The sequence below is a fragment of the Rhinolophus sinicus genome, chromosome 17, assembly GCF_057876585.1.
Source record: "Rhinolophus sinicus isolate RSI-liver-muscle chromosome 17, RSI-T2T, whole genome shotgun sequence".
Lineage (NCBI taxonomy): Eukaryota > Metazoa > Chordata > Mammalia > Chiroptera > Rhinolophidae > Rhinolophus > Rhinolophus sinicus.
The window spans coordinates 64,614,458-64,902,815 of record NC_142517.1 but is presented as its reverse complement, the minus strand read 5'-3'; the positions used below and the strand labels follow the sequence as shown (position 1 = coordinate 64,902,815).

Here is a 288,358-nt window from a genome sequence, read left to right as displayed (position 1 = left end):
CCAAAGCTGCATAAATGTAATACCCATTGTATTAGTTTTCTATTGCTTCATAACAAATTACCACAAACTTAAATCCATTTATTATCTCACAGTTCTGTAGTTCGGTTGGGTGGGCTCAACTGGGCTATCTGCTGAGATTCTCACCGGCTAAAATCAAGGTTTCAGCTGGACTGGGGTTTTATCTGAAAACTGGAGAAGAATCCACTTCTGAGCTGATGCAGGTTGTTGGTAGAATTCAGGTCCTTGAGGTTGTAAGACAAAAGTCTACATTTATTTGTTGGCTGTCAGCCAGAAATCTGTTCTCAGCTTCTATAGACACCACCTCCACCCCTCCACCCCCCCATCCCCACACAGGAACCTCCATCTTCAAGCCAGCAAGGGTACAACAAAGCTTTCTTACACTTGGAATCCTTTTGATTTCTTCTACTAGTTGGTGAAAGCTCTCCGCTTCTAAATGACTCAAAATTAACTGATTAGTAAACTTAGTTATATACGCAAAATCCCTTTGGAGTATAATGTAACATAATCATGGGTGTCATATCTCAACATAGCTACAGTCCTGGAGAACAAGGCAGGAAAACCTTTAGGGGGCATCTTGGAATCCTTGCCATACCCACATGATCCTCTGCACCACACATATGCTCTATCATTCGGTCCTGCCAAATCTTTATCAAGAAGATATTAGTATTTACTCCAGAATAATGAGAAAAGCAGGACTCATAGCCAGAGTGATCCTTGGGGAAGAGACAGTAAGGAGGCTAAGTCTCCATTCCACATGATAGTCTTACGCATATTATAGCACTTTCCAATTGCCTCTCCATCATCATCCCTCACTGGGTCAGGCCCCAGCCACACGAAACGTGACAAGATGTACCATGCACTCACCTGTAGTCTTCTGTAGATCAACACAGTTCCCTCTGCCTAGAACTCTGCTGTTTCTGCTTGGATAACTCTTACTTCTTCAGTCTCATTTAAACCTCCCTTCTTTTGAGAACCCCTCACCACCTCAAGATTGAAATAGAGGTCTCTCCTATACAAACGCATCTTGTACTTAAACAAGATTCCAAGTGTGAGAAGGCTTCAATGTATGCTTGCTGGCTTGAAGTGATACAGTATCACTTATCGACCTGTATTATAACTCGTATCTACTCATCTTCCCCACCCATTGATGTGGGGATAGTCTGCTTTGCTGCTGCTTTTGACATCTTTGGCGTGGCTTTCAGTGGCTTCTTTGTAGTTTAAAATTTTTTAACAAGTTAATTCCCCTTGGTTAAAAAATAAATAAAAAGGCAGCCCTCAAAGTAAATGTGCTAAAGGAGTACAAAGTGGGCACAAAGAACCTTGCTTATCAGTACAACACTTCAAAAATCCTCATTAATGTCATGACCTTCATAGTAGGCACACTTCCACAGCTAATTGTATGTACCTCTTCCTTCTCTCCTACCCTTTTAATATAATTTTAACTAAAAACCTATCTCTAAGAGAAAAGATATTTGGACTACCAAGGATTCATAGATTATTCCTTTTTGCACTTCACGGCCTGAGTTTACTGATAAATTATACTAAAAATGGAAACGAACAAGAGAAATGATGAGAACTTATTTGTAAATGTGTGTCATCTTAATTATGGCAAAATACTGGAGAAAAATAGTCAAATGGGAAAATGTATTTAACTTGTAACTAAAAGGGTTGATTCCTTTTTAAAGTAATCATATTTCATAAAGGTTACTATATGTTTGAGGGGTAAAAACTAAAAAGAAGGAAAAGAATATCTGAGAGACTCGAAAGAAAAGAATTGACATCTAGAAGTAGAAAAATTGAAATAACAAATTTTTCACAATTAAGTACTGAGATTTTCAGACATAGCAGTAAGAAAACTATTCTGGCACCATCTGTACACACTTTTACAAAAGTAAAAAGATATAAAAGAATTAGAAAACCATTAGAAAGCGGACATCAATGTTTGAATACGGAGACCTAGAGAAGAAATAAGGCCCAGATATAAGTTGTTTAGAGACAATTAGATAGAGAAAGAAAATCAAATTTCTAAAAATGTCTCTTCTCTTCTCTGGCCCCTTCAAAACTGCTGTCAGCAAGATTCTCTAAAATTCCTCAAATATCCAATATAGTAGCCCAATCATATTAGTTAAGGCCAGTTTTAGAAGGTAGCCTAAGTTTCACATGAGATAACTTGGACCAACCCAGCACAGAAACAAGTAAAAATTTAACAATTTCCTGGCTAATTTGATCCGTAAAAGCAGCTACCAATGAACCTTAAAGTTTAAAATGAATTATTGATGTACCTTTTCCTAAATTTTCACCAAAATACCAACGAAGACTAGGAAAGAGACAAAATCACAGAACACCAGAAAACATGCTGTTGAATACCCAAAGCCAGAATCTGAGACATTTTGTCACTACACTCAAGACTGATAAAGACTGAGAAAAATCTATATGTCTTGCCTCCTGAGCTGCATGAGGAGAAAGGCACTAAGTATCCCCTTTTCTCAGTTTGAGTTCCTTGGTTGCAACAAAATCTTGTTAATTTAATCTAAACAAAATTTGTCAGAAGTAATTTTGAGATTCACAGAATCAATGAGAGATTGGAAAACCAGCCTTGAAAATGTGCAGGGTTCAAGATAGCACCAAATGATAAATAAGATACCTGGTGATAAGCAGGAATCACCACGAGCCTTGTGAAAGGAAAAGTGGGGGTCCCAGATATTTTCATTCACTCTCTCCTCCTTCTGCTCCAGGAAGGGAACACCTCATTACCTAATTTGGAAGATGTGCCTGTATATGGGCTAAGGATGAATGGAACCCCTGACTACAATCCCATCAGATGGTGTCACTCTAAAAATTAGAATAAAACCCAAAACTCCTTCCTACAGCCTATGGGGTATAAATGACCCAGTCCTGGCCACTTCTCCATCCTCATCTCTCCTCTCTTCCTCCCTCACTGTGTGCTCCATCCAACCTCACATGCTTTTTGGAATCCCGGCCTCAGAACTCTTGCACTTACTGGTTCCTCAGCCCAGAAAGCTCTTTCCCCCCAGGACATATCTTAGTTCATCCCATGCCTATCTCCCTTTTATCATTTCAGTCTCTGCTCCAGTGACACCTTCTAGAAAGACTTGCTCTAACCACCCATCTCCTCATTTCCCAGTTTCAAATATTCTCAGTCACATTTTCCTATTTCATTTTTTATGGCAATCATCAGTATCTAAAATTATTTATGTTTATTTATTTATTTGCTGAGTTTATTATTGTCTCTCTGGCCCCCTTTCATGCTTCTGCACGGAGGGCAGAGATCATATCTGCTCTCCCCAACTATATCTCCTGCACAGTGTTCTGACATAGTATGAAATCAGCAAAAATGTAAATGCATGCAGGACCCAATACTGCAGCACGTACTACATTTCTCAGAATTAATGATGGATCTGTTTCTCATGATAAACTGTGAGATTTTCCACGGTAAGAACTGAGGCTTCCTCATCGCTACGCCCTAGTGCCCAGCACAACCCCTGGCTTAGGGTAAGGTCCTCAACAAATGTTTCTGGATGTGAATTCTATTTTGCTTTGGGCTCTTTCTTTGTGAACTGCTAGGCAGGCAGGCTATACCTAGAGAAAGCTATTTTCTAAAAAGATTCCAAATCAGATTTTATAAGATGATAACACCTAGAATAAAAAGTCCTTCCCATGAAAGCTCTGAAAACAGTGCAAACATTCTCAAACATTCATAGCCTTGAAATTTCTTTTGCCCAAGTGTCTTTCTCCAGCAGCATGAATAAATGTGGCTGGGAAGTTCATCCCAACTGTCAACACACTAACCAGGGGTTCAGAGCAAGTGACTCATCCTGATGAAAGGAAGACAGTGAGAGGCACCAACAAAAAATATCCTCCAAGGGAACTGAACAAATATCTATGCTGGTAGTAAATAAATAGTTCAGCTGGGGAATTATAATTGTGTGTATAATGCAGCTCAGATATAGGGCATAATTACACTCTAGAATCCATACAGTAATAAAAAGCTCCAGTCAGGGAAAAGAATGCTTGTTTGCCATGGTTTGACAGGCAAGCAACAAACAAGAACCACTTTTTCACCTTTTATTCAATAAAATCAGCATATTAAATATTCAGACTGAGTGTCTCCATTAAGCAATTCACTTATACTTCTCCTCCTTCCTCCCTCCCCACCTCTTCTTGTTTTGTTTTCATCAAGTCAGGGATGAAAAAAAGAAAACCAAATCCATGATGTGATTTTTAATGAGGCCACCGCTCAGAGGTTCTGCTGCATTCAGGAGCCACCTCTCCAGTCAACAGGGGTTCAGCGATCAGGGGAGGGGAGGGGGCAGTTTGAGAAGGACCCCAGATTGTGGGCAGGCAACCATTTTCAATCAAGGATAATGAGTTGGCAGGGGAGGGTATGCGTAGAAGGGAAGAGAAGGAATCAGCTCCCTCTATACCTACCACCCAATAGAAAAGGTACTTGGCCAGAAAATACTTACCTGGATGCTAGGAGGTGTGAACTGTGTCTAATGAAACAGCTGACAACACAACACGGAGTAAAAGAGGCAGGGCAAAGGAGAGAAAGGTTAAAAGGCTGGGGGCATAGACTCGAATGATTAAAAGAAACCAGCATACCTGGTGAACACAATTGACTAATCTCTGAAAGACACTGAGAAGGGATTCGAATATTTTCTTGGTCAATGGAATTGCTGTCTGCCCCTTTCTTTTCCTCCCATTTGGAAAAAGGTTGGAACCTCTCTGTAGTAATATGCCTCAGAAGGAAGAGGTTACAAGTAGACGGGAGGAAGAAAGGAATCTGGAAATGTCGCTTTCTCCAGACTGAAGAAAAAAACATTGTCCTGCTTCCTTCTCAGCCCTGGCAGCAGCGACAAGCTTTAACCCCGACTCTTGTGTGTGATGTTGACGGGCAGAGGTGAAGGATATCTAGCAGGCAGTAGCTGGAAGGCCAATCTGCTCTCGCATAGGAGGGAGTGAGGTCGCTGGTAATGAGCAACGGCGAGGCGGAATGCAAACTGCAGAAATTTATGAAGTTGTTTCTGCTCACTGAACAGATTCCAGATAAGTTGAGTGTTAATAAGGCAGATGAGCTTTCAGCTGTGCCAGCTGTTGGGAAGATGTTGGCATGCTCTTAACCTGGTATTTATTGGATGCTACTCATTGTTGTGACAGCACACATGCGTATGTAAGTATGTTTATTCACAACATGCATAATCACCCTGTCACAACACAGATGCAAAGCAGCGGTCTGTCTCCAGAGCAGAGGGGCATATCTAAAACCCAGGGCCCTTAAGGAAAACTTTCTGAAAGCGAGTTTGCACTAGAACAAAGTAACTGATCCCCGCTGGCTGTCCTGGCACAGACTATGGTTTCTGTGAGGAGGAAGAGGCATGAAGAGAGAACTTGGCTTCTCCTCTTTGGCAGAGCAGAGCCTCATAAGGAATTCATCTGGAACAAGCAGAGTAATTTGGTTGTAGTGTCCTGTAAATTTGGGAGGGTAAAACTGAATGGTCATTACCTGTGATTGCAGGGTTTTGAGGAGCTGTAGTGGTCTCTGAGCACCCTGGGCAAATGTATCTTGTAGAATTAGGGTAACGGGGAAAGCAAGAAGCTCTGTGACAAACTGAGCTCCTTTGAATTCACTTGAATATGTATGTAAGCTACCGAAGATTCTGCCATACGAAACGAAATGGCTCTTCACACACACTTAAAGAATAACAGGAAAACTAGGCAAGGAAGAGACTGAGAAAGCCACAAGAATTTTGAATTAGAAAAGGATTTTTATTCAAGATCACTTATGATTAGGGAGGGAGGCATGGACACCAACATTTGGCACTAAGGCCGACTCCCCTGCGTAAACCAACTGGCCACCCCTCTTTACAGAGAAGGAAACTGAGCCTTGGAGAGGTTAAGAGGTACCCAGAGTCCCACGCTGAGACCCAGCCACAGCTCTGGCTGACTGCCAAGCCCGTGCTCCTCCACGTGTTGGCCCCAAACTGTCTCAGGTCAAGAAGGGGTTTATTGAAGAGTCAGGCTGGAATCCTGGATCTAAAGTGAGCTGAGTTTGAGAAGCCGGAAATAAATTCAGACGGAACAAGAGTACTTGAGAGAGCTGCACCGAAGACGAATTCATGATATAAATTCCATGAGGGGGTGACTATAAACTGAGGTCAAAACAGGGACTCTACAAGCGCCTCCTGATAGCCAGTCTCAGTGTTTTATAGCCACATGTCCACCTAGCTGTGGTCACATCTTTTATGACAACAAAGTGTACCTGAGTACAGCCCCCACCTCAGCGCCAGCTAAGAGGCCGTCCATTCTCTAGTGTCCTTCCTGAGCAGCGCCCCTTGCACTCAATTTCCTTTTTGTATTTTCCATTCCCTCCTTTCCATCCAACACTTCATTGTTCTAACATTTTTAGGTTTGCAAAGTTAACACAAGGGTTATTTGATATGTTATTCCTCCTTATATTTGAGATGGATGGGAACTGCTAAAAATGCAAAACCTGATCCCAAAGGAATGAATCACCGTAAGTGAAATCAAATATGGTGGGGGTGCAGCTTTGTGCTGTGGAAGGACCATTGGACCTAAGTTCTAGGTTTGGCTCTGTGGCTATTGTTATACTGGGTGGCCTTGGACAAGTCATATAACTTCTTTGGGCATCCATAAAATAAAGAGATTGAACTAGAACTGTGTGGTTTTAACCACATGCACTGCTCTCCCAGGGGGCAGACAGAAATGTGAATAGTCAGCATTGTGGGTTGTCACAATGATTGGGGGGTTACCTACCCTGCCTCAAATGCTGGCGCCCCCCTGTCGAGGAACACTGGTCTGGATCCTCTGTTCTGACATTCTGTTGATCAACTGAGGGGAGTACTGTTGAATAGTAATGCCTTTCTCAGCTTCTTCTCAAAAAGTATCATGTGGCATCCAAAGACAAGTCTTCTTATTGTCTGATATGGTCTAAAATCAGGATAGCATATTTTAAATCAGATGCTGGTCCAATGTATATATACCCAGGACCCCATCAGCTCAGAAATCCAGAAGCAATCTTTTTGCAGATCACGACTGCTGCTTACAGGGGATTAGCGTTTTTCTCTATAATTACCTCTCTGGTCTCCTTGCTATGCATCCTTTTGTGTTTATAAACTGCTTCCCTCAAAAGTTTGGAATCATTATAAATGCCTAAAATGTCTTTTGGGTTTTTCAGGAGAAAACAAGGCAGATGCTCAAATGTCGGTGCCCTGTACATTTTTGGTCTTTCTGAGCTCACAGTTCCTGTCACACCAAGTGCACCCTGCAGAAAAGAGAGAGTGTGTGCTACAAAACAGGCTAAACAGACACATACAGTCAACTTCACGCACATTTATTCAGCAAAATTCCTCCTAACTTCTTCACTTACTGCCACCAGTGACTCCAAATTAATGATCTAGCCAAAATCTTACACTCTCTCAGAATCATAAGTATGTTAATCTCTTTTTCAAAACCTTCTTGTGATGCTTTGTATTTACATAAATTTTCAGCTTTTTTCATCCTTCATTCAATCCCTTTAATTTCTCAGTCCTCTTGATTTTGGCATTCTTACTCTTGTATATTTCTGCCCAGCTGGTTCCCACTTCTTTTTTCCTCTCTAGGTTTCTCCCTTTAACTATTAGGTACCCTAAAGAGACAATAATTATTTCTGCAAAACTCTTATCATCTACCCATTTGCAGGAGTCCCTAGGGAGTAAGCACTTACCTCAGGAGTATCTTGATTTATCTAGACCTATCTGGAAGGCTGGGGAGATACACCTTCCAGACAGGAGTCTACGGGAAAGATTTTTCTAAAGGAAGAGAGGATGAGGGTCACAATTAGGGTGGAGTGGCAATCTCCCCGCACTGTCTTCTGGCCCTGCTTTTGCTCCAAATTATCTTGCCAGGGGGGGGGGAAAGTAAAATATCAGTGGTTGTAAAATCTCTGTCTGAAACAAGTGTACCAGGCATCATCACCAATTCCCAAAACACAAGAGAAATGCAGCAGACCAAACAACAACCTGGACCAGCTTCCAACTGGCCCAGAAGAGAAAATAATAGAAGACATGATCCAACAGTGCAGCAGCGTGTTTGGGAGTATATGGGACTCTCTGGGCAACTTCGTAAACGATACCAGAGGAAGAGGGTCAGTGGAGGGTGACTGGACTGGGTCCTTTAGTTAATATCCCAAACGGGCTGCCCTAGAGGGGAAACACTTAGGATCTTCGGAACATACTAGACCTTCAAGTGTTAGAGGCCACTTAGGGTCTGTTCCAGAAAAAAAGTGAGTTTTCGGGAGGACGACATCTAAACCCTAACCCACAGTCAATCTCTCTCCCTCTAACTGGATTCAGAAAGAATTCTTCAAATTCCATTAAACACTCATTAAAGTGTTCTGAAAATCTATAAGAAAATTCTCCCTCTAACTATAATTCCACATGTTGAACCCCAAGTTCACTTCGTTGTTCAAAAACAAGTCTTTATACTCTGCCTAATGCTCTAACTTCCTCTTTTCCCTAAAGGGTCTTTCATCTACCATTTATCTCTTATGCTTTCACATCCTTCAGTACGAAAGATAAAATGGCGCCACTGGTATATAGTACATTAACGACCTAAAGGAAGGAATCCCAGGACCCAAAAGACACAATGCCACCTGGGGTAAAAGTGGGAATGGAGTGGGGCTGAAGTGCCACTATGAAAATCAAGTGTGAATTTAGAATTGATGCGCCATTTTGGTTTAGCCAATTTAGGCTTATTTGTTTAGCTGAGGAATTTTAGAAAAATTAGACTGACTTACCATTACTTCAAACAATGTTTTAATTGAGCAACCATAATTATGAACTCTAAACATGACACATTTGAGTCATTTTTAAAATGACTATTGATTAAAATGATTACTCATTCAGGGTCCTTGCCTACAGAGAAATTACTATAACTACATTCACAGGGGCCCACAAACAGCTTGTACAAGCTCAGGGATCAGGCAACGAACTCCATCCCAGAATAAACCTAATTGTTAAAAAAAAAAAAAAAAAAAAAGTTTCCCTGACCTTAAGTTCAAATATGCTTCCTCAAATTTTCTGCCCCTAGCCTTAGCTCCCCAAAACAATACTAATACATACAGTAGTCCCCCCTTATCCACAGGGGATATGCTCCAAGACCTCCAGTGGATGCCTGAAACCGCAGATAGTACCAAACCCCATACATATTGTGTTTTTCCTTTGCATGCATACATTTTCATTTAAAGGAAGCGCTTTACAGCATCTCTTTGGCATATCTGAATTGGCAGCATACTGATGTGCTTTGCGGCCATTATTAAGTAAAACAAGGGTGACTTGAACACAAGCACTGTGATACCATGACAATCAATCGATAACCAAGATGGCTATTAAGTGACTAGGGGACAGAGAATGTGTACAGCATGCATATGCTGGACAAAGGGATGATTCACATCCCAGGTGAGACAGCATGAGATTTCATCACAGTATTCAGAACAGCACACAATTTAAAACTATGAATTGTTTATTCTGGAATTTTCTGTTTACTATTCTTGGACCAAGATTGACCACAGGTAACTGAAACCACGGAAAGTAAAACCGCAGACAAAAGGGGACCACTGTATATACCCTCTGCCCACCCAAACTTGTTGATTTTTTTTCTAAACAGCTGTCACATCCCTCCTAAGGTACCACTTCAGGTGAAACATCCCTTATTGCTGCAATCATTTCTCTTATTTCATGAATTCCAGACTCTTAATCACCCCAAAACCATTCTCTGGACAGATGTCTGGGAAAAACACTGTACTTCAAGATTGGGGATATTATATCTCAGCCAATGCAATCAAGCTTCATCATTTGTGATGCCATTCTTTATTAACCAGTACATGTACTATATAAAGTTATCATAAAAACTTAGACATGAAAAAGTAATTCCCAGAATAGGAAACACAAACAACCAAGAATCATACAAAAAGATGTTCAACCTCATTACTAAGCAGGAAAACTCAAATTAAAACAAAAATGAAATATTATTTCACACTAATCAGATTGACAAATTTAAAAATCTCATGATACAAGTGTTGGCAAGGATGGAGAAATGGGAGCTCACACCGTTAGTGGAAGTACAAGTGAATTAAACTACTTTGGAGAGAAGTTGGGAACTATTTAGTAATGTACAAGATATATACATACTGTACAACCCCAAATTTCTACTTCTATGAAGCTTATTGTAGAAACTTGCACACGAGCTCACAGGAAGTTTTATCCGTGATGTAATCAGAACATTATTTATAATAGCAATAAATTTGTTCCATTAGAACATGAAGACATTTTTAAAACATGATGTTGAATGAAAAAGTTGTAGGATTTGTACATTATTTATAATATTATATTATTATTTATATACTTTTAAAATACACCAAACAATGTTAAGCATTGCTTGCAGACAGATATATATAAATGTGGTTGGAAAAATGAGTCTTCAAATGTCTATGAAACATTTTATATCCTAAAAAATACTAAAGTAAATATGGCAAAATATTTACATCATTTAATTTAAATGTTATGTAGTTGTCTAACATATTCTTTCTACTCTCAGTACATTTGAAATATTTCATATTTTCAAATAATACATAATTTGGAAAACAGAAAAATGTATAGTCAATAAATAAATTTATAATAAGATTACCCAAAGACAATACTGTTCAGATTTTGTTTTATTATTTTCCAAATTTTTGTACATTTTATTTTGAAACAATTTTAGGCTTTCAGAAGAGCTGCAAAAATAGTATAAAGTATTCATGTATATCCTAATGTTAATAATTTACATAATCTGAATGCAATTATCAAATCAGGAAATTAATACTGGTACAATACCATCAGTTAAATTATAGACCTTATTTGAATTCCACCAGTTTATTCTCAATTGCCCTTTTTCTATTCCAGGATGCAACACTGTATTTACTTATGGTATTTCTTTAGTCTCCTTCCATCTATGACAGTTTTTCATGGCCTTAGCCCTTTTGATCAGAATGTCTCTCAGTTTGGATTTGTCTAGTGTTTTCTGATGATTAGATTGAGGTTATGCATTTTTTATAATAATACTACAGAAGTGATGCTGCGTCCTCAGTACATCATTTCAGGAGGTGCATGATAGGTCTTATTACTGGTGATGTTTATCTTGAACACTTAGGTCAGGTGGTGTCTGTTGGATTCCTTCACTGTAAAATCACCATTTTCTCTTCTATAATTGATGTATTGGGTGAGATAATTTGACCTCGCTAATATACTGTTTCCTCTCAAACTTTCACCCAATGATAGTAGCATCCATTGGTAGATTTTTCCTGCAACAATTACTACTGTTGTTACTATCTAAAAGTCATCTTTTCCCTTCATTTCTTCTATTTTTGTGAATCGCATTTCTTAGAAGTGGAAGGAGGAGCCATCACTTCTCCTACATTTATTTACATTTTCAATTATAGATTTGGATGAGTATGACTCAATGATTTTCATTTATTCTATGGATTATATAATCTGTTAAAAACCAAAGTCTGTTGCGACCTGCACAACACAAGCGTGGGGGAAAGCGAGGGAGGCGGCAAGGGCTGAATTCTATTATAGAAATAAAGAGACCAGAGACACTGAATGCAGAGAAACCACAGAGGACCAAGGGACTCACAGCCTCAAGAGACTGGAGCCCTGAATCGGGTCGTCGTGGGTATTTATTGCTTTTTTACAATAGGCATCACATGATTCTGGGCAGGGTCTGTAAAACTCTTACACCACTAATACAATTAGCATATTCCCAATATCCAATCATATTGTCCCAAAGCAACCTGTGCATGCTGTCCCCATGTGAACAAGGTGCGGTGTATACAATCCCTGGGGGAGCAGGTCTCTCATGGCAATCATCCCATGAGCCAAGCAGGGAGCGAGATGGTTTCGCTCAATTAATCATTCCTTAGCACAATAGGGTGCTGGTCACTTGAAGCAGGAGTCAGCAGCTCCCAGGAAACATTGGAGGAGGGGCATCCCTCCTAGTTTCAAAGGCTAACTCATGGGGGTCCCTGGGGTCCCGTCTGGCTTAAGTCATCCCTTCCTTGAGGAAACTTACTTGTCTTTGACTGCGGACCCAGCATACTGGGACCAAGAGAGGAGACCTATAAAACTCAACCCCTAAGAGGGACAACCCGCAACCCTCTTTCCCTAAGGAAAGGATGGTAGGGACAAACGGTTAGGCTGCTGTGTGACAACAAAAGTCAAATTGACTAAATTTGAAGATCTAATGGGCTTTATTTAAAAATTGATGAACCAGGCAGCATCCCATTGAGCAACCAGAAGGATGCTATAGGGGCTGAATAAGATAGAAGGTTTTTATAGGAAGAAGGGTGGGGCAAGGGAGCTATTAATAAGAGAAAGGATTATTTTGGGGCTGGGACATCTTTTGAGGGGGAAGACAACAGCAAAGGTTTTTATCATGCAGATTGCCTCTTCCTTCTATGTGGGACAGAAAAAGCCCATGTGACAGATTACCTCATTGGTGTCGGCCAGAAAATTCCAGACTAGTTGATTAAGATTGTGTTTCTTCTAGTACTCACATGCTTTCAATTTTTGCATTGAGATCTCTAAACCATTTGAAGTTTATTCTTATGTACAGTGTGAGAAACGGGCCTAATTTTATCTTTCTCAAAGTGGCTACAAATAGTTTCAGCATCATTTACTTAAAAGACCATCTTTGCCCCAATGATTTGAGATGACATCTTTATATTCTAAATTTCCATATGTATGTGAGTCTATTCCTATGCTATCTAGTCATACATTAGTACTACATCTTCCGATTTTGTTAATGCAATTTTTAAACATGGTTGAGATCTCAAGGTATAAACAATTTTGTATACTTCTCTTTCACTTCACATTATAGCAGAAATATTCTGGTACATCACTTGAAATGCTTACTTAAAATTATTTTAAGAGGTTTCATAATGTTCTATGTTCCAGGTTATGAATATAATTTAATTTACTGTAACATCCCTCATTTTGGACATGTGGAGTACTTCAAATTTTTGCCATTATACATTGCACTGTAATGAGGAGATAACATTTACTTCTTTATTAAATGTTTTATTTGTGATAATTGTAGATTCACAGGCAGCTGTAAGAAATAATGCAGAGGTATCCCACACATCTGGAATCGGTTTCCCCCATTGTAACATCTTGCAGAACTAGTACAATATCAACCAGGACATTGACATTGATGCAGTCAGGACACCAAACATTTCCGTCCCTGCAAGGACCCCTTATGTTGTCCCTTTATAGCTATACCCAGTTCCTGCTCCACACACACACACTCCTTAACCCCTGGCAATCACTATTCTGTTCTCCATTTCTATAGTTTTGTCACTTCAAGAACAAACGAATCACACATATGTAACATTTTGAGATTGACTTTCAGTACACAGCATAATTTCCTCAAGATTCATCAGTGTCACACATATCAACAGTTTGTGCTTTTACAACTGAGTAGTGTCCCATGGCATGGATGTACCACAGTTTATTTAACCATTAATCACTGAGGTACATCTGGACTGTTCCCAGTTTGAAGCTATTAAAAATAAAGCTGCTATGAACATTCATGTACAGATTTTTATGTGAACACAAATTTTCATTTATCTTAGGCAAATGCTTAAGAGTTCAATTGTCACCTTCATATTTTTTTAAGAAACTGTTTTTCCAGAGTGTGCCATTTTATATCCCCACCAACAATGGATACAAGCGATTTAATTTCTTCACATCCTCACCAGCATCTGTTGTACTTTTTGTTTCTTTGTTTTTCAATTGTAGCCATTCTGATGCACATGTAGTTTTAATTGTGATTTTAATTTGAATTTTCCTAATGACTAATGATGTTTGACATCTTTTCATGTGTTTATTTACCAGCTGTTTATCCTCTTCAGTGGAATACCTATTCATGTTTTTTACATGTTTTCTACTTGGATCATTTGGGTTTTTTTTAAATGTTGACATTTTAGAGTTCTTCATATATTCTAGATAATAGTTCTTGCTAAATATATGATTTGTGAATATTTTCTTCAAATCTGTACCTTGTTTTTTCATCCTCTGAAGAGTTAGTCCTCTATTCCCATTTTTCTGAGAGGTTATTTTTGTCAATTTTTTTCTGCAACAAGTGACACAATCATATGATTTTCTTTATTAGCTTTTGATATACTGAATTACATTGACTGTTTTTAATCTAAAATAAGGCTTGCATTCTGAGAATAAATCCCTTGTGATAATTATTTTTAAGTACTGGTGAATCGTTTTGCTAATATTTAGCTTAAAATTTTTGCATCTGTAATTTATAAGGGATATTGGCCTATAGTTGTTGGTTTGGGTTTTGTTTTGTTTTGTTTTTTGGTACTGTCTTTTTCTGGTTTTGGTGTCAGGATAATATTAGCTTTATAAAATGAATTGAGAAATGTTTCCTCCTATTCTTTCTGGAAGAGAAGGTATACATGGTATAAAGTTGGTGTTATTTCATAACTGGTGTTGATTTCTCCAGTGAAACCATCTGGACCTGGAAATTTCTTTTTTGAGGGTTTTTAAAAACAATTTCAATTTCCTTAATAGTTATAGGGCCATTAAAATTATCTTTTTCATTTTGGGGTGAGTTGTGGTAGTTTGTGCTTTTCAAAGATTTGGCTTATTTTATCTAAGTTGTCAAATTTTATGTTCAGAGTTGATTACAGTATTCTCTTTTTATCCTTTTGATGACTGTGTGGTCTGCACTGATAGTCCTTGTTTCATTCCTGATAATAGCAATATGAGTCTTTTTTTAATTTTACTAAAGTTTTGTCAATATTATTGATTTAAAAAAGAAAACCCTAGCTTTTTGTTTCATTGAGATTCTCTACTGCTTTCCTGTTTTCAATTTTATTGATTTCTACTTTTATATTCATGTCCTTCTTTCCTTCCTTCCTTCCTTCCTTCCTCAATTTCCTTCCTATGTTTATTTTCCTAATTTGGGTTTATTTCATTATTTTTCTAGATTCTTGAGGTGGGAGCTTAGATTGTTGCTTTGAGATGTTGCTTTGAGATGTTCATTTAGTGGTATAAATTTATCTCTCAACACTGCTTTAGCTGTGTCCCATAAAATTTGACATTGTGTATTTTAATTTTCATGCAGTTCAATGTATTTTAATGACCACAAGACTTGTTCTTCTCTACCTGGGTTATTTAGATGTATTTTGTTTAGTTTCAAAGTGTGTAGAGATTTTCCAGTTACTTTTCTGTTATTACTTGCTACTTTGATTCCACTGTGGCCATAGAACATATTCTGTGATTTTAATTATTTAAAATATATTGAATATTTTATGGCCCAGGATATGGTCAATCTTGAAATGTTCCATCAGCATTTGTAAAGAATGTGTATTCTACTGTTGTAGGATAGAGTGTTCTATAAATGCCAAGTAGATCCTATTGGTTAATGGTGTTGAGTTCTACATCTGCTAGTTTTCTGTCTAGTTGTTCCATTAATTGTTGAAAAAAGGGTGTAGAAGTCTCCAACTATAATTGCAGATTTGTCTATTTAGCTTTTCAGTTCTGTTTGTGCTACATCTATTTTGAAGCTCTGTTGTTTGGTGCATACACATTTAGGATTGCTATGTATTCTTGGTGGATGGACTCTTTCCTCATTATATAAAATCGCTCTTTGTGTCTGGTAACTTTCTGTGTTATAAAAATCTACTTTATCTGATATCAATATAGCCACTCCTGCTTTTTTGGTTTAAAGTTTATATGACATATATATTTCCATCTTTTCACTCACAACCTGACTGTATTATTATATTTGAAGTGAGATTTGTACAGACAGCATATAGTTGGGTCAGGTTTTTTAATCTACTCAGCCAAACTGTGTCTTTTAATTGGTGTATTTAGACCACTTACATTTAATAAAATTATTGATATGGGAGAGCTTAAGTTTTCCATTTGTTATTGTGGTCTGTTTATTCTGTTTTTTCATTTCTCTTTTTTCTTTTTCCTGCCTTCCAGTGGGTTAGTTGGACATTTTTTTAGAGTTCTATTTTGATTTATATGTAGTGTTCATGACTGCCTCTCTTTGAACAGCTGTATTAATGATGTCTATAGATATTACATTACATATACATAAAGTATCACAATCTACTGGTGCCGACATGCTACCAACTTAAGTGAAGTTTAGAAACTTTGCCTCTCTTGACCTATCTTTACGTATCTTTCCTGTGTATAATATAATTGATACAAATATTTTCTCTACATACATTTAGAACCACATCAGACAATGTTATAATTTTGGCTTCAACTGTCAAACATAACTTAGAAAACTCAAGAAGAGAAAGAAAATCTATTGTATTTACCCGTTTTTTCTCTTTCCATTGTTCTTGTTCATTTCTAATACTCCAAAATGCCTTCTTTTAGCATTTCCTTTCTGTGTAGAGACAGAACTTCCCTTAGCCATACTTGTAAGGTAGGTCCTCTGGTGATAATGTCTCAGTTTTCCTTTATTTGACAATGTCTTGATTTCCCCTTCATTTCTAAGGGATATATTCACTAGATATAGAATTCTGGATTGACAAATCTTTTCTTTCAACACTAGAAAAATATTGTGCTACTTCCTTCTGGTCTTCATGTTTTCTGATAAGAAATATGCTGTCTTTCAAATTGTTTTCTCCCACACAGGTAAGTTATCATTTGTCTCTCACTGCTTTCAAGATTTTTCCTTTGTTTTGATTTTCAGAAATTTGATTATGATGTGTCATGGTGTGTACTTCTTGGGGCATATCCTATTTGGGAGTTTCACTCAGCTTCTTGAATCTGTAAATTTTGTCTTTTACCAAATTTGGAGAATTTCAGCCACCCTCTTTCTCTTCTCTTTCTAGGACTCCAGTTACATAAATGTTATACCTTTGTTATAGACTTGCAGGTCCTTGAGGCTCTGTTCATTTTTTTTAAGGCTCTTTTCACTCTGTTGTTTATACTGAGTAATTTCTATTTTTCTGTCATCAAGTTTACTGATACTTTCCTGTATGTTCTCCATCCTTCTATTCAGCCCATCCACTGAGATTTTTATTTCAGTTATTGTATTTTTCAGTTCTAATTTTCCATTTATTTCCTTTTACTATATCTTCTATTTTTTGCTGAGACCTTCTGTTTTTTGCATTTGTTTCAAGTATGTTCATAATTGCTTCTTGAAGCATTTTTAAGATAGCTGATTTAAAATCTTTGTCAGATGATTCTGACATCTCTGTCATCTTCAAAGTGATGTCTGTTGTCTTTTCGTTCAAGTTTAGATGTTCCTAGTTCTTGATATAAGTTATTCTTCTATTGAAACTTGGACATTTTAGATGTTATAAGACTCTGGATCATATTTAAAACCTGTTTTAGTCAGCTTTCTCTGGCACTTCTCTAGCAAGGGAAGGGGTGGGTCCCAACTTCTTATTTCCAAGTGGAGTTAGAAGTCCAGATCCCCCACTCAGTCTTTATTAACACTCAGGTAGATGGGTTCCTCATTACCTCTTGGCAGGGTTGGGAATTCTGCCTCCCCACTAGGCCTCTGCTTATATGACCCTTGCTGGGAGGGGTAGGAGTGCTGTTACTGCTCTTCCTGCTATACTTAGTGGGAGGAATAGGAAAAAGTACACCTACCCTATTTTCCCAAAAGCCTAACAGTTGCTTTTAAAATTTACTGTTTCAACAACAAAACCCATAATACATAATTATTGAATGAAGGGGTAAGACTGTTTTAAATGCTCTTGGTTCCTATTTCCAAATTACTTTTCAGAAGTTTTTAACAATTGAATTTATATGCATGATGGAATGCTTTCTGTCATACCATATTATCGTTAGTATTCTACATTACTGTTTTTTAAATATTTCCTAATTTTATAGACAAAATGTAGGATTCCATAATTGTTCTAAGGTATAGTTTTTGGTAACTAATAATGGTGAACATTTTTTTCCAAATTTTTAATAGCACTTCCAGTTCCTCTCTCATGAGTTGTTTGTTCATATACATTTTTCACCCTTTCGTTTTTTGAGTTCTAATATTTCTCTTATCTTTTTATAAGTTCTTTATATATTTAAATATTAACTTTTTTCTATAATATTTATTGAAGTTTGTAGTGAGCCTTTTAATTTTCTATATTATATTTTTGGTGTACAAATATTTTAAAATTTTTTAACTAATTAAGTTTATTGATATTTTATTTTGTGATTTTCAACAATTGAGAGGTTAAAATAACTGTTTTCCAGTCCAGAAATTCAATAAATATTTTGCCTATTTCTTTCAAGTTTCTTTTTTTATTATTACATACACAATTTAGTAGTCCATCTCATATTTATTTTAGTGCAAGTTATATGAGGTCAGATACAAATCATGGCTCCTATATTTTTACATATGGCTCATTAATTTTCCTACAACTACAACCATGTACTATTTCTTTTCTTTTCTTTTTTATTTTTAGAAATTCTTATGTGATCCCAGCTAAGTGCTATCATACGGCATTGAATTCTGGGCTAACATGAAATATCCTCAAATCCTTGGGCTGATAGAAAGGTCAGCATCATTTGACTAATGACCATTGCTATTGTCTGAATGTTTGTGTTTTCCCAAAATCCATATGTTGAAATCCTAACCCCCAAGGTAATGCTATAAAGAAGTGGGGCCTTTGGGAGGTAATTAGGTCATGAAAGCAGAACTCTCATGATTCCGATTAGTACCCTTATAAAAGAGACCCCAGAGAGATAGCTTGTTCTTCTGCCATGTGAGGTTACAGCGAGAAGACAGCCATCAATGAGGAAGTGGGCCCTTACCAGACACCAAATTCACTGGTACCTTATCCTGGACTTCCTGGCCTCTAGAACAGTGAGAAATAAATATTTGGTGTTCATAAGGCACCCAGTCTCATATTATTTTTTCATAGCAGCCTCAATAGACTAAGACAACCATAGAACAGGGAAGCATTTCTGCATACTTTGAGGAGTTGAAATAACAATACTAACAAGGCCAAAGTGAATCCTCCAGGGTCCAATCAACGTCAATAGTGACAATACACTGAAGGAAGCCTTCCTGAGGACTCTGAGGAAACCCTTACAACCCACCAGGGAGAATTTCTGATATTCTCAGGGAATTTCCTGTATCTGGTGGGACTCAATGTAGGGACTCAATGTCTCTACACAGAAAACAGGATTAAAACATCAAATCTTGGATTAAATATAGAAAGGGCAGCCTTAAGTTTATAGCCCACCACTATGAAAAACATAAGATACCATGTTAGTTTGCTGCCAAGAACATTTATATAGTAAAATTTAAGCTATTTGAAACCTACCCTATCAGATCTCCAGTATGAGAACAGAAAATGAAATTTATCCGCTTCATGCTAGTCCACCAGGGACAGAAATCAAGATACATTTTAGAAAATATAAGCCATGCTTTAGAAAACAGGAGATATGCTCTGGAAATAAAAATCAACTCCAAGTTCATAACCCTGTGATTTCTTTATGGACTCCAAGTCCTCGCCTCAAGCATGTGTGGTTTGAACTATTTTTTTTTTGTTATTGTTTTTAAGAAACGGAAACAAAGAACCATTCAAAATAAAGAACAATTAAAAATATGTATCCTTCAGGAAAGGACTTTTTTTATACAAGTAGATGTGATAAAATAAGAAATTAATATGTTGGTACAGTAGTCCTCCTTTATCCACAGTTTCACTTGCTGTGATGTCAGTCACCCATTGTCAACTATGGTTCAAAAATATTAAATGGAAAATTCTAGAAATAAACAATTCCTAAGTTTTAAGTGGCCCACTGTTCTGAATAGCATGATGAAACCTCACACCGTCCTGCTCTGTCTTGCCGGGTGGAGGACGTGACTCTGCCTTTGTCCAGAATCTCCCTGCTATATACACTACCCACCCATTAGTCACTTAGTAGCCATCTCAGTTATCAGATTGACTATCAAGGCATCTCAGTACTGTGTTCAAGTAAGCCTTATATTACTTAACAATGGCCGCAAAGTACAAAAGTAGTGATGCTGGCAATTAGGATATGCCAAAGAGTGGCCATAAAGTGTTTCCTTTAAGTGAAAAGGTGAATACCATACAATAAGATATTTTGAGAGAGAGACAACATTCACATAACTTTTATCACACTATATTGTTATAATTGTTCTATTTTATTACTTATTATTGCTGTTAATCTATCATTGTGCCTAATTTATAAATTAAACTTTATCATAGGTATATATTTATATATAAAGGTATATATAAAGGTATATATTTACATATAAAAAACATAGCATTTAGAGGGTTCAGTACTAGCCACAGTGTCAGGTATCTACTAGGGGTCTCGGAACGTTTCCCCCACAGATAAAAGGGGACTACTATATTCACTACTTTTCCCTTTAGCTTTTTCTCCCAGCACACTCTCTGTATAAAAGGCCCAAACTGCTTAGGGTGGTTATAACAAAACACGCGATGGGGAGAATAATTATAATGACCAAGGCAGTTGTGTGCACAAAGGAGAAGACAAGGTGCTGAATAAATAAAGGGGCATCACTGGGATAGGGAGATGGAGAGTTTGGAGTATTCAAGAGTAAGACACTCCAAGGTTAGGGGATTGGAAAATAGAATAGAACAAAACATTTCAGTAGAAGTTGCCAAGGATTCTTAACGTTTAAGAAAGATACTGAATAAATATCAAAATGTACCTCCAAGTCTTGATTTTTAAAATTCTGACTACTGTGGGACCAGAGCTGCACTACTGGTATCACAACTTTATAAATATCGCATGTTCACTAAACCATGTCTCCATAGATTGTTTGATTATTTGTTTTTTTTGGGAGGTGGGGGGACAGCAGGGTTGGGGAGATGGGGAGATGGTATTTCTCTTAGAACACAGAGTATTAGGAAGATCTACATGCTATCCCTATTAACCCATTAACTTCTTGAGATCAGGGATGCTGTCTTATTTTTTCCAGCTTTATTGAGATATAATTGGCATGTAACATTGTATAAGTTTAAGATGTACAAAGTGAGGTTTGATACACAGATATCAGGAATCTGTCCTAATGATAGGACAGATTTCCAGTCCCTCACACATAGCCTCATCTCTGGCACACAGTGGGTGTTTCATAAATGTGTGGTGAATGAATGGGCATGAATTTTATGTGCTAATTCCACGCTAAATTTATCTGAATGGTTATTGAAAGTCAGATCAGTTCCTTCTTTCTGGGTGATAAAATCAACTCTACAAGATCATTTTTCTGAGAGAAACCGACAGCAGGGGGTTGCAAGGACTGCAATTCAACCACTGCAGTTCAGACTAGAAAGAATTCATGATCATTCCTAATCCCCAGAGAAGAAAAGAAACCGAATCTCCAGATAGGAGCCAATTTAGAGATCTGAGAATAAACAGGTGAAGACTTTCAAATAACAGGTTTTTAATAATCCTAAGAAAACAGACTTCAGAATTGCCTAAGAAAGTTTGGAATGTCCGAAGAGTGGAGAGATGAAAGCATGGCCCACAGGAATAGAACCGAATACAGCCAAAAAAAGCCTTAAACACAGAGACAGGGTTAACTTACGCAGTTTATGTTCACGTAAATGCCATTAATTTTATATGTATGCAGAATGGAAGTTTGTGTGTATTGCCTCATGAGAAGTCTTTAGTTCACTGTAGATACAATAATAATGGATAAAGCACTGTATTTTGCTAAGAGGAGTTACAGCATAATTTACACATAATTCAATAAATAAAAAAATCTTCAAGAAAATTGGTGCTAGGATAATTAAAGCTCGTCGTCCATATAAAAGGCCTTTATCCTTTACATCTTCTCTTTATAGGATGGGGCTTGTTTTGCTGAACCTTTATAGGCAAGCTAAGGAAGGAAGGGAACAGAGAAAGAAAAGAGGAGAGGGAAAAGGAGAGGAAAGGAGAAGGGAGGGGAGCAGAGGGAAACGAAGTGGGGTAAGGAGCAGAAAAAGGATGAAGACACATATTTCTGGCAATACTGCCAGTTAAATACTCTGAATAACTACTTTTGATAGAAGCAATGAAACACAGGATTTAAAAATATAGAGAAATGTTTTTTGGTTTGTTTTTTTTTTTTTTTTTTTTTGAGAAATGTATTTTTAAACACACTGCTGAAGGGACACAAAAAGAATCCATAGAGCCCAAAAATTTAAGTGAAGGCAAGAATCCTGAAAAATAAGGAAAAACCAGAACTAGATTTTTCCTGGAAGCCTTCTCTTGGACCCGAAAGACTCTAAGCTTCTGCATGATCAGCTGTAGGGAACATAGACTTAACCCCACGCCCCCACGAGGTCTTGAGCAGAGAGAGGATGAACTCGAAACTGACCCTGCCACACAGAAGAGAATGGCAAGGATTACCACCACTGTCCGTTCTGGCACTGGAGAGAGGTGAAGGAACATTACCTGCTCATTTGTAACAACAAGCCAGTCCTTATGGGGTTTTGGTCTATATTCATGTTATTGGAAAAACCTTACTCAGTGAATTTGATTTAAAGTGACCCCAGGTTGGTAGAAACCCCAGGTCCCTGGGTGAATGAATTACAATCCTCTCTGAAGGAATGCTATTTCAACCCAAGCCTAAATGAATTCTTGCAGAAAAAGTTCCAACACAAATAAAAAGCTCACAGTTATACACACACACCCACACACACACAGAACAAAAAGTCTCCTTGACTGAAGACCAGCAGACACAAGCACGAGTCTGTCCACAGCATGCCAACAAGCACTTCAGGTATAATTCAGGCACAGAACATGAAATACTTACATTTATTAAGTGCTTAGAAATAGAAGCTTGAAAACATAAGCAGGAATGCAACCAATAAGATGTGAAAATTCCACTAAGTAAGGACAAATTAAACAGCAGATTAGAAACCACCAAGGACAGACAGGTAAAGAAGGGTTTCCTAAACAAGACAATAAAAATGAAAAACCATAAAGAATACAGTAATAAAATTCTGCCCTCATATATGCACTTCCTATATGCCAAGCACCAGTGTCAGCACTTTACATGTATTATCTCATTTAATCTCCCCAGTGACCCATTGAAGTAAACATTACTAACCCCATTTCACAGATGAGAAAACTGAAGCACTAGGATTTTAAGTAACTTGCTCAAATTCATACAGCTAGCAAGTGTATGAATTTCTGTACAACAGTGGTAAATACATGTTATTATAAACTTGTCCAAATCCACGGAATGTACACCACCAAGAATGATAGCTAATGTAAATTATAGACTCTGGGTGATAATGATGTGAAAGTGTAGGTTCATTGGTTGTCACAAATGTACCACTCGGGTGGGGAATGTTGATGGAGGGAGGGAGGCTGTTTCTACGTTTTGGGGGCGGGGCAGGGTATGTATGGAAACTCTGTACTTTCCACTCAATTTTGCTGTGAACCTAAAACTGTTCAAAAAATGAAGAAACATAAAATTTTTTTGATCAGACATCATAAATAAAACCAAAGGACAAATACAAAGTGGGAAAGATATTTCCAACATATTAGCACCCAGATTCTACATTAAACTTCTCAAGCCAAAGCTGGCATTAAACCATTTATGCATGGCTGATTATTTTCCAAATAACCTAACCACATGGATATCACCACAGATTAATTTCTACAATTTCCCTCATTCAAGTTTAATTCTCTTCAGAACCAAGGTTTATCTGGCATAGGTTGTTGTACATTCTGGCCATGATCAATACCTTTGTTTTTGAAAACCCCTGTCCTCAAACTTTCTTTAGAATTGACACAGTGAATAAATTTCTCAGAATCCTGTACAGTTCTCTGGAGACATAAGTGGCACATACTCATGTTTTAAGGATTGGGCTCTAGCTCCTCCACTCACCTGCTCCGTGAATGTGGGCAAGTTACCTAAACACTCTGTGGCTCAGCTTTCTCGTATATAAAAGGAGACAATCAACAAGCACCTCATAGGAGCACTGTGAGAATAGAGTCAGAGGATGCAGGTAAAATCGGATATCCTGGGAGATCCTCCAAAGGTGATATACATAGAATCACCATGTGACCGAGTGATTCCATTCCTAGGTATACACCCAAGAGAACAAAAACATATGTCTACACAAAAATTGTACACAAATATTCATAGCAGTATGATATATGATCACTCAAAAGTGAAAAAACCCAAATGTCCACCAACTGATGAACGGATAAACAAAATGGGCTTTATCCATACAATGTAATGTTATTCCACAGTAAAAATGGAGTAAAGGAAGTACTGATTCATGCTACAACATGTATGAATTATGCTACGTGAAAAAAAGCCAGTCACAAAAGCCTACATGTTCTATGATTCCATTTAACCAAAATGTTCGGAGCAATACAGACAGAAAATAGATTAGTGGTTGCCAGGAGCTTGGGGGAGGGGAGAATGGAAAGTAACTGCTAAAGGGCACAGGATCTATTTTGAAGTGATGAAATGTTCTGAAATTAGATATGGAAATGGTTACACAATTCTGTGAATTGACTAAAACCCACTGAATTGCAAAACTTAAAAGTTTGAATTTTATGTTATGTAAATTGTGTCTCAATAAAGTGGTTATTTTAAAAAGAACCAACCCATAGTACTTGATACATGGTAAGTGCTCGGAAGCTATTGTTATTTTGATTCTGTTTAGCAATCTATATGTCTTCTAGCATCCTTAAGTTATTTTGACCAATTAAGATATTTTTCCAATGGAAAAGAAACTGATGGTTCAAAAAAAAAGGGCATGTACAAGGACAGCACATGAGTTAAGTGCTCAAGAGGAAGGTCTAAGAAGACTCTTGTTGGTATGTGAGAATATGAGGGCCCCGGGATATGGTAAGCTCCAGAGCTATTTGAGAATTCTAAGGACTGCCTTGTGGGTATGAACACTTGCCAGCCTCCAAAGTAACCATAACAGCAATAAACTAAACTAGCTAGGATTTGTTTCCCAGCTATGTGCCAATCACACTTCATGCATTGTCTCATTTATTCCCACTACTCTCTGAGTTTGATTCTATTCTTATCCCCATTTTTCAGATGACAAAAAAGTCATCTCCAAAACCAGTGCTCTTTAGCATTGTCATGCTGCCTCCCACACAATTCCTGGAACCAAGAAAGTCTTCCAATATTTACTTAATAATTATCATAATAATAGATAACATATAAGCTTACTATACTCCGGGCAGTATTAGAAGTGTTTTACATATATCCATCCATTTTTAGTTATCACAACAACACTGAGATGTAGCTACCATTTTTAGATAACACAAATGAGACACAGAGACATTAGGTGACATGTCCAAGGCCACACAGCAGGTATGTGGCAGAGCTTTGATTTGTATCCATATAATCTGGCAGCTGGAGTCTGCCCTCTTAATCATCCTGATGTATTGCTTCTCTAGCTGATACATACAGTACTGGGTTCACACCCAAAACAGGTCTAAATTCTCAACATACATTGTTTTAAATTTTCAGAACAACACTATGAAGTAGGTATGATGAAAAATGTACTTTAAGTAGAAGAAAATAAATATAGAATATTAACTACTCTGTCCAAGTTTATTCAATGAACAAGTTTCAAAGCCAAGGCAATTTGATTTGTGCCAAGGTGATTTGGCCCAGGAGTTCAAGCTCTTAACCACAACTCCAAACTCCCTCGGTAGTGAATGAAAATTCCTGGAACTAGGGACAATATTTATCATTATGCAATTAGAGATAAAGCTAAGACTGAAATACTCAGAAAAGTTTAAAATACAACAAAATAATACAAATATGCAAAAAATGAAACAACCTTTAACCTGCAGGGCTATGGGATACTGGACAATATTAGAGGATCCTGGAATGGTGCAGGGAGAAGCATGTTTAATTTTCCTGACATCATGCTTTGATTATATATTGAGGTATTCCCAGAGAACCTCTGTAGAATACATCCATTCTGTATTCAACAAACTGATTAGTCAAGTTCATGTTAATGAGCCCAGGTCTCCCCCACTACCCAGTAGCCTTCCATCCCATGTGCACCCAAGGTCAATCGATGCAAGTTCTGCCGGTCACCAGGGGCAGGTTCCAGGCCTGCCCAGCCTTGCACTCCCTCTCTCCCACATACTTATACTACCTTGAAAACAGCCTACGAAACCCCCTCTCTGCCACTCAGAGAACACCTGCTCACAGCAGGTGGGATGCATAAGGCCCACTTCCTTGCCTTGACACTCACAGGCAGCCATTAGTTCCTTTCTTATAGACTTGGGGAAACAATCCACTTAAAGCCATTTACTCTGTCATCCAATAAGCCTGCCTGCTCAAGACATGTCCAGGCTTCTTCCTCACCTCTCCTCACTACTGCCAATACTTGGGCTATTTCTTTGTATCTCTACTCCCAGTGCTGAATGTGACTAGGAGAAATACAATAAAATACAGTGTACTGGGATCCTTTTACAAGTTTGGTTGGGGAGAAGACTGACACTATTGATTAAAATGAAGTCTTTGTATTATCTATGAATATCACCCAGGGCTCTAAAGAACAGCCATTTTGCAACTTGCTAGTTTGCATCCATCTGAAATAAATTACAGATGGTACATTTATCCTCACGAGCTATCAGTTATATTCACATGCATGTATGTCCTAAAAATAAATATATAGTCTCAGAACAGCACACATCCCAGCAAGTGACACAGATTCACACACCAACATCAGCAACTTTGTAAGGAAGACTATCCTTCTCATCAATTTTTCTTTTTTTTTCTTTTTTTTTTTTTTTTTTGGTGCCAGCAGAGATTCTCCCAGCAGCAGTCAGCAGCAATACTATCAAAATGTATTTTTGAGCCCATTGTACTATTTTGACAAACTCAATGATTAATTAACAGCAATCTGGCAAACGTATCTCTACTTACAGCTAAGAGTGAGCAAAACACACAGATCGCCATAACCATTCTATAGTCACCATTACTGAGGAAGAATACTGCCTAATTAATTATAATTGATCACAAAGATTAGATTCCAATGCTACGAGCAGGGCAGAAGAAGCCCAAACCAAGGAAATAAAGCAGAAAACAATTCTCTGAATCCATAATGAACTAACAAGCTTTGGAGATAAACAGATTTGTTTTAATTGTAGTTTTTAAAAAATAATTTAAGAACATTTGGAGGCCTTTAGAGAGAGAATACAGGGTGAGGGGCAGAGACAAAATCAGAGAAGCACTGATTCAAGGGAACACTGAATTTCTCATCTCTGACTCTGTATAGAAAATCTGGAAGGTGTTCACCAAGGTAGGGGTTAGGCAGGGGATGTGTGGATGCCACACTGCAGAGGGGGCCTCGATGGATACTTCCTGTTGATTATATTCTCCCCGACACAAAGACCTGGCATTTTAAGCTGGAAGACCCTCTTGCAGCTTTCTCCTCTCAGCTCTCATAGTGAACATCTATTTTTTCTTCCCAGCATCCACTTCCCCTCAGACTATAGAGGACCGGCCCCTAACCTCAACTCCCTACTGCCCACCTCCACTGCAATTCCTGAGAGAACTTGAGCCCCAAATTAGGCCCACCATAGGCCTTCTGAAAGATTTTTTAAAATAGAGTTTGGAGAGAATCCCATCTCATACTCAACCCCCTTTCTTCTTTGGTTGCGAGGATTCGAAGAAGTAAACGTCATGACTGATGCGGACAGGAGACGGGGAGTATAGTCCCCCGCCCGTGGGAAGATCCGCGGCACTGCCCTGGTACCTGAGCATTCATTCCGTTTGTCTTTCCAGTGACCTGTTTTTGTTTTAGCTAGTTTAAGTTGGGTGCTAAGAGAGTCCCAACACTCTGCTACCTAAGTTAACTAAGTCCAGAAACTCCTCAAATAAAGGGCTGCCCGCTCTAGAAATAGTCTGATACAGAACTGGAGCAATTCTGGACCAGATGGAAGCTTTTCACAAATTCCTGGCTTGGCCGCTGGAATTTCATCTCCCATACGGGCTACACTGAAGCTGTAGTTCTTATAATCAGGGTTGGGTGGTAGAGAGAACATGAGTTTTGTAATGAAAACAAATTACAGGTTGTGATTCCTTGATCATGACCACAGTTTCCACATTCATGAAATTGGAACGATAATTCCCCACTGGAGCTTGTGAGGATTAAATGAGATAATGCTTGTAAAGTAAATAACAGTGTTTGGACTATACATGGACTCCCAATCTACATGTGGCATCACAATCTGCCATCACTGTTGCTTTCCTCCTCTCTCTGGACAACTGAGCACCATAATAACAGAAACCCTCTTTTTCTTCGTACAAGACAACATGGCAAATGAGTTATTAGGAGCTAAAATCCTATCTTACCTATAAAATATTAAAATATGGTTTTAGTTTAGAGCTTGTTGGATGTGATAGATGCACAAGAAATGTTCATGCATTTATTAATATAGTTGGTTGCATTAATAGTGATCTCACTAATTTAAAATAACATAGGAGAAGGCCCAGCCCAATTATGGGATACTTTTTTAAAGTGTACTTTAATTCATTTCAAACATATTCAGTAGTTGAAATAATTCTGAAAAGAATTGCCTGGGAGAATTTATGATATGATACAGTGACAAAAATGATATATAATTGGTATATCAAGAGCTGATACACAAAATATCAGGTTCATTCTTGTCATCTGTGGTGGAACAGAAAGGGCCCTGACCTTACGTCAGAAAAGCTGACTTCTCTGCATCTTTACCTATAAAATGGGAATTACAATGCCCAAGACATGGGATTACTGGGAGGCTTCGGATTCAAACAAGTGAGAATAAAACAGTAAAGCCTGTGAGACAGCTTTACGTACATCCAGCTCTTGACCGTATCCCAATGTCCAGCACAGGTCCCGACACTGAGCAAGCTCCCAGTAAATACATAAATAGATGAATGAATGTGAAAGTTCATAATACAGAGCTTAGCACACAAATTACCAGGCCGTGGAATTTCAGGAGGTAACTCTGTGACCTCCAGCCTTTGTCTGACCTTTCATACATTCATACAATACCTTTGGGGTCTTGCTCTAGCTCACATTGGCTACCTTTATTGGTGTTCACCCACTGGAATGGGTTTCCATGAGCCTTGTTTGTACCCCATGAGCCTGTCATTTTGGCCACAATTTTTTGAACCAAAGATGGGCATTGGACCCAAGAAGATTCAATCAGATTTTCCCAACTCAGAATTTAGAATTAGGACTAAGAAAATCTAGCTCTTTCCAGGTCAGTTGCTAGAAAAGAAACATGTAAACTGAGGAGCTGTGAGGAATCATATTCTACAATGTGGATCAGAGAAGCAGGTCTCAGAGGAAAGAACAAAGAGACCTTCAGAAAGAGACAAATATTCCGTTTCTAGTTCAAGGCCCTAGTTAAAGTCTAAGTGCTTCCCTGCCCATAAGATGTTCTCTATACCCTTACGATCAATTTTCCTTTTGTGCTACCTTGGAGTATAAGCAAAATAACTTGAATGGAACAGGGAAAAGATAAGCAATAAGTTAAAAAGAATTCTCACTGCAAAATGACTAAACCAATGAGAAGGTGTAAACATTCTTTGTTCATGCTACACTGATTTTCTTGGCCTATGGTGCTGGATTGAAGGTAAGCTTGGGTTAGTGATAGAAGAGTTAGATATGTGCTTATTGTATGTATATAAATAGCTCAGAACTTTTCCAGCACTAATTGATGACAGTATAACACACATCGCTTGAATTTATTTTTTATTTCATGTTACTACTTCTCACAACTATTTTCATCCCTGTTGTAAGAAGAGGTCACCGAGCCTCAGAGATGAAAAAGTGAGTTATCCAAAATTTCATAGTCAGCAAGCAGAAACACAACACAATCTCTCCCTTCCTCCATAAGTGCTATGCTCTTCTCCTAGCAAGTTCAAGGATGGGACAGAAACCACCTGGATATTTTGTACTTGAGGGTAATAGATCTCAATCATTTTAGTATAAGGAAACGGTTTTGAAGTCAAAAGATTTTAAAGACCTGCACTTCAGAATAGGCATAACTTTTATATTTTCTAACTGAAAAACGTAAATCAATGAGAAAAATTACAAAAATATCAATAATTCCTTAAAATATTTTTTTGTTATTAATCAATACAGCAAATAAAACATTTTCTGTGTTTATGTATGTTGGCAGGTGGGAGGGTGGTGAGAGAGAGAGAGAGAGAATATAATTGAACAACTACCCTATTTTTAATGTATTCCAAATATAGTGGTTGGTGCACTTAAGGATTCAGAATCCCTAGCATTAAACCAAGACCTCCCAGGGGACCTTGGCCCTCAAGAAAGAAACCACTCCAATGAGGAAAATTGTTTCTAATTTTAGACATTACTGAAGAGGTTAATTTTAGACTCTTCAGAAATGGTTTCATTTGAACACTCTCCATGCTCAAAGCCTATTCTCCTCCTTCCCCCTACTTATATGTGATGGACTGCATGTTTGTGTCTCCCCAAATTCATGTGCTGAAGCCTCAACCTCCGATGTGACTGTATTTGTAGATAGGACTTTCAGGAGGTCATTAAGGTTAAATGAGATCCTAAGAGTGGGGCTCTTATCCAGCAGAATTAGCGTCCGTATAAGAAGAGACACCAGAGCGCGCACTCCCTCTCCCTCTCCCTCTCCTCTCTCCTCTCTCCTCTTTCTCTCCTCTCTCCTCTTTCCCATCCTCCCTCATTCCTCCTCCACCCCTTACCCTCATGTGAGGACACAGCAAGAAGGCAGCCATCTACAAGCCAGAAGAGAGCGCTCGTTATTAGAAACCAAGTTGGCTGGCACCTTGATCATGGACTGCCCAGCGTCCAGAACTGTAAGAAATAAATTTCTGTTGCTTAAAAAAAAAAAAAAGTTTTCATTTGGTAAAACTGTTTGGGAAGAACTTTGCCTTACCCATCTCATCCTAAGTAGAGAACTTGGATTCAGGGTTTTCTGTGTGTTGGGTGGGACGGAGGGATGAGGCAAACTTTGGGTTTAGTACAAAGGGTTTGGTCAGAAAAACAGAAGCCAATCAAGATATAAATGGGAAGAGATTTCATAAGTGAATTATTTTCATTAGGGCTGATAGAGTTAAGGCCAAGGAGGCCACTGGAGTATTTTGAAAAAGTAGACGTGCATGAATCAGAGAGAATCTGTCGCCAGCGACCACAGCTCCCTGCAGCACACAGCAGGTGGTTCCCAGGAGGACGCACAGAGCACTGGCTTCACTTCATGTCCAAAATGGCTGTGTTTATGCAGCTGCCCACAGAATAATGGCTTCTCCTCTTTCTCTTCTGAATTCCATGGGCGTGTTTCTCATTGGCAGAACATAACCTACAATAATGCTGGCAACTGATGCTGGGAAATGCAGTTCTTAGTCTTTCTTGTGACTATATAAGAGGAAAGTTGATACTGATTTGATAACAAATAATCCAACACAATCTACCCCTTTTCTCAACTCAAATTCATAAAATCCTTTGACCCATATTTATTTTCTAACCAATATTAGCAACAACTCCATGTGTCCACGTAAATTGCTGTATCTACCTCTAATACAAATATAGATGCACTCATCCTCTCCTGGAAAAATAGAGCCCCTTCAGAAACTATATCCATCTCTGGGTAGTGTTAATTCCTCTTGCAGTTTAATCACAATCCTTCTTTGACAGACAGTAAATTAAAGATTAAATTATAAGGTTAATCTCCACTAACAGTTTATATCAAACTGTATGGAAAAGAGAAAAGATACAAGGAAGAAACTGGTATATGATATACATGTATATCTCAAAGCAAACAAGAAAACATACATAGCTAACATAGTCCTCATTTTTACAAGCAGTCACAAGACCATAGTTAAACCCCATTCTTCTACCACCCATTCCACATAATTTATAATCAGTTAGCATCTAAGGCAATCACACCTATTTATCTGCCGGGATCACCCAAATCTCATTCCTGAGGCTGCCCATATTAGGTTGTTGTAGACTTCCAATAACTTCTATCAGTGAATATGGAATGTACATCAGTGAATCCCCTAGGCTCCAAACACAGTCCACTTCACCTCTCTTATGTAACAGCAACCCAACTTCTCCTTCGTAATCACAATCAATCACAAGTGAGAGAGTAAGTCCTTCTTTGTCTCTTGGTTCAGTGGTACAAGGAGCCCCTAAATGATGAGATTGTTGTCTCAACTTCCAGTAAGAACTAATGTTGTATCCCCTGAGGAAAGAATTCTTCATTTGGGAACTAAGACTTCTAAGTCTAAAGTTGTGGAGTTGGGAAGCAAAAGTCTAGACCTATATATTCTGGCAATGAGATAAATGGTATAATACGTGGATTACTAGTTTTGAGTATTTACTGCATCTTGTTTCTGAGTAAATGAGGGACACAATAAGATAAGTGAATCCCATGAGTAGCACTCTTTCCCTCACATTCTTTTTATTTATTATTTTGGCTACAAAATAAAATTCCTTGGTCAGAATAAAAATATTGTGTGATACCAAGACAGTGAATAATGCATTCAATAAGTTCACAGATGGTGGTGCTGGCAGAAGCACTGCTGAGGGGAAGACAGACCCATATCCATATTATGCATCTCTTCCAGGGAGAAAAAATTGCTGCCCCCTCAATGATGGAAGGAGTCCAATGTAATCAACTTGCCACCAGGTGGCTGGCTGGTCCTCCCAGGGAATGTTGCCATATTGGGAGCTCAGCTTTGGTCTCTGTGGTTGACATGTTGACATGTTGGGTACTCAGCAAAAGCAGCCAGATCAGCCTTGGTGAGGAAAAATCCATGTTGTTGCACTCATGAATAATATCCATACCCGTTAACATGGCCACTTTGTGGATGAGCAAATTGTGGAGTAGCTGGGAAAATAAGCTGACAGACATCACAGAACAGGCCATCTTGTCCCTGTGATTACTGAGACGCCCTTTGGGGAGCAGTGACATGGGTAACAATTACCCTTAACCTTACGCCCATTCAAAAAGGTTCATCCACATACCTCTTCCTCAGCACTCCCTGCCCCAACCCTCTAATCTTGATCTTACCAAGTCCCTGAACATCAAGCCAAAGTTTCTGCCACTGTCCAGTATAGATCTTTGCCTCTGGCTATCAGTGTTCCTCCCACAGGTAGGTTTTCCATTCCCTGCTGTCCTCTAGGGCCACCTCTGCAAAGCAGCAGCAATCCATTACTGTCTGGTACTATAACATCATGAAGAATCATCTATAAAGCAGAGACCCCAGTTTTTTCCTGCTCTAGTCAAATGATCATAAGCAGCTGCCATGAGCCCATAGATGTGGGATAAGAGGGAGGCAGAAATATGGAAGAAATAGATTCCACAGGAGTTCAAACCACTTGTTCAAGTAACTTACTCCTGCCACTGGGACTTACTTAAATCTAATCTCATATGCACCATTGCCACTTAAGTCTGGAATGCTACTGCACATGCCCAACCTAATGGCTTGGTGAATGAGATAACCTTCAGTAGATGATGTGGAGTTCAGGTTGCAAGGTCACGTGTTACCAATAGTCAGAGATTCAGTCTCTACTAGGTCTGGGAGCAAGCATAGTGTTGTCTTCAACAGGATATGACTTTACTTTATAAACCTAGAGGTCTGCACTGTGATCTCTAATCAGAATTTTCCTCGGATTCCAGAAAACATTTCTGTCACAGACCTTTCACTGGATCTGATTTCACAAGACTCAAGGTGCGGGGTGCCTTGCAGTACAGCCTGTACTTACCGCACAGCCTTCTCTTGCTGTGCTTCACTCAAAACGGGCAGTCTTATGGATTATTTGGTAAATGAGTCAAAGCATCAATCGAAATGTGGTCTTCAGAGAAGCTGACTAATGTTGCATTCCTTTGTTAGTGATTGGGGATCCAAAATATAGCCACTTGTCTTAACGCATTAGAGGGGACAGCTCAACATCCCAGACCATTGAACTCCTATAAACTGCTCTAAAGTGACAAGCCCTGACTTTTCACAGCAGATATTTCCAACCCCTTGTACACAGGTGCTGATATGAGGACATCTACTATATTTGCTACTCACCAGGGACACTTGGTAGGATGTCACCAATGTGGAAGACCAGCATGATGGCCTATGAGATATTCAAGGTTCCTGCAGACTCAATAGGACAGAGAGTCTGATAACTGGCACAGACGTGAGGTACATGAAAGAAGGCATACTACCATCCCTGTCAGGTGAAAGAAACAGCCTCTGGTGGGTTTTGCTAATCACCATAGACGAAAACAGCTGATAGATCGATGACTGAATGTGAGGTACTAGAGACATGGCACATATGAGTACCCAAAAGGACAGCAGGGCCAAAGCCATAGACAGAATGGTGTAACATGCAGATATCTGTTCTTAGAAAAAAAATCTGACACTGGAGTTACTATTTGATTAGGTTTAAAAGAATACATTGCCTGTCTTCAAGATCCAGTTGTGTTATGTATAAAATAAACATGTATTTTAAATGGTGATGACATAAGAATTACACTTTTGCATCTTTCAATGGTTTTAATGGTAGCACTAATTTTGTGATTTTCCAAGAGAATATAGGTTTTAGTCTACTGTTTGTGTGGCAGAGAGAGTTCCATGGGCCCTGTTTGGCTCTTCTTATAATAATTGCCCTAAGTCTATATAAGTTAGGTAGCCAAAGCAGAGATTTTCCAGTGACCAACTATGTCTTTTTCAACTATGCATTCAGGAACTAGAGAAATTAACCACAAGGTGGGGTTGTAGATGCACTGTACTCACTATGAAATTGACTGAAGTCAAAAATCCATGTATCATCTGACTTTATAAATCCTTACTCTGATTGGTGGACCACAGTAGTTAGTACATTGGATTCCCATAGGTAGCATTAATTCAGAACAAAAGCCTAGGAATCACCAAAAAAAAAAAAAAAAAATGCTTGTTTCTTTGCTTGTTTCACTTTCCAAGGGCACAGCAGTCTTAGAAAATAGTTGCATGAGCCTTTGGGGAAGACTAGGAGGACAGCTTACAACATATACGCTTGTGGCAGCAGTGTCGGGTTCTTCCTCAAAGGGAGACTTCCTCCATTCATTCAAACATCTTTATGTCTGTGACTAGTTCCAATGCGGAAATTGTGTGACAGGAATTTAACCACCATTTTGGTGACACAAGTCAGGGCTCTCTGTTCACTATACATATGGTTTTTCAGTTATTCAGCTCAACTAAGAGTCTAGTAGACTTCCCATCTATTTCAGTTCTAAGGATACCAAGATCAACTACCGATTCCTCCAAATTTCTACGTGTGGAATCATTACGATGACTGCTCTAGCCCTGCTGCTCGTTACCATAACCACACATCCCTTGTCTCCGGTGGTTAACCATAACTAGTCATTTTTCCAGGATCCCAAATTCCCATTTACTTAAGGGAGTTCACTTCAATCATGGCATTTCCCAGCACCATTCTCAACAATTAAAGAGTTTTTCAAAGATACGGGTGTTCCCCTCACCAGGCCTCAGTGAGGAGAATGTTATCTAGGCCCTCCTAAGGCAGATGAGTAAGGAAGTCATGTATGATAAACCTAACCCAACATTTCTGTCTTGCTAAACCTTTAGCTTCATTCCTCTGCATTTTACCCAGGAAAGTCTAGCGTCTCAACTTGTACCACAAGCCACAACTGAGTCCACATTTATGACTATAAAGTGAGCAACTGTTGAAGTCACTTTCAGTTGTTTGAGGTAAAACTTCAAATACATTTTGAAAAGTCAGCGCAATCCAATGTTACATTATTTCTTCCTTAGTATAAACTTTATGAATCTATTGGTAAAATCTTCTTTTGGTGAATATGTTATCTCCTCCAAGTTCAGATTGTGTCCCCTTATCCCTGGAGGTTGCTGAGATATGAGTACAATATTAGTCTGGGTCTGTAGGAATGCGAGATAGTGGGGGTGAGTAAGCCTTAAGGATAATCAGCTTCTCCTAACTGCCTTAGGTCATTTTATTTCAAATTCTTTAAGAATGAGGAGCCAAACCATCTGATAGATGGAAGGAGGGAGTGCTTCTGACAATGCAGTTGAGGATGACTTGAGGTTCAAGGTCCAAATATTCAACAGAATTCATGCAAATGTCCCATTCTAATTTTAGGAATCCCATGCCTTCATTAAGCTCCCCTATGCACCGAGAACTATCCATTCCACAGTCCTACAACTAATTATTTCCTGCACAACATTCTACTACAATAGCCACTTTGCTTCCCAAAGCATTAATAGACCATTATAAGCAAATATAAATGAAAATTTAATTTTTTACCACCACATGCCATGAACTACCAGAATTCCAATTTTCCCTGGTCATTTCTCATTTTAGGCATAACTAAATCAGATAATCAATCCCACATTCCACATTTGAGGTACATTTCAGGATCTTTATGCTTTATCAAACAGATTTTGGTCAGTGTGTTAGTTAACCTTATGTGTTAAATTAGGGGTGTTTGGGGACAAGATTAAAATTTAAATTGGTTAACTTTGAGTAAGTAGATTGCCCTCCATAATGTGGGTGGGCTCATCCAATCAGTTGAAGGCCTAGATAAAACAAAAAGACCAGCCTCCCCAAACAAAAGTCAATTCTCCAGCAGACTGCCTTCAGAATTTGTCTGCACCATCACCCCTTCTGGGTATTCAGGCTGCCGCCTTCGGACTAGAACTGTACCACTGGTTCCATTGGTCTACAGCCTACTGGCCCATATTGCAGATTTTAGATTTACCAGCCTCCATAATTGCATTACCTAATTCCTTATAACAAAACTCTCTGTCTCTCTCTCTCTCTGTCTCTCTGTCTCTCTCTCTCCATATATACATATAACTCTCTCTCTCTCTCTCTCTCTCTCTCTCTCTCTCTCTCTCTCCATATATACATATAACTCTCTCTCTCTCCATATATATGTGTATATATATATATACACACACATATATATGGAGAGAGAGAGAGAGAGAGTTTTGTTATAAAGAATTAGGTAATGCAATTATATATAATATATATAGATAGATTATATATCTATATCTATATCTATATCTATATCTATATGGGGAGAGAGAGAGAGAGAGAGAGAGAGAGAGAGAGAGAGAGAGAGACCCTATTCATTCTGTTTCTGTGGAGAACCCTGATTAATACAGTCAGAAAATCAGAAGCTACTCAAGCAGGAAGAGATTTAATTTAGAGGATTAGAGGTTTCCATAAGTACTGTAAGGATTGCAGGGTAAAAAGCTCAAGGAGGCTGGTGCTGGCTTTCAGGAAATCTAGAAATGCAAGAATCACCGGGAAGTCATTGCTAATGATCTCAGCTGCCTGCAGCAGCAAAGAAAGTAATTCTCAGGAGAATGCCACCAAACCACTGACATAGCCCCATCTGCCATGTGCTAAGGCCCACAGCTGCCTCAGTAACTCATGGCTTCTCTTTCCTTTTGGCTTCCAGATCTTATAAAAGTATGTCCCATTAGCCAAACCTAGTACAGAACCTGCTGAGAAGGGAATCTGGGAAATGTAGTTCCAAAGAATGAGAATCATGGGCTCACGGTGGGGAGGTGGGTGGGTCGTTGTTGAGTGTTCAGAAGGGAGCAGGGCTGCTGCTGAGTTGATGATAGAAACAGAGAGCCTGTGGTGTGCTTAGTGAAGACTTTCAGGATCCCTGCCACAAAGCACAGCCCAGAACAGTTCCTAGACATGTTACAGGAGCATAGAAAGTGAAAGCTCCTCATTTGCAGACAAGCAACTAATGCCCAGAGAGAAGATGAAACTCTCAAAGTCCTGGTTAATTACTGGCACAGTGAAGATGTGAACCCATAAACCACTTAAAATTCTTTCCACCACTCAGGGGTTGCATTTTGAGTTACTTTCTGGTCTCGCCAAGAGCATAAGCTGTTCTTTCCCAAACACCATGCTCCTGGGATCACGCCATCCCAGCAAGCTGTACCACTGCTCTAGGTAACACACCCTCCCACCCTGTGCATATTAACAAACTGCACTGTGAAGATTAAAGCACCCAAAGCCCTTTACTCTTAGTGGGAGGGGATCTTGGTTTGTGAAAGATGCAGCTGCCCAAACAGGTCTCCTTTTCCGGTTTCCTTTCCTTATTTCTTCTTTCTTCCAGCCTCTGTTTTAGGACCCAGTCCCCTTGTTCACCAGAGAAGAAATTCTCTCTTCTAAGGAAGTAAAACCTTCCATTTATCTATACAAACAAATCGTGACTGAATAGCTGCCCTGGCCTCTGCACACAAAATCTCCCTGAACTAGGCTTTCCTTCGTCTAAGTCTACAACCACTCCAGTAAGCACCAAAAGCCTTCCTCTGAGTCTCAAATCCCTTTTTTGTTCCCCTCACAAATCTGTTCCCACAGCTTCAGGATCCTGGTTTATTATCTCTGCCCAGATAAACATTAGCATAACATATTATCATATCTAAAAACCCAATCATGCTTCCATGTCTCTGGTTTCAGATTAGAATAACTTAATCCTTTTGGAGAGAGAAAATTTGGCAACATTTCTGTCCTTTGGTGACAGGAGTAGTATTGATTTTGCCAGGCCTACAGGGAGAATAAAAGGGCTATGTTAAATCCTACGTTGCCAGGCACCTGTACCCTCTAGCCCTTGGGAGGATTCAAAGGAGCCTGAAGAACAGCAGACAGATGGGAAGCATCGTAATGGTGAGGGCCGGGTGCTGCAAGGCAAGTCCTCTGGAGAAACAGAGCCAGAGCTTGGGGGCCAATTGAAGTCTTCTACTTTGTCCCCATATTTAAAAGCTAATTCTGCCTTCTCCCTGGACACATGGATGCTCTTGTCTCAGTGGCACGTGTGCGGAGACAGAGAGAGACGGATGCTCCAGTCTCAATTCAGTAACCAGCTTCACAGTAGGAGGTCACGGAAGAGAGCACACTGCAGTGCCAGGCTGCATGACTCGGACCCCCGCTGCTGCTAAAGGCAGCTCCGGAATCTGACCAGCCAGATTAGCTGCTCCTTCTTAGGGCCCCTGGGGCAGCACCAGGAAGAACTCTCACATGCAGAGCAAAGGGCAGGGGTTAGGATGAACTGGCTGTCCTGAGTGTGCTCTGTGCTAGACATGGCTTCCTTCTTCCTGCTACATATGCCACCATGTCTTCTCTCACGCCAGAGAGCTGCTGGATTGAGGTGACTCGGCTGAACTCAGGCTGAGTGCCTGCCAATGCTTGTTCCTGACTCCTCTCCAGAACTTGTCCATTTCCCAATAGAACAAACACCAAAATAGATAACATTTCACAAGTCTCTAACTGACAGGATGAAAAAAAAAGTCCCTGTTCAGCTTAAAATGGTTTTGCAGTAAGAGGCTCCAGAGAATTCTTGAAGAGATTGGCACTGGCCACGCGTAGGCCGGAATGTATGCTTTCCAATTATCTGACATCCTCTTCCAACACATCCAGGGCACTCTCTGCATCTCATTTGCATCAAATTCATTTTAGCACATTTTTGATTACTATTTTATTATTCCCTTTTCAATCCCAAACTTTCAATGACAGAGGTTTATTATCTTAAGTAATTCCTAGGCTTATAAGCAACCTTTACTCCCTACTACCTCCTCCACCCCTATCTCCACAAACTACCCTCCCTCCTCCACCTCTGCACATACATAAGTAGTCCTCATTACCGCTCCTATTGCTGGAGTGAAGTATTTCACATATAATCATCAAAACTTGGACAGAAGCTGTCAGTCATAGAACAGCGATCCTCAGACTTGCTTAGAAATGATTCTTCTTTTCACCCTCACCATTCCTGATGTCAAGAGAATCAACTCTTTAATATAAACCTCAATAAAATATAGTCCATGGTTTCCTGTATTGGTGACCACTACCACAGTGAAACACGTCCTGAGACTCTGATGATTGGGTCAAAGTTAAAAATCAGGAGGAAAAAAAAAGAGCACTAGAGAGAACGAGATAGGCAGCAGAGCAGAGGAAGAACATAGAGCAAGACCAACAAAAACAATCGGAAGGGCACGTGATCCCTTATCAGCATCCCCCAAGGTTTAGTATTCCAGAGTCAGCATGATTACTTTCTTTCCAAGGACTCACACACAGATAGAAAGTGGCAGGTAGTATGTTCCTGGAGCTCACAGAAGTCCCTATAGGAAAAGTGACCAAGTGACCTACATGCAGTAAGTCTGACCCACATCATTTGAATGGTCAGAGCCATTCAAATTCAAGTTTCTGAAACCTCACTAGTTATCCATGGTCCTGGGTTGTTCCTGTCTCCAACCTACATCTAGAATTTGGAAGTTTAAAAAAAAAAAAACCTAACTTTCCTGTACTCATTGACCCACAGGGAATTGTCTACCACGTAGGGAAAACTCCCCACTGAGAGAGAATTACCAAGTTCACACATAGAGGTTAACAACCACAGGGAAAAGCTAATGGTTCCTGCTGCATCTTTCATGCCCAGACTCTAGAACTGAGACTAAAGGAGTAAGCAATCTTAGGCTGTGCCAGACAGGTGAAAAATGAGCTGTGAACTCTCCCCTGCTGGAGGAGGCAAAGCCTCTGGTTTAAAGCATAACAGCACAATTTCTGCAATATCAGAAGGAGGCTTGCCCCACTGATCCCTCAGGAAAAAACTGTCCATGTGTAACGTCTCCACCTCATTAGAGCCTCAGCTCATCTATTAAATATTGAGCATATCAGATAGTTCTCTTTGGTGCAGAGGAGCAGAGTCCTTGTTCTTGGAGGGGGATGTTGTGTATCCTCCTGAGAAAGTCCAGTTGGCTGTGCTAATTGCTAACAGATTTCTCACACACTGTTATTTCTTCATCTGCCCAGGAAGTACATGCTGCACCACAGGAGATGAGGGACAGAAGTTTGTTGCTAGGAGTCTAAATGATAGTGGCAATTAATTATTCACACCAGTATAAAGGAGGAAACTTAATGAGCAGCCCAGCAAAGGAACCTACTCTAGGAAGTTGAATTAGATGAGGAAGAAACATAGAAATCCCTGGTCATCGATTGATCTTTAAGTAGGACCATATTCTATGGCAGAACCAGAAAGGACGTCGTCTGAGACTCTCACTTACAGATAATGGAACTGAGAACTGGAGAAAGGAAGTAACTTGCCCAAGACAAAAAGAAAGTGAGTAGCCCTGAACTCTCACTGTGTGCTGTGTTCTAAGCATTTTATATCTATGTGCTCATTTAATTCTAACAATTCTGTAAAGTAGATACCTTACAGGAAAGCTTGGCTGATTACCAGGCATACTAATGTTGCCAGTAACATCCTGCCCATCTAGAAACTCACTTAGGAGAACCTTCCCCTACTTAAATTTCTACAGCCTATTATCTTTTCCCTAGACACAGCTACCTGAACCAGCAGATGCCAGACTCAAGAGGAACCAACTCAGTAAGCCCACACACATACAGGTTTTAAATATGTCTGTGGAATACTGAAACCATGAGACAGGAGACAGAAAGAATCCAATTATATGAGAGACAAAGCGGGTAGCCCCATAATATGGTATAACATTCTAGATTCAGTGTTCTGTTTCCTATTCTGTGTGTGTGTGTGTGTGTGTGTGTGTGTGTGTGTGTGTGTGTGTGGTCCTTTTGATTAATTGATTGATTGATTGATTGATTGAGGAAACATTGGTTAATAACATTATATAAATTTTAGGTGAACATTATAATTCGATGTCTGTATAGTCCATTGTGTGCTCACTACCAAAAGTCTAGTTTCCTTCCATTACCATGTATTTGAGCCCCTTTACTCCATTTGCCCACCTCTACTCCCCTTCTGCTAACCACCATTCTGTTGTCTTTATCAGTTTTGTTTTATTTTGTTTTGTTAGTTTGCTTACTTTTTTGTTTGCTTTTATATTCCACATATGAATGAAATTATATTGTTTTTCTCATTTTTCATCTGACTTATTTCACTTAGCATAAGACCCTCAAGATCCATCTATGTTGTTGTAAATGGTAATGTTTCCTCTTTTTTATGGCTGAGTAGTATTCCATTGTGTGTATATACCATATCTTCTCTATCCATTCATTGTTTCCATGTCTTAGCTATTGTAAATACTGCTGCAATGAACATAGGGGTACATAAATATTTTTTAACTAGTGTTTCCATATTATTCAGATAAATACCCAGAAGAAGAATTGCTGGATCATATGGTAGTTCTATTCTGAATTTTTTTAAGGAAACTCCATACTGTTTTCCATAGCGGCTATACCAATCTATAATCCCACCAACAGTGTACGAGGGTACCCTTTTCTCCACATCACCTCCAACACAATTCTTATCTTTTTGCTAATAGTCATTCTAACAGGTGTGAGGTAATATATCATTGTAGTCTTGATTTGCATTTCCCTGTAGTTAGTGATGTTGAGCATCTTTTCATGTGCCTGTTGATCATCTGCATGTCTTCCTTAGAAAAAAGTCTATTCAGATTTTCTGCCCATTTTTTAATATTTCCTATTCTTGAATGCCTGCCGTGGTCACACTCAAAATAAGTTTCCCTTTTCTTAGGCTAACTTAAGTAAGTTTCTGCTTCTTGCAATCCAAATTTCCCTGTCAAAACTACCATGAATATGCATGTGTGTGCATGAGTATGTGTGTGTGCGTGTGTGTAGGTATGTTCACATCTACATACTGAATTAAAGCATGTCAGGTAAAAGAGGTTCTACTGAGAAGATAAGGAGAAAAGACCTGGCCTAATAAAACTGATGACTTAGAAGGAAAAACACTGCTCCCATTTGGAGTCACAGGGTATCTTCTTATCCTGATAAATGATCATAAATAATGTCAATTAATACTAAACTAACATCTGAGTTCTTCCTATGTGCTAGCTTCTAACCATTTCATACACATGTACTCATTTAATCCTAACGACATAGTAGCATAAGTATTATTGTTACCCCCCATTTATAAATGAAGAAACGAAGTAAGAGGTTAAGTAACTAGTTCAATGTCATCCAGTGAGTAAGTGGCAAAGCCAGCATTTGAACCCAGAAAGTATAGGCTTCTCAGCCTGTGCTCTAAGTGATGGGTTGGCAATATCGTTCCTAGGTTCCCAGTAGACATCAGCAAACAGGTCAGCTTCCTAGGTACTAGGCAACTGGAGGGTTAAGGATAAAAATTTTGCAAAATTAATTATTGCTTCAATCTGTCAGCCTGTATGATTTCAACCACCACCTCAGCCGTCAAGCGACTCTAATCGCATTTTGATTTTTAACTCAATGTTAAGACCCATAGATCAGCAATGTTCCCTTTCTTAACATTCCATTTGGCTACATCAGCTGTGAGTGACAGGCCATAGTCAGTCTTCATGGAGCCAGTGAGTATTGGTGGTTTGGGAGTTAGTAGATACTAGCAATATTTTATATCTCCAGTATGACCAAGTATTTAGTCCTATGGAAAACAAGATTGAAAATAAAATTTGCAATTTAAAAAAACCCATATGTTCTTTTAATTGTAAAGAATTAGATTGTTTTGTTTGTTTTCCCAGCCAGCGACCATAGCCATCCATTTTACTTTTTCTTAACTATTGAGCAGAAAAGATGTAACTCTTTCCCTTCTCACTGGCATAAAGAGCTGATCTGGATGAGAGCGAAGGGATGGTTGAAGAGAGTGATGACATGCAATACAAAATGAAAAGAAGCATCACTGTACATTATTGAGAAAAGCATCATAAGGGTCATAGGCATAGCTGGATAGTTATACACAATATAAACTGCCTAAAGAGAATAGATAATGCTTCAGTGGAATCAGCCCAATTTTTGTCTTATGTTTGAAGACAGAGAAGAAAATATATCCAATTTATCTGAGTTCAGGGTCTAAAGTAGCTGGCTCATGGGCTGGTTTCCTATGAAACCTGTTCAAAGGAAAAACCTGATTTCCTATTTACCAGGAATTGCCAACCAGATAATTCAGTTTCAGCCCCTGAATATCTAGCAATACTTTATAATCCAGAGACTATAAAGGAGAGATGGGGCTGGGAAAGCAGGGTACAAGAAGGAACAAAAGCTTCTTTTTATAAAGTGACACAGGACACATTTTCAACTTCAACAAGAAATAAAAGAGAATAAAGAATTTAGAAGCCTAAGGCCTAGAAGTCTCTTTCTAGTCCCTTCCTGTTCACCCATCCCAACGTGCTATGAGAAACCAGAACAATTAATAAAGATTGTCTAGACCCCAAATGTTTGCTCAGAGTCTACACTCATCAGCAAAGTATTCTGGGCAGGGGAAGAGAAAGGACAGAGCATGCGTAGAGATTCTGGAAAGAAGAACAAGTCAAAGTTTAGGAAAGATTAGCTATGTGACATAAACACAGCATTATCCTTTATATAGCAAGACTTTAGTGACTCCCAGGGACCTCATCTAAAAACATTTATTTAGCATGTCATATTCCTCTATCTTTATTCTAATCCATGTGACACAGACACCTTATACTTTTATAGTACTTTATGATTTTACTAAGTGCTTTCCCATTCGTTAGGTCTCTTGTTTCTCCAAGCAATCCTACTAGTAGGCACCATTATAAATGGGTACACTGAGTCTCACAAACACTTCTGCCCAAGATGTGATAGGGATCTATCTGGCTAAAATACCTGTCCATATATTAACCCCCTTCTTTCTCTCTGCTGCTTTAGCTCCCAGAATCCATCGATCCTTTTTTAAATAACCAAACACAGTATTTCATCTGGGCAACTAGTCAGTTCCTCTTTTTCTCTCAACCCACATGTTCTAAGTAGAATTGACTCCATGCCAAGTATTTTGACTCAGAGAGGGCCTGCTGAGTGTCACATGCTCCTGGGATAGATGAATAACCCAATATGGTCGAATGAGATGCAATTATATTTGGTTGGGTCTGCTGAAAGAAAGAGGTGATCTCTTTTCCACTGGACTTGAACCTCACAAGATGGAAGTCTGGTGCTTCTAGCAGTTATCCTATGGAACCTGATATTAGACTCAACTATGAAGGAGTGAAGCACTGAGGGATGAGGGAAAACCAGCTTCCAACGGCACTTTATGAACGCCTGGATCAAACAACATATCTCTTTTTGTGTCTTAAGCTAGTTAGGTTTTCCCTCACTTGTCCTAACTGATACATTACCCAGTGCCTTGGGTATGTCCAGCCCACCAAATATCTCTCAAGACAAAGAGGATGATCTCTCATACAGAAGACTAGTACATAAAAGGTCACAAAGCCAGAACTTAAATAGTCTAGCACCAGATACTGAGCTTTTTTCCCTGACATCTTGGTGCTTACCGCCATGCTGCTGTGCACGCTATTTCCCTGACCCGCTTAATCTCACTTTCATCCCTGAGTAAATATACCGATGCCCTACTGACAAACCCAGGTTCACATTTTTCCCTTCTCTGAACTTCTACAGCTAATCCTGGTACTTAATTACGTGTACATAGACGTTTTGTTATTGTTCTTGTTTATAATTTTGGGTCCCTTACCTTTCTAAACAGGCTCTAAGATATCCGCGTATGAAAATGGTCTTTCTTATACTCTGTGTCCCTCACAGTGCTCTAACAATATATACGTAGCACACATTTTAAATACTCAATGTTTTTTACTAAACTGGGAAGAGGAAGTGAAAGTGGGTAGGAGGTGACACAGCAGCCAGATGGCAAAATGATTAAAGAATGAAGATATGATAAAGTTAATCCCTGGGGTATCTTTAAGATTGGTTTTGTGACTCAATGTCAACTTTAGGAATTTTTTTCAAGAAAAGCAGCATATATTTTAAAGGTAGCAATGTCTCCCATACTGAGAACTGAGAAACCTATAGAATATAACAGAGTCCTAACCCCACAGTAGGCCTTCAACAAATTTTTACAAAATCTAATCAAGAGTTGGGCCTCATCCAAGCTATTACTCCATGAAATAGTCCAAGAAGTACTTTCTTAATGATAAAAAATAATCCGAAACATTTTTTCATGTCTTATTTTTCCCTATTTTATTTATGTGTTAAATAATAAAAATAGTAACTATTTTGTCAAATATCTACTATGTGCAAGACATTGCCAGACACAGATATGTTGTATATATTATATCCAATCCTTTAAAAAGAAAAAAAGCTGTAAAGTACATAGTAGTATTATTGACTTTTTAAAAATAAAGTGGGTACCTCAAAGAAGTTAAGCAGGAGTTCTGTTTGGAAAACCAGAAATCCAAATAAATCTTCCTACCAAAAATCATATAGAAGTATGGACTAAAATAATATAAACATCTGTTAAAGAGCTGAGCATATGACAAATCGAGAGAGGAAATGCCAAGGATCAAAAACTAAGAGATTGGAATCCACAGCAGTAAGTGTGTGAGCTGCAGCTGCAGCAGTCTGGGAGGTGGGGAGGATTGTGTTGTTTGTAACCCAAGTCCCTTGGATTTTATGCTCAGACAGGGCCAGGAGATAAAGTCAGGCAGAGAGTTGAAATTAAGTCACTTCACATAAAACCTCAATGGGAACCTCAATAGGCTGTATTTCACTGAAAGAGTGAACTAAAAAAACTCTACCTACTAGCACAGAGAAATAACAGGAAAGCTTTGCCTGTCATAGCCTGGGCACTAGTAGAAATAAATTAAAGTTTACCCTAAGAATCTGTAGCCAGGAATATGTGTCTCTGTGAGTGTGTTGAGTATGAATTTACCACTTTCAGACTCTAGGAACCATAAAAATAGTTTCTGGCCTGTTAATACTCCCTGAGCACCTGGAAGAAAAAAATGAACAAAACTTTCAAAACAAAATGGCTTGCCCTCACCCAGGCCACCCAAGATTCAAATAGAAAAAGCACTGTTGAATTAGCTTACAATTCAAAATTATAAAACAAATAAAGGCAATCTCCTCAGTAAACAAGAGTTAGCATATAAAACAAATAGCAAGAGTAGACTCTTATGATCTTCAAATGATGGGATTATCAGGGAAACTGCAAAATAAATATTTTAAATGGTTTATTTATTCCATGTTTCCCCAAAAATAAGACCTAGCCAGACCATCAGCTCTAATGTGTCTTTTGGAGCAAAAATTAATAAAAGACCAGGTATTACATTATATTATATTATATCATATTATACCCAGTATTGTATTGCATTGCATTGCATTGCATTATATTATATTATACTGGCTCTTATATTATATTAAAATAAGACTGGGTCTTATATTAATTTTTGCTCCAAAAGACACATTAGAGCTGATGGCCCGGCTAGGTCTTATTTTCAGGGAAACACGATAGACGGAATGGAAAATTATTTTTAAAAAGAATAAGACATTAGAAGTGAATAACAGAAAAGTCTGGAAAAAAATTAGAACATCTATAAATAAAAACTTAGTGATCTAAATGAAAGAAAATAAAAGATATAGTTTTTAATTTTGAAGCTTGATGGTGAGTTCCCAAGCATTCATTACAGTATTCTCTATATCTTTTGTGTGCCTAAACAAAATAGTTAATTGAAAAAGTTAAAAATTAAACAAACTCAGGAGACAGGCTAACAGATTAGATATAAATAAAGAAAGAATCATAAACATGAAAATATTTGTGAGGGAATTACCCAGAATTAACTTTAGAGAACTAAAGAGATAAGTCATATAAAATAATGTTGAAGAGTGTGGGTGACAGAATGAGAAGTCTCAACATATATCTAACGGGAGCTCCCGAAAGAGAAAATAGAGAGAAATGGTCAATGTATTTGCTGAAAAGATAACAGCAGAGGGTTTCCTAGTATTGAAGAAAGACATAATTCAGGAGACAGAATTATTTATGAGCAAAATAAGTGAAAAGAAATCCACACCCCGTTACCCATTGTGAAGCTCCCCGACATCAAAGAGAAGACCTTAAAAGCATCCAGAGAGAAAATCCAGGTCATCTACAAAGGAACAACAACTAAGCTAACAGTAGATTTCTCAACAGCAACAATAGAAACAAGAAGACAAAGGAATAATATCTTTGAAGTATTGAAAGAAAATAATGTCAACCTTTAATTCTTTAGCAATCTAGACCACCATTCGTGATTCAAAGTGAAATGAAGACCATTTCAGGCACACTAGGCCAGAGAGCTTTCAACTAACAGATCCTTGCTCAAATAACTGATAATGTACCTTAGGAAGAAGGATTCTCAACCCAAAAGAAAGGGCTTAAGTAAGTACATGAAAGAATGACGACCAAATAAAATTGCTAAAAATGCAGTTAACCAAGATAAGCATTAATTGTAAAAGCAATAATAACTATAATAATAATATGAACTGGTAAGTATAAAACCAGACAAATCTTAACTATTGAACATAAAATGTAAAAAGAAAGAGGACAAAAGATTCTAAGATTCTGTGTTTTTCAGGAGTAGAATAGAGACATTGTTAAGCCAAATGTTCATGTTAAAATGTTAAGTGTGACTTTTAAAGAAAGAAAACAGACGGCATGAACTTCAGATAGAAGAGGGAAAATGAATAAAAATAACAATAAATATAAGGTAGTTTTATAAAAAGGAAAAAAACAGAATAAAGAGAATCAAGAAAACGTACAAAATAAGGTGGCAAAAATAAAATCAATTACGTTATTAATCACAATAAATGTATGTTATATGTGCTAGTTAAAAGACAGGTGACAGGTTACAATTCAAAATATGTAATGATATGCTGTTTATATGAACAGATAATTCATAGAAAGCCAAAACAAAGACATATTAACATATAAATAGATGCTCAACCCTATTAGTACTTAGGGAAATGAAAGTTAAAACAATAACAGTGTTGCATTTCACAGCTAATGACAGACAAAACCTACAAAGTGTGATGCTTACCAACTGTTGTGGAACAATGGCAACTTTCTTAAATTGTTGGTAGAAGTATAAATTGGAACGATATTTGGCAAAATATAATAAAGTTAAAAATATGCATACTTTCAACTTTTCAACACTAGTCCTAGGTAAATGTCCTAGAGAAACTGTTAAAAAGAGTATATATGGATTTATATTCAGAAATACTTATTATGCCCAAATTTGTAATGTAAAAAAGCAAACTATAAGCAGCAAATGTGCATCACCAGAAGCATGACCTTAAATTCCAAATTAAGGTAAAAAGAATACTATGTAACCAGTAACATGAATGAATGAATGAATGAATGAATGACAACTATATGCATAAAGATCAATTTCAGAAACAATGTTGAGCAACAAAGGCGTTACAGCAAGATATTACAGTATGATATTTATATAAAGCTTAAAAACTATGTATTTTTATAGATTCATGGAAATGAAGTATAATAATTTGCAAAAAAAAATGATAAACACAAAATTCAGGAAAGGAGGGAGGAAATGGGATCAGGGAGGAGTACATATTGTACTAAAACCGAACATATTATTTTTAATATACGAAGTAAAAATATAAAATGTTAAAATTAGACAAAGTAGGTGGCATGTCCATGGATTTCACTGTTAAAAGGCAGGTCAGATTCTGATTAGTAGGTTTGGGGCAAAGGGTAAGAATATGCATTTTGTTTAAGGTCCCAGATGATGTTGATCAATTGGTTTATAGCCTACATTTTGAAAAGCAAGATAGGAGATTATATTATTCCCCAAAATGTGTTGCTCATCTCTGGAATGGATAATACTTTCCCCACTCCATTGATGTCTGGCTTAGTCATATATGTCGCTTTGGCCATGAAATGGGCAGAAGTGATGAAGTGAGCACCCCTTGATTCATCCCCAACCTCCTTTCTGCCCAATTTCACTCATTCTTCACCCTTCCCAATCCCAGAAGTCAGAAGTAGATTCCATGGCTCTGGCAAGAGTCAGAATAATGGACAAAGGCAGACAAGACCATCCTTGGAGTGCCACCTTCTCATAGCTTGCATCTGAAAATCTGCCTTTGCTTCACTGAGGAAAAAATCTAATCATACCTTCAGCTTATCACTCAACAAATTAATAAGTATTTGCCAAGTGCTTTCTCAGAGGCTACAACTGTGTTCACAGTTAAATGATCTGGGAACAGGAAGAAATTAGCCAGCAATACTGATAATACTAGATGGGAAAACATTGCACATGATTAAAACTCAGAAATGGAAAACAAAACCCTAAGGCTTTAAATATATAAAGAAAAAATTGAACTTGAAAAAAATGCAAACTACTATATATAAACTAAGATACACTCATCTTAGGAAAAATTATTCCAAAGCACAAATATTCATGGGGAATGAAAAACAGATAAGCTGAAAGGGACTAGGGAGTGATAGGTAAGGATGAATGCTGGTGATAAATATGAATAAGATATGAAATCTCAATGTGCTATTCCAACAAAAAGGCCCATTGCTTTTTTTCTTTATATATAAGAAAAGGGCCTACATCCCAGAAAAAAACAAATGATCATTATTCTTTGAAAAAAAAACTGATTAAACTGAATTTAGAATGCTGTACACTGCATTTGTAGCAGCTTGGAAACTATTAATAAGTTAAAAAAAATTAAAGTTGTCCTGAATATGACAATCTGAATGGCTAATGGGTAGGCGACTCAGAATTAACTAACATTTATTCAGCGCCCACTGTGGGCCCAGCTCAGTCTTGGGTCAAAAGGTATAAAGAATTTCCAATCTAGTTAGGTTTCAATCCTGACTGGAATCAAAGGAAAGAGCATACATTAACTGTACTATTTTTACTTCCCAACAGGAGTGGAAAGTTTCCCAAGAAGCACAAATCTCATACATGTTTTTCTAATTTACTTTTAATCTCAGGAGTTGGCTAACTCCAGCAGGCATGCCACATCTGTAATAGTGGCCTTTATCTCTACTGCCTTTGTCAAGAGGGCTCAGAAATATAAACTGAGTGATTAGAAAGAGAGCCCCTTTACTGTTAGAATCAACAGTATGGTGTATTTGGAAGGCTGCCTAACAGCTCTTCCCCCAGTCTCTCTGCTGTTGTTAGAATTTGCTCTTTCAAATCAAAATGCTCCTCCACCAAGGCCCTGCCTCTTCTCCCCGAATGCTACAGGGAAAGGTAAAAAGTTTCATTATGCCTCTAACCAATAGCACAATGCCATTTATAGTGGAAATTTTCCTCTCAGCCTCTACCCAAAGTGCAACATGGGACATTAGCCATTACTATTCTCAATCTAAGACAATGAAGGGAGGTACCCGTCAGAGCCTAACGAAGTCTCCATACGAATAAGTGGATAGTGGTACATCTGGGAATGAAAATAGGAAAAAAAAAAAAAAGAAAGAAAGAAAAGAATTTGCACAGATACAAGACGGAGAAGTGCTTCTGTGTGAGAATGAGTAGGAAAGAGACTCTAGCAGTCAGCATGGATCACAATTTGACTAAGAAATGGCTACATGGCACTAGAGCTTAAACAACTATAGAGGACTAGGTCAGTTCAAAGTGTAATAATAAAGAGATAATACAGCTAATACTTATTATACACCAGACACTGTACTAAATGCATTGTAGACATTAATTCACTTAATCTTTCAACCACAACCTAATTATCATCCTTCCCATTTTAGAGATGAGGAAATGCAACAGAGAGAGATAAACAAGGTAGTGGAAAGTCACTAGGCTGGTGCTTTTGCAGAAGGGAGATTTAAACCTAGGCATTCTAACCGAGGAGGCATGCATGGACAATTACATCAGGCTGCCTGCTGCACTTGGGAACACAAAGTGGGAGCAAAAAGAAGGGCCACAAAGATGAATGAAAGAAGTTTTGAAAATAAGAGCTACAAGATTAATTTTTAGAAAATCTGTTTATTTATGCTGGAAAGAAACATTGAAGGAGTCCTTGGAGGAGAAAGAGTTAAGGAAGAAGAAATGAGGTGCATTTTTATTCATTTGAAACCTTTGCATCCAGTAATCTGTTTTGAAACAGGCACATGGATTTTGACACAATTGCCTGGGCAGTTTAAATGAGTTGTCCCCATTGAAGGATTAAAACAATTCAAGATAGGCTTGTGCTTGCTTGCATATGTTTAATGATTGTGAAAAAAATAATAAATAAATCCATTGTCCTACACTGTTTTATGTTTTATAGGCAAAAGCATGTTTGTTTGTTTGTTTGTTTGTTTGGCAGTGGGGAAGGAACGTTATGCTGCAAAAATGAGTAATGCCAAGAAAAAAAGTGATTTTATCCTGAATAGAAGCACTTCCTGCTTTCACATGATTATCTTTCCTTTTTTTGAATGTTTATCCCCTCCCTAGCCTGGATCAGGACCTCGATAGGCATCTAAGAAGAACTATGTATCAGGCGCTATGTAAGGTGCTAGAGACACAGGATTCTTACCTAAATAGGCCACAATATCACAGTACAGAAAAAAAAAAAAATGTAGAAATAAGAGAAACATAAGTTAGAAACAATACATTCCAAAAAGTGGGGAAGGTACAATTGGCAGTACGAAGGACAGAAAATTTAAATAAATTTGATTAAAGAGTTCTGAAGAGGTTTAAAGGGAAAACTGAGATTGGATTAGACCCTAGGGAGGATGCTGACAAGAAAAAGGCATTCCAGGAAAGAAGGTCTCATGAACGAAGGCACAGGAGTGGACAAAGATAATGCATGTATGTGAGAAACATTAAGGGCCATAATTTGGCCAGAACGTAAGATGCTTACATGGTAGAAGTGGCCGATACTGCTGAAAAAGTTGAATCCATATTGTAGAAGATCTTAAAGTTTTAACTTGCGACTAAAATAGCTATTAACGTTCCCATGCAGAGTGAAAAGGTCAGAGACAGTACACTGTAGAAAAATCACTATGCTTGTAGTGGCATGGAGAGTGGACTGAGTAACAGATCTCAAGTAGGGGCGAGAAATTGTCACACCTAAACTATGAACGACACTTTCAGCCATAGACAACCAGCATGTAGCATGCCTGCCTTTACTGATGGAAGGGATGAGGCAAGAGAACATAAATAAAACCATGTGTCCCATAATTGCAGGAAAAAACCAGGTCCATATAAAGTAGCATATGAAGACGGCTGCCACACTGCCAGCTGATGGGCTAGTCTCTGCCACCTGCCCTTAAAATTAAAAGCTTCCTCCTCACCCTGCAATTATATTCCTGAGCACAGTTAATCTCTTCAGATTATACTTCTGACCCTCTCTGCTCAGTTACGCTATCTCTGATTTCTGTACAGTTGTCCCTCACTTAGTTTCTATCTCTGCCCACTGGTACCTTGGTTGCACACTGGTAATTTGGTTGACCAGATCCCTAGACCTTTCATTCCATCATGCAGTCAGATGGTGCTTTCAGATCTATCTGGGCTCTGCAGCCAAGAGCCATTCCAGTCCTATCCTTATCCAAGCCAGGATCTGAAACCTCTTAGGTCTGAAGCCCCAGGACCTCATTTATCAGGAAAGATTAATAGACACTGTTACCTCAATGGTGAAGCACTTTCCAAGTGTTTCCACCTCCCAGGCTTTATGGAAAGAATTTAAATCATCCCAATGATAGTAGCCACAGTCATGAGCTCATAAAATTCTAAAACAGAAGGGATCTTTGGAAGTCATCTAGCCCTATCTTCCTCATTTTATCCAGAAATCAAAAAATAAAAAAAATAGGTTAAATGGCATATTCATGGTCACACAAAGTGGCAACCAAAGCTAACATCCCCTTACTCGATCCAATAATGTTTTTAGCAATTTGAATATATAAAGTGTTATCAATCTAAATTACAGACACAATCAAGACCACAGCGACTGTACAATCTTTATCCATATCCTATAGCACTTTATTATATAATGCTGAGTTGCTCATTAATTGTTTCATTCAATCATCTTGGCTTCACAAATGGATTGAAGTTCTTGGAGGACAGTCACTAGATTGCCTTCTTTCATCCCCAGCTGCCTGTCATGGTGCTAGACACAAGGCAGACCCCCAACAATTACCTAATGTGTTGGTTGACTGCAAAGAAGAGGTGAATTTTTGCACCCTTTGTATTTAAATATATGATGTAGTATATCCTCAGTGTTCTACTAGGAGGGCACAATTATAAGCAGTTTTTTATACTCTTTTTTTAATGTTGGTAATTTAGATATATTAACATTATACTCTTAATGAAGTAAATGAGAACTAATATCCTCATCTACCACCAGCAATTAAGGAAACCTGGGGTGATTCCTATATCTGCAGATGAGAAAACCAGCTGTTGGATCGTTTCTCGGCAACAATACCTAATCCTTTATTAAGACACATTTCCTTTGCTGAATTAAGCAAGGTGTCACCCCTTTCTTAAAGGTGTCTTTTTACCCATTCTCATTCTTTACCTGTAACAGAACTGCAAGTGAAGAGAGATTTCCTTATCTAGAATCTGGTACCTTGAACAAAGTGGAAGTTGTTTCCCCTTGAATACTCACAGAATAGTGGCCTCAATTAGATTTCTCCAAAGTTGCAGAGAACTAATGGAAGAATTGTTCTGTTTTGTAAGACCCATCGTATGAATTAAGACACTGATAAGTGGTGGTTTGAACTTTTTCTTCTTCTAAATCAATGTATGCTTGAAAAATTCTGTAGCTGAATATAGTAATTTTTACAGACATTTTGGAGTAAATGGATTATTAATAGATATTAGCACTAATCATTGTATTTACTACTATCACAACTGTTGCCATTTTCTATAAATTGCTCTGGACACCTTCATGGTTAAATATAAAAAAACAAATAAATGAACAAAAACATCCTAGCACCTCCAGCACTTGAAAGTAGAATTTGCTGGGCCATAAAACCAGTGAATTATTTGTCATGCAGCTTAATTTTGTCATAAAATGCTAATCAGCCTTTCTGTCACTTTGCTCTTGCCCCATATCTTTTTACGAGAACATTAACATGGTTATTACAGAGCAGAGACTCGTATGGCTACAAACATACTTACTATTTATGTATATTTTTGTCCAAAAAAAAAAAAATGTTGCCACCAAGAGCCCCAGACTCCTAGTTAACCATAATCCTAGTTTCTGGCATGGAGGATTTGAGTCTGCTGTGCCATCTGGATGGGGCATCAGGTAGCCGGGGCCGGGATCAGCTTTCTTCTGCTTAGACCATGTTGCAGGGGTCAAGCTGTGAGCCCTAATTCCTACCTTAGCATAGAGTAACTGGTGCTTCCTTTGTCGAATTGGTCAAATACAGGCTCTATTTTAGGTGGATCCATTGTAATAGTCCCTACAATGACATAAGACCCTAGAAGAAAATTTCCCAAAGTCATTCCAAGTTGGAATCTCTTCCCAGAAATGGAAGCAGTAAGGACACCAGAAAGCCTCCTCTTACATGGGTGCAATCAACACTCCAGAGCAACTCACTAATGAATGAGGAAGGACTGGGTAATTCTTGCCAACACCGGGCCCCTAGTAGGGCTGTCAAGCATCGTATATCTCAGTAACTTGTCCTGTGGCCCAGGAAGAAGCTATTGTCCTGCAAAGACAGGACATGTTTTATACCATGGAATATGGGCTTTGAACTCCAATAGTTCTGAATTTGAATCTTGGCTCCATCACTTACTCTGTCTATAGCTCTTGTCAAATCATTTGTCTTTTCTGAGCCTTCTGTTGTTTGAAAAGCTGTTATAAAAATTAAAACAATGTCTGAAAACCACTTGGTATAAAACAGTGGCAACCACTATTACTAATAAGGCTACAATGGTATCCTTACTGCTACTATTGACTTTCAGTCAGAACCGAATTTGGCGTTCAATTGCATTAACAGTATTCTATACACAGTTCTTTCTGTCCTTCATCTAGATTTCTAAGCTGTCTTTGTTTGTCTACAGTTTAACTCTCCTATTTTGTGTTTTAATTTAGACTGCCTCAGGTCCTCTTTGGAAGTAGAGTAGACATTATAATTAAAAGTTTTCATTGTCTTGTCCAAAAAAGTAAAGCAAAGAGGGTTTCTAATGTTCCTGACATCTCAATCCCTGCTTTTTGAGTCTGACTAGGGAGTGTCAGGGAAATCAGCCTTTTGAAGCACTGTTCCCTTCTCCCCAGTTAGTTATGAGCCCAGAAATCTATATATAAACTCCACCTCGCATAACACCCAGACATCTGAATAAGTCATTCTCATGTCTATTTATTAAACCTGGTATCTCTGAACTTGGGCAGATGAAAATGGGCAGAATGAAGCAAGATTCATCAGTCATTCTTATGTTTAGTGACTTGCAGGCCAACTGTTCAGATAATTGAAAGTATTTTCACTTTCCATGTGTATATCTTTGGGACTGTGCAGGCTCACCCTAAAATATAATGATGATAATGATGATAACCTAATATAGACATGTCAGGAATTATCAGAATTGCCAAGCTGACCAGAACAAGAGTCCACAACAGACAAGCCTGCCTCTTTTGACATACTTCTCTTTTGCTGCCACCTGGTCCTCATGGGAGCAGTTTAAGGGCATCCTAATGGGGAAAGCCTGAAAAGAAGCTGGAGAAACTCTGAGCTCCCCCTTGCAGGTGAGGACTCTGAGAGTTCCCTGTCTCTCCTGTTCGTGGCTATGAGATGTCCAGACAATCAGAAGTCGACCGTCATCAAGAAGAAAATTCCTGTCAAGAGTCACTTAAATTGTATCACTCAGCAGGAAAAATCAATACCAACAATCTCACAGACATTACTGATGTGGAAGAGTCTTCCCATCCCCTCCCACTCCCACTAAGTCACCATGTTACCACACTTAGGTAGGTATTAAAAAAAAAAAAAATAGAAAATGCAGTCCCACCCCTGAGCAAGCAACACCCCACCCCAAAACCTGCTGGCTCATCACTCACTCCCTGACATTCTCTCTAGTCAGAAGGAGCAACAAAGAAATATTTCAGCATATAAGTCTGAATGAATTGTATAATTTCTTTTTCCGTAAGTGAATTCTATCCTCTATTCACTAGCTCACTCTCCAAATGCAAATTGAGTTCCTTTCCTTTCCTCTGCTTTCCTTCCGTGAACACTTATTAAGGGCTCACAAAGGTGATGCCTTGCAGATTGGAGCTGATATTCTTTCCTGGTTCTGACCCATGTTCAGTAGAGAGCGATTAGTATCAGTAATAATAATAGGATGCAGATGCGGGCTGCTTAGCACGGACAGTCTGATAAGTGTCAGGTTAAGCAGACCTGATCTGGGAGGAGGAGTTGTGTGTTGCTGCAGATTCTGTTCTTATAGAAAAACAATAACAACAAAAACAAAACAAACAAACAAAAAAAAACCCTACTTCCTTTGTCGGTCAAGTCGGTCAATGTCTGCAGAGTTTGCCTCCTCCAAGAATTCTCAAAGTTTTCACAGGGATGGAATAGAAGGTCGGGTTCTGTTTTTTAAAAAACTTTTTGGTAGCAGATCTACTGTCTGTGGACTAACTCTGAGAAAGCCCCAAATACATAATATATTTAATATATTCCTTTACATCTGGCAGAAACACAATCTGCAATGGATGGTCAGTCTTATGTTTAGTGACTTGCAGGCAAACTATTCAGATAATTGAAAGCATTTTCACTTTCCATGTGTGAATCTTTGGGACTGTGCAGGCTCACCCTAAAGTATAATGATGATAATGATGATAACCTAATATAGACATGTCAGGAATGATCAGAAGTGCCAAGCTGACCAGAGCAAGAGTCCACCACAGACAAGCCTGTCTTTTTTGACATACATAAATTGTATCACAGTAGCTCTGAACTCAGATGAAAATGGGCAGAATGAAGCAGGAGTCAATGAAAGAAAATTATAATACATTTTTCTGGTTTATAAATGAAGCACTTAGAGTTTGGCTCCATTCCTACTAAACTCATTGTCAATCTGTACAACAAACCAAATAAAAAATATTTCATATAAATGTTGAAGGAAAAATACTTATTGATGAAATTTTTAGAACCAATTTTAGCAAAGTCTCCAAAGAAATGTGATGTTACTGTGTCCTCTGGCTGATTACCTGACACTACCCTAGAGTGGAGGAGAGTAGAGTCTGGGCAACCAAGTAACTGATAACTGCAAAAGTTATAGTAAACAGTACACTGAGTATCAAAAGGTAATGAATCCCAAAGCATTATCTCCATTAGAGACTTCAGAAATTATCAAATCCAATCCCCCTCATTTTGCAGAAGGGAAACTGGAGTTCCAATTGTTTGAGACTCTGACCTGACAATACCCAAGGTATAGCAGAAATGTAAGTAGGATTTAGGCAGCAGGATCCCCACTCTAGGGTTTTCTCACTATGCCACACCCACATCAAGTATCAGGGAAATAAAGAACGCAGAGAGGAGAGTATAGATGGCTCCTGATGCTCCAGAGACTGCGACCCACAATCCAATACCTGTGATGCAGGGACAGCCAGTGTCATCTTTCACAAGGGGAAATCGGGCCGATTAGTACATGCCTATCCAGAAAGAGGCTGCCAGGAACAAGTCAAAACAAGGAACCGAATTAAAGGACATCTTAATAAACAGATCCTAAAAACTGAGGCTGCAGCGTCACTCTTTGCAAGACTTTGTTTGCATTTAAAGGAATGATGGCAAATGGTATTTTCTTGATTGCATATCTTTATTAGGCTAGTTGAGTGTTTATTTTAATGTGTTTATTTATAATACAGTTCTTGAATTTATTAGTTCCACCATTTTTCTATTTTTGACTTCATTAATTTCTGAATGTATTTATATTTCTTCTTTATATTTTACTTAGGAGTTTTTTGTAATTTTGTTCTTCTTCTACTGTCATAGATGTCTAATGTATATCCTTTTGTTCTTTCTTCTTTATTAATAAATTTAAGACCACACCTTTTTGTGGTGAGCTTAGCTTTAGCTATATCCCTCATATTCTGATATGTAATGTTTTCACGTTTAATTTTCCAGTTATTCTCCAATTCCAGTTTTGAATTCACTTTTAACCTAAAAATGTTAGTTAAAGAAAGAGGTTTTAGTGTCCAGGTGGTAGAAATCTTTGTTTTCTAGTTTCGCAATTAATCTATAATGTTACTGATTAATGTTGTCTATGGTTCTGAAAATTTTTGGAATCCTTCTTTAGGGCCTAACATAGATCTACTTTTATAAATGTCCCACAGCACTTAAGTAGGTATTTTCTCTGTTTTCGACATATGGTACACTATAAACTAATGCAGCTATATCAGCTAGGTTTACCTTATTTATTATGTTTTCTAGACATAATTAAACATTAATTATGTCTTCTACATCTTTACTTACTCATTTGTCTACTTAATTTGTCAATGGACTGAGGAAAAGTGATTAAATTCTACTTAATACTAATGTGTTTTGTTTGATAGCTTTTGATCTATTTATTTTGATTCTATGTTATTTGATTGAATGACTATTAAATCTTCATTAAGATGAGTGCCTTCGTAATTTTAACATGTCCTACAACACCAACCAGAGGTGTTCAAGGTTGCTTCCATATAAATCAGAGGACAATAGTTGGAAAAATGAGTGACATTAACTAGAGAACTAACTTAGTGCTGCTTGTTTTATGTAACTGCCTGGCCAAAGTGACCTTCCCGTCCACTAAAACCTCAAAGCATTTGGATTGCACGTCTCTTGTGGCTCTTAAAACTCCCTGCCTTATGATAGTTTAAGAGCAAGTTTAAGAACTTACCATAAGGCTGGAAATTTCTTTATCTTTATAGTTCTCATAGTACTTAGCACATTTCATTGCTTTGACTCTAGCAGATGTTTAATAAATAGTTGATAAACTGAATTGATTCATCAAAATAATAGTTTCTGTAGCCTCTAAAATACGCTCCCTGACTAGAGGGTTCTCCAGAGAAATAAAACCAATAGGATATGGATATTGATACAGATACGGATATAGATATAGATACTAGTATACAGTTTACTACTCCAATGGAACAGATTTATTATAAGAAATTGACTCACACAATCATGGAAGCTGAGAAGGTAGCAGGCTGGAGACCCAAGAGAGCTGATGGTATAGTTCCAGCCTGAGTCTGAGTACTGAACAAGCAGTAGAAGACCAATGTCCTAGCTGAAAGCCAGTGAGACAGAAACAGCAAATTCTTCCTTAATCATCCTTTTGTTCTAGTCAGACCTTTGAAGGATTGGATGAGGCCTACCTACACTGGTAAGAGCCATCTGCTTTAGTCCACCACTCAAATGTTAATCTCACCTAAAAACACTCTCACAGACACACCCAGAATAATGTTTAACCAAGTATCTTGGCACCCTGTGGCCCAAATTGGCACATAAAATTAGCCATCACACTCCCTAATGATACAGATGAAGATCTAAGTTGATAGTGTGTCTATATGACACTAGATGTTGTGTCTACTTCCCTAACATCCCTCTTTTTTTAATACTTCACTTGCAAACAGAGGACAGAAAGGCAACTCAACCACATGAGTTGCCATTAGAATTCACTTTTGATTTGCAATGACAAAGGTTTGAAGAATTTATTTATTTATGTGGTATGTATACCACTACAGTAAAGTAAGGACCCTGGTTCTTTCTAGGAATATCAGCAACCTGAGCTTTTAAAAATAATGGATTGAAATCTATGTAATTTTACTAACAATTGTCACCCCAATAAATTTAATAAAATAAAATTAAAAAAATAATAATGGATTGACTGTTTCTTCTAGTGTTAAGTTCATAACAGCACCTTTTGTAGATCTGGTCCTAATATCTCTTTAGGTCTTTTCTCAGTTTAGGGAACTTTAGACCCTTCAAAGTATTTGAAAATATGTTTATAAAACTCGAACCAGTAAATTGAGTAAATGTCAGCCAAGGAGCACACAGGAATTGTACTATGAGGTCAGAGAACATGTGGAATGCTGTTCCCCAGAAGAAGTGATGAAGGCAGCACTGTCCCTGCTCTCAAAGAGCTCCTTATTTTGTGGGTACCATCTCACAAATGACTAACTGGAAAACATGACTGAGTGAAACAAGGGCTAGCATGAGGCACAAGGGATATCGACAGAGGCCCCACAGAGGGACAACTCATTCTGCATGGGCGGAACAAAGAAGAATTTAAGATGGATGTTGTATTGGAACACTGGAAGGGAAGAATAAGGGAAAAGGCATTCTGGGCTGAAGAATGAATGAGCAAAGGCCTCAAATGTGAAAGTGCAAGACACAAAGAGTGATTTGGTGAGAAACAAAATTGAAAAGGCCACTTGGGATGAGAGCAAGAAGGGTGGAGCAGTCCCTGAAAAGTCTGGAATTTCTTCTGTAGGGAGCAAGGAACTCACGAAAGGTTTTGAGTCAGGGAATGATATGAAATTGGTTATTCAGAGTCTCTTTATGTGTTAGGAAGGAAACTCTAGGCACCTAAAATTGTTTGGAATGGATAGGAAAGGCAAGGGAAACAAGAGAAAAAGAGATCAAGAACACCAATTAGAATGTGTACTTGTTTTCTATTGCTGTGGAACAAATTCCACCATCTAACAACTTACATTGACATACATTTATTATTTAAGTTTCTGTAAGTCAGAAATTTAGGCTCAAATGGGTCCTCTACATCGGTTCTCACTAGTTTGTAATCAAGGTGTCATTGGAGATAGTATTATCTGAGGTATAACTGGAGAAGAATCTGCTTCTAAGCTTACTCAGGTTGTTGGCAGAATTCAATTCCTTCAGAATGTAGAATTGAGGGATTCAGTTTCTTGATGCCTGTTACCTGTAAGCCATTCTCAGCTGCTGAGGTTGCCCAGAGTTCTTTGACACATGTGTTTACCCAATATGGCCACTGTCTCCTCAAAACCAGCAGACGAGAGTCTTCTATGTAATGTAATTGCATACATCCCATGTGTTCATATCTCTCCATACAGCAAATAACACCTTTGCTGTATTTGGTTGATTAGAAGCAAGTCATACATTCTGTACACAAAGTGGATACTAAGAAGCAGGGATCATGAGGAAGACCCTAAGAGTCTCTCTGCCATATTATGCTACTGCAAAATTGTGGCCAAGAGATGAGAAGGCTTGAAATTGGGCAGAGGCAATGGAAATTAATGACTGATAGGAAATATGATACAGAGTTCATTGGCAGAATTTGGGACACAGGTCTAACACATAGAAGTTGCCAAATATGGACATGCTGAGATGTGGGTCAGCGGTTTGTTGAACTTAAGAGTTCCTGAGAAGCTTGTTAAAGACAAAGATTCTCAGTAATCCTAAATTTTTATTATGTAAAGACTAAGGAATCTGTATTTAAATAAGCATTCCCAATTTCCCCTGCACTAGGAAATGCCAATGTGCTAGGAAGATGGGAAAAGAGAGAAGTTAGTTCATTTGAATTCAGCTCAGCAAATATTCATTGAGCAGATGATGAGATATTGAGGCATCAAAGATTAAAAAACAAATCTGTCCTGAATGAGTCCAAAATCTATTGGAAGAAACAGACACATGGGCAATACACTAAAAGGAACCGCAGGGCAAGATAGCAAGTAGTCCAAGGAGGGTCAATGAGCTCAGTTTTAGAAGAGAGAAAGTACTGGAAAGTCCACCCACAGAAAGTGTTTCCTAAAAGTAAGAATCACTAGTATTTATTGAGCCCTTAAGATCTATTAGTTTAAAAGAACTATCTCACTTAATGCTTATCATAACCCCCATTAGGTAGGTGCTATTATTTTTCTATTTTACAGATAAGTAAACAGAGACTAAGGGAAACTAATTTGTGTAAGTCACTCAGCTAGTAAATGTGAGAACAAGATAAATCTGAGCTCTTAACCATTATATTATATATTCTAAGGAGAATCTCGAAGGATCAGTGGAAACTTCCAAGGCAAGTACGATAACAGGGAGGGGTGGAAGGTAACACAGATACTGCAAATGAGATATAAGGACATTACTCTGTAAAACAATTTTTTATCAGCAGTTTGAGTCTATTCAAAATTTATTTAAGTTATTCCAGCAGGGGGGAATGTTCGATTTTACATAAGAAAACAATTTTGTCAGCTATTGTTAGAAACTTAAGGAATGCTAACGGATTCCTGGAGAGAAAGAAAGGAAACATCTTTGATATGGATGCTCAGTCTAAATCAAGTAAAGTTTTGCTTTAACTATGAGGACACTGTGATGGTTTGTCTCTCTTTAGGGGAAGAAAGGCCAAGTAGACAAAAGATTGGCCTTTAAAATGAATGACTCTTTAGCATAGGGAATACAGTCAATGGTATTGGAACAGCTATACAGGATGTCAGAGGGGTAGTAGATTTAGTCGGGTTATCACTTTATGAGGGGTGTAAATGTCTAATCATTATGTTCTTCTGTATACCTGAAACTAATAAATAAACAATAAATAAATAAAATGAAGGACTCAAGAGAACATCTTATTGCCTTGCTTTGAAAAAGAAAAACAGCTAGAAAACCTCTGGCAGGAAACGCTTATTTTGTTAACTCCAAAAGTACCCTTAATTCCTAACTACAGGGAGGACAGCACAGAAAGGCCACTCATTCTGGTAGTGAGGACAGTGTCGCCACAATCCAAGGTCATGTTCTGACTAACACTGAAGCTAGAGAGAATATGCTGATCTGTGTCTAAGGTCTACAGCTTCTTCAAAACTTGCTTTAAATTATATTTTCATGAAGTAGAGAAACAGGCAATTCATATCTGTCCACATCTAGACAGTTTTTAATATAGCATCATATTTTGGTCTCTAGAAGAATGTCAAATGAATTATAAACTTTAATCATTCTTAACCAGCTGGGCTGGGAATTCTTGGTGTCCAGGTCAGTATTCCAAGATCTTTGCATGACATGGTAGCAGCTGCTGAAATGCCAGGTATGGCTTCAGACAAAAAATAGTTTTTAGAACAGTATTTCTCAATAAATCTGTGGTTATAGGACAGTCTTTTTGGTGGTGATGGTGGTGGTGATGTAGGTGGTTTTAACGTCCAGCCCACTGCGGACCAGTATGTAATCCTACTACACAGGATCAATATGTATCTCATACTAAATTTGACTTAACACAGGCATAACACAATACCAGGACTGGTCCTATTCAATGAGATGAAGTCATTGATCAACTGCTTGGATAATCATGTCAAATTGCTATAACATGTCTAAATGCTGTCAAGTTTTGCACTTTTCTCATCAGAGACTGGAAACAGTTCACGTACAAGCCCTCGTCTACAGATGTCACTTTGGGAAGTGCTGTACAGAAGATGTGCCTTGACCACCTGAATCACATTCAGTGGCCATGACTATGCCATGATGTGAGACTAAAGAAGACGAAACCCATGAGTGGAGCCTCTTTGGGAGAGGAAATGATGGCTGCATCAATACTTTCTGCTATCATAGCTGAGCAGAATGCCTGCTCTGTGGGAGGATGGCCCCTCTCCCAGGCCTCCCTTAAGCAAACGCCAGCTCCAGCCTGCAACAAACACACTCCAACTGTCTGCAAACATTGGGCCCCATGACCAAATCCATGAGGAAATCAAACATACGTGAAATGAATTTAGGCTCACTGTCTTTTTTCCCAAGCTGGCCTGGCCTGCCCCCAAAATAGAATCAGAAACCACTCAGCTGTGATGATAGGTTTGAAACACCTCAGGGGAACCCCCACCCGGCCCACAAAAGCTTTCTGAGGTTTTTAGCAAACCTTGAAATTCACTTAATCTTTAAGACAATTTTTCCTACATTTTATCATTTCTGAAATTGGTATGCATATTATAACCAATGTGTACACTTAGTATGGCAGTGTTCCATTTCTTTGCCCCCAGCTGTGTTTAAATTGATATTTTATAGTTGATGGCATTATAGAAATGGAGAAAATTATATATAATTCCACTGTAAATTAAACGCATATGATATTTTATTTCTCTTAGGCAGCCTTGTTTTAGGGAAGTATATATCCAGAAAAATGAAGGCACTGGTCAGTCCATTTGACAGATTTCAATAATATGAAAACTTGTATTTATTGATTTCCCGCCATGTACCAGGTATGTAAGAGCTTTACCTGTATTAACTCATGTAAACTTTATAATGACCCTCTGTGGCTAGCGCTCATTTTGTAGGTAAGGAAAATAAGGCACACACAGGGTAAGAAAATTTTCCCAAGATCACACTGCTAGGGAGTGTTGGTGCCAGCCAAGGTTCAAACTGATGTTGATTGCTGACTACCTGATAAAGCAAAGTTGAAGTTCATTACTTACTGCAGTAAGGAAGAACACACCCTTGACTGCGTCTTATTTCAAGGGGGGATATTTCTGAGGTTTGGGGATCTGGTTTAAGACAGATATTTCAGTGCAAGGGCCTGGTTCGGATTAGGCCAAGTTCCTGACACAGTAGTTGGGAGCGGTTGACGCCGCAAGGAAAGGGTTCTGAGAGAGTCTTAAAAAAGTAAGCAGTGGCTTGATGAATCTGGCAAAGTGATTTATTGTCCTGAAAGGGGGTTATTTACTCTGATGAGGGATAGTTAAATCATCTTTTATTCAGATAAATGCATTTTCAGTAAGTTCCTTAACCAAATAATAATTATTTGTGACATTATATTCCTGGGCAAGAGTGTCCTGGAATAAGGTCATAGCAACGCAGACAGCGATGTACAGAGGGCTTGTGTTCTCACTAGGTGGGTGCTATCTGGTATGGACTGAATTGTATCCTCCCCCCAAAATCTATACGTTGAAGCCTTAACCCCCAATGTGACCATATTTGGAGATAGGGCCTTGAGGAGGTAATTAAGGTTAAATGAAGTCATATGGGTGGGGTCCTGATCAGATAGGATTGGCCTTATAAGAGGAAAAGAAAAATCTTTTCTCTCCCTCGCCCTCCCTTACTCTTCTTTCCTCCCTTACTCTGTCTCCTTCACCCGCCCCCTGTGCCTCTCCCCAGGCTTCTCCTTATGCCTCTCTCCTTACACACTGAGGAAAAGCCATGTGAGCCCACAGAGAAAAGGCGGCTATCTGCAAGCCAGAAAGAGAGAGCTAACCCAACCATGCTGGCATGCTGATCTCTGACTTCCAGCCTCCAGAACTATGAGAAAATAAATTTCTGTTGTTTTAGCCATCCAGTCTATGGTAGTTTTTATGGTCGACCAAGCTAACAAATATACCATCCATACTCATAATAGAGGCAGGCTCAGCTTCCCTTAGTGAGTGGCTGCAAGAATTCAATGAAATTGTGTATATCAATGTGCTTTGTAAGCTGTGGAGTACTGTATGAATGTTAGCTGATAGCATTGTTAATAGTAGCAGTCCCTGCAGTTCCCAACTTCTTGAAGGCTCAATACTTGGGCCAGAACTTAATGACATGGTTGAGTAAAGCAACTGAGCCTAGCAGTTCTCTGATGCAATACTCACCTGGAGTTAATAAGAAAGAAGCTTGGCAAAGGGATCGAAGAACAAACTTGGCACCAGGAAAATCCACATTCTCTGTATTCCTGAGAAAGTGAACACCCAGCTGTGAATTTATTGACTCTCCCTTAAGACGTTCTAATGGAATAAATTTTGTCTTCTTGGTGCCTGCTAATTAGACAATTATTTAACTCTGTTTCTTTTTTTAATGACTCTCTGCTGTTGTTTGAAGACTTCTGTCTATTATTTGTAATAAAAACCTCTGTCACATTTTTGCCTCATTATCCTTAACAAATAGTGCATTCCCCAGCCCCAATCCTTGTTCCCTTAGTTCTCCCTCCCCTAGCACCTCCCCAGTCTAGAGTTCCCAGAGTTTCAAAGACCAGCTGTTATCATTTTGTTGACTGAAAGATTTTTAGAAACTTCTATCACAGGCACAAGGCTCCATGGGGGGCTGTTGAATTAAATATCAGCTCTTCAAACAGGAATTAGCTTTGAGAACAAAAGCAGCAGGAAGACAAGGGACAAATACAGGCAAGGGCTGCAGTCCTCCCACTCAGTGAGTGGGAAACTGGCCCTCCTCCTCCTCGGTGGGAACCTGAGACTGGAATTCCTACGCCAGTGGCCATGGTGAGTCACATCGCTTCCTGGGACTGAAGATCAAGCCCAGCCCAGGGTCACTCAGAAGGGTCACTCATTTCATCAGAAGATTAATATGTTCAAAGGAAATGATTCTTTTCACTATCTCCTACAGTTACTCAGCCTCATTTGAGCATCGCAAAGGTTTTCTATTTGAACTGCTATTTCTTCAGAGGGGAGAAGTGAGAAAACAAGAAAGTAAAGAATTAACATTTGCAGAGACTTACTACATGCTAGTAGCTGCCGGCCATGGAGATACTATTTGCCTATCCTCATGCGATAGTAACGTGTAGAGCACAGTAATAGGTCCTTGCTACTCAAAGCATGGCCAGGGTTGGCTTCATGAGTGTGAGACCTTTGCAGTCACATAGGACCCTTCGCTCAGGATGACTACTCTTGGTTTAATGCTCTGCTGTCTTGAATTCTTAATAATTTTATCTTTCACCTTGTGTTTTGTAAATGAAATCCAATGGGTCATGGAACATGCACACAAGCAGAGATACAGGCGACATAAATATTTACTGATCATTGATGCCCCATTGCATATGGCATCTGTGATGCCCATAAGCAAAGAATTCCAGGAGACCCATGATGTGTGGGAGTTCAACAGCACTCAAAGCAAGTACAAGGTAAGCATGCTAAATCCATGACTGAGCAAGGGAGAGTGATGGCAGCCCCTCAAAACCACACTTTCCTTTCCCACCAGAATTTACTTTGAACGCAGAAAGAAGGAAATGGCAATCTAAGTAACACAAACTATCAGGGAATCCCTTCATAATTTTTTTTTACTCATGTCACATCCCTGTTAGCCAGCCCTGTATGCTGAAAATGATGACATAGAAGGAAAAGGAAAAACAGAAGATAGCGCAACCCATAGTTTCTCCCAGTCCCTCCTTACTCATCAGTAACTGGAAGGCAGAAAATGTTGTAGACTGTGAGTGTATCAAGAAGTGAAATAACAGTTGAGTTGGTTTTGTGCGGTTGTACCACTATTGTAGTGGTACAAAAAACAAATACATATGGATGCACGAGCAATGAAATGCGAATTTTGTAATTTCAGTGAATGCACAAATAAGTTAAATACTCTCATATTTGCATTTTTAAAGTGACATTGCACAATTTAAAGATAATAAATTTCATGCTGACAACTTAAAAGTTTAGTTTTTCTTTACTTAGTACCACATTAAATAACAAAACACACCATGACAAGCTTAAAGTGAGACCACGGAAGAAAGGAAAAAGCATTATACTTTAGTACCTTTAACAACATTTTCTTCCTGCTTTTTGAACAAAGGGCCCCACTTTTTTTTTTATTAGTTTCAGGTGTACAAAATAATGTAATAGACATTTATACCCCTCACAAAGTGATAACCCCCTCCCCCAATCTACTACTCCTCTGATATCGTATATAGCTGTTACAATTCCATCGAATCTATTCCCGATACTGTACTCCATATCCCAAGACTATATATTAAATTATAGTTGACATTCAACATTATTCAGCTTCAGCCTCAGGTGTACAGCACAGTGGTCAGGCATCTATAGTCCATGAAGCGGTCTCCCTAATAAGACAAGTGGAAAGGGCCCCACGTTTTCATTTTGCACTGAGCCCTGCACTGCCCAGCCTGCCTGCAGCATCAGTACGACCTGGGAGCTGGTTAGAAAGGCAGAATCCCAGGCCCCTTCTCAAATCTGTATTTGAACACAAATCCCAGGTGATTCACGTACAATGTATACATTAAAGTCTCAAAAGCCCAGAATGACAGAATCTGCTCAGTGATTCACAGGTCCAGTGGAGGAGCTAGGATCCAAACTCTGACCACCTGACTCCAGAGTGAAGTGAGGAACCTCCTACACTCCACTGGGGGGCTGTAAAGTCACTGTGTGTTCGCCCAACTTAAAGATGCAGAGACAGCTTCGAGAGGGTAATGGACTTGCCCAAGGTAGTAAATTGCCTGCGAGTGATTAAATAGGAATTAGAAGCAAATCTGTCTCATTCCAAATCTAAACTCTTTTCAAATAAGAGTATCAGAAATAATGGGGGAAGTTTTTGAATGCTGATTCCTGGGCCCCGCCCCAGACACACCAAAGCAAAATGTCTTGGTTGGGGCTTGAAACTCTGTGTGTTTAAAAACAGTGGTTCTTAAATTTGGCTGCACAGAAGCACTACCTGGGGAGCTTTTTAAAAATCCTGATGACCAGGCCACATCTACGATCAATTAAATCGGAATCTCTGGGGGTGGGCCTCAGTCATCAAAATTTAAAACCAGTTGAGAGCTATTATTTTAAAATACTTCCAGGTAACCCTGATGCTCAGCCAGTTTGGGAACCCCGCTTCACAACTGCATGTGCTCCTGTTCACAGGGCTTCCCGCTGGGCTCCTCGGCATACAGGTTAGGAAAAGGCGACTAATGAGCAAACAAACAAAAATATGGGATTTCAAGAGACTAATTTCATTTCTAGAGCCAACCTAATCAACCAGCTCTGTATGTGAAAAAATGCAATTAGCACTCAGGATCACTGGTGCATGTTTTGTTAATAAAACTCTAAAAACTTATCAAAGACTCATTAGCAGCCAAAAGCAAGAACTCTGTGCTAAATATTTACATCTGTTTCTAAGTCAACATTTCTTTATGTTCAGGAATGTCACTCCCTAGTCATTATTCGAGAGCCTTTGTCAAATGCCCATGTTAAGAGAGAGAGGCACTCTCTGTAACAGTCAGGGAAGTTGGGGGGCCAGGGACCCTCCAGTGTGGGTGAAGGAGGGGATAGGAAGAAAGTGGGTAGCCACTGGTCTCTTAGGAGCTGTTGGAAGAGAATCTCAGGAGCTAGGGTTAAATGGTCTCCCGAGATCAAGAATTCAAACCCTCTTTCAAAACCTGACTCTAATTATTACATTGTTTTGTACACCTGAAACTAATAAAAATAAATTTTAATTAAATAACATTTTAAAAATTTAAAATAAAAAGCAATTGTGGGTTTTGGACACTATGTCCACAGAACTGAAAAGAAAAAAAAAAGAAAAAGAAAAAGAAAAAAAACTTGGCACCCTGCCTACAGTACCTGGCCTTGACACAGTTTCTCAAAGTTTATCTGGGGCCCACCACCTGCACATGAATCACCTGGTGCTCACTTCAACTGCAGCAATTTCTAATTCCAGCCCAGCATCAGATAATAATTCCAGCTACCAGATGAGCGTGGCGCCACCTGAGAATGGTGCTGTTTAAAAACAAAGGAATTCATATGTATATGAAAGTTTCCAAACAGCTGTTATCCATCAAAATCTATCCCAGTGTTGGTGGCAAATCCACTAAGCTAGTGCTACCTTGGGGATGTTTTGGTGGTTAGCTAGCTGCTTTCTCCCCCTTGAACACATAGTTCCATACCACTATCTTCCCTACATATCCCAGAGTTAACTGCACGTTCTACACATATCCTAGTATATAGAAAATTAGCCATGAAAAGAGCCTTACACACCATATGATCAAATATGCCCAATATAGGGGTCACTGCCACATAAGCCTTACCTATCCTAAATAGATCCAATTGGCCTACTTTGTAAGCTTTCACTGGCACACAAAAGGTTCTTGGAATTGAACCAAAACCTGTTCCCCAAACTGCAGAACAAATGGTCCCCTATGTGTCCTCAAGGGCTACCCAGACCCAGTCTCTCTTCCACAGGACAGTCTTTAATACCCACAACTATACACCACATCCATTTCAAACCTTTTATTCTTCAAGCTCAATAATCCCGGGTCCTTTCAATTTTTCTTTTAATTAAATTCTCTTAAAATTATATTTGTATGTGCTTTTACATAATATATATTTTTAGTTCATGTGAATGGAATTCTGTAATGTCTCATTCTGTTCCTTATTTTTTTCATCAATCCTGAGGCTTTTAAGAGCTATGTGTGTTGCATATGTACCTTAGTTTTTTCTCTGATGCAATAGTTGCTCCACATTCCCTCCCCACCTCTCCTCCACCCCCAAGTCTTCCTGATATCTATGCACTCCTCTTTTTAAAAATGTATTCCTCTTTATCCATGTATCTTTAAACCGAGGTACCAGAATTGAACCTCTCTCCCCCGTTATAAACACACAGGAAACTGGAGATATATTTTAGGTAATATATGATCCTAGATTCTTATAATAATTACCCATCAGTAGGGTCTTTAGTTATAATGATAATACCTCACTTAAATAATTTACATTGATGTCCATTTCCCTCCTTCTGAGGCTGAAGAAATCTATAATATGGGAAATACTGTCTCTTCAATAGACTAACGCTGCATCCTATTTCCATATGTTCCCTTTCCTTACAGAAATGCTTATTGTGTTGTTAAAGGTAATCTTATTAAAATAGACTCAGAATATTCAAAATAAACATTAGAGATCATCTAGCATGAAGTTGCCTGAGGTAGTAAACTAAACATTTTATGAAGGAGGAAACTGAGGTCCAGAGGGGTTCAGCAACTAGCCCAAGGCCACAAGCCAATTACAGCCTCAGAGCTGTCAGAAGCCCCAGGTGTCCTGACTCCCAGGCCAGCTTTCTCTAGCATCCATGTGGGCCTTGCTTGCTGCAGCACAGGAGGGCTGTGAATTGGCTCCTACAGCTGTCTTGCCCTCCCCCACCCTTGTATTCTCTGAAAGCAGAGCACACAAACCCAGTCTGTATTAGAGTTTCAGAGCTACAAAGCCTGCATTATTTAACACTGGCTTTAGCTATCTGGGATGGAGAATAAATAGCACTATAATAAAATCCATAAAATACACCAAATTGGATTTTTTTTCAGGGATGGCTCCAAGCACAAGTTGATAATCAAAAGGTTTTCAGAAAGACTGGAAATAGTGTTTGCTGTGTTGAAATTTCCCTGAATCTTAAGAACACCCTGTTCCCCATCATCCACTAGCTAAACCCTTTAGGCAGAGAGATGTGTGTTCCTCTAAGTCATGAAGGACGAGGACATTTTCAAAAGGCCTCATAAAGAAGGCTTTCTCCTGATGGTTAGAGCCATTCCCACCTTAGGACATTAAGGTCTTTGGCCCTGTGGGTCTCCTAACACTTCCTGGGCAGCTGCATTTAAAGTGGTAGAAGTGATGAATGCACTTGCCAGCAAGGTGCAGACGCTGTCAGTGACAGCAAGTGGCAATGACCACTGCTATCCTTTTATAGGTATTTGGGTTTGCAGGGCTACTAATAAGGAATCCTCCCAATTCCTCACAAGGACGTGACCGCAACTCAAATATGTCACCAGGGGATGCCTCTCTTTAGGCTTTGGAGTCCGAGGAGCCCTGTTCTCCATCAGTGCAGTCAAGTGAGGGGTAGCAATTAGCACATGCCCTCCCCATCATAATTTTCCTATGAAAATAGTACTTTAAAAAGAAAACTTCCAGTTCAAAAAGGTTTCATGAGCATACCCAGTTACCTTTCTTCAAGCCCACGTTCCCTGTGAAATAACTAAAATGACATTGTTTAAAGGATAAAATCATAACAGAGATAGCACATGAGAAAAAGAACCATCAGGGCATCAGAAAGTCTGAGGAAATCCTAAAAGACAGACAGTGGGATGGAAGGGATATCACCACCCAAAACACCAAAAGTAAGAGACGTTGCTCCCTAGAGAAGCTGGACACAAGTCAAGCAACTTGGTGTCAACAAAAGACAAAGTTCAGGAATGGGCTCTGAGGCAATGAGACGAATTAACTGAAGAATTCTTCTTTTTACATCCACTGAGCGAGCAAAGCGTTGATTCCTCTTCCAGGTACACAGAATACAAATGGCTGAACCTTTGCCTGCTGGGATGAAGCTTTACAAGTACTCCCTAACAAAAATGGGCAATTATCTGGATAAGGGTCGAAGTGTGGGTGTTTGGGCAGAGAAAGAGAACAAAGTTTCATTTATTTTTGTACTGCATATCAGACCTTAAAAGAAAGAAGGAGGAGGACAAAGAATAAGGAGGATGCGAGGAAGAAGAGGAGGAGGAGGAAAGAGCCCTCTTTCAGCATGCCCTCTCCTGGAGCAATGCCAATTGCTGTGGCAGCCGCAGGCTGAGTGCCTGCTTCCCCTCAAGGTGCCCGTCACATGCCTTACTCATCCACACACTCCCCTCCCATGAGAGAAAGTCCTGTTGACAGACACCAGCACAACCGTAGAGAAAACCACATCAGAAATATACACTAATTAATCTACCTTCATGTGCCTTAACCAATAACCAGGACTCACTAGACATCTGACTGAAACCTACAGAGAAAGAAGCTCTACCCTGGTGACTAAACCAAATAACCAACTCAGTAAGGAACAGGTATTACAGTGAGAACCTATGAACTTTAAAAAAATCTAATTAGTCTGTGCTATCAGAAAGGGTTTCATTTCTATAAAACAAGACAGGTGTGGATCAAAAAGATGAAGCAAAGGGACCAAGAAATGGAAAACATAGAGGGAAAAGTTAAGTGATATGGAGGATAGAGTCAAGAAATCTATCATCTATTTAATACAAGCTCCAGAAGTAGAAAACAGAAAACAGTGGCTGTGAGTAAATAAAATATAATGAAATAAAATTTCCCAAAGCTTGAGATACACAGCATATTCAGACTAAAAGTTTCTACTAAGTGCCAAGTAGGATTAGCAATAAAGTTTGACGAAATTTCAGAATTCCAAGGATAAAGAAAAAAAAATCCTAAAAGTTTGCAGAGAGAAAATAATATCTTATAAAAGAAAGATCAGAAAGCATTTTTGGTGTTTTATTTATCAGCCGCTATATATCACTTACTATATATGTCAGGCCCTTTTCTAGGCACTTTAAAAGGAATAACTCATTTAGTGATTTAAAGTACGACAGTCCTTCTCATCAACAAGCTTGAGCACTAGAACACAATCAAATGTCTTCAAAGTTGTAAGAAAAATTATTTTTAAGCTCATAATCTCATATATATTCAAACCATCAATCATATGTGTGAGCAAAATAAAGGCATTTTTTAATATTTAGGATTCAGAAAATTCACATGCCCCATGTGGGGGGAAAAGAGCACTAGAAGCTATACCAATGAAATTAAAAAGAAATACAAAAAGACAACATAAGCTATAAGAAGCTGCACTGGCTGAACATGACCTAGAAGTAAAGAAAAGACTTGAAAAGAAATTAAACAATGATCCAGTGGACCTTTATGCTTGGAATACTCTCATTTGAGCATGGGTGGTTTAGTAACATAGGATGACATTACCTCCTCTATGACCAGGCATTAAGCTTGGTGTGACAATACGTAATAATAACAATCCATGCATATCATAACACTGCAAATGCTATGTGGGGGTTAATTTCTCTAATAAACCTATGGTCAACGTAAAAAAAATGTCATTACAGAAAATATAAATGCAAATGAAAAAATACTAATGTAACAGAAATTGAGGAGAGAAAAAGGGGAAGAAAGCCTGGGAGAAAATAGAAGTGAAATAAATACTCCATCCTTCCTGTCAGGGAATCAACAAATACAATCTAGCATTAATAAATCAAGAAAATATTGGTGATAATTTGAAATTATAATAAGGAGCAGCATCAGAACTTAAAATCAGAAACTTTAAAAAGTAATTACTGGGAATATACGTGAGTTCTCTGCACTTTTTTGCTCAATTTTTCTGTAAACCTAAAACTTCTCTAAACGTCTATTAATTAAGAAAAAAGTAGTTATCTATGTGGAGTAGGTGGATGACCTTTCTGTGTGGTTTGAACATTTTCATTATGATTACTTTAATAACATGTTTAACCTTAGAATAAGTATTAAATAATATATTGAAACAGGAGGAAGAATTCTTGACAAGTATATTTGATCCTTATTATGGTTATTTATATATTTATCTTACTCCCATAAACTCTTTAAAAGCTTATCTGTGTATTTTCTACGGTGATTAACACAGAACTTTTAGCCTTATGCTTAATTTAAAAGGTTATTTATAAAAATTTTAAAGACATAGAAGTAAAAAGGCACAATTTGATGTTTCTTACTAATTTTCAACTTTAATCAATCACTTCATGTGTGTAATACTATCTAGTTACAGCAGATATTGGCTAGGAATCAAGGCTGTCTGGCCCTCCTTTGCCCATGGCTCCCTGGCTTTGGCTGCTTTCCTAAACTTGTGGCCCTTCACTGGGCCCTGCCTGGCAATCTGTATCTTCTGCACACCTGATTTTCCACTGCGTGGTCCAAAGTGTGATGGCTTTGTGTTGTCTGGTCTTTGCATGACTTTCCTTGCTGTAGACAGACCAGCATCCTACACTCCTCACCTCAGAAAGTTCAGTGTACTTCGGCCTTTCTTGGTTCTGGAGTGCTCTCTGCAACTGCCTTTCACTGATACTGGGCCCACTTCCGAATCTGAGATTTAAAAAACAAAAGCAAAACTGGAAATAAAAAAGCAGAGAGTTGGAAGCTAGGAGAGTGTTTTTCAAGAGTGGTTTGGTCAAGGATATCTACCTCAGGTGGGGTGATGCCACCTCCTTCAGTCAAGCCAAAGGAAAGATGCTTAAACAGAACCCCTCTGAGAATTTAACAGGCTCTCTCTGCAGTCTGGTGGGCATACTAATGGTGAATTCATGTCTGTGAAATCCAAAAAGTAAGAGAAGTTATAGATGACCCCTCATAACACGAGATAAGAGAGATTCTCATACTGAGGCAATATGCACTCCCAGTATTTGTGAGGGCAATACAGAAGGGAGTGTTTCCGGTAAGCCAGGTGTGGGCTACCCCTGAGCCAGCATAGAATTCTCACAGATCCTGAACATGAAAGCCCCCTACAAGGGCAAGGGACCTCTGCCAACAAAGGCTGGACAGGTGGCTAGCTATAGGACAGGGAACTGAGCAGTGCCATAAACTACATCTGGAATACAAATGCATTCAGATGTGTCAAGGAAACCTCAGGTAAAAGAACCCTTATGATGGTGGGGCAGGAAAGGGAATTGGGGCTTTTCCAAAAACTCTTTCCAAAAATCCTATCAGAAAGGCTAATGAGAGAGTCAGCTGAAAACACTTGACAAGCCCAAAAGACACTGATGCCAGCTCTTAGCAATATTTATCAAATGAGAAAATGTCTCCCAACCTGTGGTAGGCAGACTTCTAAGCTGGTGTCCATGATTCCTGCCCCCGGTAGCCATGCCTTTGTGTGACCCGCCTCCCCTTGAGTGTGGGCAAAACCTGTGACTTGCTTCTAACCAACAGAATATGGCAAAGATGAAGGGATTTGCTAATGTGATTGAAGTCCCTAATCAGCTGACTTTAAGTCATCAAAAGGAAGAGTATCCTGGGTTGGCCTGAGTTAATCAGGGAGCCCTTCAAAAGAGCATCTAGAGGTCAGAGATGGTCTGTCCTGCTGGCCTTAAAGAAGCAAGCCACAATGAGTTCTACAGGAGAAAGGAAATGCATTCAGACCACAACCCCATGAACTTGGAAGAGGATCCCAAGTCTCAGATGAGATCACAGCCCAGCAGGCAGCTAGAGTGCAGCGTGTGAGTCTGAGCAAAGGGCCCAGCTGTGACTGCACTCCTGACCCACAGGAACTGTGAGCTCATGAATGTGTGTCACTTTAAGCCACTAAACTTGTAGCAATTTGTTTGACAGTAATAGAAAACTAATAAATCACCCTACACACAGTACAATTCCATGGGAGTCAAAACCGAGGTTAACAAGATGACGGAGGATAGGTTAAATTACTAGATGGGGAAAAAAGAAGGAAAAAAGCTGACCACAGACTCTGTCACTTTGGCAAGGGGTCAGCATGCAGGAGGATCTAACTGGGGGAGGAGAGAAAGCATAACTTTACATAAGGATTAAAGACTTTCTTATTACCTGAAATTGTATTTGTGGTATGTGTGTGTATGTGTGTCATGCGGGAGACCCTGCTCGCTGCGCCATGTGTTGTGCGGGACAGCCTGTGGGGTCTCTGGTCCCGCTCCCCATACAAGAACGCAGGATATGGTGAGGCCAAAAAGGAACACCCACGGAGCCATAGGTAGGGGAGTCATACCACTATATTCTCTCTGGCGGCGGCACTATACTCTCACTGGAGGCTGGATCCACACTGTCCGCAAACCGCCATCCACGCTTGCCAGCCCAGCTGCCATCTTCTTGCTAGCCCCCCATTCTTTCTCTCTCCTCTCTCTCCTCTCTCCTCTGCTAGCGTAGCCACAGCAGTTATATTGTGGCCAATGGCTCACTGGTTACAGCTGACGGCCAACTAGCCACAGCTGATGGCCATGCAATCACAGTTGATGGCCATTTACTACCTGAGCCAGCACCTGTCTATGTGAGGCCGAGAGCCTGTAAACTACTTTCTGGGGCTCTGCCCCCACACTTCACCCCTATAGGCTCTCGCCTCACAATCTACCGACAAGCTTCTTCCGCGAGGGGCCCTGTGCGAGGAGCCTGGGGGTGAATGCAATATCCTGGACACAGCCAGGCTCTCTGGGCACAGTCAGGGTTTCTCAGGGCACCACCAGTACTTCTAGGCACAGCCAGACTTCCTGGACTTCTTAGGGTACCACCTGTCTTCCCGGACACAGCCAGGGTTTCTCAGGGCACCACCAGTGCTTCTGGGCACGGCCAGACTTCCTGGACTTCTTAGGGTACCACCTGTCTTCCGGGACACAGCCAGGGTTTCTCAGGGCACTGCCACTCTCTGTGGGCACAGCCACACTTCCTGGACACAGCCAGGGCTCTCAGGGCACTGCCACTCTCTTTGGGCACAGCCACACTTCCTGGACACAGCCAGGGCTCTCAGGGCACTTCCACTCTCTGTGGGCACAGCCACACTTCCTGGACTCAGCCAGGGCTTTCAGGGCACTGCCACTCTCTGTGGGCACAGCCACACTTCCTGGACACAGCCAGGGCTCTCAGGGCACTGCCACTCTCTGTGGGCACAGCCACACTTCCTGGACTCAGCCAGGGCTCTCAGGGCACTGCCACTCTCTCTGTGCCTCTCAGGGTACCCTGCTGGAACAACAGCGACTCACAATCATGGTGCTTACATATTCTCAATGGCGGCCAGTCAAGAGACAAAAGCAAATATCCCCCAGTTCCACTAACAACAGTTCCCAAACAAACAGTCAAGCGGTCCATTAAATTAGGGATGGAAGGCAATTCCCCATAGTCCATAGTCATTCGCCAGGGCTGTCCTGGGGGTGAGGGACGACCTTGACCTCACCCTCATCTCCCACGGAGGACTCAGCAAGCGTTACCTCCTGGGACTACAAGTCCTGCATCGGGGCTGCCTGAGCAGGAACTTCCCGGCCCACAGGGCTGCAACGACCTTCGCTTTCTCCGGCCTGTGCTGGTTGGGGAACCGTCCACATCTTTCCATCTCTCCGCGGGGCTCCATCTCTCCAGCAGCTGCATGGCTTTTCCTGTGCTGGTGGGAGAACCGTCCACGTCCTCCCACCCCTCCACAGGGTCCAGCTCTCCGGCAGCTGCTCCTCCTGGTCTTCCTGAGACTGAGTGTCCATACACACAAACTGCTCCACCGTCCTTTGGAGAGCTTTGGCTGGCACCAGACCCTGCTCGCTGCGCCATTTGTCATGCGGGAGACCCTGCTCGCTGCGCCATGTGTCATGCGGGACGGCCTGCGGGGTCTCTGCTCCCGCTCCCCATACAAGAACGCAGGATATGGTGAGGCCAAAAAGGAACACCCACGGAGCCATAGTTAGGGGAGTCATACCACTATATTCTCTCTGGCGGCGGCACTATACTCTCACTGGAGGCTGGATCCACACTGTCCGCAAACCGCCATCCACGCTTGCCAGCCCAGCCGCCATCTTCTTGCTAGCCCCATTCTTCTCTCTCTCTGCTAGCGTAGCCACAGCAGTTATATTGTGGCCAATGGCTCACTGGTTACAGCTGACGGCCAACTAGCCACAGCTGATGGCCATGCAATCACAGTTGGCCATTTACTACCTGAGCCAGCACCTGTCTATGTGAGGCCGAGAGCCTGGAAACTACTTTCTGAGGCTCTGCCCCCACAATGTGTGTGTGTGTGTGTGTGTGTGTGTGTGTGTGTGTGTGTGTGTGTGTGTGTGTATAAAATGCCCTGCTCCTCCGGATATCAAGAAAGAAGAGAAGGTAGCAACTACCATGTTTCCCCAAAAATAAGACCTAGCTGGACAATCAGCTGTAATGCGTCTTTTGGAGCAAACATTAATATAAGACCCCGTATTGTATTTATTATATCATATCATATCATATCATATCATATCATATCATATTATATTAGACCCGGCCTTATAATAAAATAATACCGGGTCTTATATAAATGTTTGCTCCAAAAGATGCATTAGAGCTGATGGTCCCGCTAGGTTTTATTTTCGGGGAAACACAGTAGCCCCACAGTGTAGGAATGAATGGACAATGCAAGAAGCAAAGTTGCCTTCAGAGTATACCTCATGAACCTCACTTGTTCAACTTAACAGTCACTTCATAAACTGTGTCACTTCATAAACATTACACTGAGATCTCCACATACCATACTGGAACTGTCTATGCCTGATACCACGTCTTTCATTCTAGCAGACTGTCCAGTGCCCCACACAGCCAGCAACCATTTAGAAGAAACTCCAAGCCTTCCAATTTCCTCAAAAGAGTTCCTCATCCTCATTTTGTTCCATCTTCAGCCTTGTCCCTGCGTTTTCTCAGCTCCCGACTTCCTGACCTCATTTCCTTTGTCTAGCCTAATGTCTTTGTTTAGACTGGATAGATCTGTTCCTTCTGGTTGGCTTTAGTCCCCTTTCTGCAATAAGGTCTCTCTCTAGGTCCATCTACTTATGTCTACGCTAGGTAACTTCCACGTGTGACCAAGCGCTGGCCCTTATGACCCAACCCCAGCACTGATACACTTGTTTGGTACCCCTACCAAGATCACCACAACTTCCCATGATGGGATTTTCAACAAAAGTTGGGTGATCTCAGCAGTCTGCTTGGGGGGAAAGAAAGTACTGTGGCCAATAAAAGTCACTGCCTCAAGGATACAATCTGGTGCACACATGTAAATCTTAGAAGCAGAAACAGTAAGAACTGAAGAGAATTTTCATTTGGGTAGGTCCATTTTTTCTTTTGAGTCAAAGGTGAAGCTACAACTAAATGGCCCAGCCCAAGAAAGGAGAGTCATGTATACTGAGGATTTCAAGGGACCTTGAAGGTAACTCCAGGGCAGACCTAGAGTATGAGCAATGGTCCATAACAAAGCACCCAACTGCAAGTGCAGACCCAAATCCTACCACTATAGCTACAGAATCAGAGGAACTATGGGGCAATCTCATCACCAAACCTCAACTTTAACTTAGAAGACAGGGATCTTATCCTTCTGTTAACCACTGTATCCCAAACCCAGAACAACGCCCAGCACTTGGTTCATGTGCCATTTAGGCCCACCAAATGGATGAATGACTGAAGGAATTAATTCCACCAGCCCCATATTAGTTCCAAGATGACTGTGCGAGCATAGGGCTTTGCCTAGCAAGCAGACACAGACTTATCCCCATGCTCTTCTCTCCTTTTGCCTCTTTCGCGTTGCCATTTTGTTCTACCCGAGTCCGTTTTGTCTACCTCTGCGTCAATGTCCCCAACTCTCTCTGCCCTCATCTCTCTTGCTGACCCTTGTGAGACTTCTTTACTCCTACTCTCAATTTTTCTTCTCTCCCCTTTCTCATTCCCTGTCATCCCTTTTCTTCATCTTTCCTTTCTCCCTTTGTACCTCTTCCTTCCACCCTTTCACCACACAGGCCCATCCATTTTCATATGTCCCTCTCCCTACTACTTACCTGGCCATAATATTAGTTTGAAGTATATTTTATTTATGTCTATTGATTAAAGTTCTATGTTCCATGTTCTTAATTAACTTATCATTCATTCTGCTCCCATATATTGTTGTTGCATATTTCCAACAACAGATATATTGCTGATAAAGCTATTTGTAAATCAATGTTCTATAAACTGAATCATATTTCAAATGTACCAGAAGAACTTGCTAGATAAAGAAACCTATAATGAAAAATTACACAGTTCCCAATAATGCATACTTTTGTAAATCTAAAGTTTCAGAAAATGTCCATGTGAAATAAAACAAACTCATTTTAATGTCACCACAGTCCTTCTGCCCCAATTTTTGTTGATCTCCTCGAGATAGATATTAGATCTCAAAAGAGTCTGTAAAAGGGACTAAATAATTCTCCTGGGAGGCTCTTCTTTATGAAAATGGAAGTGTTAGAAGATGAAAGATGAACGAGAACATGCTCAAAGTCTACACATTTATAAAAGGCAACAAATATGATAAATGTTCATTCATTATACATATGCCTGTGCAGTTACTATTATATTCCAGCACTCTGGTAGGTACTGAGGATAAAAACTTGATTAAGGCGTAGTGCTTGCCCTCAAGGACTCACAGTCTAATAGGGGGCAGAAACCCATAAATAATTTCAAAACAATGTATATTTTAAATAACAGTAGCATGTATTTTTTAAGAAGGCTCAGCGGTGGCACCAAGTGGGGAAAGCTTCCCAAGATCAGAAACTGGGTGTGTTCTGATTGCTGTTTTATCACCAGTGCCTAGCATGGAGCCCCCTTACACTAGACACACAATGGATATTTGCTATTAAATTGTTGAGTGAGCTACTCTGCTGTGGTGGGAATTGGAAGGAGCAAATCGATAAAGGCTTTAATGAGAAGATACGTTAATCAGGCCTTCAAGGAGAATAGATGTTCTGTAGTTAAATAAGCACGGAGTCAGCTTCACATGTGGAAGCCACAAGTATAAGGGACAGAGGTGAGGAAAAACAATGCACATTCATGAACTAATTTCAAGCGAGCACATGCCATTCACAAAAGCCCTCTCTCATTATCTGGAAGAACAAGAAGTTAGGCCCTTTTATGTGTAGCTCACCATCTTGTTTTTCCTCTTTACGGCTTTGTCTGTTCATACCATGCAGTTGCTACTTCCTGTCTCATTTATGCCTCTGCCCTAATTGGTCCCTCAAGGGGCTCTCTGTCCAATCTTTCCAACTGCCAACTCTCACCTTTCTATACTCCTAAGTTACTGTTCTATCAGAATTGTTTGAGGTAGTTTCCCTACCATCTGTGTGGTAGGGCAAAAATGTGCTACCGATTCTAATGCATCCTTGGTTGCCCCCTAGGACTTGTTAGATATAGTATACCTACTACACAGGTTTCTGTAGGCAGCACAAACTTATATCCAGAATTTTCCAGAACCATTTTTATTTCAAACACTCTCTTCTATTGTTCCTTAACCCTTCAAAGTCCCTGAAGTTTGAATATATCATATCCATACTTCCCAGTCTAATCTCACAGCACAAAGCAGCACAAAACTCTTGTTAGACCACGTGTCACATGCAATTTTTGTTTCAGAAAATCTGAAGATCAGATTCCTGGGTCTTGTCTCCCATGACAATTTGTTAGTCCTAACATTTGCTGCAATAATTTGCCTACTCCAAGGCTGCTCTAGGAACAGGAGCAGCGTGTCTGCGAGGGTTGTGCAGCATAGTGGCTAAAAACTGCAGGTAGGCAGCACTGCCCTTAGGAGGGGCAGGAGAGGTGATAGAGGTGCCACAGCAGGACACACAGTATATGAGCTTTGCAGCCAGACAGGCCTCAATTCAAATTTCACCTCTACCACATATTAGTAATTGCCTTCCACTGCACCTGATCTCAGCCCATGGTACTCTTCCTCCTCCAGCTGAGAGTGAAGTGGAGACAAGTCCTCTCCTAGCAGCTGGTTTGTCACCCAACGGGACCTAGTGCAGTAATGAAATAGCTGCCTTTGGCCTTCCTCACGCCAATGCTTCCTTCTATCAATAGTCATACATGCTCCGATAACCACCTTCATTTGGAGGCACGACCCATACTCTAACCCTCATTTCCTCTGATTAGGCTCCCATTGACTCTCCCTGCTTTGGGGTCTCCAAGCAATAATAACTCAAAGTGTACCTCAGACCCACACAGCCCCTGCAGCATGGCCAGGGTTCCTTACCTGGGGGTCATGAGCTGGGGAGTAGCTCTTTGCAAACCTTAGATTTGCATCCTGGCTTCCCAATTCTCATGTCTCTCACCCCTCAGGAATGCTGCATAACATTTCGGAAGTTTGTCCCACACAGAGGTGCCCAGCCTAGCGGAGGAAGGCACTCCTCAACAACCACGTAACTGCAAGGGACTGTCTTTTCCTATATCACAGACTGGCCTTTCTTCTGACCACATAAATGCCCTCCAGGCAGCTACCTACACACTGTCCAGCTCAGCAACCCCACCTGCTCAGCCCTCCTTCTCCTTCCCTTGCTCATCCACCCGCCGTTAGCCCCACTGTCTTCTTGCACATCTTTTTCTTCCATTTATTCTTCTCTCTACTCTCCTTTCATCCCTTGCACATTCCTTGGTCATTTCATGGAAATATAAAGAGCGCACACTTCATCCAAGTTATACCAGATCCTCTAAAGTCTGACTCCTAGGGACTCCAACGCAGCCGTCTGAAGCTAAAGCACAGGAAGGACTGCACAACAACGCGTGGGCAGTCGTTTTCTAAGAGCTAAAATACGCACCCAATTTACATGACTATTTGCATTTGTGTATAAATTATACATCAATATGTATCATCCAAAGACAGCGAGTTACTAAAATAATTTTGCTACTTTCAAACTTGTTACTGCTCAGTTTTTCCTCTCTCCCACTTGCAACAACACCCACACACATTTCATTCCTCAGGAGAAAGAGAGTGATGAAAAAGAGAGGAAGAAAGGAAAAAATAGGATAGAGAGAAGTAGAGGAGAAAATGGAACAAAGGAGGGAATAAAGATGAGAAAAGGAAAATGCCAATGAAATAGTAAATACTTTTGAGTAATTAAATAAAGGCTACCATGGTAATGCGCTTATGACAATGATTAACACAATCCAATCCATACCAAAAGAAAGCAAAATAAATAGGAAATCAAGCACATGCAACCTCCCTATAATCTCCTACTTATTTCAGATAAAAATTATTAGCATATAATTTCTACAGAAAGTTTCTTTAGCAGGTCACTGTGGTGTGCATATGTAGATTCAGCCTTTTAACAGTAAGCAAATGTCATAAAATACTTCAGCTACAACTATTTTGTGCCCACATTAAACTGGCTTTCGATGTGGCACTATAAGGATCAAGCAAGACAAAGTGTGTGTAGTAAACAACGCTTGTCTATACTTGTCCCATAAACTCACTTCGTTGAGAACTTCTCGCCCCCATCCCACCCCATCCCAATTCAGGTCTCCAGGCAGCCGTGTATTCACTACAGGACTCCTACGTTCCAGACCAATTTCATTCTTTTCCCTAGGAATCTGGATTGTGGGTTCAGAGATGCTGGATAGTTTTGAGCTCCTCATTTGAACTCAGGAGGTGAGTTTGCCCTTCAGGGATAGCCAACTTCACCTGGACAGAAGGAAGCACAAATAACAAATGCAACAAGAGAGAAAGCGGGAGGTTGAAAATGTGTCATGTCTAGGTTCTGATGGGTTCCTAGCTCCAGGCTGCAGTCCCATTGGGAACTCTAAGACACTTATGTGTCCTTATAATAAATTTCCCCTTTCTGCGCCAGTCAGTTTGGGTAGTTTTCTGTTATTTGCACCAAAAGAACCTTGACTAAGACTATTTAATCCAATTAATCCAGAGGCATATCCAATTTAATATTTCTAATAATTTTTAATATATTTGAAGTGTTTTGTGGCTGATAAGATTTTTTTTTCATTTTCTATTAAGTAAAGTTGAACTCTTTAGGATATAGCCACTTTGTCTAAGGAACTTTCCTCAACAGTGTCGTATTTTCAGCCATTAAAATATCAGATACTATAGGGACACGTTATCACTTTGCGTTGCACAATAGATTACTACTTTGTGATTCACACATCTTGGAGAATAAAATACACTGAAGTTCAATAAAGTGCTCACCCGTGGGTCTCACTTCTTCATTTCTGCCATCAAAATACCAATACCTCATTAAATGTGAACAAACATTGGAAATATGCTAATTCAGTTAATAAATGCATGGAAAGAGCAAAGGCACAAATAATGAAAAAAAGAGCAAGAAGGAGGCAATAATAACAAAAAGGAATAAATCTGAGAAATTCTACAAGGTAGGCTGCAGGCTTGGCAAGTAATTTATTACAGTAGAAAAGAAAGTGGAGCATGGCAGAGGACCAACGGAACCTAGAAAGGAATCTGGGCCTGCTCCCTGGGCCATATTTGAGTGGAGAACTCGTAGTTTAGTATCAGGACCCCACTGAGTATTCTTTCTAATGGGCTGTATAACCACAGGCCAAAGCCAATGTACAATAAAATGCACATCCTTCAATTCACATTGTACAATCAGTAAGGCTCAACTATAGTTTTCTGTTTCAACAAAAAATATATTACAAGTTCTCACTAGTAACTTATATGATAATTCACACACGGTTTCTCCCTATAATAGCACAGACTGCGAACTACACACATGAATAAGAGACACAAACTCCGCCTTTTGCAGATGCAGGTTTTAGTTCAATCCTAGGTTCATGCTCTGCTTTCTCCACTCACTGATGCTGCCTTGTTTCCCCGAAAATAAGACCGAGTCTTATATTAAGGTTTGCTCCAAAAGACACATTAGGGCTTATGTTCAGGGGATGTCATCCTGAAAAATCATGCTAGGGCTTATTTTCTGGTGAGGTCTTATTTTCAGGGAAACACAGTGATATAACTCAAGTTGGACTGGAAAACATAAAAACATAATTATCATTTTAATATTCAGTAACTACTCTATGCCAGAGACTATATTAGGTCTTTTCTGTATATGTTATATGTAATTCTCTTTATAATGCTACAAGATAGGTATTATTACTCTACTTATTCTACAGATAGGCAAATTGAGTTTCAAAGAAATTAAGTAATTTACCCAAGTCATACAGTAAGTAAATAAGGGAGCCAGAATTGAACCCAAGTCTCTCTTAATCCACAGTCTATATATTTCTATTTCATCTTGATTCAACATAAACTACACTGAACTGTCTCTGTAAGATGAAAAGAAATGTATTCACTCATTCAGTTGCTTACTCAATAATTTTTATTTATTTTTTATTGAGTATTTACTACCATGTTGTACAATTCAGGGGGCACCACTCACAAGGTATCCCACATTAATCTCTTCCTCTCAGCACAACAATGTGACTGGTGCCCTGGAACTTCACAACTTGCAAACTCTGCCTACCCTTGGACAAGACATTCTGAATGATACAAAAGTAAGGAAGACAGTCTTCCATAAGGAAGGAGCTTATGGTCGATTGTGGAGATAAAGAAAATCCTCATTAACAAAAGAAAATATGATGATGCCTCAAACAAGGTAAAAATACAATGGACATTCCAAAGCAAGCGTCCAATTTCCCAAAGGTCTGCTTGAGGAGATTAATAAAGGAGCCCTTTAAATACCACGTGCAATTTGCTGACTGCACAAGTGGCCTGACATGGCCCACTGCTGCCAAACACATTCAAAGACACTACAAGGAAGAGAGGCGAATGGGAAAAGCTTTTTACATTTTTTAATCTTCTGTGTTGATTTATCTTCTTCTGTGCTATGAGAGGAAGGCCTTCTCCTACCTCCTCCCAGTTTCAGCTCCTCCCCCATTTCAACACACTCACGCACACACACACACACACACACACTCTCTACAATTTAAAATTATAATTCATCTGTGTTCCTCTTCATTTGGGTTTCAGTGATTCAGTTTTACAGAATGCAAATACATGTTCTCTTGCTGCCTGCCCCAGTTCAATAATCACTTGTCAGTACTCTGAGTATACATGAAATTAAATGACATTTGAAAAGACCTGTAATTCTAAGAATAAACAGTAGAGAATATTTAAAAGTAATAAATCCACATTTCGACACCAAGTAAACTTTACTTCGTGTTATTTCTTTGGCTCATGGATATCTGATAATGTACTTATCCTAGAAAGTTAAGTACTGGTATAGTGAGTCGGGGATCCAATTTTGATATATTTTTTTTTCACATGTCTAACATGATCTGTTGCTACAGTTCCATAAAAATATGAAATTGATACTAATCAAATATATATATATATATATATATATATATATATATATATATATGAGTACCTACACACTTGCACAATGCAACTCCCCCACCCAGAGGTAAACTGCATCTGTTCAGTTCATTTCCCTCCTTCCACTGGTATCTAAGTTTTTACTGTTACAGAGGAAGGAAGATATTAATTTTTTGCTCTAGTAGTCAGAAGATTAGAAGCATTAAAACAGATGCACCAAAGTCATGTTTTTTTGAGTTGTTTTTTTTTATCTAAAGACCAAAAGGAAGCAAATCTAATTGATAGATACATGAAACAGGGCTGCATTCTCAAACAGATTATTTTCTTGCTGCTGACTTTCCGCCCTTGCTCCATGCAACACCTCGTCTTTGCAAATACAGGGTTTGCTTTATAACGAATCTCAGGAAATCCTCCCTGTCACTCAGCCATCCAGGGAGCAGTCCTCTGTGGCATGGCACATCCCTTCACAGGTGGCTACGCCTGCCGAGAAGACATCAGAGATTCCCCAGTGGGAAGCAAAACCACGAAACAGAAGGCTAAAGTCAAATAAAGATTTAAGTGAGAGAGGTTGTTTTAGTTAGGAGAGAATGGAGGTTGGGAAGATAGCACAAAGAAGACAGAGACCAGACCTAGAAAAACACAGCTGTACTCTTGAGGACAAAGTGAGATGCACAGAGCAGTGCCTTGGAGCAAACAAAACCTGCCTGATCCTTAGAAACCTGAGCGTCATAAAATATGGATTCCTGGGCCCACCCCAAATTGCTGAATCGAAACCTTTGGGTATTGAGGCGAGGAATCTGTATATTTTTAAAGTGCACCGGATCATGGAGCTTATTCACATTTGGAACCATGGCCCTGTAAGACACACAAATTTATACTGTCTTCTCCTAGTAGAAGCCAGTCCAACATTGCTGGTGCAGATCCTGGGGTAGGGATAAGTCACTGGGACCCATGAGACCCTGTTTAAAGGGGGAACTGAGGGGCAGAGGAATAGCAGTTCTCAGTGAGCAAACCCTAAGAGAAGATGGCTATAATTTAGGAATTAAGTGTCGAGGACAGGAACGGAAAGGAAAATACCGGTATGAAAGATAGTATACAGGAATATGTAACGGAATGTGTTGGCTAGTTGATTATGAAGTATGTTCAGACATAGTGATTCTGAGGTTTGGATTTATATCCCAGAGGCAGCATTTTCTCTCCATCTCCATAACCACCACTCTTGTCCTTACCTACACTGTTGTAATAGCCTCCAAACCAGTGTCCCAATGTCCATTTTTGCCCCAATGGATTCCCCACCAATCCATTCTCTTCCCCACAGATCGTGATCATCTAAAAACACAAATCTGATCATGGTGTTCCCTGACTTAGTATGCTGCAATCGTCCTTAAGATAAAGATCAAAGTCCTTAACATCACAGCAAGGCCCTTTATGATCTGACTCAACCTCATCTCTTGACACTTTCCCTTCCAGGTCTCTTTTCTACCTACATCGTTTTCTGTTTTCTTTGAATTGCCCAGTTTCCTTCCACCGCCACCTCCTATCCCAAGACTTTCAGGAGTTCTCTTGTTCATGCGTGGAGAGAGATGACCCTTCTGCAGCCCTGACTCATCATTCAGAGCTCAGGTCAAACATCAATTCTGCACAGAAGACTTCCCTCACCTCCCAGTCGAAGTTGGGTCCTTTGTTACACATTCTCATGCTCTTCTTTTCCTTTGTTGCTCTTGTCATACGTGCAGTAAGGTATATTTCTGTGATTATATGATTAATGTCTAACTCTCCCAGTGGAATGCAAACTCCACTAAATTAGGGCCCTATCTTTTAGTCCATAATCTACGCAGCACCTGGAACAATGTCTGAAATACAGTAGATACATGTATTTGCTGTGGGAATAAAAGGTAGCAAACATACTTGGGTAGCTGGGAGAATAAGAGAACCACTGAAGAAATAGGGAAACTAGAAAAGGGAAAAAGAAACGAAGTGTTTGATTTCAAGTGTTGATAATAGTGGACTGCAGCCAATGCAGGTGATTTATGTAAAGGTAATAATAATAAAATTTTCAATGACACTTGATTTTAACAGATAATTGATAATGTACGTTATGATCTAGGGCTGAAAACAATGACTTGGAACATATAATCACTTATGTGGTAGTTAAATGCTGAGAAATCTAAATGGAAAAGTACATATAAACAATACCAGAGAACGAAATATCGAGTCTCGAGGAATGCCCAGGGTTAAGGGGTGGGAGGGCCAAATAAGAGAAGGATGGACCAGGAGGACATGACCAAACAGGATGGTGTAGTGAAACAGAGAGCATCAGGGAAGGATTTTCCAGATTTGAACTATCAATGAAGACAAATGCTGCAGACAGGCCACCGGTATTGGCTCCTTCAAGAGCTGAGCAGTTGAAACTCTATCATGAAGGATGGGTAAGAGAATCGGGCAGGTAGATAAAAGCCTATTTCCAAACACCTCCCACATGTACATCGGCACATGTAACCCCAGCAGCATAAATAGGCCCTTATGCCCAGCAGTAGGCAGACTAGAGGCTCTTGGAATGGCATAGTGCAACACAAAGTCCCTTCCTCACTACTCCACTCCCACTCTGATGACTGAGCTCTATGTCCACTTTGTTCAGCAGCATCTATCCTGAATGCTTGAGACCTGGCACACGTGTTCCGGTGTGGGTATTCACCATGCTTTCCTATGGCTTTATGGATGGTGCCATCTTGTTCTTATTGAAGAGACACTGAAGAAGGCACCAACAATGAAGGAGCCTTGCCCAAATCGTCCCCAGATTAAAATCCAAATTGGTTCTAATCGGAACCAATTATGTCACACATCCTCAATAAATGTCTACCAATCCTGATAGTGTGATGTTATGGCCTTTGATCTATCCTCAGGGTACCATTTCTATTTCAGCAGAACAGAATTTGTTGTGTTATAAGTATCTGTGAAACATTTCATTTAATGTGAATGCAAAAATCCAAATATATAGCAGCATTCCTTCTTGAAATGCTAATTGGCAAACATAAAGCAAGAGTGATTTGGGGCAAACATTGAAAATGTCAGCTGATGAGGGTTTCTACTTGTCCGTAATAACTCTGACACCTTAAAATGTGTGAAAGATGAATCAGATAAAGATCAGAGGTCACTTATCTGAGTTCCCATAAAACTACAAGGTAATACTGGAAATCAACTTATGCACCCCACCATCTATTTTAGATTTCAGAAAAAAAGAGAGCTAAAAAAAAATGGATTTGACCAGTTTGCATCCAGAGTGACCACTAGAAAAGCTGCTTTCTTTCAATATTAATTAGCAGATAGATGAAAATCTGGTCACAGAAAAGAATTTTACCAAACTGTTGATTTCTACCCTCTAACATCCCCCTTTTAAGTCCAGATCACTTGGGAAATACGCGCACCTCTGGACCAGCCCATCTACGGCCCTTGATGTCATGGTATCAGAATGTTCACATGTGACCTTAGGGACCCATGACTAAGCCCGGGGAGAAGGTAGACAAGAGAGAAGGAAGTTAAATTCCTCTAACTCCTTGCTTTGGTATCATCAGCCTTGCCTTCCCTACCTTCCTACCCACCCAATGAGATGTGCTCATTACAAGTAACCTTAGATATATGAAGAAGTCCTAATGGATTCCACATATAAGTGAGATTTTATATATATATATATATATATATATATATATATATATATATATATATATGAATATATATATATACATATATATATACATACATACACATATATAATCACAGGATGTAAAGTACAGCATAGGGAATATTGTCAATGGCATTTTAACAGCCATATACGATGTCAAAGGGGTAGTAGACTTGGAGGGTTATCACTTAGTGAGGGGTGTAAATGTCTAATCATTATGTTGTTTTGTACACCTGAAACTAATATAAAAATTTAAAAATTAAAAAAAGAAGTCCTAAGGGTTTAATTGTCTGCAATTTCATTAGGAGCCCACAGTGTATCATCTAGAAGTATACTCAGACCATATATCTGACATCTGTAATCTACCCTAGAAGCCATATTTCATGAGGGATGTAGAAAACCTGAAGTAAGTTTAAACTTCAGTAGACAGGAGGCCTCAAAATAATGTCATATGAAGACAAGCTGAAGGAATTGAAGATATTCTGCTTAAAGAAGCATAAGATGGGGTGGGATGTAGGCGGGGAGACAAGAGGGTAACAATGCATCATTGAGCTGTTCCAGTGTCATTCATTTTTCCATCTTCCCCACCAGACTGTAAGCACCATGAGTGCAATGACCATATTTTCTTTGTGTTGGGGACTCAGGGAAGGACTGGGCTTATAATAAATACTCAATAAATATTTGGTTAGAACATGCCCATGTGGAGAGGTGAGATTTGTTCTTCGCGGTCCCAAATAACAGAATCAAGAACAACCAGTAGAGGGTATAAGGAGATAGCTTTTACGTTAATATAAGGAAGAACTTCCTAAAGAGCTCTTCCTTAGAGAGTGAACGCTTCTTTTTTGGAGATGTCTAACAGAAGAGCCAAGTTTTGGGCAGTGACAGTGATGCAGAGATTTAAGTACCAAATGGGTTTACCTCAATCACGGCTCTCAATCCTGCCCACATATTAAAATCACATAGGGTTTTGTTTTTGTTTTAATACAGATACCTAGACACAATCCCCAGAAATTTGATTTCAATTGGCCTAATGCATCATTATTTTAAAACACTCTCCAGATGATTCTAATGTGCAACTGTAGTTGAGAATCACTAATCTAGATTAAACTTTAAGGATACGTCAAACTTAGACCCTGTGATTGTACATCTGAGGAAATGAGAGCTTCCATTCAAAACACTCCAATTTCGACTGACTGCCTAATTTATTAGATGTTCTCCAACACTAGTTAATCTAATGGGACATGCATCTAAGGCAATATTCCAAACAGAAGGATAGGAAATTGCAGGGACGGGGAGGGAGATAGAGAAATAGAGCGAGCGAGCAAGCTGTATTAAAGTATATATCTTAATTTGTGGTTTGCAAAAATCTAAATAATTGAATTTGCACTTTGTAAAAATTTAGAAAGTGTTGGCTGTCCAAACATGCAAAGTTCTTCTCCTGAAGTTTCCTGATATGGAACCATCACCAGTTGGATCACCAGTAGGTGTGGATTTAATCAAAGGCTTCAGAATTCTCAAATTTCAAAATGCTGTTTGAGACCTTTCAGCCTGAGCACTGAAAATACCGAATGTGAATGGGAGACTACATATGGTTGTTAGAATGCAAGTAGGTGACAATCAGATAATTTCACATGCCACTTTTTATCCTGAACTATTTTTGTAGATGTCTGCTCTTTAGTAAATGAATAATTCACTTGTATTTCAAATGTATTTTAAATATGCCACATTTGAAAGCAGGATAAAATATATTTGAAGACTATGTTATCACTTCTTAATAGATTGAAAAGTGGTTTGGGGTGGTTGTCTAGATAGAAGAAACCAGTCAGCTGCACATCTACGTATAAACACAGGGAATGGATGGGCACCAAATGATTGCCTTCAATCCAATAACTACAGGCAAATTCCATCCGACAGCTCCTATAGTTCCAGGTATCCCTTAACGTGCATTCTAAGTTCAGTACCTAATTGCCACTATCTGTGGCTCCCAATGATTGCAAACTCAGTTCATTTACATTTACATCCTTAGAAGAGACCATGATCCTAGAATAAATGTGTATCATTAAAATATAAAGGTCTTAAAAATACAGTGAGATAAATGGGATTAATTTCCAACACAGAAAGTTGGAGGGGGAAGGGCATGCTCACATTCAAAGTATTCAACGATACCAGATGCAATGACAAAAGGTCAGCTCAAGCAGAGACAGGTATGTGATATCTATCATTCAAATAACACAGAAACTACTCTTTTAAACAGTGTGTTCCAACAGAATGGTTAGGAGTGATTATTATATTCTTGGAAACAGCTTCAGAAATTAAAAACATTGTTACCTTCAAGAATAAAATCCTATCTGGTACTTTTTAAATAAAACTCATGGCCAAAACATTTTATTTTTAAGACCATTGTCTTTTCTTACTCTGTTTCATTTATAGTAAGTTCTATAACATAGCAGAAATGGGGGTAGGAAGCTCTGGGGTAGTGGGGTTTTCAATGTTAAATAGGATGATCAGGGAAGGCCTCACTTAGAAGATAACATTTCAGCAAAAACCCTACGGAGTGAGAGAACTAGCCATGCACATATGTGGAGAGAGAAAGTCCCAGGCAGTGGGGACTGCAAGTGAAAACCTCATGAGACAAGAATGTGACTGGAATATTAGAAGCTAGTTTGGGCACTGGCAACACATAGTGAGAGAGGAGGAGACTAACAGGACATTAGCTCAGAAACAGGTGTGATGAGCCTTGGAGGCCTTTATAAGGACTCTGAGTGAACTGTGGATCCATCCATTCTAGATTCTGAGCAGAGGAGGAACGTAATAACAAGTAATTTTTAAAGGATCACTCTACTCTGCGGGCTATGTTGAAACTCTGCTGTAGGGGGCCAGAGCAGAAGCAGGGAGACCATTTAGGAAGGATGTTGCAATAAACCAGAGGAAAGAGGAAGGTAGGGGTGATACCAGGAGAGGTGATATGTTGTTGAGATTCTGGATATTCAGGTATTTTGAAGATACAACCAATAAGCTCTGCTGATGCACTGAAAGTAGGATATGAGATAAAACGGTAAGGATGGTTTCAAGGGTTTGGGCCCAAGCACCTGAAAGGGAAGAGCTGCCCTTTCCTGGGAAGGAAAGACTAGGATGAGCGTGTTTGGGGGAGAACATATCAGTATAAGACATGTTAATTTTTCCACACTCCTATTACAAATTCAAGCGGAGAGTTCAGCACGTGATCATATGCATGTCAAGTCCATTGGAGAGTTTCAGGCCAGAGATACGAATTTGGGAGTCTTCAGAAGACAGAAGGCATTTAAATCCATGAATTTGGATGGGCATAAGTGTAGGCAGAATAGGGAAGACATCCGAGGACTGAACCCTACAAAACCCAATATGTGGAGGTCCAGAAGATCAAGATGAAGCAAGCAAAGGGACTGAGACAGAGCAGCCGTCGAGGTGTAAGGAAACCAGAGAATGTGCTGTCCTGAAGGCCAAGGGAAGAAACTGTTTCTGGTAAGAGAATATAATCCAGCATGTTAAATGCTGTGAGAATAATTAGAATCAGAGCTGAGACCTGAACTCTGTTTTTAGCACTGGGGAGGACACTGGTGATCATTCTAAGAGTAGCTTAGTTAGAGTTGAGGAGGTGAAAAGCCTGAATAGAACAGAGTCAAGACAGGAGCAGAGGAAGGAGAAAGGGCAGGTATAGACAACCCAAGTAACCATCACTGACTGCAGGAGACAATGAAGAACTAAATGACATATCCCCCAATTTAAGCAGTGGAACACAGCAAATATAAAATGGGCCCACATTCCTATTTTCAGAGGCAGGAAAGAGATGCTTATTTCTGTGTAATAAGGTGAGACATTTTTTAACTGCTCATTTTGTCAGCCTTCCTGGCTTCTGAAGCTAACGTCACCGAGTTCCTATTCAATTTGACAAACTCAAGGTGGCAGGCTTGCATTTCAGCTTGAACCCTGTTCCTAGGCCATAATACAAACCCAGGCCCCAAAATGCCTCAGGCCTCCACCCAATCAATAAATTGCAGTTAATGCCCTTAGGGAAAATGGTCTTTGATGAACTCAATGTTAGCAGCCAATCCAAGCCCATTAACTTCCACATCTGGAAATAGGTGAGGAAAGAAAATGAGGCTGATGGCTTCAATTTAGTTCTCATTTATCACCATCACAATAACCCGACTCAAGAACATACAATTCAGGGTGATTGGATGAATTTGCTAGGTAGAGGTCCAAGACCGAAATAATAAGGCTAAGGGTTAGGAACCAGGCTTACTGGTACTGTTATTTCAAAGGACCAGATTTAAAGTCAAGGAGCAAGAATAAAGGGCACCCAGGGGCTCAAACCCAGAAAAGTTATCAGGCTATCGTAGGGCAATATCACTCACCACTCCCCTGTGACTTTTGACTGTTAATTTCATTAAAATACACGCGTGTACTATGTAACAGCAATTACAATAAACCTTATATTCTATAGCTGAATCCCCTCCCAAATGTTTACTGTCTATTTTCCTCATTTGAGTCCCTTAGCAGGCAAAAATATGCTCCATTTCATAGAAGGAAAAACTGAGCTTGGAGAGGGTGAGCTACACAACACGGTAAATGGTGATGGCCAATAAAGAGCATACTTTGCTTCAATGAATAACACACACACTCCCCTAATGAGGGAAAGAATTGGCTATTTGTGATTAACCAACCTTGGGGAGTATACATAATGGGAGAAAAAGTTTTTTCTGTTAACACCAGAATTCTTCTGAAGGAGAATATTGTCTGTGGTTAGGGAAATACTTTTGTAAACAGCAGATCCTGGTTTGCCCAGCACTACCCCAATTTCCACCTTTTGTTCTGGAGAAAGTATTAGTATCACCCACATTTACTTTCAAAGGTGTTCCAGTTCTCAGGATGTGGTCACCTTCTTGAGATATATAGATATAGATATAGATATAGATATAGATATAGATATAGATATAGATATAGATATAGATATAGATATAGATATAGATATAGATATAGATATATACAGATAGATAGATAGATAGATAGATAGATAGATAGATAGATAGATAGATAATCATATATAAGCTCCCGGAGAGGAGGCAGGTAGGGAGGGAGGTGAGACCCCCCACCGAAGAACAAGCGTTAGCAGGAAGCAAGGCAGCCAAATGTTGGCCAAACTGTTCTGCATTTGACATAAACAGGAATGGAGAGAAGAGCAAGAAGAGAGAAGAGACGTGAAGACAATTACAAGAAACTACACAAAACTATGTGTGGCTGGGGCACTGTGTGAGGTTAACACCCAAATCCCCAGGAGCAGGGTGACCTTAGGACTCTTAAGTACAAAGATATCTGATTTCCAATTTGAAATTCTTATTATTCCTAAGATGTAAAACCTTACTCTGCTCTCCTTTACCCCCACTCCAGTCAAGTCTGCTATACATGGAAATGCTTTATGTAAGTGAGATTTTTTTTTTTTTTTACAGAAATTAAGGAAATTTGAATTTCACAGCAAGGGCTAAGGTACACAGAGCAAAAGGAACATACGAAAAACAAGTAATGATGCAAAATCAAAACACAGAGAACCAGAAGCTAGACCCAGAGGTGACCATGAACATGTAACCTCCCTCAGGAAATCTCAAAATCCATGGAGCCAAGTACGCAGCTTTGGGACAATGTCCTGTAATACTCTTAGAGCAGGAACATCCAGTTCACACTTGGGTTGCATAAAGAGTGAATGCAGTAGGGATTGACAGTTGTTCAATTAATCAGAAAAGTCAGTTCAAGTTCCTTAAACACTTTTTAAACTTAAACCTATAAATATTCATTTATTCACCAATGTATTAATGTGGAGCCAAGGCTGCTCCTTCTACCATGAGTCAGTTGGCTGGAGTTCTCTACTGTCTTTCTTACATAAGCCACATTCATAATGCAGCATCTCATTTCTTTAGATGAGATGAAATTTTCCTAGATGCCTGTGTTTTTATAATCTTTTGCAGATGTTTGCCCATCCCTAATTTGATAACAATTCTTCTTAGCAACTCGTTTTATCAACTTTCCAAAGAAGCTTCACTTTCACAGAAACACTTTCTTCTTGCATTAATGTCCCATCTACTTATTTAATATTTAATAAAGTTATATAATTACGATAAATCCAATTGGCATAAACAAGTTTGCAAAACATGCAGCCAACTCTTGAGAGGTGGAGGGGTCCTCTATGGGAACAGACGTGGTTGGTGTGTATTAGAGCACTTAGTTTGCCATGACTCCAGGCAGCGTCCGTGTTTTACAGAGGAAAGAGAGAACTCTATTATCCCAAGGAGCTTAGTAAACACAGGCCAGTTTAAAAAGCTTCTTTTTGGTTTATGCATAATTTTACCGAAGAGTTGAACAGCTTGTCAATGCAAAGCATTTGGAACTGTGGCCATGCCCTGCTCCTTCCACTGGCAGCCTCACTGTCAAACCCCAGACATTCGGTGTGTGCACCCCACAATCTCCATTCAGTGGAATGCACCTGGCTCAGAGGCCAGAGGACCACCTCCCCTATGACAAAAAAGTAACTCCCACCCTAACTGAATAACCATCTTGTGTGGCGGGCTTTGACACAGGCTCAACTTTCAGTGGAGCCCCTTAAAAGAAGCCAAGCTATACCCAAAGCCAGACAGCTCCAGGAGACTTTCAACAAGAAGTTGTTAACATTTAGTGGTAATGACTAAACGCATGTATTCGATGTAAATTAGGACTGTCTTCGGCTGGAAAGGGCAGAGAGCTAAATCTAAGAAGCAGTCAGAGGAAGCAAATTTTCTCCTAATCAGAAAAGCACAATCATGGTGAAGTGGAGCAGGTAAATGGGGCTAGTGCGTGTAATTAGGATCTTTTGTATTTTCCTCCAAACTGTGAGAAAGGAAAGGTGGGCCCATATGAAGAAGGAAGTTAAAAGCTTCTGGAAGATGACTTCCTTGGCTAACTGAGGAAGACAGATTAACCCTTGGTAACTGTCTTGGTAAAGAAGAGCTGAGGATACCTGCAGCCTGAGGAAGAACGTGAATTTAAAGGGACTTGCAATGTCAGAAATTCTAAAGTGATGGCGTTCTTTCTTTAAAGTTGCAAATGTTTTTTAAAAAGGACTGGTGTACATAGCATTAATTGTGAACACAAAACGGGCTCTAGTAATTCTGATAACTATGTGAGTCATTCCAGAGCATCATATGAAAGGCGTACTCAGCGAACGCCCTAACCAGGTAACTCCAGACACAGGGTGCAATGTGACCATCTGAACGGCTTTCTCCGACTGCAGATGGGTGCACCGCCCCCAGCCTTGAGCATAACATCAGAGCTCTCTGACAGCTCATCGCTCACGCCTCATCTGACAGCCGCACCTGCACTCGTCCCAGACGGAGCACTTGGAGCCTCGCCTCCGGACCATCTTTCTCACCAGCCAGGCCCGATGCCTGACGCTATGCACCCCAGCGCTGAGGGTACTGTCGCTGGACACCGGACTCTCTCTATTTCATCCTTCTTTCATAAGACTCTGTTCACCTCTCGTCCTATTGCTTCCAAACTTGTGTGACCCTCTTGTGTGGAACTGCTCTACCCCAACTATGGGAGACTATCCTCTGGCCGTAGCCTTGATTAATGCCCGCGGTAAACTGAGTCAGTAGGACTAAACCCATGGCTTTATTCTAATAAAGTCAGACATTGTGGAAAGACACAAACGTGTGTGAGACTGCTACTATACCGCTCACAACAATTGGTATTAATCACTTTACGCAGTTAATAAGCAATATTTGTAGCTATACCTAGGTTTTGTGTTTAAATTTACTTTTAAATTAAACTTTAATTTTTATTCTGCTTATACATCTTCTTCACAAATTCAGTGTTTAATACATACATATGGTGGAGAATAGTACAAAAGGTTGTTGTTTATAAGAAAGGCAAAACAGAGTTTAAAAAAAATGTACCATTGTCTCTGGGACTCAACCTCACCAGTGGGTGAGTTAGGAATCTACAGATGAGGCAGTTTAATTAAGGAGAGATCTAGAAACGCAGAGAAACCAGACAGCAAATTGGACACTATCAAGTACTGACAACTGGCAGAAGGTGGAGGGTGTAAAAAGTGACAAACTGAGCTGGAAGTTTCATTTGCTTTTATGGTTGTTTGTTTATGTCTTTATTATGTATTGATTTGCTTTTATATTTCTATGTTTAAAAGACATAAAAAGAAGCAAAGAAATTAAGCAGAATGTACTATTGCGGGCCCCTGGAACAAATACAGAAATTGTTTTTACCTGCTGCCAATTTTGCTGAAGAAGGGGAGACTTTGGGTTTCAGCCTAGCTTTTGTGGTTTGAAACTGGGCAGCAGATATTAGTGGAGTCTCTAGTTCTCTAGTTCTCCCCCAGCTCAAATTCATGGCAAGGAGGCCCATGCTGAGGCCTCTACAGGAAACCGCCAACAGCAGCGGCTAATGGCAAACCTAATGACCTTTTAATGGGATGGGTAAAGCTAAGAGAGTTGTGCAGATCATATTTGTAATAGAAGGAAAACAAACTATGCAGTAAGCTGAAGCAAGAGTTAGACAGGCTAGTAGGTAGGCACTGTTAAGTCCAGGAAAGAAAAAGCTGCAGCCGTCCTAGACAAAGGACGTTTATCACACCTCTGAAGACTGCTATAGCATCACCGCCTCCCAGTATCCACTGCATCCACCAAACACTAAGTATAATGAGACAACATTCACACTGCACCGTGGTGTCTTGCAGGACACCTGCAACAGCAGTGGAAGGACAAGTTTCTTAATTTGCATTTATGAAACAGTGTTAACCCACAGGAAATGGGCTGGTTGGTTCTCCAAGACCTGGATTAACTCCAACTGAAAGCAAACATGTTGTCAATGAAATTCAAATATGGGCACTGTAACAGAAGGGCATGGTTGTACACGTGTTTCCCAAGCCCCAGATGTTATATCACCTGGTTTTACCAAACTGGCCCAAATTCATCTTTAGAGAGTCAAGATTTCCATCCCATCCACGTGGGTAGTATTAACATACCTGAAAACTTTGCAACAATGGTTCTCAAAATGTGGACCAGTGGCGTCAACATCATCCAGGGAACTTGGTAGAAATGCAAATTCTCGGGCTGGCCTGGTGGCTTAGGCAGTTAGAGCTCCGTGCTCCTAACTCCGAAGGCTGCCAGTTCGATTCCCACATGGGCCAGTGGGCTCTCAACCACAAGGTTGCCAGTTCAATTCCTCGAGTCCCGCAAGGGATGGTGGGCTGTGCCCCTTGCAACTAGCAATGGCAACTGGACCTGGAGCTGAGCTGCCCCCTCTACAACTAAGACTGAAAGGACAACAACTTGAAGCTGAACGGCACCCTCCACAACTAAGATTGAAAGGACAACAACTTGACTTGGAAAAAAAGGGCTGGAAGTACACACTGTTCCCCAATAAAGTTCTGCTTCTGTTCCCCAATAAAATCTTAAAAAAAAAAAAAAAAAAAAAAAGAAATGCAAATTCTCAAGCCCCACCTGAAGCCTAGTTACTGAGAAAATCTGGGGGTGAAGCCCAGAATCTGTGTTTTAACAAGCCCTCCCGTTGATTGTGATAACATGCTCAAGTTTGAGAACCACTGGTCTATAACCCTGATTCTCCAACACGGCTGCGCGCAATGGTATCTCCCAGGAAACTTCACAAAGCAAAATGCTGATGCCTGGTTCCTGCCGCCTCCGCCTCCACCTCCAGAGATTCTGATTTAATTAGCATCAGGTGCAGCTAAGACATTTGAATGTTTTAAAACTCCCCAGATGATTCTAAAGTGCAAGGAAGTTTGAAAAACACAAGATCTTACTCAGGAAATGAATGGAAACAGACAACTTTTCACACCTGGGGCAAAAAGCATATAGTCAACAGGTATTCGGAGCCATCAATTCCAAAGAATAGGTAGTCTACACTGGTAGAGTCAACAATGTTTTTCTTTGATCATATTTCAACAAAAGAGAAAATAAAATTTCCTCCAAAAATCTCAGGCTTAATTGATTTAAATGTATATTTGAGATTTCCTGTTTTGTACTTGCTGCCGGGGAACTCAGAGGGGAACTCAAAGGCTAATTTTGTCCTCAGAAATTTTATCTCCCCCTTTTAAAGCTCCTGACTCCTCCTATTTATACCTCTGAAAGCCCTGTTGCCAATGCTTCTTACACTGAAGTATATACACCCCAGGCTATGCAGTGATATGTCATGGGATCCAGGAAGACTCAAGACAAAGGTGGCTCATAGATCTGGAGACCCTGATTCAATCAAAGTTAGGTCATTTTGAACGTCTTCATATTAGGACAAGCATAGATATATTATGAATTGGAAGGTCAAGTTTGGTCCTTCTGGGTTCTTCCCCCAGGCAGGCCTCCTGAGAATAGCACCCATTTATTCTCCTTGGCCATTAGAAGCACCTCACTAACGCTGGAAAGGCACTAACATTGTTTATATGAGGCTTATTCAAAATTGCCTGAAATTGTTTTGGAAGAAGACATAATATAAACAAATAAATGAAGGCATTTCCCTTTGAGCTCTCTTCTATGTATCTATTCAAAAACATTATTAGTAGTATCTCCTCTCCTTCAAACCCTGTTTATTCTTTGGATTCCATGGGACACAAACATTCAATTCCAAAGAGAAATAAACTAGTCCCCATTTGATGTCACTGATACATGAGATCCCACTGCAGCCGATGTTCAGAATACCTTTGAAATAATAATAAAGTTAATCCCTTCACTTTTGAGAATGGATGCTGGGACTTGCATTCCAGGTGAGGACTTCTGCCTCCAGGAAGACTGTGGTGGGGGCAAGTCAGGACTTATGGGTAAAGAAACAAGGGAACCTGGCAGGAAGCAAAAAGGAAATAAGTTGTTGAACTTGGAATTTGAGGCAGAAACTTGTAAAAACTTACAAGGCAAAAGAAAAAAAGAAAAAGTCTAATAAAATAGGGCATTCTTACCCTTTCCCAGAAAAATGAGAAAGTAGAGAGAGAAGAATAAACGACAAAAATCCAAATCAAGACTGCAAACTCAAGGAGAAATTGTCAGCATTTTATACAGAATTCTTGTGCCATATTTACACATTTATTACACCCAAAGGGTTTATTGTTCAGTGTTTGTGCTGTCCTCTAAGTGAAAAATAGAATGCTGCTCCTCAGAGCTTTTACAAAAAATGGCAATAAAATTCCCCAGAGAGTTGGCCCTGTCTCCCAGCTTTTCCTTCTTCCTAATCAAGTTTGAGCTTATAGAATTGGCGCTTTGGGGTATATTTCATGTAACTTTTGCTTTAGTCACCGGCTCACCACACTGCATTTTGGGGTCTTCTCACTTCTGCTGCATTCCATCCAGTGCAGATGGCAGCACGGATAAGTACAGCATCCTTTGGGTTTATCAGTATTTTCGAGAAATGTAGTTTCTCTGTTTTCTTGTCAGAAAAAAAAAAGAAAACATATAAAATCCTAACTGTCCTTAGTACTAACTGTTCTAAGCAACGAACAGTTGAGGAAATAAACTTCTCACATTCCATGAACACCACATTTGGAGCCCTAGATGTTAGAACCGTATTAGCGACCATCTATCGAGTCCACACCCTTGTTCTAGCAATGGCACCCAAAGAAGAAAGAGGGCCTCTCAGCGCCACACAGCCAATAAGACCACAATCCCAGTCTCCTGGTTTAGTTCAATTTTCCTCTGAATGCACCTTACGGCGACCCTGACCACCACAGAGCACAGCAGGGCTGAGAGCTGCTGCTGCAACCAGCAAATGATAAAGGAAACAATGAAACCGAACCACTGGATGGGAATGAAGACTTGACACTTGATGAGTGTGGAAAACTGATAACACACAAGGAGGCAGTGTACAGACTTACAAAAGATCAGGGCTCATAAGGAAAGCAACAGAGGCAGTCACGACAACAAAATGGAGAGGGCCAAGCAAGACTGCACAGGGAGCTCCAGAGACATCCTTAGGGCCTGGCCCAGGGCAAAGTCCCTCCCATTTCTCCCTGGTTTGATGTTCCTGGACAGGTAGTTACAAGATACGAAGTCTGACCCCTGTATTCTTGAACCTAGAGAGATAGAAAGTACAAAAGGTATTCCAGAAAATTTCTTCTAGCTTCTGTGTCCTTATCTGTAAAATGGGTTCATGTAAAAAATGAAGTCAGACATGTGAACTTGTGCATAAATTATAAAGAAGGCTGAGCTCATACTGTCACTTCTATCATCACAGTCACTACTGCCTCGGGCACAAAAATACCTACGAGTAGGCCTTTAGGGAATTTTTGACCTAGAGTCCCCAGGTATAAAAATGAAGAAAATAGGCTGTGAAATGAGAACAAGCTTTAGAAACAAACAAAGCTGGGTCTCCACAGCAGCTGAGTGACGTTAAGCAAATTCCTTATCTTCTTCAAACCTCAGTTTCCTAGCACATATTCAGAAATTACTAAATCATAGCACTGAATAACAATAATAATAAAAACAAATATGTTAATAAAGCTCTTCCTGAGAAAGAGTCAATCTCAGGGCCAGTACCAAATCTTTCTTCTAAATGTTTACTCACTCACCTCACCGACTACAAATCTAATCCCAGTTGGGCCTATCTGGATATCTTTGTTCTGAAAAATTCTCCCTCTGTCACTTTCTGATGTCCAGGGGTAGAAAGCCAAACTCCAGTAAGAGTTTAATCTTAAAGTCAAGAATTAAAATACAACTAGAACAAAAGAAAAAATAGAAAACATATGTATATTCTGTCAAAAACATCAGTTTGAAAACTAAGTAGCTAACCAGAGAATCAAATATTCCTTACATAATTTCGGAAAATTCTTCATAATAACTTGAAATGATTGCCTAATTATTTGGCTTTCTTATTATACATACAAGAAATGAAATCCTCCAGTAAGTGAAAGAAACATAACTGGAAAACAGCAAAAGGTATATTGCCTAGAAATGACAGAAACCACAGTTACCCGATCTGGATCAAAAATATTAAACAAAGAAAAAATACTCACTATTCTGTCAGCTTTAAGATATTTTCAGCTTGCTCAAACTGAAAACGTCCCCCTGCGGTCTTGTAAAACTCACTGAATTGGAGTCAAGTGGCGTAAGCAGCAGTTTCATCTTCAAAGATGCCATGTAAAATATACATATTAACAAGCACAGTTTTTCTCATTCTTAGGCCTTCACTCTGTTTCTCTGCTCTGCTCTAAGCATCGGCCATGTCTTAGTTGTGTCATATCAAGTAGAGTTTACATTTTCTTGCACCTGCCACCACCTCCCAACCTTGAGGCCTCAGCCATCGCCAGGGGAGCCCTCCTGGATTCCTCCAGTACAGACTGAACTTCCTGAGCCAATAAATCTGACATAAGATGTCCTTTTCTCCCTCTAAGACAGTACCTGGTAAATAGTGCCCAGGTTAAACTGTTTGTATTTGAAAAAGCAAATAAGCCAAAAAGGCATGTTTGTGGGTGAGTGTCTCAGTGCTTTGCTCTGTAAATTCCTCCTGAATAACTGATGAGACCAGGGACCAGCAGAGTCTGACACCTGAAACAAAATTAGATCTGTGAATTCCAATATCCAGTTCCAAACACCTCTTCAAAATTTGGGAGTTCTGATACATCCTGCCATTTCCATTTTGCGGAATACCAGTGGACTGCTGTAGACTCGATTAGGTATTTGTCTCCTCGGGCCCCCATGCCATCCTTTGCAATGAGCAGGTGGAAGGAGACCCAAGCAGGATGACTGTGAACTAAGAGACAGAAGACCTGGTGATCATTGCATTCTCTTCTTCAGCTCTTTGAATTTTAGCGTCCCTTATCCTTCCCACTGGGCATTGAGATAAATCTCACTAAAGTTACTGTAGCCAGCAGAAAAGGGAGAAATTGAGCAACCAATTCTGGAAACCCTCCTCTAGGCCTAGAATTACACAAAACCCTGTATCTCCAGCGCCTAAAATAGTGCCTCGTGAATACAGGAGACTTAGTAAATAAGGTTTGCTGAATGAATGAGTGTGAAAAATAGGTTAGATCCTATTGCCAAAAAAAAAAAAAATAGCTCACGAGACATGAGAACTTAACAAAACAAAAAATCAAAAAGGTCTAATTTGACCCCAAAAACAATGCCTGATGGGAAATAAACAGGAGACGCAACAAAAAGCAGGAGGGGCCAGACACCAAGTGGTTGGAATCTGAGAAATGGACAAATCTACTAGAGTAGGCCAGGTGGTCCCTCAAGCTTTCAGAATTTGACAGCAGAAGTGTTAAGCGGGTGGTTTGACCGTTAGCAAGTAAAAGTTTGGCAAGGGCCACCGGCAGACAGACTGGGGCCAGCCCTGGAAAAGTGTAGCCGCAGCTAGAGACTGACTTGTGGGGTCTCAAGAACACAGATGGCATCTCTAGGGACTCGGTAAGCACCCACTGTTTTGATACAATTGGCAAGAAATCTCCCACTGCACAGCTGCGGAAAGAAAGCCTGGTGTTCCTTCAATCTCCTTTGCCTCGACTCTGCCTTGGTCTCAGCTGTCACTTGAGACCCGAGTGAGGCTGAGCCTACAACAGTACCAGAGACAAGCAGACATCACCGACATGGTGCTCCCTGTGCCAGGCACTGTTAAATATGGTCACTCATTGAATCCTCTCACCAACCCTATGATGTAGGCACTGTTATCAGCTCCACTTTACAGATGAGGAACTTGAGGCACGGAGCACTTACATCCTTGTCCAAGGCCATGCAGCGGATAAGTGGCACAGTGGGGATTTAAACCTGAGAACCTGAGCAGCCTAGCACCAGAGTCCAGGCTCTAAACACTGTATCGGCTGCTTATTGGGGCCCCTGGCTTTGGGGCTCTGAGGGAGGTCTGGGCACTCCATGTTCTTTCTAAGCAGGGCCAACACAGCCAGTTACCTATGTGGACATCTGCACTTTGAAATATGCAGAATTAGAAAGCAAAGCCTCATACACAGGATGGCACGGCCCAGGAAGCATAAGGCAGCAGGGCAAAAGCCCCAAAGGCCCTGACGCTTGCTCATGCAGTGAAGTAAAATTTACACATGAGACTCAGATGTGCAGGAATGGGGTTTAATCCCCATGCTCTTGGGTCCTCATCTCTCTTTACCTGCTCCTGCAAGACTTCCAAGCAATCAACTGTGGCTTAAAACAGTCTCCTTGGGGTGAATGCTCAGTGCATTCAGGATTCACCCCTTTAGAGTCCACAGAGGGTGGACTTACTAACTGCCCAGCTCTGGGAAAGAAACTTCTAGAAGGAGTCCTGTCCCACTTACTCCTGGGCATGGGCCTCTTTAGCATGTGGTTATTTCAAAACACAGTAAACAAAATTAGAAATTCAGTTCCTCGCTCAAACAAACTTGCCACATTGCAAGTGTTCCCTTATGGTTACCATACTTGGGTAGTACAAACAATAGTACAAATATATACCATTTCCATCATTGCAGAATATTCTATTGGACAGCACTACACACACACACACACACACTCTCTCTCTCTCTCTCTCTCTCTCTCTCTCTCTCTCACAGTGCTGTCCAATAGAATATCTGTGGCGATGAAAATGTTTCATACCTGTACACATACATACATGTACGTGTATTCTTATTTGTCTACGTGTAGCTTACTTTCCTTAAAAAATAGCATGTATACAATAGAACACATACATAACAAGACACTCAAGGATCAAGTCAGAAGCTCCTTGCTTTGTAGAACTAAGCTCTGCAAACAGATGGCGGTGGGATCTTGAACAAATTACTTAATCTCTTGAGCCCCAGCTTCCTTGTCTTTAAAATGGGAGATAATAATAACACCAGTCCAGCCAACCTCTAAAGCGGTTATAACAATCACTCGAGACAATGCACATGAAAGTACTTCCAAATTTTTAAGACAGCACCCAAATTTAGCCATTGTTATTCCTATTCTAATAAAGAATCATGCTATAGAGTACATGTTTATGTGCCCCCAAAATGCATATGTTGAAATGTCCCCTCCAAAGTGACAGTGTTTGGAGGTGAGACCTTTGGGAGGTGATTAGGTCATGAGGCTGGAGCCTCCGTGTACCACGTTCGTGACATTATGAAAGACGCTCCACAGAGCTCCGTGTAGCCATGTGAGGACACAGAGAGAAGAAGGTTATCTATGAACCAGGCCGCAGGCTCTCACCAGACATCAAAATTGCCAGTGCTTTTATGGAATTTTCCAACCTCCAGAACTTAGAAAAATAAATTTCTGTTATGTAAGCCACTCAGTCTACGGTATTCTGATATAGGAACCTGACCTAAAACACATCCTTATTTTGATTTTTAAAGAAAAAACAAGGTAGCAGAACCCAGACTAATAATATCTCAGATGCTAAAGGAATTTGCATCTGTATCTCGGTTACTCTATGTTAGCATGACAAAATCATGAGGAACAGACAATGTATTAGAAAATTGAAGATGGACGTTTTTAAAAGGAGGGAAAGGCATGTACCAACACATTACTTAATTAAATCTTCGAAAATTTAGAACATACTTTATAACGAAATATTTTTAAATATGCAAAACAAAATATATTTTGTAGAATTACTTAACCAGCTGAATAACGATAGAGATATTGCAAACATAGTATGCCTTGATTTTAGCAAAATATTTAACATTCTCCTAATATATCCCTGTGATTAGGACAGTGAAATGGGGACTAATGGGCAGCGTGATTATATTTGTGTCTGCTTGAAAACCTACCTCCAAGGAGGGTTGATTATATTTCAAAGTTAGCTTGAAAGGGGGTCTGGAGAATATTGTCCTTGGAGCATTCTGCTGTACAGTTTTGACAATGATGAATGCTCTCAGTGGGAGTGTTTACATATGACAACACAGAACAACTCACCTAGGCATCAACAGAGAAGGCTTTGAAGGGACAGCTCCAGCAGGGTGTGGCCGGCAGGCAACTTCAACTCTGGGCAAGAACACACACACACATTAATAGTGGACATTTTGTCTTGCTCATCTAATTACAACCATGCAAAGATACACAAGGATATTACTAACCCCACTTTAGAATTCAGGAAACTGATGGAGTGGTTAAATAAATTACTTAGAGTCACGGGGTCAGCTAGTAGCACAGTGGGGATTTCAGCCCTGATTTCCCTAACCCCCAAAGACTTCCAGTTTTTTCTCCACCCCACATCTAAACACATAGCTGGGAAGGATCTTTACTCCCAGCAATGTACAACTCTTTTCTTTTTCCTTTCTCTGCCTCCCTCTTTCTCTTTCCTGCTTCCGTGCCTTTTCTAGTATCTGTTCTTGACCTTCTTCCCTGCCTATGCCTTATGCCTACTCATGTCTAGGCAGATTTTGTTCTACCAGAGATCTTAAGGAGAGGCTAAGGGCTGATCCTTTACCTAGATGTTCATGTTCCCCCAAAGGCAAAATCACTAGCTATCCCTAACATAGTTGAGAGTGACCCATATTTTACTGTTTGTTCCATTTTCAACTCCATTGGGAAAAATAGTTGTCCTATATTTTAAACTGGAACTAGGGTGTGTGCACGCGGGGTAGGGGAAGGTATATACATGTGTGAGTGAGAGAGAGAGAGAGAGAGAGACAGAGACAGAGACAGAGACAGAGACAGAGACAGACAGACAGAGACAGAGAGAGACAGAGAGAGACAGAGACAAAGAGAATATATAAGACCCTCATTTCCTGATTTTACAGTTGAAAAGTACTAGGTCAGTCATACGTTGTCCAGGCAGTATTCTGAAAGCATGACCTCTTTCACCCAATACACACATATGTATCAGATACTTACTAATCTCTATTTTTAATATTGACATCTGGAACCCCAATATTATTCTTCACATCTTGCATGTTCATTTTTACCTTCCTAACTACCCTGATAGGAAGAAAAAATATCACCATTCCCATTTTAAAGAATCATCAAATCAAAGAATGTCAGTCATTACATTTTAAGGAATTAGATTTCCAAGTCTCTAGATCTAGAGTCCCCTGGCTTCCAGGCCAGCTCTGTCTAATCCCACAGGGCTCCTTCACAGCTTGACTAGGAAGAAAACTAGGTCTCCTGTCTTCTTATTCAGGTCTTTTTACAGAAACGCATATTCATATCCTAAAGGTGGGGGAGGGGAGGTTTAAATGGAAATAATTTACTCTCTCTTTAAGTGAAAAGGAAAACAAAAAGGAATCAAAAAAGAAAAGGAGCAAAACCTCCTACCACTTCAAATGTAGTTACGTCCATCTTCATGTATGGACAGGGAAACAGTTGTGAACAACCACAAAGAGCCAAGGAACCAAAGAGCAGGCAGACCCACAGGCCCGTGTGCAGAATCTATGGCATCCGTGACGGTAATGACAATCACCACTAATGTTCACTGAGCACTCTCTAAGTTCCAAGCACCGTAATTATGAGTCTTACTCTTCTAGTTTACTTAGTCTACAACCCTAAGAGATAACTATTATTACTATCCCATTTTATAGATGTTAAAAGAAACTACATTATCATCCATCTTTATTCCTCATAACAGTCCAAAGAGATGGCTGTTACATTATTACCATTTTAAAAATGATAAATTGAGGCTCAGAAAGGTCGTGTAACTTGCCCATGGGTCACGCAGGTCTCCCAATATGGAGCTCAAAGCTCCTTCTACAGAGCAGAACGTCAGCAATACACAAAATGCCTTCACACCCTCCTCCCATTAGATCATCCAACATAACACATTTAAAATCAGAACCTGACGGTGACATTCTGCAAATAAGCCCAAGACCAGGACTTGTAGTATCTCACCGAAGAAAGACCAGCATTAGCCCCTAAGGAAATTGAGACTCAATAATATAAAATGTAGACATGGATTTATCACAAAAGCAAACAACCCTCCAAAAAAAAAAAAAAAAGGAACTTCATAGGAGGAGAATTTTTAAAACAGAAACAAGAATTGATGGCTCAGGAAAGGTAAAGTCTTGGCATCGGGGTGTAAATCCTGATCATAAATTAGGGCTTGTAACCAGCGGGATTTTTGATTCAGTTGCTGGGTACTGTTTTATTGGGTACACTTGCACCACCTTGTGGTGAAGAGTAGGAACTTACAAGGTTCTACCTGTTCTGCACTAATAAAACATGCCTTAGCTATGGAGGTAAAACAATTTTGGATATAAATCACAGGGCTCCAGAATGTCACTCACTAAGTGATGATAGCTATTTTGACTAAATATCCTGCTTTGTGGAAATCTTGTTTTATCCCAGAGTGGGCAAAATGCAAAAAAGGCTAGTCCTGATATCTTCAAAGACATCTCCGTTCATACCATAAGTATCTACTGAAGAATGTTAACACATAATGCTGAGATATGATAACATCTCATATTTGTATAGCACTTTCACAGACATAATTTTTATTTTATCAGAACAACAGTGAGTTAGGCAGACAATATACTAATCCTATTTTACAGATGAGGAAATTGAGGTTCATTTGTGTTGTTAATTGTGAAGTTATTTGTGAAGCTTCCAGAGACATCTAAGACGTTAAGAAGCCTGCACAGGAATTGAAGATATTGTAAAGATAAACACGTTGAAAAGGCCAAAGTATGAAAATCAAGACTCAGTCAAGTAAATGTTCCATTCACCTTTCAGTGACTTCCAAAGAGTTTATTTCTCAGCAAACATGCCTTCCACAAGTTCAAAAATGAACAGAACCATAGCAACAAATGCCCCCTGAAATAGGCAGCCACAACTGGCTGAGCTACTGAGCAGGCCCATGAGCTGCTCCATCACTGAAGTCCTTCAGGGCCAACATACAGACATACGCAATATAAAGATATTTCTGCCAAGCTGGCTTCATCACACTGCTGTCAAAATAATTACATCATCTTAACCAGACCACTTCACCCATTTCCAGGTTGCCCCAAATTTGCTTATTCTTTCTTGTCCACAGAACATCAGAGAAGTTATTTTCGCGCTTCTGTTTGGACTGAGCCAACAAACTCCATTTAACAGAGAATAATCCTAAGTGTCATCTTCTTACTAGGCCTGTGGCCCTGTACATGGTGGGATGACATGGATTTGTCAACTTGTAGATTATGCTTAGTGGGATGTTAGGGATGGGGGAAGGAGTACTCACCGGTCCCATGTGGGAGGGGGCTTACTTGATTTCTTATTTTTGTGTGATGTTATGAGACATTTGGATGGTCATAGGTTTGTTCAGCACTAATCTTATTTATCTCAAATGTCAACTCATCAAATCTATTAATAAACATACTACAAAAATGTATGTACCTTATTCTTTGCATTTGGAATTGTTTGTTATTGGATTTTTTTGAAGGGAGAGGCGTAGAACTTGACAAAGTTATTCTGAATTCCATTTGGAAAGCTGAACAGACAAGAATATCTTTTTTAAATGCCTTAAAAGAAGAATGAGGAACTCTCTCTTCAGGATATTATATTATTTCAAGTATTTTTCCTTTTTTGCTGTTTGTCTTTTAATTTTGATGATGAGGTTATTTGACATAGATTACAAGAATTGGAAGATTTAGAAGAGTTTTTAGCCAAAAATCAGTACTCCTTTTCTCCTTGGTTGGCCCCAAGTTAATTAATAGGTCCCTTTCTAAAGGCAGTGAGTAAAAGGCCCAGATATCAATCAGACATTTTTTTCAACAAAGTCCATTTATTTTCTATACAAGATAACATTAAGAAGTCATCTGATATCAATTCTCCTTGAACTGTACAAAGGCCTGAGCCAAACTGGACCTGAACACAGATACACACACACACACAAATACACACACACCACATTCACTGGCTTAGGTGGAACCATACCCTGTATCCCCAAAAATAAGACCTAGCCGGACAATCAGCTCTAATGTGTCTTTTGGAGCAAAAATTAGTATAAGACCCGATATGATATGATATTATATTATATAGACCCGGTCTTATATTAATTTTTGCTCCAACAGACACATTAGAGCTCATTGTCCAGCTAGGTCTTATTTTCGGGGAAACATGGTAGTTAAATTGCCAGGTATGACCTGGTTCTTCTAGCTCTCCCTTGAGAGGTCACAGCTTCCTATACTAGAATCAAACATGATTGACAGTAATGACATCCAAGCACAACTTTCCTTTTCTTATGAAGGATCCAAGAGGTGGGCTTCCCATTCTCTAAAAAGATAATGCAAGGTAGCAAGCATGCAAATGTATTGGTGACATAATACAATATAAAGCTAATGAACACCTTAAGTGTTCATTCACTTTTCCATTGTTGTAACATACATTCTCATGGGAATAACCTAGACCTCAATGTTCACAGATGAAAGCTGCATTTTCACAGCACAGCACCTGTTGGCAGGTGGCAGCAGGTTTACCTAAGGATCCCTGAGAACACCAGGTCAAACAATATCATTAAGTGATGGAAGAAACTTCCAGGATATTTTTGATAAATTTGCCTATGTTTTACCTATAAATAAAATAAAAATCAATAATTAAAATATTAAAACAGTATAGAAAAATAGGCAAAGGGTTAGACAGTTCCAAGAAAAAAATACAAATGACTGCTAAAACCATGGAGCCCATCAGCTGCTTAAACTATATGTTAAATAAAAATAACTACAATTAATGAAATGTAAGTTACCTCAGCAACAACACACTATTTTCTCTCTATCAAGCTGTCAAAGATTAAAAATATTGTAAAACCTTCCTGAGATCCAGTAGGACTTACAATTTTTATATTGCTAATCCTCTTCCATTGTGTAAACACTAAGACAATATGCATCGAAAGTCTAAAATTTTTATAGCTTTTGACCTAGTAATTTCATTCTAGATAACTATCCTAAGGAAATAATCAGAAATGCAGGCAAATTTATGTGCATATATGTTTATTATAGCATTATTTATTATAGTAATAAATGGGATCAATAAAAATGCCAAACAATAGAGGACTGCTTAAATAAATTACAGGCCATACAAACATGCATATTGCAGACTGTTACACAGCCATTAAAAATTACATTTACAAAGAATTTTGAACAACATGGGGAAATGCTTACAATGCACTAAGTGAAAGAAACAGGCTATAAAGCTATGTATATAGCACAATCCCATCGTTATTTTTTTAAGGGAGTCTGTATGAAGAAAGAAAAGTATCAAAACATGAAGAATGTGTGAGATGACAAGCATTTTTATTTTATTCTTTATAATACTTCTTTGTTTCTTCCAAATTTTCCATAATGAGCATATAATCCTTTAACATAACAATTAGAGAAAATATTCATGTAAAGTGGTCAAACACAAGGTGACGTAAGGAGACTAGACTTTGGGTGGTGAGCACACAATAGAGTGTACAGATGTCATATTATAAAGTTGTACACCTAAAATTTATATACTGTTAATAACTGATGTTACACCAATACATTTAATTAAAAAACTAAGAAAGATAAATAAAGTACGTTCCATAGCTTGGCATTCAAGGACCTGGAAAGACTCCATTCCAGCTACTCCCTTCTATCCCCAGATCGTTTCCGCACCTCCCTGCTTTTCTTCTTAAAGTTCCTACTGCTTGGAAGTTCTTACAAGAACTTGAAAGTCAGTGCTTCTAGGAGGCAGTCTCTGAAGCCTCCAGTAAGCAGTGGTTGTTCCCTCATCTTTGTTTTAAAACCACTTGAGACTTGGTTGTAGGAGGCCACTTACCAAATTAATTCTAATTATTCAGTTATGTGTGTCTGTCTCCCCTCTTGGACTTTGAACTTTTCAAAGGCCCTCAGTCTTCGAAACATTACAATCTCGGATACCTAGTACCATTCCTGGCATGCCATAAATATTAAATATATGGATGAACGAATGAAAGATGGAAGGAAGGAAGGAAACCTATTGGTTTTCAAAGGGTGAAAGAATCTAGAAACTAAATCATCTTCAAGTTGCTTCACGTATTTGGATGTGTGCATCCTGCAGATGACAAGCCAGAAGCACTGTGGTGAGAGCACTGCTAAGACAATTGAGCTATAATTAGCTTATAATAGAACTGAGCTTTTTCTCGTTGAAACAACAAATCTGTTATCCGGCTTTATAGTAAATGGCTTTCTACAAAGGATATCCACATGCTATTTTATTATTAAAAACCATTCCAATAAAAGATATGCTGAAAAATTATTGCAATTTCTACTAATTAAAAACTAATTAAGTCATTTGCTGAATAATACATGTACTCTACTTACATTATCTATGAGCATGCTCTTCACTTACAAATATTTGTCTCCATTTCATTAAAGTAATTAAACTGCTTCAAGTATGGTTATTTTTACAAGCATTTTATAGCCAACTCTCAATTTTCCATACCAATGGAGAAGCATAATTGAAATATTTAAAACTGAATAACAGGTAATACAGAACCTCCCTGCAGTTCTTCTCCTCCAGTTCAACAAACAACAAGAACAACCGACTGGAGTTTTAGCTCAGCTCCCTTCTCTTACTCCCACTCTGGTAGCCTAACATAAAATAATTGCACATACACAGGAAGATCCTATTCACGAGCCCACAGCACCTCCTTCCCACCCCAGCATGCAGCACCTCCTCTTCTCACCCCATCTTTTAATGTATGTTAGGGCAAAATGGAGGGATGAGTGAGCCTACCTCACCAGCGCAGAGGGACCATCCCCAACTCAATGACAAAATTAATTGCACTCTGTCTCTCCTATCACATTGCCCATGCTCTGTCCCAGGCAATTATGACAATTCCTTAAATTCCTAGAAAAAAAATGCTGCATAAAGCAAAAAAGTCTTTAGCTAAGAATTATAATGGAGATTCTGAGTGAAGGTGTCAGCATGTGCATGACAGTGTATCTGGCTACAGCTTTGTTTGGTAATTTAAAGTAAGGAGAATTATGTGGAGGAGGAAACTTTTGTATTTTTCCGCGGGATGGGAGGGAGCATAATTATGAAGGGGCAGAGAGTAAATGTAAGTTGGATGCATCTAATTGCATACATTGAGAAACGTGACAAGAAAACATATATTAGAAACAGGTTGACAATCCATTTTCCATAATAAGCACTTTGTCAAGGATAAACAAATAGAGTTCTTTTTACTCCCTAATGTCAGTTTTTGCCCTGAACAGAAGAACTGCTTATGGGAGGAGAGAAATGGTACTGCGTGGAGAAATCACCATCCAAGGAGGCAAAGAGCCATGCGGGGGTGGGGGGCAGCCATGAACAGATCAGGGAAGGAAAAAGGTGGTCAGAATGCAGATGGTGTGACCCGGAAATATTGGCTCGCAGGGCCTGGAAGCTGCAGTTGTGATAATGAAACAGATGATTGATAGATGATGAAGATGAATGGATGAATGATGGATGGATGGATGGATGGACGACAGATGGACAGATATATAAATAGGCAGACAACAGCACAGATACATAGATAGAAAGAAAAAACAGTATTTGGTACCCATGCCTAGCACATGAGAAATCCCTAATAAATATACGAAACTCTCAAGGTCCTCACAATATTTGATTCCTAAGGTTAAAGACAAGAAACAGGTTGTGTGGCAGGGGGAGGGAGTTTTTATTGTTGTTTTGTTTCCTTTTTAATACAGGCCTCAGAGGTGATCCCCAAAACGTGTTCAGAAGGCTTGAAATGGAATTTCATTCCAACCTCATTTGTTATATGGCATCTCCTTTAGTCTAGACTTTCCCCTGCTTTAAATTTTATTGGATTTTAATCGGAGAACATCTGATGAAATGTTCTGAACCTAGATTAGAATAGAGCATGTACTACAGCTGAATGAGAGGGAGGACAGTGGAATCACATAATGGAATATAAAATAGATTTTAAAAGCAATAAAACGGCAGCAGGCGGAGGGGTCTCCTCAGGGGCAAGGGAGAAGCAGAGACATGCAGCAATGTATTTACCACCCAGAGAAAGCGAACCCCAGCAACTTCCTCCCCAGGCCATGGCTAGGCCCCCAGCCCACAGCCACTCACCCCGGACCAGAGGGTACCCCGGCCCGATCAGGGCACAGCAAAAAGGAGAGGCAGAGGCTAGGCTGGCCTGCACGAATAAATCTGAACAAAGTTAGAAAAAGGAACAGCCAGAGTCCCCAGGGACCAGAGGCAGGCCCTTGACTTCTCTAAAATTCATTATGAGAGAGAATGGAGGTCGGAACTTTACTGTGCAGCCTAACCACAGGGGATCTTATTAAAATGCAGATTATGATTTAAAGGGTCTGTGGTGGGCCTGAGAATCTGCATTTCTAGTAAGCTCCGAGGTGATACGGATGCTTTCTTTATTCCAGGGACCACAGAATGTAACGCCGAGTTTTTTCTCACCTGTATCGCATCATTCAGTACCTAGTTACAGCTCAGATGCGGGAGCCCCCACGCAGACTCGCATTTCTAGGCATGGCACCTGGTAATCTGCATGCTTATCAAGCTCCTCTGTTGATTTTTATGCCTACTCTTCCACATGCCAGACAAACGATTGATAATTTATAACATGTAGTTCTCCACATAAATGACTGTAAGATAGAAAGGCAAGCAACAATATTGACTGACTGGCAGAACTGAGAATGAGGTGAGGAGGTGGGGAGCGGCTCTCATCCGGGAGTTCAGCAGTGAGTCTATGAACAGAAAACCACGCCTGGAATGCTCTCTTTGGGGAATCTAGTGCAAGCTTTAGGGCAGGCACACCCACTTAAGGACTACATCTTCCTGAGCAGATTTTAAAAAAAAAACAAATCCCATTATCGTCTCCTATTCAATGGAATCATTTGGGGAGCCATCTTTAATTCTGTACTTTCCCTCACACCATCCTGTCCACATCCAGTTGCCAAGTCCTATTGGCTCAGTCTCTTAAGATCCACCCATTCACCCATCTTCTTGTCTCCATTTCCACTACGACATCCTAGTCCCAGCCACTGCCTTCTCTCGTCTGGACCAGAGCAACAGTCTCCTAGCTGGTGCCCCAGCTGCTGTCTTGCTCCCTAACAGTCATTCTCTGTTCCGCAGCTGGCCTACAACTCATTCAGAATAAATCTTCACTGAAGCCTGAAATGCCCTACATGATCTTATTCCTCCATCTCTCTTGAATCTCTTCTTTCTCTCTCTGTGCTCCAACTGCACTGGGCGCCTTTGTGTTTCTTAAACATACCAAGCTTTTTCCCACCTCGTGGTCTTCGCACATGCTCATTTTTTCTGTTAAATTCTTTGCCAGACATCGCTAGACCCTACTCTTCCTTTAGGTTTAGGCCTAAAAATTACCTTCTCAGAGAGAACGTGTCTGCCCACCTTAATTAGGTCCCTCTCTGGCCCCTCTTATTCCTTTATAGCATGTATTATAACTGGCAATTATTTCACTTATTCACGCATGTACTTTCCTTTCTCTTCCAGTATACAATGGGAAAGCTGCACAGCATTACCTGGGAAACTCTGAGGGCTGGGCCCAGACTCTGTGTATCAGCAAGCTCTCCTTTACACTGCTGCATGCTAAGGTTTCAGAACCACTGCACTGGATGGTAACCACACAGAGTACAGACCAGGTCTGTCTTGTGCGCCATTGCATGCCCAGCCCTAGACTCATGCATATAGCAGAAAATTGGTAACGCTTTTTCTTAAGTGAATAGATAAATAAGTCCCATAAGGCCAAAACAATTTCTAAGTCCCAACCAGTATCCCAAACTAATGCCACCAGCATACTTGCAAAAGCTCTATTTGAAAGAGAAACCTCACATAAATTTTGTTTCCAATGAAAGCATCCTAAGCTGCCTTCGGACTAGAGACTGGATTTTAGGGAGTAAGACAGAAGCTGGAACACCAGCAGTGGTCCAGGTGGGAGATGATGATGGCAGGAACTGGGCTGACAGCAGTGGAAATGAAGTGAAGGAGGTCAACTGAAGGGTGGATCTTAGAGGCTGAGCCAACAGGACATGATGACTGGCTGTACGTGGAGGGGTGTGAAGTAAAAATGAGGGGTTGAAAAAAGAATAGCAGGGATGCAGAGAGTGAAATGGGGGTTCACAAGTATACTGAGTCCCAAGTAAAGGAAATAGGACAATAAGAGATAATAAGCAGACTGCCTTTGCCTAACAATGGCCATACAAGGCCCTTTTTCCTTTCTCTTCTTAAGGCCACTCTACCTCTCCATCTCCCAGCAAACACATCAAGAAGCAGTTATGCTAACGTAACGCAAAGATGGAATGGCATATTGGGAAGAAATCATTCAGTAGCCCCACGTCCTTGTTATGTGGCTGAGGATGCTGCAGGCCACACAGGGGGAGTGGCTTATTCAGGTCACATGGCTGTTGTTTGCCATTGGGACCAAGCCCCAGTCTCCCACCTCTTAGTCCATTGAGATACTTGCTTCAGTGGGCACTCTGTGGGGGAAAAGGAAAAACTCCAGGGCACAACATGTTTGGAAATGCTGCAAGCAACATTCTCTCTAGAGAGTTTTATCTCAAGGCTACGAAAGCCCTCCACTGGAGAAACCTGTCTAACCCAGCATTGCTCAAACATAGTGGACCTGGTGTCCCCTTATCCATGGAGCTTCATAACACCTACTAGCACGCCCAGACCAGAGCATGAGCTATAGGACAGATAGGTATACATTAATCCCAATTTAAAAGTTATATCTGAATTTTTCATATACTCATAGAAGTCATGGTGTCTTTGCCATGTTTATCCACATTTGAAGCCTTTAAATGACATTTTAAGCAGCTAGCTGCACTGACTTTGAAGGCATTTAGCTATCCCCAAGAGAAGATGACACGAGATAGGTATTCCTGCATGTTTAGGCCATGGGGCTTCCCAGGCCTGACCCTGGCTCTCTGAGGGCCTGCACTGCCCTCCTTCCCTTTTCCACTAGGAGGCCACAGCATGCATGGGAGGGCACCTTGGTGCTCTGGCAGGAAGAACCCCCTTCAAGAGAAAGTAGTGAACAGGGGTACCCAGCCCAGGGATGACTAAGCATGGCTGCCCACCCGGAAAAAGGAAAGGGGGATGGGGCCCACTGCTCGGACGTCCCTCACTGAGGGTCCATGGAGGCTTGGGCAAGCTTGAGGCTGAACTCGGAAAACTGGGGAAAGAGACCTCTCAGATATGTGGGATTCCATATTAGCAGGGTGCACAGGCACACAGCCTTCCTAATGGAGAAGGGTCTTGACAGGATACTGGGAGCTTGACTGAGCCGCCACCTCATCGAGCTGTGAGGCAGGGAACAGTGAGAAGAGCCAGATGCTCTGGAATTTACACAGACCAAAGTCCAAATGAGCAAACTTCTCATGCCTCATGCATTAGCTGATGACCCTGGACAAGTTACTTAATTCCCCTGACCTCGGTTTCTGCATATGTACAAGAGACACAATGATTTTGCCCCCCCTCCCCGAATTGCTGGATGGTTTAAATCAGATAATGAGTGTGAAAACACTGACAGATAATCAAAGTACAACCAAATACACATTATAATAAGTACTACAGGTGTTTATTGAGCACTTACAATACATTAGACAGTGGGTTAAGTACTTCAGAGACATTAGGCCATCTAAGCCTTTCAGGAACCCTCTGCAAAAGATACTAGTTTAGACTTGATTTTACAGCTGAAGAAATTGAAGCCCAGGAAAACTAATTTACTTGCCCAAGGCACACAGACAGAAGGCAGTGGAGCCAGCATCTGAACGCAAAGGACAGAAAATATTTCCCACTCTACGAAACCTGATGTGGGAAAATATTTCCCACTCTACAAACACTAAAACTCTATAAACTGGCAGAGAGAAACATTAACAGTGAGTCAGCCAAGCTCACTGGGAGGGTGGGCTGTGAATGCTGTAACTATTGGAAGCCCCTCCTGGGGTCAGTTTAACAAGCATAATCCTTTGATTTCAATTTGCACACTCTGCCTGACAGAAAAAGAACTAGAAATCCTGTCAAGGGATCCATCCAGTCCTCACTGGGGATGGCAGAAGAGCCCAGCTGAGTGACAGTGGCCAGAGGGGTGTATGCCAGCACCAGGCATAGCCGTGATTCGCTCTGTGCTGACATCCAGACCGGGAGCCTCCTTCCAGACCCTCGGGCAAGTCCCACCGACAAAAGTCACAGTGGGCAGTGCATGCAAGGCCATCAGTGGGAGGCCCTGGCCTCAGCTACAGGTACCCCTGTGGAAGCCCGTCTAGCCTGCTTGGTGCAGCAGCCCATGGCAATCCAGAGGCAAAAGCTCCTAGGTGGAGATTAAATCATGGTTAAGAGATTTTCCCAGTTGGAATGCAATGGACAAAATGGGCCAGCCCTGAGTGAGTTCTGAAGAAAGTCAGTGAAGGCTTTAATGAGTGAGAGCTCCCAGGGAGTAGAGGGCTGAGCATGGGGAAGGGAGCAGCGACCTTTACATCACCTGTCTGCCCTTAGCCACAGCAGACAGATGTCCTGACGCTCCAGGAAAGAACAGCCAATCCTTGAGGTTCCAATAGTCCATGTTAGGGGAGCTGGGAGAGAAACTCCAGAAGTGCTTGATGTGAACCTCAAAAGTAAACTGGAGCCCGGGGGGAAGTCAAAAGAGTGGGGTGGAGGCTTTAAGTGGATTTGAGGCTGTGATGTAGGGAATGGGAGGGAGTGTTATGCCCCAGCCCTCCATCTCACCTGGGTCATAAAATTCGGGATAGAAACTAAGTTTATCTCAGGAGCAAAATTACACCTTAGCCTGTAAACTACAGAGCAGGCTCTAACACCAGGCACTGCTGGCTGAGGATGAAAATCTTTCTTATAGCCCCAGAGGAAAGAGGGATGTGGGGGAGAGGAAAGGAAGGAAGGGGAGGAAGAGAGTGGAAGATAGAAGAGAAGAAAGGAGAGAAAGAGAATGGAGAAAGGAGACAGGAGCTCCTAAACTAAGGTCAAATACTAGATGAAGAAATTCTATATCCAAGGCTGGCCCGTATGTGATTGGACCATTTTATTCTATTGCTTAGGATTTGAATAAAATCTATTGTTTTAAAAATAATGCTGCCAGACATTTGAGGAAGTCTGCTCTTCATTGTGGCTTTAACTCTTGTAATAAGGTGGGGGAGAAGAGTTTAAAATTAAATGTAAATGATAAAAACCTCAAATTTTTCAAGTCAAATTTCATTAACTGATAAAGGTCTACCCTGAGCCCTGGGCAAGGGCAGTGGAAGGGATTTGGTTAATTTGTAAGATTAAAGGCGTTCTGAATAATTGAGGCCACATTAGAGGGAAACTCTGTAGTTTGAATGACATTCCAAGGTCAGAAGGCTGAAGATGTAGGAGTCCTTATTCAAAAACACCAAGTTAACCTTTCAGACAGGAAAAATTCAAGCTACAGTGGCCTTGAACTTCAATGACTGATAAACAAGAAACAGACAATACAAATTGGTAATCTACCTGTTTATACATAGATTTATCTTTCCTTTGGCTAAGGAATCTGACCAGTGGAGTCGTGAATATTTTAAGGTGTTTTGTATAAGGTAATGTGTTATCTTGACAGTTTATTAGCAACAAAGTCAAGAAGGTCAAAACTGAAGACTCCTTCTATAATTTTATTTCCGCTCTGCTTACATCTTAATAAAAGGTGTCTCTTGCAACAGTAAACAGAAACCAATCTGCATTTGCAGGTGCAGAAAAGGTGTTTTCAAATATATTATCAGCAGAGAATGACATACACTTATTGGAATCAGCATTACTCAACATTCTTTGTGCCTCAGCAAGATACAAAATGATCTGTTTCTTCTCTTGGCTAAACAGAAAAAGAACAGCAAAGTCCATAGGATACGAAATAAACCAATGAAGGCTATGGTACTGTTGTTACTACTGCTATTGTTAGTAATCGTAACACCATACACTGCGCTTTATAGGTTTCTAACGTTTCCCATAGTTCACTGGTCTGAGCTGCTTTGGTTGAAGGAGCGTGTGTAAAGGGCAGGTTGAGGTTGAGTGCCCCATCCCCTCACTCCCTCACACCCTTAGAGGTGACTCTTGAGGCTCAACGGGACACAGAATTGGAAAAACCAGAGCCATAAATTGCCTGATTTTATCCTTAATGTTACTAACATGGATATTGTGGTTGCCACCCTAACCTCCATTCCCCCTTCTCTTGGTAGCTGACAAGATTTCCATTCTGGAATCCGTACCCTACCCATTGTAGGCCACATGCTTTGGCAAAAGGTCATACCACACCTGGTTTTAGATGTGTGGCACGTAGTAAAAGAAGTATTATCCCAACCCCAGGACTCAGTTATTGATTCAAGGGTAGGAATATGACACAGTTTGAGCCAATCCTCTCTCTTCCAAAGACTTCCCAGGGGTTCCCAGAGAGATAGATGATAGATAGATAGATAGATAGATAGATAGATAGATAGATAGATAGATAGATAGACAGATAGATAGATTCCAAATGCGGACAAGGAAGCATATGGACCTTAAGTTGTGAAAACAATGGGGAATTATTCTTAGGATGAGGCTGGCACCAGGAAAGGCAAAAAAGGTCAGAGATGAAAAGAAACATAACCCTTGACAACATTGTGGTCTGCTGAATCACACCAATCCTGAAGCCCACCTAGTTTTAGACTTCAAATTACATAAGCTAATAAATTCTATTACTTAAGCTGATTGGAATGGAATTTTCTGTTACTTGCCGCTGATCTCACCCTAACAGATACTGGTACTGTGTGAGGTGATTTTTTTCAGGTGTTCTAGCTCCATTTTAGAGATAAGAAGGTTGAAGTTCTGAGATCTTATGAGACACAAGAACACACAGCCAATAAGTGGTAAAACCAGAAAAAAACCCTTTTTCAGATTTATGATGTTCACTCAGTTTGATTTTAAGTTTTCTGACATTATACCATTAAAATAAAAATTTGAATGTGGGTTCAAAACATGTTTGCCTATTAAAGGGTGGCAGTGTTTGGGGGTTTGTGTTTGTTGGTTTTTTACAACAAAGGGCTGCCACCCACTTGTGGACCAGGCTAAATCCATGGAAAAGGTCCCTTCATATCACCACAAACCATGTCAGGCATGAGGACAGGCTGGCAAAAGTACGTGCAGATGGCAAGGTATGTTGTTCTTATTGGACAGGCTATAAAATGTATTAAAACGGAAACCCTCTGTCAGTTAACACCAGTTAACAATGTAGGTCAGGCAGTGTGGATTCTGTCTTTCAGGAGTTAGTTACCTAATGGGAAGAAAGAAAATGGTGCTCCTTCCTCCTTCTGCTACTTCTTCCCCCAACCACAGTCCTCGCCCACTGCCCTGATGTGAGATTAATTCTATTCTTGTGTGTGCTAAATAATGGTGGGTGAATCAGGAATCTTTTAGTCACAGGGGAAAGCACCTCGCTTTATAGAAAAGGCAGGAGGGACAGAGAGAGGACAGTTGGAAGAAAGAAAAGTGATTTGTTCTCTGAAGAAATATCTTGGATTACCAAAGAGTAAACACAAATTGAACCAAAGGAGGGAAAACTGTCAAACTGCCTAGAGATAAAACAAATATCAATTATTATTTCAAATTAACGTTATTTTTATTAAAGCTAATTTCAGAGTGAAAGAGACGAGCAGGAACTAGGCAGTTCTAGCCAATGGGCCTGTGTTCCTCCTCCCACTTGGAAAACTGACTTGTAACCTATCAAGATTTAGAAGGTCAAGAAGAGTGCTTAAGGAGCTCTCGTTTCAAGACAGACCTGAATCCAAAGCCCATTCCCAGTATTTACTAACTACATGACTGTATGACTGAGTCAATTACTGAACCTATTTAAAATTATTTCCTCGTTTACAAAATGAGTTCTTGTAACAATTAAGATTATGCATGTAAAGTGTTTAAGATATAGTGTTCAATAAATTGAAGATACTATTACTAGCCATATGCCTACCATCCTTCAAAACTTTGCCCAGATTCTTAATTGTAGATGCAGCCTTCCCCAGCTTCCCATAAACCATGATAATTTGACCTATAGCAGCTACTAGTGCAGCCATTACTAACAGTCTCTCCTAAAAGTTCTGGCCACAAACTCCAGTGAGTTCTGCAACATTAACTCTTCCCATTCCAGAACCAATACTTAGCTGGCTCTACAGACTCTCACTAGGGCTAAGCATCATGCCCTGTTTTCTGGGCATCTGAGCACTCTTAGCCTAGTCTTGCCTGATCTAGAAGTGTGTAACCTCTGGTGACTCAAACAGCATTCTAGGGAATGGGTGGCTCTCAATTTGGAACCATCATATAAGGCAGAATCCATGTTTTCACAGAGGTTCCCGGGCACTGAAAACGTGAGAATGTTCACGCCTCTTCTTATTTTCTGCAAAGACTATGAGTCTCCAGGGCTTCCACGTTGGTCTTGTCTGAAAATCCACACTATAGTCTCAGGTACAAATGCAGGTAAGGTCTTGCGTCAGTCAAGGGATAGTCTTCTGAGCAGCCAGTGCCAGCTGACTGATGCTAATGTCTGGGCGTGGGGGTAAGGGTTGCAATGATACTGATTCTCCAGATGCTGGAAAAATAGCAAACTAAATTCAGCTGCTGCTACAGGAAGGAACTGCTGCTGCTACCAGAGAGAAGAAGCTTTACCGGGTGACACTCAAAGGAACAAAAAGAAACACAAAGGAGTAAATCCCATCTCCCTCCCCTCGCCTTGCTGCATCCCTCCTAGTGCCCCTTAACAGCAAATCCTAAGCAGGATCCAGCTAACAAAGCATAAATGTGGTTGGCAGACTGTCGCAAAGCAGGGTATAGAGGGGAGGCTTTGGAGGGGAGACAATAGCTTCATGACTAGCACAGGCTCCTCTCCTCCTCCTTGACCAGAGGTTTCCCACACTGGGGAGTCATTGGAGGTTTCAGAGACATCCACTATGCCCTTCTTTACTAAAGGACCCCCAGCCCTCAGCCCCAACAGTCCCTGAAGAAGTCAGGGATTTCCCAAAAATCGGAAAGTCTTGAAGGACCTCCCAAAGCTGCCCCCACCAGATCTATCTCAGATGAGTCAAAACAGCAAGATACTTTGTATAAGGCTAAGGTCACTCCTTATTTTCTTGATCACATTTTCCAGCCCACATCACTAGAATTTATTCATCACTGAACGCTGTGTGATACTCCATTTAATACAACATTAGCAATATAAAAGGTCCAAACTTGCCATCATTCTCTAAGATGAATGTCTGTCTTCCCTTTGTTCTCATGGGTAAAAATGGACACCTGAAATGTGTACATACATCTTCTTTTCATTTATTTTGCTTAAAATCCTATTCCCATTTCCCTTTCTATTTTTTATGCAGAATCAGCTTGGGCTTTTTAAAACTTCCACAAGAAGGGGGAATCTGGGATGATGGCAACCTCGTACAGCCCCCCTCCTCTCCCCCCCACCCCACATCCTCCAAAATCTACATTATCTGCTACTCCTCCCCAATTAGTTGTTGGGGCTGATGGTCAGCTGAGTGCCAGAGAGCTGTTGGGCTCCAATCCACGTCTAATGGGGAGAGTTCATGGGAGGCCTGAAGACCACGGTCAAAGAGCTGGGGTAATGACTGGCTACCTTGAAGGAACTTCGTCCCTAGAGATTTTCACCCCTCTAAGGTCAACATTAGACCCTTGTGAGACGTCTCACAGGGACCCAGGGAGCTGTAATGTACTGAACTATGAGGCTGAGGTCTACCTGACCCTCAGGTAAGGAGACTCTGTGGAGTTTGGGGAGAAGATAACCTTCTCCAGAGATTCCAGACTTCTGTTTCCACTTTGCCATCCCACGAGGTAGAGATCACATTACCTCTCACTACCATCAGGACTTCTGCCACTTAGGATACCCTAAGAACCAGATCTGAGTTTCTGCAACACACAAAAGGAAAACAACAATACAGCTAATGGTTCCAGAGAAGGAAAGACCAAACAAAATGGGCATCCAGCAAATGGTGCTTCCTAAGGAGACAGATGACAGCTGACCAAAAGTATATCAGTAGCACTTCATGAAATTCAGATGACAAGTACATACAAAATATCTTCTAGAACTGAAAACCTTGATTTTCAAACTAAATATCTCACTTAATTATTCCACAGAGAAGTGATAAACATTCAGACCCAAATTAGTTCCCTGGAACTCTAATTAGAAGAACAATCTCAAAGTACAGAAAAGTAATTATGAGGGAAAAGATAAAAGACTTGCAGAATAGATTCAGGATAACTAAGATGCCAGTAATAGGAGTTCTAGAAATAAGTAACAAAATACAGAGACAAGAGTAAATAAAATAAACATAATAAAAAGGAACTTTTCTGAAACGAAGGAAGTCCGTTTTCAGATTAAAAGTGTACACTAAATTCTAGGCAAATTTGACTGAAAAATATATACTCCTGAGCACATCATGTTAAAATTCCTAAACTCCAAAGATAAGAAAATTATTATGAATTTCTAACAGAAAGAATAAGTTATTTACTAAGAACTGGTATACAAATTTTTATTCATCACATTAAAAGCTAGAAGATATTGGAAGATATCTCTCCTACTGAAAGGATTGAAACCCAAGAATTCTATACCCAACTCTGATATTTAACCGTAAGGAGGAAAAATTATTTGCATATATTCATGTAACCCATCCCTCACCAAAACAAAGTGCTCAAGAACTCTAACCAAACAACTAATGAATCAAAACCAAGAACTCAATTTGTAACGTAATGAAGAGGAGAAGTAACTGGTGAACATCAGGCTTTGCCGTGTGTGTGTGTGTGTGTGTGTGTGTGTGTGTGTGTGTGTGTGAGAATTATAAACAGATAGTGAAAAATTGTGGGAATAAGTGATGTATGCACTAAATAAGGATTATTAAAATAAAAAGGATAAACTTCCATGAAATTTTTAATAATACCAGAGAACCCAAAGTACTAAACTATTTCAGCAAAATTTGGAGGTTGGGATAGAGAAAAGAAAGATGCTTCCAAAAGTCTCATCAGAGCTTATGATATGGGAAAAGTTAAAGTATTCTTTAAAGTCTTATTTTATTGGAGCAATGGTGGGGAAATAGAGGAAAGATACAGGGTCTTAATGAGGGAAATAAGCAAAATATTTTTCAAATAAATAGAGAAATATGTATATGAGTTTGAGTAACAGAAAAGGGAATAGGAAAGTACAGTAGAACTTCCAAATTAACAAGGGGAAACAAATGAAATGAATATCAACTTTAACAAATCAGCAAAAACAATGAAAATGAAAAAGGGTACTTATTTGAATTATTTAAACATTTTTAGTATTCCATTTTAATTTATCTGTTGGCTTTTTGGTTACATATCTTTTGCTTTGTCTTGTTTTTTAATTGTTGCTCTAGAGATTATAATATTAGTATCTAACCTTACCTTCTCAGACTAATTAGTGTTAATTTTGTTCCACTTCATGTAAAAGGTAGATTTCCAATCATATAGGTCCTCACACTGACATTTATGTCATGTATTGCATCTTCACACATTGAAAACCTTACAAGTTTTTTTTTTCCTTTTTCAGCCATGCATTCTTTAAAACCTTAAGAGAAAAAAAAAATAGTCTTTTCTATTGACCCAGAGATTTGCCATTGCCGTTACTTTTCCTTTATTCCTGAAGACCCTTTCATCCTGAAATTTTCCTCGGCATTTCTTATGAAGCAATTTGGCTGACCATGAATTCTCCCAGCTTTCCTTCCTCTGAAAAAAAATATATTTATTTTGCCTTCGTTCCTGATGGATATTTTCACTAGACATAGAATTTGAAGTTGATGGTTTATTTCTTTCAGTACTTAGTTATTGTTTCACTCACTTCTGGCCTCTGTTGTTTTTGATGATAAATCCAGTCATTCTAAACATTGCTTCCCTGTACGTAATGTGTCACTTTTCTATAGCTGCCTTCAATATAGTCTCTAGTTTCATCAGTTTGACGATGATGCATCTAGGAGTAATTTTCTTTTGAGTTTGTCCTGTTTAAGTTTCACTGAGCTTCCTAAATCTGTAAACATATGGGTTTAATTTCCCCAGTTTTGGCCATTATTTTTAAAAATGTGTTTTCTCCCTCAATATCTTATCCTCTCATTCTAGGACCACCATGACACGTACATTAGACCTCTGGATGTTGTGCCACAAGTCCCTGAGGCTCTGTTAACTGATTTCTTTGTTTCTCAGATGAGATTATCTGTAAATTTACTGACTTTCTCTGTCCTCTCTACTATGCTACTGAGTTCATACAGTGAACTTCTCTATTTCAGCTATTATGTTTTCTAGTTCTAAAATTTCCATTTGGTTCTTTCTTTATAGTGTTTATTTATCTGCAGAGTACTCCTATTTTTCCATTCATTTAAAGTGTGTTTATCTTGACCTCATGGAGCATAGTTATCATAGATGCTTAAAGACTTTGTCTGATAATTGCAGCATCTGGGTCATTTCAGGGTTGGCATCTATTAATTGTCTTTGTCCTTGACCATTGGTCACATTTTCTTGGTGTTTTATATATCAAGTAAGTAGACATTGAGAATATTATGATCCTCTGTGTTGGTGAGGATGTGGAACAATTGGAACTGTCATATACTGCTGGTCAGAATGTACAATGGTATACCCACTTTGGAGAACAGTTTGACAGTGTCTTATAAAGTTAAATATACACCTACCATGTAACCCAGCCATTTTATTCCTACATCTCTACCCAAGAGAAATAAAAGCACAAGTCCATTCAAACACTGCTACATGAATATGCATAGCAGCTTTCTTCACAAACTCCAAACACTGGAAACAACCCAACTATCCATCAACAGGTCTTTAGATAAACAAGTCGTGGTATATGCGTACAATGGAATATAAAAGAAATGAACTATTGCTACACACACAAAGTAGCTGAAACTCAAAATCATTATGAGATTTGAAAGAAGTCAGGCAAAAAAGAGTATATACTCTATGATTCCATTCACATAAAATTCTAGAAGATTGAAACTAATTTATATTATCAAAAGGCAGAAGTATTGGCCTAAAGCCAGGGGTGAAGAGGGGGATAGTTTACAAAGAAACACAGGAAAATTTTTCAGGTGAGAGGAATGCTTATTATCTTGATTGAAGATATGACTTCACAAATGTATACTTATATCAAAGTGGTCAAATAGTACATTTGAAATATGTACATTTTAGTGTGCTTCAATTATATCTCAATAAGCCATGTAAATAAAAAAGAGGACTCAACTATGTAAATGAATACAAAACAAAGCAAGAGAGATAGAATAACATTAAGTGTACCAGTCCTTTCACTGTACATGATTTAATTCTCTCATTAATAGACAAAAAACAAAACTCAGATTTGTTAAAAAAAAAAAAACATTTAAGCTATAAGAAATACTTACAGTGATAAAGAAAGGTTGAAAATAAAGAAATGTACAAACAGATACTGGAAAAATATAAATAAAAGTGGATTGGAGATTTTAAAAATCAGACAAGGCTATAAAAATATCAAATAGATCAAAGAGATATTTTTCAATAACAAGAATGCACTATTTATGAAGAAGACACCACAGTCACTAAATAACACAGCAGATAAATATGTAAAGCTAAAGTACTGGAAATACAAACAGAACTTAATAAATAAATAAACTTAACAAATATATTAGGAAGATTCAATATACTTCTTTCAGAAATGGGTAAACCTACTAGACAAAAAAAAAAAAAAATTAGCAAATACCTAGAGGAACTGAAAAACATAATCAATACATTGACTAATACAAGCAACAAAGGTATTAACTATATGGAGACTCATAAGGCTCCAAATACATATTTTGTCTTATGTCCATGAAACATTTATAAAAAAAATTGATCCTGTACTTTTCTTAAATAAAAATATATCAAGAAAATCCTTTATAGGGCACATTTTCCATTCCTGATATATTAGACATGTGGCTAACTAAGGCAACGGTCAGGACTTTTCTGAGGCGGAAGTACCATCTGACATGGATCATGATACAGGGCCAAACTTGTAGGAAGAAAATCAGGGATCAAATTCCAATTTTGCCACTGACTGTGTGACATTGGAAGGTTACCGAACCCCCTGAAATTCCAGCTCATCTAAGATAGTAGTGATTCTACCGACCCTACAAGCTTCATTAAAGTTGTTTCCAGTGACATGGCAAATTGAGATCATGAAAATTAAAGCATTTTTCAAAGTATAAAGTACCATACAAATGTAGGGTTTCTGTGAGAAAGTATGTCTAAGCAATCAAGTGCCTTTACAAAAATACTGAGAAAAAAAATGCTCTAGAAATAGGTATTTCTATACGGGTCTACCTGAACAGGTCTGCAAAGATTTTTTTAAAGAAATCTAGAAAGGCCATACATATTTGTAGTAGTAGAAACTATAGTAACTTGTTGCGAACACTAATGAGGAAGAAAAGTCCCTCAGATAGGAGCTACTTAATATTTGATGACTAATAAATTAAATGTTAATTAAATACTTCAGCGATTTTCTTCCCTGACCAGCATATAATTAACATTTAATTTGTTATAAAATATTTAACAGTTATGAAATATCCTATGGTATCTAAAATGTCTCCATTGTCGAACCATCTTGAGACAATGTGTCAAGGGTACAAGAAGTTAGATTGGCATTTAAACCTCAGGAGACAGAACATAAAAAATGCCTTTTGTGACTTTCTCACATAAAGAAATTGAGAATGAGAAAAGGAGAATCTCATTTTCCAACTGAATTTAGCCAAGGAATTTATAACTAAGTGGTACTAGGGAGTAAAGAATGAAATAGGAATGAGGCACTCTTCCAAACCTAAAACCATAATGTCATAAATGTTGCAACCACCTCAACAGTCAGTGAAAAACATGATTAAAAGTTGGGCAGGAAGAAAGCGCTATTTATTTTGGCCCCTTTGAACTTGAAATACCTCTGGAAGAAGGGGCATAAGAAGGAAGTAGCTTGGATAGGACAGTTATCTAGTAAGACAAGGGGAACCATGAAACAGGTATCCTGCTCCCAACTCCCCCTACAAAGCCGTCAAAGTCCTAGACAGAAATGCATTTCCCCACTGGTTCAAAGCTGACCTTGGAAAGTACATGAGCCTGGGCTGATAGCATGGGGAATAGGGGCTGGAAGGGCAGAGAGAGCTGTGGGAAGACATCTAGCTAGTAAGAAGAAGGAGCATCCACATTATGAGTCTTTAAACGAGGACCATACAGAATAGCCACAGGACCAAGAGAAACAACTTCTGTTTTGGATCGTCAGTAGAGCTATGCAATGAGCTAGACTTAGAGCAATCTCCTAAAAGAAGGCTCCCCTGACACACGCCTACAGCATCAGAGGGAATAGGTGGGTTCCACTTCCAAAGATCATGGCTGGGGATACAGCCTCTCTCCTTCTGGCCCCTCATGACCCCTCGTGTACACATGGTCTTCAGCACAACCCCAGTTAAGTGATTCACAGTGCAACACGTGTTCTATCTGAGGGGAGATCAATGTGGCATGTGCACAAGGCACGAGACTTTGGCCTTCACGAGGACTGATTCCAAGAGCTTCTCCAACCCCCTAAATCTGTTATAATAGACATGGATGGTAGCCTACCCAAACTCTCTTTATCCACCCTCTTCTATCCAGTATTTAAAGAGAGCCTAGCTCCAACCCCAGCCCCCCCCCCCCCGCCTTGAGTAATACATTCTGCTCAGCATAATATATGAGTAGGCTTATCACGGAAATCTCCTGCTGCTTGTCAGTGATTGGTTTAGGAGTTACATAGGAACATAGCTCCTGCCAAAGCGATATGAGAAGACGTCTACTGAGACCTCTCTACCAAGAAGGAGAACCTGGAAGAGATAGTCCTTATAATGCTGTTTGTGATTATGTTTTTATGCAACGAGGAACAGCGGCAGCCATCTCATCACCATGAGGGAAACACCCCAGTGGGGATGGAGACCAGAATAAAATGAAAGAAGCTGGCCACTCAAAGACATTACTTAGTGAGCGACTGAATTAATCCACTCTGGGGATGCCCCACCTCTGGATTTCTCACACTGTGCCCCTTTTTTTGATAGCCCTTCTCCTACCATGCAGCCTTCCTTTTATTGCTGTGTTCCATTTTCTCAATGTTTTTGCCCTTATGAATTCCCTGCTACCTGATTCATGCATCCAGGGCTCCACTTGGACAAACCCCAGTCTGCTCACACTATTCAGCTCAGTACAACAAACATTAACAGTATCTACTGGGGGGGAGGGGTTACTAGGCTTCTGCTAGTAGTAAACTTCATACCAGCTCCTTATAAATGTTTCTAAAATCTGGATTGCAACATGATTGGTGCTGCCCCTTCCAGACAGCAGTACTTCTGGGTCAGCAGTATCTCTATCAAGAGTTGACTATCTCTTTGTGTTCTCAATTCCTACCCCATCCTCCACTCTCACAGGTCATTTCACTCACTTCTACCTGCAGATCCAGAGAGAGCCACTCCAGGGAACAGATCTGACCTTAGCACAAAACATCCATATACTTCTGAGACTGCTTCAGTAAACAGCCTGATTTTGCAGCTGTTCTCATAAACCAGAGTTTTCTTGTTTGCCTTTCTCTACCTCTTCAGCTTCGACAGCTCTGCAAGTCCTAACCCTCTCCCTGAAAGGCAGGCAGACCACCTGTGCTGCTTTGCTCTTCAGGAAACTGCAACCCCAGGTTCTGGTTTGCCTGCCTGGTTTCTTGCCTGCTCTTTGCCCTGGTTCTCATTCCTAGCACTACCCTCCGTGCCACACCTTACTCACTCACCTGCCACATAAGAAGAGCTGCCGTCCTCACCCTAATATGTCAGATTTAACCAGAGCTCTGAGAAATATCAGGGCGAGGGAGGGAAATGCTTGCCTAATATTGTGAAACACGTGGCCCTGAGAATACAATCCAGGGAAAGTGACAAGTAATTTTCCATTGGGTAGGTGCTGAAGCAGTAAGAGAATGAGAAAGGGATCATGGCGTACGCATCGAATAAGAATATATGCACAAGTTCTTTGATACACACAAAGCTATAAAAGACTAGGCTGGAGAATGGTCAACAGAGTGAAAGGATGAGGGAGGAAAATGAGGTTTTGGGAAACGTCATGTGATCTATAATTTCAGAGCTCGTATTAACTAAGTCAGAATGCAGAGCATCCCAAATTAGAATTGATTTCAGAGGAAGAACTCTTGTTTTTGTTGCATGTAACCTACCTGGGGAGGGGGGCGGGGGGGGGGGGTGCTGAGAACGATAAACAGTGTTTACTGGTCTCAGACGCGTCAGCAGAGAGCACTCTCCTGCGTCAGCGATTCCACGAACCTCACGTGAGGTTATGCAGCAAGATCAGGTCTGATGATGGCTGAAACTTTGCTCACAATGTCAGAAGATGTTTTCTTGGTGGAACAGCTTTCAGCCATGCCATTTAACTCTCTGATGAACCCACTGCAATGATAAAGCTCTTCAAGTCCCCAGACTGGCAGGGAACATCAGCGTCACACATAATTATCATCCTCAGAGAAAAGAGTCCATTAATGATCCGGGCTGAAACCAGGTTTGAATACTAATGAGAGGGTGGCCTTCTAGGATATTAATTAGGGGTGACACTTTCAGGGCAAGCTTGACTTTTCTTCCTAGGACTCCAATTGAGACCATGCATTGGATGTGTGCAAAATGCAGATTAGAATTAAAGGAAAAGAAGGAACAGTCAGGAAAAAAGGACCATGAAAAGCAAATCAAGAAGGTTTCGATCCTAAAACTCAAGAAGTAATTCAGGTGCCTGTAAATCAAGTGTCAGCTGCCCTCTCCTTGTCATTTGAGATTTAATAAAACGGATTCCATCCTTTTTTCCTGTGTTCAGGGAGCTGTCTAATACTCTCCCCTAAGATTTCTGAAGATCTCTAGTGCTTATATTCTCAAGTTTTTCTGATTCTGATTTTCTCAATCTGCTGAATGTGACAGTTCACCTGCATTTCTTGCCTATGGTTCTCTTGCCTCTCTCCCTGATACTAAAAATGAAGTCTTGAGACCAAGGGTACTGGTAACGCCTGAACACTTCCTGGTAATGCAGCGTCTTGGGCCCTACTTAAGACCAACGGAATCAAAATCTGCAAGTTTAACAAGATCTCCAACGATTTGCATGTATATTCTAGTTCAAGAAGCTCTGCTATACTCAATGCAAACTATGTAGAGGTAGAACTCTGTTGCCCTTTGATTCCCCCCAAAGCATGATGAAAACAAAAGACTTTATTATGGATTGGGGGCAATGGAGGGGTTTGCACAGAAGCTATACCTTATACTAGATTACCAGCCACCCCTGTACTTAAAAGTCTTCAGACCACCTTGACCTGTTGTTCAACTACCTTTTTCCCTCAAATCTCACATCTCAATTCCTCTCATTTTATTATGCAGAATAATTCAGTTCTCCATTCTGTCTTAGCTCTGTGCTCCCTTCTGCATACATAAAAACTCACTTAGGTCCTCTCATAAAACAATCTTTGGTACTCCCAAAAAACTTGCCGAGACTTTGAAGTTTAATGTTTTCCTTTCTTTCTTCGCTATGGCCTTTTGAGTAGAAGGAAGCAGTACAGATATAGTATATTTTTCCTCTCATATTAAATATGCCACCCTTACCCCACTTAAAAGGCAGAAACAGCTATTGTCACTTTGGATTTTGAAACATGTTTTTTCCATCCTGTAATGCCCAAATCTCAATTATACATTGTAAAGCAAGATAATAGCAGCTTAGGTCATTTAAATCTATAGAGTGTAAACACCATGTGTGAGACACTACTTTCAAATGTTTCACCAGAATTACAGAGAATGAGAATTATTCCAAGTTCTAATTGGTTTCTCTTTACATGATCGGTCTCTTTTGTCAAGATCAGTTCCTATCTCAGACTTCTGATTTATGACTTTGGCCAGGGCAACCTAGCACCACCTTTCTTACCTGTGTGTCACTGGCTTTACTTCTGTCAATGGGCCCAGGTAAGGAAGGTGGTAATAGGTTTGGCCATGCACTTTGTGGTAATGTATCTCCGGGATTGGCTATAGTCACTAACAGGATCTCACTAAGACATTCCTGTCTAAAGTAGGTATTGCCTCAGTTTTAAAAATCTTATTTGTGGTGCCTTAGGATCAGGTGACCAGGAACATGGGGTGTCATAGGATTTAGTAACAGTAGAGAAAAGAGAAAGAGGTTCACCTGCCTCCATGTGAGGTAGAAGCAAGGGAAGGTTCCAGACATGGAAGACTGGAAGCGCAGACGGGGTGAGTGGCCTGCACGACAGATAATACATCCGATTAATTTGTTTTATAATGTAGGTGGGCAGCAGCCTGTGGTAGATACTAATAAACTGATCAACAGCAGAGTTGATAAAAAAAAAAAAAAAGCAGCCTTGAGTTCAATTAACATGACAAATGTTCAGAACGACAAAAATTTTCTCAATACCTACTAGTGCCATAATTGCAAAACTGTCCCTGCCTTCAAGAAGTATAGTTACAGAGCAAAGTGAATTTGAATATAATATGGTCAAGTCTATTAGGTTGGTGCAAAAGTAATTGTGGTTTCAAAGGTTAAAAATAATTGCAAAAACCACAATTACTTTTGCAGCAACCTAATAAAATAGATATAAGCACAGGTCCTCATATATAAGCACAAAAGATTTCTTCACCTGTCTGAGGCAATCAAGGAAGGCTTCAGGAGGAGGTATCAACTGAGAAGAGATTATTCTATTCTACTGTACTGCGGATTAATGTCCTATTTTCATCATACCTTTCACTGCAAGTATGCATGTTAGGTTTTCTAACATAATTGTCAGCATAACTCTCCTGGAAGCTTTGTAACAGAGATGTTAAAATACAGGAGCCTAGAGAAACCACCAGGCTGCAATTCAGAGGTGGAGACCTATGGGAAATTGATCTCAGATTGGGAACTTCTGTCATAAAACAACTTGAAGGTGATTATAGGACAATAGACCAAGGTAGAATGACCTTATAATTTATTGTCCAAACTAAGACACTTCTAAGATGAAGGAAGGACAGTATTAATAATTTCTAGGGTACGTAAGACCTGAAACCGTAAGACTCCTAGAAGAAACATACGTGGTAACCTCCTTAACTTCAGTCTTGGTGATGATTTTTTGGATTCGACACAAAAACAAACGTAACAAAAGCAAAAATAAACAAGCATAACTACATCAAACTAAAAAGCTTCTGCACAGCAAAGGAAATCGCCAACAAAATGAGAGAAAATATTTGCAAGTCATATATCTGGTAAGCCGTTAATATCCAAAACGTATAAAGAACTCATACAACTCAGTAGGAAAAAAAAAGAAATTTGATTAAAAAATAGGCAGAGGATCTAAATAGACATTTTTTCCAAAGAAAACATACAGATGGCCAATAGGTACATGAAAAGGTACTCAACATCACTAATCACTAGGGAAATGCCAATCAAAACCACAAAGAGATATCATCTCACACCTATTAGAATGTTTATTATCAAAAAGACAAGAAATAACAAGTATTGGCAAGAATGTGAAGAAAAGGGAACCGTTCGTGGAAATGTAAATTGGGGCAGTCACTACGAGAAACAGTATGGAAGTTCCTCAAAAAATTGAAAATAGAATTACCATATGACTCAGCAATTCCACCTCTGAGTATTTATCCAAAGGAAATGAAAACACTAATTCGAAAAGATATATGCACCTCTATGTTCATTGCAGCATTATTTACATTCACCAAGCCCTGAAACAACCTAAGTATCCAATGATGGATGAAAGAAGATATGGTATATTACAATGGAATATTACTCAACCATAAAAGAGAATGAAATCCTGCCATTTGCAACAACATGGATGGACCCTGAGGACATTATGCTAAGTGAAATACGTCAGACAGAGAAAGACAAATGCTGTATGATCTTCCTTACATGTGGAATCAAAAAAAGAAAAGAAAAGAAAACTGAACTCATAGATACAGAGAACAGACTGGTGCATTGGTGCTTGGCAGAGATCAGGGGCAAAATGGATGTAGGTCAAAAGGTACAAACTTACCATTATAAAATAAATGTTGGGGATATAATGTACAGCATGGTGACTATAGTTAATAATAATGCATTGTATATTTGAAAGTTGCTAAGAGAGTAGATCTTAAAAGTTGTCATCAAAAGAAAAAAATGCTCTTGTGCACCTGAAACTAATTAAAAAAATAAAGAAAAGAAAAAAAAAAATGCTAACTGTGTGGTGATGGATGTTAACTGAAGTTATTGTGGTAATCGTTTCACAATATATAGGTAGGTCGAATCATCATGTTGTATACCTTAAACTACTATAAGGTTATGTGCTAATTATATCTCAATAAAAAAATAATAATTTCTAGGACAAGTATAAACTGAGACTAACCTGGATGATCCGTAATAGGGTCACCCTAGTACAAGGTCACATTTCCAGTAACCTTGTGTATTAGTCTGTTCAGGCTATTACGACAAAAATACCATAGACCGGGTGACTGATAAACAACAGAAACTTATTTCTCACAGTTTCTAAAGTCTGGGAAGGCCAAGATCGAGGTGCTTGCAGTTGTGGTGTCTGCTAAGGGCCCACTTCCTAGTTAACAAATGGCCGTCTTCTCACTGTAGCCTCCTCACATGGAAAAAGTAACCAAAGGAGCTTTCTGGAGTCTCTTTTATGAGGGCACTAATGTCATTCATGAGGATTCCACCTCCCAAAGGCCCCACATCCAAATACCATCACATCGGGGGTTAGGTTACAAACAAATTTTGAAGGGACACAAACATTCAGTCTATAGCATCTAGTAAATAGCAAATGCCCTTGTCATCACCATTGGTCTTCCTACATCATGTTGAGGATGAACAACTTGTGAAGGATTTTAAATACTACCCTTCTGAAACTTGACATTAATTTGTTTTACCTTGAAAATGGGCAACTTTTCAATAGTGAGAGTCGGAACCCACTGGAATGGATCATTACTAAAATGAAAGAGAGGGCCTGGGAGAGCACTAGAGCCAAGCACAGGAGATAGGCACTGGGGAAACTGACTCAGCTGCAAATGCCAACAGAGGTTCCTGATCTACATCACTCTCCAATCTTAGCCCATGTCAACACTCACTAGTGCCTGGGGAGGGAGGAAGAGGAGGAGCAAAAGGCTACCTCAGCTGGTAGCAGAGACCATTGAAAGAATGAGTGAAATTCAGCAACTCAAAGCAGGAATGCAGTATCTAAATGGTCCACTGAAAAATGGTAAAGCCCAGTCATTGCCTTGGATACATTCAGGTTCTGTCTAGAGAGACCTAAACCACAAATCCAATTAATGGTACTGGGATACTGGAGGGAAAGAATAGTGCCAAATACAACGTTGATTTGATGCACCTATTAAAATATGTATTTATAACAAGTCCTTTCAAATAATAGTGATAGTAGCTAACATTTATTGAATAATGTTTCAGTATTCTAAGAGCTTCACATTTATTAATTCACTGTATCTTCACAATAACCTTAAGTGCTGGATACTATTATAATCCTCATTTTGCACTTGAGAAACTAAGGCACTAAGATATGAGCTGTGGAGGATACAGGAAGTAATGCATCCACCATTTTTGCTGTCCTGCCTCTTTAAAGGTAAATTTGAGCAGCTCTTTAAGGCAATGCCATTTACTTAAGAAACGTATGAGGAAGAATTTGAGATAACCCTAGAGAGTTCCTCAAGGGTTAATACAATAAAATTCTTCCAGAAATGGTGAGAATTTTAAAGTTCTGTTCATTTACATAATTCTGAGCTTAGTGCATTATTCAACATGTACACCTTAATTAACACAATAGTACAATGTGGTTCACCTAGATCTAATGATGGAGAAAGCAAACTGATCCTATTGCTCACAGAGGTGTGGTTAAGTAAGAGAGAGACAAATTGTTGGGAGAAGCTTTCTAATAGAATATCAGCTCTATGAGTAAAGCTCACAGCTTCAGTGAGAACCATATTTCTGAGAACCAAAGGCAAATTCAGAGAGGGTCACTAGGCCCTGGGACCCTAGAAAGACATCTACCACCCAGCCACTCAGATTGTAATTTGATAACCTGCTTCTGAGGAATATCAGATTATTGTTAAAGCACATTCCAATAAACTAGAGCTCCTATTTGCCTCAGGATGAATGTTTTTAATTTTGGATGCTACACTGAATTGTTTATCATGAAAATGTTTAATAATGCAATGTGGCTGCAATATAGGAAAGCACCATAGAGAGGGGCAGAGGCTGAATAATTGACTGGGAAAAGCCTCTCAGCTAAAGACCAGCAGGAGGACGCTCACCAGTAAACACTGAAGTCGGAGACTGGAGGAAAACAGCCAGAGGAAGACAAGAAGAATCAAAGAGAATGTCACACAGAGAAAAGGAACTGCAGTGGCTTTCCCTTTTAAGTACCTTACGGAAGGTCATGTGGTGCATACAGTAGGTGTCTATATCACCAGGAGTCCAAACAACTGAAGATATGCTTTTGTCAGTAGAGATGGGGAAAAGAGTGGGTTCCAGAAGACTTGGATAATGCCCCTCACTGAAGCCCAGGAAATATGGCCCAAGTCTTCAGCCACACAGGTGAGGTAAGGAACACAGCTGGCAGCACAAGATAGTTTGGCTTCTCTATGAAATTAATGTTTATTGTGTGTTGTTTCCAAATTAAATTTCTAATTAACTAATTCATAAGAAATTTTAGTTCTTAGAGTGCTGAAAGAGAGGAATAAAGCAACAATATCTATGGTTGATGAAATAAACTGCCTGAGAATTTTTTGTACAAGGGCTCTGAATCAAGTTACAAGACATTTATACTAAGTGATATATCAAATATTCTCCAGAAAATGTCCTACATAGGGTCTAGATTTCCTGGCACCACCACATAAGGATTTTTCCTTCTCACAGGACTAAACTAAATTAATAGGAAGTAACCATTATTTGTTAGAAAGGTGTGGCAGGGTCTGTCTGTTCCCTTTCCAAAGAGAGACTGCATATCCGCAGTGAAGGAGAAAAGCATCCGCAGTTGGAAGAAACATTTGCAGATTCTTGCTAAGAACCATATCCTATAAAAATCTCTCACATTCTGTCCTTTGATATGTGGGTTTCTGTAGATTAACTAGGAGAAGCTAAGCCTTTTAAAAGCCAAAGAAGACAAAATAAAATTGTGACTGGATGTCACATGAGCCCGCAGTTTCAGTCCAAGATAAAGTAATAAAAGGAATCAGCATCCCTACACCCCTTCACTAGAACAGTTGCACATTGTCACCAGGCTGCCTGGTAGGGAAGAAGGAAAGGCTGGGAGTAGGGATGCTGTCTCTGTAAAAAGCCTTTGTAAAGATCATCTCAGCATGACAGGGAGAGCCATGTTGGTTCTCTATGGGAATAAAGCAGCTGCACTGTATGAATCTATAATTCCAGGGAAGTGACAGCCTCATCGCTACAAAGGGTAGAAGTTTTAGAGGCAAAGTCACTATTAATCCCTATGAGATTTGCAGCAAAGGGTATGCCGTCATCAGCAACAACCCCATGGGGCTTTTGGCTTGAATTCTCAGGCCATGCCCACATGAACTGGAGTGTCTTTGTACTCTACAGTAACTCTAGAAACTGGTGAGGCTGATTTCTCCCAGCCTGTTCTGTGAAGAACTGAATCCTGTCAGCTGACTGAATACCCAATCACCAGGGCTAAGCAAGGGCTCAGTGTGGCATGAGATTTAAGGTTAGGACTTGAGTATACAGAGGCAGCTCATGCCAGGATAGAGTCCCTCAAGAGTTGAGGGTCAACAAGGTGACAAGGTCAGAGGCTAATATGACAAGCTGCCAAAACTCCAAAGGTAAATGTGGTAGCTAAAATCATTTAGAGAGTTACTATAGAGATAGGACATATCTATAGTCAACAACATGGATGAGGATTTCAGGACCCTACAGGATGATGGAAGCAAGATAGCTTTGCTTGTTCAAGCTACAAAGTTTCCTCCTGAACATCATGCCAAGTAACAAGGACAAGAAAGAAAAAAAAAAAAAAAAAACCATGCAGACCAGACATCTACTTCTGACCATAATAGTAACTGATACAAACTAATATTCTCACAGTAATCAAATGTAAAATTGGACAAATCTATGAAGCAAATGTTTGTAGATGTTGGACCAAAAGCAGCATATAAAAGAAGGGAAGCAAATGAGGCAAATCCTCTGATCTCCCTGCCTTTCTGTATGAAAGCAATTTCTAGGCCATAGTTCAGAGAGGTATATTCATGCAGATTATACTGGGTTTATTGCCTGGAGAGAGGGAGCTTAGAGATCAGGACCTCAAGGGGATAGAACTCATGACGACTTGTACTAGGAAGAAGGGAGCTTCACAGGGGGGAGAGCAAGAGATCTGCAAGGGATCTTAACACTTTGAAGAACGATTAAGTTGTACATGCACAGGATGGGAGGAGACAAGGTAACTCAAACAATAGTTACTGGGGACAAGCTCTGTGCATTGCATGGAGATCGCAGAGGTCATAGAGTGCACACAGAGATATGAGTGTTTTAACCAGCCAATATAAAAGAGCTTCTCTGCATACTCCAAGAATTCAACTGAGAAAAGCCAAAAATAAATTGTCTTATTCTAGTCATAGAGTAAAGTCTACAATATATCTATCCTAACATAGCTTTAAAATATGCCTTGACATCATCACACTGATCCTCCATTAAATTAATTGACTGACAGAAAAAATTTGAACACTCTTTAAATGAAGAAAACCAAAGCCAGGTTTTCTAGCATTTACAATGTCTAGCACACAATCAAAAACTACCAGACATGAAAAATAAGAAAATGTGATCCATAATTTAAAAAGACAACCAATAGGAACAGATCTAGATATGACATGAAAAGATTTTGCAATTAGCGAACTAATTTAAATTGCTAGTATAAATATGTTTAAGGATTTAAGAGAAAAGATTGATATAATGAATGAATAGATAAGGAATCTCAAGAGATAAGGGGATCCTATATTTAAAAAAAAATAGAAAATTACATAATTTAAAACTGATAACTGAACTGAAATGAAAAATGCTCTAGATAGACATAACAGCAAACTGGACAATGAAAAAAATCAGTGAACATAAAGACAAGACAATGAAAACTAACCAAGCTGAAGCACAGGTAATGGGGGAAGGGGCTGGAATAATTAATAGAACCTCAGTGACTATAGGGTAATAGCAAGCACTCTGATAAAAAATGTGATCAGATTTCTAGTGGGAGAGGACAGATGTTGCAGTACACACACACACACACACACACACACACACACACGAAAAAATACTCTTGAAAATTTTCCAAATTTAATGAAAAATAACCCACAGATTGGAGAGCTCAACATACCACAATCTGAATAAACCAAAAAAAACAACAACACATAAGCTCATCATAGTCAAATTTCCAGAAATCAATGGTGAAAATAAATGCAGCCATATTTTAAAAGACCTAAAATACTAAGAATTATCACTGAACTCTCACGAGAAATAATGCAAGCCAGAAGCAAATGAAATGACATATTTAAAGTGTTGAAAGGAAAATTAAACATTGTCAATCTAGAACTCTATATACAGACAAAATATTCTTCACAAGTGAAGGTAAAATAAAGACATTTTCAGATAGATAAAAACTGAAATAACTCATCAGCAGCAGACCTGCTCAACAAGCAACTTTTAAGGAAGTTCTTTGAACCGAAAGAAAATGATGAAAATTATAAATATTTATGAAAGATACTAAAGTAGATATGAACAAATGGAAACATATACCACATATTTTAATAAAAAAAACTCAATATCATCAACATCTTAACTGTGAGTTAATTCATACATTTATTTCAACCCTAACAAAAACACTAATAAAATTGTTTTCTATAGCTAGACAACTGAATTATAAAGTTCACTTGAAAAAAGAAACAAGAAAAAACAGCCAGAAAAATCCTGATAAAAAAAAGAGCAAAGGACTCCTAGCCTAAGATATTAAAGCATATTATAATTCTTTAAAATGAAAACAATGTAATATTGACATGAGCAGACAGAATGGAAGTTTAGAAGTAGACCCAAGTAAATACGATAATTTGATATATGAAAAATTGCATCTCAAATCGTAAGGGAAAAATGACTTTTTAATAAATGATGTTGAGGTAACTAAATAGGTTTTTGGAAAATAAAACAAAATTGAATCCATCCTCATGCTACCCACCAAAACAACTTCCAAATTGATTAGCAATGTAACTATGAAGAAATCATACAAAAACTTTTTAAAAAGTACATTCCTTTTAACTTGGAAAAAGAAAAATCCTCCTATATGACTTAAGTTTCAGAAGTAAGAAGGAGAAAGAATGCTCTGTTTGACTACATAAAACATTTTTTTAATGAAAATAAAACACTTTATAATAAAAATTTAAAAACCACAATACAAATGAACACACTGGGGAAAATGCACTTTTATCTTATGTATATAACTTATATAAAAAAGACTAGTCTCCATAAATATATGAGGGCTTTTTAAAAATATATTCTAGCACACACAAAAAAAAAAAAACCTAATAAAATAAAGAGCAAGAGCCATCAACAAATGAATTCACAGATAAGGAAATTTCATAAACATATTTTAAAAAATGCTTACTTCACTCCTTACTTACTCACCTTACTCACTTACTCATGCTTACCTTAGTCACACACAAATTAAAACAACACAGATATACTATGTCACTTATCTCCCAGCAAAACCCATGAGTCTAAGCATATGCTCTTTCATGAGGCAACTGTCTAATAGGCAAAATGGCAATCTCTAGTAAAATTACATTTGCATTTCTCCCACCTACATTTCTTTAACTTTAGCTAGCGATATCCTGAATTCTATTTTCATCTGGAAACATTTTAGAGACTCCTCTTATAATCAGGGCACAGTTGGAGCTGAATCGATCCATCATCCCCGTATTTGCTGGGCAGAGACAATGTAATCTTGGTATTTGACGTGTCTATTGATACAGGACAGTGGAGAGGACACTTTGAACTCTGTTCAGTAACTCAGGCCCAGAAGGGTTTTCAAATGCTGATTGATTGGGGTACACACCTGAGCTTATCAGCGGTCAAGACCCCAGGGAGAAGCGTCAAATACCCTGAATTTTCAAGTTCCTCCCCTCTCCTTATAAGTATGGAACATATGTGGTTCTGGTGATGGCAAGAGTTTCAGATGGGAGAAGATTATAAAAGTGTTTTATATCAGGAGTCAGCAAACTGGCCTGCCGGCCAAATATGGCCAGCAGGCAGCTCCTTTTTTTGTAAATAGAGTTTTACTGGAACATAGCCATGCACGTTGTTTACATATTGTTTATGGCTGTTTTTATGCTGCAATAGCAGAATTGAGTGATTGCAACAGAAAATGGGCCACAAAGCCTAAAATATTTACTATCTGAATAAGTGTGCCAACCCCTACTCGAAAGTAAAAAAGATTTGGCCTTTTCAAACTTCAGGGACAGTTTAGTTCTGTGAGCAGGTCTTGAAACGTTACTTCTTCTACTACCATGATATCAGCAAGCAACGAAGGTCAGTTGGGGCTCTGGGGTGCTGTGGTCGTGAAACAAAAGCAGAACCATCAGACTGCAGAATCTTGCAGAGACTCCACACTCGCTCGCACCCTCCTAACAAGTTGTGGCCTGTGGAGTGTGACCCTGGAACAGCAACCTTGGAATTCTGAACATGGGTATAGTTATCTTACCAACCACTATAACTAACTGAAATAAACCTTGCAAAGGTCTACCCTTCTCTCCAAAGTACTGGGTTTTCAATTCTATCCCAGAAAGAGCAAATAACAACAACAAACACGGACACGGGACTTTGGGAATGTGAGAACTCTGAGAAGCAGGTGACCCAGGACAAGGGAGCTACAGCTTTTTTCCTGAGCTTACTGACAGGCAGAAAGGTCTTATTTACTTATTTTCTCCATGTCACACCCTCCACTCAAGCTGGGCTCCTCTGACACACACACATACACACACACACACACACACACACACACACACACACACACACACACACCACACCACCTCCCTTTCCCCCAAGCATCAATGATTCCCTCAACTTCCTCTCACACAATCTGTAAATTTCTCTCCTCCCCCTGCTGGCCTAGCTGTCCAGTGGCTTTTAGTCTCCTGGACACAAACCCCCCCTCCCCACACACACACACACACACACACACCACCACTGTAGTCATTCTGCTGCTAAACACACTTTGCTCACATTCTAGCTCATGGGTCTGCACACAAGGGAAGGGAGATACGAGCCTTCAGGGCAGCCTACGAATTACTTTGCCAGGTACCACATGGCTCCGGTGCCCATGGATGTGATGTGCAGCTCTCCTAAAGATTTCCTGCTGCCTCTTCTATCCTTGCCTCCGATGCGGTGACTACGTACACCCACTACAGGCGATTGCTGGTCTGCGGATTTTGAGCTCTGTGAAATTGGCCTGGCTGTGCCCTGCTTTCTAAATGGCTTAAGGAAGACCTTCAAGGTCCTGGAACTTAAATGGCAATTTCACTTTCATTCGTTCTCAGCCCCTTTGTTGTCTCTCCTCTATCAACTGCAGAAAGGTCCAGCTCTTCTGAGTGTGAACTACTAGTCACCTCCTGCTTCTCTTCTTCTCACATCCCTAACAAATGTGCAAACATGCCGATTATGACTCTGCTCCACTGCATTCTTCACTGGCTTGAGGAGATGCTGGTTACAGGGTGCACTTGAAACTAACCATTTCTCCAAGTACATCTGCTTTGTAGGACACAGCAGGATGAGTCCTCCAGCTGGCTCTCTTCCAGCTCCACAGCACCAGGAGTGAATGCAAAGGAACCTGGTCCCCAAACCAGATCCCAGCCCTTGGCTCAATGCCATCCATCTCAGTGACAAAAATCAGAAGTCACAATTCCCCCCACCCGTGACTGGGAAGATACCACCCAGCATTAGGTCTTTAACGTGATGGACCAGAAGGCTAGATCATAAAGGTTCCCCATTACAGAAAGTGCCTCCGGGTTTACTATAATAGTATATCTAGGGCTTGTCTGTATGTGTGTGGCTCTCAGTCTCTCTCTGGCTCCCCTCAGTCAATCCTCACATGTCCATCACCCCACATCACTTCTGTCTCTCCCTGCATCACTATCTTTATGTCTCCCAGGTGTCACAAGCCTGAGTAAGATGTGAGCAATTGAAAAAAAAAAAAGAAACAAAACCTTTGCCAGTGAAAACACTAGAACCCAATTCTGCCAGAGCTCCTCCCTTTCCCTGACAGAGTTCTTGACTGGGTCTTTATGCTTAAGCGTCATTACGAGCTCACCTTTATAGTTATAGAGCAAATTTCACCTTTGAGTCTCTGAGGCCTGGAGTTACTATTTTCTTCCTACTTCTGCTACCTGGCAGATGATGGGAGGGCCGCATCATCACGGAGGCAGGCTTCGTCACCCGGGCTTTCCCTTCCTGCCACTATCCCTCCATTCTCTGGTGCTTCATTGACCTTTCCTATGCCTACCACTCTGCTGAGGTGGGAAAGAACTGTATCATCATAAATGTTCCAACATTCTAACTTGGTCCTTTTTGTGCACTGAATTGTTTCCCTCCAAAATCCATACGTTGAAGCCCTTACCCCCATTGTGACTGTATTTGAAAATAGGGCTTTTAGGGAGTAATCAGATTAGTTGAGGTCTTTATCTGATAGGACTGGTGTCCTTACAAGAGAAGGAAAAGACACCAGAACCCTCTCTCTACACCATGTGAGGACACTGTGAGAAGGCAGCCAAAGAGAGAGCCAGAAAGAGAGGCTTCATCAAAAACCATCCCTGTGGCACCTTGATCTTGGTCCTCTTACCTCCAGAACTGTGAGAAAATACGTTTCTGTTGCTTAAGTCAGCCAGTCTATCATATTGTTACAACAGCTCAAGCTGACTAGTACAGTCCCAAACAAGATGATGGACTTGGCCTTGTCATGTGCTTTTAGAGCACTAACTGTTATGTTTGTGGCCCTCTATCCTCAGTTTCTCATAGCCCCTCCTACAGAAAGTTGCGAGATGCCCCACTCAAGGGAAAGTATGAGGCACTATGAGAAGGAGCATCAAGTGCCATACCTGTAACCGTCCACCCCGCCCAGCCTTGCCCATAGTCTTAGCTGTTAGTAGCCTAATGCCTCTTCACTGTTTTCCTCGGAAGGCCCACTTAGTCACCACCCAAGAAGGGCCCCAGTTCTTGTCTTGAATCGCTAGGAATTGTTCTTGGGAAAATAGTAATGGACTCTGCAGAACCCTCATTCCATGATTCCCTTTCTGTTTCCCTGTGTGTCTCTGTATTTCTCACTCTATCTTTCCTCATCTCTCTATTTTTAAAATATCCTTTTGTTATTCTCTCTCTGCCTCATTCTTGAGGTCTCTCTTTGTCTCTTATTTCTAATCATTCTCTCTTTTGCTCCTTTCCTTTCTTTCACCCTTAATATTTAAGTATGTATTTTAATTATTTTTAACATAATGAATTAAGGTTTGTTCTCTAGTATTAATTTGATAAGTAAATGAGTCGAGTGTTATATATCTCCTGTATGAAAACAAATTAGCGATTGAAAACCAAATTAATGTAACTTCTCTAATCCTTGACTATTTTTTATTGGGCACACTAATAACTAACATTTGTTGGCACCACAAGGGGGCAGTGCAATCAAGCAAATTATTTAACCCAAGCAATTATACCAGAAGCAAGAGGAGGTAGCCAGGGGTTTTCTTTAGGAGAAAGGTAGGGCCAGAATGTAGCAATTGCCTGCTTCTGTCACTTGGGAAGAGCTATGACAGGCAAAGAGCATGGAGAAAGATTCAACAGGTTTTCTGACCAATAAGTTTTCATATCTATGAATTGCATTTACACCCAACTATAGAATCTTAAAAGTTCACCCAGACTCAGAAGTCTGCTTTGTTGAAAATCAAGAGGTAGGGGCATCCCAGCTTCGGGAACCCCCTCTCATAAGAGAGCTGTACTTTCGCTTTAATAAAAATATTTGCTCCTCTTAAAAAAAGGAAAATCAAGAGGTAGGGGAGGGTAATGAGATCAAGGATGACTTCAAATCTTTGAATATGGTTGACCAGAAAGACCTGGCAATTTGGTTATAAACATGTTAACTTCGTGGTGGGGAATAGCCAAAGAGAAATGTCTAGCTAATATTTGTAAATCTGTGCCTAGCATTCAGAAGAGAAATGAGAAAAACAGATGTGATTTGGGAGGTCACAGAAGCCATATATAAGGAGAGCTTAATGTTCTTCTGTGGTCTCCATCCTGATGATTTATGCAAGCTCTGCTTGGCACTCCTGTGTCTTCATAACCTCCCAAGCCAAAATCCAATATGTGCCTGTCCTAACTCTTTCATGTGCATGTGACAAAAGCTCAATTCAAATTACAATCAGGAAAAAAGGGAATTTATTGGCTACTGTAACTAAAGAGTATAGAGACATGCTAGCCAATAGAAATATAATGTGAGATACATATAATTTAAAAATTGTTAATAGAAACATTTAAAAAGTTAAAAGATCCAGGTGAAATTAATTTTTGTTTGTTTATGTTAGTACTTTATTTTTTCTTTTTTAAAATTTATTGGGGTGACAATTGTAAGTAAAATTACATAGATTTCAGGTGTACAATTCTGCATTACATCATCTATAAATCCCATTGTGTGTTCACCACCCAGAGTCAGCTCTCCTTCCATCACCATATATTTGATCCCCTTTACCCTCATCTAACACCCCCAACCGCCCTTACCCTCTGGTAACCACTAAACTATTGTCTGTGTCTATGTGAAATTAATTTTAATGATATATTTTATTCATCCAATATATCTGCAATTATTCTACTCTTAACATGTAATCACAATGTTTAAATTATTAAGATTTTACCTTTTTTCACACAATGCCTTTGAAATCTGGTGTATATTTTACATTTGCAGGAAGGACATTTCAATTTAGCTGAATTTCAAGTGCTCACCAGCCAGATGTGCTAGTGGCTGCCATATTAGAGAGCAGAAGCCTAGAGCTAGGTCTTCAGGTATGGCTGGATCCAGGCTATCAAATAATGTGGTTTGGGCTCTCTCTCTGTTTTGCTTTTCTTTCATATTGGGCTCATTCTCTCCAAAAAGATAGAGACCTTCATTTGGCTGGGCAAGATGATCCACAAGTTGTTCTAACTTATGCTGTGTTTACAGCTCACAGGCACAGAAGACAAGATCATGCTGATAGCATCAATTGGTCCTGCTGACATCATACAATCATCCATGAACCAATCACTGAGGCCAGGGGAACAGAGCCAACTCCAACCTACATTGTCTTCAATAGCTCTCTTAAACAAGGCTCTGACTGCCCGAGCCTGGTCACGTGCTCCACTCCGGACCTGGGGGTCCAGATCAGCCCCACCTGAACCACATAGAATCAATGAAGGCAGATCCCCAAAGGAAAGGATGTGGCACAAATTACATATATCCACTTAACTACCACTTGTGGGCTTAAACCAGCCCAGACCCCAGGCTCAGTGCCAAGACAAGGGGAATTAGGAAGATCAGTGTTAATAGCTATTCACCTAGTCGTAACTTGACTACTAGTTCCTCTTTTTCTACTTACACCATAATCATTGTGTCAGGAAGCTGAATTCCCACTGGATTCCCACTCTTGATCTGCAGGTCCTTTTAACCAGCTTCTCAACACCTATGGCTGGATCTCTCCCATGCTAACCTGCGTGGGATTCCTCTGAGAACCTAACCAACCCTGTTCCTCCATTTAGCACTTGGACTTTGAATTTAATTTTGACCATCTGCCTGTCCTTTCTTCCTTGTGGATTGGTGCCTCAGTCGGAAGCTCACATTTGCTCTGAAGCACAGGACCAGTACTCTCAGGCTCAGCTCTTTCACGCAACTTTCATTGCCCTTCAGAGGCAACTTCAGTCCTCATGGCTCTCTCCTGACACTAAACACCAACAAGAACAGCAAAGAAAATAATAACCAGAAGAGACTGTATAGTAAGGAGAGTGAGAACATAGGCTGGAGCCAAACTGAAGCTGGGGTTCAAATCCCAGCTCTGCCCCTCAGTGGTTCTGTGATGGTGAGCAAGTTATTTAGCCTTCCTATGCCTCAGTTGCCTCCTCTTAAAAATACAGATAAAACTGGACCTCTTCACCAAGCTTGTGTTGTAAAGTAGATATGTACATATAAGTGAAATGTTTAAAAGAGCCCCTGTAAGTGTGTATCATGGAGGGTTCAATCGGGGAAGCAGAACCTCTATGACTGATAAGGAATAAGGGTTTTATTACAAAGATTAGACCTTACACTACTGTGGGGAAAGCAGGGTAAGTAAAGTTCTCAAAAGGGGAAGCTAGAGGATCAGAGAAAAATCACTAATCAGGAACCATAAAGGGAAGCTGATGAAAACTACCGCTAAGAAGACTGTTGCTTCTGCATCTGCTGGTGGCCTGAAATGCTAGGTCAGAAGAGCTGGCAGTTGAGGAAGAAACTCTATACGAAAGCCGGGGAAGGCAAGGAAAACTGCAACCCAAACTGTGTCTTACGGCATCTAACCCACACATTGCTGATGACCCCAAAAAGCAGCAGGAGCTCACCACCAAGGGGCACAGTGCTTACCGACAGTTGCAGGAGCTGAAGGAGGTCTGGTGGGAGCAGAAGGAGACGCAGGCCCAGCAGTCTCCTGACTCCAATCAACTCAAAGCAGAAGAAACACAACAGCACCTGGCAGCGTAAGCCCACCCACGACACCACCTTTCCCGCACAGAAGCTGCTGTATCACTTCCGCCTCCCAAAACTCGCGTGAATTTCTCCTGTGGCCAAGCCTAACCCAGAATCGTCCAAGGAAGGAATCCTGGGAGATGTATTCTCCGCTTAGCTAAACAATTACAGTGTAAAACCAGCACAGACTGTTAGCTATTATTATTATTACTGCTACCAATATCGTATATGGGTCTGGTGTCATTATTGTTTGTTGCTTATATTAACTCCGCTAGAGTGTAAGTTCCCTAAGGATGTCAGTACGACCACTTTATGCAGTTTACAAGAGTTGTCACATACATGTTATTTAACCCACGTAACAACCCAGTTGCATAGGCAAGGTAGGTTTTATGACCCACAGAAAGCTTACAGAGGTGGTAAGTGACATGCGCTGCAACTCCGCTGCAGGTCTCCAGATTAATTCCAACGGGGCCGGGGCACCCACTATGCCCCATTGCCACTTGCTCCACACGATGGCAGCACAGTGCTCAGTGTGGCGCTCGGCGATATTTATTAACTCGCTTTCAATTTCCAGGTGCACATCAGTTAAACAAAAATGTGGTATTCGGCGGCACAGTGAAACTGGTTTTCATGAGAGGTTTGTGGGATTGGTGTAATTACTAACCAGTCACACGTCATGTGCCTGTGGAAATCCGAATATTGAGTTTTTAAGGGATGCAGTTCCTACAATTTGCAGCAAGTGTCACCCTAGAGCTACTGAACAATCAATGCCTGAGACGTAAAAAGATCCAGAAACCGTGCCATGCATATGACCTATGTAATGCAGGACACTGCCTAGAGTCTAACTTGGACAGAACAATACAAAACAAAAAGAAAACAGAAAAACCGCTGCACCGTTTCATGTTACCTTGTACATAACGTTTTAGGAAAGTATTTTTCCCTGCCCTACCTTCCTTGACTATCAATCGGGAAGTCTTTAGGACAACATCTATGTGCTATGCTCTGGGGAGTGGCAAAATATTAAAGCAGGTTTTTCAAAAGCAGTTCTTGTTTTGTTATGTTTTGATATCCCAAGGTCCTCCTGACCATCATTCAGAGTTGGCATCTTCTCTATGCAGTGCCACCCCTAATAGCACACCATCCTCTCCATGCCTTCTTTGCATCTTTGCAGAATCAACAGTCACAGTGAACTTGACTGTCCTTGGGTCTGGACAAGCCCTTTCGGGCCCATATAAGATCATAGGAGGTGATAATAACCTGATATTTGTTTTACCCCTTGTGCTCTTCAAAGTACTTTCCATGTCTGCAATCTCATTCGAGGCATATAAGTACCTTGTACAATGAGTAGGGCAGATATTATGGTACTCATTTTGCAAAAGTGGAACCGGGCTGCAAAGATTATCAATTGACCAAGGTTACACTGCTAGTCAGCCAAGTACTGTATTTCCTGAATCTAAGTCCAGAACACACTGCTATTATTAAAGAGGAACCAGAGTCATATATGCATATTAGCACAATTTATGCATGTTCCGTTGTAGGTAGATTTTGACTGAAAGAGGGTAATCAGCTTTGATGGTCTTGATAGCTATAAAGCCATAATGTCTAATATCTACAATGATAAAAAATGAACTTTCTGGTGAATTGAGTGCCACACATATCTATGATTTGATACTGCTGGGATGACTTTCCTAATTCGGATTTATGCTACAATTTCTAGAATGTAAGTTTCTTTAAAGGAAGAAATTTCCTTTTGTTTACTGCTGCAGCTCCAGCACCTATTCCTGGCACAATAAGGTGCTTAATAAATATTTGTTGGAAAAAAAATGATGAATCAAATCTTAAAGCAAAGGAGAAAGAAAAAAGAGTGAACTATATACACTGTGCCATTACATAATTCAGCTTTCTAGGTTTGCCTCAATCGCTTAATGAAAGGAGGTAAATATTTGCCATTTTATACCTTAGTATTTTCAATAAACAGAACTGCAGAATGAGAAAATGAAACATTTAGCAGTAGGTAAGCCCACCTTTTCCCTGAGCACTTGTCACTGCCCCAGCATTCATAAATGCCATATTCAAATATTAAACTTGTTCATGATGCTTCTCCAAGTCAGAATCTCATATTCAAGATCAAACTTCCCACCATCCACCCGCCAGAGGTACTAATCTCTAAGTTTTGTCCATCAGAAATGGCTTCCTGAGTTTTTGAGAAGGATATATTAATAGTGAAAATAACAAGTATGCTTCTCAATGGCTCTATACTTGGATTGTGTCCCATCCCATCCATTATTAAATTGTTCCAGAAACACAGTCAAACCCAGGCCACACGGAGGTTTAAACTACTGTATCAGGGCCAGAGACTGGAAAGCACTCTAGAGTCTCATGGAATGTTTTACTAGGTTGTCCCATGATTTCTCCATTGGGAGGTAACACTGGGTTCTGCTTTATTACCACCCATTCTCCTCAAACAAACTGGGTCCCCATTTCCGTTACTATGTATAAGTCATCTAACTATAAACCCTCAAGCCGCATTATTCTTGGAAGAGGCGTGGCTCAGTGTGGAACCCTCTTTTCTATCCCCACCTCTCTGACTCTAGTCGAGTCTCTCTCGGCATTTCTTAACTACATTATTTAAATAGCCTCCAACCTGGTTTCTAAAGATTTGTTTCTCCTCCATTTTGTCTTTCTATAATATAGGTGTCATCTCATCACTTCACTATCTGCTTTCAAACCTTTTGATGCTCCAGGTCCTAAAGAATAACAACTAAAAACTTAGCAAGGTGCATAAAGACCTTGAACCCTGGCCTCAAGCTACATGACCATATTTCTGCTCTTTTTCAGCAACAACCCACGCACACCACTACCTACTGTTCCTCCAAATCAGTAGGCACGTCCAGCATCCCAACTCATTTCCTTTCATTTTTCTGTTTTCTCTGCCTGGAATGTTCTTTCTTCCCTCATCTAATAACTGGGAATATTCATTCCTCAGGGTCCAGTTCTAAAAAAAAAAATCACCAGAGTGCATCATATGATGTTACTGGTGGTATAACTTGCTATAATCTTTCTAGATAATAATTTGATAAAAGATATCGAGGCTAAAAAATTCATATTCTTTGACCCAATTTTTTGCTATATCTATCTTTTCTAAGAAAACAAACTCACAAAATTATCCGCAGAGTATTCCATTACCGTGTTACCTATAATCATAAAAAATACAAACAACCTAAATGTCCTCCTGCTGAAGAGTACTTAAAACAGTAGCTTTTGAACTTTTGACTATTATATATATATTCATTCACCTGACAGACATTTGCATGTACATATACAGATATATACATAATCTGAGAAAAATCTTCATGAGACAATACATATCTTTACTATATACAATGCATCCAATTTTATTTTTTTAAGTGTTGATTGCAATCCACTAAAGGGGTTGTGAGCCACAATTTGAATGATAAAATATAATGGAATATTATTTAGCTACATAAATATTTTTTTAAATAATATTTAATCAGGATATATTAATGTTACATTAAGTGATAAAAAGTAAGGTACCAATTATCTCTATGGCCTGAATATAATACTTTTTAAGTATGTATGCATTTGGATGGTTCTCCAGGGCCATGCTTAAGAGAGAGCGTGCTTTAATCTATCAATGTGCCTAACATTTCTGTCATAGTTTCTTGCAGGAAGCAGAATAGAAAAGCATGGGATTTAGACAGTCCTAGAGTCCTGTGTGGCCTTGGATTAACTGTAAACTGTATTCATTTTATTCAATAAACATTTAATAACCATAAGCATTACGTACTCAGTACTTAAAACGCAAAGGTGCTCCAAATCTATCATGGGAAGGCAGCCACTTAAACAAATTAACGCACTGGGGTTGCAGATGGACAGAAGATGCACAGTTGGGGCCCAAAAGACAGAGATAGAGTCCTCATTTCCCCTGCGAACTGATTCCTGAGCTGAGATTAAAGGTGAGTTCACCCCAAAATGTCAAGGAAGAAAAAAAGAGCATTCCAGATCGAGGATGGAGCAGTGGGGGTGCAGGAACACAGAAGGGTAAAACTGCAAGGTGGGGATGCCAGGAATGTCGGTATGACTGGAGCATAAGACTGGAAAGCTGAATGTGGGCTAGATCATGGAGGGTCTTGTGCACCATACCAAGGAGCCTGGATATTCTGGGCCACTGATTCTTAACAGGGATGCAAATTATTGCTTATGCAACTTTCAAAACTACAGATGCCCAACAAACCTCCAGTAATACTGATTAGTTGGTCCTTACTGAGATCCACCATTTTTTATTTTTTACTCAACCTCTTTCTGTAGGCAATGAGGGATATTTAAGGAGTGCTATAAACAGAGGTGAAATATCACATTTGCAATCAGCAACACTGTGGAGAATGGACTGGATGTGGATGAGATTAAAAACAGAAAGTCCAGCTGAAGAGACCATCGTGACAGTCCAGGTGAATAAGGGAAAAAACACTGGCTAAGGGAAAGAAAAGCAGTTGCGAAGGAGAGGATGGGAAGGATATTGAAATGTCTAGTCTGGACTTAATATGGAGGTGGTGGTGGATCGGATAGCTGGGAGGTGTAGCTCACCCACAATCTCCTGCAGCATTCCTAAATAAACAGGCAAAAGACAAACAGATATTTGCTATGCTTGCAGAATTGCAGGGAAAATCCTCCACTTTTTCTTCCTCAACCTTGCACACTTTCCAATAGATAGCCACTTCTAAGTGGCTCCTTTCTCTGAAGCCACCAATAGTGTCTGGGGCGGGGAGGCATGGAGGTGGAGGGGAAATAAGGATGATTGCCTTTTCCCAACACCTCGGGGAAAATAATACTTACCTCATAGATCTGAAGTGAGAATAAATAAGATAATGTATGGACTGTGTCTGGCACATGGTAGGCTCTCGATACATCATTTCCTTTTCCTAGACTGGAGTGACTCAACCCCAAGCCCTCCTTTTGTTTGACCAAAAATTTCTACCCAGCCCTGTTTTCCTCTCTAAGTATATTTATAACTTTTTTAGTGTAAGACTAACATGACACGTTTTCACCTTCTTTTTCAGACAAGACAGGAATGTTTTTCATCATATGGAATAATTAAAGTCGGAGCTAGGTGAAAGATTTTCCCCCCTTTAAGCTGTGTTTCATCAACTGAGAAGAAATTCTCTGTCCTGTTAATCTTCCCTGAAATTTAACATTCTTTGCACCCTTATACTCAATGAAAAAAAAAAAAAAAAAAAACGTGCTAGCAGCAACATGTCTGAAGATTCATTGTAACCATCTAAAAGTTAATTCCTTTTCAGTGCTTTGCAAGTAACCAAAAACACTACACTTTTTTTAAAAAAAGCTGCAGAAGACTCTATTAAAGCTGTTCTTTTTATAAAAGTGCAGTCACAAATCAATGCATTGTTAATGAAGAGTTTTCCTCTATGGGCCTCTAGAGTTATGTAGACACTCAAGACTTACTCATGACTTCTCCCTGGGGGGTGGGGTAGGCTGGGAGTTTACACAATGGGTGCTTTCAGCTCCATTTACTTCAGAAGAACCTAGCAAAGGAAGTCAGAAGCCAGAGCCAGGCATTTCCTCCTTTCCAAAGGGTAAGCGCAGATTGTTAGGAGAACTGTGCACTGATCTAAATAATTCAAATCTTCCTCTTAATTTAAAAATGGCCAGAAATGTACCATTTCTTTTTTCTTCTTCTTCTGGAAGCACAAATATCAGAAAACACACTATGGCAATTAAGAGCCAGGTTGCCTACATCTGAATCCTGGTGCCAGCTCTGCTGCTGTTATGTCACCGAGGCCTACTACGGTGTTTTCCCGAAAATAAGACCTAGCCAGACCATCAGCTCTAATGCGTCTTTTGGAGCAAAAATTAAAATAAGACCAAGTCTTATATGATATTATATTATACCCGGTCTTATACTATATTAAAATAAGACCCGGTGTATATTATATTACATTATATTACATTATATTATATTATATTATTATACCTGGTCTTACAGTAAAATAAGACTGGGTCTTATATTAATTTTTGCTCCAAAAGCTGCATTAGAGCTCATAGTCCGTCTAGGTCTTATTTTCGGGGAAACATGGTAATGCCTCATTTCCTCATCTGTAAAATGGGATAGTAAGAGTATCTACCTCATAGAGTTGTTGTGAGGATTAAAATGAGTTACTAGATGTAAAATACTTAGCAGAGTGCCTGCACATGATTTCCAGTAATGAGATACTTCTCAGCAGAGGAGAGCACCAGGCTGGATCAACCTACGGAGCTGCCAGAAATGGATCTGTTCTGGAACAAGAGTGTAAGTACTGGACCATAGGACAAGTAAGCCCCACAGACATGTGTAGTAGTTAATTTGTACAGGGTTTAAGTTTTTTAAAAATTGGTTGCCAACATACACCGCTCGGGAGATACACAAATCAACATTTCTTCTGCAGTCTTTCCATTGGAACTTTCCCCTCCTTATAAAACTCAAAATAAATTACTCATAAAGTAAAACAATAACAGCTACAATTTATCAAAAACTATGTCATTTTACATCATTATCAAATTGAATCCTCAGAGCTACGATGTTAAGAATCATGATCCTCACTTTATAGGTGAAGAAAATGAGGCTCAGAGAAGCTAAACAACTTGCCTAAAATCAGTTAGGAAGTGACAGAGCTGGGACTGCCACTCAGCGTCCAGGGTGACAGTGTGTCCTTGCGCTTAGCTGTTCCCTCTGAATCCACTATGTGCCTCCAGAGACTTCTTTAATGCTCCCCCCTGGCCCCTCAAAACTTCTCAATGAAGAGAATTTCCTCAGGGTCACCCTCCTCTCACAATAGCTCTGATTACAGAGCTAAAGGTGCTGAGGGAACTAGTATTTATGCAAATTACAAATGCGCTAGGAAATTGATGAGAAAAAATTAAAAGGCTATGAGGCTCCCTAAATGCATAGGAATTAAAAAGGAAGACTCAAGAAGCTTGACTGTGTGGAGAAAATTATTCTAATGGTCTAAAAAGTCAGAAATTGAATATTTTTTTCCAATTATTAAATAAAAAAATAAAAAAGCTTGGGCAAAGAATGACTGGAATTGAGACTTCTGTCTATGGCATAAGAAATTTGAGGCAGTGCCAAGATTTTTAATATTTATTAGCTATCTTAATAGAGGGGTAGTCCATGGGACTAGGTGAGCAACACTAACTTATTAGCTTGTGACCTTGAGTAAACTACTTATCCCATGTAAGCCTTGGTTTTCTCATTTATAAAATTAGCATAACACTAAACTTGGAAGTGTGCTATAAGAATTAAATGGGCTACAAAGTGTTTAGCATGTAGTGTGGTACACAGTAGATGCTCTATGAATGTTGATGTTTTCCCATCCTCTTAACTCTCTTCAGTGATTTAAAATTGATGGTAATCCAAACATAGATGGACTACCTATTTTGAAATGAAATGTGGAAAAAATAGGAAACAACTATTTGAGCAGACAGACAGTAATTACAGTCTTTTTTCTCTTAAACAAAGAGTCTCAAAGTGCTATTGTATGTGCAGCAGCACTCGAATAGTACCTCTGACAAGAATAACTGAAATACTAAGCATAAATGACTTAGCTACCGCCCAGAAATTTAAAGCTTCTGAATTACTACTATAATACTAATGGCTAATATTGAGTGTTTACTATGGCTAGACATTGTGCTATTCACTCTGTGTGTATTACTTTATTTAGTCCTCACAATGGCAAAAGGAGCTACTATTATCTCCATTTTGCAGAAAAATTTGCGCCTTAGAGAATTTTATAAATTGTTCAATTTAATGTACAATTGCAACTCGTTCCACGTACATGTATATGGACATATAATTTCCCCAAGCCCAAAATGCAAAACTGCTGTAAATCTGATGAACCTGGGGAGCAAATGATGGATGGTATAGAAATGTGGCTTCGATGTAGATTATTTTAGGCTAAATCATCTAATGTAGATATCCAACCTGCCAAAGTTAATCAGATATCAACTGAACCTACAGTGTTAAATACAGTCGGCACTTACACTTATTGCTTTGTCTAATAATTTTATCACTATAATTAATGTCTTGATTAAGCATCTTAAGAATTTTGTGCCCAGCCTTTACCTAAGTGGAGAAATAATACAAGGGAACTGAGGAAAAGCTATAAATAACTACTGTGTATCCCTGAAAATAAGACCTAGCCGGACAATCAGCTTTAATGCGTCTTTTGGAGCAAAAATTAATATAAAACCTGGTATTATATTATATTATACTATTTTATTTTATATTATATAAGACCTGGTCTTATAGTATAGTAAAATAAGACCAGGTCTTATATTAATTTTTGCTCTAAAAGACGCATTAGAACTGATTACCTAGCTAGGTCTTATTTTTGGGGAAACACGGTATATACACATAGAATTTACAAGTCACCTTTTCTCTAGATTGCATTTATCTTCTGTCAACAAAAAGAAAATTGAATTTCTATAAATGTAAGAAAGAGTTTTATTTGGGCCTTACTGAGAACTATAGCCCAAAGATATAAATTCAAGCAGCCTTGAAAGAATGTTCCAACTTTGAAAAGTGAGTGGAGCTTATATAAGCAGAAAGAGGGTGTGACTAAGAAGTTAAGAGTGGATTATTTTGGAGCCAAGACACCTTTTCTTTGGGAGAAAAGAATGGGAAGAGTTTTTATTATGCCTCTTCTTTCTATGGGGGATGGAGAGGGCCCATGTGACATATTTCCTTACTGGTGCTTGACCAGAAAATTCCAGACTTGTTGATTAATATTAGCTTTCTGGGAAAAGTTGAAACTGCAATTAGATCAAGTATTAAATCTAGGTTTGGTATCATGGGCTTTTAGATGAGTAATGCCCTTTTGGGCCTGTGGTTTTCTCTTTAACACTTCTCAACATTTTTTTCTGTAAAGTTAAGTATTATTATACTAAACACAAGTTAGATGATTTGTGCGACAGTCAGATGACTTGTCTGAAAAAGGGCAAAACAACCAAGGCCCCAGATCTCTCTTTTCAGATACTGGTTCACTCAGATAGGAGTATTTATTGAGAAAAACAACTGGCGGATTACTTACTACTTTGGCCAAATCGCTTAGCCACTCTTAGCTTCAGTGTTTGGACTTATAAACTATGAATGATGGTGTCTTCTCCATAGCATTGTGATGAGGTTAAATGAATTAATACTTAAATGCATTTTAAAAAGTGCCTGTCACAAGACAATAGCTATTGCTATTTTTATGTAAAATACTTCATAGCTACTTAATCTGGGATTCTTCCGAGTCACTGCCATTTGGTATGTTATGTCTACAGCTTTTCTAAAGAATACTGCACATCTAATATAACATCAAACGCTCCCCAGGGAATTGGTGCAATCACTTGCCTCTTGGGTGATCAACTCTGATGTACCCTTGCTTTCTGATATTTGACTGCTACCTGATATTTGACTGATACCTGAGATTAAGAAACCAATCATATATTTTCAGTTTCATCAATTTAGCCCCATCCTTCAAGCACTTTCTCTGAGTAAAGCAAAGTGCTAAATATTGCAACTGCCACCAAAATATAGAAGAGATCATTCCACCTGCTTGAACTTGTAAAAACATCCACTTGAATACTTATGATACTAATTGCAATTATTTCATTATGGGTCTGTGCTCCTCCTGTAATACGAACTCGTTGAGGATAGCATTGTGGCTTTTTTTCTGTTTTTATCTCTAACACCTAGAACGGTGTTAAGTACACAGCAAGGGATCAAAAATGATTGTGGAATAACTCAGTTTGTGGAATAACTGAGTGGAATGAGTGTGGAATAACCGTCCAGCAGGGGAGATCAATCTTGTACATAAATACAGGAATATAATACAGACTGCGAGAAGCAGCAGTCCCTTCTAACTAGACTGACAAAGAGGATTTAAGGAGGACAGAGTATTTGGATCGGACTTGTGGTACAGGAAGATTTGGGTGCAACAGAGATGGAAAGAGCAGGAAAAAAAATGGAAAAGAAAGAAAAAAGAACCAGTGAAGGGAAGGTGAACAGGACTGGAGTAAAGTTGGAGGAGTAGCAGTTGAGAATAGAAAGATGGTGAACCACTGGTGGAAGGAACTAAATGAGTCAAACCAAGGAGTAAGACTTTTATTTATTACACAATTGAAAACCTTCAAAGCTTCCAAATAGAGCACAGTAAAATTTGTTTAACTGCTGATATTTTAAAAAGTAATGCTTTAGGAATTCCGATTCCAGCTAAGATGGAATAGCTCCATTGCAAACCCTTATTATAAGATAGTCTTCTTCTCACAATTAAAAAAAATATTGGACCTAACACAACAAACAAGCATAGGAAGATTCTGAGCAGTGGAAAGAAGATGGAGCTCCTAGAGACCTTGATACTGCCCCAGTGAGGGAAATGAACCTACACTCACACTCAGTATCAACGAGGTGGGAAAAGGTGGTGCAAGGAAGGTTAGTTGACACTTCATTTTCCCCTCCCCCATGTTTCAGCAGGCCCAATGGGGAAGTGAGCCTGCCCCACACTTACCATCAATAAGGCAGAGTGAGATGGCACTACACTTGCCTCCCTCACCTCTCCTGGTGTCACCTGGGCAATATGGAGGTGAGTTTCTACTCCAGCCCTGTAGCAACAAGTGATATGAGTCAGTGTTCTGCTTCTTCCCTCTTGGGTGTCAGCAGGGCCCTTCCAGGAGCTGAGCTTATACTCCCACTTGAAAGCAACAACTTAGTGCAAGTTTGTGCCCCATTTTCGCCAAGAAGGTGTAAGCAGAGTCTAGGGGAATCTATCATTCTACCCTACCCATCTGCAAAGAGACAGTGTAAACACATCACTTAATGCTGAAATGCTTTCAGTGGGGCACAGCAGGAAACAAAACATATACACTCATCTAGCTCTTGTGCTACATTTCAATAGGAAATGCCGCTTAAAATAATATGTTCAAAAGAGATTTCAGAATCTCATTATATAATATCTAAAATGTCCAGGAGAAAATAAAAAATCATTATTACCCCCAAGAGCAGGAAAATCACAATTGTAATGAGAAAAGACCATCAACGCATGCCAACACCAAGATGAATCAACTGTTGGAATTATCTGACAAGATTTTTAAAGCAGTTATAACAAAAATGCTTCAATAAGCAATTATGAATTCTGTTGAAACTAATTGAAAAACTACAGAATCTCAGTAAAGAAACGGGAATGATGTAATAATACATGCTACAACATAAATGAACCTAAAAAAAAAAACATGCTAAGTGAAATAAGCCAGTCACAAAACACACATATACACAGACACACACACACACGCACGCACATACAAATTATATGATACTATTTATGAAATGTCCAGAATAGGCAAATCTATAGAGACTGAAAGTAAATTAGTGGTTGCGTGGAGCTGAAAGTGGTGTGGTAAAAGGAATGACTGTTAGCGAGTATAAGTTTCTTTTTGGGGTGATGAAAATGTTCTAAAATTAGATTAGAGTGATATTTGTGCAACTCTATAAACATATGAAAAACTATGGAATTGTACATTTTATATGAATGAACTTTATGTTATATAAACTATATTTCAATATAACTTAAGTTGTAAATTAAATTAAAATTAAAATTTGTTTTAAAAAGAATTAAGTGTAAGTTATCAAACTAAAAAATATAGTAACTGAAATACAAAACTTACTGGATGTACCCTCAACAGTAGAGTGGAAATGACAGAGGACAGAAATCAGTAAACCTGAGGGCAGATCAATAGGATTTACCCTGAACAACAGAGATAAAATAGACTGAAAGAATGAACAGAGAGTCAGGACCCTGTGGGACAGTAACAATAAATCCATCATCACAGTCCCAGAAGGACCTGAGAAAGAGAGTAGGGCTGAAAGAGTATTTTAAGAAATAATGGTTGAACACTTCCCAAATTTTTCAAGTCTGAAAGGAAAGAAGTGCCAACCATGAATACTGTACCCTGTGAAGAGTGAAGGGGAAATAAAGACATTCTCAGACAAAAGAAAATTAATAGAATTTGTTGTTAGTAAACCTACCCTTACAAATTGGCTGAAGGGAGTTCTTCAAAGAAAGGAAATGATAAAAGAAGAAATCTTGGACCATCAGATAGAAAGAAACAACAACAACAAAAGCAGAAATATGCACTTCTCATGAGTCTTATAAATCATATTTGATGATTGAAACAAAAATTATACATCATATTATGATCAAGAAAAAGATATTTAAAAGTGGGGAAAGAAAAGGGATATATATGGAAATAAGTTTTCACACTTCACTCAAAGTGGTAAAATGTCGATACAAGTAAACTGTGATGTGTTATGTATGCTTATTATAACACCTAGAATAAACACGAAGGAGAAAAAAAAACTATACAAAGTGATATACTCAAAAACACTATAAATACAGCAAGAAGGAATCCTAAAAATTGTTCAATAAAACACAAGAAGGCGAAAAAAAAGAGAGAGACAAATAAATAATAAGAAATGGGGGGGAAGGGCAGAAAACAAAAATATAAAATAAATTTAAGTTCTAAACATACCAATAATCACCTTAAATGTAAATAGCCTAAATATACCAATGAAAAGGCAGATTTTTGCAGAGTGGACACAAAATTACAATCCAACAATATACTGTCTACAAGAAACTTACTTCAAATACAATGACCTAGGACTGTTGTAGGAGGGTGAAAAAAAGGCATACCATGCAAACATTAAATATAAAAATGCAGGATATATTAACCCAGATAAAGTAGACTTCAGAGTAAAGAAAATCACTAGAGACAAAGAGGGATGTTACATAATGATAAAAACAATGTACCAGGAAGACACAGTGATGCTAAATATATGAGCACCAAAAAAAAAGCTTCAACATATACGAAGTAAAAATTGACAATGCTAAAAGGAGAAACAGAAAATCTACAATCATAGTTGGGGATTTCAACACCAAGTTTCAGCAACTGAATTACTAGACAGACAATCAGTAAGGGTATAAAATTGACCAACACAATCAATCAATTGGATCTAACTGACATTTTCAGAACATTCTACCCAACTAGAGCAGAAAAAACTATATTTTTAAAGAGCCCATGTAACATGTACCAACATGGTGCTGAGCCATAAAACAAACCCAACAAATTTAAAAGAATTAAAATAATACAGATTATTTTTCTGACTTCAACCTAAAAATCACTAACAGGAAGACAAGAAAATCTGCAAAAACTTGGAATTTAACACGCTTCTGAAAAATCCATGGGCAAAGAGGAATTCTCACAGGAAATTTTTAAATACACAGAATTGAATGAAAATGAAAATACAACATGTCAAAATATGTAGATGCTGCCAAGCAGTACTGAGGGAGAAATTATAGCTCTAAATGCTTACATTAGACAATAGGAAGTTTCAAATCAATTATCTTTGCTCCCACCAAAAATCTAGAAAAATGTAAGAAGAATAAATCCATAACAAGCTGAAGGAGAAAATAATAAAGAGCAAAAAATCAATAAAATTAAAAACAGAAATATAGAAAAAAATAATATGACAAAAAGTGGTTTATTTTTTTTAAAAATCAATACAATTCACGGACTTCAAACAAGACTGACAAAAATAAAATGTAAGACACAGCTCATCATTATCAAGAGAGAAACAAGAGATATAGTACAGATCCTGCTCTCATTTAAAGGATAATAAGAAATAATAAAAATAACTTTACACTAAAAAATTTTACAACCTGTAAGACAGATCAATTCCTTAAAACCTACGAACTATCAAAACTCAGTCAAGGTGAAATAGATAACCTGAAAAATCTTATAACCATTAAAGAAATTAAATTAGTAATTTAAAGGCTGAAAAACAAATCTCTAGGCACAGATGATTTTACTAGAGAATTCCATGCCCTTACACACAAAAATCCTCAACAAAATATTAGAAAATCAAATCCAGCAATGTTTTAAAAAATTACAAGACACGACCAACTGAAATTTATTCCAGGTATGCAAGTTTGCTTCAACATTTGAAAATCAGTCAATGTAATCCAGCATATCAACAGGCTAAAGAAAAAAAAAGAAATATGCTTGTATCAAATGATGCAGAAAAAAAAATATGACAAAATCCAACACCCAAAAACGGTAGACACTGTCAGCAAACTAGTAATGAAACTTCAAAAAATTAAAATTATGATTAAAAAAATAAAAATAAGTAAAAACACTACTAAAACCTACAGCTAACAATGATTTCCCCCTAAGATTTGGAAAAAGGGAAGAATATCATACTCACTACTTTTATAAGTTCTATCCATCACAATAATGAAAAAAGGAAAAAGGCACACAGATTGAAGAGAAAGAAGTAAAGCTGCCCCTATTTGCAGATAATATGATTCTGTACGTAGAAAACTTCCAGGAATCTAAAACAAAACTGAACAAAAAACAAAAAGAGAAACTCTTGAAGAAGTGAGTTCAGCCAGGATGCCAAATATAAAATCAACACACATAATTCAATTAGATTTCTATTGACTAAAACCTAGACTATAGAAACCAAAACTTAAAACACAGTAGCATTAATAATTGTTTCAAAAATTAATATTTAGGGATAAATCCAACAAAAAATATACAGAATCTGCATCCTGAAAATTATTAAATGCTGACGAAATAAAGCAAAGACGACATAAATGGATGGAGAGATACAATGTTCATAGATTGGAAGACTCAAAACAGTAAAGATGCCAGTTCTTCTCAAACTGATCTACAGGTTTAATGCAATTCCTATTAAAACATCAAGGTGTTGTTTAGGCATAGACCATCTCCTTCTAAAATTTATCTAGAAAGACACAGGAACTAGAATAGCTAAAACCATTTTGAAAGAGAAGAATGAAATGGGCGGAACCACTCTACCAGATGTTAAAGCTTGTCAAATCTCTACAGTGGTCAGCATAGTGTTGCTGGAGGGATACACAGAAAGATCAGTAGAACAGCAAGAGAACCCACACTAATTTACCTAAAAGATTTTTTTTCAAAGGCGTAAAAGCAATTCACTGGAGGAAGAACAGACTTTTCAGCTAATGGTGCTAGAGCAACTGTATTCTCAGGCATTTAGCACAGAGAAATGAAAACGTATGCTCACACAAAAACCTGTATAAAAATGTTCACAGCAGCTTTATTTGTAATAGCCCCAAAGTGGAAACTTCTCAAATACCCTTCAAATCTGTCAGTGGATAAATGGTTAAACAAACTGGGGCACATCCATACCATGGAATACTGCTCAGCCACAACAAGGAATGAACTATTGATACATCCAACAATTTGGATGGAGCTAAGGAAATTGTTCTGGGTGGAAAAAAAGCCAATCCTCAAAGCTTACATACTGCATGATTCCGTTTACATAGCATTTTTGAAATGACAAAATTATAGAGATGGAGATAGGTTAGGGATTAGGGACTTGGAGAAGAGGGAGGTGGCTGTGACTATAAAAGGAAAACACCAGGAATCCTGTATCTTGACTGTGGTGGTGGTCACAGGAACATACACAAGATAAAACTGCACATAACTAAATATGTATGCATGTACACACACACAGGAGTGCATGTGCAACTGCTGAAATATGAGTAAGGTGGATGGACTGTGACTTTGTGATACTCTGTAATAGTTCTGCAAGATGTTACCATCGAGAGAAATTAGGTGAAGGGGATATGAAAATATATTATTTCTTACAACTGCATGTAAATATATAATTATCACAAAATAAAAACATGAAAACAAAGGAATGATCGTGCGTGTGTGTGTGTGTGTGTGTGTGTGTGTGTGTGTGCATCAAGAGATAAAATCCTGGTCATAACTTTCTGAACTAAAACTTGGCAACTTTAGTTCAGAAACCATCAGTCATTTCCCTACTCAACATCCATGTTAGGCACTGTGCTAGGTGTTAAAGATTCAGGAGTAAAAAAAGCAGGAAATATGAAAATAGCTCAATGTATGAAAAAGATAATTATAGCTTCAGTCATACATGAAAATTGGACTCAACTTAAATTTCTAACAATTAGAAAAAAGTTAATTAATTTTTGGAGTATGTACTCAAAGTGATTATGAATACTACTTAACACAATGGAAAATGCTTATAACATTAAGGTGAATGTTAAATATATATTCGTTGGTATTATAATTAATGACAACTTGTTTTTATATGAATAAAGTTTTATTAAATTTTAGATAATTAGAAAGAATAAAGAAATGCAAGATAAATGCTTTCTAACAACATAGGAAAGTTGCATCTTCTCTGTGTCATGGTATTTTCACTTTTATTAAAAAGTATAGACATTCGTTTATTTAAATGTTTACAAAGCCAAGAACCATCAAATGGAAAAAAATAACTTATGCTAAAGTAAATTCAGCTTTTCATCAATATTGGAATGGTTAGGTTCTGAGCTTAGCCCTCTTGGAAAAATAGTTTATGCAGCAGCTGTTGGTTTCCATTTATTCAAATAAGTCTGAAAATCAGGAGGCTACTCCCTGTGATGACTATCCTTGCAGGAAAAAAGGGCAAAAAAGCATAGTGGGAAAAGGGAGCAAGAGACCACATCGGGAAAAGAAAAGATGCTCTCACTGAATCACGGGGTCAGTACCATAAACAATTTACAAAAAAGTCTGGAAGTAAATCATTTGTGTGCTGCTTAAAGTGTGATTAAGGCGAGATAGTCACCGATACAAGTGTGGCCAGATCTACACAGCACAAAAAAGAGTAGGGAGTTTGTAAATTATCTGGTGGACTGCAAGTCCTGCCACACCAGGTAACTAATCACACAAGGAGTTATCTTTACAGTGGTGTCAGATACATTTGGGCAAAATTGCAACCCTGAGCTCTGACAAATACAGGGCAGATCCTCCCAGGAGCATATCTGAAAACATCCTTTTAGTCTTAGTTTCAGCTCTTTCACAAAAATAATTATTTTGGAAAAAGAAAAGAACTCCTGCCCTCCCTGTAACGACCTACTAACCTCTACTTGTCAAACAAGGAGAAAGTTGTCTCACTTGGTACAAAGGGCATCAGGTGCTGCCCTCATTAAGAGTAACCCAGTGTGATAGCAAGAGAGACCTGGACAGCCCTGCGAAGAGGCTGCCAGGATGCTCGGCCCCACACCTGCCTCCCTGCTCCTGTGCTGCCCACACAACCTCTCTTTCCTACTGGACCTCCTGCCGGGCTCGATAAACACAATCACTGAATGTGGTGATGACAACACTTTTCCTTCCTAGACCAATGCCTCTCATGTATTTAAAAAAAAAAAAAAAAAGTAGTGTTCTTTTTAAAAAAATACTTTTCCAGGAAATAATCAACAGTAATTGTCATGGGCCTGTAGCAGACCCTGGAAAAACACTGCCGGGCGAGAATCCGTCGATATAGCAATATTCCAAGTAGGAAATTCATGGTTCAGGAAGAGATAAATAAATAAATATGAAGGGGCATTTCAAAGAATTTCTTTTGTTTTCCCCTCATTTCTTACTGAATTTTGTTTGTGTAAAATGTTTTGATTCTATGATACAAGAGCCAGCCCTGTGGGGACCAGTGTTTACCATTCATGCCATTAGCCCTGTACAGAAAGAAGGAATGCTTGGGAGAGGCAGAAGATATCCCAGGGTTGTTCATTACATTTCTAAAGACACCTATCTTTTAAAATAATTGCATTATTTAAATTCCATCTGGCACTTTAGTCTCCTGAAAAACTATTAAGTTAGGCATGAATTAAAGAATAAACCCATCTGGACTGTAGTTTCAGTTTTAAGTGCTATTCTGCGTGTACATCTTTTTCCTTGGCTTGGCACATCTTTGAGATCCAGCTTATTGGATAGAATCCCGGGACATGTGTGGTGAGGAAACAAGTCTTCATGACAGACCATTCCAGTTCTTTTCACAAATCTTAGTGGCCAGGTAATACCATTTGCCTTCTTTGTGCTTTTTACTAGTATCATTATAAGGAAAGTGTTTCTTTCCCAGCACTTGCCCACCACACCCTCCCCCTTATATGGGGCATTCCACTAATCTTTTCTGAATACTCTATCCACTCACGTCCTATACAAGGGACCCGGCCCGGCTCTGGGCGGGCACCATGACAGGGATGGCGCCAATTCGCTCCAGGGTGGCTTGGCTGATGGTGTAGGAGTGTGTGTGCTGAGGCCTAGGCTTCCTGCTGACAGAGCCATTGCTCCTGGACATGACCGGCGGTGATGACCCTCTGTTGGCTGTCACGACCAGAGTCTTATGCGGAGCTGGGACCAGATGGCTCCCGTTAGTGTAGATGGATGGTATAGTGGCATTGCCTGAGTGCAGGGAGAAAGACTGGCGCAAGTCACCGAAGTGGTTGAATGACTCTGTGTTTCTATGCACTTTTGGATTGTTGCTCCAGTATCGACTGTTGTAGGTGTTGGAAGAGGTCAATGTGTTGTTCTCTGAGGAGGATATCTCGGTGTGAAATGCTTTGGCAGAAGAGGAACATTTAGGTGGAAGATCGTCCTCTCTGAAAAGGAACAAAATAAAGTTGTCGTTAGGTTTTACGTGAGGTTCACACCTACCCTCCTGCCCAGGACTGTTTCTTCTATGTTAAGGCTAGTATGTCTGTGAAATACAAATCCTCAGGAAAGACCACACTAACATGACAGCAAACAACAGTCTGGTGGCCTTGGCTTTGACATTCATTCCCTTTGAGAAAATGCTCATGAAAACTTTCCACACTTCTCAGTCTCTAAGAGTAGAAAAGGTCATTTCAAATCTCTCAAAGACTGTGTCTTCCAATATAACATTTTGCTCTAAATAGGAAACTAATCCATGAAGAAATCCACTGAGATAATTGCTGTAAAATAGACAGGAAACCAAGCTATGGGTGTGGGGAACTTCAATAAATGGCTAGAGTTTGCTTCATTGCACTTTGGGGTTAGAGAAATCTTTGTGGTAGGCTGAAAGAGGTTTTCCGCAGTACTCTTATGCTGAGATGAAATCTGTTCCTGCATACAGTCCAAATCCTTAAGAATTATAAGAGGCTAAGAGAAGTCATTAATTTAAGATGTAATTAACATTTATTGAGAACCAAGCATTCTACTAAATGTTTTATGTAAAAAAGACATAGCTCCTATACCCAAGAAGCATATGGTCAAGTGGGGGGTGACAAATTTGCAAGTCTGAAAGGCTGGACAAGGAGCTAAAGTCAACTTATATGAGGAGGTGATGCCTGGACTAATCTTGAATCAGATCAAGCAATCTGCTGAGGAGAAGGAGCATTGTCCAGGAAGAGGGCAGAGACTTGAACAAAGGCCCTGAGGCATGAGAGAATAAAGAATAGGCTGAAACATGAAGTGATCAGGGAAGTGGTAAGACATAAGATCAGGGAAGCAGGTGAGGGGCAGAACCTGAAGGGCTGTGTATGTCAACGCTAAGTAGACTGGAGTCATTAAAGTATTTTCCATAAGGATAGGACATGATGCGATCTGAGACTGAGCCTGAACCCCCATATCTCCACAATACGCCAAGAGTCATTTTCTTTAACGATCGTTCTGACACTGTTTTCTTAGGCTGTTCCTATTCTCGACAGAACTGTCTTTCACACCAAGCCATAGTGCCTTGGCCGATCTGTGTACAGGTATTGGTATGCTCTTCTGGTACTCCTTCCTGCTTTACGTCCTCATCTATTATATGTGTTACTGTTAAACACATGTTTGAATCTAACCTTTCTACTGTGGCTGCCACCTCATCCCACTTACTCTAGGGAGATGGGAGGGAAAGAGAACATTTTTCACTTGTGTCCTCCTACTCCTCCTCTGCCGTAATCCAGTAAAGAAAGCTGACTAGTACCATGAAGGAAAGTGACATGACATATAAGAAAATATCATTTAGTTATTTTAACTAGCTTGGCCAAAAAATCTTAGTTGCCCAAATTAATTGAGAGACAAATATTGGCTAAGCAGACAAATTATCTGACATATGTGCTCGCTTTGGCAGCACATATACTAAAAAAAATTGTCTGACATACAAACCTTATTTCATTAGGAATTTCTTCTTCCTCCTCCTCTTTATTTTTGCTTCTCCAGTAAAAGAATGCCCCTAAAATTAGTGCAACGCAAAAAATGACAATAACTGCACCAGTGCCAATGGCTCCAGCTATTAGTCCAATGCTCCTGGGCTGGGCTGCAAAATATATTTAAGGTATATTTAAAGAACAAAAAAAGTAAAAAGAGAGAAGCAATATATACCCTTGTAACTTTATAAACATAAATTTACTACAGAATCTTAAAATGCACAAAAATTGCCTAAAGTATGGCACCCATATAAAATTAAATTTCCCTTAACTTTCTGTATCCCCAGTGACTAAGACTAACACAGAGTTGACTCACATTTATTTAGTGAATGAACAGTTACCCGATTCACAGCTTCAGGAGAACCACACCCAGCACAGAGCAGGAAAAAGATGGTACCTGTCTAACTTACCTGATCTCCCCCTAATGAACCCAGCAACCAGCAGGCTAACTTATCACCTCATCCCAGCCAGATCACTCCTTTTGCAACTAGAATTCAGATAACTCGGAATTCTCAAATAAATAGAAAATTTCTACACTGCTTATTTATGATCAGGGCACCCAACAATTAAGCAGATACTCGTATAAGGGATTTGGAGAAAATACAAGAAGGTCTTGCCCTGGCCATGGCCATAGGTCATTGCAAATTTTATAATGTCTATAGCACTATACAATCATAATTGATTTGATTCTAATGACCCTAAGGAGAAAGATACTTTGTCATAAAGAAGATGCCATATTGCTGAGGCTGAAAAGTATACATAACGCACTTACAAAATATCTTCAATAATGATTAAAACCAAAAGAAATTCTATTTAATCTTCAAGCAATCTAAAAGAAAAAGTAAGCAGAACTCTTCATTCTCCAGTTTAGCAAAGATCTTGGTGTTTCAAACTCAGAGTGGACATCAGAATTTTATATACTTACGTGAAATAACCTGGAGATCCAAAAGACAGGTGCTGGTACCAATGGCATTAGAAGCCACGCACTGGTACAAACCGGAAGACAGAGCGCTGATATTCCGGATGGTGACTGTTCCTTGGACCTGGTCTGTCAGAAAAAGAATAATCAAGTTAGGATTTAGAGAAAGAAAAAAAAATAAGAAAACCAAAGAAATCAGCAGAAGGCCATAAAAAATAGATAAACAATAAAGAGGTATTAATAGCTTTCTTTGCAGAGATATTTTTGTTTGTTTGTTTTTGTTGTTGTTTTTGTTCATGAATTTTAAAGACTCGAATCACAATATCATATTAAAGTCCTGGAGCTATAGAGGACTGTCCTGAAAATAAAGACAACCTTACAACTTAATCTGCAAATCACCGTAAGGATGCACACGTGAGTAGCCTTCCCTGAGGAAACAGTGGCTAATGCCTATCTTAGAGAATTTACAATCAGTAACACCAAATTTTAATTTGGAAGAAATGCAATAATTTAAAAAAATGAAGTTAAACTCATTACAGTAATGATCACTTCATACTTGGTGGAAAAAATATCCACTCTCTCAACAATGATTAAAAAAAAAAAAAAAAAAAAACCATCCAGCTAAGATGTTCCTGAATTCCTGACCCACAGAAACTATGAGATAATAAGTGGTCAGTGTTTTAAGCTAAGTTTGGGCATAATTAGTTATGTAGAAGAAGATAACTAACACAGGGGGCCAGTCTTCAAACACAGGTACCAAATAATGAGGATTGTCCATCAGTCTGTCACTAGGGCACAGCATTACACTTAAGATGTGGCAGACATTCAAGAAATATTTATGGAATAAAAAAATCTATTCTGTACTCAAAGGTGTAGATTGTTACTCCTTTCAACAACTGTTGTAACTGTTTAAGTCCAGATCCTCCAAGAAGCAGATGCCAAGACAAGAGAGACATTTATCAGAGGGTCTGCCAGAAAAGGAAATGGAGAGGGAGCTGGAGAAGAACTGAAATGCAGTCTGTGCAGGAGAGAGGGAAGAAAGAAGGGGTGTGGGGGAGGGAGTGTCTCAGACTGCAGCACAGTGTTACGGAAGTTTCCACTAGGTTGATGGGGAGTCCTAGAGCCAAAGTCACCTGTCAAGGGAGTCCCACCCCTTGGAGGAACAGGCCTGCATGAGTAGCCCCACTGTGCCGTCGCTGGCCGGGAGCTGTCCAGGAGAAGCCTGGCCTGGACGTGAAACACAAGTGTATCCTGGAGGAAGCAGTCCTGGGTCAGTCAGTTAGTTCCCCGCAGCAGGAGATCTGAGCAGTGCAGTTTCAAGGCCACCACGTGATATTACCAAGAAATGTTTCAGGAGTTCACATTTTAGAAATGTATCAACATTAGCATAGCTTTACTCCTTATAAATAAAATGTAAATGACTTTCAGTAATAAAAATTAAAGTTAACAGATATTCCTATGTGCCAAACATGGGCTAAGCTTTTATATGTATTATCTCAGTCTTTACAATGCCTCCATGAGGCATTATTATTATTAATCCCATTGAACACATAAGGAGACTGAGGCTTTAGATGACTAAGAAGATTACACAGCTAGTCACTAGGAATTGGAATTGGATGGAGGGCTGTCTGACATCTAAGCTCTAGGCTTCTCTGCCTCCCTTAGGCACAATGTAATGCATTTAGTCATCTCAGCCCACTCAAAACAACAGCTGGAAGTCTGGGAGGAAGTGGAAGTGGCTGCTAAGGGCACATTTCTGGCATAAAATCCACGTATTCCCTACAGCAGCACGTGGAGCCACTGTCACCCTGGGCTGGCTCATTTTTACAGGGAACTAAGAGTTAATTATCTTGTTTTTGCTGGTAACCTCCATGTCTATCTAGGTCAAAGGCAGAGCAGAGAAGCGGAGCAGGCAGCAAAAGCAGACCTGACCATAGCACGCATGCATTTGTTCATTCACACACCTAACAAATCAGTATTTATTGAGCACCTTTCTGTGTGCTGGGTGATTTCTGAGGACGGCGATACACCATGAACAAGACAAACCGAATCCCTTATGCTAATGAGAAATCTAGGCAAGCAATCACAATAAATGAGCTAAACGCCCGCACTAGAGAATACAGGGTGTGGGGAGCACACAGGAGGGGCGTCTCATGAGGAGCAAACTCTGAAAGCGCTCCGCTCCAGACTCAGGGCTCGCTCTCTGCCTTTCTAACACAATGCAGTGGGTACTGTTAACGACTCTGAATCGTCACACACTGGAATTCACTTCAATACCGAGTATATAGGCCAGGAAAAGGAGATTTGTTATTTGCTTTTCATTTATTTTTGGTTTTCAATGGGAGCATTTAAAGGGTCAAACCCATATTATATGGATAACTTACTTATCCAGAACATGATGCTTGATGAATTTGGACATTTGGACTGTACTGCACACACCCAGGTCTATATACGTGCTTGGCACTTGTGTGCATTTCCTTTTCCTTAAAGACAAACAAACCAGTGGGCACCACACTTACTGAGGTTATGAACTTGCAAGTTATATAAATGTCTAATCATTATGTTGTACACCTGAAATTAATATAATATTGTATATCAACTGTAATTGGAAAATTAAAAAAAAACATAAACATAGGAAGAAAAAGGGAAACAAACTCTGAGGGCTGCCAATATGTAGGAGCTTTCAGTGAATTCACTCAGATACTTGGGACAGCATAGAGGGAAACTGTTTTCTCCTCCTCTGTGTTCTATCTCATTTCCCAGACCCTCACCAAATGCCCCTCCTCTGTGCTCCCCAACTATATTCTCTAGTGCTGGCACTTAGCCCATTTATTGTGACTACTTGCCTACTTGTCTCATTTAGGGGCTGACTTTGTCTTGCTCATTGCATCACCATCCTCAGAAATTACGTAGCACACAGAAAGGTGCTCAATAGATAAAGGGGTTACCTTCTCTTTAGTGTCAATTGTGTACCACAGGCACTGTACTAAGAGCTTTACATGTCTCATTTAATCTTCAGAATCTTAGGTTTTATCTTCTCAGAGAAGCTATGCAATTTGTCCAAGATCACATAGTACACAAGTAGCAGCAATCTATACAATCATGTCTGTCCATGTCAAAAGCTACTAATCACCACACATTTAAAAGCATGATATTCTATAGAGTGCATCTATAGGATATTTCCTAACCATCCAGTGTTCCAATGCTGTTAGTATTAAACTAAGCCGTCTGCCTAACTCCATCTTAAATACAGGACCATGTCATCAGGCAAGAAAACCATACTCTGGGCAACTAACCCCGCAATCCCCCCACACTGTGTTGTTTTCCTAAGCCCTGAAATTGTAGAAATATGATCAGCTCACACCAAACCAGTAGTTCTATTAACATTTCCAGAGATAATTTGGGAAATTTTAAATGGCTGATATAAGCAGCATTCTGGCACATAGAAAAAGGCAAACTTTATAATTCTTGCTTTAAGAAGTTATTTTTAAAAGATGAAGTCACTGTTCTTCCCTTTGTCTCTACAGACACAAACACCACCAGCCGACTGATGTTAGAAAGTATGAGACACACCATGCCTAAGCTAACTCAGAACGTCATCAGGGAATGAGACGGACACATAGGTAAGAGGATTCGCCAGAAGCAGCACAGGGCTGCTTGTGTAGTCGAGGCAGAACGGAGCCACAAGAGCACCTCTTCAGCAAGCACCAGACTGTTTCTAGACACAAGCACGAGATGGGCTATTTTCTCAATCTGTTGCTTCACTTGGCCTGCTCTGGCACAGAAGTAATTTGCTGAAATGAAGTTAGAAAATAAATGTTCTTCTGATCGTCCTTCTTTTAGAGAATAGGGAAAGTCCGACCGTGTGGAACTATATTTGAAAGCATAAATGGCATCACACTCCACTCTGTTTTCACCTGCAGCAACACCATGGCCCACACAAGCTATGCACGTGGACTAAGATGCCCGTTAGAACTAGCAAGAAGTAAGTATGGGCACATTTCTACCTCCAGCCTCCCTCTTAGGTTCCCGAACCACTTGTAGATTTTTTCTAGACTTAGACAGGCTGGGCTGCAATCTGCCCTACCACTTACCTACTATGTACTCTTGAATGTGTTACCTCTCCTTCACTTATGTTTTTAGTTTCCTCGTGTGTGACATGGAGCTATCAACGTACCTCCACATCATGGGTCATTATGAGAACTAAATTAGACAATGCATGTAACAAGCTGCCTGGTAATGCTTCCCTGCGGACATTTTTTCCTGGCATTGCTTGGGAAATGTATATATATTTAATGATAAGAACATCAGTCAAGAAATTGGGAAAATATTGAATGTGTCCCAAAATCCCTATAGATATTAATACTCAAGATTTGAAGCTGAGAGACAGGAATTCCTATATCATACATTATTCTACATTTTATATGATTTATGTATTTTTAAATAATGAGTGACCATAATAATAAATAATTTCTTATATAAATGTTTCAGAAGTATTCTGTAACAAAAATAATGAATGCATGAATTATTGTTATTTGAACCAATATGTCAAAATTGTGTATTTCCATATGTAAAAACTAATCTCAATCTAATATAAACATTTGATACTAAAAACAGTAAAAAAAAAGGGAATAAAAACCAAAAAATGCCAAATTAAAATCTATTTAAAAATTCAAAGACAGTATCACAAATGTTTAATATTTAAACTGTCATTCTAAAAGAAATTTTTTAAACAGTATACTGCATTAAGTACGCTATCTAACAGTACTGATCTTTGTTTCATGCCAAATTTTCCAGATGTAGAAAATTTTATTTTTGTGTTGGTTTTGACTGAATGAAGACATAGATGGAGAAGACAGGGAGAGAACCTGTACCCATTGAGGGAATGTCCAAAGCACCTTCAAGGCAGATGTTAGGATACATGCTGCTTAATAAAAGCTCATTTCCTTTATTTAATGAAAATATTTTGTCTATTTGCCCTGATTCTGGTTTTGCAGAAATACATACTGCTTTTGCCAATTCAGATTTCACATCCATTCCTGACTTATGTCAGTATATTCCACGGCAACATTCCCATCTTCTTCTCTTTGCATTTCTGCTTTTAAAAGAACTGACGTCTATAGCAAATGTTTAAACACTGGAAAACACCCATTAATATTACTGGGTAATATCTGAATAATGTAATATTTGGATCCCCTGGTATTAACAACATTACACAGAATCACACATCAAAATTGCCAAGCTAAGAACTTATTTTGCTTCCACAACTTGTTATTTCCTGGAATACCACTCATGGCATTTGTATAAAATATACTATGTATGCTATGTATGTAAACATAGTATATAAGCATAGTATAAACCACTGCACATGGTAACAGCTACAAGCAAGACTAACTGATTAGATCAGATCATGACTGCTTGTTTCTTACATACTTCTGTCCGGATTCCCAGAAATGTCGACTGTGAGTGCTCTTGTTTTTCACTTGACATGAATGGATTCTTTCGAATCATATGTCTCTATGTTGATTGTTAAGCTTTAATTCTCAAAGGAGAATGGCACTTAATACTCAAGAGATGTTACCTGTTCCAATTATTTCAGTCCCCATCTAGACGTCCCAAAGGACCACTAACTCACTATCTTCCTTAAGCAAACCTCTAAGATATCTTCTCTGAGTTAATAGTTATTGTTCAGTCAATGGCCTAAGACAGAAATCGAAGTTAACTTTGATGTTTCTCTGAGTCCCAACATCTAACCAAGCCCCATGTCTTGTTGATTTTCGTTTTCAATCTCTCTTGAATTCCACCCTGTCCCCTGTCCTTTCTCCATCCCCATCAGTAGGGCCTTACTTCAGGCCCTCTTCCTTCTTCAATGGAGCTATTATCAAAGCCCACCATTGGTGACCTGACTGCCAATTTCTCACCCTGATTGCTAAGGCTGTTTCCAAAATGCACATCTGGATATCTTCTCTTGCTTTATAAAGGCCAGTGAATATCCATAGTCTCAAAGTTAACATCCAAACTCCTTTCTTGTTATATAATGTTTTTTACAATGTGGACCTGAACCTGCCAACCTCCTTTCTGGCCAAACCTCCACGAATCTCAATGTCATCTTTACAGATTTTTTCACTTTGGAATGTTAAACTTTTACACTTGCAAGATTTTGCATGCATGGTTCCCTCGATTGATAATACTCCCTTTAAATTTCTGCTCATTTATTAAGATACTTTTCTGCTCAGGAATCTCTTTCCATATAAACTTCTTCCTAGACTCTTCAGGGAAAATTAAAATTTCTATATTTTTAATTTTATAGCATTATACACATTTTTATAGCATGAAGCATGTAGTACTATAATTATCTTGTTATATCTGTCTCCTCCATTAGACAGTGAGCTCTAGAACGGAGATATGTCTCTGCACATTTATGTTTCTCTACACTCTTCAACACTCTATCCTGAGTGTTGTACAGAATAAGTTGTGTATATACACACACATATATTTAAAGAATGGATAAATATATAAGCTAATGAGTATAGTTGTGATCATCGCTGGTAGTAATTTTTTAAATAAGAGGACGTACATTGCATGGGTCTTGCTTCTTTCCGTTAGAGGGCAAAAAGAAAGGGGAAAAACTTGTCTTCAGTCAGAATAACATCTTGATTAAGAGAAAATAAGCGCCTGTTTATTCAGCAACTTAAGTGGGGGACAACTTTTTTACTCCCTGAGAGAAACACTCTTACTGGGAAGGGAAAAGGCAGAGAAAGTTCCAGAAGGACAATCGAGACCCCTGAGGCTGTCAGGCACTGCAGAGGAATGAGAGTGCTTTCCATTAGCAGACTTTGGGCAAACCTGGTACCTGTCCTCTCTAGGCATCAGTCTTCCCCTTTGTAATATGAGCGTGCTGGGCTACAGCAATATTTAAGACACTCTCCTGCTCCATTTATGACCTCCATACAAAGTTCTGCACAGAGTTCTCAAGCAAGCAGGAGAGTTAACCATCTCACTCCACTATATTATTAAATTATGAAAGGATGAGGACAACAAAAGATTTCTTAAGAACCATGAAGGAAAAAATGCGTAATTTATAAAGAAGTACTGAAATAATCAGAAGGTATCAGGGAGGGTAAATAGAAAACATAAAAAATTAGAAATTCATCTAAATATATCCATAATCACCATTAATATAAATGGATTTAATCATCAAAGGACAAAGGCTCTCAGGTTGCAGACTGAACACCAAACTAAATCCCGACATACGATGTTTATAGGAGATATATCTCAAGCATAAAGCATGGAAACTGAAAGTATATGAACCATAAACTAGACACATACCAGAAAGAATTAACCAAAGAAAGCCATAATAGGGATTTTAATAACAGTTAAAATAAGGCAAAAATGCATATTAAACATAGAGAATCAGTGAGATATAACACCCTGTAAGCAACTAATGACATGGGCTCAAGACAGTATATATAGTATTGGTATAAATGCAAGAACAAATCAACAAATCCACAATATTACTGTCTGATTTTTAAACACTTTTCTCATAAAATAATAGCTGAAACAGATAAAATATTGGTAAAGACATAGACTATTTGAATAATACAATTCAATTATCTATCATCTATCCATCCATCCATCCATCTATATCTATCCTAGTACATATCACTGACATAATGGCTCTTACTATTCTCTGCCTTGCTAACTCATCTACCTATCTACCTATCCATCTATCTATCTATCTATCTATCTATCTATCTATCTATCTATCTATCTATCTATCATCCATCCACCCATCCATCCATCCGTACATATCCACCCCAGTACCTATCACTGACATAATGGCTCTTACTATTCCCTGCCTTGCTCACTCCACTCCAAACACCCTGGCATCTTTGTTGCTCATCACAAACACCAGGCACACTCGTGCCTCGGGGCCTTCATATGGCTGTTCCCGCTGCCTAGAATGCTCTCCAGCTCCATATTCACATGGCTCACTCCTTCATTATCTTTAAATCATTTCTAGAATATCATTCTCTCAGTGGGGCTTACCCTCAGCAACTTTCTCAAAACTGCATCTCTTCATGCCCCAACGAATCCATTTTACCCTGATCTATCTTTTCCCCATAGAACTCATCACTTTGTGACAACCTCTACAATTTGCTGATTATGTTCAATCTCCATCCACTAGCACATAAGCTCTACACAGGGAAGGATTTCTGTTCTGCTCACTGATGTATCTCCAGCACCTAGAACACTGTCTGGAACATAGTAGGGCCCAACACATATTTGATGAACGAATAAATGAAGAATAAAAATTAATACAAGTATACAAGAAGATAAAATCAAAACCTTCATTCAGCCAGATAAAATGAATAAATGAATGAATAAATAAATAATAAATAAATAAATAAATAAGAAAGCACAAACAGAAGTAGGAATGAAAAGGGGGAACATAAATACAGTGTTTTAAAATTCACAAGAGAATAATACTAATGATAGTATAAATGCTAATATTTATTAAGTGCTTATACATGCCAGATGTTCTAAATATTTTCCATGTGTTTTCATTTAATATTTATTCCACACTGTGAGGCAGCTACTATTATTGTCTTCATTTTACATATAAGAAAACTAAGGCACAGAGTCACACAGTCAGTGATTCCTGGAGCCAGGATTCCAACCACAGCCTCTAACTCCAGAACCTGCACTCTGAAATACACTCCTCTGTTTTCATATAAAGAATAGTTCGAAGAACTTGATGCCAATATGTATAAACTTAGACAAAAACAGACACTTTCCAGAAAAACAGATACAGGAAATCTAAATAAACTTACACCGGTAGAGAAACTGAATCAGTAGTCAAAAATCTACCAACAAAATATTAACAGCAAAGCAAATTCTACAAAATAATCAGATAATCTCTCTTACACTATTTCAGAAAATAGAAAAAGAGGAAAATCTGCCTGACTCATTTTGAGGCCACTGTATAATGTGATACTAAAAATGAACCAAGAACAATAGAAGACAGAAAAATTATAGGCCATTCCCACTTATGATCACAGATGCAAAAATTCCATTAAAATATTACCATACTGAATGGAGCGATTTATTTAAAAATAATCACAATCAGACTTTATTGCAGAAATGCAAGGATGTTTTAATGTTTGAAAAATCTACTAATGTAATTCACTTACTGACATTTTGGTCTGGATAATTCTTCATTATGGATGCTGTCCTGTGCATTAAAGAATGTTTAGCGGCATTCCTCAGCACCACCCACTAGCTGCTAGTAGCACCCTCCTCCCCGCTATGACAATGAAAAATGTCTCCAGACATTGCCAAATGAAACTGTCCCCTGTTGAGAATCCCTGATGTAGAGGCTGATGAACTATTTCATGCATTATGCTTCCACTTAGTGGAACCTGGGTCAGTTATACAGGCCTTAAAAGCACAGACCCAAGTGCTATATTTTGCTTCAAATAATAACCTTAAATATGGTTTGCACTTATCTTAGAATTCAAAAGTATTATATACCAAAAGGATAATACTAAATCAACTTTAGTATTCCTCTGTATGAAAATGGAAGTATACCTCACAGGACACTGGTTCTAAATTTACTCAGCTCTTGAATATCCACATATGAATTATATGAAGACAACTTTTTGGTAACTTTTATTTTGACATAATTTTACACTTACAGAAAAGTTGCAAGAATACTACAAGGAACTGTTATATATTATATAGCATCTATTCAGATTTGACAACTGTTTTTGCCCAATTAGGTGTATCACATTCTCACTAAACATATATTTTTCGGAACCATTTAAGAGTGGGGTGAAGACATTGTGCCTCTTAACCACTAAGTACGCAGTATTTCCTAAGAACAAAGACAATCTTCACATAATCACACCACAAGGATCAAAGTCAAGAAATTGAACATTGCTACAATGGTATTATCTACCCCACAGTTTACACGCAGATTTCATCAAGTGTCCCAATAATGTCATTTTTAGCTATATCTTCCTCTGTCCAGATTCCAATCCACGATTCTGCATTGCATTTACTTGTTTTAACTCCTTAGTCTTTTCAGTCTGGAACAGTTTTGTCTTCCCCTTTATTTGCCTGATGTTTCCTCATGATTGGATTCAGGTTATGTGTTTTTGACAGGAATAGTATTAGGAGGCACAGGATACCAGTTTGTCACGACATTGGTAATGTTCATTTTGATCACCTGGCTAAAGTGGTATCCACCAGGTTTCTCTACTATACAGTTACAGTTGACCCTCCAAAGATGCAGGAGTTAAGAGCACTGACCCTCCACACAGGCGGAACCCTCATATAATTTTTGACTCCCCAAAGACTGAACTACTAATAATAGCCTACTGTTGACCAGAAGCCTTACCAATAATATAAACAATTAGCATACATTTTGTATATGTATTATATATTGTATTCTTAAAATAAAGTAAACTAGAGAAAAGAAAGTGTTATTTAGAAACTCATAAGGAAGAGAAAATATATTTACAGTGTTTATAGAAAAAAATCTGCATATAAGTGGACCCATGCAATTCAAACCCTTGTTGTTCAAGGGCCAACTGTAATTAATCAGTAATTTGTGGGGACATATTTTGGAACTATGTACATATCTTGTTCCTTATCAAACTTTTATCCACTATTTTGACATCAGTGATGATTTTCCTAACTCCATTATTCCTTCTACATACATTAATAGGCATTCTACTATAAGAAAATGCTTTTCCCCCTCCCAATTTATTTATGTACATAAGTAGAGATTCAGGCGCTCTCATTTTATGCAATGGAGTATGCATTTGTTTTAATGTTCAAATTGTCTCAGATTGGGCCAGAAGAAGTTCCTTCAAGCTAGCCCCTATACACAAGGACAGTGCTAATCCCCAAGTATTGTGTCCCTGTCACTAATCAGATATCTGGGTTGCTCCCTCCCCACCGGTATCAAATATTCTTTTCTCAGAGAACACATCCTGAGTTTATATTAAGCAATTGCAAACATATTAGTAAAGTAAATCTTCTGGAAAAATTCTAAGTTATTTTGGGATTAAATGCTATTTTTGAGATCTTTATTAGTGTAGCCATCAAGAGGAAAATTTAAATAAAAAATCAGACTCATTTAATGTACATTAATAGATGAAGTTATCTAAAGTAATTCTAATAACTGATCCAGTTTGAATTATAAAAGACAAACATTTTCATCTTTGCATTCAAGTTCACTTTTATACCTAAAGTGCCAAAGAATATTCAAGTTGCAAAGAAGATACTGAGAAATTTGACAGATGTATATTTACTCAGAAATAAGGTTATGGAAAGCTCTTTCTATAGATATTTCACAACTTACAATCACTTTTAAATGTTTGTAATTCCCGATATTTCAAAATGTTATAAAATAAATAATTGAATCTATTTTAAACATGTCACTTACAATAGTGAGATTAACAAATTAGTCCACAAAAAATACTATTTAGCCCACAGTTTGGCCGAAACATGTAGCAATGAGCAATCAGTAGTGAACAACAGTATTGCAGAAATCAGTATTAGAATAACCCAAAAGTTATGCTGCAAGAAGCTTTTTAAAATAACGAAATTTGGGCTAAGTTAATTAAAAGGTGATGGGAGGTCCATTAATACTTCTGGTGGGATTCTTAAAGAAAACTTACAAGCTCTGTAAGAGGTTGGTGAGCTTGGTTCTTTAATATGTCAAACTTTACCATACAATTTAGGACTTTCCTTTTCCACGACAGGCATAAACCATCAATATGATTCAAACTTATCAGGCATAACTAAAGTTGCTTTAGACCTCTCCATTAACTGCCAACTCTTTAAGTTAAGATTTGTAAATCTGCCCTCAGAATGCTACAAGGAACCTTATGTGTATTAGAGATGATGCAACACTTGAGACTGCTAAATTTTATTTTCTTGAAGTAGATTTTGTATATAATTATATAATTTCCTCTCATTTTACTTCATGCATTTCCCCCAATTTTTCAAGGGTGTTCTCTTTAATATCAAATTTAAATAGCTGGATCTACATGTAGACAACCATCAATGATAAGACATGCCTCCTCCATGTTTACCTGTCTGGTGTGATCAACTCCTGGATCTCCCATGATTTGGGGCCTTTTCCTGTTCTCTTCCCCATCTTCCTCCTCTAATTAGACTTGAGGCTGAAAACAGGATGATTAACCTTCTCATGACCATGCTGACGTTTCTCATATCAAAATAGGCAGTTGTGTCTCAAGTAGGAAGTGGAGTTTTAGTTATAAACGTCAAGGATTATTATACAGTTAATATAAAAATAGCTACCATTAAGCTATTTTAAATCTTCACTAAAATGGAACAGCACTTCCATGTATAGTTACCACTGGATAAGATACATTTCATAAAGGCAGCAATAAGAAGATAAAAGAAAATGGTTTATTCTCTTTAAAACTGAAAACACAAAATGATCCAGACATCCTTTCCAGCAGTTACAAATACAGTGTGTCATTTTTCAAATTCTATTAAATTACATTGTGAGTCTTAGAATCATAATTTTCCATAACTAATTAAATGGGTAAAGTGACACCATACATACCCTGAGTGGCTGTTGGAGGTAGTTTGAGGGTATTATCTAACTTCTCCCAAAGGTAAGTTGGTCGAGGAATGCCTTCCTCTGAGCTACAGAGCAGGATGACATCGCTGCCGATATCCTGGGTTCCTTGGATTTGGCAGTGTGGGGCAGAAGGAGGCACTATAAGAAGAGTAAGCAATAAAGGATGCATTTACTATGAGCCAAATGGTGATGGAGGAGACCTCAACATTCAGCACACTGGAACCCCAGATAACACTGTGTTTGGAATACATACCAGAAGACTACCTCATGAATGAAGCCAGTGGATAGTTATGTACTAGTCACAGGGCCTGCGCATAAGTGCAGGGCTTACAATGTCAGTTGGCAGGGAGCAAAAGAGTTAAAGGGGCTACACCTCAACTTCTATTTTCAAGGTATCTTGGGGTCTTGGTTCCACTCTGCTTCCTCTGAAGAATAATTCTTAAAATCCTCTGCACCATACACTGCCTTTAAAAACATTACTAAATACAGCAGCATTATTCACAACTGCTGAAAGGTGGCAACAACCCAAGTGTCCACAGATTGATGAATGGATGAACAAAATGTGTTATGTATATATGATGGAGTATTATTCCACCTTGACAAGGAAATTCTGACACACGCTACAACATGAATGAAACTTGAGGACGTTATGCTAAGTGAAATAAGCCAGTCATAAAAAGACAAAGAATGTGTGATTCCACTTATATGAGGTTCCTAGAGTGGTCAAATTCATAGAAACAGAAAGTAGAGCAGTGGTTTCCAGTAGCTGGGAGGAGAGGGAACTGTTGTTTAATGGGTGCAGTTTCAGTTTTGCAAGATGAAGAGTTCTGGAAATTGGTTGTACAACAATGTGAACGTACCCAACACCACTAAACTGTACACTTAAGAATTGGTTAAGATGCTAAATTTATGTTATGTGTGTTTTACCACAATTAATTCTTTTTTTTTTCATTAGTGAAAGAAGCCACATGTAGAGAAGATATTTCAAGGAAGAGCAAACAACCACTTACCCTGCCAGCTATTCTGGCTAAGATCACCTTTAAAAGGTTGTTTGTTACTTTACAAACAAAACCCAGACAGACCCACATTACACCAAATTCTGCTTTATGGGGGGAAATTAGAGTAAGGGTTAAGTATATCTACTACTGGATACTAATGCAGTGGACATTTTATAATCATTAAGACAAATAAGGACACAAAGAACGTGAAACAAAAATTACCAAAAAAAAAACAAAACAAAAAAAAACACACTAAAGGTGGTGGTTTATAGTTAAAAAAAAAAAAAGTAAGTAAATAAAAATATAAACTAAGCCCATAGCTTGGAATCTCATACTGGGGAACGTGGGCAGTAGAGATGAAATACAAATGATGACGTATTTGCAATGCTAATGGCTTTTCAATAAATGTGTTCAACCTTGCAAAAATGAATGAATGGAAAATGAATGAAGAATGTAGAGGAATCAGGAAAGAAAGTGGGTGGGGGAAGAGAGAACAATGAGAGGGTATAGGTAGGAAGAGTTAAACATCTCAGAAAATCCTAACTGCTATGACCAATCTCTTCAATTTACTGGCTTTGATGTTGCCACTGTGATGCTATGAGGGGAAACCCAAAATAATTATTTGAAGTCGGTAGCATTAACTCTAAGATAAATTAAAGGCTTTTTATTTCTTCCTATAAAAAAATGAAAAAATAAACTTGGATAATGTGGGAAGATAGTTACCTAACTTACAGGTAGCATCAGAATAATATTAAATTCCAACAGTACTCTGTATCCAGTTCTCAGAGTACTGTAAAGTCAATACAATTTTAATATATTAGAGTAACTCATATTTCTAGGATAGAAATTTCCAACCTGGTCCTTAGTTTTCTTATTCTGTTAAGACTGGAAGAACAAGGCACCACATCTATAGCATAGCCTCCCCCAAAGAAAGAAAATGGCAACACTGTTGTCCTCCAGTGACTCAACAATGGAAGGGAAAAGGATCAGAACCTGCCAGGAAACATGGGGGAAGATTCTGAGACTGAGTAAGAGGGAGGATAATAAAAGCATCAGCTTTTCTAAGTACTTCCTCGTTCTCCCCAAATGAACTGAATTTAGCTACTTCTACCACAAGTGTTCTATTTCAGAAGCAGCAGAACTGAGAAATAAAACATGATTAGAATGGACTTAATTATTCGATAGTCTCATTTGCTGGTATAATGGAATGGTACTGATTTAAGGAAAGAGACCTAAATTTTAATCTAAATTTTATTGTTGTTCATTGTCTTGGAAAAGACCATAAATCTATTTGGTCTTGGTATTAAGACCAAATTGATCATATAATTTATCATTCAAAACAAGGAAACTTTTAAGAGTAAAAGAAGGTATTATTAAATTATGCCAGGACAAGACAAGTAAGCCGAGAACTGGAGTGAGTCTACTCTGTGACATAGTCATGAAGCAGTAGTTAATTTAGTCTCACATGTGCTGCAACTTCTGCTTCGTACTCATAATGAACAATTCTTGATTTAATTTGCTCTCAACAGTAAGTCCTATCCTGCAGAAGTTCAAGGCAAGTGAGAGGCCACTTTTGATAGTACTTTACATCACCTTCAGAAAAAATCATTTAGGAAGTAAGCTTTAGAGAGCCACCTGACATGGAGTAGGGGTGGGGAAGACTATTGTAAGAAGCATAGAGAAGCAGAGTTGAGATGGGTCTGAGAGGAGCAAGGACAGGAAAAGGACACAAGCAGACTGAGATTGTGAAAGAACAGGCAGAAGGAAATGCGCTTGAGAGTAGATTCCTAAGTACAGCCAAAGTGCCCGAAATAGTTCCTGTCACTCACCTAAAACAGTGAGACCAGTGACCCCAATGTTCCTGCCCCCTCTATCTGGAAGGTTGTTAACCAAACACTGGTAGGTGCCTGTATCTGAGAGCTGAGTGTTATTAATGAAGATGGAGACATTGGTGGCTGGCATGGTGCCTATAAATCCTACCCTACCATGGAACCGGGGGGCACCATCAAACGTCTGTCCACCCTGATACAGAATGACCTGCAAAAGAAAGCAAAGTAAATAAATTGGCCACTGCATCTCCTTCTAGACACATAACGATAACTATCTAGTAGACAGTCAGTAGACTGCACCAAACATTAGAAAATTTTTTTCTAATCTTAGAGTTGTCACCAAGTTTTTACTATGGCACCTGTCCATAGGTATGTAGGGCTTCTGAATTCTTACATACCAAATTAAAAGAACATTGTTTCCTTACCTAACTCATGTGAATATAAAAAAAGTCTTTATGCTACCCTTCTATGAGCCAAAAATATTTTTACCAGTTCAAAAAATTAATTCCAAAATCAAAGTTAAGAAACAGTTATTCTCATGCTTAATAGGACACAAAATGATAGAACACAGTTAAAGACTGAATATTAGTGAATGTCATAAAAGGGAAGAAGAGTTATAAGCCCATGATTGCTGTTCTTATGTCAATTTCTATTACCAAAGTTAACTATTCATGGGAGAGGACTCAGAATGGTGTTGCAAAAAGCCCTTTGGGCTGAGAGTGAGGGCTTGGTTCTATGACAGCTCTACCTGTAAATGTTTAGGTAACTGTGGTCAAGTCTTTCTTTGCCTCTTTGACTCAATCATTGACTCCTAAAATGATAAGTTGAACCAAATGATCTCAAAGGCTTAGTCCAATTATAAAACTTCCATAGTCTTCAGAAATGCAAGAAGTTTCTATTAAATATATCTACTTGAATTTCATATCAGAAAATTTAGCTTAGCAAATATTTTTCAGTAGTAATAAGTGTACTGAAGCAGAAAATCTTTATGAAAGAAAAAAAGTTAACTTTGGGAACGAAGGTATACTCATGATCACAATTCATTAATTTTCTGAGCATTATTTTCTGAAGTGGGTATCACATATTATGGGTCTTTTATCTGTAATTGATGTACCTGATTAGGTAGTAACTTGTATTTTAATGAACCCTAATTTATTTGAGGCTCCAGTATGCCTGGCTTTGTTTATTATAAAATATTTGTGAAATTAGCCAAATAATTCAAGTACTGCTATGCAATGTTACTTCCTTAACACCATCACTATCTTTAAAAAGTCCTCTCTCCATATGCCTATGTTAGTGCCAGTTCTTTCCTTTCAAAATATATTTTGCTTTTTCTGTCTTCGTATTTCCTGTCAGTGATTTTTTTTTTTTTAAATGAAATTCCAGGTCCCTACATAAAATTCTCAAACGAATCCCCTTGACATCTGTTAAAAAAACAAACAAACAAACTTTTGAAAAAGAGGATAACCTCTTCTGATAGTTGAGTGACTAATAATGTAGGAGTAGGATTTAAAACAGCATAGGTACACTGAAAGTGCCACCTTATTCTAGAAATCAAATGCGTACTCAGGATGCTTTCCTACCCTCTTCTGAAAAGATGAATGTTTAGAGGTAGCCCCGGATGGAAAAGAAATACCTGTTCAGGTTGGTTGGCATTGGAGAGAGGAATGACCATCCAAATGACATTGAGGTTAATGAGGGCAGCGCTGGTAGTGAAAGTGCAGGGCAGGATTGCTGTGTGACCGCGGGCCACTTGGATACTCCCAGGGCTCTCTGAGACTTCCAGGGAAGCTGCGACACCTACAGAAGAACGAACAGGAGATCATGTGCTCTCCCTTCTCTGAGAGCCCAAATCCCTCCAGAAAAGGTTTGTGTGTTTTACATTAGCGATAATGTAAACAGACTGACACGACAGTCTTACTAAACAACTACTGACAGTCACTAAGTCAAAATAACAAAAATTGTGCATCCATTTACCTCTTAGGAACTACAAGTGAAAAATATTAGAGGCTAGTTATTCTATTTTATAAGACACTGTCTGGTATTTGGCCAGATTCAAACACAGCATGGCAGAATTGAACAGAAAGGGTTTGAGTAAAACCTGAAATGGTGATGAGGGATGAGAAATAAGCTGAATTCTTCTGAAAGCATCCTTACAATGGCACACTGCAAAGTTAAATACTTATATATAAGTCTAACAAAATATGTGCAGGATCTAGAGCCTGAAAACTATAGAATACTGATGAAATAAATCAAATAAAACCAAATAAATGGAGAGATATGCAATGTTCATGGATTGGAAGATCCAGTATTGATAAGATGCTAATTCTCCCCAAGTTGATCCATAGATTCAAGGCATCCCAATCAAAATCCCAGCAGGCTTTTTGTTGATATTGACAAACTAATTCTAAAATACAAGAAAAGGGAAAGGGCAAGAATAACCAAAACAATATTGAAAAAGAAGAACAAATCTGGAGAATTCATACTATCCCATTTCAAAATTTGCTATAGAGATATAGTAATAAAGACAGTGTGGTACTAGCATAAGGCTAGACAATCAGATAAATGGCACAGCACTGAGAGTTCTGAAATTAAACCCTTATATTTTTCGTCAAATGCTATTCAACGAAGGTACAAGACAATTAAATAGGGAAAAGAATACTCTTTTCAACAAATGGTGCTAGAACAATTCAATAGTAATATACAAAAAAAAAAAAAAAAACTCAAGACCCTTACCTCATAGCACACACAAAAATTAACTCAAAATGTATCATAGACCTAAATGTAAGAGCTAAAACTATAAAATTTCTAGAAATAAACATAGCGGAAAATATGTATGACCTTGGGTTAGTCAAAGAGATCTCAGATATGTCACCAGACCCATAAATCAAAAGAAAGCAAACAAATAGGACTTCATTAAAATTTTGAAAACCTTTATGCTTCAAAAGATTTAATCAAGAAAATAAAAGTCAAGGTACAGACTGGGAAAAATATTTGTCATACATCTGATAAAGGACTTGTATACAGAATACACAAAGAATTTTTACAACTCAATAATAAAAAGACAAACGTTAAAATGGGTAAAATATGCTCAACATTATTACTCATTAGGACACTGCATATTAAAACCACAGTAAGACACATTACACATCCACTGTAATGGCTATAACCAAGACAAAACTACGTGCTGACAGGGATGTAGAAAACCTGGAATCCTCATTCACGGCTGCTGGGAATGTAAAATGGTACAGCCACTTTGGAAAACAGTTTCAGTTTCAACAGTTTGACATAAATTTACCATGCAACCTGGCAATTCCATTTCTAAGAATCTACCCAAATAAACCCAAAATACATCCACACACAGATTTGTCCATGAATGTTCACAGTAGCATTATTCATATCATACCCCCGAATGGATAAACAAAATGCAAGAATATCCATACAAGGAAATGCTATTCAGAAATAAAAAGCAACAAGTTACTGACACGTGTTACAACATGTATGAGCCTCTCAAAACCATTCTGCTAAGTGAAAAAGGCCAGATGCAAAAGACTACATATTATGTCATTCCACTTATAGGGAATGTCCAGAAAAGGCAACTCTGTAGAGACAGCAAGCACATCCCTGGTTGCCTGGGACTAGGGAGGAGGGAGTAGGATTGATGCAAATAGGTTCAATGGAACTTTCTAGGGCGATGGAAAACTTTTAGAACTGGATTGTTTAGATGATTGTACAACTGTATAAATTTACTAAATACAATTGAATTGTATACTTTTAAAGGGCGAATTTTGTGGAATGTAAATTATACCTCAATAATGCTGTTAGAATTCAAAAAAAGTAAACAGTGACTTACCAGAGCCAACTCCTGGGATGCCAAAATCAACTGTTATCTCTTCTGAAAAGAATATCTGCCCCACCCCCCTGGGACTACTGCACAGAATGAGACTAACTGGAGATTAAAATGGTCAGGGAGATCCAACAAAGAAGCTATTCTAATCATGAAAAAGTCCAAGGGAGTATCTCACACTGTTTTATTTTGAAATGATATTATCTCAATTCTCCCAAAGAAGTAACACGATAACATATGGTTATGCTTACAATTAGTTTAGAAAATAAACAAACACACATAGCACTTTCTTTTATAGAACTTCACGTTCTTCACATGTAGTCTGATGATGTTCTCAGTAAATTTGAAGGATAAACTGTTTCATAAAATAAGCCATTGGTGGTAGACTACAAAGCACTTAATAACATCAGGGAAAGTCTCTAAGTTAAATAACATTAGGGAAAATCTCTAAGTTTTAAAAAGGAAAGTTGAAAGAACCACCGGCATTAAGAGGCAGAAAGGGGAGGTTCTGTGATCATGCAACAGGCCATGAATAACAGAACAAGCTGCCTCATCAGGTAGGAGTGGGTTAAGGGAGTATATGTGTTAAAATGATTATGATAAATGCCACTGGAGATGTTTTTAGGAACAAGTGTGGAAGCCAAACTGGTGACAGAACCTCCATCACTTCATTCTTCAGATAATAATACTTCAAGGAAGAAGTGAAGGGAACACACGCCCTTAATCCACCCAGGATAATGTATACCTTCACCCTCAATGCACTCATTTCCAGCTGAACTCACACAATCTTTGATACAAATTGTAAAAAGAAAAAAAAAAAGTGAATATAAACTAAGAATGAAAGAGAAGTATGTAGATTGGGGAAAAGTACCAAAATATGGTAGGATTTCAGTCAAGGGAGAGTAGATTGCAGGGTAGAGGTGGGAGCTGGGGAAATAAAGCAGGTCTGCCAGCAGAGAGCAAGGTTCTGGGGTGGTAGAAGCTATGAAAGACCAACTTCATTTACTTCACATCTTTACGTAATGTTAACTTGAAATCTCAAGTACCAAGAGAGCTACGGAAGAAATACAAGTATTGTAGACAAGCTGCTTTCAGAACTTAGAAAAGTGTGGGTTTGAAGCTGGACAGATCTAGTTTGAAATCTGGCCCCAAATAAATCACATAATCTCTGATTCTGTTGCCTCATCTGCACCATAGGGCTGAATACTGCCATCACGTCATCCAAAGGGCCGTGGCAGTACCGGATGTTGATGGCGGACGACGACGACTACCACTACAGCTACTGCTAGTTAATATTTAGGGCACACTGACCAAATAGCAAGTCTACACTAAATACTATTTATAAACATATACATACTCGTACATACACACTCATTTAATCCTACGAGGTATTTATTCCCACTTTAAAGAAGAAACTGAGGCCCAGAGAGGACAAAAACCAGCTCAAGGTCACATAGGAAGTAGTAAGGCTTGAATTCAAATCCCAGGCAGTATATTTGTAGAGAACATACACTATACCACATATAACTAACACATAGAAATCAGTCCATAGATGTCGTCATTATTATCACGACGATGAAGTGTGATCAAAAGATACGGTGAATGTTTAAATAAAAAAGAGTATTACAGTAAAAGACACATTCCCATTAATCCCCTCAAAATAATCCCCCTCACTTCGAAAACACTTATCCCATCGTTCTTGCCACTTTCTGAAGCAGTTCGGGAAGTCCTTTTCCATGAGTGTCTTTACTTCATCCTCCATCATGACAACGCTCCACGTCACACATCGCTTCTGGTATATGGTAATATCTGTCAAATAAAAACATTAGTGTGTCCTCATCCACCTATTCACTGGATCTGGCACCGTGTGACTTCTGGCTGTTCCCCAAAGTCAAAATGACCATGAATGGGAAACATTTTGAATCAGTTCCGGATATCGAGGCAGCCATGACAGCATAACTAAAGACACGAAAGAGGATTTCTAGAACTGCTTCAGAAAGTGGCAGGAATGATGATATAAGTGTGTTCGAAGCGAGAGAAAGTATTTTGAGGGGAATTATTAATGGCAATGTATCTTTTACTATAATAAATTTTTATTAAAACATTCACCGTATTTTTTGATGGCTCCTCATATAGCATACAATCCCCAAATTTAAAACTAGTATGGACTTTTATGTTAAGCCATCAGATGGAAACTTCCACAACTTCCTGCTTCCAAACCTATAACTCAGCTTTGATCTGCCTCATTGTCTTCTCTCCTGTTAGATTAGAGCAGCTCATCTAAAGTCAACCCCTTGTCTGAGCATAATTTGCAATCCATCCTCATGGCCTCTTTAGTAATCTTATCATAGACGCTCCCTCTCTTGAAGCGTCAACCTCTCCTATTGCACTGGAGCCTTCCTGATAGCATTTAAATATCCTCAAGTATTTCCACTTAAAAAAAATCCCCCCCCCACTTTACCCCAGTCTCCTCCAGGGACTGCCCTTCTCTGATGCATCATCTTTAATCTTTTTGAAAGAGCTGCCTATCCTCGCTCTCTCCATAGAGACTCTTCTGCCATTCAGTCTTCAACGCACTTCTTAAAAAATAGTTCTCCCTAGATTTCCCAGAGACCTCCTGATGCCTTCATGACTCTTGTGGTCCTTCCTTGACTCTCAGGAGCATCTAACAGTGATGTCCATTCCCCCTCCTTCTTGAAACACATTTTTCCCCTAGCTGCAGTGATATAATTTACTCTAGCTTTCTTTCTGTATCACTGGATACTTCTCAGTTTCTTTTGCTATTTCACCGTTCTCTACATGGCTGCCTTCTTTTATGCTAAACTCTCTCCCTACAGATTCTCATCTACTACCATGGCTTCGATTCTTTCATACATGACAATGGCTTCCACATTTCTCTCTCTAACCCAAACCTCTCCTCTTATATTCAAATGCTTCCTAGACATCTCCATGTAGCTATCTCAAAGACAACTCAAGTCAACTTGTCCAAGATCAACCTCTTGATCTTGCCCTCCACGCCTGCCTCCACTGTATATCCGGCTCCTTTCTAATGTTCCTTATGCTAGTGAGAGGCTCAACCACCCACCTGGTTGGACATGTCAGAAACTGAGAAATCTTTCTCATCATCTCCAAAACCCAATCCATGATCAAATCTGATCCGTTTTATGAACTATATTTCTCTTGACTTATTCAGTCAGAGCCTTTGCCTGTCGTCTGTCTGATTTGCTCTGTTCCGTACCCAATGCCTTTACCTGGTAATCTCCCACTCATCCTTCATATTAGCTCAAGTCTTACCTTCTCACAGAAGAGCCTTTTTCCTGACCCTCCGCCTACGTCAGGATCTCATAAAGCACAGTTCCTTTCATTCTGAACACTATCCAAACTTGTAATCATACTGTCATTAATGTGATTATTTAAAGTATCTTCACCAGTACACCGTGAGGTATATTAAGAACTTCATTGCTGTAAGCACACAGTAAGAACTCAATAAATACATATTGCTGAATTGATCTAATTCAGTTTCCACATGAAAATACTAGGGTCCAAACAGACAGACTTATGAAAGGTCTTAAGATTGGGAACTGCATCTTCTGACTTCCAATACAGTACGTTTTCTACCACACCAAATTTCCACAGACCATATCTCAGAAAACTAATTATATCATTGCTTGTATTATGATTAGGATGAAGTGCTACTTCTGTACCAACAGAACTGACACTGAGCAATAAAAACTCAATTTTTTTGTAAATACTCATATATCTGTTCTACTCAGTCTCATGTGGATAGAAACATTTAACTTTTTTATAAAAAAGGTTGTTAGGCTCTTTAAGCTGTCAGCATTCTCTATGGAACAGCATTCTGAAAGTCATCCAACACCCTAAAGGTATCAGATATTAAAATATCAGATACCAAAGTGAGTTTTAAGGTAGACTATCCTGATGGATTTGCACAAAGAAGATGGCTGAACACCAGCTATATAACTTTTAGAACTACACAGAGAATGGGTCAGGAGTGAACATCTGTAAAGAGACTTTATGGAGAGAATTTTTTATTAGAGCTGTGGTGTGCTCTAAGTCCCATGCCATTCCCACCCAGCAAAGCTGCAATAGTGGTGCAATAAACATAGGGGTACATATTTTTTTTCGAATTAGCGTTTTGGATTTCTCTGGATAGATACCTAAGAGTGGAATTGCTGGGTCATAAGGTAGTTCCATTTCCAGCCTACATTCCCTGAATGTGTCATGGCAAAGGGCATCTGAATGTTACCAATGGATCAGGTGTGAACACACGTAAGAGCTGGTGCAAGGTCATCTCAGATGCTGTCCAAGAGGGCTGTGTCTAAGGAGACTTCTACAGGCAGGAAGCGGCAGGTAGGCCTCTGCGTTCCGAGAGGGTGGAGCACTGGCACACTGAGAACTACACATATATTTCTGTGTATAAATTAAGATTTTCTGGTTTTGCTTTATTTATTTTTATTTATTTATTTTTATTAGTTTCAGGCGTACAAAGCAATGTAATAGACATTTACACCCCTCACAAAGTGATAACCCCACTCCCCCAATCTATTGCCCCTCTGACATCATATATAGCTGCTACAATTCCATTGACTCTATTCCCTATGCTGTACTCCACATCCTGTGACTATATATACAAGTGCTGGTGAGGATGTGGAGAAAAGGGAACCCTCGTGCACTGTTGGTGGGATTGCAAACTGGTGCAGCCACTATGGAAATCAGTATGAAGGTATCTCAAAAAACTGGAAATGGAACTGCCTTATAACCTAGTAATTCCACTTTTAGGTATCTATCCAGAGAAATCCAAAACGCGAATTTGAAAAAATATACCCCTATGTTTATTGCAGCACTATTTACAATAGCCAAGACATGGAAACAACCGAAATACCCATCGGTAGACAGCTGGATTAAGAAACTGTGGTACATTTATACAATGGAGTATTACTCGGCCATAAAGAAGAATGAAATCTTACCATTTGCAACGATATGGACGGACCTAGAGAACATTATGCTAAGTGAAATAAGTCAGACGGAGAAACATAAATACCATATGTTTTGCTTTATTTTTCAATTCAGAGTGATCAGAAAAGTTGTATAACCTGCTTAAGTTTACATCTACGGAAAGAACTGGCTTTTGAATAAATTTAAAGAGATGTGGAAGACAAAATAAAGTTGCGCTGTGATTGTGTCTCAGGATTCCTATTTAATATACTGATTCAACTGAGTATAATTAAAAATTTCTTAGAAAGACTAAGAAGGAGAAACGGGTGTTTTTCACATTTTAAATACTTAATCTTTTTTTTTTTTTTAGCTTACTAAAAAAACAACTCAAAATCCTGTTTCCTTTTAGAGTGCATTTCCATGTTTGAAATTCTAGGCAGGAATTTAAACTTTAATGCAAAATATTGGATTAAAAATTCATTCAAAATATCTTACAATTTGCAATATTTACATGTAGAATGCATAATTTAAGAGCTAAATTGGCAGCATTTTGCACACTTGAATATTTCCTTACCTTCACCCAAGAAAAATTAAGTCAACTCATGAATTCTGAATGACTCTTAGCAATTAAACAAGACATAAAAAGCACATGTCCCAATTTCCTCTGAGTAGCTGAAATCATAAATAACAGTTGTCTATACTCTTTCTTTAGGCCTCTACTTCCCAAGAGTTAAAGCAGAAAGAAATTCATGTTTTCTCAGACCAAGGGATACAGTTAGAGGAAAATAAGCTGGCAGCAAAAAATCCTTTAAAATCTTAAGAGGGATCATCCACACTACATGGCTAAGAGAACAGACAAAAGACCTTTCAAAGTGAGTGACCTGCTAGACTCAGAGGACACAAAACCCTCCTTACAAGTCTGTCAGAGCCAGAACACCTGAAGTTCAGCATGAGGCCTGGCCCAAGCAATCCAACTGAGACTTCAAATAGAATGTTTGTTGATGCCTGTGGAGCGTGTGCTCATGTTTCAGAACCGTCAGAACACTTCCCTCTGGGAAGTCAGTAAAGCATCAAAAGGATCTTTGGGAGACCTACGTTGTCCTTTCACCCCAAATGGTAATATCAGCAGTCCCAAAATGCTACTGGCTTACATGATTCCCATACGATTTCCTAAGTGCTGTTTTTACATGTAAAAATATAGTATAAAATTCATTTAACTTTTTCAAATTCAGTTTTGTAGTTCCATCAGACCAAAATAAATTTCAAAACATAAAAACTCTATGCTATACTCCTTGTTTTCTGCAGGAAACTATGGCATAGCACAAGTCTCTAATATCATAGTGACTTTAAAAACAAATAACTTTTTTCATACTTTAACCAAATTTTAGTTAGATGAAACAATCTGTCTTTATAATTCTTCTTCATATATACACGTGTGTGTGTGTGTGTGTGTGTTTTTTAAATTGCCATCTTAATTAAAAAGAATGTGTTAACTGACATTAAATTATATTTTGGCCATCAACAGTACTAAACTAAATGATGAGTAAATATCTGGTTAAGTTGATCAATGTAGATGGCTTTATTATGCATTGGTAATCTACATTAATCAATTTGTAGGATCACAGCAAATCTCTACTTTATTTTATGCCACATTAAACAGTATATTTTATTACTGGTATACAAAGGCAGGCTACCATAAAATTATATATCCTTATCTTCCGGCTGAAGCATTGAACACTTATACATGTTCCACGGTACTTTAGTATTATTATTTCCATGATATTATGGTTCCCCTTAGATGCTACTGAAGTGCCTTCTCATTGACTTCTCCTTTCCAACTATAAACAGTCCTCAGGGAGCAGGCCAAGGGCAAATAGCATGCCAGGGAACCAGGGTACAAAAATTATTTCTTCAAATATGGTTCCAAAGAGCAGATCCAGAGATGAGGCAGAGGCATGGATAGAAGCCCAAAGCCCTGTACTGAACCCGTGCCCATGCTCTACATTATCAATCCCCTTTGTCACTTTTCAAATGTTCAGAAATTATATACATCTGCCTATTTGGCCCTTTATGTCATGACATATCTATTATGTGGGTGACATTTACTCAGCAACAGATCCTAACACTTGATATGAACTTGATTAGAATCCTCTACAGCAAGTCTCCCATTATCACCCTCTCCTGATTTTATATCTAGATTCAGGCATAGGTGTTCTAGTCCACCTAGGAATTCCCTTACAGGGGTGACCACAGTCCGGCAATGTTACAGATGATTTACATACATATTTTGCTTGGCCTATATAGTCTGACCCACACAGAGTTTTCAATACTTTGAATTTCTTACAATTAAATAACACAGAACTCTAGATTACCAACTTAGCTTGAGAGTAACACTGGGCCTGCATTTCACATGGCAGTTGATAACCGATGCCCCTTTAGACAAAACATGCGTTCACTCTCCACACTGCCACAATCCCCACCACTCCCTGTTGTTCTACGATATAGCCACTTTACTCAGTCAGGATAGCTGCCTGACTCCTGTGGGCATTCGTGTTTGCCATCCCGTTGTAAAACTAATTGAATAATGTGATTATACTTTCAAGAGGCAGAAGCAAGCTACAAAAGCAGAAGGAGGTTTTGCAATGCTAAGGAGGACATAACACTATGATTGCCACCATAGCCACAAATCCCTTCAGGGAAAGCAGAATGAAGCAATTCCTTAAGCATGGGTCACTGTGATTTGTGACAGAGAATCTCATTCACACCCTCGCTACGAGTGTACCAGGAATCAACACCTGACCAAAATAGTCACCAACAGACTAGACAGTTGTTTATGAGATAACTGTCATAAGAACCTTGTCAAAAGATACATAAAATACAATGATGCCTGGCTAATCCAATAAGGCCTTCCCTCTTGGTGGGGAGTTTGAGAGCAGCAGCACAGGAAGAGAAAAGAGCTAGTTCACTAAAATAGGAATAAGAGGGACATTAAATAATGATAAAGGGGTCAATTCATCAAGAACATAATAGTCTTGTGTATGTAACTAACAACAGACCTTCAGAGTACATGAAGCAAAAACTGATAGAAGTGAAAGGAGCAAAACAAAACAAAATAATCATAGTTTACAATTATAGTTTTATAATTGGAGATTGGGACACTCTTCTGTCATTAGCAATGATATACAACAAATCCATAGAACAAATAGATAAAATCGGTGTTTAAATCAGTAAAAATACTTAAGACCTAAACAATGAACTTATGAACAAAGCAATGAACCTAAGAGATTTTAGGACACTCTACCAAACATCATGGAATACACATTATTTTCTAGCACACATAAGACACTCACCAAGAATAAAATCATACAAACAATGTGAATTAAATTAGAACTTAATAACAAAAAGAAATCTAGAAAATCATCAAATATTTATAAAAATCCACTTCTAAATAATTCACAGGTTAAAGGTGAAATTACAAAGAAAACAGAAAATATGCTGACTTGCATAAAAATGAAAACACAACATATCAAAATTTATGGGAAGCAACCAAGTACTTAAAGGAAAATTAACAGCATCTAAATGCTCATATTATAAAAAGAAGAAAGGTTTATAATCAACAATCAAGCATCCACCTTAAGAAACTAGAAAAAGAAAAGCAAATTAAATTAAAAAACAAGTAAAAATAAATAAATAAAAATGAAGACAGAAAAATAGAGTAAATCAATGAAATCAAAGCTGGCTCTCTGAGAAAGTTAACAAAATTGATAAATATGTAACCAAACTGATCAAGAATATAAAAGAGAAAACAGAGGTATGAAAGAGGGGATATAACTACAGATCCTAGAAACATTAAAAGCATAACAAAGGGATATTATAAGTAACTTTATGCTAATAGATTTGGTAACACAGATATATAGACAAATTGCCTGAAAGACACAAAATATCAAAGCTCCTTCTAAAAGATATAGATAACCTAAATAGCCCTATGTCCATTAAATTTGCATTTCAAAATCTTCCCACCAAGATAACACCAGGTCCAGAGAGCTTCATTGGTAAACTCTGCCAATTATTATTGCTATTTAATAACAATAATAATAATAATAATATAAAAACTATATATGAACCCTTCCAGGAAAAGAGGGAATACACCCCAACTAATTTTATGAGATTAGCATTACCCTAATACGAAAATCCAACAAAGAATGCAAAGAAAATTAGAGACTAACATCCCTTCTAAATAGACACAAAAATTAGAGACTAACATCCCTTCTAAACAGACACAAAGTCCTTAAAATATTAGCAAACTGAATCCAGCAATATACAGAAAGAATGATTAATCATGACAAAAGTCATGTTTATCCCAGGAATGCAAGGCTCACTCAGTATTTGAAATCAATATAATTTACCATGTCAAAATACTAAAAAAGAAAAATATATACATAATCTTTTCAATGGGTACAGAAAGCGTGACAAAAATCAATATCTATTCATTACAAAAACTCTCTTCAAACAAGGTGAAAGAGGGAACTTCCACAAACTGGTAACAAGCATGTGCCAGAAAATATACTTGTAACATTATATTTAACAGTAAAAAGACAACTTTTACTTAATGGCTAAAGTTGCTTTCTTTCTTTGTTCAGAAATAAGGCAAGGATGTCTGCTCTTCACATGTCTATGCAACATGGAGGTCTTAGCCACTGCAATAAGGCAAGGATAAGAAACAAAAGGCATATTGACTAGAAAGGAAAAGTAAAAATGTATCTTATTTGCAGATAAAGCAAACATCTACATTAAAAATTCTAATGAATCTACAAAAATGCAACTAATTCTAATTAATAAATTAGTTTAGCAATGTTGCAGAAAGTTATGAAATTTTGGAAATTAAAATTTAAAATAATACCATTTATAATAGCATCAAAAAGACAAAACACTTAAGGATAACTTTAACGAAATATCTGTAAGACCTAGACAATGAAAATTACAAAACTTTCCTGAGAAAAATTTAAGAACCTAAATAAATGGAGAGATAAAGCATGGCTATTAATCAAAAGACAACAGTATTAAGATGTCAAGTCTCCTCAAATTCATCTATTGATTTGATACAATTCTAATCAAAATTGTAGAAATAGTCAAACTGCTTCTAAAATATACATGTAAAAGTGAATACTAAAATGCCAATTTTTGAAAAGGAACAAAGTTTGAGAACTTGCAATACCTGATTTTAAAACCTACTAGAAACCTATGGTAATAGTGTGGGATTGGCATAAGGACAGACATACGGAGAGTCCATAAATATATCTACACATATACGGTCAATTTATTTCCAACGAAGTAGTCAAGGCTGGTCAGTGGCAAAAGGATACTCTTTTCAAAAAATAGTGCTGTAAAAATTGGACCTACATATGCGAAAATATTAACTTTAACTTTACCTTACACCTGATGTAAAGTTAACCTGAAATGGATCAAAAACTTCAATTTAAAAGTGAAACCATAAAATTTCTGTAAGGCAATATAGGAGAAAGTCTCTATGACTCTGAGTTAGAACAAGATTTCTTAGGATACAAAATAAATGGACTATTAAAAATAGATAAATTAGACTTTTAAGGTTAGACTACAAAATGCATGATTAAAAAATTGATAGACTTTAAAAATTAACAATTTCTTGTCTTTAAAAGACGCTATTAAGAAAATAAAAATATCAGTCATATTTGGGGAGAAAGTGTTTTCAAAACACATCAAGGACTTGTACTTCTAATATACTAACAACTCTTACAATTCAATAACACAAACAACCCAATTTCTAAAACGCACCACAGAAGACATACAAATGAGTAATAACATGAAAAGATGCTCAACTTCTTTAGTCAACAAGGAAATTAAGAGCACACTGAGATATCACTACACATCAACTAGAATGAGTTAAATTAAATGACTGACAACACCAAGTGTGAACAAGAACACAGAGCAACTCGAACTCACACATTTCTGGGGGAACTGCAAAGTGGTGCAGTCACTTGGGAATAGTTTCACAGTTTCTAACCAAGTTTAATATACACTTAACCATATTAGCCACCAATTGCAATCCTAGGTATTTATCCAAGAGATATATGCAAATGTTCATAGCATCTTTTTTCACAATGGCCAAAAAAACTGGAAACATACTGAATATCCATCAACTTGCAGATGGATAAAACAATGGAAAATTACTAGTCAACAAAAAGAAACAAACTGCTGACACACAACATGGAAAAATATCAAAAGCATTGTGCTAAGTGAAAGAAGCCAGAAACAAAAGACTATACAGTATGCATCCATTTCTTTTTTAATTCTATATTATGGAAAGGGCAAAACTATAGGGGCAGAAAGCACACCCGTGTTTGCCAGGGGCTGAAGCTGGGGCAGAGAGAGGTAGGCCACACAGAATGACTACATAGGAGCATGGACAAACTCTGCGGATATAGAAACATTCTACATCACCATTGTGGTGATTAGAAGACTGTAAACATTTGTCAAACCTCAACAAACTGTACACCGAAAGAGGGGGATTTCATTGTATGCAAATTGTACCTCAAATCTGACTTTTTTAATTAAAATAAAACGGAGGGGATGTTGGGAAGCTCACAGAATCACTAGACGGAGAGAGAAGCAAGCTCAAGGCTAAACTTCTAGGAAAACACCAAAACTGTGCTGTACAAGTGGCCTGCTGAGAAAGCTGCTGCAGCTGTCCCTGTCGCCAAAGCCTAAATGCCAGACCCCTACTGCACGACTAATGATGCCAGGCCTGTCTCAGGCACTGCTCCCTACACTGTCATGCCTGAAGCCACACTTGTCTGCTGCAATCTGTGCCAGCAAACGGAAGCCCAGCACAGAGCCCGTTCATCCCACTGCTCGTGTCCAAATCCTGGTCTCACCTACGTGCCTCGGCCTGAAAACCTGAAGTCCAAGCTGCAGAAGAGGCTGGATAGCTGAGTTCTCACTTCTGACCCTGGAGAGGTGGACTCATAATGTGGTAATTTCTCCAAATGTATTCAATATATGATGGCCAGACACGAATAGAGGAAAGGTTGAGTAAAGCAAGCAGTAAATAAAAACACTAAAAAGTTATTTGTCTTTCTCTTGGCTCTCCCTTAACTCTTCCAAACCTGTCTTTGTCAAGCTCTCCGTATTTCCTTACCTCATAGGCCTTTACAAGGTGGAAAGCTGAAACTACTGAAGACAAACAGGCTTCCTGTCTCTAGTGAAATCTGGTGCTCACTGAGGAAACTATACTGAGGGAGAGGAGGTGGGAGTGACCACCTCCAAATTTGAGAAAGGAGAAAAGGGGCTATTAAGAAGGGGATGGAAGCTGGCCAAGTTCCTGGCGAAGAGGGAACCCATGCTCTATTTTGCTCAGAGTCCAAGGGAAACAGCAGCTCCTCAAGGAGGACGGCTGCCCCCGGCCACTGTGGCTCTCTTGGTGCAAGATTCCTGGTGTTCCACAAAGCACAGAAGCTGCAAAACAAGACTTCAAAGAACCCCGATGGCTCAAACATGGGGAATGTTAGTTATCAGAGGGGTCTCCCAGTGTCTTGGCTCTGTAAGAGATCTTGCAGGGTGGAGGAAGGAGCCTGAATAATAACTGATATTAAATTTCCTGCCATTCTGGTAAGAAGAGAATCCCAGATTTGTATTTAACTTGATTTACAGATAATAGATGAATAGACATTTCTTGCAAACCTTTGTGGGTCCTAAATCTTAATGTCCCAGCCCCCAGGATAAGTTTTTTTGTTTTGTTTTTTGTTTTGTTTTTTACTTTTTTAATATATTACGCTGGTGTAAAAATAATTGTGGTTTAAAAGGTTAAAAACAATTGCAAAAACCGCAATTACTTTTGCACCAACCTAATATCTGTGCTTTCAAATTTCAGAAATCGTTGTTTAGAGACAGGGCAGGGCCTGGAGAGAAAAAAGTGACAGCCTACGGGGTATTTTTCTGGTGTTTCAGGATTGCCTCTTATTTATTACAGGGGTAACCCTCTAGCCAAATCTGAACTTGCAAGTGACCTGCCTTTTTCAGGGGAAAAAAGTTCAAAATTCTTTGCTGTTTAGCTTTCTAAAGAACTTCAGAAAATCGAGGCTTTTAACCTAGATGACGACTAGGATGGGAAGAATATATTTTTCTTTCCTGGCTTAGTTTTGCTTTGCGTCTAAAGAAATCACAGAGCACTTTAGTTTATATTTTGGTAGGCCTTTCTGACAGTGTCACACTGTAGCTCAAAGCCAGTATCACTCTGGTTAGCAGATTGAAAAGTTACAATGGGAAATACTAACTAGAGTTTCCAGATGGCAAAAGGCCAGATAAATGGCCTCTACTGGTAAATACAACCATGCACTCTCAACTTCACCACTCAGTTGAATACAGCCCTACTTGGCTATAACGAGCAAGCTCCAGTTGTTTAATGAAGCATTCGTATGACAAAAGCCACTAAATCCACAAGTAGAGTTATTTATGAACAAATAAAGCCATCTGATACCATCAGGAGAGTGTTATATTCTGAAACCAATGAAATGCTTTTTTTTAAATGGCTCAACTGAAATATTTTATTCTTGCTCACCAATATATTGCCTCTTTCCAAACGAAACACTATTCTTAAAATTTTCTTGAACCTTTTGGATATGTTTATGTCGGTACTAGTTTATCTTTTAGCTATGTTAAAGCATTCTTTAGTGGGTACAACATGAAAAAATAAGAGATTTGAAATGTAGAAATAAGGCGTTTGGTTATCTATCCTGTTAGAAGCTCTGAGAAATCTAAGAACGCAGAGAGAAATGATGTGGCATCATAAGTGCGTGCTGACACAGTACGCCCAAGTACTTCCCACGGCCCTCAAGGCCCTGCTTATCTGGCCTTTGCCTATCTTTCGAACCAGTCTTACAGCACTTCCTCCCACAGTGGACTTTTCTCAGGTCCAGGCATACACCGGGCTCTCCTGGATTTCTATGATCTTTCCTTAGTTTGAAATACCCTCCTCTGCTGTGTACGTGCGCGTGCACACACGGTCCTTCTAATCCCTACCTATTCTTCAGATTCAAAATTTCCCTGACCTCCAGAACAGGTTACATTTCCCCTTTAAACGCCTCCATAGCATGTTGTGCTTCCTTGACACTGTCTTCACATTTTAAATGCTCTTAACATAGGTCTTTCTCCGCAGATTCTAAGTAGAAACTATATGGCTGGGTCCCAGCACACAATGACCATAATACAGTAAATGTCCAATATGTATTTGATAATATTCATCATGAATGTATATGCCAAATACTGTTCTAAGCACTTTATATAAGCCTAGTAACAAATGAGAATGGGAGGTGATATGATTATCACATTTTACACAGGAGGACACCTAGGCCCACGGATGTTAAACACATTACCCCCCAGAACGGGGATTCACACCTGTGTCTCGTCTGACTCCAGGGCCTTCCTATGCCTCCTCCTCACAGCTTCCCGGTAGTGAAAAGAGCGCAGGACTTAGAGTGTGGAACGGCTACTTACTAGCTGTGTAACTTTGGGCACATTACTTAAACTCTCTGAGCCTTAGTTTTTGTTTTGTTTTGTTTTTCTTTTGTGCATTTCTAAAAAAAGGGATAAAAATATGTATCTAACTCATGAGATCACTTTGAAGAAGTACACATTAAAGTACTTGGCATAGGAGGTTCTTAAATAGCAACTGAATTTGATCTCAGGAAGAAAACCAAAGGAGTAATAAGCAGTAAGAAACAGAAAACAAAAGAAAGCATTCACCCCAACTCACATGACTGTCCCAGAGGCATGAAACATCTCAAGAAAATCACGGTCATACACTTATTTTGATACATACCTACAGCTGTGATTTTTAATTTATTAAAAGCTATACAAAGTTACTCTTAAGCACATGTTAAGAGAAAACCTCTTTTGGTATATGTATTATTACAGAGCTATATAGCCTCCACTCCCAGAGTTAAAAAGCCAAAAGACCGAACACTTTCTCGTGGCAAAGCAGGAGTGAAATTCAAAAATGAAATGTCAAGTAAAAATAGAAAAGAAATATTAGAAAACAAGGAGCTGGTAGGAAATAAAAATATAAATCCAAATGAAACCAAAGATAGCACAGAAAGAATAAGCAAAAAAAGAACAGGGAAGATAATGGGTGTAGAAGGCCCTATATTGTTGACAGCATCTGATCCACAGATTAATGCTATTTCTAAGCAGATTAACCAAATCCCAACTGTTCTACATCAGGTCCTTTTCTAAGGTTTTCCTCCCTCATATCAGCAAATAAGAATAAATTAAAATTTTACACACACAAATAAGACAGAAGGAAAAAAATCACTCATACGAAATAGAACTGTCCCGAGTTGACAATTCACCCTAATATGCCTATTCTTTCCTTCCATTCTGTGCCTATACTAAAATATGTGATAAAGCTGAAAAGTGAAAAAGAGGAGAATTAGCTCCTCACGTATTTTTTTAAATAGAGCATCAAGCCATCCTCCCCTGGGCAGTAGGCGGTGCAGTACAGAAGATCATCACACGAGGGGAGGGCATAAAGAGATGGGGAACTGTTATTTCCATCCCGGATGCAGGAAGAACTTTTAACCTCTGATGCATTTCCTTAGCATAACCTTCTCCATAGCAACCACGGGACTGCAGTAGCAAGAAATAGATGGGGAGATAAAAAAATATACACACACACACACACGCACACACGCTTATATATAAACCCTGCAAAACTGCTAAATTCAGTAATGGTTTTAAGAAAAAAATTCACCTATTCTCCTGAAACCTCATATTGCTATGGAAGACCAACCACTAAAAAACAGAATTAAGCGAGCATACTACAACTGTTATTTTTCTACAGCACTTATAATTGTAACATATGTATAATACTCTACAACACATTTAATCTCAAGATCAGCCTATTTTACTAAAAAAAGAAAACCTTTTGAGGCCTAACGTATTTCCCAATGTTCAGAAGAACAGCTTTTATGTCACCTACCAATCCTGAATAACTAAGACTGCTACAGCAGGAACATTATAAGATTGTGACTGTGTGTCCATTGCACATTATACTGCTGGTGGGAAGTTTAAAACTAGAAAGTGTCACTTCCACTGACAAGGACTTTTATACCAGGTGAAAGCAAGAAAGTTCTATGGTCTCCCTTTGGTAACTATTTGCCCTAGTTTGCAGTCAGCGTTCCCCTATTCGGGCTTAACTTTGACTTTTTTTTTTAATTGGGGAATATTGCGGAACAGTGTGTTTCTCCAGGTTTCTCCAGCTCCAAGTCGTTTGTCCTTCAATCTAGTAGTGGAGGGCGCAGCTCAGCTCCAAGTCCAGTCACCGTTTTCAATCTTTAGTTGTAGGGGGCGGAGCCCACCATCCCATGGGGGAGTTGAACTGGCAACCTTGTTGAGAGCTCAAGTGCTCTAACCAACTGAGCCATCCAGCCACCCTTAACTTTCACTTTTAACTGCAGGATGAACAAAGGCACACAAAACCTAAGGTTTCAGCATAAAGAGGTCTTGCAACCAGGCTGGTAGGAGGAAGCATGATTCGTCAGAAAAAGCACAAGCACTGCACCCCCACAGCCCCACTTTATAGAAAGGATGAAAACCTCTGAGGGTTGAGATGGCAATGACAGCATTAGATGAATGAGCGTTCCCCTTCAAGACCTGCACTTTTGAGGGACAGACTATTACAGATCTCATTGTTTCCATTCCTAACTTCTGGGTGCCTAGGCAACCATCTCAGAAGGTGCTAAACACTAGCGAGAAGCCTACACTAGAAGCCAGAAGGCCTTCCTCTTGGGGCACTGTGAGATGTTCACCTAGGTTCTCTCACTACAGGGTGGAGTCTTACTACTGGCCCGGCTCATACATTTATATCCAGTAATTTGAATGCCACAGAAAGATAAAATCTATGGCTCCCTTTATTAAAACATAGGGAAAGAAGAGGCAATAAAGGATATGCACATAACAGGTTAAGAGGAGAAAATATTATGATGACAAGTATATTGTTAGTAGCTTAATAGAAAAGAATATACTCAATTCTTTCCAGGAATGGAACGGGAACTGAGGCCAGAGCACTGGCATGTATGCGGTGGGTGGGGGAGGAAGGGTGGGAGGAGCAAAGGAGGAGGCCGTGGTGGGAGCTGGGGGGCCCTGGGGAATCACACTCTTTGCACTTCTACCTCGACCCACAGGCTCACCTGGGCCCCGGCCGATAGAATTTTACACTTCTTAATTCAGGCGGCCAACCAATTGACAGGTACCAGTAAGAGGGGCAAACGTAAGAGACTCAGATTCTACCCTCATGGAACCTACAATCTAGTAGAAATAGAGCTGTTACTCGATTAAACACAATGCTGATGAATGTTACGCAGAAGATATGCACTTTTATTTCTCTTTTCCCAGGATAAGGTACTTCTGCTTGTGAGATTGGGTTACAATTTGAGAGCATTTCTCTAATAAGTATGGCTACTTCTAGAGCCACAGGCCTGTTAACAAACTGCTGAGTCCTCAGGTCTCAGGAAAAACAATGGAACCAAGGCTAGCTGGCAGTCTGTGACTGACAGACCAGGACCCCGTGGGTGACCTAGAGGAGACTCTCCCTGGACTCCTATGACTCTGCAGGGTCCCACTCTGATCACCCAGCCCTTCCCAGTGCTGTCTCAGGGTGAGAGAGTGATTTCAGTTGAATTTTGATCAAACTGAGCCCAGACAGGCTGGTGGAGGGATGTTTTCTTTGGCATGAGAAAAAAATGGCAGCAAAGCGAAGCCATCAAAGGACAGATAGAACTTTCTGCCCAGCTGCCACTTTTCTGCAAAAATTTAGCTGTTCCTTGTGAGAGTCAGGCTGATAGTTTAAGAGTAAAACTTGTCCAGCTCCACTCGAGTCACAATGAAAAAAACGTCGCATGCAATAAAATACGTGCTTCCACCAACTTGTGAGTGAAAGGGCTTTGAAAATTGTCAAGCACTATCAGATCTAAGGTATTACAACTACTTACACAATATTATGTTCCTTCCACACGATTTTTACAGTTCTTCTCTCCTTTGCTCCCCTCCCCAAACACCTTCCAGTTGGAGACTAGAATCACTAACAGTTCTAGACGGACTACTCTTCTTTGTACAGCGTGCACCATTTTATGCCCAGAACCCAAGAAGGCCACTCCCCTCCAGCACCCTAGGCACTTAAGAGAGAGTCTCACAGCATTCCAATGTATTGCTTTCAGACAATTCCATGGCTCCTCAAAGCTGTTTGCGGTTTTCAGGTTCAGCCAAATCAACATAGACTACTAGGTATAAGATGGCTTGCAACTAATTAATTAACACCCACAGCAGCATCCAATAAACATATACAACGTATACAATCTGAGAGTTTGGAGATAAAATCAGTTACCCAGGTCAGATAACAACAAAAGAATAGTATTAATAGTTTCATGAAGAAAGCCGCTGCTGAGCTGAGGATTAAGAGAATAAGACTGCCAGAGTATCTACAATTTTCAGAGGGTTAAACTTTTTTTTCATGGTACTACAAAGGAGAAATGAGAGATCACACAGGTCTGTTCTCCTACAGAGTTTCCTAATGAAAATATCTTCAAAGTAACAGTCTGCTTCCTTCACCCCGACTTCTCCCCTTGAAACCAGACTCCAATGGGAACCACCACCTCATCTTCTACAGAAGTCATCAATAAAGAGGAAAATCACATTGAGGCCAGAAGTCTAAACAATCCACAAATGGAGTAATCTACTCCTCAATTATAAGGCATCTCCTATCGTATTTATGACCACTCTAACACTACATCTCAAGATGAGTGTGTGTGCGTGTGCGTGTGCGTGTGTATAAAGCACTAATAACAGATAGAAATGCCTAGAAAATGAGAGTTAATCAGAGAAGCCTCTCCATTTAAAATTTACTGGTTGTTCTACTTAAAACAATCATTTCCTATTTTTTAATTGGGAGCTGATGGAGATAGCATTCTCTAGATGCTCACACACCCACATCTAGTAGCAAGCACTCTTAGACAAAATTGCACATGTTGGTTCTGTAACTGAGAGGGGAGTATGGTCTTGGGGGTAAAAAAAAAAACTCAGGCAGTATCTAGGAGGTAGGTTTTGACAAAAACAAAAGTGACATCTAGCCAACCCAGTGGTCTGGTGGTACATCTAATGAGTTAGCTTTCAAATGAAAGAGTGGTCTACAAATTGTTTCTCAATTTTATAAACTGAAGCTTAAAGAAAAAAATACTTAAACTGCATAGGTTGTTTTAATCTTATCTTATTTACTAATTTTCATTTCCAAGTTGTATCTAGATTGGGAACCTTGTGATCAGTCTTTCTACCCACAGTGAGTTTTCTGTTCCAAAGACTATCGTGACTCAAACTAGGTTCAGAAACCAAGTCAACAACCAGGCGACATTCGCTGCTGTTGACCTCCCTGATCTACTTTCATTAAAAGTCTCCTTGAAAGGATTTATTTTGAATGGTTTTTATGTCCCACCCTTAATATTTCCTATAGAGCTTAGAGGGTCTTTCACTTTACATGTAAAAATAAAAGTTTAGGGTAAATCCTAGACATGAGACGTCACTTTAATGTTTGGGTTTTATGTGAAGCTTTTCAGAATGTTCAAGGAGTAGACAGAGACCTTAAATACCATCTAACTCAATCCTTTATTTCATAAATGAAAAAACTTACCCCCTCAACAGGGGAATCATTGGTCTGAAGTTACAGTTCGTGCCAACCCTTAAGTCCCAGCTGAGTGTGACGTCCACTGTGTCCGATTTGTTGCACAAAAGACAGAAACTCAAATACCCAAGAATAAATCTCAAGTGTTCATGAGTAAGAAGTCTGAGATTTCTGCTTCTTTATCTTCCCACTATTATTTATTCCATTTCGCATTTGGACATTTACCAAGTGGTGAGCCTCTATTTCCAGGAGATCTCAGTATCTAACGGCAAAGAGCCTGGAGCCCAGGAGGGCAGGCGACTGCACCAAAGTCTGTGGACAACTGTGGCCATAATGGGTGGTCCAGAGAACCCAGGAGGCATGAGAGGAGGGGGCGAAAGCCTCTAGTAAAAAAAAGTTGGAGTGGGAGGAGGGGCACTAACGGGGGAGCCATTCTATTGAAATTGGGGTGGATTCTACAGCCTTTAGTGCTAGGGAGTCCCGTTTGATATGGCTGGTTTGCAAGTAACCACATAAACTGGCCTAAGTAAAATTCATTAATTAAAAATATGTTGTCTCCAAAACCCAAAAAGACCTGAAAGGTTTTGAGCCTGTTTTAACATTGGCGGGTAATAAAAGGACCATTAGCTCTTTATTGACAGTGGCAGGGGATGGAGTGGATCTCAGCTTTCCAAACAAGTTTCAGGAATTTAACAAAGGTAGCAGGGCCTAACATTGTGTGGGGCAATGGCTTGTGTCCTTTGTATTAGTATGTCCTGAATGAGTATGTCAAATGACTCTCCCTGGAGGAGACTGTCATCAGTGTGATGTCATACTTGTGCTTCTGGAGAAAGCTGGATGTGGTTCAGATCTTGCCTGCAAAGACTGCATGCAATAATAGGTCTATTGAGGAATGCCATGAACAGCTGGGTAGAGGTGTGCTGTGTCCCTGCAAAGATGAAGGCAAACTGCAACTGTGAGGCTGTGGAAGTAGGCTCTGAACAGAACGCGATCAGCCAAATCCATGACGGCAAAGTATTACCAGTTGCTGATCAGATGGAGTCAATAATATTGGGAATGCAGGCCTCACTGGGTAGGATCATGACACGAAGGCGATGGAAATCCACCATGAGGCACCATTCATTCTTTCCAAGTTTAACAACAGGCCCAATTGTGCTATTAAATGGAGAAAAACTAGGAATAACCACCCCTTCTCTAAAAACATCTTGGCCCTATTTTAATTTACATTTGGCAATATGAACTGTTTTATTCATGGAGTAGGGAGGAGAGTCAAGGGAGCCCCATTTTTCCAAGCCAATTTTAAGGGCCAGAGTTGTAATTTATTACTCGTTGGCTCAGAACATCCATGCTGACTATGGGATATCTTAGGGCAAAAAATTCTATGATCATGGGGAATTTAGGCAAGGCAAGAGTTCAAATGATTAAGGTGAGACGTGCCTGTTTGTTTCTGTTTTATATTTGGTAACTTCCCTAGGAGGACGGAGGGTACCTTATTAAAATTTAGTAGGGTCCCCGTGGATAAGGTTACCTTGTTTACGTGTACTGGGATCCTCAGGTATAACTGCAGTTTGAGTCCTAAAATCAATTAAGATCATAAAGTTGCATTTCAGCAGAAGTTAAAGTTCATACAGAGCCTATGGTATAGAAGTGCAAAAGTCAATCAGTTCCTTTTTATCATTTTGTTGTATAAATTCTTTTGGATTTCCAATTGGGTCTAATTGTGGACCTCTAATTCAATATTTTGTTACCTCTCTATGTGTCCAAATATTTGTTTGTTGTTGCTTTTTTTTTTTTTTTTTTTTTTTTTGGTGGTTACTAGCTAAACTTCAGGAAGATTTTCTCTACCCTGCTTATATTTATATACGTTTCTTCCTCAAATAAGTATCCTCAGGGTTAAGGACCTTCCCATGGCAATGATGGCTTTATTGGGTCAGCTTTGAATTCATCCCTTGGTTTTGCCACATAGTGTTATGTGCATTTTTCTCTATAAGCCTGAAATATTTGGGATGCAGTTAAACTAGTGCTCAAAGGAAAATTTATAGTTCTAAATGATTGTATTAGAATATTACATAATAAAGCAAATAAAATGTATAACAGTCATTATTGTTATAATCAGGAATAAAATTAAAGAACAAGTGTTCTTTAAAACGATGAATTGTCAAGAAAGACTATTTACCAAAAGTAAATAAATCCAATACTTATAAATAAGAAAAAAATCAGCTATATCTTCTTATATTAATGTAGAATTTTTTAAGTGTAACAGACATAAAGAAAAATGTACACATCTCAAGTATATGCCTCTGCATACTTCACTATGGGAGAAGGAATGCACGCATTTTAATGTGAGTATCTGAAATTAACTCACCACTGAAAATAGGCTGTAGTCTTCAAACCCAAGGCTTGGAATAAATTAGGTCAGGTTAGGGAGGTAAAAGGACAGTTACCAACGCAACAGCTTAGTAAAGAGAGAAAATACAAAGAATTAGCCCCATATTTGTTGCGTCAAAATGAAAGTACAGATGTGTTCAAGGAAAAGTAGGTAATTCCCCATCAGATGGATACAGTAGTTTTCCCCTTGTCTGCAGGGGGTACATCCCAAGACCCCCAGTGGTTGCCTGCAACCACAGACAGTCCTTACTTAACCCTATGTATATATTTTTTCCTATACATGCATACCTTTGTACTTAAAGGAAGCACTTTATGGCTTCTCTTTGGCATATTCAAATTGCCAGCATCACTACTCTTGCACTTTGGGGCCATTATTAAGTAAAATAAGGGTGACTTGAACACAAGCACTTTGATACCACGACAGTCAATATGCTACCAAGAGGGCTAGTAAGCAGCTAACAAGCGAGGAGCGTATACAGTGTGGATACCTAGGCAAAGGAGTGATTCACGACCTGGATGGGATGGAGCAGGAAGATGTGAGATTTCATCATGCTACTCAGAACGACATGCAATTTGAAACTTATAAATTGTTTATTTCTGGAATTTTCCATTTAATATTTTTGAACCACAGTTGACCAGGGGTAACTGAAACCACAAAAGTAAAACCACACACGAGGGGCATCTACTGTAATATTTAATGCCACCAGGTCTTCCTAAAGAAACCACAGTGCACACACGCTACCTCTGTGCTCTGTGCTTTCTGTTCAAGGAATAACACGTAGGCCCTATCCTGAATAGCAACTGAGATACAATCCCATCCAGCAACATAAACAGCCCCAGGTGATTTATCTGTTATATCCCACCACAGGCCAAGCTTCCCCCAATTAAGGTTTAACATAGCAAAACATTCTTCAAATCACCATTAAACGACTAAAAGGGTGCTATTTCCCACTACACACGATACAGCATGAGTCTAACATAGCAGATACTGACCGCCACAATGAGATTATGACACAGTAAAAAAATCCCACGGCAATATGCATTTTATATATTTTTATAGAGAATATTTAAAGGTTAAAGTTTCTCCCTGATGTACTTTTCTTAGTGGGGGGAAAAATACACACATGCAAACACATGTATACCCCAACTCAATTTTCCCTTCATGCCTGAAAAGGCACTGAAAATGCATCCTTCGAAGTTCAGTGGGGAAAACCACCTTTTCTATTCCCCTATGGAATTCTCCCTTCAAACTGGAGAGTCACCAAGCACCAGGAACCTACAGTCACCAAAGAGCTTTTTAAAAAATACTTGAAAAACAAATATATAAACTGCTGCTTTGGAGTAGATAAAAAGCTGTAGTGTAAGATCCAGCAGGAAACAATGCCTCCCGGATCCCTCACTACTATGTACACAGGTTGCCCACTGTCTCTGGTTTGGCCATCTCACACTGAGGGATAATCACGTTGGTAGATAGCAATGGTGAAGATTTGCATAAACTGTTAGGTCAGCTGTATCTGACAGACCTTTCTGTAATGATGAAAATGTTCTATATCTGTACTATCCAACGTGGTAGCCACTCTCCACATGTGGCTAGCAAGTATCTAAATTGTAGCTTGTGTGACTGAGGAACTGAATTTCAATTAATTTAAATTTAAATACCCACTTGTGGCTCATGGCAGGCATAGTGGATAGCACAGTTTTAGACTCTCGTCATTTAATAGCGCTGAGCTATCATTCATGTGTCCCCCATACCGGGGATTGCAAACTGGTAATCCATGAACATTCCTGGCTGACAGATGAGTGATCACCACAGTGTTTGCTTTCAATGTAAATCAAATACTTTTAGACAGGGCACTCCCCAGCTGGCCACTATATCTACTATTTCTTGATTCTAAATGTTTCACACGTACTAACTCAATCTTTGCAAGCTCCATATAAGATAGGCACTATTATTACCTATTACTACATGCTATTGTCTATATTTTACAAATGAGAAAAGTGAGACAGAGGGATTAAGTAATTTCCCAATTTGTTGCTAATAAACGACAGAGCCAAATTCTGAATACAAGATGTCTGACTGCAGAGTCCATGCATGCTTTTAACCACCATGCTCTCCACTCCTTTCAAGCTGGCTTATTTCTTCCAGTCATCGCTTATTTCACAAGCAACGTTTTTCAAACATAATTTTTTCCATGTAATTACTAGTCCCCACTTCACCCTTGTTTTGAGAAGTGACAGTGATTTCTACTTTGAAATAGCAGCCAAGTGTCAGAGGAGGCTTTAGTGGAAAGTGCCTTGTCTACAGGCTAAAGTAAAGGAGCCGCTGGTTTTGTTACCAACTTGAACAGGGGTCAAGTAACCAGGACTCCTTTCTTTACCTCCAAGAAAGGACATCACCCTCCAAATTTCCCTCTTTCCTACTTTCCCTGGGCTACTGGGCATGTTACGTATTTGTACATCGATTAGGGAGACATTAGCAAACGAGCTACGTTTACAGCAGCTGCACTTCTCCTAAAATCAAAGGTGCTAAAATCCAAAAGTGGAAATTCAAAAGAAGAAGGAAATCCTAAACTTAACAATGCTTATTCTACCATCACTTGCAAATCACCTCTTTTCTTGTGTTTCTCAGAATCACAGATATTGCCGCAAAGTTCTCTGTATTTCACAGGAGGTGGGACCTTTAAAAAATTGCACTAAAGAGTTACAGTGCACCATTAACCCTGCCAACGATGAATGCATTGCTGTTCTTTTATTAAGGAAGAAGAGAAATAAATCAAAGCTGACAAATGTGCCAGTGAACCAGAATCCAGAAACGGTCATAATTACCATCACTGTGACCACCATTCATGCTTTGGAAGGAAAAGCAAGAGGCAATCTAGGCATATTTTGTGACTAAATTTGGCAGTTTAATTTTTCCCTTTCCTTACTTCACCACACTGTACTCAGAGACGACTTAGATAAGGACCACGGCCAGGAACCTGTAGTCGTGCATTTTATTAGACTCCAACTTTCCCTAGTCAGTGTGGGGAAAAACAAGGATGATGTCATAATCAGCATGACAGAGAAAATTATTACAAAGGGATACACATGCATGCTCACTACAGTAACATCAAGAAATATAAACACTGAGAGTTATGATTGCTTCTGCCACGCGAATGAATTAAAAAATGAAGAAAGCTAGATTTAATTGCAGTGAGTAAAAAACTGCGTTAATGACAAAGTCAGACGGTGACCTAAAGGATTAATAAGTATATTTTATAATACATGTTCTTCAACACTTAATTATCACCAAAGGCATTATTACAATAATAAAAGGAAACAGAAGTGTAGATGAACAGAGAAAAGACATTTAGGAAGGGCAAGTTTTGTCCTTCGCATTGAGTTCAGCATTGTGAGGAGCACAAAAGCAGCAAATGAGACTCTCTACATTAATAGAAGCCATTGGCCCACTTCGTATGTTCCAAGCAGTGCTAACTGCCCTCTCTTCCCAGCAGTAATTCGCATCTGCTGAGTGCTATGGAATCCACAGGCACCTGCAATAATGTGTAAGGGAGAGAAGTCCATTTTACCAATAAATAAAGTTGGATACACCAGATTCACTGGATGTTAAACACTGGATTCTGAATTAGGCAAGAAGTACAAGTAGGCTACCTGCCCTCCAAAATGCATGAAAGATTTTCCTTTAAACAGGAAGCCAATTTTAATGTTCCCTGCCATGAACTGTAGGCCACAGGGTTCTGCTCAGAGAAGATCTAAGCCCCTATGTAAAGAGTCCTGATTCAGATTACATATGCTACTGGATGTCAGAAAAGGAAGACACTGGCATGGCTTGACTCAAAAAGGAAAGGCTGTGGATAACCTGAGTCTTGAGAGAGACCAGGGAAGACGGGGAGAAGAATAACTAAACAGTGAGCAGGTAAAACCATACTCTATACAGAGAAAACAGCAATGGATTCCTTAAAGAAACCTGTCAAGAGTTACTCCTGATGGTACAACTGGTGAGGAATAACATTCCAGGATAACATGACCCCTTTGGTAGTCACAAGTAAGTGACTACCAAAGCCATTCTTAGCTGGTTGTCCTTGCTGAATTCATAGAAAGAGAGCAATTTCTATGAATAGTGAGAGGATTCACCTCCAAGAGGGTAGGCGTCCTATTTTTAGGAGTGTGTGGTCTGAGGAAGTTTTGATTAGATAGATAGGACAGCTGTGTGTGTGTGTGTGTGTGTGTGTGTGTGTGTGTGTGTGTGTGTGTGCGTTAATTGTTGCTATTGTTGTATTTATTAAGAAATAACAAATGTATGGGATAAAAAACTTATATCCAGGTTATGTGGTTCATTCCTTAGTCAATGCTCAAACGGGATCACTGAAATTAAAACTAACATCTAGTACTTTGAAAATGTTCCTATTATCTAGCCCAATTTAAAAAAATATATCCCAAGGAAACAATCAGAGATGCAAAGATTTACAAAGAAGTGTGTCTACTACAGGATTACTTAAAAGGCTGTAACTTTGCAAAACAACCTAGATACCCAGTAATAGAGAAACGTTTCATCAACAGTTATACAAGTATTTATTAAATGCTTTTGAAAAACATTTAGGGGAGAAGGAAAATGATCAGGTTATATAATATTATGTGATAAAAAGCAGGATATAAAATTCCATAAAAAGTATTATATCAAATATGTACATATAAAATGTATAGCATAAAGCTGTGTAATAATGCAGATACATCCAATACAGAAATTATTAGTTTTTGCTGGTTGATTAATTTCTTATTTTTAATAGCATTTGTTTCACCTAGCTGTAATGTATATAATTTATTTCGGACAATTTAGGGGGAAAGAAACATAAAATTAGAAAAATAAAATAAAACTCCCCTATAATATCACTACTTGGACACGAAGGCTATTGGTGTATATATTTATGATCTTTTTCCCATGCATTTATTATATTACTCCTATTATCACATGGTAAGGCTACACAGCTATTTTTAGCACGGGTTACTTTCTGTGGTAAAATATTACCAATTTACTTTTGAAACATTCGGTTGTGCCAAGAAAATGCAGACTCTTTCATTTCTATAGCTGATTTAATCACCATCCTTAGGAGCCCATCCTACTGGAAAGTGGGAAAACAGACTTGCCAATAAGTAATATTTCAATCTCTTCCAATTTAAATAGTCGTTCAGCTTAAACATTTATCTATTCAAAATCCGACTTGCCAAAGTGCTGGTATAAATGTTCCTCTTGGAGGACTCAGTGTCTTTAGGACAGTCTCTCAGCATCTACACTGCCTGCCCCCTTCCCTCACCCTGGAAGACTAACGGAGGCAAAGCTAAGGGAGCTCGTTCACAAGACCCTTCTGGAAAGCGGGAGAAGAGGGCCTTGCCCCGGGTGATGTCCGGGGACATCACTGCTGTTGTCAGCTACAGGGTGGCTCCCTTCCTTGGACTGGTTTTTGTGGAGATGTGGCTGGTGCTGGGCTTTTCTGGAATAACTCGCTGGCACTCACTCTGGGACCCACGGTCCTAGACTGTTGGTTCATGAATCCCCAAAGAGGGACCTCTTGCCTCCAACACCAGGCTCTTTCACATTCCCACACCATATTTATTTCTCAGCTCATACCACTGTACACTAGCAAAACAGTTGATTTTACTGTATATGAATTAAACCTCAAAAACCCCAAAGCTATTTTTTGAGTGGTACAGGGCAATTTGCCAAAATGTTCACATTAGCAAAAAGTCTCAAAATTAATGAATTAACCACACAATGAAGAAGTCAGAAAAAAGAATAACAAAATAAACTCCAAAAAGACAAAGGAAAAAACAAATTAAAAAAAAATGATTTGAAGGCTTCTGGCTTGAGTTGAATGTGTGCAAGGCAGGATCCAGGTCGTGTACTGAGAGCAGAGGTTTGCCAAGATGGAGGTACACTGTCTGCAGTCAATTTGAAAACAATAATAAAGTTGACTAAAACTCAGTTTGCTTCTTAGTGTCACCATGAACCAGCAATTCTAGACAATGTCACACTGATAAGGGACTCCCTGAAAAAACGTATTGGTCTAAATTCTAAACAATTGCCACAGTTATTATAAAATTTCAGTAATATATTATATACATAAACTTTGAACTAGCACATTTTATTACTTATTCTTTAGGAAATACTGTATTCCATGTGGAAATCATTTCATAGAAATCACTAATTATATGGGGTTTACATATACGTAACTACATGGCCTGGCCTCCAAAGCAAACTGGCACCAACCCACATATGTCTGCAACTACATGGTCCTGTGCTTGAAGAGTAAACAGCACGGTGATTATAACAGAAGAAACACAACTTGAGCTATTTCTCTTCTGTCCTACTACCTGCAAATCATTCTCTGAGCCATGCAAGATCACTCTTTCGGAAGTGTTTCTTCACATGTTTTCCCCACTTTTGTCAGTTATTACATCAATATAATTACATTAATATAATTTACAAGTCTTCCTTTTTGTATTGCAATAGTTATTTTGTTACTGGTATCATTTTATGCATATAAATTTCAATAAGAAAAACTTATTTTCTGATCATATTATTGTATCATTTCATGACTGACTATTACTGAAAATAAATTTGTCATCTAGAAAAGGGGGACATTAAAAAATAATCTACTCTGGTTATCAAGTATTCTGGGTAGGCCACTGTGGGACCATTTACTAAAACAGGAAATATAAGTGGAGAAAATGTTTGGGAAAAAATAACTGGGGGTTTAACTTTAAATACTGAGTTTAACAATTCTGAGGGACAAACAAATGAAAATCCCAGTAGGGAGCTGGAAATACAGGTAAAGAGCAAGATCTAGAAGTCACGGATGAACAACCAAATGAAAAGGTCATAAATAGGTGAGCCACTGAAATTATGACACTGTACAAAAGATCGCTCAAGTAAAAGACAAAAATAAAAGCCATAACTTCATTGCACACCCACATTCTGGAGGTAAGCACAGGAAGGGGCACTCAGGAAAGAGAACACGAATGAATGACTAAAGAGGTGAGACAAATACTTGGAGAACGGAGAAATGAGGGAAGAAAAAGAGTAGACACAGGCACAAAAAGCTATCAATTCAATTTATTATAAAAACTGCAGGCCATCTACACTGGATTTGCCAATGAGGAGGTCTTTGATGGCCTTTACAAAAGCAGTCCCCAAAGGGTGGTAGATCTGACCACTTAGCTGAGACACAGGGACACAGAATTAAAAGCCCACATTCTCAACCCTAGCTGAGCCAGAGTGGGACTCGCAGGCTTCAGTGACCTACAGAATGATGTCCCTGAGCCACACACATTGGGATTATCTGAGACACTTGTTTAAAATTGCTCATTCAAATACTCTACTTCAGACATTTGAGTTAGAATCGCAGGAGGTAAAATCTCAAAACTAGGGATCTTTATTAAGCGCCCCAGATAATTCCTATGCATGCTAAAATTTGAGGACCACTTGACTCTATGCTCTCCACAGTCCATTCTACCTCTAAAATTTTGTATAGTTCAATAATTTGTCTGAAAATAGGATGTTAAAGCAGTGATTACAAAAATCCACCCAGCAGTCAGAAATTACCTGATAAACATACAATAATTAGAAGTACTCAGGGCAGAAATAATACTTTTGCTTTTCACTTATACCAATCCATTTCAATTATGTGTTACAATCATACTCATAAGGTTTGTGGAAGTGCTATAGCTGTTGGAGAGAACTGAGTTCATGGGTAGCTAGAGGACCCATGCAGATGGGGTTGTGGGCCAGGTGAACTATGTAAAACAAGAATGAAAAAGAAAAAGTTCTGTTTGGTGGTAATGAGGCACTTTAAAAAAGTCAGGCAAACAGAAAGCACTAGATTACTATTATTAGATACATTCAACAGATATTTAGTATTATCATCTTTCTTTTGGTTTGGGAAAAACAACTATGTTTCTGTCTATTTATTTATATATAAAAATAGTCAATGTTTTTATCCATCTTTATATAGAGAGAGAATCAATGTGTTTTTTTTCTTTAGGGAAGCTACAATTTTAATTAATATTCCCTAATTGGTACTGACTTTAACTGACTGATGGCAGTCTTATGATGGGCCTCTCTGCCAAGCTTCCTAGGTCAGGAGCACACTGTGCTCCAAGATGCACAAAAGCCTTTTTTTCCAGTGGTCTTCCACTAGGCAACACCTTTTGGATCTCAGAATATTGGAGCCAGAAACATCCTTGAGAGGCCCTCTAGTTCAGCCTTCCAAGCACTGGATTTGGCGATGAGGAGGTCTTTGATGGCCTTTTCTAAAATCATTGCAACACCTCTCCATGCCCCACGTAAAGTCTAAAGAATCTACTCATTTCTCTTGTGTTCCTCCAATTATGTCCTCTTGACTCATCAGTAGCATTGTATACATTAGATTACCTTGGGAAAGATAGTCTTGGTGCATCATTATATTCTGGGTTTGCATATTTGCTTTGCACATTTTTAAATAAAACAGTAGGTAAGTGGGAAAGAAGTCCAAAAGTTGGATGGGTTATGATTTTGTATTAACTACAGCATTTCATACACAGTTAACATACATGCAGGTAATGAGTGCAAGTTAGAGGATGGGCTGAAGAATGGGCAGAAGAAAAGAAGAAAGGAAAGGGGTCAGAGTAGAAGATTTCCCACCAGTATGTCGCAGGCCAAGAGGGTTTAAAAACACTTACTGAAGGTTAGTGCAAACAGTACGATAAATACACAAGCTACTTGCAGGAAGGAAAGCAGGGCAATGGGAGGAGATACAAATGGAAAGAAGAGAAGATATTTTATATTTTTAACTATGTATTAGGTTTTTCTGTAAGACACAGTATATAGGCTCTTTCATAAGTAATGTAGCCTATTTTAACTACAAATAAGATCACTTCTAAACCATCTCACACAAATAAAATTTTTATCGAATTTATGAGGCCTTGTAGAAGAGAGGGTTACACAAACCCACTCTTGTGTTTGAAATTCTTGTGGGAAACATCTCCTTATAGTATACCCAGATCTATCATACTAGAGTTCAAAGCTTGTTTGTCTTTTGCCCTCCAAATCTCATAGCTCACAGCGAGCTGCAGAATGGTTCAGATTGACAGTAAACTTTCCCTTGACATTTTTTTCTCACCAATAATCCAAATTTGTCATAAATGTTTTTATTACTAACTTTTTACAATTTCCAGGTACACTGTACACAGGTAACTCTCCCTCTTTTCAGAGAGGTCATATGACTTGCCCAGAGTTGACAACAATTCAAGGACTGGCCACAACCAGATCTTTCTTTTTCTTTTTCTTTTTAAAGGTATTTGGAATATAAGCTGAAGATCTTTTTTTTTTTTTTTCTTTTTTTTTTATTGGGGAACAGTGTGTTTTTCCACGGTCCATAAGCTCCATGTCAAGTCATTGTCCTTCAATCTAGTTGTGAAGGGCACAGCTCAGCTCCAAGTCCAGTCGCCATTTTCAATCTGAGTTGCAGGGGGCGCAGCTCACCAGCCCATGTGGGAATTGAACAAGCAACCTTGTTGTTCAGACAGAGCTCACGCTCTAACCAACTGAGCCATCTGCACGCCCCCACAACCAGATCTTAAATTCAGATCCTGTATCTTTTTTTCTGGTCACAGAATCATTTGAAAATCTGATGAAACTCATGGGCCAATCATCTTCCAAGAAAAGTACACATATAAATGTATTCTGCCAAATAATTTTAGAGAATGTAGATAACTCCAGACCAGGAGCCTCCACCTTAGATGAATCAGTGTATTTTCTAGCGAGCCATTTCAAGTTCTAACAGTGTCACACAAGGCACCCCAAAGAGATCCAGTGCCGCTCAATTACTTAGCTACATTTGTGAGCTGAAAAGGAGTATAAGAAAATATAAAGAGGAGAAGGTAAGAGAAAAGAAAAAAAAAATTAACTGTTGAGCATCTAATTTGTGTCATAAATTACTAAACCAAAGAACTCTTCTCTCTACTAATTTCCACTTTGTTGCTTCTTTTTTGGCTCAAAAATAAATTGAGGTTAGATTTCACATATATGTGGGATATAAAACTGAAACCAACAAATGAACAAGACAAACAAAAACTCATGGACACAGATAACAGTTCAGTGGTTATCAAAGAGTAAGGGGGAAGAGAGGATGGTAGAAGAGGGTAAACGGGGTCAAATATGTGGTGACGGAAGGAGAACTGCTTCTGGGTGATGAACACACAATACAACATATAGATAATGTATTACAGAATTATACACTTGAAACCTATGTAATTTTACTAACCAATGCTACCCCAATACATTTAATAAAAATTTTAAAAAACAATAAATTGAGGTTACTGATCAGAGTAATCTTATACCAGATGTGGTTAAAATGGGGGGAAAAGTACATTCCTATAGAAGTGATTATAGTTCTTGAGGAAAAATTAGTTTCAAATTATTAGAGATAATAAAAAGTATGGTGGACTGGTTTTCTAAATTCAACAAGTCTATGTGGGTTGCATTGAAAATTCAAATGTTTACTCAATAATCTTTTTAAGAGACCAAATATTTAGCAAATGTGACCTCTAGGTCCTAAAGTATCACAGGTAATTTTATTCTTCCTACTTTCCTATATCTACTAAAATTCTTGCAAAAATGTATAGTATATTTAGAACTAGGGAAGCACCTATTAAATATATTAACTATAAATCTATATTGCTACTACATAGAATATAGTGTCATTTTAGAGAGATGAAAGAAAGATGAGGAAAGGCCAACTTGTTTTATACTCAGCAACGGGGTGAATGAGTTCAGGGGAGTGGAACAGTTTATAGTGTTCAGAAAAGACCAGACAAGAAGATGAAGAAAGGATAAGACAAAGACATCCACAGAAAGGAGAATAAAATAAGAAAGTAAGAATTACAGGGATAGAACTGCAGGAGTAGCAGATCAAAGTAGTGTGATACAAATGTAATCAGAACCCATTTCGGTGCACAAAAATACTCTTTTTTTTGTATAAAATGCATAACGAGTAATACTAAACCAGTATCAGTGGTATCCCCACTTGGTAAATTTTACCTTGCCACGCACTCACCAGCCCTCATGTTCAGAGCTCATCACACTTTCCATCAAACAGTGCCTCATGCTGTCTCTGATGGCTGGGCTTCCAGAAGGCTCTCTCCCTCCCATCCTGATGCTGGTGGACGCACTCCCATCTCATCAACCTGGGGAGTAGCCGAACTAGGATGATTGTTCCACCCCTTGATCCTGTGCAGCCCAGCACGGTGACGATACAGTGAGTCTCCCATCATGTGGCCCACTGTGGGCCCCAGGACCCTACGAGTGACTGTGGTCTAGCCCCTGAATCAAAGCTGATGCAAAAATGGCGCTGCTAATGTTTTTCAAACAACAAACATAGCAACCAGAAGAGGCTCAGAGCTCACAACTACTGACGAGGAAACAGCCCAGAAAGGCTAAGTATTCCATCCAAAATTACACGGCTAATTTGTAGCAGAGCAGAGGTGTTAAAAGGACCCTGATTCTTGTTGCTTTTCCTTAAAGCACAGCTCCTTAACAAGCCTGACCGAGTTATTTGGTTTATCTTAATTATATTCTACACAAGTTAAAAATCAGAAATGGTGTGGTAAGTCTACCAAAAGACATCTAACCTCTCTGATTTATTTTCCATTTCTTTATCAAGTTGACAATGTTCCTGGTAGGGAGCAGAATTTAAAAAGGCAACTTTCACCTCCTCACTGAGTCATTCCAATGATATATATAATGATTTCCAGGCTCAAGTTAGTACAAAAGTATCGTTAAGTATATCAAAGATTAAATACCCAAATAAAAAGCAGCCAGATTACATTAAAAAGGGCCAGATTTAGTTTTCACTTTAAGAGCCAAGTGAAAAACAACTTGCTGCTTCCTATTCTTTACATCCCATTTATCCTTTCAGAAACTGAACATCCAGCAGTTTAACGAAGCCAGCCCAGCACTCCCCTCTTCATCTGATTTCCATTTCCAAGCCATCTTTGGAATGCACAGGGCTCTGCCTGCACAGGAAGCGGTAACATAGTACGGTGTCTAGAAGAGACAACTGCTCTCACTGCCTTCTGTAATTCTACCTAATAGATAAGCTGAGGGAGGGAAAAGAAAAGGAAAAAAGAGAGAGACACACACACTTTCTAAAGTTAACTCAAGAGTTTGAAGGAGGGCTCTAACTCAACCACACTGTTATAGTCTCAGTGAGATAACACCGGTTCTAAAGGTTACTAAACATACGGGGATGTTAAATAAACCGAGTTTCAAGAACGAATGCAAAATATTCAACTAAAAGGTAAATTAATATATATATAGGTACATGATATCTGTCAAGTAAATGTCGAGATAGCCCACTCATTATTTGAAAGTAAAAAGTTTATGAAAGCCACTGATCGTAGTATGATATGTGTTAAATCTCTCCTCTAAGCGTCCTTTACATTCTCTGTTAAATTACATACAACGTTTTCAGCACATTCTCCAAAACAATTTCACTTTCCACAGCTATTTGCCAATCATGAACCCAAGACTCATCTTTTAAATATGAAATATAAGCATTTCTAAATGCAGCTGCCTCCATCTCCTGCCACTCTCCTCCTCAGTTACTGCGCCCCATGTCCAGCCCTCAATTCCTCCAACGTACTCAGCCATTTCCAACTTCAAGGCAACAGCTTCTTCTTCAACTCTTTTACTCTCGAATTCCTATTTACTTTTCAGTGTCAGCTCAGACATCACTTCCTTAAGTAACCCTTCTCAGAAAGGCCCCCTCTTTTACGCATTCTTTCTCATAGTACCCTGTGCTTTTTGTTTCTCAGCATTTATTGAAATACATTCAATAGGTAAGTGAATGAGCAAGCAAGTTAATAAATATAGCTTTACTGCTTTCTCTCTGTAAACGCATTTCTATTCATTTTATTTTATTTATTTTTTTATTATGTACTGCCAAGCATTACCACTGAATACGACGAGGATTCCTCCCAAAATTAATGCGTGTGCGTCCGTATTCTCATAATAAGGAAACACTCTCCAATAACTTTAGTGTGACACTGGCTAGGTTCCAGGGTCATTACCAGTAGGAAAGTATATATACATCTATACAATTTTTGAGAGCTTTTAACAAAAAAGCACCTCAGATAAAAGGCTGCCTTACAAGCAGAGTATTACAAAACTCAAACTATTTGTAAGGGGTCATTTGAGGATTCAAAAAATATTAGACGCACTATATATTTTCACATGTGAAGAAAGACATGTTTTATAGGTCATCCCTAAAGAGGGGCACATAGACTACCTCTGCAAAAGAACTTTTTTCCCCTCTGGAACTGGGCAAAACTGATGCATTGTTGGGGAGGGTGGGGCAAGGGAACAGGATAACGTCCCTGTGTGCCTGGGGCTTCTCAGGTTTCTGCTCCTTCCTTCCCCAGGTCTTCTGCAGGCTTTGGGCCTCCAGGGGATTATTACAGCCAGAGAAGTAATATGGGAAAAGAAGAGGCAGCCTCTTTAAAACCTAACAGAGGAGACACTTCCATGAAGAGGCCCCTAACATGGAATAAAATATAAAGTACAGAACATGGCAGGAAACCAGCTGAGTTTCTTTCAAGCAAACCAAGGAAACACAGAACTAAAACCTGTGACAATATTATTCTTTTGCGGCTGTGTCACAAACGAACTCTAATGTCAGATAATTTTTAGTATTTAAAAAAATATTAAACAAGACAGAGCAATAGCTCTCTTTATCCTTCAATTAACTTTGAACAGGTATTAACTAAAGATGTTAAAACTGTGATGCCCATATTCCAAAAGCCTCTTTACCAAAGTATAGCACTGTATTAAAAACACTCAGAGTACTTATTTAGCTACCCATTTTTAAGTGACATTTGAAAAATGAACACCATCAAACTTTCTAAAAATAGAGCAAATCAGCTTTGTTTTACTTGTCAGAGACAGGCACAGTGCATCAACCCACTGCTGGCTTTTCTAACTTAACTGTCAGAGTGGTAGAGATATAGAAATACATATAGAACTAACAGATGAAGGTAAAATTCATCTCATAAGCAGTGTAAATAGCAACGGCTTCTGCCCTATTAATTAATGAGTAATTTTTTTATTATCTACTCTATGCCCACCGTGTGCTGGCATTCAAGAGAAAGCAAGAAAAATATGGGGTGTATGGCCCACATACCTAAGAAGCTTTTCATCTAGTTGGAGAAAACTAATGAGCATAGAACAAAAATCAAGGAACCCAATAGCACTATGTAACTAAGTGCTAAGTGGGTTGTAATTTTTTATTTTTTTTAAACCAAGACCATTGTGAATTTGAAAACAAAAAAAGGCAGCAAAATCGGGGACGAACCTTGAAAACGAACAGGATTCAGACTGGCAAAAATAAGAGGAAGAGGACAATTGGTGTCGGAATGTAAACAGGGAAAATATGAGCAAAGAAGAACGGTTGGGTGGGAAACTGAGGGGTCTCCAACCTTGCTGGGCAGACAGGAGGCTAAGGAGGAGACTGCCTATCTAAATGAGAGGTTCAAGTGCAGAAACAGTGGAAAACAATGGAGTAGAACCAGGCGATGCCGAATCTGGAAATCCACATCATGTATTGCAAAGAGCCCTGGTAGAGTCCTCCATGGAAAGTAGCAAGATTAGAGAGGCAGCCCTGGAAAGGAACTAGTGTAACAGGTATTGCTGCAAAGCACAAACTCAGGTGTGCAAGAAATTGGAGTTAACTTCTGTATAACTGAACTTAACTTCTGTTTTGAGGCCCCCATTCCACTGAACGGTAAAAACCTGCAGTTCAGTCAACTCAGGGTAATTGCAATCAATTTCTGGTTTCCTCTTTCTCAAGGGTACATCTAAATTCCAGAGGATAACAAAATGCTAGATCTCGGGGGTGTAGGGAAAGGATGGGTGGGAGTCATAACTCGCCTTTCTCTCTACAAACATGTGAAGCTCTCCCACCAGCAGATCTACCCAGATCCTTCCTTCACCCTCCTCATCCTTTCTACAAACCTCTGCAAGTTTGACTCTCTCTTGGCTATGCCCATGACCCGCTAGGCACACAGCTTATCTCCTTGCTGCCACAGGGAATTGTCAAAGCTATCTCAGGTCCACCTAACTAGACAGCCCTCAGAGCTAGCTCTACTGTTCTCCAACCTCGCTGGGCTCAGGGGACATCTCTGCCACCACTCCAAGCTCTACTCTTCTGAGGACAAGAAGAACTATTTTTGGAATCTTCCAGATCAATTCCCTTTATGCCTGGAACTTGAATTCCAAAATTCAGAAGTCAAGAACTCGACTCCTTATTTCTCTTGTATTTGCTCAAAGCCATACATATATACATATACAAGGATTATTAATAAATTCAACAAAAAATAAACTAAAATCATGAACATTTTACAAAAAAAAAAAAAAGAACTTGATTCTTTTGTGGCATGGGGGATGCTGTGTTTGTCTTTTCCTGAAGAAGTAAGTCAGAATGCCAAACACAGACAAGGGTGAGCATGACAGGAAACAACTGGGAGGAGCGCTGGTTACTATCTCAAATGTTATCAAATCAAACTAAGCAGGAGGTGAAGAGGAACTTAACCAGGGGCTCTTTGGGAATGGAAAATAAACAGGTAAGTTCAGAGATGTTAAAAGGAAAAACTGACAGAAATGTTTGATAGAAATACAGGAAAGTGAGTAAGAGAGAAAACATAATCAACCCAGGGTTTCCAGCTTTTGAGATTTATGGCATTATCGAAACAGAACCCAGTTTAGAATGGAAAAGATTCTGAACTTGGTTTTGAATTACATTCACACAGATTTTCCTAGTTCAACGGATGATTTAAAAACCAGCAAAAAGAATTTGAGTCTTATTCTAGGAGTTAGTACTACCGAGCTGTTTCTGAGTAATAGATTCATTACTACGGCTTTCAAATACTACCATGTTTCCCCGAAAATAAGACTTAGCCAGGCAATCAACTCCAATGCGTCTTTTGGAGCAAAAATTAATATAAGGCCCGGTCTTATTTTACTATAAGGCTGGGTATAATATAATATAATATAATATAATATAATATAATATAATATAATATAATATAATATAATTTACCAGGTCTTAGATAATATAAGACCTGGTCTTATAATGTAATACCGGGTCTTATATTAATTTTCGCTCCAAAAGACGCATTAGAACTGATTGTTCGGCTAGGTCTTATTTTTCAGGGAAACACGGTATCAGATTTCAAATTAGCTACAGTTTTATGAAAGAGAAAGCACAACTGATCTTTTTAAAAAGCTTTAAAATATCTTCAAACACTAAAAACTGCCTTCCCATTCACACTTCTCTATTAAACAGTCATTGCTTTTGTAGGAATAGGGACATAGGTTATTTATTCTTTGAAAAAAATATTTAACTGAAAAGAAGACCAAAAATAACGCTGTGGTGTCTCAGCAGTATTTGGGCAGCTGAAGCAGAACAGGCACAAATAAAGCTGACACAAAACGAGCACGGTCCCAGCTTCACACACCTTACCAAAGCCTAGAGGCGGATCCTGGTCAGCTTTGGAACTGACCTACGCCACCTCACTAACTACCTCTCTGCCCAGACTAACACCTGAAGAAATATAAGTAAGAGTCAATAACAGCATGCGAGAGCAAAAAGCACTGGAACTACTGAAGTATACAATGGGCACTTATGGAGTGCTATATAGATAAGGGCAGGGAGCAGAGAGAGATTTCCACTATAAATTTATAATTTCCATTATAAATTATTAGGTCAACTTCAGTCAGATTAGCAATCTTCCGGGAGTGAGAACCTGGTAACAGAAAATAAACACGTAAAGGAAAACATTTTAGGTTTCTGTGTGTACATGAAAAATAGAACATGAAAAATTCAAGATTGTATCAGGCCATGTGGTTTGATCTTAATTCTGAGCTACATTTCCTCATTTCCAATGACTGATTGTCTTAAAAATAAGTGACTAGAAGAAAACAAGGGAAATAAAAGATAGGAAATGCATAGTTGGTGGATAAAGGAAATCTATCCTTTCCCCACTCGGCATCTTTAAAAGCCTTCCCGCACATCTGAACATTTTAGTATATAAATTAAGGATGAAGAACGGCAGGTTTAAGACGGCATATTCCCTGAGTCATATTTAAATCTATCCAATAGGAAGATATTTGATCAAAACTACCTAAAATGCAAATAATTATTGCATTGAAGACAAATATTAGAACAAGATGCATTTCTATCTTTAAGGAGAAACCCCAAGTCCATGAGAACAGAAAGGAGGAATTAAGTGTCTTTTTTGCTTTGGAGTTTCTTCTCACTAAATTTTGATCTAGACTTGAGATTTGGGGTTTATTACTGTCTTTCTCTCTAGTCCCAAATAGCCAGGCCTAAATGTCCAATTATTCCTGTGGGGTCTAGAAACAGAGGTCTGAATGTCTGACTCCTCATGGTCCTGTAATCTAAAAACCCATGAAAAGGCACAATCTCTTCAAATTATATATTCATTAACATATGAGGTTTAAATGTATCCAAATTGAAAATATTAACCTATAGTCTCATTCACATATTTTCATTCACCCCCTTATGGTCTCTGTTGTGTTTCCCAATGTACTTATCATCTTGTAACATACCACACATTATACTTACTACGCTTAATGTTTATTGTCTATCTCTCCCCACTAAAATGAAGGCTCCGTGAGGGCAGGGATCTTCACATTCTTTTTTATGTCAGAGAACACTGCACAATAAATTGTTGTTGAATAGATGGATTTGTACAATCTGTGCAAATCCTGACACCCTATAGGTGAAGCGAGAAAAGCCATGTGCCTGAAACATAAGGAATGGGTACAGGGCTAGACAGCTATATGCTGGTCACTTTGGCAGAAGCCATTACTGAATTTGTAAAAGCTTAATGTTGGGAGGTATAATTCAAGGGTAAATGGAACAGTTTCAGATATGTAGACCAGGGTCTCTCTGGGATAAACTAAAAGCAAAGAATTAATAACACCTTCTTAAAGGAGAGTTGGGGTAAGTCATGCCACAAATGCATAAAGTGCCAGAGCCAGTGACCTTCAGATGGTACTATTACAGGATGTAGGTAAAGGTGCATGACTCCAAGAAAGACATCACAACTCTGCTCTCCCTGGCTGTTTCCACTAGGAATGTAGATACCAAGTCCCCCTATTTTTTAACATCTCCTTTTCTTTCTGCTCTTACTGCTCCCTCTCAGTCTCTCATTCCCAGCGTTTTGTTCTCGCTGCGGCTCTCACACGCAGGCTTTCTCACCCAGGCATAGGCCCCACCCGGAACAACAGCACTTGTCATATGCAGAAAAACAAGCAGGCCTCTCCTGCCCACCAGTATGTGCCAAGCTCAGCAGTGGTCTGGCACACATAAATGAGCCCTGATCTGAATAAAGAGGAGGATGGACAGCCCCTAGAATTCACTGTTCCCTGCATACAGCACCAGGCACATGCCCAGAGGCTAAATGCATTCAGTGTATCCTGGACAGATCCCCTCAAAACTGGAGAAAATTATTTTCTCTGTTGACTGCCTGAGCCTAGTGAAATTCAGTAACACCAAGGCTCTGACTGGAGATTAAATAAAGGGATGAAATAAAGACCTGACTATTTCTTTAAGCTGACTTGTCTGTTTGAGTTCCCAAAGATCAGGTGTCACAACCACTTGAAATTTAAACCCAGATGGGCCATCTTGATTTCTAAAGATTCTTCCTCTTCAAATAAACTATAGTTCAATCACCACCAACTTTTCGGCACCCACTGTATTACAAACAACTAGTCTGAGCAATGTAAGGACAATTAAATAAAAATATAAGAGACAATTATGGTAGAAAATAATTAGTACAGTGAAGTATTGAGTTGGAACTTGGGGGCCTTAGGACTAAGAACAGGGGGTTTCCGAGACAGCACTGGTATGTACAGAGAAGCAAGAGTACAGACAAGCATAGCAGATTGTTAAGACAGGGAAAACAAGACTAGGGTTCAGCTACAAGAGCCATGGGTGACAGCATGGGTCGGTCTTTTAGGGAAACTGGAAAATCAGGATAAGCAGTCTGTCATTGTGGGCAATGCAGAGCCTTTACTAAAAGCATTGGAACAAAAAAAAAAAAGACAAAGATGAAGTGATATTTCATAAAAATTTATTTGGTGGACACGGGTAGGTTGAATTGGAGTAGCTAATGACTTAAGATAAATTGGGAAAATAATGCAATGGTTGAGTTATTGGTAATGAGAATCACGAGTGTATTGGCAATTGCAATGAAGACAGGACGGCAAACAGGGGAGACAGCAGGAAGGAAGAACTGTCTGCCCTCATGAGAAGCCAGGATGTAGAACGGCACACTGACCTTAGCTGGGTGTGTGGAATGATTGCAGTCCTAGCTGAGGGACCCCCAACGGTTCAGCACATTGTGGTTAAAGTACCTATTCTCCTTGCCCTTCTTCACTATGCAGACCAGATTCATGCTTTGCGTGAACTCCCCAAAGAAAGCCTTGCGCTCCTCTGATTAATGCTGTCTCCTTTAAGTTCTCCTTCCTCCTGGCCTCCATTCCCTCCTTCCAACCACCTCACAGTCAAAAATCTAGGAAGAGGTTTCTTCTACCACAATCACCACACCACAGAGCTCATCTCTCTTTCCTCTACAATCTTTCTTCTCTATCACCTTTTGAGTTAATCTCATTAAAACATATTTGTCAAGATACCTAGTTACCATGGTGATAAGAAGGCAACATTACAGGTAAGAGAAAAAATTGCCCTCCTTCTTTTACTAGCTTAAATATTTCTCAGGTTCCATCAGTTTACCTAAAAGATTAGGCCATTAATCTCCAGTCTCTCAAAATAAGCCTGCAAATAGCTCAACGCTCTTTCCAAGACCAATATATGCGCAAGCCTCATCCTAATTACTCTAATTACATGAAGAACATAATGAGATACAGCAGCAGATGGCTACAGATTAAATTGGACAGAGAAGAATTCTCTTCTCTCTCCTCTTATTGATGAAACTTTGCCTTGAAAAAATATTAAATCGTTTTGCTCAAAAAGCCAAATATATGTTTTAAAAACATATCCTACTTTTCTTTCTTCAATAGTAACTTTCCTTAACCAAAAAAAATGTAATCACTTCACGTAAGTTTCTGTTACCATATATAACAGATAAATTTGTACCCCTGCTGAACAAAAGATGTGCTCACAGAAAGCTGTTTGTCAGAAGTTTATATAATAAATCACATACTTTCACAAACCTGACCTATAATCTCAAAGATATGTTCTATCATACATAGAATTGGGGGTGGGGGGGGACTTTAATTTGGGCCTAAAAACTAAAAGTCTCTCCAAACCATTGTCAGCCGCAGCTTTTCACAAAAGATACCAAACCACCCTGTCAGCATCACTCATCACTTCAAACTCAATGTCCAAAAATGAAGTGAATATCTTCCCCTTAAAAGTAAGTTTGTTTTCTCAACTTCTTTTTTCTGGCTAATGGTCAAACCTTGGAGCTATCTTTTCAAAGTCCTCTCATGCTATTGTCTGTAATATCAAATGGTATTTGGTATCCCGGAAGTCCCTAAGTCATAAACCCCAAATTCACCATCACCACCGAAGTGCTGGCGCTCTCCCCACCTACCTCCCAATACATCAAAGGAAGTACCTACCACTGCTGCCATGGGACTCCAAGAAATTCCCCAGGCCACTGCAGAAACTGGGTGCAAGGAAGAACAAAACTCCTGCTACTTGTGAAACTAGAGATAGAATCAAACTTTTCATTCTAGTCGTAAGATTAAGGATATTCTGAAAACTGGATACAGGCAACATGTCTTCCCCAAACTTACTGTAAGTCACTCACTTCATTTCTAAAATCAGTTCTATCCAGATTATTACTGTGTATCAGAGTTCCTATGGTCACAGTTCCTACGGCCACAGCACAGTACAAAGGACCAGAAGAGATAGAAAAGCACAGGAGGGGCCGTACATTGTTTTTCCCCCACAATGTAACACTTCTGTGTCAGTATCAAAAATTTCTATTCTCTATAGGAAAAAAAAAAATTGTTACTGAATTTTATTAAACCTATAATCTGATGTAGCACTGAACAGCCCCTAACTGTTGAAAAGACAATTTAGGGAATACTTGTGTTCATGCTCCTATTTTCTCAAAAGCAGGCCTCTGGGTAACATGATGTGGGTATGTGGAATATGTGACCACTGATCCATAATGCTATGGGCCAAATATTTTCTCACATCTCAATTTCTATTAATAAATGAAGTTGGTCTGCTTAGACCTCTAAGCAAGTTATCTCAATACTTGTACTTTTCTTACACTTTATTCTGGACACCATCTTCATGATGACTCAACCTGAGAACTATTATAGATGAAGAATTAAGTATTGAAAAGAGAAAAATGATACATAAATTATTTTGAGAAGCCCTATTTTCTTGTGTTAAGTGTTTAAAAATACTTGAAAACTTGTTTTCCAAGAATCCAATCCATTTTCCATTTTCTGTGCCATGCAAAAAAACTATCAGGACAATGCCAGGCAACATTTTGTCACTCAACAGGTGTCACCTCCAGGGTCACTTGACCCTCTTTATGGGTGGCCCATGCTTCATCCTAAGCCTCCATATAATGTCCCCTCCCTTCCTCGAAAACCTAATTGCAACTCTTCTACTCTCTTTTCCATACTCTCTGATAAAACCTGCTGTCTAATACAGGATCTGATAAATTCATTCACTAATAAAATTATTAATAACCATCCCAGAATGCAACTGTTTGATGTTTAACAAGCTCAAAGAAGCCTAAAAACAAATAAATTGTTCTATTATAGGATACAGAGCAAGAAAAATAACAGCTAACGTGTTTATCACCTTGACATGAATTTACATGAAACCCTTTTCAAAAAGAAAAATTAATGTCCCTGTCTAAACCCTGTTTCTGTTTCCTGAATAAAATCCCCTCCTCTCTCCTTCTTACTATCTTCACCGAAAAGGCCTCTGCTAAAATCGACCACTCAACAGTTTCTTTCATTCGGCATGTAAAATAATGATAGGTATATTATATTAATCCACAGAGGCTAGATTATGCCTCAGTAGCAAATTAACTGAAACTTCAGCAACTCTACACAAACTTCATTTCTTGCTCACACCATGTCCTCTATGGATCCAGAAGCTCTCTTCCAGATGGTGACTCAGTTGAGTATCACCTTGTGAGTCGATCACCTCAACCGGTGGGTCTCCATAACCCACATGGCAAACAGCTTTGGCTCCTAAGTGACACCTATCATCTCCACTTACAGTCTACCAGTTAGAATGAGTACATGGCCCCAACTGAACTGCAAGGAAGGCTGGAAAAGGCTGGCCTGGCTCTAAAGAGGAAAATAAAACAGGACCAAGTGAACATCTCGCATTGTCTTTGTCGCAATGAGGTGATTACTATACACCTAATTAACTACCACGTACCTGGAAGTTTCTGTATGTAGTGACATCTTTCATGTCCACAAACACCCTATAAGATAGTTATTATTATTATTATTATTATTATTATTATTATTATTATTATTATTATTATCCCATCTTACAAACAAGGAAATTAAGGTCCAAAGAAGTTAATTCACTTACCTAAGCTAGTAAGTGGCCCAGCCGGCTCTCAAGTACAAGTAATGGGCTGCAAAGTACATTATGTCACACTGACCCTCAGATATGCAAGACTCAGTGCTAGGCACTGCTACGGATACATATTTGGAGGGCTATTACATGAAAGAAGGGTGTCGCTATATTCTATAAACTTGAAAGGACAAAATAAGAGGTAGTACTGAGAGAAAAATTTAAGTGGAAGAGAGCATTTTTGAGTGCCTATTGTAAGACAGGCACCATTCTAGATATTGTACACACATCTCAGCGAAGCATCGAAACACTCCCACAAGATGGGTACTCCTATTCCAGTTACACAAATGCAAAAAACAGACTCAGAGAGATGAAGTCACTTGACTAGGATATCATGCAGAACTGGGATTTAAACCCAAATCAATCCGGCTTCCAAGCCTGAGCAGTTTTCCACTCTATTTCACTGCTGCTATTCAATATAGAGACAGTAGATACAAATCTCAACCTACAAATCATATGAGCAAGAAATGTATATCCATTTTGTAATTGTTTTCATATAACTGAACTTCATTTCAGCAGAAAGTTAACTAACCTTTGCATGTTTGTTCTGAAGTCTTAGGGAGAGGCCCGCTGTGGGGGCAGAGCCCCAGAAAGTAGTTTCCAGGCTCTCGGCCTCACATAGACAGGTGCTGGCTCAGGTAGTAAATGGCCAACTGTGATTGCATGGCCATCAGCTGTGGCTAGTTGGCCGTCAGCTGTAACCAGTGAGCCATTGGCCACTAATATAACTGCTGTGGCTACGCTAGCAGAGAGAGGGAGGAGAGAGGAGGAGAGTGAAAGAGAGAAGAATGGGGGCTAGCAAGAAGATGGTGGCTGGGCTGGCAAGCGTGGATGGCCGTTTGCGGACAGTGTGAATCCAGCCTCCAGTGAGAGTATAGTGCCGCCAGAGAGAATATAGTGGTATGACTCCCCTACCTATGGCTCTGTGGGTGTTCCTTTTTGGCCTCACCATATCCTGCGTTCTTGTATGGGGAGCGGGAGCAGAGACCCTGCAGGTCGCCCTACACGACACCCGCTGTCCTCTAGAATCCATCACACCTTCCTAGGGGTTTCCTGCAAGCAGTGCCAGTGTCTACGCTCTCTCAGCTCCCTATCTGACTCTCCTTCCTCCGCTAGTCTATAGAATCTTTTTCTTGACTTTTCCAAATTTAGTTTTACAGTCTGACCCAGTCGAAATTAAAAAACCAGACACTTGCCTCTTCTCTACATTCTGCTGAGGTGTCTCTTTCCTCCCCTGATTACCAGGAAAAGTAACACCATCAGGAGGGCAATAGGGAATGCCAGGAACAGAAAGCACATTGGTTAATATATCACAATATCACCTGTTACATAAAGAAGGCCTTTTGACAAAGCTGCTAAAAATCAAATGAGTTGTAGGAGACAGGAACCTTTAAGTACAAGAAGCATTTAAGGAAAAGACAGTTGGTCATGTAGCCAGAGCAATACAGAAGTTTAACAGGTATATATGGACGGTGGGGTGGGAGGATGACTGGACCTAAAATATTTTTTTCCTTAATGAATAAAAGGGAAGAAAAAGAGAAAGAAAAGGAGGAGAGGGAAGAGGTAAGGAGGGGAAGAGAGAAAGTAATAGACAAACCTATAATTTCAAGGAGGCCAGGACAGAAAGGCTGATTTTCTATGTATATTCAGATAGAAGAGGGTAAGAAGGGACCACAAATGTCAATATTGACAAAAGGATAATCAAGAAAAATATGTATAGGCCATGAAGGACTAAAATGAGAACATCCAAGGATATGATTTCCTAAGATCCTCTGAAATAAGTTTATAAAGTCTATCCTCCTTGCTGAGGAAAGGGGAGAAAATGGTGAAGTGAAAAGGTTTAGGAGTCAAAGATATCAAGAAAATTCTGAGCTGCAGAATTCTGTCACTAAACGCTGCCACTCAGTAATACCTTGATTCTGGTCTCAATCTGCAGAGCTTCCAGGAGAGAGAAGGAAGGGTGTGCCAAGTGAGAAGACAAAAAGCCACTGTAGTGGAGACATTTACATTCATCCTTTTTACAGCCCAGGGAATGCATCCTGATATTTCTAATAATATTCTCTAAACTTTTGTCAGAGAGCTAATGATAAAATAATAATAATAATAAATTACTTCGAAGTACTCCCAGAGGTATCACAAGATATGCTGCATATTAAAATGTAGCATGGAGTTATGTAAAGTATCACATTAAAATTTAAGAGCCTTCAAAATTCAATCTAATTTAATTTCAAAGCAGTATTTCAACCAAAAGGCACTATGGGGATTGACAGAAAAAAGGGGAGATAACAAAATTCTATCTCTATCAAAGGGAGAATTGAGGTAGGAGGGGAGGGGGATCTATTGGACATTTTTAATGACATCTACATTTGTGATATAAATTTCCATCCTGTCACAATGCAAGGACCAACGGACCATTTTACTTGTTTCCTCCATTATTTTGATTAATATTAAGGTGAAAAGCTACCCTCTGGCTCTGACCTCCCTTAAGCCCTAGACCCATATAATGACTTGCTTGCTGGTTTGCTCTCCTCTTAGATCACATTCCACAAGCAGAACAAATTCATTTTGTCCAAACCTGAATTTGTCATCTTTTCCCCAAATCTCATCTTCGTCCTTTATTCTCCAGTCCAGTGTACCTAGAGCAAGAACTTAGGAGATTCACCCTGGGCACTTTTTCATCCTTTAAGACAAAGGAATCACAGATTTTTACCTCCCAAATTGCTCTCAGCTGGTCCCCTGCTCTTTATCCCCTCTGCCATTTGCTCTTTCAGTTCAGGCCCTCATCATCTCTCCTCTGGACCCCTGCTCCAGCTTCTTAGCATATCTTCCCCGTCTTATCTTGTCTCCCTCCAGTACATTCTGTGCACTAGTACCAGAGGGGCACTTCTGAAATGGAACTTTGATCATGCCACACTCCAGAATAAAGACGTCGGAAGAATGAATCTCATTCTCTGTAAGATATAAACCAAGTACAGTAGTACCTCCGTTTTCGAACATCTCTGCTGACGAACATTTTGGTTTATGAATGCCGTAAACCTGGAAGTAAATGCCTCAGTTTTTAAACACGCCTCAGAAGTCGAACATGTCACATGGCTTCCGCTGAGTGCAAGATTCCTGAGGCCTAGCTGTCGGCTGTTTTTGTACATTTCAGAACTTGAACAGTCTTCGGGAACGGATTATATTTGAAAACCAAGGTACCACTGTATCTTAGCAGGACAAAAAGGCCTTCCATGTCATCGCTTCACCTCCCACCACTGGCCAGGTCCCACGATTGCTACAACTAAGCGAGCCTGAACAACTTGCAGTTGCACTCCTATACCACTTGACATGTTTTGCTTTTTGTTTGTTGGTTGGTTTTTGTCTTTCCTCGTGTATGTCCCTCTGTTGAGAATGTCCCTCCCCTCTCTTCAACAAACGAGGTTCAAAAATCCATTTCTTCAGGAACTCTCTCCTGACGTTTTGCCACCCCTTCTCCTCCACTCCCTCTGTTTGTGCAGCAAAGCAGCTTGGCTTCTGCAGCACCTGTCACACCACTGGAATGTCTATGTGGTTAACTTTATTACTCATTAGATGACTAATAGCTCAAGGACGCTGTTTTCTCCTCCACTCACAGCACCTGACGCACAATAAATAATCACTGAACTAATTTTTTTTTCATTAAGTGCCTCAATTTCAACTTGTGACATTCTCTCCTAGTTTTCAATACAGGTAACAAGTGAGGGATTTATAACAAGTAATATTTTCTGTGCTTTATTTAACAGGAAAATGGCAAGGAACTCTTATAAAGTCTTCCCCAGGTAGCAACACACCACGCCAAGCACACACTTTCACAGGATATTTAATGTTTAAAACTGCCATGTAACTTAAGTAGAGGCAGTATCCTGCTTTTACGGAGAAGGAAACTATAGCTCAGAGAGGATAACAAATTCTCCCAAGGTTACATAGCTGGGAAGTGGATGGATCAATATTGAAATACAGGTTTTATGTGAACTCAATAGTCCTTCTCACTTAAGAGAGACAACACAGAAATTAAATGGAAAGAAAATGCAATACAAAGAATTTTAAAAAGAAAATTTACTGAGTTCTCCAGTCTCACAGTTTTCTCTTTAATCCACATTTCTCGGAAGAATAGTTGACTCTGGAATGGGGTCATTCTAAGACCATGGTTGTTACTTAGAACACCATGTTAAGGAAAGTTAAGGTTAATGGTTCAATAAACTTAAGCATTAATTAGTTTCATTCCAGTAGACACGGATCTACTAAACTTCTAACCCTTGTGAACCATCTCACAAACATGTGGATCAGGACATCAAGTGTAGAAGCTCAGTTTTAATCCATCGTCATCATTACAAACACTCAAAGCACTAACCTTCCCGACAGGGCTTGCATTTTGGCATATGAGAACTATTACCAAGAGGCTCACGGCTCAGCTCTGCAAACAGAATGCACAGTGGAATGCCTCACTAGAAAAGCTCAGTGTGAGGGTTATTTCATGAGCTCGTCCCAGAGGATGAGGATTTCCCTCCTCCAGAAAATGCATGAGGACAACTGCCTGTCACCCCCACCACACCCACACACACCCTAGGCTGGGAACATCCTGGAGCAAGCTGCGAGTACGGAGAACCTTGGGCCCAGTGTCTGACTCATGGCTGCAAGCTCTGAAATAAGGACTAGAACAAGTCCAATGCCCCCACCTCTGTAAGTCCTGCCGGGTAGCGTGGTGTCAGAAAACATGTCTGGCCTACTCTGCGGAGGTAACCCAGCCCCAGTAAAGATTGCATCGGCTGCTAAACAATGTTTGGGGTTCATCATCCAGAGAACTGAAAAAGCTACAATTCAGGGACACCAGGCAGAGAGCCCAACAACAGCAGCCTTGAAAAAGACAAGAAAGAAAAAATGTAGCAGCAACTCACTGGGCATGTGACTTGAGACTCTTGGCAGGCTGCCTTGTGGGGCTGGACAGTCTGTGGGCACAGAATTCCCATCTTTCTCTCTGCTGCCAGAGGCCAAGGAGACCCAGACAGAAGAATACCAACTCAGATCTCTCATCAAGCTAATAATCAATGAGATCTTCCTGAGGAGAACAATAAATGAATAACCATAACTCTCATCTGCTTTACACACGCATGTGCCTGATCAGCATTACCCTAACTGGGCTTCATGACTTCTACGACCTCAGACACTTCTGTAATATATTAATTGGGTATCAAACATGCAGCCAATGCAAGGTTTCTCACCTGGTAGGCAGCCTGCTGAACAAAATTCTGAAGCAAAGGACAGAGTTCAGCCTAAGAAGCTAACCAACATTAATAGCGCATGAATAGAGACACTGGGCCAAGAGCAGCTAATACAAAGATGAACAAGATGTCTTTGAGGAAACTACAGTATATGGGGGAGGGAAACATAAAGCAAAGAGAATGTCAATATAATATGGCAACTGCTGCTGACATAGTAGGTACGAGGTCTGACAATTAAGTTCGCGAACTTGTTGCAACGATGTTGCTAACCTTTTTTGATATCAGAGGGATTACTCATCATGAATTTGTACCAACTGGACAGTTAACCAAGTTTACTATTTGGAAGTGCTGAAAAGGCTCCGTGAAAAAGTTAGACGACCTGAACTTTTTGCCAACAATTCATGGCTCTTGCAACATGACAATGCACCAGCTTACATGGCACTGTCTGTGAGGGGTTTTTAGCCAGTAAACAAGTAAATGTATTGGAACACCCTCCCTACTCACCTGATCTGGCCCCCAGTGACTTCTTTCTTTACCCAAAGTTAAAGGAAATATTAAAAGGAAGACTTTCTGATGACATTCAGGACATCAAGAGTAATATGACAACAGCTCTGATGGTCATTCCAGAAAAAGAGTTCCAAAATTACATTGAAGGGTGGACTAGGCACAGGCATCAGTGCATAGCTTCCCAAGGGGAGTACTTCGAAGGTGACCGTGGTGATATTCAGCAGTGAGATGTATAGCACTTTTTCTAGGATGAGTTCGTGAATTTAATTGTCACACCTTGTATATGACAGTATATGAAGATCACCAGGCAGAGTTAAAAGACCAAGCATCAAACCCCATGAGAACCAAAGGTAAGAGTTAAAAAAAACACCCTACAGATAATCTAGTCTGGATTTTTCTAATGAGGACATAAAGGGAGTGTGACTTGCCCAGAGTCACGCAGTCCATCAGCAGCAAAGCCTGGGCTGGAACTCGGGTTTCCCAGTGCTTTCCACCACAGCAGAACACTATTGCAAACTTGCAGGAAATAGGGCAAAATCCAGGCTTCTGAAGCTCAATGAATACAACTTTCAAAAATGCAGATTCTGAAGATAAACTGAGTAATGAACTGGTGCATGGGGATGGAGGGAGGGGTGTGAGGGCTGATGGTCCTCAGGGTGGGAGACCTGGAGGACAGATGGATGGCAGGCAGCGACAGGTATTGTGTCAGTAACCAGAAAAACTAAAAGCATTTCTTCTGCAACTGGCAGCAAACATTCTCCTCAAAGCAACTACATATTTACTAAAAGGTGGCATCATTGGTGTTACCCGTTCTACACTCCTCCCCTAGCAGAGAGCTATTTCATCATTTGGGCTAAGAATGGGGAGATACCTTGCACACAGATTTCTTAGAGACCACTGTAATTAAGGCATATTACAACATAACTGCACCTACTTCAGACTGAGTTAGTAAGCCCTTTCCCCAGCAGAACTTCACTATGGCCTCACGAAGTTCAAATATCCACAGAAACTAATATAAAGCTCTATCCAAGTTACTTCGCAAACTGAAATGCAAGCCAGTTGTGATTATAATGTAATGAGACCAATGCTACATCTAATTCATTCAACAAACATTTCCTGATTAATCCTGGATCATGCACTATTTTAAGACCTGATTTTGGGGGGATAACAGGGGACAACGGTTGAGAAACCAACACAGGAAGATACAAGATGAATAAAATAAATAAGACACAGCCCCCGTCCAGTGAGGAAAGCAAATATACATGCAAATAACTACAACTGATAAACAGTATAAAGCAATGCCACTCAAAATGTTGCCTGTGGGGGCCGGCCCAGTGGCTCAAGCAGTTGGAGCTCCATGCTCCTAACTCCAAAGGCTGATGGTTCGATTCCCACATGGGACAGTGGGCTCTCAACCACAAGGTTGCCAGTTCAATTCCTCGACTCCCACAAGGGATGGTGGGCTGCACCCCCTGCAACTAGCAACAGCAACTGGACCTGGAGCTGAGCTGTGCCCTCCACAACTAAAACTGAAAGGACAACAACTTGACTTGGAAAAAAGAAAGGCCTGGAAATACACACTGTTCCCCAATAAAGTCCTGTTCCCCTTCCCCAATAAAATCTAAAATAAAAATTAAAATGTGGCCAGTGGACGAATGCCACCCTGCCAATTGCTCAGTGTTGGTCCACAATAAGACAGCTAAGTTCAGGAACTAAGAGTTAACATTTAGAAACCTTTATACCAATTTAACAGCAGGTCTGATAAATCTAATAATTTAAAATGAGGCTTCTATTTTGTATTTTGCATATATCTATTGCACTTCATTTTTCAAGTATTTCATTTTTATTACATTTTACAAAAGTATTGGCCCACAAAAAGTTTGAGAAGCAATGAAATAAAATGATATAACAGAAGTACTATATACTATACTATACCAGCATAGGCGAGAAATGGCTTGTGAGGCTCCAGAGAGGAGATAACCTCTGAGCTGCAAAGGATAAGTTGGGGATAGTGAGAACTGAATGGTAACCAGGCAGAGGGCGAGCATCTGCAAAAGCCTGGGTCATAAAGGCGGATGGTATTTAAACAGCATAAACTTTGAGGCACAGTAAGAAACAGTGAAAGTGCAGAAAGTGAAGCTACAAAGAGATTCAAAGAGACTTGTATGATTTTATAGCTCAGGCTTTGGGCTTTACCCAAAACACAAGAGTGAACTACCGAACATTTTTATAATAAGAAAAAGGATGTGTTTACGTTTTCATTAAAGTTATTCCAGCAGCAATGTGGTAGACAGGGAGAGAGAATGGAGAAAGGCACAGAGACCACTTAGGGACACACTGGAATAATATAGGGGGGAAATGAAGAGAACCTGCATTATGTCAATGAAAATAGTCAAGAGAGAATGGCTTAGAAAACTGTTTTCAAGGTAGGAATGTATACTATTCCTTACTTATCAATATGGATCAGAATCTGTAATTAGATAGCTGTTAACTTAATTCAACAAGTGGCCTGATTACACAAGTGGGAGATCAGCAAGTATGAGGATCGTGAGTGGGTTACTAAGAGATAGGAGCAATATCAGAGTAAATTGTGAAATTCTAGAATGACAAGGTGAAAGTGCGGTAAATACAAGTATGATAAGTGTGCTGCTGAGAGATAGGAGAGGTGTCTGGGGTGAAATGTGAAATTCTAGAATGATATTGGATTTTAATAATCTAAACAGATTCGTGTGTGTGGGTGTGTGTGTGGTCTGGTGTTGGAGGGCATGGAAAGAGGGCATCTTGGCTAGAAGAAATGAATATTTCCTAAAATGGCCCCAGAAAAAAATTGAGCCCTTTTCATACCCACATCTCCAAGCACACACACAATTTTGGCCTATCTGACCCATGGATCTGATTTTCTGAGTCTGATCCTGCGGCTATAACAAGTCCACAGACTCTCCAATAAGTTAGTGATTCCATGGCCACCTTGAGATTGAAGAAAAAGGTTCAAGGGAAAAGGGGGCTCAAGAAATTATGCCAGAGTCAAGAAATTACTGTTGAGTCAACCAGTTCCTCTGGAATCATCCATTCGCCACAGAAAGTGTAGCCCCTCCAAACTCAAAGCAAACTACACAGAGAACCAGAGATATTCTTCTCCTTAGGATAGAGATCACAGGCTTAGCAAGTCCCTGAACCTCAGTGACTCTTGAGAGAAAGCCATGGGGCGGGGAATGTAGGGCAAGCATATACCATTTTGCATGGACATTTGAAAGAAAAGTAAGCCTGCTGTAGTCAGAAACAATTCAAATACTGTTCCATCATGGATATTCATACTCCCATTAGCCACAACTAACACACACAAGAAATACTCTGCATAACACTACTCTTGTGCGGCAAACTCAATACCCACACTAGGGTGGTCTGATTGGGTTTTATCAGGCTCTCATAAGAAGTGTCAGCTACATTTCAGGGCACATGACTTTACCAAAGTATATAATAGGCTTAGTTTTATAACAATTCTACTTCATTCTAGTCATGAACTGGAACAAATAACCCCTTTTGTATTGCTACAGCTGTATCAACACAAGTGAAATTCAGCAATTAACCTGTGATTGTAATCTAATTATTCCACAAGTATATAAGATTAAAAACTTAAAAAGTTTAATTTACCTAAAATGTAAGCTTTTAATCTGAGATCATCAATGGTCACTTCATTTTCCTTTATAAAAACATAATATTGCCTATTGTCTTTATAAAATGACATTGGGTATAAGATAAATGCTCACATAAAAGAGAATATAAAACTATCTCCTAAGAGCATTAAGTGCCATTTTCATTAGAAAATGAACAAAGTCTCAACCAGTGCCTACCCATCTGTAAGACATTATTGGGGATCAATGGAAAACAAAAAGATCTAATTATCCACAAGGCCTGGAAAAGACAGAGAACAGAATTGCTTAATACTATCCGTGTATGGAGGTAAGAGAGGAGAAGCTCTCCATTCAGAGTCTCCGAGATCCTCTGCAAGTCCCGTACAATGCACCAGCATGGAAAGTGATGAATAAGCCTCATTGATAATAGTGACGACGTCACGGCTGGCTGAACATCCAGTCCACAAACAGAAGGCTTCTTGTATTTGCTCGAATCAACCATAGGAAAGTTTTAGCAAAAAGACTGTTATATTCAAATGGAAATCAGTACTTTCCAGCAATAATGGACAATTAGCAATTCCTTAAACGGGCCTAAGAACTAAGAGGAAAAGCAGGGAAATGTACCAGAAATCATCTCAAACAACCTGTATCTCAAAATGTGAAATAAATAAGAAAGACTACTATTGCTAGCATTTTGAAAAATTCACATAGCAGACATAAGAGTGGTCGTTGTGGGTCTCCCAGTTATCAACCCACACTGGTAGATTTCACCCAATAAGCCCCCTTTTAGTAAATCTCTTATTATATGCAAGCTTAAACCACAGTCTAAGATTTCAGCATATGGTTAATTTAGATGGTGTTCCTTGAACATTTAGTAAAAATGTACAAAGCCTATTTATACATAATTTGAATCTACTTTTAAAAGCCTGTTTTCACCAGATTAACAGATTCTAGCAAATACCTCTCCAAGACTGACAGGACATATAGTCACCATCCTCACACCCATCTCGAGGTACACACGCTATCTGACCTACAGATCTGGCTTTCTGAGTCTGATCCTGGGGCTCTCAAATAAATTACAATGATTCCATGGCCACTTTGAGATTGAAAAAAACTGTTCAAGGGACAAAGAGACTCAACAAATTGTGCCAGAGTTAAACAATGATTTCTTAGATATGATACCAAAAGCACATGTGACAAAAGAAAAAAAATCGATAAACATGATCAAAATTAAAATGTTTGCTCTTCAAATGATACCATCAAGAAAGGGAAAAGACAACCAATGGAATGAGAGAAAATATTTGTAAATCATATACCTGATAAGGGACTTGTATCCACCATCTACAAAGACATCTTAAAGTTTAATAACACAAAGACAAATAACCCAATTTAAAAATGGGCAAAGGGAGATCCGATCAAGATGGCAAAGTAGGTAAATGCTGTGATTATCTCTTCTGATGACCACATCAAAATTACAACTGAACTACAGAATAACCATCACTGAGAATTGCCTGAATTCTCGCTGAACTGAAGCCCTACAACTAATAAGGACATACAGAAGAAGCCACCTGGACACTGGTAGGAGGGTCAGAGACATGGAACGGGCTGGTCCCACACCCATTATGTGACCATTAAAAATTGGGAAAAATATCTTGGCTGTGGAGGAACCCCACCCCCCACCCCCAGAGGAGGGAGGAGGGCAGCCCCACACTAGTGCTCCGGTGTCAGAGAGAGAAGTCCCCATAACTTCTGGCTGTGAAAACCAGCAGAGATTGTGGCTGAGTGAGACCAGGGTGGCTGCAGTTCCAGGCGCTCTTCTTAAAGGGTCCGCGCACAGACTACTTGCTGACGGACTCACTCACTCTGAACTCCAGCTCTGGGGCAGCACCTTGAAAGGAGCCAGGGACATATGTACAGGGAGGAACTGAGTTGTCTGCTTCAGGGCAAGGACTGGAGAGGCAGTTTTCTCCCAGATGGGGAAGCTGGTGGAAGTCACTGTTACTTTGTTGAGCCCTACCCCCTCCCAGTGTGCAACTGCAGTCGGCTGCCATATCTGAGTCTCCATCAACCTGGCTAACACCTTTCACTCGTTCTGATTCTGAGACCCTGCCTCACCCAACTTTCAGGAACACTCCAGAGGCTTCCAGTGACTTTTCCTCACAAACAGCTTGGCTCACGAAGGACTCTCCTAAAAATCTCTCAAGGGTTCACAGAACACAAACAAGCAGCATCTGTCTTCAGTGTGTCCCATACCTCGGGCTGAGCAGCCCTAAGCCCAGCACTAGTGACAGCCGGCACTGGTTCATAGCTTGGCCTCTCAAGGCACCTCCAAGCAAAGCATGGGTGTCAGCCATCTGCAGATTGCTTTGTGGCTCATTCCAGGTGGCCCTGGGCAGGACACAGGCTGCAGCTGAACTTGGCTTTTGGTGGGGCCCCTCCAAGGAGGCCCCAGGAATGGCAGGCCTGGTGGTCAACACTGTACCCAGCCAGAGCAACATCCAGCCACCTCCAGGGCCAATACACCCAAAGAGCAGACTGGGCAGGCACTGGAGCCCTGCTAAAGTAAACCCTGCTCAGTAGGGTCAGCCCCTGCACAACAGCTCCTCCACTGTAGTCACGGCCAGTCCTCACAACCAATCAGAATTAATCCCTCCCATTGATGTGCAAACAGCAACCAGGGCTCAACTACAACAGGAGGGCACACAAACTCACACAAGAAACACACAAGGAGCACCCACGTTAAGTGACAAGAGAGACTGTGTCACTGGGCCCTGCAGCACACCTACTACATAAGGTCACTCTACTAAGACCGGGAGGCATAGCAGCCCTACCTAATACACAGAAACAAACACAGGAAGGCAGCCAAAATGGGGAGACAAAGAAACATGTCCCAAATAAAAGAACAGAACAAGCTCCAGAAAAACGTCTAAACAAAATGGAGACAAGCAATCTACCAGATGCAGAGCTCCAAACACTGGTTATAAGGATACTCAATGATCTCAGGGAGAACTTCACAAAGAGAAACATAAAAATGGAGATAGAAAACACACACAAAAACCAGTCAGAAATGAAAAATATGATAACTGAAATGAAGAATACTTTAGCGGGAATCAACAGTACAGTAGATGAAGCAGAGTATCTAATCAATAATTTAGAAGAAAAGGTAACAGAAAACACCAAATCACAACAGCAAAAAGAAAAAAATGAGGACAGTTTACGGGGCCTCTGAGACAACATCAAGCATACCAACATTCATATAATAGGGGTATCAGAAGGAGAAGAGAGAGAGCAAGGAATTGAAAACTTATTTGAAGAAATAATGATGACAGAAAATTTCCCTAACCTGGTGAAGGAAACAGACATACAAGTCCAGGAAGTGCAGAGTCCCAAACAAGATCACCCCAAAGAGGCCCACAACAAGACACATCATAACTAAAATGCCAAAGGTTAAAGACAAATAAAGAATCTTAAAAGCAACAAGAGAAAAGCAGTTACCTACAAGGGAGCTCCCATAATACTATCAGCTTATTTCTCAACAGAAACTTTGCAGGCCAGAGGGATTGGCATGAAATAGTCAAAGTAATGAAAAGCAAGGAACTACAACCAAGATTACTCTACCCAGCAAAGCTATCATTCAGAATCAAAGGACAGATGAGCTTCCCAACAAGAAAAAGCTAAAGGAGTTCATCACCACCAAACCAGTATTATAACGAATCTTAGAGGAACCTAAGATAGGAAAAATCAAAAATATGAATAACATAATGGCAATAACTACATATCTATCAACAATTACTTTGAATGTAAATGGATTAAATGCTCCAATCAAAAGACAGAGTGGCTGAATGGATAAGAAAACAAGACCCTTACATATGCTGTATACAAGAGAAACACTTCAGATCAAAAGACACACACAGACTGAAAGTAAAACAATAAGAAAAAAATATTTCATGAAAATGGAAACAAACAAAAAGAAAGCTAGAGTAGCAATACTTATACCGACAAAATAGACTTTAAAACAAACGCTAGCTCTCTCTGGACCTCAAGTTTTCTCGGACCCTTGAGTTCTCTTGCCCTTGCTCTCTCACTCCCCCTTCTCTCTTCCCCTTTCTCTCTCTCTCTCACTCCCCCCCACCCCGCTCCTCCACCGCAGCTAGGCCCATTCTCTTCCCTGAGAACATATCACTAATAAACCCTGCTTGCATATTTTTAAAAGTAAATAAAAATTAAAATAAATAAATAAATAAATAAAACAAAGCCTATAAAAAGTGACAAAGAAAGACCCAGTAATCCCACTTCTGTGTAATTTATCCAAAGAAACCCAAAATGCTACTTCAAGGGGATATTTGCATCCATCTGTTCATTGCAGCATTGTTTACAGTGATCAGATGTGTACACTGGTCAGATGTGAAGACAGCCTGGGTGTCCATTGACGGATGAATGGATAAAGAGTAGAAGGTACATATAAGAGGTCTCACAATTATGTTCACAAACTTGTTGTAACAATGTTGCTAACCTTTTTCTGACATCAGAGAGATTATTCATTATGAATTTGTACCAACTGGCCAAACAGTTAGCCAAGTTTAGTATTTGGAAGTGCTGAAAAGGCTGAGCGAAAAAGTTAGACTACCTGAACTTTTTGCCAACAAATCATGGCTCTTGCATTACAACAATGCACCAGCTCACACAGCACTGTGTGTGAGGGAGTTTTTAGCCAGTAAACAAATAACTGTATTGGAACACCCTCCCTACTCACCTGATCTGGCCCCCAATGACTTCTTTCTTTACCCAAAGATAAAGGAAATATTGAAAGGAAGACATTTTGATGACATTCAGGACATCAAGTGTAATACAATGACAGCTCTGATGGCCATTCCAGAAAAAGAATTCCAAAACTGCCTTGAAGGGTGGACTAGGCACTGGTGTTGGTGCATAGCTTCCCAAGGGGAGTACTTTGAAGGTGACTATAGTGACATTCAGCAATGAGGTATGTAGCACTTTCTCTAGGATGAGTTCGCAAACTTAATTGTCTGACCTCGTATACAATGGAATTGGAATATTGCTCAGCCAGGGAAGGGAATGGGTTCTTGTCATCTGCGGTGGCATGGATGGACCTGGAGGGGTATTGTGCTAAGTGCAGTATGTCAGACAGTGAAAGACAGGTGCAATGTGATTGCACTTATATGTGGAATCTAAAGAACAAAATAAACAAACAAAACAGAAACAAACTCATAAATACAGAGAACATTTTCATGGTTGCTAGATGGGAGGAGGTTTGGAGGAGTAGGTGAAAGAGGGGAAGGGATTAAGAAATATAAATTGGTTGTTACACAGTAGTCATGGAGATGTAGGGTATAGCATAATGAATATAGTCAATAATATTGTAATGACTATTTATGGTGCCAGAGAAGTACTAGATTTATTAGGCTGATAGATGAGAGGGCGTTGGGAGGCAAGGTGAGAAAGGTGAAGGCATTAACAAGTACAAATTGGTAGTTATGTAATAGTTATGGGGATGTAAAGAAAAGCATAAGGAATATAGTCAATAATATGGTAATAACTATGTGTAGTGCCAGGTTGGTAATAGTACGGTTAGGGGTATCACTTCTTAAATTATTTACATGTCTAACAACTATGCTGTACACCTGAAATTAATATCAAATAACACTGAATGTCAACTGTAATTCAGAAATTTAAAGGCGGGGGGGAAGATGAAAGGAAATAAGAGGTTCAAATTTCCAGGTATAAAACAAATAAGTCATGGGGATGTAATGCACACATAGGGAATATGGTCAATGATATTGTGATAGTGTGGCACGGTGGTTACTGAACTAAGTTGGTGGTCACTTCTTCAGGTATGTAAATGTTGAACAACTATGGTGTGCACCTGAAACTAATATAATATTTTGTTAGCTATATTTTAACAAAAATCTTTTTAAAATGGGCAAAGGATGTGAACAAGACATTTCTCCAAAGAAAACATACAAACGGCCAGTATGTGAAAAGAAGCTTAGTGTTATTAGAAAATGCAAAACCACAATGAGATTACATATCAAACCCACTAGAATGGCTACAATACAAAGATAACAACAAGTGTTGGTGAGGATGTAGAGAAATTGGAACCCTTATACATTGCTGGGGAAAATGTAACATGGTACAACCATTTTGGAATATAGTCTGGCAGTTAAACAGAGAGTTACCACGAGACCCAGCAATTCCACTCCTGAGTATATATTCATATCCAAGAAAAATGAAAACGTATGTCCACACAAACCTTGTAATACATATTCATAGATGTATTCATGATAGCAAAAAGGGGGAAATAACCCAAATGCCCATCAAACTGATGAAAGGATAAATAGAAATCTGTATATCCACACATGTAATATTATTCAGCAATAATGAAGACTAAAGCACTGATACATGCTAAAGCATGGATGAACCCTGAAAACACTGTGCTAAGTGAAAGAAGCCAGTCACAAAAAAACACATAATGTAGAATTCCATTGACATGGAATGTCCAGAATAGTCAACTCTACAGAAACATTAAGTAGATTAGAGGTTACCCCATGTAAGGAGGGGTTGGGAGAGCGTGGGGAGTGATTGCTAATGGGTACAAGTTTTCTTTCCAGAGTGATAAAAATGTTCGAAAATGAGACGATGGTGATAGTTGTACAAATCTGTAAATATACTGAAATCCATCAAATTGTACACTTTAAATGGGTAAATGTTATAGTGTATAAATTATATCTCAATAAAACTGTTTTTTGCCAAACAGCAAACCTTTATGAATTCCTAAAAGCTGGCCCTCAAACTACCTGATGACAGATGGGGCCAGGCATATTTGAAGTTGACCAATTATGCTCACATCAACCTGTGTCTATAGCCCAAGCTTTGGTCTACAACTGGACTGACTCTGGCACCTCCAAAGAACCAAACATATGCATCCTGAACACTCTGAGTTCCTAAGAATTACCAAAGCCCAGCAGCACTGGCTGCCAATTTTGGTTCCATTTACTGCAACAAACATTGCCTGATGCCACCCTAGGCCAAGGACTATGTTTAGAATATAAGGACAAAAAATATAGTGGGCACAATACCCAAGGAGTGCATAGCCCGCAAGTCTAAGACAAACATGTACGCATATGAATCAAGGTCAGTCAGTGCTCTGTGTGCAAAGTGGTCCAGAGAAGAGAGGAATTAATTTTGTCTGGGGACGACCCGCAAGATTTCATAGAAATGACGACACCTGAACAGGGCTTTAAAGGATTAGAAGAGGGAAACAGTGTGGAAAGGGGGGTGGAGGAGGGAAAGCAAACCACAGTCAAGGCAATGAAAAGGTGTATGTAATAGTAAAGAGGCTAGGGGACTGAAAAAACTGGGGGACAAAAAGGGTGAGACAAAAATGTTAGAAGATGAGTTTGGGGAATTAAGCCAGGTCATGGCAGATATGTTACAAATTTTAAACCTTATCCTAAAAACAACAGTGAACCACTGTAGGGTTTTAAGTGGGTGAATTAAATGATCACATTCATGTTAGAAATATTATCCCAGCTACTGTTTGTAGCAGAATGAAGAATCACTAAGACTAGGGGTCTCCAGCTTTTATTTACCTATGTAATTATTTTTATTTATTTACTTACCTATGTAATGATTTGCAATGTGCTTTCAAATGAAATTTTACATGGAACCTCAAGATGTAAATAAGCAAAAAACAAAGGTCTTCTGGTTCAAACAGTAGTGGAGGACCCGGCACCCTGTCTGGACAATGCTCCTTTAGCCCCCACCACGGAGGAAGCCTTGAGCTCTGCAGAAGACGGCGTGGAAAACTTTGGTCTAAAAAGAGGTAATGATGGAAGACTGGACATTAATTAGGAAGCTAATGCTATAGTCCAGGGGGAAAATGACCAGTGCCTGAAATAAGCATAAATGATACAGAAAGGGGAGAAAAAAGCCCAGGAAATTCTACAGAGGCATAGAACTGACAGGCCTTCGTGACTCACTAGACGTAGAGAGTGAGGAAGAAGAAAGAATCCAGGATAACCCAGGCTTCTGGCATACTGAAAAGAAATGACTTCATTGAAAAGAAAAAAGAAAAAAGGAAATATACAAGGGACACTTGACTTTCTTAAAGATATGTCAACCTAATAGTTCCCAAAATGGAACTCTTGCCCCTCCCTCCCAGGGCTGTTCCCCAGTCCTGAGTTTCATCATTTCAGGATATGGAACCATACTGATGCTGTTGCTTGAGCCAGAAATCCGGGAATCACCTCAGTCCCCACAGTCAGTCCACTACCCAGTGCCACTGATTCGAATTCTAAAATGTTTCACCTGTCCACCACTTCCACTGCCACTGCCACCACTTTAGATTATGCCACCATTATCTCACGCCTCAGTTTCTCCAATAGCCTCTTCATCAGTCTCCTTGCCATTATCCTTGACTCACTCCTATCCATTCTACATGGAAGGATGATCTTTTTAAAGTGTAAAACCTTTCAATGGATTCCCACTGCACTTAAAGTCTAAAGACAGGGAACGTGTCTTGCTGTCTGCACCTCGGGATACTCAGTGCCCAATGTCTAGGACATTGAAAGAATGCAAGATTGAGCATCAGTTCTGGGGCACGAGGATGAGTTCAGCTACAGGCCCGTTAGGTTTGAGGTGTCCACAGGCTGTCCAAGTAGACTTACCCACGGGTAACTGGCAATATGGGCCTGGATCCTGACATTTGGCCTCACTAGTGCAGGACTAACATAAGTAGTTATCGATGGTAAACAGGACTAAGACTATTTTAGATAATCATGAACTAAGTTAATAAAGCTTGAAGCAAGCTCAGCTTCTTAGAAAAGATTAAAGTGTCTCTCTAATCTGAAATTCTGCAGCTCTGGGTCAGGTCAGGTTAGCATTTCAAGGACACGGGAAACCACTGATCCAGCACTAGACCTGTGGTGGGAACTTTACAAGGAGCAAGTTGGTAGCAAAGCCTATGATTTGGCCACTTCTTCAAACCACTCTCAGAACGCTCTGCCCCTCTGGTCCCGGATGTCCTCACCAGTTTCCAAATGACTTCACTACTCATTAATCACAAATCATTCCTGATTCTCAGACAGTACATCTGGAGTGGTGCCTGGAAGTCTGTATTCTGACCACTATACCAGGCAATTTCTCAGTCTGGGGATGCCAGCCACTAAGTTAACAGTTTAGGAAACAGATGCAAACGTGATCTTTCAGCTCTCCTACTGACTCTAGAGAGCTGCCTTAGAATGTGGCTGCTATAAAAATTTTCAAACAATAATAATTAAGTCATAATTTACTGTGGGCTTCCTGTGCTACTGTGCGAAGCACTGAATATAAGGTACTGTACATGACAAATAAACACTACGAGCTCCCAGAGAGTTTCTGATAAGTAACAATTACTTTTCCAAACACAGATGTAGGAGACACTGACTATAATCCCCAATATCCTTTTTCCTCTTTAACTTTCCCCAATAGCAGTGTTTCTTAATTGCTTCATACAAACCCTTCAAGTTCAGTAAGATTGTGATGGCATCAATCTCTATTTTCAATTTTTAAGTCAATATGTAACGTAATTATTTAAATATTTTAACTTCTAAAACAACATCTTGAGGACCTCTGCATGCATATCTAGGGAGCATGTACAACAGCTAGTAAATGTAAGACAAGTCAGCTTATGACCTCATCAGTTGGTTTACTATTCAGGTGATCAGAGGAAATGCCCTGGAGACTTTGACAGTCCTAAGGTTTTAAACTGATTTATGTTTGGTCGTCTATCATCTCTTTTATATCTATCAAGGACCACTGGCTAAATACGAGAAACATAAGAATGATCGAACTGTAAATCAATCCAGAACACAAACATCCTGTAACTTCAATTCAAGGTGATTTTTACCAGCTCTGTATTGATTTATCTGTTCAGATTTCTTATATCTTACAAAAAATAAAGTCCAATACTTCAAAAATAGAATTACCATATGACCCAGCAATCCCTCTCCTGGGTATCTACCCAAAAAATCTGAAAACATTTATCCGTAAAGATGTATGTGCTCTGATGTTCACTGCAGCTTTATGGTTTTTATTTCTTTTTGATGCCTGGAAGAACCTTAAATTTCAACCTGCATTTTAATCTATATTTATTCCCCCAAAACATGTCATTTTAAAATTTACTTTACGTGGTTAACTGAAAGTAAATTAAGCAACCTTGGTACATATGCAAAAAAAATGTATGTATAAAGTTATTCACATTACCATTATTTATAATAGTAAAAGACTGGAAATCATCTAGGTATCCATCAATAGGGAGGACAAATTATGGTATAACAACACAATGAAATGTTATGCAGACATTAAAAAAAGAATAAGGAAACATGCAGGTATAGTGTACTACTACTTGTATAAAAATTGGGGGTGGGTTATAAACGTATTTGATTGTATACACTTAAAATAACTCTAGAATGACACTTTAACAACACTTCCTGCCTGTGAAAAGACAAATTGGAGGAATGGAACCAAGGAAAACTTTTCATTAAGTATTATTTTATTTTTTTATTTTTTGAAATTTGAGCCATGTGAATGTATAACTTATTCCAAATAAGAAATGGTTAAAGTAAATAATATTTTAAAAAGGGAAATCAGATGTGTAAGACTATTTTAAAAAGAGTGAATACTTTCAAAATGTAGTATTGAACAACTAGGTTATAAATAATTACAGAGATAAAACCGTTTTGTAAAGCACCTATCACAATTACGTCTGTAATCTTAAATTACTCAGTATGTGCCCCCTTGAATCACATGGAACGCAGCAATGTTAGAGTTAATTTCATCTCACGCCCTTTCTATGTTCAATCAGTGGTTGAAACACAGCTACAAGGGGTTCCTTCACATCTTCAGGGCTACAAGCAAAAGCAGCACAAATATAAGCTTCTTGAAAAATTTCCATAAGGAGTGACAGAGCAGAATGTTTAAAAAAATATTCAGTTTTTCTATCCACCCTACATCACTTGTTAAATAAAAAAGTCAAATTGTCTCCTCATGTATAATGCTACATTAAGTCATATATGAAATATAAACTTACAACACAGTATTTCATAATAGACTGCCCACTGAAGATCAATTTTATTTTAATCACATTTTCTTTCATAGCCTCAAAGTGACAGAACGCTTTCTAAACATTGATTCATAAGGAGGTTCTTGAGAAATCGGGTCACAAAAAGGTGAGCACAAAGCAAGGTGCTACATACAGTACCAGTGACCAACTGACACCAGAGCCTTTGGGGAACAAAAATCACAAATATAAAAATATAAAACAAAATGAACAAAAAAGGTTGGCTTTACAATTCACTGTCCAACTTCCAACAGGTATTCCACTGTTCATCTCTCACTGAGTTCCTAGTAGACTAACTTTAACAGCTCTTCCAAAGATTCATCTATCTTTCTTAAACTCCTTCTTCCATCCTCACTTTTCATCTTTACTAAAAGAAATTGAAAGGATTCTCTCTCTACCACACTAGTGTCCATCCTTTAACCTATCCTTCCATCTTTCTCTCCCATCCTACAGGAAGCAGGGAACTCCTTCCTTGCCTTAAATCATCTGTCAACCTCTCACCAATATCTTGTTTGAGCCATCATTCAACCACTTCACATTTCAAGAACTTCCTTTTCTTTGATCCCTTCCTTTGTGACTTCAAAAAGGCAAAGATCTATTGTTATTTTGAAAATGTTCTCTTGAACCTGCTGCCTCCTCTAATTATTGTCAAATTTCTCTCCTTTTTCTAGTCAAGCCACCCAAATATATAATTCACATCCACTACCTCACTTCTTCCCTCAGGAAAGGTATGCTTGCCTGGTTCATATCCTCTACTAAAATACCGTTATCAAAGTTCCCTAACGTCCCCCTAACCACTGAATCAAAAGTGAAAGAGACCTTTTAAGCTTATCTACTCCATTTAGCTTATATGGATAAGGAAGCTGAGACCTGTGAGAGATTAATTTGATCAACATTATACAGTGAATCAGTGTGGCCTGGAATCGTTAACAACTTCCAGCCAGAAAAATACATATTTCTTGGTTTAAAAAAAAAAAAAAAAGAAAAGAAAAGAAAACCACTAACGAGAACAAGACACAGCCTACTCAAGATTATTTCAGGTATCCACAAAAGAAAATGGAAGAGCCACATTTATAATCTGAAATAAAGGTCAGTACGAATACAGCAACAGATAATCCAAAGCACATTTCAGTTGGCTTTATGAATTCCCCAATATCTAAAACCAAATAATAAAGTTCCACGGTGAAATCTTTCCAAGAAAGTCAATTTTCTTCTTTTTCTCTACTCCTCCCTCTGACACGCACTTGTCTGCAGTACGCAGTCTGAATCTGAGTGTTGAAAGATCCTGCATAGAAACTGAAGGAGTAGTCAGAGGAAAAGAGAGAGAGACAGGAAAATAAGAATCAAGGAGTTTCTAGGAGGAGGAAGCAGCCAACAATGCTGAACGCTAACTGAGCACGTACTTTCCCCTACAGACCTCTTTTCATACATTTTTGGTCATTCTAAATAAGTACCTACAGTTATCCTAAATTGGGGCTTAACCACCTTTACAAATAAACATGCCCTTCTGAGCATGAAGAGTTTACATTCCTTAACCTACTTGGGTTCTATCTTTACAACTGTAAATCCTACAGGCCAACCAACAGTCTTAGAGTAAAATATCTGAAATTCTACTACCAAAGCTTTCTCCCCATCCAATACCTTCTCCCATATCACTCTTTGAAATACCCATGTAACTACCAAAAATTAATAATAATAAATGAAGATTTTAAGAATTAACACAGAAAAAGGCTATTTTGTTTCACTGTAAGCCTCTCCGGGTTTTTCCATTCCCAAATAATTGGGAGGTTCCATAGACCTTTTTGCTTCACTTTTTACTGTTTTGTCACACTATTTTCAGCTACCCCACAAATTGAGTAAAGAAAGGTACTACAAGAGACCTAACTTCTAAATGAAATAGCTATGAAGCTCTGACAATTAAGCTCGCGAAGTTGTTGCAACAATGTTGCTAACCTTTTTTGATATCAGAGGGATTATTCATTATGAATCTGAAGTTGTTGCAACAATGTTGCTAACCTTTTTTGATATCAGAGGGATTATTCATTATGAATCTGAAGTTGTTGCAACAATGTTGCTAATCTTTTTTTGATATCAGAGGAATTGTTCATTATGAATTTGTACCAACTAGACAAACAGTTAACCAAGTTTACTATTTGGAAGTGCTGAAGAGGCTGCGTGAAAAAGTCAGACGATCTGAACTTTTTGCCAACAATTCATGGCTCCTGCATAACAACAATGCACCAGCTCACACGGCACTGTCTGTGAGGGAGTTTTTAGCCAGTAAACAAATAACTATATTGGAACACCCTCCCTACTCACCCGATCTGGCCCCCGATGACTTCTTTCTTTACCCAAAGAAAAAGGAAATATTGAAAGGAAGACATTTTGATGACATTCAGGATATCAAGTGTAATATGACAACAGCTCTGATGGCCACTCCAGAAAGAGACCAAAATTGCACTGAAGTGTGGACTAGGCACTGGCATCAGTGCATAGCTTCCCAAGGGGCATACTTTGAAGATGACTGTAGTGATATTCAGTAATGAGGTATGTAGCGCTTTTTCTAGGATGAGTTCAAGAATTTAATTGTCATACCTCGTAATATCTAGATTTTAATTTAAACTGACAATTTAAAAAGCAAAATAATGTTTTACTGGCCAAGAAATGTAAGATACTATTTTGATATAATTTGGTGTATTAATTTAGTACAACCAATAAGCAGAATGAGAAGAAGAGGCAGAGCAATGAGCAAACACAGGGAAAGAAAAGATGAAGAACTGACACATGAAGGGAAAGCAGAGGCATTATAGAGAAGAGTTATCCTACAGTCTGCCCTCTGGGGCCCTGTGTGGTATCAGCTTGTTTTCCTTTCCTTCAGATTCCTATTTCAGAGCCAGCTGGACTTAGAGCCAAGGGACATACCTGCATGGTACACAGAGTATACCCAAGAATTGGGCTTCCTCTGGCAAAGTGGAAGGTCATGAGGCCAGATATTCAATAGGGATTCCCCAGCATCCTTGTTTAAAAGGAATAGAGATGATAAACACAACAGAAAAGGAAAAGGCAAGAAGATTGGGAACCATTTTTATGTTAGCAAACACCACAATGCTTCTCTCAGTACTCAAGCGAGGAAGCCAAAAACAGGCTATCTGGTTACCTTAAATAAACATAATTTTAAGCTCAAGAAATCATACTAGTTAAAAATGAACTAAGAAGTCAGTTATTTCCTTTATTTTATTTATTTATTTTTTTTTACGAAGAAGTCATTTAAACAAACCTCCCTACTTAGAGGTTAAGTAGGTACTTGGTGAAAGAAATCATTGCAAAGTCTACTTCCAGTATGGAAGAGTAAGCTTCTAACAAATTAATCCTCCCAAACATAACAACTATAAACTCTGGACAACATATACAAACTACCTGAGAGCTCTGGCAAGTGAACAAAAGTCAACATGTTTGGAAGGGAAGTCAAAATCTTGGGGAAGTGAGCTGAGTTTCAAGTTTGCAGCTTTGTCTTGAGAACAGCCACAGTCCTGGCAGTGGTGCTAAAAAGCTAAATTCCCATTAAAAAGAAAACCTATCCTCTTAATGACCGGAAGAACCAGGAAAAGGAGCTCAGGGACACCAGAGCTACCAGACACTGAGGGAAAACCCTGGAAAAGAGAGAACCGGAGAAGGAAAACATTAAATTCTGTATAAAAACTCTGCCCAAGTCTCTGGCAGACCCTTGAAGCATGTATTAGTCCAAACTGAAATATGAGCCATTGCCCTACAGCCACAGCATGTGGAGACTAAAACTCCAGTAGAAAAATTGACCATCTTACGAGCAGAAGAAATCATGGTCCAAAGAAACAAAGGCCACCAGAGAGTGAGCAAGAAACCCTGCAAAAAAGAGAGGCAGAGAAGCCAAAGTTTTGTATAAATATTGCACAAGTCTCTGGCTGACCCTGAACTACAAATGCACAGGGCAGACCTGAGACAGCCTGAAATGAGATCTGAGCCACCACCACCACAGGCACGACAATGAAAATGCCTGCTTTCAAAGGGGGGAAAATATCAATATACTTCAGAGCAAGATAACAGCAACAGAGTCTCCACAACGTAATATCCACAATGTCAAGAACATATTCTAAAATTACTCCACACACACACACAAACACACAAACACACACACACGCTAATAAAATCTGATCCATTTTCAAAGAAAAAGACAACTGATAGTTGAGTACCTCAATATCAAGCAGACCCTGGAATTTTCAGGCAAAGATTTTAAATTAACTATAACTACATTCAACAAAGGAAAAAAAATACATTTGTAATGAACGAAAATACAGGAAATCCCAGTTAAAAAAAAATAGAAAAAAAGAAAATGAAAATTTTAGAACCAGAAAAGATTTGAAATTAAAAAGTTCACTGGTTAAGCTTAAAAGCAGAACACGACTGTGAGGGGAAGAAATTGGGGGGAGGGGGGGAAATCAATGAACTTACGCCAGAGTAGTAGAAGTCATCCAAACTGAACAGAATCTAAACATGAACAGACTCTAAGAGATATGTGTGCCAATTTCAAAATTCTAGCATACAGTAACCGTATTCCAAGAAAGAGGAGAACAAATAGAACAGGAAAAATAGTTGAAGGTAATTGACCACAAACTCCCAAAATCTGGTGAATAGCATAAATATACAGATTTAAAAAGTTCATCTAAACCCAAAAAGAATCAATCCAAAGAAAACTACACCTAGGAATGTCATAATGAAAATGTTTTTAAAAACTAAGAGAAAATCTTAAAAGCAGTCAGAGAAAATGAAGCATTACATACACGGAGAAATGATTCCAATGACTTCACACTTCTTATCCAAAGCCACAGAAGCCAGAAGACAGTTGAACAATATCTTTAAAGTAATAAAAGAAAAAAAATTGCCAACATAGAAATACTACATTCAGGGGCAGCCGGTTAGCTCAGTTGGTTAGAGCATGTGCTGTTAACAAGGTTGCCGGCTCGATTCCCACATGGGCCAGTGAACTGCGCCCTCAACAACTAGATTGAAGACAACAACTTGAGCGGAGCTGCTGGTAGACGGCCAGATGGTTCAGTTGGTTAGAGCACATGCTCTTAACAAGGTTGTTGGTTCCATTCCCATCCATGGGGTGCTGGGTTGTGGCCCCTGCAACTACACTGAAAATGGTGACTGGACTTGGAGCTGAGCTGCGCCTTCCACAACTAGATTGAAGGACAATGACTTGACTTGGAGCTGATGGGCCCTGGAAAAAAACACAGTTACCCAATAATTTTTAAAAAAAAAAAGAAAAGAAATACTATATTCAGCAAAAATACCCTTAAAGGATGAAAGAGAATCAGACATTTTCAGACAAAGAAGCACAAGAAAATTTGTCATAGGAAGACCTGCACAATACAAATTGCTAAAAGGAAGTTCTTCAGGCTGAAGGGAAATGATGCAGAGGAAAAAGTGAAGCTTCATGAATGAATGAAAAGCATCAGAAATAGTTACCATCTAAGTAAATATAAAATGATATCTTTCCCTTAACCTCTTTAAAATAAATATGACCACTTAGCAATAAATTGTCTTTTAGGTTTATATGTTGGTAAAATACATGACAACAATCCCATAAGGGACAGTGGGACTTATGGTAAATGGACTTCTAAGTTTGTAAGTTTTCTACATTTTGCATGAAATGGTACAATATTAAATCTAATTATACCATGAGTGTTAATTAAGGATGCATATTATAAGTTCTAGAGCAATCACATAAAAAACAATAATGAAAGGAGGAATAGCTTACAAGTCAACAGATACTTAACGGAACATATTAAAAACCAAGACTACCTACATGCTATCTACAAGAGATGTGTGTTAAGTACACAGATAGACTGAAAATAATTGGATGGGAAAAGACAGACCATGAAAATGGTAAGCATGAGAAGTCTAAGAGTTTTAATAATACATAAATAGACTTAAAGATAAGGAGTAAGTCTAAAGATAAAGAGGAGAAATTCATAATAAAAGAGTTAATTCACGTGGAAGATGTCACAGTCATAAATGCATATGAACGTCATAACAGACCCTCAAAGTACATAAACCAAAAATTTACAGAACTAAAGGGAGATGAATAATTCCACAGTCATAGAAGATTTTAACACCCCTGTCACAGCAACCAATGAACACTGGACAAAAAAATAATGAAAAAAGAGTATCAGAACAACACCATCAACCACCTTGACCTCCAATAACTGCAGAATACAAATTATTTTCAAGTGCACATGGTACATTCAGCAAGAGAACATGTGTTTTCCAATAAAACAAGTTCCCATCAATTTAAAAGGAATGATATCATACAGAGTATATTCTCTGACCAAAAAAGAATTAGAGTGGAAATCAATAAAAATAATAGAGCTAGGGAACACCCAAAATGATTAAAAATTAAATAAGACACTTTTAAGGAACTCCGTGGATCAAACAAGAAACCACAATGGAAATTAGAGAACATGTTGAACTGAATTCAAATGAAAAATACAACATATCAAAATTTGGGGGATGCAGGAAAACCAGTGTTTACAGGTAAAGTTATAGCTGTACATGCATATGAGGTGTGATCAAACAATATAGTGAATGGGGAAAATTCAGCATCAACTCAGATCCCATGGTTACAGTATTGCCCTATCCCCCACAGTCAACAAGACAATGTTGATATTGAGACTTCCAAGAAGTGAACCTTCCCAGTGATGTAAGACCACATTATCCAATCAAAAGGTTGGCTATCAATGCATTCTTCAGGTTATGACCAAAAGGGGAAATTGTAGATGGGAAAAAAAAGGAGGATTCTATGGAAAGTAACCTCACTGGGTGATCTGATCATAAAGTCCTAAGTGGGCAGGTCATGCTGGGTAGTCACACCACGGACATAATTTCTTCAGTGAAAGATTTTTAAGCAAGCCCTGTCCATTGCTCTTGTGCATCTAGGTTAACACACCTTTGAGATGTCAGAAGTAACACTCCCTCAAAGGCAAATAATCTTGCTCACTAGCTGGTAATCTGATCCCTGTCTTGTTTTCTCCCACCCTCAGGTATTCTTCCTTACAGTTCCCTCCTTAATCTTTAATGCATAAAAGAAGCTTCAAAAACATTCTCTAGAGCATTTGGGATCTTGCTCCCTGGCACATATGTCATCAGTTTGGCTCAAATAAAATGTTATAAAAATTCTCAAAAAAAAAAAAGAAAAGAAAAACTATACAAATGCCCACTCATTACATGAAGAGATGCTCAACATCACTAGTCATCAGGGAAATACAAACTAAATCAATGAGAAATCACTCCACACACATTAGAATGACTAAAATTTTAAAAAATTGACCACATCAAGCCTTGGCAACAATGTGAAAAACTAAAACTCTTACACACTGGTCGTGGGGTGAAAAAAATGGTACAACTACTTTGGAAAACAGTATGGCACTTTCTTAGAAAGTTGAATAACCACCATTCTACTTATAACTATCCCCTGCCAAATTAAAAATATGTTCACACAAAGACTCACATAATAGTAATCCCAAAACTGGAAACAACTCAAGTTTTCCTCAATAGGAGAATAGAAAAAACAAGTTGTAGTATATCCTTACAAAAGGGTTCCAGTCAACAATAAAAAGCAATAGACTACTCATATACACAGCAACGTGAATGAATCTCAAAAATCATTATGCTGAGTGAAAGCAGCAAGACAAAAGGAGTAGGTGTTTTATGATTCCGTTTACAAAAATTCTGTAAAATGCAAACTAACACACAGCAGCAGCTGGTGGATCAGTGGTTGCCTGAGCCGGGGCCTGAGGGAGAGAGGGATGCAAAATGAGACAGGTAATCTTTACATGGCAGTAGAAATGTTCCATGTCTTGACTACAGTGCTAGATTCATGAATATATAGAACTGTTATCTAACTGTATACTTTAAATAGATGCAGATTTTTGTTTTTAAACAACCTTATCAAAGTAGATTTTTTAAAACTCATCAGTGCCCACCGGAGGGCCCTTTTTTCCGTGGCATGATTGGTAGACTAGTCATAGACAGCTTGCCATCTTCCACACCATCCACAAAAATCATGGTATCAGCAAAAGCTGTAATTATGTCAACTAAACTAAAAAATAAATCATGTTTTGTTTCCATACCAAAATTACCCTAAGTAAATGGAACATTAATTTTTTAAAAACTATTCCCCTGTGGAGGGTGGGAGGGAAGCTATAGTTAAGAAGGGCTGCTAACTTAGCTTAATGTACTTCTACTGGGGAGTCTAGGGTAAGAGGAGAGAAGGGGGGAGTAATGGCACTGCCCCCCTTCTCCCAGGATGGTGGGAGAGTATCCATCCCAGGAAATGCAAGATACAACTTAATTAGAATCTCAAAAAGAGACTTGAGGCCAAGAGATCATCAGAGATTCTCGGGGACTTCTGAGAGATACGGAGAAACTGTCAAACTATCAGTGGTTAGTCTCTCAAGATAAATTCAAGGGAGAAACTGAAATTCTCTTATTCTCAGGTTATTCCTATGACATTTCCCAACCCTTTCATGAAATCCCCAAATAAGTGCTACATTATGATCTTACATGCTTTATTCAACGTAATCATGGTTTATATTCCCGCCCCCCCCACACACACACACAAAATTTAGTTGGTTCTCAGATGAGTATTGTTTAACTGAAATTTAATTTATTCTGTTACCATGATATCCAGATTTCTAAGGTCTGGCCTGGTCACCAACACTAGAACTAGAAATAGACACAAATGGCTAGATTTCAATCTCAATACAACACTAACAACCTTTCAATTATTTACATATTTATATCCATATACTAATGAAACTCCCACAAATGTAACATTTTTGCCTTCTTACATTTCCCCCATTCTGAGAAGAAAACATTCTCTTTACAAGTCTTCACTTTTTTTGGAGCAGGGGGTCCAGCAGGGAGGGTATTGAAGTAGCAATCATGCCAAGCTGTTAAAAGATTAATTGAGAATGTGTCTCTCTTACTGGACTCAAACTTAAGTTATCAATGTTTATGAGGAATCTCACATGACCTTGAACTAGCACGACAGCCTCTAAAGTGATCTCCCTGTCTCCCTCCTGGTCCACTTCTAATCCATCCTCCACACTGCTGCTAAAGTCAGACTGCTAAAAGAGCAAAGGTGAGCAAATTGCTTGGAAGGGTGGACTAGGTGCTGGCATCGGTACATAGCTTCCCAACGAGAGTACTTCAAAGGTGACTGTAGTGATATTCAGCAATGAGGTATGTAGCACTTTTTCTAGGATGAGTTCGCACACTTAATTGTCCAACCTCGTATAGTACAGGAAGTGCCTTGCCCAAATTCACCCAGCTAGGTAATTGCAAAGGTAAGAAACAAGACACTTCTCATCTAATGTCTCTTTCCTATCCTTTTCCACCAGTTTGAAGGAATTTTGAGTAATAAATCAGGTTAAACACTATTTGGGTTTATGATACCATATAAACCTCAACATTTTAAAATAATACTAATCTACATGTAGAAAGAGGCTTGACACTACATTTTCAGAAAGGAAAGTAGTGACATAAATCTAATGGAACGAAATAACAGAGACCTAGAAGTGGGAGCTGAGATTCATCTAAGTCAGCAGATGACATCTATTTGCACTCGTTAGCACTGCCTGGCATGTGCTACACCACCCCCTGGGTAATTTACATTTTTTTTAAAGCATGTATTTCTAAATTTAGGAAGTTAGGATAATCAGGGTGGAAAAGCCCATCTGTTTGACGTTCACTCCAGCTGCTGCAGATTCAGAAATGAAATCTGAGTGTTTTCTCGTCTGTGTCATTTTACCCAGTCTGGAATACAAGGACCTGACCAAAGCCTAAAAGTGGATAAGGCAGGGTATCCAATGTGTATTTTTTCTGGTGCACACAACACCTCCAGTGTGTTTAACTAACCCTTCCGCAATTACACAAGCACATGCAGTTTCTTGTGTAAGATCCAGCTTGCCTAACACAACCAACGTAGGCATTTCAGAGACAGAAACCCAGCCCAGGCTGTAATCTCCACAACCCTGTGACTTCACTAAGGAAACCATTCTGTACCTGGAGAACACAAACAAAAATCAAATGGTTGTAAATGCTTTAAAAGGAGACTTAAGTTTAACATAATTTCTTTTGGTATTAGTTATATTATTCTTAACCTATCACTATTTTATAGATAAACAAACAATTTAAGAAGAACCAGGGACTTCAAAAAAAGAAATTTTCGTGCTATCACATTTTTTTACTGCCTTAGATGTTGTTAGTCTGTTTTTAGTCTATTTTTGCCTCTGCTACATCCCAAAGCCCAGTACAAAGCAGGAACTCCATAAATGTTTATTGAATAAATGAACAAATGTTTAAAAAAAATTTACCATTCCAAAGGGAAAGAAAGAGTTACAGACTCTTACTCACCATGTACCAGGTGTTAGGGCCACATCTTCCTCTAATTCAGCCACTCAGAGGGGTAGGTGTTGCCTGCCTCACTTTCCAGATGAAGAAAAAGATTCAAAGGTTAAACAATACTCTGACCAAAGACAAGAAAACATGGGACCATCTTGTGTATCCAGGTGACCTGGGGTACAAATGCAAAACTCCTAGAGAGAGAGACAGGACAAACAGGCTGAAACTAGGCAGAAAGACTGAGCAAGGAAGGCTAGCAAAGGAGTAAGCAGCAATCCATCAAAAGAACAGGCACAAACACAGAATTGTAACTGGCGGAACCAGAGCCAGGCAAGAGGCACAGAGGGTGTCCCACGGGGCTGCAGGAGTCCAAAAGGGAGGTGAGGAGGTGTGGGAGCACTCAGGAGTGTGTGTGCAGGGGTCCTCGGAGCTGGGAAAATTGGAGAAACCAGGGTGGGATGTGTCGTGTCATGTGTTCAAAATTTCTCAAAGTAAAAACTGCCTAGAAATGTGTTAGCACATGCAAATAATGGCATGAACATTTGTGACAAAAATGATGGTCACTTATGGTAATTTATTAGTCAAGCTGTCATTCCTAATTCTTTTTTAAATCATCTTTAGAAATCTAAAGGGAAAGGCCAATTTTCACCAGAAGGAAGAGAACATTGTAAATACAGAATTTTTATTGACTATGCAGGAAAATGTTTAGAATGCTGAAGCAAATAGTTCAATGTGTACAGATTACAAGCATAATAGAGCTTCAAATGAGTTACCATGGCTACAAAAAGATAATTAATTTTGAGGAAACAAAAGAAGAGATATCATTAGGGGAAGTTTTCAAAGAGCTGAAATAATAAATGGGGTGTCCAAATTTAACTCACATTACTTCCTAACAGGAACTACGTAGCAATGATTCTTTCCATGTGACAGCTTCTGATGATGTCCCTGTTCCCTCCTTCCCCAATCTGGTATGCCTGGCCTCCTCTCTTCTAGATTAAAACCTATTCGGACGCCGCAAGACTCTTAGTTCCAATCTGTTCCATAAAGTCTCTTTGAACTCTAGTTGCACTTATAGCCTGAATTATACACAATCATCACTCATTATATGAAAGAGATATTTATGAAGCACTGGCTTCATAGTGCAAAGGGTAAGGAAGGGAGATGAGGGTTAAACAAAGAGGTGAGTTGTGTAGATTACAGTAGACAGGGACGGGCTAAATGTCTGAACAACGTTCTATGGAGACAGGGAAGGAAAAAGCCAGCCGAGAAAGACTACCTGGGAGGTGACATCCAACCTGCAAATGGAAGCAGAAGCATTCTTTTCCAGGCCCTGAAGAAAAAGAGGAGGAAGGAAGAGTTCAAGCTGAACCAACAATGTTTCTTGTTCTCTTTTTCCTGAAGCAGGAAGAAGATAGGTTTGGAAACCAAAAGATAAGAGCTATGACCTTATTTAACCTTTCTGAACATCGGTATCCTTGTTTATAAAGTGGAAATAATGCAAGGGTGCGGTGAAGATCATTTACGTAATGTATGCTGAAGGACTAGCACCTAGGAATCATTCAAAAAATGTTTCCTCCTTTCCCTCCGCGAAAACTGTAAACACAATGAAGGCAGAAATTGAATTTTGTTCTCCTTTCCCATCATCTGCAGTGTCTAACACAACTGCCAAGCAAAATTTTGTGTTGACTGGTTACCCCCAAAGAGATAAATATAATAATTTTTAGCCATTCTCTTTTGAATTTACAAACATGTAAATCTTCTACCATACCTACTTATTTGCAATAACCATAAATAACATTTTAAGTTCTCTTATGGCTGGTGCTATATTACCCAACATGCATACCAAATACTTAGGGCACCTGCAGACAGGAGCACTGAGAGAGAGAGAGAGAGAGAGAGAGAGAGAGAGAGAGAGAGAGAGAAACATTCTTAGGGTTGATATTTGCTATTTCAGAACAAAGATTAAAGTAGTCCTCTTGAAGGAGAAAACACAACTGTGTTGAACTTGCTCACCCTTACTTTATAGTTTAATGTCTCATCAGGCGTACCCCAGGAGGGGGCACCATAATCTTTTCATGATTAGGGTTCTAAACGTCTTTTCATGATTAGGGTTCTAAAGGTCTTTACAATCCAGCCCACAGCCAAGATAAAGGTTTGCCAAATTCTTCTCCAGTTAGGCCCTAGAATGGAGACAAAACCACCACAAAACCAAACAGAATTTCACAGAGAAAATGCAATCCACTTACTGACAGAGTATTAGGCACTTTACATATTATCTTAACTTAATCTTCCAGGCACTTAACTCTGGATAATGAAATTCATTCTACTCTACAGGCACAATCCATCTCCTCACTTGGAAAATAGGGCTGATACTCACCCATCTCACAGGCTTGTCTTAAGGATTGAGGAAACATACATAAAATGCCTACTAGACAATGCATGGCACATGGTGGGCAGCCAGCAATGGCAGCTGCGATCTTAATGGAAATTTGACATCCAGACTGGAAACTTGTAACACTAAAAAGCAGAAGAAATGTGTGTGACTTAGAGAGGCATCCAGAGTGGAGGCGACAGCAGAACTGAAACTCGTCAAGAGCTGGCACTGGAGGCAGGATGACTTGGCTTGCCATCCTTTGGCACATGTGCCCAGAGCCTATTCAACTCCAGTGTTCCAAGCTGTTTAACCACATTCAGTTCACTGTGGGCACCTCAGCATCAAAAACAGCCTGCCAAATCCAAGTATTTTAGAAAAGCACTCCAAGTGATCAAGCGAATAAAGAGGCTTTTCTTGAAAGAAACGATCATTTATTGAGATTCAACAAACCACTGTGGCATGGGTTCTTGCAGTTGCTTACACACTTGCTGCCATGTTGGTACATCAGCTGAAGTTAAAAACAAGGACAGAGCTCAAGCTTGGTGCATGTGGACAGATGAGAACTCTAGATTCTGTGGGATGGGCATGCATCTCAACCAAATGTTTTCAAGAGGAAAGCAATAAGAAAATGTACATTCCTTTGTTAATAAGCATATGCAAAGAAGCGGAGTCTATGTTTTCCCAAATTGATATGCTCTTCTTACTCTTTCTTACCTAATCCTATCAACCCACCCCCCAAATCACAGGAGTGGCAGGGGTTAGGGAGAAAACTGAAATCAATTGGATCTAGTCATCCAATAATTTGAATAGCCTCTTTAAATAACCTCACAGATGTCCCTTGGGGATGGCTCAGATAAATGCTCGGCCTTTCAGACTTCTTTCCCCTCATTCTGATTCTCAAGAGCATATTGACTACATGAAGGAGAGAGTCCTCAAACTACCCCAAGGCAGAGGAGAAGGGAGGTGGCCCTCATACCCACACCAAGTTCTCTGGGTCTACACTGGCCTCTGCTGTAGAGCAGCTTCACCAGCTACACCTAGATAGGTAACCAGTAAGGTACATCTGGTCCTCTGTGGGGGTGTTCTTTCCAATAGTGGTGCTGGTGGCATTGAATGGGGAAATAGTGGCAGGTATGTACCAGTTCCCATCCCTGTACATTTGTCTCTGATCTTGAAATTCCTACACACACAGACGTCATTCTAACCTCAGACCTCTATCAGTGCCCTCACAAGGACACACAGGACTACTACTGTGTTTCCCTGAAAATAAGACCTAGCCGGACCATCAGCTCTAATGCGTCTTTTGGAGCAAAAATTAATATAAGACCCAGTATTATATTATATTATATTATATTATATTATATTATATTATATTATATTATATTATTATATTATATTATATTATATTATATTATATTATATTATATTATATTATATTATTCCCGGTCTTATACTAAAATAAGACCGGGTCTTATATTAATGTCCCAAGATACATTAGAGCTGATGGTCCGGCTAGGTCTGATTTTCAGGGAAACACAGTAGGTATCTTACACACTTAACGCAGGCCCTGAGGGAGCCAGGAGTACTGCCTCAGACTCCACCTGCTTTGGCCGCTGCCTCACGCCATCACTCCAACCCTTGCTGAAAGTGGCCAGCTGCCAAGTCTGCAGACTCCAAGAACCCCACCACCTAGGGAAATTGTGTGGCTTGGTCAAAACAAGAATGGAAATTGAGCAGCAGACAGCACTTCATTCATACCATGAACGTAACACATTACAGCATAATGAGTGGAATCGTCTTTGTCTTTCAGACTAGAGGATGAAGTCTTGAAAACTGAACCCTACACTGTTTTCATCTTTCTACCTCCAGATGCCAGGAGTACAATAAACCCTCCATTTGTGTGTGTTAGGGGTGGGGGGTTGTATTTTTCCTTAAAAACTGCTGAATAGAGAAGAAACAAAGGTGTTTTGCCTCACTGGCTGGGATAGAGACCAGACAGGCAGTGCACAAGCTACTCTCTGGCTGTATCTTCTTCTACCTGACACTCTAAGTACTACATTATCTGCACTTCTATTTCCTCACAAGATTCTGATAACAAGTGCTCCATAATTACTCTTTTTTGATTCATATAAATCTCCATATTGAGACTATACTTATAATTATATCTACTGTTACACATGTATCAAATTCCTCAAGACCAGGTACCACATTAAATACTCTGTATAACCCACAACGCCTAGTACAGTGGTGTCATGGAGTAGGTTTCTCATTGGTTTATTGGAAAATAAATATGCTTTAAAAAGAATGTACTTTAGAAACTTGAGATATTTTCCCCAGGAAAAAGAAAAATATCAAATGCATACAGCACTAAATTTTGCATAAAATTTCTGTGACTTTTCTGAAAACCATTTATGGACCACAGGTTAAAATTCCTTGTACAAACAGACACATAGATCAATGGAACAGAATAGACAGCCCAGAAATAAACCCACACCTATATGGTTAATTAATTTACAACAAAGAAGCCAAGAATATATAATGCAAAAAGGACAGTCTCTTCGATAGTGTTGGGAAAACTGGACAGTCATATGCAAAAGAATGAAACTGGTCACTATCTTACACTATACACAAAAATTAATTCAAAATGGATTAATGACTTAAATATAAGAACTGAAACCATAAAATGCCTAGAAGAAAACATGGGCGTTAAGCTCCTTGATGTGAGTCTTAGGGATGAATTTTTTCATTTAGCAACAAAAGCAAAATAAACAAGTGGAACGTCAAATTAAAAAGCTTCTTCACAGCAAAGGAAACCATCAACAAAATGAAAAAGCAGCCTACGGAATGGGAGAAAACATTATACCATATATCTGATTGGAGTTAATATCTAAAAGAGATGAAGAACTCATATAAAACTCAATAGCAAAAAAATAATCTGATAAAAAATGGGCAGAGGATCTGAACAGATGTTTTTCCAAAGAAGACATACAGATGGCCAACAGGTACATGAAAAGGTACTCGACATCACTAATCATCAGGGAAACTCAAATCAAAACCACAATGAGGTATCACCTCCTCCTTGTTAGAATGGCTCTTAATAAAAAGAAATGACATAACAAGTGTTGGCGGGGATGTAGAGAAAAGGGAACCCTTGTGCACTGTTGGTGGGAATGTAAATTGGTGCAGCAACTATGGAAAACAGTATGGAGGTTCCTAAAAAATTTAAAAATAGAACTACCATATGACCCAGCAATTCTACCTCTGGATATTTACCCGAAGGAAATGAAAATAAACAGTAACACGAAAAGATATATGCACCCCCCCATGTTCATTGCAGCATTATTTACAATAGCCAAGATATGGAAACCTAAGTATCCATCAATGGATAAAGAAAATGTGGTACATATACACAATGGAATATAATTCGGCCACGAAAAAAGGAAATCTTACCATCTGAGAAAACAGGATAGACCTTGAGGGCATTATGCTAAGTGAAATAAGACAGACAGAGAAAGACAAATACTGTATACTCTCACTTATATGTATCTACAAAACAAACAAACAAAAAAACACAAAAAGAAGAAAAAAAAACAAGCTCACAGATAACAGAGAGCAGACTGGTGGTTGCCAGAAGCTAGGAGTGCTGGTGGGCAAAATGAGTGAAGAAAATTTTGAAAATGTACAAACTTCCACTTATAAAGTAAACAACTTATGGGGATATAATGTACAGCATGGTGACTATAGTTAATAATACTGTATTGCATATTTGAAAGTTCCTAAGGGAGTAAATCTTAGAAGTTCTCATCACAAGGGAAAGAAAATGTAATGTGTACGTTTATTGATGTTAAACAGACTTATTGTGGTGAACATGTCACAGTATCTACAAATGTTGAATCATTATGTTGTACACCTGAACCTAAAAAAATATTGCATGTCAATTATACCTCAATAAAAATGAATAAAGTAAAAATTGTTTAAATTAACATCTTTTAAAAATTCCTTGTACAAAACAAACGTAAGGTGGTGTTATGATGCAAAGTACTCAACAATAGAAAATGCTATTATACAACAAAAATTATTATTTTTAAAGGAAGTTACTATATAATGGTAAAATTAAGTTCATAAAACGTACAACTTCATCTCAGGTCCAGATAATGAAGATGATAATTAATGAAGAAGATGACGACGATAAAGAAGGCAGTGGCAACAGAAAAAGAAGAGGGAAATAATAGACCAAAAAAAAAAAAAAAGGAGAGAAGACAATAATGCTGTAAAGAGGAAATGAATACTATTTAAGAATAAAATCAGGTTTCAGAGTGTTCTGTTTAGGTCCCATGTGTCTTTTGGAAAATGAGTCTTTATGGCCCAATCCTTGTTAAGAAGCATTTCTTGATCACTTATCATGTACAAGGCACTGCACTAGAACCTGGAGGTAAAATGAAATGTAAAACCACATTAAAGAACTTATCTAACCAAAAAGACTGGACATAAATGTAAAAAGATAAACCATCTCAAAACCTAAGTTTTAGTCCTTGACTCCCAACTCTCATCACACACAAAAAAAATCAATTCCAGGTGGGAAGTAGGTCAAAATATAAAAGGTAAGTACAGCTTCTAGAATATAACAGAGATTATCTTCATGACATTGGGCTAGGCAAAGAATTCTTAACCAAGACATAGAAAGTGCTCCTCAAAAAGGAAAAATCATTAAAACGGAATTAAAGAATTCTTTAAAACTCACCAAAGTAACAGTGAAAAGCCAAGTCACAGAGTAAAAGAAGATTCTGCAACGCTTATAACCAATAAAGTGCCAGTATTATAACAAACATATTTTTAAAACATTTTAAAACTTTATAAATCAAGGGAAAAGACATATAGACTCTCTAATTTTAAAAACTGGCGAAAGCCCAAAAGTTTATCAACAGATAAATGGATAAACAAAATACAGTATATACATACCGTGTTTCCCCAAAAATAAGGCCTAGCCGGACAAACAGCTCTAATGAGTTTTTTGGAGCAAAAATTAATATAAGACCTGGTATTACATTATATTATGTTATATTATATTATATTATACCTGGTCTTATATTATAGTAAAATAAGACCAGGTCTTATATTAAATTTTGCTCCAAAAGACGCATTACAGCTGATTATCTGGCTAGGTCTTATTTTCGGGGAAACACGGTACAAAGAAATATTATTCAACCATGAAAAAGAATGAAGTTCTGAAACATGTTATAACATGGATGAACCTTGAAAACACTATACTAAGTGAAATAAGCCAGTCACAAAAGGACAAATATTGTATGATTCCACTATATGAGGTACCTAGAATAGGCAAATTCATAGAGATAAAAATAGATTAGATGTTACCAGGGGCTTGATATTAATGGAGTTTCTATTTGGGGGTTATGAAAACGTTTTGGAAATAGTAATGATGGTTGCGCAACACTGCAAATGTGCTTAATGTCACTAAATCGTACACTTAAAAGTGGTCAAAATGGCTAATTTTATGTTATATGTTACCACGATTCTTAAAAATTAATACATCAAAAACCATTGAATTACATACTTTAAATGGGTAAATTATACAGTATGCAAATTATATCTCAATAAAGCTGTTTTAAAAAACTGGCAAAAGACTTGAACAGACAATTTACAAAAGAGAATACCTAAATGGTCAGTAAAAAGGGGAAAAGGTGAGCAACCTCATTAGTAATCAGGGAAGTGTAAAACACCTACAAATATGTACACACAATGAGACACCATTATTCACCCATCAGAATGGCTCAAGTTAAAAAAAAATGACAATACCTGGTGTTCACAAGAAGGCAGAGGAACGAAGCTCTCATACCCTGCTAGTGGGCACAAAGGTCAGCATAAGCACCTTGGGAAAATGGCAGGTCCAACTAAAGCTGAATATGTGCAATCTGCTTCTTAGGTGTATACCTACTCACAGAAGTGCACTTTGACGTGCATCAAAACCCGTACAAGGACGTTCACACCAGCATTATCCGTAATAGGCCAAAACTGGAAACAACCCAATGTCTGTCTATCAGTAGTAGGACAGCTAAATTGATACCATGGTGTATGCATGCAATGCAGTGCTGTCATGTAATGCAGGTGAAGAAATTACAGCTACACGTAACAACGTGGATGTTATATTTTAAAAACCAGACACAAAAGAATGCATAATGAATATGGATGATTCCATTTGTATAAATTTCAAAAATAGGCAAACTAATTCCTGGTGTTAGAAGTCAAAAAGTGGTTACCTTTGGGAAACAGGGAATGGCAGGGCGATTGAGAGGGACACTGGGGGACTGACTACTGGGTGTTGGCAATGCTCTGTCTTTGGATCTGGATGATGGTTACACATATTCATTTTTGTGTATTCACTTACAACAATTCATTAAGTGGTACTCTTAATATTTCTATACTATTTTTGTGTATAATACACTTGTTAAAAATTTTGCCCATCACGACTGTCTTTTCTAATAAACATAGTAGCTTTGAAATACATCATAATCAAAGAAAATAACTGCCTATATATAAGTCAATGATCTTCAGTGGAATGAACGAAGTATAGAGAAAGGCAGCAGGAAGATGTTAGAAGACAGTGGGAAGCTACTGCAAGCTTAGTTCACATAAAGGAAAAGGCTCAGAAACGGTATTAACCTGTTCAAAATTGGAACACAATTGAAATGCAAATTCAATCTGCAGCACAAAAGAATGTTTTGGATCGTTTTTTGAGAATGAGAAATGTCTATGCTTCAGTAAAAACTTTAAAGTTCACATGAATATCTCAATTTCATGTACAGAAGAATTTCAACTTTCAGCCTGTAAAATGAGAGAACTGGATCGTCTATTACCTAATAACAGGATAAAAGACTGCGAGGAAGAAAAGATCTAAACTTCATCCATTCACTCAATAAATTAAGCATCTGCCGGGTGCACTGCACAAAGTGCTCACCTTGTGGAGCTTGCAAGAAAGAGTAAGAGAACAAGACACTGCAGCTTAGAGGTGCCTCCAAGGGAGCAGACAAACTCATTGCTAAGGAAACTATAAGAGAAAAAATCTCTTGCTGAGAAGTCATCCCAGAATGTAAGGCAGTCACTCTCAGAGGAAACAGGTTAGAGCTGGGTCTGAAAGCGTAGGTAGCATGGATATCAAGTGAAGGAGATGAGGTATTTCAGACCAACCAGAAGTGGGTGGGAAATGTGAGCAACTGCAGAGGCAGGTAAGCTCAGAGCATTAATAGAGGGCAGTGGAAACATGATGGGTGGGGTGGGGAAGAGTAGAAAGCCATAGAGGGCCCTGAATGATACTCTAAAACCTTTGGAATATATCCTTTAAGATTTTTGGGGTTTGCTGTGGCTATTGTTGAAGGAAGAGAGGAATATAATGCAAGCAGTGTTTGACAGAAAAGGAACCTGACAGAGAGCAAAGGATGGATCAAAGAGAAGAAAGGTGAAGAGCAGCTAGAAAACTGTTGGAATAATGTAAACTTAAAATGATAAGGATATAAACTAATGAAGATGGAAAGGAAAGAAAGGATAGTAAGAAGTTTAGAACACTAAGAAGAAATATTTTAAAGATTCCATGGTTTCAGGTATTAAAAAAAAAAAAGGTTTTTACCTAGGTACAGGCCATGGGGTCATGTACCTGTACGGTGTGATGCTGCCACAATCTACAGTCTCCAAAGTCTGGACAGTGTCGGAAGCGTGGGCCAGACACAAAATCAGTCTGTCTGAGATTTCAACATAGCATATATATATGCAAACTGCCATATATAAAATTACCTAATCAGCTAGCATGCATAAACTAGAAGGGCAAGTAAAGGTTTTCTGATGTTCAATCTAAATGCGGAAAAGCTGAATTAGTTCTCCGGCCACACATAGGATAAATGCAATAAAAGGAGTGGGGAAAGGGATCCATTACCCTTTTTCTCAAGTCAAAGAGAAAGCTGGAATGCCAGCTTCCACTGTGTCTAAAGAGTCTAAACCGAGAATTCAAGAGGAAGTGCTCAAAATTGCAAATTATTTTCGTGTCGTTGGTCTTCTTCATCAGTTTATAGAATAGTTGTTAGACATTGAAGGAGTAAGCAGATTTGATTTATTTTAATGCAGGCAGATGGCTTGGTCATGGAAATTGTGAAGAGATTTACTGAGCGGCTTCATCAGATCAAGGACATTATGGAATTAAGGGGCTCTAAGAGACCTCACTGGTCCAGCTCCATGCGGCTCACACATTACACTTTCTTACTAATAAGAAAGACAACTCAACCCCCCTGAATACGAAATAACTGGGGAAGAGGTAGGGCACGATTAATTTGTCCAAGTAAGTGCAAATACTAAGACAGAAACTGGAAATATAGATTGATCAAAGAGCAACTAAAACACATCTTGCTCTGAGGACAATGGAATCACAAATGCGGAAAAATTAAAAGTCACAATTTCAGAAAATATTTTCATGAAAACAAATCATGTTTAAGTTTCTATAACTATTGTGGAGTACATAATTCAAGAACTAGTGTGGTTTAGTTTCAGGAAAAATTGAATGATCTGAAAACAAATTATATTTATCAAGATAACACAATAGGCAGTGAGTTTGTGAATCTCAAAATTATTTTGAAAGCTCTGCCAATGTGACTAACTGCCCATTTTGGGGACTACCTGGCTTCGTGTAAAAATATTCTCTTTCATGAAAATGCAAAAAGAACAACTGGGCAACACTACTGATGACATACAACCTAGAATCAGAATTAAGATGTGCCCTAATCACACCCCTCCAAAGCTTTCGGTTTAAGTATCACTACCACCCTGACTAAAACTTACTGTTTTTTAAAAGCTCACAGGCTTTTCACTTTTAATAAATAATAGCAATACTAAAGCATCTATATTCATCAAGTAACCCAGCATAGATAAGTTTTAGATACCTAACACCTGGCTTAGACCAAAAAAAAGTCATTATGATAGAAAAGTAGATAAAGGTCATAAAAATCAAGTTAAGGGGCCGGAATACAGTGATTGTGGTAAAAAGGAAATTTTTGTCATATTTACAGCCTGCTTACAACTGACCCTTTTCTGACACATACAAGATCTGTCTATGATATACAGGATTTATTTAAAAGAATAAAGAGATACATACATAGCTTAAGATAAAGTGAACAGAAATCAATTTTTAAATAAAATTTAAAAGTAAAATTCTTTATATTTGAAAGCCACTTTTTATAATCTTTCTACAACAGATAAAGATGCTTTTAATACCTAGAATAAATATCACCATAAAGTCTCATTATAGTGATGGAAGGAGAGGGGAATGGGAAGTCAAGTAACTATTTTTTAAAACAGTTTTACGAATATGTTAAAACCAGCTACCTATTACCTCCAGCTTATTTTGTTGACAATATTCTCAATACTTGGAAGCCAAATCAAAGAATCACAAGATTACAGAGCTGGAAAAGAACAGGACATTACCTAATGTCACTCCCTCATTTTGCAAATGAAAGCTGGCGGGGAAAATTGTCTGATGTCTCCCAGGTCACACCTCCTCCATTGGTACCTCCCGGATAGAACTCTGACCTCCTGACTCAAGTTGGGGCTGATCGATCCTTGTAACAGTAACTGCCACTAACCAAGCATTTTCTCCCTGCCAGGCATTATGCTAGAGACTTTAAAGATACATCATTTCCTTTAATTTAGTACTTCTTAATGCACTGAGAGGGCCACGTACACGCTACAGGATAATCCAACTCAAGCGCTCGGGACATTACAACATTACCAAAGTCAGACAGCAAATAAACGACAAGTCAGGAATTCAAACCCAGTATGTCTGACTATGCAAAGTTGTTACACAATGCTGTTGTCTCCCTTATTTGCTAACTATGTACATCCAAACAATTCCACTTTGGGCCAGCTAGACTGAAGAAATACCTACACAGATTTATAGGTTACACATACAAGGATGTTCACTATAACATCATTAATATCAAAAATTTAGAAACAACATAAATGTCCAACAACGGGAAAACAATTAAACAAATTATGGTATAGACTTGTTATGAAATAAGAAACTTAGGTCATTAAAAACAATAAGGTAGATCCTTGTAACAGATGTGGCAAGATGCCCATACTAAATTGTTATGTTTTTTATAATAAGTTGTAGAACAATATTTATGGCATTAAAAAAAAAAATACATGTACATGCAGGCTTTGTTTGTAATTAGAAAAAGGTCTGGAACAATGCACAGCTGAACCAGAGAACTCAGTGGGTGGAGGTGGGATATGAGTCCATTTTTAAACACATCTTCTGCATTGTTTGAATTTTTATGCCTAGGAGATGCTACTGTTGTAATTTTAAAAAACTATAATACAAAAATAAAGAATTTTAAATGAGTTTATTATTTACTTTAAAATAATACATACATACTCCATTTAATACACGCATACATACATGCATACAATCTCACACAGCATGAAATTATTGTGTGGCTATTTGTCTCTAAAATAATTTTTTAAAAAATCTAACATCCACTGGAGTTTCAATTACTATAGTTCCCGGACCCATGAGGGTCTCCAAGACCCTTTCAGAAAATGTGTACGATTAAAGCTATTTTCTTCATAATGGTAAAATGTAATTTGCCTTTTTGCCTGTGTTGACATTTGCACGGACGGTGCAGATGCAGTGGTGGGTGTACTTGCTGGCGCCTCCATACAAATCAAGGCACTGGCACTGAACTGTACTCAAAGTCATTGTAGTTTTCTCTGTCATGCACTTATGGTTATAAAAGAAAATCCAGTTTCACTAAAGAATGCCTTTGATGAAGCAGTAACAGTAATTTTATTAAATCTTGACCTTTTATAATATTCCTTGTGACAAAACGGGTAGTGTGAAACATACATCTCTTGTGTTGCATACCAAAGCAAAATGACTGTCCTAAGGAAAAGCCCTGGTGGAGCTCAAAGCTGAATTAATCGCTTTTTTCTTGGATCAGCGTTTTTACTGGAAAGAACAACTCACAGACAGACTATAGTTATTCAGACTTAGGTATTTGGCAGATATTTTCTCAAAATTGAACAAAATAGACTATCACTTTAAGAGAAATCTCTGACAGCTGTTTGTTGTCAATTCAAGGAAATAATTAAAATTTGGAAAACTTGTATCTGCCATTGTGAGCTAAATTATCAATGTATAATGTAACTAAAAAATCATGCACGAATAAAAGATCCATTCAAAGGATAAGGATAAGATAAACCAATCAATTTTTAATATAACAGAGGGAGAAATGTTTATTGAAATCATTTCTGATTCTGCATTGCAACCAATCTTTAAGAAACTACCTACTGAGTTTTGGTGGAATATCAAAGAATAATATACAAAATTATTTGCAAATGCAATCAAAATACTCCTTCCTCTTCCAACTACATATGTGTGTGAGGCCATATATTCATCATACATTTCAACCAAACCAAGACAATACATTATAATAAACTTAATGAAGAAGCCCATAGGGGAATCCAGCTGTCTTCTAATGAGCCAGACATGAAACAGATTTCCAAAAATGTAAAACTGTGCCACTCTTCTCGCTAATAATTTTTGGTTTTGGAAAAAAAACTAACTTATCACAAAAATGCATTATTAATGTCAACATAAATGGAGTTATCGTTGTTTTTAAATTGATTAATATTTTTACATTTTCTCACTTTTGGTTTCCAATATGGTAAATACTGATAAACATAATCCACACAAAGAAAAGCTCTTTGTCACTCTCAATAATCTTCAAACCCCCAAAAATCTTTAAGGACAAAAGTTTGAGAATCTGTGGTATACTGTTAACACATTTTTCAGATGTTCTGCACACTGCCTTAAGTCTTGGCCAACAAATGTTAGGACAGTACTCTGGAGTTACACGTGGGCAATATGCAAATATGAACTGTACTACAAGCTTTCTTAACCAATGAAAGCCTAAAACGCTAACCTGATTTGAATATATTCATCAACAAGTGATGTTTACTACACTCCAACTGCTCTTTCTGCCATTAATTTTGTGTTCTACCAAATGATCTTGACCCATAGAGGCTGACAGAAGTTGCAAAACTGGTAGTGATAGACCTGGTCCAAAGAAACAAAGATTAAGTATTATGATCGATGTTTTGATGTCACTTCAGGCATCTTTGGGCACAGGGTCAACAATGTGGCTAAGATTAGTTGAAGACTTTTGACATTTTTGAGAGCTATAAACACCACTGCAGACTGAGAGAGACTGGTCCATAAGGAAATGAATCATAGCTGGAAGAAACTGTGGCTGGAAACATGCCGACTTCATGAGAAGGGAAGGGAATGGGAGGGGAGGACAAATGACAATCTCTACTGGGAATAGGTTATAATACTGCTACATGGTGTTGCTGTAGTTAATGCTCCTATTTCTAAAATAACACCCCTCGTACTTTAGACACATGATGTGGGGAGGGGGAGCTTGAGCTTAGACTACCCTAGACTAGGAGTTATTTTCATTATCTCTGTTCTCAGGCGACTAGTTCTAACATACAGGCCCTCGGGACTAAAAGTACCAGACATGGAAATGGGAAACTTCAAAGTTCTAAGTGAATTCCCCAAAGTCCAAGATATTCTTTATTAAATGGAGCAAAACCTTTGGAAATTTCTTAGGAAAATGTATTTCAAAAATAGACAACTTCAAAGTTTTAGGTCTAAAGATAAGTTAAGAATCACTTTTGAAAGATCTGTAAGTATTGCATTTTTAAATAAACTTCCAAAGTCATAGAATTTTAAAAGAATGTGAAAATATATCCCTATCACCTCTGTTCTACAAAATATATATTAAGATTGAAGTTGAAGCTGACAGTCACGCCAAATTCCTAGAGAAAATTTTAACAAAAATTATATTTTTATTTAAAAGAGAAAAACACATTCTTTTCAGGTACTCCAAACACAGAGGATTATCACTTATATTAGTAACCACTCAATTCATTCACAAGTATCTACTGAGCTCTTACTATGTGCCAGGCATGGTATTGGCCTTCAGGAAAATATTCATACGAGTATTGCAGCACTATTCACAATAGCCAAGATATGGAAACACCCACCAATAGACGATTGAATAAAGAAATTGTGGCACATTTATACAATGGAGTATTACTCTGCCATAAAAAAAGAATGAAATGTTACCATTTGCAACAACATGGATGGTCCTAGAGACTATTATGCTAAGTGAAATAAATCAGACTGAGAAAGACAAATACGTATGATTTCACTTATATGTGAACAGAATAATCGAGCAAATAAAACAGAAACAGACTCAGAGATACAGAGAAAAAACTGATGGTTGCTAATAGGAAGGGTGTTGGGGGTAGGGGAGGTGAAGGGATTAGAAAGTACAAATTGGTAGTCACAAAGTAGTCACGAGGATGTGAAATACAGTGTGGGGAATATAATCAATAATGCTGTATAGATTATGTAGGGTGCCAGATGGGTACTGGACTTATCCAAGGATCACTTCATAGATTGTGCGCCTGACCACAGTGCTGTACACCTAAAGCTGATACAGAATGTTACTGAATATCAATTATAATTTATATGTATACGTGTGTGTGTGTGTGTGTGTGTGTGTGGTCACAGGAAATAAGGTATAGCATACGGAATATAGTCAATGGTATAGTAACAGCTGTATACAATGTCAGAGGGGTAGTAGACTGGGAGGGGGACTATCCCTTTGTGAGGGGTGTCAATGTTTAATCATTATGTTGTTTTGTACACCTGAAACTAATAAAAAATAAAAATAGATAAACATAAAAATTTCAGTGATATTTATTAAAATGTGATCTTCCTATAACACATTTGGCACAGCCACACCATATAGCATCCGTGTGGTATCCGACAATGGTAAAGACAAACTGGTATCAGACCAATGGCTGAATCTATTGTTTGTGAAATTAGGAAACAGATTTTCTCTCTCCGACTGACTTAACATTTCTACAATTTTAAAACCATCACAAACGCAAATTACTACTACAGTCTCTTTCTTAGGTGGTAGGAAACAAGGTACAGAGGGAATCAGTTACCCAAACTTTAATAAAAAGGAAAAAAATCCTTCCACAATTTAGTAAGATCAGCTTAACTCCTAAGTAAACTAATTAACTTTCCACTTTTAAGACCAAATCAGCTCAAATCAGATGGTATTTTGAACACCACCCAAGAACTGACAACCTCTCTGAAACCAGTGACTCTCAAAGTATGATGAAGGGAGGATTTCAGAGCGTCCAGCTGTTCTGAGAGCTGCCCTCAAAATGCAAGGGTGGGTTGTGTGAGTGCCAAGTAGTCCTCATCAAACAAAGGAGGGAATGTGCAGTGACTGGACTACCAGAAAGCCAGCAATCCTACCTCAATATGCGTCAAATACACAAATTGATTATCATTAGTGTAGAAACAATGTAGATACAAATAATGTAGATACAAATCTATTCTAAATAAACTAGTTACAGATCAATTTAAGTGGGAACACCACAATTTTCCCAACTTTCTCCCTCCCAACTCAGCCAGGATGTCCCGTCCCTTGTTCTGACTCCCTACAACTAAAGAGTCTTGTGTACCAGCACATCACCTTGTTTAACACTAAATCACATGGCTTAAGCATGAAGAGTCAAATGAGACTTTTCATTATAAATGTTTCCACTATCAAAGTGTGAAAACACATTTGAAAATGTGCCACATATTGTCACTGGGGGGAAAAGTCTTTGCCCATGGCATCATTACCTTGGGTCTGACAAGAGTTCTAAGCATAACATTTCACAAGCGCTTGGTGATTTAATATTTAAATTGATACCTGAATAGTCCATGTCCAATATACAGTGTATTAAGCTTCATTTCTCTAAAATTTTCATCTAGTGGCTGTCACCTTTCATGTAGGTCAAACTACAGATTTTTCACTAAAAAGTGAATCCTTCCAAAACAGTTACCTAATTAATGTTAGAGCCATGAAATTGAAGTTTACAATGAATTTTTCATAATATTAACATTTAGGCTCATAACTCAATTTCATTTCATTTTATATGGACTTTTCTTTCTTTTTACACATTTTCTCAGATTCTGGAACGTTATCCACTATTTTAAGGAATCACAAGTTGTACAAGAAACACTTTAGATATATCTAATCCATTGGTAGAACTATATAGTAGTTAACTCTTCAAATATCCTTTGAAGTTCCTCCACAGAGATTTAAACAAATATAAAACAGAAAATTCTTGACATCTATTTTCTTTCAAAAATTTAAGACACTCTCTATTTCTATCTTCAGTGCATTATGTCATTGCGGTGGCCACTGCTACGATGGTTATCTAACAACCATTTCCCTTTTCCTTCTTCATAACGGAAGCAACTTTGTTCAGATCTCCACTCCTCCCCCTCATTCCACATTGGAAGTCCTAAAGATGAGCCCAAATTCATTCCAACCAACTTTGCCATTGACTGGTTCAAGAACGTAATATAGTCAGGACTCTAGGTATTCTCCAGAAGACTGTTATGCTAGACAATAACTGTTCACCCTCTTCCCCTCCCTATCTTAAGAAAACTGAATTATCAGTGACCTTTCCATGGCCTACTGAATGAATTCCAAACTCAGCTTTCAAGGCTCTCTACTGTCCTGTAACTATCTTCTTAGCCTTTTCTTCTTTGTACAATCTCCTGCTCTAGCAGCTAGAAGGTTAGTCTTTCCAGAATATGCCCCTGCACTTTGATTTCATATCCTTTGTCCAAGCTGCTGCTTTGGCTAGAAAAGCCCAATCACAGCCATCTCAGTCAACTCAAACCCAACTTATTCCAAGTCCAGATTAAAAGTAAACGTTTCCATCAAGTCTTCCTTGATATCACCATTAATAAACGGCACTTATCATATATTCCTTCTATCATAAATCATTTGTGCATGTTTACAGCCTGTTTTAAAACTGCAAATGCCTTAAGGGCTGTGGACAAACTCTCGTGCATCTTTGTCTTCCACCACCATCCCTCCCCACCAGACACCCAAACTTCTGAGTAACTCAGTAAAAATCTGTTGAACATATGAGCACATTTTTTCATTTTTGATGTTGAAAAGTGCCTTTACATAACAAATTATCATGAAGGCTGAAATGTCCCTGGAAGTCTTTAAAAACATCTTTGGATAGCTTAGGAATAGTTCTGCTGAAAGAAAAAAACAAAGCAGATGACCTTGTAAGGCTGATTCTGCGAACTACATCAAAGCTTTAAAAGTACTGCCTAATAATTAAAAAACAAACTATGTACAAATGCTATTTACAAAAAGAGTGATATTTATTATAATATACAAAGGTCAACAACAGATTTTTTACCATAAATTTCAGCTGTTCTTATAGTAGTCTTTATAATATTTTCAGTTATGTCCAAGGGATTGTATAAAAAGCCCATTTATTGAATTTTATTTCACACTTGAAGGAAGTAGGACAGAGAAAAATGTTGGCTCTCTCAAACTGGTAACCAGACAAAATTAATTTGGAAGTACACATTGATGTCATTTTATTATCATACACAATCACTAAAACTATACCTCCTGAACACCACAAAAGTTATCTGCAATTTTGACCATTTCCTTCACTGGCTTCTATGGAAAAGGTATACAAAGTTTTATATTCCTTTCTCCCCCACTATAAGAATTTGTACAATTTAAGTCAGCTAATATTAGGTTACTTAAAGATTTAGGGGTACATTACCAGTTCAAATAAGACCATAAAAGTATGGGAAACATACTGATATCTCCACGAGGGATGAAAAAAAAAAAAAAAAACAGGGTTAACCACAATATTCCAGCAATCATTGAACCTGCTTTTTAAATCAAACCCTTCAGAATAAATCTCAGTAAATGTTAACAATCAATTAAATGAGAGAGAAAATTTGATTCCACAAGACAATGCACTCACAAAAGAAAAGGGCACTTATAAGATGAAAATCAGAGTTTAAATATGATGGCTATTCATAGAAAGTAAAATGTAAGAAAGGTTAGAGTAGAAAAATTTAAATACATATTTGAAAATCCGTTAACAAGAAAATTAAACACGTTTATTCCTTGTGTTTTAATACTGTTATTTATATTCTATGTATTTTTGTAAGCCAATTTAAATCCTTTGGGGAAGAAACTAGCATATAAAAAAATAAATTATCGCTTTCGAATATAGTGTAGCACACTGTATAGTTATTTTTTTAAATAAAGATCAACTTTTCAGGAAAACCTGCATATACTCGTTAAAGGTTATGGTAAAGATACAATTTAAAGTTTTCTAAATTATTTTAAAGGCATCTAGTTTTCCTGGAGCCACCTGGTAACGGAAACTGATTCTAAATACTGCTTCTCACTGGACCTCGTAAATACCGGAGTCCATAATCTAAAAAGGAGCAAAGCGGGGTCAGAGTCAGGCCCAGGACGGACCGTAACCAAGTAGCAGGTGTAGTTACCTCTCTGATCAGGGAACACCTGGGTTGTGAGGGAGGCCGGGAAGGGGGGCGCCGGCGGGACAGCAGCCGCGGCGGGTGGGCGCGCGAGCCTCGGTCGATAGCAACGAATATGGCCCCTGAAAAGTTGGGCTCCCAAGACCTGGCACGGGCGAGCAGGCTGTTTGCGATCCCCAGACAGCTTCTGCCCGGGCCGCCGGCCCAGCCTGGCCCCAGATGGCGTAGCGGGCTACTCACCCTGCAGAGAGAGGAGCAGCAACGGCGCCAAACTAGAGCCGGGAGAAGTCATCCCGGAGCCGCAGGGAGCGCGCCTGCCACCCGCCCGGCTCCTCGTCGCGGCAGCGGAGGCGCGGACCGGGCTCTCGGTCCTCCCTGACCCGCCGCCCGGCCTCTGTCCGCCCGGCGGTGCTGGGACCGCCGGACACGCAGGTGAGTCAAGTGCAGCTCCCGCGCCGCCCGCGCTCGCCGGCCTCGCCCCGCAGTGCCACCGCCACCACGCGCTGCCCCAGGACCCGACGGCCCTCCACGCCGCCGGGGGAGCCACTCCCCCCACCTCGAGCCCAGCTACTCCGGCAGCAGCCGGGCTCCACTGGGCACCGCACCGCCCACTAGCTCCGCTCGGTCTCCCGGGCAACCACCGCTCCAGCGCGACGCCTGGCGGCCCACCCGCGGAGCGATCGCTGCGCGCAGCTGGCGAGGCCCGGGCCACCTGTGCGCGGTGCCATCCGCTCCCCCGCGCACCCCAGCGAGCGCCGGGAACCCAGAAGCTGTTGTCCTCCTCGCCCACAGTCGGGTCCCCTCCCCGGCCCTGAACCCCCCCACCCCCCTGCCCAGACGGGTGGTCCTCATCTCCAGAGAGCTCTTGGCGGGACTTTTCCACCGTCTTCGTCCGAAGATTCTTGTCTGTTGTAGTTTTCAGATGGCCATTTCACTTTCTCTCAATCCTATCTTCTGTAACCTAAATAATCGGAAAGAACCTGACTCCTGACTACACTTTCTCCCTTGAAAAGAGCGCAGCGGCTGTACTAATATTCCTCATTCCCTGTTTTATCAGGGGCTACCATCTTCTCCTGACCCTTTAGTAAAATTTGACGTTAACTTATAATATTTAAAATTTTTCCATTTTAAATAGTATAGCTTTCTTAAACTAATTTCAAGTATTTGTTAACTAGTGAGGAGGTGATTTTTATTGGGGTGGTTGTTACTTTGGTTGGATTTTTATTTTTGCTTCTTGTTTGTTTTAGTTGGGTGGGAAGACAGACCTTGCTGGCGTCCGAAATTATTTTACCTAAATATCTACCTATATCTTCCCATATAAAACCTAATCTTCATTCCTTTTCTATTGAGGGCACTGGTCAGTGTCCTACAGCCCCCACAGTCACTTTCTGTGTCAGCCTCCAACCTGAGCCTTCTAAATTTGAGGACGTACCTGCCCAGGGAATGCCAGATCATTCTGGTCAATTTCTACAGCAGTATAGATTAGGATTTTGGGGGCTATTCAGAAATTCTGAGCTCCCATTTGGCAGATACAATCCTCCCACAGCAACTCAGGAACGAAAACAGTATGCACAGGAGAAAGGCAAATGTGTAAAACATCTATACATTTGGACAAAGATTAGAAGATATATGTAGACATGAAAATAATAGTATCAAGATGGTGGAAACATGGATGCATTTTTTTCTTTTTTAAAAATGTTGCTGATATAATTTCAAGTAAAAATGGAGGGGGGGGGGAACACATGCAGAAATGCCAGTCACCTTTAACAAGAATACAGTGAAAAGGTATACTTTGATTATGAACTAGAGATAACCTCAATTTTGCTCACTACTTCAAATGTGCTAGAATCCCTTATGAGATCTCTCATAGCAAGAAAAGAATATGACAGTACAAAGTCTTTGATATTAATAACAAGTTTAAAATTTCAACTATGATTTCATCACTGGGCTTAATCTTACTCTTTTAAACTCCAGGGCAAGTAGATTTCTTTTTCTCCATCCAATCCGATTCCGTACCTTGTCGTGCATATATTCCTGCCTTCTAACCCAGTCCGGAGCAGAGTATAAGGGTAATATGAAGAGAAAAGCAGGGAAGTTGCTGTGTGGCAGGTGCTACTCAGAGCAGGATTTTTC

General features: G+C 39.1%; 1 protein-coding gene across 5 annotated transcripts; it reads right to left on the bottom strand.

Annotated features, from left to right (window-relative positions):
• Positions 1-165,548: 165,548 nt before the first annotated feature.
• IGSF11 (immunoglobulin superfamily member 11) lies at positions 165,549-286,833 on the bottom strand. 5 transcript variants are annotated; one of them, XM_074331562.2, is made up of 8 exons: positions 286,605-286,821; positions 286,466-286,574; positions 188,482-188,645; positions 186,846-187,053; positions 184,001-184,156; positions 171,400-171,522; positions 170,434-170,584; positions 165,549-168,923 (listed from the first exon to the last, which is right to left on the bottom strand). In XM_074331562.2, exons 2-8 carry the CDS (start codon positions 286,515-286,517, stop codon positions 168,479-168,481), a joined length of 1,299 nt encoding a protein of 432 aa, XP_074187663.2. In that variant the 5' UTR covers positions 286,518-286,574; positions 286,605-286,821; the 3' UTR covers positions 165,549-168,478. The 5 variants fall into 5 exon arrangements, with proteins under 5 accessions (XP_074187663.2, XP_019572334.3, XP_074187664.2 ...); XM_019716775.3 differs by having other exon boundaries at positions 286,466-286,833; XM_074331563.2 differs by having other exon boundaries at positions 170,434-170,500; positions 286,466-286,825.
• Between the last annotated feature and the right edge of the window lie 1,525 nt (positions 286,834-288,358).

Excerpts from the sequence above, each read along its gene's own strand:
- IGSF11 (XM_019716775.3), bottom strand. The coding sequence starts at position 286,517 with ATGACTTCTCCCGGCTCTAGTTTGGCGCCGTTGCTGCTCCTCTCTCTG. Across the intron at positions 187,054-188,481 it reads ATGCCAACCAACCTGAACAG|GTCATTCTGTATCAGGGTGG; the intron begins GTATTTCTTTTC and ends TTTCTTTTGCAG. Across the intron at positions 170,585-171,399 it reads GGATCTCCAGGTTATTTCAC|CCCAGCCCAGGAGCATTGGA; the intron begins GTAAGTATATAA and ends TATATTTTGCAG.